Genomic DNA, 288,358 nt, shown 5'->3' on the forward strand with positions numbered 1-288,358 from the left:
TGTACCATCGAACGCACTACGCTGACACAACAGCTCTTCGCTCTGGTACTGCCTCCGAAGAGGCCGAGTTTTTCGTGCACGGTATCGTTTTGCGCCACGGCGCACCTCATGCACCGTGGTGCAAGGCATGTATCAGTGAACCGTCAATCGCTCTTCATGACAAGAAATTTCATTACTTCTGCAACTCTTGATTATACCTAGTTTGTCACCACGGCCCCGATGAATCACTGTGTCTTGCGCATGTCATGGTTCTTTGAATTTGGTATATATGTTAGACGATCCTTCAATAAAATATCAGTTGAGAGTCAGCGCCGTGTTGTCGATTTTCCTTCCTTTTGTCCGTGTCTTTTTTGCGCTGTTACGATCCTTACGATGGACCTCATGCTCTCCTGAGCGACCGTGGCAAGACGTTTATTCGACGTCCACCTCTGTCAACGCCCATAAGACCACATCAGCATACCATCCGCAAAGAAATGGTATTACAGAGTGTTTTCATGGATCTTTGTTCGCCATGTTCTCTATGTATGTTCAACCGAATCACAGAAACTGAAACACGATTCTACCTTTCGTGACGTTCGCTTATAATACCGCCGTTCAACGCACAACTAATTACAATCCCTTGTTCCTCGTGTACGGTCGTGCTCCATCTTTTGCCTTTTACGCTACATTCCTTTCAGCACCTGCTGCCGCATCAACGTCCCTTCCAGAAAAAAAAACCCGCATTTCCCCGAAGGGGAGTATGAGGAAGTGCGAAGCACGGGGTGATGCTATGAGGGGGCGCGCGCGACTAAACTGCAGTAAAGCCCCTATATAAAAAAGTAGCGTCACGCTTTGAAGAATGCCGCCGCCTCCTCGCACACCCTGTCCGAGGCCGACGCCGCGTTGGTATTGGCCTAATGGCATCACGTGGACCGCCGAGCCGCCGGACGCTGGCTGCGTTTGTTTACGATCACGCTCCGTCGCCATTTTCGCTTGGTAAGCGTCTACCGACTGGCGAGGAGCGCACGTTGGTACCGTTGCTCTTCCTTGTTGTTTAAGTTTGAGAATGCGTTAAACTAAGTTTTGTGGCAAGTGCGACGTCGCTTCAAGACATTTTCCATAACCATGGCTTGCTGCGCCTTTGGATGCCAAAATACTTCTAGCAAAGGCAAGCGACTCTTCTCGATACCGTCCGGTAAGGGCGACGGGTTAAGAAGAAAGACGTGGATTCATCGAATTGGCAGGAAGAACTTCAGACCAACACCCTCCGCACGACTATGCGAGGTAAGTTGCGAGTACGTGTACTTTGGTGTATTTGGACGTGTATTCGGCGCGCTTAATCGTTTTGTACGCCTACAGGCTTGCATGCGCGGGCACGCGAGCCTTCGCGCGTGCTTAGAAGATTGGCAAGCGCGCATGATGACGGCTTTGTATCTTGTAATGCCCTATCGAACCTTCAAAGCAGCGGTTGTTTGTGCCCTCTGCCAGCCTTTTTGCGTCATAGCTGATACGCGTCGCGAATTCACATGGTATGGACGGTGCGGATTATTTAGGTTACCGAGGGCTTGCTGGAGGCCAAGATGTTGACATTCGATCATAAACTTATTATTTACACCAATTCGCAACAAGATCATGCGACACGCGCTTGACAAATGTTACGTACCTGATTGTAGCGCACGCGATACATTCGGAGTCGTCATCGTTTAGGTACTTAAAAGAAGTTTTCAAAACAGGAATAAACGAAAACCTGCCGTCACTGAATTTATATAACCCTCCTTACAGAAATTCTATGCTGTACACGAAGTTACTCTAAGCTAGAAAGCAAACGCAAACGCTCAAACGCACCGCCTAGCTAAGCGCGCATTCACTCTGCGAAAGGTCGTCTGCTATGCTCGAGCGGTGTAGGCGGCGCCACGGTCGAGGAGCGAGCGCGAAAGAGAGGAGAATCGAGGAGGAGGGAAGGTGGAGGAGGAGAGTGTCGCTACTTTTTTATATAGGGGCTTTAAACTGCAGAGCCGAGCGAAGGAGACGGCAGCGAGAGAGCACGACTGACGCGCCGGCGCCACACACACAACACGTGACGGCGGAGCGAAACACGCCAGGCGGTTGGAGAGGGGGTGAGCGGTGGGGAGAGTACGCACACAAGGGGCTGTTACCGGGCGAGGAGGGAGCTGTCAGCGCGAGGGGAGAGGCGGCGGCCGAGGGTGAGTGCATACCTAACGGGGGAGAGGCACACCAGCTGCATGGCGCCATGACGTCACGGCGCGGAGAGGGTGCGAGGAGCCGGCGCGGCGCGCGCAGCCACGGCGCGGAGGCGCCAGCTGCACAACGCGCCGTGACGTCACGGCACGGAGAGCGGTGCGGAGCCGTCGCGGGGCGCGCGCAGTCACGTGGGGCGTGACGTCGCTGCGCCGTTGCTACAGACGCTCCTCTCCCCTCCTCGCGCCGTTGCTAGGGGAGAGGAGGAGGAGCGCGGATGCCGGCGGAGTTTTCGGGGTCGCTGAGCCGTGCTCCCTCAAGGGCTGCAGAAGATAGCGCCAACCTTTCCCTTTCCCTCAAGAACCACTTATCATCGCTTAAGAAGTGCATTCGCACTTAAAATTCACTGCTGGCATCGCTCGCTACCGTGAAATTACCCCCGCCGACACCGCTACCATTCAGGACAAAAGGAAGTTCGCTATGATGCGACGCGTCGCGTTGCTTCGTTCCGCCCAGGTGACGAAGTTCTTTTCTGGACACTTGTTTGCGCACCCGGGCTCTGTGAAAAATTTCTTCATAGATATCTCGGTCCGTACACAATTTTACAAACAACTTTCAGCCGTTAACTATCGCGTCATTCCTGTCAGCTCTGCTATGAACCGCCGCCACCGCTCTATAGACATCGTTCATGTCTCCCACCTGAAACGATACTTTCGCCATACCTACCCTTTCTAGATTTGGGTGTCGCTGACCGCTTTCCTGAAGGAGAGGAAGTTAGTGTGAGCGCTATTTGTGCTTATCGTCATCGTCGTCTGTGTATACGACTCAACACCATACGTGAGCGCTATTTGTGCGTATTGTCGTTGTTCTTTGTACATACAACTCATCATGAGCTCTTGGCTCGTGATAATAGCGTCGCGTCGGTGAGGGGTTGTGGGTTCAATTCCCAACGCCACCGGGCACCCACTGGTTGAAATGGGTACAACCGTACCCCGGCCTGGCGTTCGGCTTCCTTCAGGGGTGATACACTTGGGAAAAGAGCCTGCGCCCTGAATTCCCGTCGAAACCCTCGTGAGCACATAAAAAAAGTGATGTTTTGGCCACTCCCATGGCGCCTATTTCCCATGTGGCGCCCCAAGCACCTGTTGAGGTGCGGACGCCTTCGGGTTGAGGACAAACACCCCTTTCCAAGCGTTGAGGCCCCATAATGGCCGAGCACCAGGCCGGGAGCGCGCTTGTACCTATTTTGCCGGTCGGTACCCGGCGGCAGCACTTACCTCCCACAGCCGCGGCGGATGCTCGTCAACAAAGCCGCCTGTGGTTGGACAAGAGGTGCCCAGGGACAAGTCCTGAAATCTCTATTGGGCCCTGTTTCGAGATGTGAACCCCCACGACAGCCGAGCACCAGGCCCGCGGACATCTCCACCCATTAGAAAAAGCGGCGGGTTCCCGGCAGCACCGGTATTTGAATTCGGCACCTCCCGCAAACGAGGCGGATGCTCTACCGGCAGGCCACCGCTGCGATGGCCTAGCGGCAGAGCATCTGGTATAGCGGTATGTATGTATATATATATATATATATATATATACATTTGTTGTTTTGTACTTAATCATCATACGATCGGTTCTCTCTGCTCGCGTACGACTTTCTGTGGCAATGAAGGCAAAGCGAGCACAAGTGCGATTGCTTCAGAAAAGTGTCCCGCGCGTAAAAATACGTTAGTGTCGGCTGTGGTAGAAAAAAACATAAGCACATTATTAGCAACAATTACATAATACAGAACACACCACTGAGTGCAAAAGCGTGCTTATTTTACGGCTTTTCCTTTCGGCGTCTTATTAAACGCGAAACCGTCGCACGTGGAAGCGGCGTCAATTGAGCGTCTGTTCCGGGCAACCAAAAACGCTGTCAAACGCTGCCGGACTACTTGGCGTGGTAACACATGTGCAGCAGCCACCCGCCGGTAGCTTTCCCTTCATTTCCACAGGAAGTTGTCCGCGAGTATAGATGTATGGATGTTCAACTTATAGGCTTTCATTATTAGCATGTAGACCAAAATTATTTGTCAAGACGCGCCTCCATCCAGCAGCATCGTCAACGCTCGGCTCGCTCTGCTCGCGCTCTCGATCGCAGGTGTCTCTCGAGACGGTGTCCCACGCTGCCTCGCCGTTACGTGAACTCGTAGCGTCCTTCAAGGACAACGCAAATAAACCTCTTATCAATTGGTGGAGGTGTTGGCAGACCGTACTGCTAGGACACTGTACTCCGTACCGTATCGGTATGAAGACCATATCGTGTCTCTTCCGAAGAGCGTCGCCTCATTAACGACCAAGTCGACGATATGCTACGCTGTGGCACTATTCAACCATCCCACAGTCCCTGGACATCTCATGTCGTTCTCGTTCGCAAGGATAACGGGTTTATTCGACTGTGCGTTGACTACCGTCGATTAAATTAAGTTACGCGCAAAGACCTTTATCCTATGCCGCGCATTGACGACATCCTTGGCAGCCTTCAAGGAGCAGAATTCTTTTCGTCCCTAGACGCGTTCTGGCTACTGGCAGTTTCCGATGGCTAATGCCGCTCGCCAGAAAACTGCATTTATTACGCGTGATAGCCCATCTGAATTCAACGTGATGCCCTTTCGACTTTGCAATGCGCGTGCCACATTTGAACGACTCATGGACAATACCCTACATGGTATCAAATGGTCTGTGTGTCTATGTTACCTCGATGATGTCGTGCTTTTCTGGCCTGATTTTCCTACCCACCCACTTCGCCTTAGTCATGTTTTTACATGCCTAGCCTTAGTCATGTTTTGACATTCCGCTTCGCCACACGGGAGCTGGCTATCCTTAGTCACACCATATCCAACCACGGCGTTTCCCCACGCTGCGAAACTTCGTGGAATCGCTCAGTTCCCAAGCCTGATAACATCAAAGAGCTTCGCAGTGTTGTGGGCCTATGCTCAAATTTCTGGTGCTTTGTTCGAAATTTCGCATCGATCATGTCGCCCTTGACTCAGCTCCTACGCGGTGGCGCGGCGCTCTCCTCCCGGTACCCTGCATGCGACGTCGCGTTTGCTACGCTGTGTCATCTTCTTATTTATTCACATATTCTTCGCCATTTCGACCCGACATCTGCAACCGAAGTGTATACACACGCCAGCGGGGACGGTCTTGGCGCCGTCGTCGCGCAACGCAAGCCCCGCTACTCCGAATACGTCGCCGCCTATGCGAGTCGCACGCTGACAAAATCGGGAAGCCAATTACCGCGTGAACGAAAAAGAGTGCTTGGCTCTAGTATGGACACTTGGCAAGTTCCACCCATACTTATACGATCGCCCATTCGATCTAGTAACGGATGACAACGCGCTTTGTTGGGTCGCCACGTTTAAAGATCCATCTGGCCGCCTAGCACGCTGGGCACTCTGTTTCCAAGAGTACGATATTCGCGTCGTCTAACGCTGCGGACGCACGCACACTGACGCAGACGCCCTGTCCCGTTCACGCCTACCTTCTGACTCGGCCTGTGGAACAACTTGGCCACAATCCATGGCATCCCTTAACCTCGACACAATTGGCACCGAACAACACCTCTTTTTGCCTATCTTTCTGGATCATCGACCATCCCAGTATCCCAATCCATCCGACGCGAAGCTCTTCATTTCGCCATTCGTGATCGGCTGCTTCATCGACGCAAGTACGCTCACGAAGGCCGTAGATGTCTAGTGCCATTCCCCGCAGCTTAAGATCACAAATAGGTGCCTGCTTTCATGACGGTCCGCAATGTGGCCACGTCTGGGTACTTAAGACATACGAACCTATTCGTCCTCGCTACCACTGGCGGGGAATGTACATTTTTGTACGACAGCTTGTTTAGTGATGCCCTGACTGCCAACGTCGCAAATTCGATCGCGTCGGCATTGACCCATACCGCCCGCTTCCAATGACACCGGATGACAATCGGTGGATCATAGTTGTTGTTGACCATTTGAAACGCTACGCTGAAACTGCTGCTTTACCAAATGCTACAGCGTGGAACGTAGCTTCTTACATCCAGCATCGCTTCATTCATGGACATGGCGCACCTCAAGAGCTCCTTAGTGATAGAGGTCGCGTCTTCCTCTCCGAAGTCCTCGAAGCTTTGATTTCAACATCCATTGAACGAGCACACCATACCACCCGCTGGCTAACGGGCTCGCAGAACAGTTTAACCGTACTGTTGGTGATATGATTGCGATGTAAGTGGCATCTGGTTATGGTAACTGGGACCGCGTGCTTCCGTTTGTAACGTTCGCATACAACACTGCGATACAAGCTGCCTCAGGATTTTCGCCGTTCTTCCTCTTGTATGGACGAGAGCCTTTGCATACCGTCGACACTCTCCTTCTATGCGGTCCTGACGCTTCCGAGTGCCCACCTGTGTACGAAGCTGCCCGGCTTGCTGAACAGTGCCGCCAGCTCGCGCGCACCTTTACATCACATGAACAACATCACCAGAATGATGGCTGCGCCGACTCACTTCTAAATCCTACGTAGTCCCAATGATCCCGCATGGCAGGCTGTTCCTTGTCAAACTCTCGGACTTTCCTCGAAACTCGTCCCAAAGTGCGAAGGCCCTTAGCGCCTCTTGTAGCGAACGTACCCGGTGAATTTTCTCATCGAGCCGATTTCTCCATCTCACGATATGCGCCGGTGTGGACGTGACCTCGTCCACGTAGCGCGTCTAAAGCCCTAACATGACCCTCTGCCTCCCACCACTTAGGTCTCCAGGATGGCTCTTTTTCTGCGGGGCGATTATAAATAAGACACGCCTACATCCAGAAGCACCACCAAAGCTCGGCTCGCCCTGATGGTCGCTGGTGTCTTTCGAGACGGTGCCCCATGCTGCCTCGCCATTCTTTGAAATCATAGCGTCCTTGAAGAACACCGCCAATAAGCCTCGTATCAGATATTCTAAGAAGTCTGTAGGATTGTGCGTTCGGTATGCCTCCATTACCATGGCCAATAGAATTCACTCTGTTTTGAATATATCTTGCTGTGATTTTCTAATCAGGTACGAATTTTAAAGCGGAAGCTGTTATGGGCTCATTCCTATAGCCGTTTCGGTTGCCGATGGTATCGTCAATTAACGTCGATGGTAAGTAGATTAACGTAAGAACGTATTGGTTCGCATGGTCCGACTTTGATGAAAATGGCCCAATTAAATCCATAGCCACCTTTTCAAAAAGTGTACGGATCACAGGCATGTTACCCAGTGGAGCGACTCCTACTTTCCCTTTAGGGGTTGTCCTTTGGCACTTGTCGCGCGACTTCACGAAGCGTTTTAAGTGTCCGTGTACATCTGGCCAATAAAATTCTTGTAGGACAAGATCGGTTGTTCTCCTCATACCTTGATATCCTGCCATGATGCTTCCATGTGCCACTTCTAATATGCCACGTCTAAATGCTTCTGGGATGATCACCTGCTTAAACGTTATGCCAGTAGCCAGGCGGTAAAGGCGATACAGCGAACCTTTTTCTTCGATGAATTCGTAGCTGTGGCCATTTCCAGAGTTGAACGATTTGCTCACTTTGGCAAATATATGTTTCAGAGTCGGGACTTCCCGCTGTTCTTCATTGAGTTGTCCTTTAGTCACGTCACGAAAGACAATTGTCGGAACGCACAAGGGATGAATCTTGCCTTGCTCTGGCTCTTCAGTTTTGGCTTTAGCCACGCTCGACACAAGCTGAGGCTTCATGGGCGCCTTAGTCAGCTTCATTCTATCGACGACGACTCCTCGTTGTGAGCAACGCGGTGCTTCCAGTCAGAGTCCGGATCGTATGGTCCTCTGACGCCTGGAAGGTTTCCCAGAACAAGGTCGTAGAGGGGCTCGTGCATACATGTCACTGTTAACGTGCCTGTAAAGTACCTGCGTGTTCACTTGTATGACAGCTTCAGGCAGGTACCTTGTTGAGCCGTCCAGAAGAACAACTTTGCTCGTTTTTCCCGTCATACACACCTCTGGAACGAGTTCTCTTCTGACAATTGCGTTATTACAACCGGTGTCTCGTAATTCACGAACATTTTTTCTTAGCATTAGGCCTTCAACCACTGGCATCCCGTCGATGAGGAAAGGTACAACAGTCCCAGGGTTCTCGTAGTCGCTATGACTTGATCGCGAGTCTTCTTTCCTGGACGTTTGAAGCTTTCAATATGGGTCACGGGTGCTGCAAAAAAACAGCAAGAAAAACAGAAAAAAGAACGGTTTGCGGTGGTGCCCTATGTGCACAAGTTGTCACATGGTTTACGGAATGTAGCCAGTAGATACGACATCAATACGGTTTTTTTGGCTCCCGGTCAGTTGTCAAGGATGTGCCCTATCATAAAATCATAAAAAGAAAACTTGAGTGGGGGGGGGAGAATAAAAAGAAAAAAATGATTATGACGTTAGGCACGTGTCCCCTTTAGCACATTGTGACACAGGCATAGTCTATCACATTCCGCTCAAGTGCGGTAAAGCTTATATTGGACAGAGCGGCAGATGCCTCAATATTAGACTAAATGACTATCATCATGCTTTTAACAATCCTAATGCTTCTCATCTAGCCTCGCATTGTTTTGCGTGCGGTTGTAGGCCATTGTTTGAGGACACAAAAGCCCTTTCGAGACACAAATGCCAAACTACACGCGAAATCATTGAGACATTTCTCATAAAAAGACTAGGAGAAACTTGTGTTGTGGAGATGGGTTTGCACAAGGCTTACCCTACGAGCGACGGTCAGGAAAGGGCACGACGCTCCTCCACTCCGCAACGCACAAAGGCGCTACGGCAGGGTTCGTCGACTCTCCGACACGGCGCAGAGAAGGCTCCGGAGTCAGATCGCCAACAAACACGGCTTTATTCACCCAAGGTACAGCTCAGTGCTACAGTCACGGCGCTTACGGGCCAAGGCTCGCCGCAAGACCGATCGAGTACGCGCGCCCGCTGCGCTAGGGCTAACCGGGTAGCGGTCCGCCAAGCGCGATAACGAGGAGTCGCGAGAGCAAAGGTCTCATGTAACCACCTCGTTACGAGCCTGTGAGCCTCTCCCGCGGCGAGGGAGCGCTCAGCTCCGAGAGCTCGGGTGGAGAGGGTACCCGGGGGCCGCCGCGCGGGAGGCCAATCAGGGCGCGTCCCGGTGACGTGCCTCGCGGGGCAAGTCCAATCCCGGGGGGGAGAAGCACGGTTTGCGCGGGAAAGTAAGTCCGGCGCGCTCGCCATGTCCGCCATGTTGCCGTTACGGCGGCGGTTCCCGGGGATCGAGCTAAGCGCCACGCGCGAGCTGGGGGACGAGGCGCGGGAAGGCACCTCGATCCCCACATTCCCCCCTCCTAAAGACCGAGGCCAGCCTCCAAAGTGGCTGACCGAGGCCAAGTGGCAAGGTTGACTCAGCCAAAGAGGGCTAAGCCAACGGGGCAAAGTCCAAGAGGGTGTCGTCGTCTTCCTCAGGACCAGGACAGGGAGAAGGGGCCACAGCAGTCCAAAAAGGTGAAGACGTCGCTTCTCTTGACACAGAGCCAGGGGTTTGCCTTGGCCACCAAAGTTCCGCACACTGGAAGGACCCCCTGCCAGGTGGAAGAGTCAGCAGCCCAGGCAGGACGGGGCAGGGCAGCACCATGGTTCAGCCAGCAACAGTCGAGGTCCACCGGACTGGAGCAGCCAGGAACGCGCGAGGCGTGGCTGCCATTTTGGCGCAGCAGCCACCACAGAAGTCACTGGGCTCCCCGGATTGCGCAGGAACAGCAGGCCGGGAAAACCGGCAGCCAGGTCAGCAGCGGCAGCCGGAGTGACCATCCTCGGCCAGAGGTCAGCGCCTGATTGGGGACCAGCCACAATTAGCGGCAGCCTAGGCAGCAAGAGGCAAGGCTGGCACGGGTTCGTGGCCCCCAGAGGCAGGAGTCATTCATGGCGGAAGGACCAGGAGCAGCAGGCCTTGAGGTCAGCAACAGGCTGGTATGGTAGGACCAGGGACAGCCGGCTTCGTGGTCAGCAAGACTGGTGGCACAGTGGAGCCAGGCGCAGGGAACAGACTGGACGACGCAAGGTGAAGGACAGGAACGCCCCCCGGCATAGCCGGCGTGCCAAGGAAGTTGCCCGCCTTGCTGACAGCCCAAAAAGGGGCGTTTGCCAGGCTGAGGACTTGGGCAACACATAAGAGGGTATATTAGGCCACATGGGCCTGTCACCGCTTCGATGTGCGCCCTTGCACCGTAGCTACATTTCTCCATTCACCGGCATGGTAGGGAATGAAGTCCAGCTACCTGCTAGTGGGAGAAAGCTGACTAGGCGCGTCATAAGGCGGGTGAGCACGAGAGGGTATATTAGGCCAAAAGGGCCTGTCACCACTTCAACGTGCGCCTTCGCACCGTAGCTGTGTCTCTCCGTTCATCGGCGTGGTAGGGAATAAAGTCCGGCTACCAGCTGGTGGTAGAAAACCTGCCTAGGTGCGTTTCCGTAGGTTGTACCGGTGGCGTGGCCTGGGACCAGCCGTATCACGGTTTGCCTGCGGTTCGTTGACCGCCTCCCCCTCTCCCCAGTCGTTGCTACGGGCAACGAAAGGTTTGAGGTCCGAGACGTGAACTGGACCGCCGACTGGTCTCCCTTAGGGAGTCAGCCAGCTTGTATACCAGAGGGGACATTTTGGTCTCCACTCGGTACGGGCCCAACCATTTGGCCGACAGGGAGGCAGAGATGCCTTTGGCGGCGTCACTCAAGACATGGTTGCGTCTGAGGACGCGATCGCTGACACCGTAGTGCAGGTCCCGACGTGACCGGTCGTACTGGGCCTTTTGTCCAGCTCGCGCTTTTGCCAGGTTCGAACGGGCCAGGTCAAGGGCCGCGTCCATCCGTGAGCGCAGTTCCGCCGCGTAGCCGGAAAGGCCGGCTTTCGTGGCGCACGCCCTGCTGCCGGTCCGCAGAACGCGGTCCATGGGGTTTGGCAGCTCTCTCCCGAAGTTGAGGAAAGCGGGCGTGTACCCAGTCGAACGGTTCACCGTGGACCGCAAGGAGAAGCCTATCTCGTTAAGACAGACATCCCAATCCCTATGTTGCTGGGCAAAGGCCGCGAGCAAGGGCTTGAGGTTCCGGTTAATCCGTTCTGTCGGGTTGGCCTGTGGGTGATACGTGGTTGTCTTGCGGTGCTTAATGCCAAAGGCAGCACACGCATCCACGAACATCTTGGCCGTGAAGTAGGACGCGTTGTCCGTTATCAGCTCCGCCGGAAAGCCAAAGCGGTTAAAGACCTCGGTCAACTTGTCCCAGATTGCGCGTGCCGTTAGCTTCCGAAGGGGAAAAAGTTCAACCCATTTCGTGAAGTGATCTGTGACAGCCAGGAGAAAAACGTAGCCTCGCCGGCTTCTGGGAAAGGTTCCCATAATGTCACAGGCCGCGACTTGCCAGGGTAGCTGGCTGTCGATTGGCTGCATGAGCCCGGGGGGTTTGCCCGCGCGAGGCTTCACACATTGGCACACGCGGCATGAGCGGGCGTAGTGAAGAGTGTCACGCTTCATGCCTGGCCAGGTAGCGGAGCGGCACAACTTTTGGAAAGTCTTAAGGCCACTCGCATGTCCGGCCACCCGCGAGTCGTGGAAATAGCTCAGGGTGGCTTTCCTTAGACTGCGGGGTATCACCACCTTGAAAGACTCCTGAGGAGCCTCTTCAGATGGGATATAGCGCAGGAGAGCTTCATCGGCGTCAAGCAGATACGTATCCAACGTGCCCGCAGCAATACTAGCTGTCCGGGTACGCCCGGCGGCTTTGCCGCCCCACTCCTCTTGGGAGCTCGGCTCTTGGAGCCTGTCAACGATTTCTATTTACAAAACGGGTCGTTCTGCTTAAGCAGATACGGATCCCACGTGCCCGCAACAATACAAGCTGCGTGGCACTCGGCGCCAACAGCAATACCAGCTGTCCGGGTGCGCCCGGCGGCTTTGCCGCCCCGCTCCTCTTGGGAGCTCGGCTCTTTGAGCCCGTCAACGATTGCTATTTACAAAATGGATCGCTCTGCTGAGCCTTTAGCAGCTCTTGCCTGCTGAAGACAATACCCGATGAGGTAACGGGATCCACCAGGTAAACGTCCTCTCCCGGGGCTGGCAATCCGAGGATCGCTTCAGCCGTCGGGGGTCGCGCCTTTCGAGCCATTGGAGACACAGGCTCCGGTCTCTACTAAGTGCATGAGGTTCGCGCCTTTTGAGCCATTGGAGACTGAGGCTCCGGCTTCTACTTGGTGCGAATGCTCACGGGAGTGGCGGACCAAAGGATCAAACGCCGAAACAGGGGCTCGCGACAAGGCGTCCGCCACCACGTTTGAACTCCCTTTCCGGTAGCGCAGAACAAGGTACCACTGCCATGTCAACGCCCAGCGCGCGAGGCGGCCCGATGGCTCGCACAAGCGCTTAAGCCGGATTGTACGTCTCCACGGCAAACGGCACGTACGCTAACGCCAACTTCCGGAGAGCAAAAAGGACCAACGGACAGGTGGTCCGCTCAATGCACGACCGACCGAATGGGGCCAGTAAACGGCAAAGAGATGAGCTGGGCTGCCGCTCCGACAGGCGCATGAGGCCTCACATGACCGGCAGACGGATCGACAGCGGAGCGGGGTGACTCACGCACGTCGAAAATGTCGCTCGGATGCGCGTGAGACAAGCGGTAGGCGGAAAACGCGGCGACTTTGTCGGCTGAGCGGGGTGGCTCGCAGCTCGACATTGCTTCCCAGCTGCGCTCGGGACAAGGAGAGGCCAGCGAGCAATTTGCACCAACAGCGAGGCAGGGAGGCTCAGCTGCGGCGCACGGGACACCGAACTGCGCTCGGGACAAAGGAAGGCCAGCGAGCGAGCTCGCGCCTACGGCGTAGCGGGAAGGCTGCACCGCGGCGTATTCGTCCGAGAAAGTGCGCTCGGGACAACGGTGGGCCAGCGAGCGTATGCGTGCGAGCATCTAAGCAGGGTGGCTCCCGATGCGGCACATGGCGCAGTGAACGACGCTCGGGACAAAGGGAGGCCGGCGAGCGTATTCGTGCGAGCATCTAAGCAGGGTGGCCCCGATGCGGCACATGGCGCAGTGAACGACGCTCGGGACAAAGGGAGGCCGGCGAGCGTATTCGTGCGAGCATCTAAGCAGGGTGGCTCCGATGCGGCACATGGCGCAGTGAACGACGCTCGGGACAAAGGGAGGCCGGCGAGCGTATTCGAGCGAGCATCTAAGCGGGGTGGCTCCGATGCGGCACGTTGGGCACAACTGAGCTCGGGACAAAGGCCAGCGAGCGGAAACAGCACGCCGGAGGGGCTAGTAGGCACCTGCTCCCCGCGCGTCTCAAACAGTTGATGAAACCCGTAACTGGCGTGGCTATATGGGACTAGCGTACACATCCGAGCTGTCGACATCACCTGGGGCGGTCCAAGGAAGGGATCGCTCCCGGTGGCCGAAAGCAGAGGGTCGCGAAGGCGAACCTACCTCGTGCTATCGGTGTCGTTCGCTCCGAAGGACGGTAAGTCCGCAGCCAGGGGGTGAGGCAGGAACGAGGGCCGTGAAGGGGCCTGCTCTGATGCCATGCCGAAACCACGTTGGGCGCCAGTTATGTTGAGATGGGTTTGCACAAGGCTTACCCTACGAGCGACGGTCAGGAAAGGGCACGACGCTCCTCCACTCCGCAACGCACAAAGGCGCTACGGCAGGGTTCGTCGACTCTCCGACACGGCGCAGAGAAGGCTCCGCAGTCAGATCGCCAACAAACTCGGGTTTATTCACCCAAGGTACAGCTCAGTGCTACAGTCACGGCGCTTACGGGCCAAGGCTCGCCGCAAGACCGATCGAGTACGCGCGCCCGCTGCGCTAGGGCTAACCGGGTAGCGGTCCGCCAAGCGCGATAACGAGGAGTCGCGAGAACAAAGGTCTCATGTAACCACCTCGTTGCGAGCCTGTGAGCCTCTGCCGCGGCGAGGAAGCGCTCAGCGGACGAGAGCTCGGGTGGAGAGGGTGCCCGGGGGCCGCCGCGCGGGAGGCCAATCAGGGCGCGTCCCGGTGACGTGCCTCGCGGGGCAAGTCCAATCCCGGGGGGGAGAAGCACGGTTTGCGCGGGAAAGTAAGTCCGGCGCGCTCGCCATGTCCGCCATGTTGCCGTTACGGCGGCGGTTCCCGGGGATCGAGCTAAGCGCCACGCGCGAGCTGGGGGACGAGGCGCGGGAAAGGCACCTCGATCCCCACAAGCTCAAGGCCATCGGACTGGACGTTACGACGGTAAAGTGTGCCATTCACGAGGACGAATGTGCGCATTGAGGCGTTGTTAGGTGCGGATTCCAGCCGGTCAATGAGCGATCGCAGAGAAGCATCACGGCGTTGTTCGTCACCAATCTGGAGAAACTGAGACATGGACATAACGCAGGGGCTAGGTTCGATTTCCGATCCGTCTGGTTGGTCAACAGGGTAGCGGGACAAGCAGTCCGTGTACAGATGGAGGCGGCCAGACTTGTAGGTAACTGAGTAAGAGTACTCCTGAAAGCGCAGCGCCCAACGACCAAGTCGTCCAGTAGGGTCCTTCAGCAGTGGCGCACCGACGGGGGAGGGGAGGGCGGGGTTGTAACCCCCCCTGAAGCCGACTTAAACCCCCCTTTTGTTTAGCCCCTTTTCTTTCTTAGCGCCTTTGAGTACTGCAACTAAGATATAAGACGCGCAATCGTCCGCACACTCGCAAACTTGCGCAAAAAGCGCATTTTTTTTTTTACAATTTCCCGTGAATAAATTGAAATTAGTGCTGTTTAGATGGTATTCGCAAACTAAGGCAAACTGTCAACCCCCCTGGCAGAGATCCTGGGTGCGCTACTGTCCTTCAGTGAGGAAAGCCAAAAGAGAGCGTGATGATCAGTGACGACATGAAAAGGGCGGCCATACAAGTAAGGACGGAATTTCGAAACCGCCCAGACAAGGGCAAGACATTCCCGTCCCGTAATCGAGTAATTGCGTTCAGATTTCGAAAGGAGACGACTTGCGTACGCAATAACACGAGCGTTGGTTTTGGGCTAAAACTGCACCCATGCCGTGACCACTAGCGTCTGTGCGCACTTCTGTGGGAGCAGCTGGGTCAAAATGGGCAAGAATAGGTGGAGTCGTTAGGGAGGCGATGAGCTCAGAGAAGGCGTCAGCTTGTAGAGGACCCCCCCCCCCCCCCCAAAAAAAAAAAAAAAAAAAAGAAAAAGAAAAAAAAAAGGAACGTCTTGCTTGAGAAGATCAGTGAGTGGACGTGCGAGCGCCGCAAAGTTTTCACGAAACGGCGAAAGTAGGAACACAGCCCGACGAAACTACGAACGTCATGGACAGACCGTGGAACCGGGAAGTTCGTGACAGCGCGTACATTCGCTGGGTCTGGTCGGACACCGGAAGCGTCAACGAGGTGGCCCAGCACAGTAATTTGACGAAGAGCGAAGTGGCACTTCGAGGAATTTAGCTGGAGGCCAGCTCGTCGGAAAATTGCTAGAATGGTCGAAAGCCGCTCAAGGTGTGTTGCGAAAGTGGGGGAGAAAATTATCACGTCGTCCAGGTAACATAAACATGTCGACCATTTAAATCCTTGAAGCAGTGCGTCCATCAATCTCTCAAAGGTGGCTGGTGCGTTGCAGAGACCGAAAGGCATGTCCTTGGATTGGTAAAGGCCGTCAGGGGTCATGAAGGCGGTCTTCTCGCGATCCATGTCGTCTACAGCGATTTGCCAGTATCCAGATCGAAGGTCCAGGGATGAAAAGAAGGTGGCACCATGGAGGCAGTCGAGGGCTTCGTCGATACGTGGAAGAGGGTACCACCCGTCCTTCTTGGTGCTTTTGTTGAGGTGCCGATAATCAATGCAGAAACGCCAGAAGCCGTCTTTCTTCTTTACTAATACGACGGGGGAGGCCCAAGGACTAGATGATGGTTCGATGATGCCCTTCACAAGCATTTTAGCCACTTTTTAAATAACATTGCGCTCTGATGCGGACACACGGTAAGGACGACGGTGAATGGGCAAAGATTCGCCAGTGTTGATTCGGTGGGTGACAATCTTAGTCTGACCCAGGGTCGATCACGAATGTCGAAAATGTCGCTGTATGAGGCCGAAACTCGGCAGAGAGCGTCGGCCTGGTCAGGCGAAAGGTCTGGTCCAATCATTTTGCGAAATATGCTGTCAGTCAGAACTTGGTAACCAGGAAACTTCAGCTTCTTCAGGAGCAGTTATGGCGCCAACCTTGACGTCATGGTCTGTTATAGCGGTGAGGTGGGCAAGCGACATCTTGTGGGGCAACACTTGGGGGGTCACACCAAAGTTAAGTAGCGGGAGGAACACACAGTTATCAGCTAATGTCGCGATGGTATGTGGCACAGTAACATTGCGCGTCAGGCGTACGTCAGTAATCGGAGTGACGATATAGTCGCCATCAGGACCGGGTAGGGTCGATGACAAACACACGTACGTGACGGCTCGAGGCGGTAGGCGAACAAAAGCGGTGGAGCTTAAGCGGCTGACGGGCGTTTCACATGCATCTAATACAAGAGGAAGATCGAGGCAGAGTGTTTCAGAAGAACAATCAATTAAGGCCGAGTGTGCCGAAAGAAAGTCAAGGCCAATGATAAGGTCATGGGGGCAGTGAGCAAGGACGGCAAAAAGGACGACAGTGTGACGACCGGCAATGCTGACACGGGCGGTGCACATTCCGATCACTTGAACAACACCACCATCGGCAACACGTATTGTATGTGTCGTAGACGGCGTCATAATCTTCTGCAGGCGGCGGCGTAAAGGGGCGCTCATAATAGACAAGTGTGCACCAGTGTCGATGAGGGCGGTCACAGGAACATTGTCGACTTTGACTTCTAGGAGGCTATGGTGAGTGGGGAGAGTCAGCAGAGGACTTGCAGGGGACGACGGTATTGCAGCTTCACCTCTATAAGCTGCACTATCTACTTTTCCGGCGGCGAGCGTCCAGAAGGACGGCGAGGAAAAGCGGCGAGGCTTCGGAGAGCGGGATTGGCGGCGTTGCGGCGACGGGGAGCGGGAGAAGCGGCGAACAGAAGCAGTGGCGTCAGAGGGAAGAGGCTCGTGGGAGGACGACGGGTAGTAAGTAGGGAAACCAGCAGCTGCACGTCTAGAAGGAGCACGGTGCATAGAGGTCTGGCGAGATGCGTAGGTCCAACGGCGACGACAATAACGAGCAATGTGCCCGGCCTGATGACAGGAGAAGCAGATGGGCTGATCGTCAGGCGTTCTCCATTCCGCAGGATTGCGGAAGGAGACATGAGAGATGTAGATCGTCGAGCGGGTCCAGAGGCAATAAGGCCGAGCGTCAGGACGAGTGAGTGGGCACGCCGATGGAAGGCCGAGATTGGCAAACTCCTGCATGACTACAGCTTGAATGAGGGACACTGATGGCTGCTGCGTTGGGTCACTAGCGTGGGATGTAAACACGGGTTGTTGAATAGGTGCAGGACAGGCAGCTTAATTCAATCTCGCGACGAACAATGCGCGTAACGTGATCACAGGTGGGCGGCAGGCGAACGGCATCACACGATGAACTTGCAGCCGTATTGGGCAGCTGGGTGAATCTCTGGGTTATACGGCGGCTCTTGGCGTGTTCAAACCGCCGACACTCTTTGATGATTGTGTCGACGGTATCAACGTTTCTATGCACGAGCAGGTTAAAGGCATCGTCGGCGATACCTTTGAGCACATGAGAAACCCTCTCTGACTCGGGCATGTGCTCGTCAACCTGGCGACAAAGACCGATAACGTCCTGAATATAAGAGACGTATGACTCGGAGGATGTCTGTGCACGAGTCGCAAGTTCATTCCGCGCAGCATGCTGCCGGCCAGTGCTGTCACCGAAAAGGTCGCGGATCTTCTCTTTGAAAGAGTCCCAGCTTGTAATGTCCGCCTCGTGCGTCTCGAATCACACCCGTGGTGGGCCATCGAGGTAAAAAAAGCACGTTGGCGAGCATAAGGGTCGGGTCCCACCTGTAGCTGGCGCTGATCCGTTCGTAAAGGTTGAACCATTTGTCGACATCAAGCCCATCCTGGCCGGAAAAGACGCCAGGATCACGAGCAGGAGGCAGAACGATGTAGGTGGCAGCCACAGGAGGGGCAGGGGGTGAAGACGATGTGCCTGCACCGACTGACATGGTCGGAATTAAGCGTGATGAAGCGCCCGTTGCGGAGCTCCGTGATGGAAACAGGGAACTACCCAGCACTTTCACCACAAAGATGTTACGTAAAACGACGAAAGGCGGGACTATTTACACTACACAGACACAGTAGCCAAGATGGTGGACAGCCTTGCTTGCTTGCTTGACCCTCATCCGTGGCGCTTACCCACTACGGGGGATTGGCCAAGAAGCCGGCGGTTAAAGGTTAAAGGGAAGGGGGAGACGACAAAAACAAAAAAAAACAAAACAAAAACAAAAAAAAGAAACCTAGAAAACGTAAATCAGGGTGAAGTATAGCGTTTATGATAATTTGGAAAGAGATTTACAGGGCAGAGACAGTATTAAAATCATTGTAATTGTATATAAACAGCAAAAAAAAAAAAAAAAAAAAATAAAAAAATTATAGACAGCCACCAGCACCCGACAGAACGTCTTCTTTGTCGTCTGCCCCAGGCAGAATGTCTCTCTCGTAGCAATATTTACTTATCTCTTTCTCTTGGAAGCGTGATTCGCGAGTTAATTTTTTTCGGTAGTTTCTTTAATGCGTTACCTCGTTTCCCCAACAGGCGTATCAGCGGGTTACACTTTGTTTCATTTCTAGTTGCAGGTTTACTCCTCTTTATGGGCTTTATTCACGTCTTTACTTGTAAACCAACCCCTCCCCCTTCCGATTCGCCTAGAAAAATTACCATATGAGCCCCCCCCCCCCCCCCCCCCAAAAAAAAAAAAAAAAAAAAAAAAAACTGGGTACGCGGCTGCCGCAGCTCATCCAGCTTTAAGAATTTTTTTGTGCAGAAAGCGATGCCATGGCACTGAGCAAGCCTTCTGGAGCTCAGTTTCGGCACTCCCGCCGAAACAATTAAGTTGGCTGAAGAGAAAGCGCAAGGAGACGGGCTACGAGCTTGGCTCCTTTCTACAGGTAAGCTGTTCATTTTCATGCTTGCGTTTAAATTTACAGAATAGGCTCCAAATGGGTAGTATTCGTAGCCTGAGCTAAGGACCAAAATTGCTTTCAGAACCTCATGAATGTGAGACTGCCAGTGCCAGTGAACCATCCCACCGGGTGGCCGAAAATCAGCACCTCGAGGATATTACACTTCAAGTATCACATTCTTGCCAAGGAGACGACAACTGCCAGACTGAACTCAGTTGCAACGAAGAACAGCGCTCTACTACGAATACGTTCAGCTGCGCACCGAGTGATGATGACCCTTCGCGACCGTTGCCGTGCGATGACCTTCACACTAACAGGCACACCAGGCTTATGCGTGGTCCTATTCAGCCTGAGTCTGAATTGCTACCCGCTGAAACAAACGGCGAACGGAACGCAAAAGTTTTGCGCGCGCTGGTACGACGAGTTAGTTTAACTGGCGGGAATATAGCATAGAGAAAGACGCTGCATTTTGCGTCGCGCTTTTCCGCAGCAGAGTTCAGCGTGGAAGGGTCGTTCAGATCCAGCATTCGTCTCTGTGGGCTTCAACAGATGGAAGAAAGCCGTAGAGAGGGTCAGGCTTCATGAAAAGTCCGACAGTCACTTAAAAGCATCCTGTGCTGGAACTCTTACAAAAAATGCAAATCTGTAGGTGAACTGCTAGATGAGAATCACGAGACGCATGTAGTTTTGGGAAAAGAAAAACGAAAAAGAAACCGAGAACTATTACACCGTTTTGTTGACGTTGTAATTCTACTCGCGAAGAGTGGCAGGCCCTTTAGAGGCCATTACAAAAGCGAGGAAAGCACAGAAAAAGGTTTGTTCCTAGAGATCGTTAATCTCTTGAAGCAATATGATCCTGTCTTGCAAGCTCACCTTGATTCTGGACCGAAAAATGCTTTGTACACCAGCAATAGAATGCAGAACGATCTCATTGAGGCACTGCATGCTGCGATGATGCAATCAATTATTCACTGCCTGGAAGGCAAAACTGTGTCTCTCATATGCGATGAGACTAGCGACTGTGGACACCACGAGCAGTTGTCTGTTGTAATAAGGTACTTAAGTGAGGAGAATAACTGGCCCGTAGAAGTGTTCACCGCACTAGAGCGACTTTTTATTGTTGACAGCAGCTCAATATTCTCGGCACTGGAGCGAGTTCTAGGTGTTCTCAAAATCACGTGGACATCAGTGAACTCTGTTTGCTTCGATGGGGCTGCTGCCATGTCAGGGCACATTTCAGGGGTGCAAGCCAAATGCAAAGAGAAAAACAACAGAATATTATACGTCCATTGTTACGCTCACTGTTTGAATCTGGCTCTCGTTGATGCCAGTTTGTCATTGGCCTAGAACAAAATTCCTTTTGATTTCTTCGGCCCCTTGCAGCTAGCATACAACTTCATAGAATCTAGCCCAGTTTGTAACGCAGTTTTTGAGCATATATCTTCGGCGTTAGGCACAGGTCTAACGACGCTAAAATCTTTGTCCACAACCAGATGGGCTTGCCGGGCAGAAGCCGTCAAAGCAGTGCGGGATAACTACTGCACCTTGGTAGAAGCCGTAGAGGAAATCATGGAAAACACGCAGCATTCAGAAACACGAGCAAAAGCAAAAGGACTTCTCATGCAACTGGAAAGCTTCAAGTTTCAATTCTGTATGGAAATGGCCCATCCTGTGCTGCAGATGGTCCTCAAGGTTAGCCGCATGCTCCAGGACCCAAAAATAAATCTTACTGCATTCCAGGGAGTGAAAAATCTCCAAGAAGCTCTCAAGGAAATGAGGCTGGATGAGAGTGCATTTACAAAGGTGTTTCAAGGTGCCACGGAGATATGCCAGACTCGCAGGATCAGTATTCCTGCTGTGAGACAGAGGAAAGTGTCTAGACGCACAGACGTGAACTTCGCCAGTCAGTTTTTTCACGAAACAAAGGAGGAAGAACTCTGCGTCAGCGTTTTTTACCCCATGCTTGATGCTTTCGTTGAAGGAATTGAGGCAAGATTCACGCAGGAGACCGTCGTTCTCATATCTGCGATAATGAACATTCTGCACCTCACTGCCAATGACGAGGACATAGACATTGTCACTAAGTATTTTGACGTGGAGTCTGACAGCTTGCAGGCTGAGCTCCGCTTACTGAAGGCACAGGTTAGCACAGAGCACATAAAGCTCGGTGACTGTAATGAATGGCTAGACTGATTGCAACAAAACGGCCTAGGAGCGTTAGTTTATAAGGACTTTTTTAAAATCCTTAAAGGCTTTGCAGTTGTCCCCGTCACTAGCTGCTCATGCCAGCGGGCGTTTTCAAAGCTCGCCATTGTGAAAACAAAGGTGAGATCAACTACGAGTCATGACCGGCTTCGGTGGCTGCTTTTACCATTCATTGAGCAACAGATTGCATTGTCAACAAGTTCTGAGTCAGTCATAGAACAGTTCGCGACAAAATCGCGTAGATTTTTGCTTTAGACTTTTCACGATTGGCGAAAAGTACTATATCTCCCACGTGCTACAAGTTTTTAATAATCTAGTCATAAAATATTTTTACCACCACATAACATATCCATTAGTTTGTATAATATTTGTTGAGCATGACATAATGCGTGCGTGTTATCTTGTGCAAAAAAAGTAATTATAGCCCTTGTTTCTATTACATGTTTCTATCAAGCACCAGAAAGTAAGATTATCAACTGTACATTTGGATGCTCAGAAGAAAAAAAATGGCATGTCATAGCGTTTATTTTCAATAATTACTAAATATTGTAACTTGCTGTTTCTCGTATTTTTAATCTGCGGTATATTCTCGTGCTTTTAAGCGTAGCTATTACGTTGTGTATTGGGTGGCGTTTTTTGTCCTCTGCATGAACGTTGCAGACGCCATATGACAGCTTTCGCCATGTGTAGGTGCACCCATGCGTTTTCCCTGTATGTATACTATATTTTCCATACTAGCAGAGTCACGTTGAGGCAATATTTTTAAATATTCCATGCTGTTAAAGATGGCATATGTGTCGTATCTTTCTCTGGTTTAGAAAGAATAAAAATTCTTTGTACGCGCGTTGTGTCACTGACGCCTCAGCTGTGCAGGGACTGCCTTTCTTTGCGGACGTTTCACAAGGAAGTGAAGCCAACTGCTTAATATTTTGTATATGTTACAATTCAATATTGTTGAAATAAATGGTTCATAACCATATCTCGTCTCAGCACCACAATATGAGCGGAAGGACATCAGTGGGAGTGCGTTGATAGAAAGGGGGGGGGGAGCTCTGGGGAACCTCCCCCCCCCTAATGAAATATCTTGTGCATGCCTATGGCTCCAAGGGCACTGCCAGCGATGCCAGAATCGATACTAAGAAAACATATGGCCGCAAGTACGCCTGTTTTTTTTTCAAGGCAAATTCATTTTTATTAGAGTATGGATCGCTAAACCTTTTCTTGATTTCACGGTTGCTTCTACTGTAGCTGTGGAGCTTCCTTGTTGCAACTTACCTCCAAGTGTCCTGGAAAAAAATTAAATTATGGGGTTTTACGTGCCAAAACCACAATCTGATTATGAGGCACGCCGTAGTGGGGGACTCCGGAAATTTGGACCACCTGGGGTTCTTTAACATGCATCTAAATCTAAGTACACGGATGTTTTCGCATTTCGCCCCCATCGAAATGCGGCCGCCGTGGCCGGGATTCGATCCCGCGACCTCGTGCTCAGCAACGCAACACCATAGCCACTGAGCAACCACAACGGGTAAGTGTCCTGGAAGCATGACAATTCTAAGCTACCTGAACACTGCACAGACTACATATGTGGCAGTCCCAGCATGCTCCAGTTAAGAGCAGAGAAGAGAGATTTTGTCACAAGTCTCAATCTTATCTTTAACCAATCAATCACTTCAGTTAATCAGGAAACTGTTTGGTCTCCACCATCAGCACCGACACTGTCACACAGGATTTATCGAGCTGTACACCTCCCACTTCAACTAAGAACATGAGTTTGCCATGAACAGGTGGTCATTCAGTTCCAATAATATCACACTAAATTAAAAGGAATAGGAGAAAGAGGGGAGGGAAAGAAAATTCAGGCACACTCATTGCTATGTGCTGAGGAATCTGCGGTGTAGATTTATTGTGGACATCTATGTACAAGAAAAATGCGCTGCCAAGGGTTGCTGCCTACAAGGACTCTTCGGGAGTTTCCTCATTGCTTGTCTGCTTGGCCGCACCTAGGAGAGAAGATCACAGTTATGCTAATTCCATCTACGCAACTGGGGAATAATGAGAATTATTACTGGCAGCTACACTTCACAGGAAACCATGCAGTGGTACACATTAATTTAAAAAGTTTCATTTGAAAAATGGTGGCAGTGTTGGTTCCATCGCTATAAGAATAATTTATCTGTAAGCAGCCTACATGTCTAAGCAATGCAGCATTGAAGGCGGCACTGCTTTCATGAAATTCTATAATTTATTAAGGCATACCTAGTATAATAGATCTGGACTCTAATGCATCTAAACGTGAACACATTCTTACTTGTTTCAGACTAGAATAAAAATGTGTGACCAAGACAATTTCTTAGCTTGATAATTACATAAAAGTACAAAAATGTAATGATGCAGACAATATACAAAGAAGCAATGGCCACATCTGCCCATGCCGACTGCCAAGCACATGAATAACAAGGATGAATTACCTCTACGAGGAAGAGGTACCAAGTTATGAGGAGTGGATGTGGCCGGTATAGAGGGCCATCACGTGGCCCTGCAGTCTCTTGCTTTTGCAATGAAATCAGAGCTCTCTCATCAGTTGCAGCTTCTGCACCTCATAGCATACCTTCCCTTTCCAAGACACTTTCTTCCCTTTCCTTCAATCGATACTTATGCAAGGTGCAAAGTATAATCAAAACCACTTTCTTTTATGCTTAAACCATGTCTCTCCAACAACTAAGCAAGGGAAGTCCAACCGCCAGTGTTTCCATGCCCTTAATGCTTAAGGGAGAGAACCCAAACAAACAATCTATAATAGTGCACTCTATCTGCTATTAGCTGCTAAAATTCTAAACAAATTTTTCTGGTGCAGGTCTCATTCCAGAAGAGATCACATGTTTGAGAGAAAATGTACACTGCAGTCGACCCACTGACAGCACACATGACAGCGAACCAGCTGGTAAAGAAAGGTACTGCACAGAAAATAGTTTTGATGTACATCCTCACTGCTAAGAATGTGCGTCCAGTCGTACCCAAGCAAGTGTTCACCATGAGACGCTGCAAACTTGAGAAGTGGTATAATGCAGAACCATACTACTTTGAATCCCACAAAGGTGTCCCCCTCCTCAAATTTAGTTGCATCATGAACTGAGATTTCTGTGCATGATTAGCAAGGACGGATGGACCTATGAGCATGCCCTTTGGAACGGGGCGGTGGGTTGCGCCACCAAGCTCGTTATTATATTGCCTAATGTCCTACCTGTGATAAAAAAACACATGAATTCCCATTACCAAACTTTCTGAACCCCCATTGGGTATTTTGTTTTTGTAGGCCTCCGTTGTTAATCATTTCCATACTTTTCTTCCACCAATCTTCCAATCACCTCTTACTGATTCATAAAAAGTGCCCCCAATGGCATTGTAAACCCAAAGACTCGGAACTCCTTCGTATGGCTTTCTTGTTCTTTTGTACTCTCTGCGTTTTGTATGCCTGGCTGATAGCGTCCCCTAACTTTGGGTCCTCTATATCTTAAACTCCTTAATAACATAACTGATGCTTAAGTTCAACTTTTAGTTTAAAAACGGATCAACGTTTAGAAAGCACAGAAAAAGATGACTTCTAAAGGGGTACTGAACCACCGCTCGGCTATAGTGAAAAACCACTTTCTGTGGATAGCATACGTTGCTGTGAACATCTCAGCCAAACTTTGCAGGCATGCGTGGCACGTGGAGCTCACAAGCAGAGCACAAAGTCAGCATTTTATCTCAAACACTCTCTTCTTACCAGAAGCCTTCGCCTCAATCTTGTCAGGCTGCCATATTTCGTCATACAGCAGATTCCCATACATGGCTGCTATTGGCCAATAGCTGACAACAATCAAGAAGGGTGTTTGGATCAGTGCGCTTCTTCCTACTGTTACTGTGTATATGTGTTGATGCAGTTTAATAAATAGGCTGAAGTAAGCAAAGATGTGCGTTTCGAATTTCCATCAGTACGTCCTTCCGGAAGTATGACTATCGTACTATTGCCGACTTCATCTATGAACGCTTGGTCACGCCCACCTGCGTGGGAATGAAACTTTGGCCACAGTGCTTATCAGTGTGGTAGCCGTTGTGTCTCAACTAGCCTCGAACCACGTGAAACTTAAGGTCAGACGAGACGTACGCTTGCCAGTGCACGCCCAACTCCTGGCTGTGTTAAATAGCAGGGTTCGTACAGGTTTCTAAGGCAAAAATTCAAGGATATTCCAAGACTTTCCAGGACCTGTCACAGGTTTTTCAAGGACTCAAAGCGGCATCCAAAGTAGGATTTCTTTACTCTAACATTTCCAAAAGTGACTAGTTTTATGCACTTACAATAAATAAATGTATACCACAATTATAATAATGTCTAGCCTTGATAACTTCTCAATATTACAACACAAAATTAACGCTTACAACAGCAGCTGAGATTTCTCCGGTATAGGCTGGGTAAAGTTCACCAAAAATACTCAAAATATTCAGCATAGGGTTATTGCACTAAAATAAAAAGAAATAAATGTATATCCCAATGATGTTAATAATGTCTAGCCTTGATCACTTTCCAAGTTCATTCACAACAATACCAAAAAAAAAAAGAAGTTCACAAAACACAATGAATGCTCCCAACAGCTACTCTTACTTCTCCAGTAATAACTGGGCAAGTTTACCGAACATTTCCAAACCATTCGGTGTAGTCTTGCTACACATCCATTATATTGTAGGAAATAGATGTATATTGCAATTTTGTAAAACATGCCTTGTCTTCATTTCTCAATTCCGCAGTACTAAAAGTTAACACAACGAACACTCACAACAGCTGCTCTGGCTTCGGCAGCATTAGCTGGGTTGGTTCATCTACGGCCGCTGGATAAAAAAAAGGTGTGGCCTGCCGCGTGCATTGAAAACGGCGTGATCCGCCGCGGCGCCACACGTCGGGGGGCTGTTGTCTAGCATCGGCATAGCAAATCCGTCAGGAACACGCTTGGAACGCCGTCGCGCGTGCAAGCCGACGCGTTCCATCACCGATGGCTAGCGCCGTTCGGCCCAGCCAAGTGGCCGACAATGCAACTACGGCTGTCACATTCACTCCCATTGCAACGTGCCCGACGCGGCAGGCCGCACCTTTTTTTTTTATCCAGCGGCCGTGGTTCATCAAACATTACCAAAACATTCAGCATACCATATTTTCCAGTGTATAAGACGCGTTTTTCTTTAATTTTTCGTCGGTGCGTCTTATAGAACGGTGCGACCTATGTACGTTTTTTTCCCCGGAAAAACAGCCGTCAAAATCGGATCCGACGTTATGGCCACGCGAAGCGCGCTGGTTGACTTAATTGCTATGGGTTCTGTGCGCGCTATTGAGGTGCCGGGTTCTCGTGATCAAGTTCCCGAACGCCGTGCGAGAAGGATGGAGCAGCAACACAAGCGGCGGCTAGCCGACCGTGAGTCGATTGACCCGAAGTCGTCGCATCTGCAGATCGCTGTCAAGACAAGGCGCGCGCCTCTGTGCAAACTACGCAGTTGCTGCGAGAGTACAGGCAGACCCCCCCCCCCCCTCTCTCTCCCGGGCTGCCTTCCCAATTTCTCCCTTGTGTGCGATACGGCTCGCCGTCGCAGGCTTTCACTCGCACATACAGCATACAGCGCGGGGGGACGATGTTATCGCCCTTGGACTTTATACGGAACATCACGGTAACCACGACGGCAGAAATGCGCCTGGAGTGGAAATATATGGCACCCATACGCTTGCGTCTGACCCGTGTTCACGGAGTAAAACGTCACTGTAATGTTTTTAAATCGCTTCCCGAAAGAACATGTGCGTCTTATACACTGGTGCGACTTGTATACTGTTTTTTTCGGGAAAAACTGCCGTTTTGAGGGGGGTGCGTCTTATACAAAGGTGCGACTTATAGAACGGAAAATGCAGTAATGTTATTGCACTTATATTATCATAAATAATATAACAAACCTCCACCCAAAGGCACTGAGCACCAGTGGTAAAGTTGCTCCACTATAGCTCTCAAGCTTCACTAGCTTCACCTCGCGCACAAGAGTGAAAGTGGGACAAGGCAGACCGACAGGCGAGGAGTGAAACGAACGATAGGGTGAGGAAAGCAGTGTAAGCACTGCCAACCAAGCCAGCCCCGAAGCGCGAGACGAGTCTCTCGCTCCGTTTGCGGTTTGACGCGGTGAAGCCTTTTATTTTTTTCCGCGGAGTTCTACAAAGCTCAACCATGTATGCTCACACCGGCGTATTGTTTCAGAAATGGGGAGTTTGACGCCGATCTACCACAGAAAGGAGGTTGCAATGTCGATATCGGAGTGCATTGTTCAAGAAATTCAAGGATTTTCAAGGAAGGAAAAAAATTCCAGGACTTTCAAGGGCTTTGAAAACGCACTTTTCAATTTCAAGGGTTTTCAAGAGTTTCAAGGACCTGTACGCACTCCGAATAGTGTATTTTAACGTCAAATGCATTTCTTGACCTCGATTAAAAAGTGTTTCAGAGCCCCTTTCAGAGATAGAGACCCCTCCCCCCTGGTACTACATACAATATAGCATTTGCCTCACCTGGCGGAGCCGGCTGACTAGGAGGGTTTGCAGTGCGTGTGTGCAAGACAACCTGCGGTCCCCCTCCGTAGCTGCCCTGCAGGAACTGCCACATGGCCTCCGAGAGGGAGCCATAGTCACTCCCTAGGGATGCGCACAAAGGTTGGTTGAAGCGAAATTGGCTAAAAGCACTTCCTAAAAGCATCAGGTTTTGGTCACTCTGGCAGGTATTGCATTACAGTGTGTTAGCATTCTGCCAAAAGGAAGGCACATAAAAGATCTTACCAGGTCGCAAGCTCTGCTGTAGGGAGCCTGAACCTCTGGGAGCAGCACAGATGCACCAGTTGTCTATGGGACCAGGAGCCTCTGCAAAAACAGTGTCCACATTTCATTTGGAGTTGTTGGGCTAGCACTGTACTTGGAGAGAAGGACATCCCTTGTATTCCGATACCGTACAGTAAAACCTCGATAATTCAAACTCGGTTAATTCGAAATTTCGGTTAATTTGAAGAGCCCGCACGGCTCTATCTGGATAATTTGTAGTTTTTCGCTGCCAGCAATGTGCGACTCTTAGGTTAGGGCGCTTCGTACAGTTGACGACCGATTTTCCGGACGTCGCAGGGACCTAAAAATAGTCCGAAAAGCTCGTTCGACCAAAAAATTATTATTCTGATTAGTGCGGCTTAAAAAAAATCTCTAATAATGCCCTGCCTTATACTACGCTTGGAGGGGATCAGACTTGCTTGGATTTGCGCAAGAGTGACGTCTCCGGGTACAGTCAACACAAGCGTCACCGCATTGGTGATCTCCTGCAACGGAGTTTGCTATGGAGATCGAAGAAATGAGCTTCGCACCACTTGGCTCTCGCGAAGGCTCAGGAGGTGGCGCAGAGCACCGAGACATGTCTCCGAGACATCTGCTCAGTGTACACACCACGTTCAAAATAGTAACCAAAACTTTAGAGAAAAAAAAATGACAGATCCCACATTAAATGAGTATGACGATAATGCTGACCGCAAAAATAAAATAGAAAAGTGCCGTCCTCTGGAGCGTTTTGTCAGCCAAGAAAGAGCGGGCATTGCCTTCGAGACTGGAGAATGGCGCGCACTCTCTATTGATAGCGTCCGCCTCCCAATCTTGCAGCTGCCGCCTTTCCCAACTGCTTTATCGGATAAACGGTCTAATAATGGAGGCTATAGAGCGGGCCACTGGAAGCGAAGTCAGCAGAAAATCAACATGGCGGCCTCCAAGATCAGATAGCGTGGCTAGGAATGAGCGATTTAGTCCGGAAAATAGCACTCTGGGGCCTCAATTCGTCTGAAAAAGCGTTTGCAAAAATGCATTAGCTCAATGGGAACCTTGACAGTGGATTTTTGAAGTCAGGAATATGCAGCAAGTCCGAATTTTCGGAGTCAAGCGTGCGAGCGCCCGCTTTAGCGGTGGTTATCAATTCTGTGAACATCGTCCACAGCTTTGTTGAGTGCAGCGGGGGTGATATATATATGCTACGTGTTGTGAGCCAGCTGGAGAACATGGCACTTGGGGCGGTGCACTAGCGCGCCAAGTAATCCCGCATTACTTCAAGTAATCTTTCTCGGACATGAAAAATAAACGTGATTTCTTTTTGTGGCAAGTTCTTGCTTGTTTTTTTTTTATTTCAGTTAATTCGAATTTTCGTGGTCTGGCGGCCTTCTAATTATCGAGGTTTTACTGAAGTTGTGAATGAATTATTAGAAGTTTATGAGAGAGGGGGCTAAAAAATTGCACCGAACCTATACCTTTTACAGAAGGTACAGTAGGTCTTAAAAAGGATGCAAGTGAACGTAGATCATGACTTTTGCTTAGGGCACTTCTTGGACTGTCCAACATGCTGCCCGTGCTATATCTTATTAAATATAGGTACAGCATAAAAGCACTGAAAAGTTAATTAGTACTGTAGTTCCCAAATTGGGTCAGCATGCAGTGAATGCGCTTTGCAGAAGATCCAGATAGCCAGCTGGCAGTGGAGAGGGTTTGCCAATTCATTAAGTTGGTTTAACTCTTTAGCCAGTTTCTGATGAAGTAGCTAGATATAAATTTCCTCCAAGGACTTGCAAAAGGTTTGCAAAAAGAGGATCACTTTATAAGTGGGGTTTAAAGCAGCCAAGACCTATCAAGAAAAGTATGGAATGAGTTGTGTTAACCCTTCGAGGGTCCATTTTTTTTTCGCCATATGCGACTACCCAGGGTAATTTTTTATTGTAGATTTAAATTCTTCAGACGAACTATTTTGAAAACAATTTACCGTAATTTTTTTAGGGTGACCGTAAAGTGAGAAAAGAAATGTTTTGCAGTTGGAATATATGTAGTGTTCATTCATGAGTAACAACAACAATATGAAATAAACAAGAATGGAAAATTTCATGCATTGTTATACACATAGTTCAAAGGCTTAGAAAAATGTGCATACGAGAATATTTCGCAAGTCTCAAATGTTCCTGCTCTTACACTTATATTTCTTCAGCACTGTGGTAGTCCTTGAAGCATGGCTCCACACAGAGCGCTTTGTTGCAGTCAACGCACATGTACCTTGTGTCCTTGTGACGTTTTTGCCGCCGAGTGGCATTGGCGCAGACGTGGCATCTCCTCTGGGTACTGCTTCCCTGAGCTGTGGTGTGAGCAACTTCTGAATGAAGTGTTGTACTGTCAGCTTCAGAGGATTTTCTCCAGTTGGCCTTCCCCGTTTGCTTTTCTCAGAGTGATGTTCTTCAATGAGTTGGCTCACTATTAGCCGTTTGAACTCGGCATATTTTGTTGTCGAGCCGGTGTTCTCACGAAAGAGAACAAATGCGTTGAGCAGCAATATGTCGAGCAAGCAAGAAAAAATAAAAAATTCCGATTCCACTTCATTATCTTTTTAATACTTTCAGAAAAGCTCAGTTGCATGTCAACATGCATTTCGGCTTCTTTTCACCCGTCCTCCAGTCCACCTTCTCCGTTTTGGCAAGCTCCGCTTCATGCATTGTCGACAGCACGTGCATATCTCTTCTATCATGCCACTTCAGGGCCAGCATGGTGTTTCATATGAAAGCTACCAATTTCCCCTTGTTGAAGCTTCCTTGCGAACTTCGGAAGCCCCTCCTATTCGTTCGCACCGTTCCACAAGCACTTGTCTGCCTGCTGTGGAGGAACTCGAATGGTGCTGGGCTGGTATACCAATTATCAATGAACAGGGAATGTCCCCTGCCGAGAAAGTCTCCAAGCAGCTCCACCACAACAGAGCCTGTAAATCCTAGCTCTTTCGATATGGTCACAGCTATAGTAGCTCCGGTGTGCATGATAAACCGGAAGATGTAGCCTGTGTTGACGTCGCAAAGCACAAACAGCTTTACAGCAAACCGATGCCTCTTAGAAGAAATATACTGTCAAAAAGCAAGGCATCCTCTCCAAGGCATCAGAGACTCGTCTATGCACAAGTCTTGAAAAGGAGCAAAAAGTGCGGCAAATATTTCTTGTATTGTTTCCATCACTGGTCTGATTGCCCTTAGGCGGACTTTTCCATCTGTGATCGAACTGATGTGCAGCACTCGCATCAATAGACAAATGCGGTTGGTGGAAAAGACTGACCGGAAAAACAGAATTTCCAACATGGTATCTTTAGACCAGTATTCCCTGAGAGTATTTTTCTGCACCAGGCCCATCAATAGCAAAACAGCTAGAAAGCAGTAAAGTTCTGCGACGTCCATCTCCTCCTGCCACGACCCGAGTTGTGACTTTCGGGGCAGACTACGCACATGAACCTTTTGTTTTGCGTGCTTGTTTGTGTCTTCTTTTGTGTCTGGGGCCAATGTAGAGTTGGACACTTGTCCAGAATGTGTGGCGCCAAATGCAAACAAGGAGTGAGAAAAGTCACCTTTGACCCAGTCAGCATCGACATGCCGCGCACGCTTTGTTGCTCCTTCGTTAGATTCTGAGTCCAAGCTGGTAAGTAACTCCTAACGGGCTCACATCCAATTAATCTGGTTCCGACCTGGCACTTGGGCAGTAGTCCGCATCGGAGGAATTGCCGCTCGACTCATTTGCTGCAGAGCAGCCGGCGCGCACGTCCATAGCGTAATCGAACTGCATAGGTGAGCGCACTCAAGAAAACTGTATGGTTGCGCGCCCGCCAGAAAAGCAAAACGTGTGGCAAACTTCTGCTAATCCTTCATCTCATTGCCAACCAGAGGCAATTAGTTTTAGCGAGTCTCCAAAAAAGGAAACACATGCAAGGCGGCATCCTTCGTATGCGCACCCCTGTGAGCGATAAACGATCGAAGTAACAGGCGCTCACCCTTTAAGCGATTAGTAATGAGATAGCCATCAGTTTTGCGAGCGCAAGAAGCCAAAACCGCCCGCGGAACAAAACCCGAAACTAATCGCTGCGCTCCCACGCCAATGCGTGAGCAGTAGTAGACGCGTGGGAGCAAACAAACCATACAACAAAAACCGAAAGAGAGAGGGGCGAGAAAAAAATTCCCTGTATTCCCGCATAGTGGCAGCACATGCCAGGCAAGAAAAAGTTTTTTAAACGCGCTTTTTAAACGTACAAATGGTGCCGTAAAGATACGGCATTGGCCATTCTGGACTTGTTCGCGGCACCGTATATTTACGTCATTGACCCTGAAAGGGTTAAAGAGGGTGAATTAATGAATATTTTCTCATAAAATTTTCTTGAACGCACCCCATAAAATGGAGTTACTATCGCCAGTCAAATGCCGCTCCTGCCATGCTACCTTTCCCTCCTTTTAACGTATTATAGCATTATAAGGGTACTTCACGGACTTTCTAGGGGGCTCTCAATCTCTCTTGTTCGGTCTGTGTGTGTGTGTCTGTTTTCCCGCCTACCTGGATCACTGGGTAGTTCGTGGTCGAATTGGTAGCACACCGAGCTGCTGTGCTGAGGGAACAAGGTTCGAAACCAACTGTCGGACCAACTTGGGTCAGTGAGTATGTGGCAATGTGTACATATGTGCCTGTCTGGGTAGGTACTGCGCGGGACTGGGCAGGTACCGCTGTTCGAAGAAACACATTGAAGCCAACTTGGAGCACTGGGTATGTGCCACTCGGTGTGTGCTGCTCTTCAATGACCATCTTTGATGCCAATTTGGGTAACAAGGTACCGTATTTATTCGAATCTAGGCCAACAGCTTTTTTCAAATAATCATATACGAAACTCTAGGGTCGGCTTAGATTCGAGGATTTTAAAAAACTCGCCAGTTTTTAACTGAAATTGAAAAATATGGTGCACAGTTAGCGCCATCTAGAAAAGTCAGTGGCTACTGGCGCGGCCAGCCACTGCTGGCCGCGCCAGTAGCCAACTGAAGTACACGAGGGACGTCGCCATTTTGACCTGTGTCATATCGGTATCGTGTAACATCGGCGTGCGGCGGGGTGTTATCGTAATGGCACCAAACAGGCGATGCCACTCTTATGCCGCTTTCTAACGAATACCGTATTTACTTGAATCTAACGCACACTTTGAACACGACCCTACATCTGCGTTACCATATAGCCGTCGGCATTTCAAAATGGCCGCCTCGCACGTGCGTCGAGTCTAGCTACTTTCTAGCCTAGCTACCGTAGCTTCCTCCGTGTGCTGCAGTACACGTGCTTAGGTAAAAGTCTACCGTCCATCTTCACGTTCTCTGCGTCTGCTCTATCAGCATGAAGTACCGAGTTCATCATGATGCCGCATTTAAAAGGAAAGTGATCATGTGTGCGGAGACATACGGAAATCGGGCCGCATCACGGGCGTTCGGAGAATCCGAAACTTGCGGTTGGGACGGCACAAACAGAAGGAGAGGATTTTCACCAGCAAAGCAATGTCGAACGGTTTCAGTGGACCGAAGATCTGCGACGATCGACTTCGGCGATATGATCGCCTTAGCCCTATCTTGAAAGCAACCTGCGACGGGGAAAGTCCGCGGCGCGCCATGTTTTCGCTGCTTATAGGTCGCATTGAAGCGAGAGGCATGTTAGCACAAAGGTCAATTCGCTCGCTGCACTTCTTCGCTCGAGCGTTTTGACAGTTCATTTTCGCGGTCAACGAGCGAGATGAGTTCATGTTTGCTCGTGCGCGCGACACCGCGCTTGTTAATTTATTGAATGTTTGCAAGTTTATACGGCCGATAAAACTGCTATCCTTACTTCGTATAGCGGTCTACTAATTTGCTATCGCATTCGATGAAACTGCGACTTTTTTTTTATTCAACGCAACTTCAGTGCAGCGGGAGGAAATCGTTTTTCCAAATGACAGAAAGTTGTATTTCTGTTTGAAAGCATGAGGTGCACGGTACTGTCGGCCTAGATTCGAGTAAATACGGAACTAGCCACTGGGATTGTGCCATTTTACAATGTTGAAAAAGATCCCTTAAATTTCTTAGATGCTGAGTGGAATCGAACCCACGTCACAAGGGTTTCTCAAGGACAACAAATTGACGCTTTAGCAGGCTGCGCCACAATACACTGGGTATGTGCCGCTTTTCAATGAATGTTTTTCATGCCAATGCTTTAGTGAACTGCACCATGAATGCACTGGGTATGTGCCACTCCTCAATGAACCTCTCACCAACTTGGGTCACCGAGTATGTGCCACTGAGTGTGCGGCAAGCAAGGGAACAATTCTCAGCGTTCGCAGGCAATGACGTGCCATGATTTTCGTCTCGGAGGCCACGCGCGGACTTCTCGGCAGTGCCTCTAGATGGTGCAACATGTTCAAAAATAAGCGCAAAAGAGGAGCGCGGTTGCCATATGATGCGTTTCTCAGCGTTCGCACCCACCGGCGTGCCATGCATGCATTTCAGAGGCCGCGTGCAGGCTCTGTGGCAGCAGCACTAGATGGTGCCCAGTATTCTTTGGGAAGCGTGAAAAAGGAATCCCACTGCAGTACCCGCATCCTACATAACTCGTTTTGACGGTGGCAATACGTTGATTTGGCATTGATTCAATGCCAAACGGACTACCGTTGACAGTCATCGTGAGATGAGTGCTGCCACATTTTTTGTTTTTCCTGTCGCACTTGGAAGCTGTGCCGATATGGAGCAAGTAGTCTAAAGTAGTCAACAAACTGCATTTGAACAATGACGTTTACGAGTGGAACACCAATGAGGGCCAGGCTGTTCTTGTTTCCCGGCGCAGGGATAAATGATGTTCCTCCTTCGTTTTCTAAGGCTCAGGTTCATCTACCAGCTTACCCGTAAAATTGCATTGTCGCACTGACAAAAAATTTTCCTTTTTATACACCAATGCTAGAAGTGTTGTCGCTAATGGTATTGCACTCTCATCGCTCATCGATTCATCCCAGGCGTCTTTAGTGTTACTTACCGAGACCTGGCTTAACGACACCATTCACGATAACAGCATCTTTACGAGTGAATCCACTTTCAAGTTTTTTCGATGTGATAGACAACAGCGTAGAGGGGGCGGTGTGCTCATCGCGATAAAGGAAGAATTCATTGCCGCACCCATCATTATCGATTCTTTTCTTGAATGTACTTGGATTTCCTTGAAGGGTACTGCATTTAGTGTGATCATTGGCGTTTTTTACCGCCCACCCGACATGTCTGGCGCGTTTTCCGATGAGTATCATCGGGTGCTGAGCGAGGTGTTCGCGCTTTTTCCGAGGTCAGTAATTATAATTTTTGGCGACTTCAATTTTCCGAATATCAATTGGTCATCACTCTCGGTATCGGCCACGGATGCGGCCGCACATTCTTTTCTGAGCACTTGTCTTGACTTTTCATTAACCCAACTTATCAGTCAGCCAACACGATCCACTGAAACTTCTGCCAATATACTAGACCTAGTTTTAACTAACAATCCTGATATATTTTCTGACATAACTCATGAAGAAGGCATCGCAGATCATGATGTTATAACTGGATGCATTAACTTTTGTGTGAGCAAAAGAACAATTACCAAAAAGAAAATACAGTAAAAGCTCGATGATACGATCACGGCTAATACGAATTTCCGGATGATACGAATTTTTATGTGGTCCCGGCCGAGCCCCATTACTTTGCAACATGCTAGAGAACGGTTGTTACGAATCGATTTTCAGCCTGCGTCGGTTGATATGAATAAACGCCGCCCCACCGACGGCCGCGAAAGAGAACAGCGCGCAGTCACGCGCTTTCTCTCCTCTTTTGGTGCGGAGGCGCGGCGCCGGACAGCGCGGACTCCGCGACTGGGCGCGAAGAGTTTGAAGCGGTGGCGCTTCAAGAAATAAATGCTTTTTACGTACATGTGCCTGAGTGAGTTCACCTCTGACTCTTTAATTTAGCTACAGTCGAATCTCGTTAATTCGAACACGCTTACTTCGAACATACCGCGTACCGACAATACTCTTAGCAGCGCACCAAATAACGCGGCGGCGCCTCCGACCGGCATTGCTCCGACACCGCATAGAGCAAAAGCTCAGGAGAGACCCCTCAATGCCGCGCGTGAAGGAACGGAAAAAAAAAAAAAAAAGAACCCGCGGCGGAAATTTGCCCCTCTCTCAAATTGCAAGGTCGCCGTTTCTGCATCGCGCCGGAACAAGCGTGTACGTGCCGACTAGAGTGTTCTAGACAACCGTATTCTAGCACACACTAGTGCCGACGTCTCAGCCACCCACGCGGATAAAATGGCAGTGAACCCTTCTTTTTTTCTAGTCACATGTTGACCTTGCACGCTACGGCAGCAGGGCAGAGGGAAGCAGCGGCGGAGGCACAGTCGGGCCAACGAAGCTGCCACGCCCGCGAACGCTCGCTTCCCGATAACGGCAGAAAACGAAACTTCAGGGGGCGGCTAAAATAAGCTGGCGCCAGCACGGTGGCGGCGCACGGAGATGTGCGCACGGAGTCGAAGGTGAGAGAGCTACGAGCGAGTTGAGAGGGAGGGCGAGGGGAGCCACCGAAGCGGCGGAGTTGACGCGGCCATATCCGCTTCCCTGCCGCCCTCCTCCCTCACCTTCGACGGTCTCCGCGAGCACCCGTGTGCCGGCGCCGCCCGCTCGCTCCCTGAAGCTTTGTTTTCTGTCGTTTCTGTCGTTATCGGGAAGCGACCGTTAGCCGGCGTGGGCAGTTTCGTGGCCCGCGCTTGCTATGCGCTTGCGCGCCGCGATATTTCACGACTCGCACCGTTCGTGCATCGTGCTATGGTGCACGAATACTTCAAAAATACGTCCTTTTAATTCGAACAAATTTTCGGGCCCCTTCGAGTTCGAATTATCGAGATTCGACAGCAGTTTTAATTGTGTTTCGATGATACGAATTTCGGATAATACGAATATTTTCGTGACCCCGTGAGATTCGTATCATCGAGCTTTTACTGTAAGATGTTACGGTGTAAGCCAATTTCGACGCAATTAACAATGAATTAACAACATTTTCAGATCAATTTCTGCATGATTTCCATAGCACGCTCCATTGAACAGAACTGGGCCCTCTTTAAAGCCAACCTCAGTTCTCTCATTGACACGTTCATTCCTATGTTAGCCATTTCCTGCAAAAATAGCTCTCCTTGGTTTACCAACAAGCTTCGGCGGCTTAATAACAAAAAGAAGAGACTGTACAGGCAGGCAAAACTGACTGGTCTCGCGAGTGCCCATGTGAAACACAAAGCGTGCGAAAAGGCTTATAAGGCATTGCTAAAATCTACTCGCCATAACTTTTTTTCTCATGATTTACCATCCATGCTAAAAAATAATACTCGTCGCTTTTGGCGTGTTGTAAATCCTGTAACTCGCACTGACATCAGTCTTACTGATTCTCATGGAGTTCCTATCCCCGATTCAGACTGTGCTCAACTTCTTAATGATACATTTGTAACAATTTTCACTCATGAAAACGTTAACTCATTGCCAACTTTAAAGGCGTTAGTAGGAATCACAATGCACGAGATAGTCATCAGTGAGTCTGGTGTTTTAGCTCTACTAAGCAATCTTAAAACGTCATCTAGTGCCGACCATCTAGGCTTCAATAATAAATTTTTAAAGAATACATCGCATAGTATTTGTCCTATGTTAACCGCTCTATTTTCCCAGTCACTATCAACAGGCTGTATTTCTAATGACTGGCGCATAGCTAAAATAATACCAATTTTCAAATCAGGTGATCGTGCTTGTCCGCTCAATTATCGTCCCATCTCCTTAACCAGTACTATTTGTAAATTACTCGAACATATAATACACACTCAAGTCATCAACTTCCTTGAAGACCATAACATTATTTTCAAGTATCAGCACGGTTTTCGCAAGGGCTACTCATGCGAAACCCAACTAGCCGGATTTATTAACGACATACATGCACTGATAGACGCTGGGTTTCAAGTTGACGCAATATTTTTAGATTTTTCCAAGGCATTTGATCGTGTTCCACACCATAGGTTGTTACTTAAACTTTCACAGCTTAACATTCACCCTACTATACTTGCATGGATCACCGATTTTCTCTCATCTAGAACTCAGTTTACATCAGTTAACAATTCTAACTCATCTCATGCTGATGTTACGTCTGGAGTTCCACAAGGCAGCGTACTTGGACCTTTACTCTTTCTAATCTATATTAATGATTTACCCAGTTGCGTGTTATCCAAAATCAGACTATTTGCAGATGATTGTGTACTTTATCGATGCGTAACAAGTAACACTGATAATCACTTACTACAAACTGACCTGGAGGCAATAAGTGCATGGTGCTCTAATTGGTTAATGCCATTAAATGTTTCCAAAACTAAACTCCAGTCTTTCACCAATAGGCCACGAATTCCAACCACCTACTCTCTTGACAACAACGCTGTGGAACTCGCCACAACTTACAAGTACCTTGGCATCAATCTTCAGTCAAACTTATCATGGAATAATCATATTAATCTTACCCTTGCCTCTTCTAACCGTACTCTCGGACTTATTAAACATAACTTAAAAGAAGCCCCAATGCATGTTAAAAAACTAGCGTACACAACATTAATCCGTCCTAAACTAGAATACGCGTCTGCCATTTGGGATCCCGAACAAACTTATATCATCAGTAACATCGAAGCCTTGTAAAACCGTGCTGCGCGTTTCATTTTTTCAGATTATTCACGTAACACCAGCGTCCACCTCATTAAAGAATAAAGCTGAGTTGGACACCTTAGCACTTCGCCGTAAAATTTCTCGCCTATCACTTTTCCATAAGCTTTATCATCATCCATCACTTCATGATGATTTCTTTCAGTCACCACAAGTTATCTTTCCACGTCGTGACCATCAATACAAAGTCAAACGCATTAACTGCCAGTCATTCCATTATGCATATTCATTCTTACCGCGCACAATAACTGAGTGGAACGCCTTACCATCAGACATTGCCACGGAACCTGACTTGACTAAGTTTCAAGATTTAATTCGCTCACGACTTGTCAACTAATATTATTATTATCTTGGGACTTTTACAGTGTTTTCGATGTTTGTTGCTGTTTTGCTTTTTATTGCAGTTGCCTTATGTTCTCCTAATATGTACTAATGTTTTCTCTGAAATAATTTTGTTATATTGTCTTGTTCTTTAATACGATGTATAATCTATGACCCCCCCCCCCATGTAATACCCTTATAATGAGGGCCTTTGGGGGTATCTTGAATAAAAAAAAAATCCCTGCAGAGGTCTGCCCATCATTGCAGTGAGCTCCGGGATTGGCGTTGAACCTTAAAATCGACCTACCATGCCTGCCCAATCTAGAGGCCATAGTATCAGCTCTGTGGTATTTTTCTCCAGTATCAGATGGCCTAAACAGTCATATATGATTTGTCTGCTGTTGGTCCTGCTGGAAGCCGCCCTTTGTCATGATGTCTAAAGAAATATGGTCAGTAACTGCTGTGCTTACTGGTGCATTGCAATAAGCACAGAGTGTGGCAAGAATAGATGACTTTAGGAAGTGGCGCATGCCCTCAAGTGGCCGCCGGTATGGCATTATGGGAATGGCACCCCCGCCAGAGCATGGTATAAGGCATTTCGTGCAGAGAAGGCAGAAGGCATTTTATGGGCATTGAAAGCGCTACGGGAGCTCGGGCTGGCTTGCATCACCATGCCCACACGCCTGGAGCTACGTCACCCACAGACTAATCTGAGAATGCAGTTGTCCTGAGTGCTTCGAAGGCGAGAGAACTCGTCGCGGCATCCCGCTGCAGATGCAGTATCTAGCTACACAGCACATGGCCTCCAAAACGGAAACTGACCCTCAAAGTTCTCCTAATGCCCTTAGCGCTGTCTCATTTACTAAAGTAGTCTATTTCAAGCTAAAGAGAGGGTAGGTGGTCCTTTGAGTGCAATTGTAAGTGCTCCACTGTGGGTACTGGCATAAAATTTGCTCAGGTCTAACTACGCTGTTTACTTAAAAAAAAAGAAGAAAATGTTCCAGAGCAAAAAAAGCTGAACTTTTCTCAGGAGTCACAGTATTTCTGTGCTGCAAAGCGCCTTCAATCTACATCTGGCACATAATGTCGTCAACTTTGCCAAGAAAAAAAATGAGAGCCCCGGCGCCCAGAGAGGGGAGACATTTTTTTTGTATTTGCAATAGTACTGTATGCAAAAAAAAAAAAAAAAGTAGCGATACACCAAGAACAAACATTGCATGAATGAAATTTATTGAAAGGCTTTATATAAAATTTGGTACACATTTAGCAGGAGAACAAACAATGTATGTTCATTCCACTCATCTGGCCCAAACTAGTTGTTCCAGCTAGCTAGCAGTCGGTGGCCACTGAGAAGACGTATCAGAGAGAAGCAGAAGTGCTTGGGCTCATAGGAGAAAGCTTAGAAGAAAAAAATGAAAGTGAAAGGATGGAACGCTCAATCTCATAACTTTGGATAACACGACAGTTTGATGACAGTGAACATTTTAAGGAATTTTGAATAAATGGACTTTTGACAATTTAGTTGTCTGCTATGTATAAATACTCGACAACGCTTGCAGTGCATGTGCCAATTTAGGGAAAACTGGCAAGTGGTGTGCCGGTGTGCAACCTTATTGGCATGAGGTACAGAAACATTTAATAGGTGCAAAACATACAAGCTGCCTCTTGTACACCACAACGAACTGCAAGTAAAGCACCCACCTGTATCCTTGCGTCGCACAAAGGCTTCCCACTGCTTAAACCAGGCCATGCTGACTGCATAGACCATACCGGGGCTGTCCTGGTTTTGTTGAAATTCTCGGTTCAGCTGCAACACAAGAAAACTAAAGTTGGTAATAGTATACGAACATTACAATGCCTAATACAGCTTCAACAGTAGAGCATAAATGGCATCAATTTTCTCGAGCAAATAACTCCCTCCCATCACAGGGAAATTCACTAGAATGTCCAAGTAATCCTTTGTGTTCTGTTATGAAAGATCTAGTGCATAATTTACAATTAAAAATGAAGCAGTTTTTGGAAACAAATGCAGACATAGTGAGACAAAGGAAGAAAACAAACAACATGAGTAACGCTGACAACTAAAGGGGTTAGTCAACTACCCATTATTTGGACACCAATTATTCGGACATGCTTGATTATTCTGACAGCCTCGCAGCCCCACCACTAGCCCTATAGACTTTATAAAAATGAACAAAATTTCTGACAGCTTACAGCACGTCGTGCAATAATTCGACTCCGAATGCACGATCGTGTGCTAATTTGGCCACTGAGTCAAGCAGTAAATAGTAATACAGCCGACTTCCATTAATTAGATCCTGACGGGACCGACGAAACTAGTTGAATTATCTGGCAGGTCGAATTAACCAAAAGGCAGAAAAAACGCCGAAACACGCCGTTGATTCACTTGGCAGTATTTGCCTGTAAAGTTAGCTCCGCCACAGTACAGCCATGTTATGCGATGAAGCATACCAATCAGGGAAAGGTGCCACTTACGGGACATCACACCTTAATTTTGCACACACACATGCACAGTCTCCGGTCACAGTACGAGCACCGAGACGCCTACGAAGTTTACTGGCAGGCCTTCCGAGTTTTAGATAGATCTTCACCCTCTTGTTGGCTTTTAACTCTTTCCGTACCGCGCCCATTGGGCATGGTTAGCCCTCTATCGATGGTCTGAAACGCCGCTTTCGAGACCTTCCACACTGCTCATGGACATACAGCGCTATCGGACGTGAAGGAGGAGAACTATATTTTAGTTTTCTAAGCAGTTCGCTTTTTTCCTGCCAAGCAGTGATAACGGCATGCACGCTTCGGGAGATCGCAAATATCACGATTCCGCTGCCACTGATCTTATCGATACATCGAGTAGCAGCGAGTCAGAGGACGCTGACTTTTCATCGGACTTTGCGTCTGAAAGAGGCGACGACGCAAACCAGCTCGGAACATCGGCGGCTGCAGCCCGGCACGCCCAACTGTAGTGCTTGCAGTTAAATTTTTACAGCGGAATACCTGTTCAATGAAAAATTTCGATTTTTTGGAGATAGTGCCAAATACATTTTGCATATATCATAATTTTCGTAACTATTTTTTTAGTAGTACAAGCGTGTCTTTACAAACTTCGTTCAATTTTATCGCACAATCTTGATTTTACCAATTTATATATTTTTTATGACATACATCTCGTTAATAAAACAATGCGTGAAAACTGCATTCATTTTGGTTTCTCTTTATGTATTATATTAAATATTGCGTGCAGTAGTTCCCTCAGAAAAAAAAAAAACATCTTCCGTAACATACAAAAACACCTATTTTCCGCATAGTAGGGAAAGAGTTAACGTACCCTCACCTATTGGAGTTTTTGTACCTTACTGCTTTCCTTTTCACTGGCTTTCCCAAAACACAGATGGCTTTTCTCCGCTTGTCGGTGCATGGTGCGCGTGCGCCCGTATAATTAAGAAACGCGTACTACCGTAAAATTCCGAGCAAGCACCCAAACCCGTGCAAGAGCCCCCCCCTAACTTCACTGCTAATTTCAAATTTCCGCGCAGTTCCGGGAAAGCGACCCCCCTCCTCCCGCTCCGCACAAACACTGGCCTGCCATATCCAGTCCACGAAAATGTTGGCAAATTTTGCAAATCGCACCGGTGCGCACCGGGGTGCCCCGATGAGCCATTTCATCGAATCACTCGGGCGCCCCATTGGGCACACGTGCGCATCGGGGCGAACTGCGGCTGGCGGTCTGTAGTTCACGAACCACCGGCCGACGGCGAGATCTGCCTCTCGCACGGCAGAGGATTTCCCTGCGGCACAGCGACGTGACCACTCGGCGACAGAGGAGTGGTCGCGGCTACGCTCTGGCGTCGCCGGCAGCTTCACCGCTGCTAATCACTCGCCACCGATATAGTCGCTAGGCCTTTTCCAGTTCACTTCGAATCTGTAGCAGACCGCCGGCGCTTCAGAACGAACCGCCGACGCTCCCAAGTAGCAATGTTTTGTTACCGTCGTTGCCGCTTTACCCTCTCCTCGCAATAATTTCACACGATGAAGAAAACATGCTAATATTTGCGGTGCCACCAGCTGCGATGCGAGCATGGCCGAGCCGCGGTTCGCTGTTCGCCGTCGGTAGCCATGCACTGCAGCTCAGCTTGGCTTGTATCGGAACTCTCATTAGTGCTAAACATTTCACAGTGGACATGGTTTTTAATAAAGTGAACATTACGCGTCACTTTACTCTAGTGGACATAATTTTGCCTGGAATAGAAGCTGCATAACCAATGTTTGTGTCGCCGGTCACGGCGACGCGTCGGTGCAGCGTCGATGCGACTTCTTTTGGTGGTTTTGAGAGTGATAAACACCACTAACAAATCTTTGGCTTAATAAAGTTCATGTTGAATAAAATTTTAATGCCATTCCCACTGCGCTTTTTTTTGGCGGGAAAGTTTTGTCGTTGCCATCTTGAATTTTAGTGCCGTTCCGGGATAGCGACCCCCCTAACTTTGCCGGTAATTTCAACTTGCTTGAGGGGGGGGGGGGGGGTGCGCTTGCTCGGAATTTTACGGTAGGTCGCGTTAACGGTCTCATATACAAGACCGTTAACGCAACCTAGTGTTTGAGCCCTCATTTCGCCCGCTTGGCGGGCAAAACGAGGGCTCAAATCGCCACAGCGATGTCAGAAACAGCTCTGAATGGCTGCCAGCGTGCTTATTAGGCGTCTCGGTGCTAGTACTGTGACCGGAGACGGCGCGTGTGCGCCTGTATAATTACGAAACACGTACGATGTCCCGTGACAGTGCCATCTTTCCATTCTTGGTATGCTTCACTGCATAACACGGCTGTATTGTGGCAAAGCATACCAGTCAAGTATGAATTATTCGGCGAAGGCAAATTTTCAGATCGAAATAATGGTAGTTTGGGCCCATAGAAATGTATGGGAGCCGGCTGGGACCTTCGGTCGGGATCGAATTAACCAGAGTCGAATTAACGGAAGTCCACTGTATTTTCGTTTTGAGACATCACTGGCATGGTTGCCTGCCATGTCACCAGTGGTCCGCGGAAGTGAAATTAGCGAAGCCTACTCGATCTAGTAGTAGCTGATGAGAATCCGGTGCATGCATTGACTGTATTTGCATCTATCTGTAGTGACAGCATGAAATGGTTGAGATAGAGGCCGTGGTTTGTATAGTGATGCTTTCCGCTCGATTCTATCCCACTCCAATCCACTGTTCATGGCCGGCTGATCCCATTGATAACGTGCACGGAACGTTTCTCTGACCACTGACGAAGTGCAAAAAGCGTGAAAAGGAACAGCATAAAAGGCATTGATAAAAAATTGCAGCCACGAAATTTCTAGACCAAGGGCAAGCGTATGTGTGCGCAGCAACACACGCTGACAAACTTGGGCTGTATTCTTGGACGATCAATTTCAAAAGATACTGTCATTTTCTGTGTGACTAGCTGCAGATGGGCTGACGCATTTCCACACTGTGCAAAGAGTGATGTTGTTCCTAGATGCCGATGAGACTTGCGCTAGTCATGTGAAATTCAAGGTGACAATCCCAGAATACGACACACCACACCTTTTTTGGCCACTTGAGGAATAAAGCCACTTATTTTTGGCCAAATTCGGAAGTTCACACTCCTGATTATTCGGACATCTTGGCAATCCCCATAGTCCGTATTGTTGGTCGGTGACTGTATTTCAATAAAGAACAACAAATACATAGAAGGGTATGTGACAGAGGGGAGCCTCTACAGAGAACATTCTGATAATTTTAATAAGGTACATGATGGCTGGTTCAGGCTTCATTGCAAGTCTTGTAGTTGTGGACCTTCTTTCAAGTGTAGAAAATGTGAAAAAGGACTACGACAAGCTACCATGGAAAATTATTAAAACCAATATCATTTTGAGACTAGGGTCAAATTGTAGGAGCCCCACTACACTGTTTACGAGTGATAAATGGTTGCAATTTCTTTGAATGTGATGCAATCATACATGTCATGTGTCTTTGCTGATGTGTATAAATAGCTGTTTTCAGTAAAGAAAATGCTGTTGGAAGTTAGAAGTCTGTCTCCAGTATTATTCTTCCCACATACCAGTGCTACAATTATCCTCACTGAAATGGTATATCAACAAGCCAAAGTGCTCATGGCTATGCATATTTGTATATGCATGGTTCATTAAACCTTTGCAGTTCAGCACTCTGTCCAAGTCTTTTTGTAAAGTGATTTTTACATCCCCTTTTTAAATGTTTAGCACAAAACTATATAACCCACTGACATAGCACCGAGATTCCGAATCACACTGCTTTGAAATAGAGACATCTATCGCTTTTTCAACGTAATTACAATCAATGCCAGAGGTCTAATTTGTTTTGAACTATGCAGGACAAGTTTTAAAGAACACATTCAAACATTTAGTTTTTAAATACAAGTACTATTTGGATCCACCTGTAAAAGCAATTAGCTGCTCAGAAAACCAGACATGTTCTTTCCCTGCAAGGAGCCCTGCTTACTGTGATGAAGGTGTCCAGCTCAGCTTTAGCGCCTCCTCTCTAGAGCTTCCCGCTCACTCGCGCATGTGGGACAGGTGTAGAGATGGGTGCAGGCAGGACCTCCTCCGAATCTGCATTAATAAAAAGGCACATGACTCATGCACAGGCGAAAATGGAAAACCTTCTCTCAGTGTTCTGTGTAATGATAAAATTATTCAGATTCCATGCAGCGTTAACCAAGCTTAACCAATCCTTAACCAAGGTGCCACAGAATGCATGACACAGAAACCCACCAGGAGGAGCTTGCCAAGCTATAACTAAAGTCTTTGAATGCCGTCGGAGAAAATTAAGAAATTCGCAGTTTTTCCTTACCAATTTGAACACAGGTCCTTTCAGGTGTGACAACACAACAGTTCCTAAATCACAGCCAACATGGTTCAACTTTGGTTATATCAAAGGCAAAGCATTCATCTCGAATGCTTTTATTGAACACAGTCATTGAATAGTTGAAACATAGCAACTTGGTTATTTTCCTCATTAACTGCCACTGTAAAAGAATCAGGACATAGTTCAGTGGTGTGTTGAGCACACGTGTAAAGGCTCTTGAAATACTTTTAATGGCAAGAAGTTCGACACGTGCAGGTGTCCCCAAGACGAATTTAGGAATGACTATGCTATACACCTAAAACATGTTCACAAAACAATGTCCACAAAAATGTGCACAATGTAAATGTAAATGCAAAAGCCCTTTTAACAGTGAAGGCCGCGATGCTGTTGACAAGAATACTCATTAGAAGTTTCAAAATCAGCTTGCTCCTTTTTTCTTTGCTACCTAAGGTTGAGGCCAATTTCACCCCTCAAGGGTTGGTGTTTTTACTCAATTCTAAAGCACCACTGAATCCAATGCACACCAGATTTTCAGAGCAGAAAGAGAAAAATACTCGATTATTATGTGCCCCCAATTTTTCTGTCAGAAAAAAAATGCTGCGATTTTAACACATACCCTTTGACTTGTGAAAGAGTGATGAATTTCTGCACGAGAATCACGGGTGCTGGAATCGGTCAGGTGTTTTTCCTGCTGGCATGCATGTTACTGGGTTGGTGACACCTTCTACTGAAGCGGCGGAAACGTTTAATGCTACAGCTTTCTTAGCCTACTCAACCCGGTTTTTAATCATGAGCGAGTTTGGCTGCAAAGTGTCCTTTGCCACGAGGCCTAAAAGGTGGTGATGCAAGTCCTCATGATGCTCAATTTTAGGTGCCATCAGATGCGACGTGATCGTGTACACCATGAATGGCTATAATAAAAGCAGCAGAAGGGGAGCCGTGGCAGTTTTAGAAAGTTGGTAATGACAGAAAACAGAAAAAACACAAAAGGGGCTGTGGCAAAGCCATAATTGTAAAAGAGAGGCAGAAAGGAGTGACATGTCTACTTCTAAGCCATGCTACTATTTTCCAGACTGCTACAACAGAGTTAGAAGAATGGAAGCTACATAATACAGCAGCTGAATGCCACTGGTATGCCATAAAACCAGGCGCTAATGGGAACATCAGCTCCAGCAAAATGTGAAGACAAATGCCAGCATGGCAGGAGTATGAATCAACTTGGTCAACAGAAATAATTAAAATGTGAAACAGATCACGCATGCAAATCATTGAAAATTTAAACCCACGTGGGATATGCATGATTGTTTTAGACATGAATTCGCAACATATGCGTGTCAGAATTCATCTGCCAAGCATTTTTAAGTGGTGTGGAGGCCATTTATTAAATGCGGGTTTGCCACAGCTGGTCTACACTGACAGGTGGCAAGTTGGGTGGTGAGTAATCAATTACCACTCCTAACTACAGTTAAACCTGGATATAACGAAATTGACAAATTCCCGAAAAACTTTATTATAAAGAGCATTTTGTTATATGTAGGTTCGGCACGAAAATTCGAAAAAGAAATGCTTACCGTATTTACTCGATTCTTACTGCTTACCGATGGTGTCGTAGCGTTGTATAAAGGGCCGTTTATAGTCCGACGTAATGCGAGCGTGCGCGTATGCTACGTCACATTGGCGAAAACGACCCCCTATATAGTCGAGCGCACCGGCGCAACCAATGTAACCGGCAGCTTCTGACGCGCCCCGACGGGCCCGGCGCTGAATTGGCTCCCGACCCACTCGCATTGGTCGTGCTAGAGTCGCGCCAACTGCGCTGACGCACAATGCCATTTCGCGCGAAGAAATAAAGGAGCGCACGCTGCTTCACCGACAGTCGCAGACAGCCGTTCAAAGCGGCGTGCGGGCTTGGGATCGTTCTGCGCATCGCGCGAATGAGTCAGGAGCCAATTCGGTGCCGGGCCCGTCGGGGCGGGTTGGAAGCCGCCGGTTACATTGGCTGCGCCTGTGCGCTCGACTATAGAGGAGGTCATTTTCGCCAACGTTGCGTAGCGTGCGCTCGCATTACGGCAGACTATAAACTAAAGTCCCTATATAGGAAAAGTACCGCCATCCTTTGATCAACGCCACTTCTCTCTCTCTCTCTTGTATTTCCGATTGGACGATGATAGCGCGCGCTTTCACTTATTCGTATTATTTTTTTCCGCCTCAGAGCCATGTTGAAAGTCGCTCTGCGCAGCCACAGTCGCCGGTGGCGGTGCGCGCCCGGCCTGAAAGCTTTAACGTGGACTTTCTAGGGGCGCCACCATCGACTTCTTTTCGTAAGCAAAAAGTAAAGAAAAAAACAAGCGCTTTAGGAGAGGAGACGGCGGAGGAAAGAGTAGATGGTGGTACTTTTTCTATATAGGGACTTTACTATAAACGGCCCTATAGTGTCATCTAGTGTCAGGTTAATGAAGTGAAGCGCAGAGACTTGCACAGTAACTAAAGAGTGGCGCTGCCAGCACGCTGAAAAAAAGTTTTTTCTTCGGCAACATCAACTGGAAAATGAGTGCCGGCTTGACGGGCTAGGCCAGCTGCAGCAAGCGGCTGGATCAGATCTGAATGAAGGGAGGGGGAAAGGTCACGCCCGCGGCGGCAAGACTGCCGGGTTGAGGGAAGCAGGCCCGCCTCGTGCACGCTCGCACGCACACGTGCACTCGCTCTTGCCTCGCAGTCGCCGTGAATTCGAGCGCGCCAAGCGCGACGTCGCCGCTTCGCATTCAGTCACGGTGGAGAAGGTGCTTCCGGTTGCTGCTCGCGCAAAAATGACAAAATTTGGGGCAAAATCTCCAGGTTGTCGGCGGGGAAAATTAGTTATTTCGAGGGGGTCTCCCGCTGCCACTTCGTTACGTAGAGGTCTCAAATACACGTGCTTCTATGGAGTAATGGCGGGGAATAAAAAAACTGTTGTATCCAGGAATTCGTTATGTGGAGGTTCGTTATAAGCAGGTTTAACTGTATAGCCCGAATAAAACACAGCTAAGGCATTAGAGCAGAGAACAAATAATTTTCATTAACTGTCTGTGAAGGCACCATTTATGGGGAGCGTATAGTGGCTGCCGCATCAGCACTGCATGCCTCGGCTTTTATTGCGATAGCAATTACATGGACACTTCAACCGGATTTCTGTTGTCGGCGTCGCCGTGAGGTTCCGTATAAGGTCCAAGGGCAATAAAATCGTCGCCACGCGCCGTATGCGCGAGTGAAAGCGTGCGGGGGACGCGCGCTATCACGGAGAGCGAACGCATGGCGGAAAGCAAACGCGACCTTCGCGCGAAAGGCCGTGGGGGGGTATGGGAGGGAGGGAGGCGGGGCGACACTGTGCTCCGGCACCAAAGGCGTACCTTGCAACTGGGCGCAAGGGGAACTTGCCACTCAATCTCCGACGCGAAAGCAAGAAAGCGGGAAGGCAGCGCGAGAGAGAGGGGGGGGGGGCGCAGCTTCTACTCTGCCAACAACCGCGCTCTTACTTTGCCCAGCTGTGGTGGTCGCCTGCACCGTGTCTTACCTCCACACGGCTCTGACCTTTGTATGCACTGTGCATTCGCCGCTCAGTTTCCGTTGAAGCGATAGACCGCATGAACCTTCGCCCGCTGCGGCGGCTGCGCTTGCTGCCAGCATTTTTTCAGTCGTTGTCTGCGGTCATTCAGTGTGCTCTATTCATGTTTGCTTGTGCGCGCTGACACCACACTTGTTAATTCAGTTAGTAAGCGAATGTGTCCAAATTTATGCAGCCGATAAAACTACTATCCCTACTCCGACTAGCTCTCTACTAATTTGCTATCACAATTGATGCTTGCCTTTCGGGCGAAACTGCGACATTATTTTTCTGCTAAATCACCCTGTGCCTGCATTCAATGGACATACGGTTTGCATGCGGCAATGGAACAGCACATTTTTGTCTGCAGAAATGCATGCAGGCAGTGCTCAATGCGACACACTCTTGCTGCCAATATGACAATAGGCAAATGACTACCCTATTGTGTCCATCACTTTTAGTAAAGAGGTGCCCTTAGATTGAGTGAACACAATAACGGATCCTGCATAAGAAAGATTACATACAGTACAGATCTGTTCACATTTGGGCACTTTGCTACTACAAGTTCTGAACTCTGCACAGTCTTGGTTCGGTGGTGTGCAAGTTTGTGTTTACTGCACACTTACCTGTTTTATATGTGCAGCTATGTATGTGCAACGGCAGTGCCATTATAATGCACAGCATGTGGAAAAATATAACAGCAAAATTTTAATCTCACGAGAGTCTGGGCTGCATAAGAGAGTACTAAAAAATGTAACAGGAATATGCTGCAAGTGAAGGAGATTAGGAGTTCACTTTCTGGTTAATTTTTAAGCTAAATGATATCACTACCATAACTGGCCACCAGATTCAAGGCCAGATGCTGCTGGGTGAATTCAGTTTAACCCCAAAATGGCCTTTATAGAGTCTTCCCACACTACTGCTGCCACTTTTTTTTTTCACCATGATCCAGTACTGAAAAACATACTTTATTTACTTGATTGTCTAAGGGGTGACTTGAGGGATGACTATTCATTGTGTCCATCAAGAAAAAAAACTGCGAAAGTAACGCCAGACCACTGGATGCATGAAAAAGTTGCAGTTTTGCCTGAAAGGCGAAGCATCAATTGCAATAGCAAATTAGTAGAGAGCTATACGGAGTAAGAATAGTAGTTTTATCGGCTGCATAAACTTGGACACATTTGCTTACTATCTGAATTAACAAGGATGGTGTCAGCGCGCACAAACAAACATGAATAGATCACACTCGACAACCGTAGACAACCACTCTCAAAATGCTGGTGTGAGCAAGCGCGGCTACAGCAGCGAGCAAAGGTTTGTGCGGTCTATCGCTTCAACGGAAACTGACCGGCGAAAGCACAGCGCATACAAAGGTCAAAGCCGTGTGGAGATTGCTTTCAAGATACAGTGTGCGCAACAGCCCACAGCCGCGTAAAGTGCAAGTAGAAGCCGCACCCCCTCTCTCCCGTACTGCCTTCCTGCTTTCCTCCTTTCGTGTGGGTGATTGAGTCGCCAGTTCCCCTTGCGCCCGGTCGCGAGATACGCATTTGGTGCCACAGCTAAACGTTGCTTCCCCTCCCTCACATTCCCCCACGGCCTTTCGCACGATGGAGACGTCGCGTTTCCTCTCCGCCGTGCGTTTTCTCTCCATGCAAGCGCGCGTCCCTCGCTCGCTTTCACTCGCACATTTCACTTGTTGATTAGAATTGGGTACATCATTGCACTTTTTAGACAACTTGATTTTCGGTATTCGAATGCAACGCGAGGATCGACTTCAGGTAGCAAAAATCTGGAAAAAACTTGCGTTACAATCGAGTAAATACAGTACTTCAGATGTCATATTCCAAGCAATTTAAGAACTTAATAGCAGGTTTGCAGTCACATACGAGTCATGTAGATATTCCCAGACAGACTGGGACAACTGGACGCAGAGTTCTTCTGCAATGTGTGCCTTGGCTGGCTGCACACCTGCAAAGTAAAACACCAGAAGCTCCATGAAGTACTTCTGCAGTGCTGCCAAGCTTATTGAGCATCAATAGTGTGCAATTAGGGAAGAACACAGAATTAAGGAAACAATGACAGCAACAAGTTTGTTCAAAAAGCAAAAGAAAGCTGTGGCAGAGCAACTACCAGTTGTGGGATTCATCGAGCCTGTTGGCTCTGAAGGAAACTGTGGATTTCAAGTCAGAAAGCTGGGAGTTCAAAGAAACAATTCATTGTATATTCACAAATTCACTTTAAACAGTTCACTCACAGCTCACAATGAGTACAAGCAGCTAAGCAAGCTGAAACATGCAAACATTGAAATGGACTAAATGTCTTATGATGATGGTAATAAAACATGCATACCAAAAAGGATACGATCACCCCTTGACCAAAGTCATGCGGGCGAAAGGGAAAAAGGATAGCAAGGGATACACAGTACGACGGGTAAAAGCAAAACACAGAAGAGGAGCCCCACCCGCACCATTGAAGTACAGCACAAAAAGGATTGAGGTGGTGGTATGCGAAACATGCAAAGGTCCTCACATGAACACAGTGTGGAAGTTTAGTTACAGGATGAAAACACATTGGTCAGGCAAGAAATTTTAGACTATAAATGTAAGAAGTCAACAAACTATGCAGAGCAGGTCTGATTGTGGCTTAATAGTGGTCTAATTCGTGCCAAAATCGATTCTTCAGCTTTATAAATTACAAATGTTTCTGTACACCTGAGAAAATATTAGAGCAAATGGCCATGTGATCTTTCTTGTGAGAATTCTTATAACCCCATAGTGAGCCAGAGTAATAATTAGCAAGTTTAAAAATATAACAAGACAAGTGTTACAAGATTCAAACCCCTTCTCTGAAAGACCGTTACATTCGTTAAGTGCTCAAAGCAAAAATTGTGAGAATAAACATCTGCATACTGACGAAGCTTAAGGTACAAACCGATGGTTTCTGTAAAGTATAAGAGAGAAAGAAAGCAAAGTCAAGAATTCAATTTTATAAAGGCAGGTTCGACTTGTAGCTCACCTCCATGCATACACAGGAAATCCCCATTGTCGATGGGGCCAGGCTCCGCAAATGTGTTGAACCGGTTTACCCACTGCTTAGATACGAAGAAGCTGAGAAGACCAGGCTGCAACACACACAAGCCAACAAATTTAGTTTACTAAGCTATTATTGTGACTTAGCAAAATGTTGTGATACATGAGAAACAAATGGCTGTCAGACCAATTCCTTGCATTTTGATTGTCTGTTTAATTGCATTTGCATTTTATACTTTGTCAGCGAAAAATTACACTTGGTGGCAACAAATCAACTTGGCTGATTGATAACAAAAGCATAATATCTAAACATGTCACAAAATACCATAAAAAAAGTACTACATGACCCAAGGCAAATTCTGAAAGAATTCTCCTCGTAGTATCAATTGTTATCGAATTCAGAGATCATAATCCTTTTATGATCACATCACATTTGCAAGTGATACCAGAAATATGTCCTACCCACCAAAGTTGTGCCACCATTTTACTTGTTCCAAATTTGTTTGTGCTTACTAAGATGAAAACTGGCTTGCACTTACACCACAACCAAACCCTTGTATCAATTTCATGGTTTTCAGTGCTGCATAAGGAAGTAGGTATTTGGCAGAGTGGGAGGTGCAATGCTATGCATAAAGCAAGGTGCACAGCTTAATGAAACTAAATGTTATGGCAACATATGTAAGCTGCTTTGCAAGCCAGCAAACGGGCTTCCAGTCACAAAGAAACTAAAAACACAGAACCAAGTCATGTGCCAAAGTAACCTCGCAGCAGCTATACACAAGTACACCCGTGAGCAAAAGTATATGGACCACAGGGTCGCCGAAAAATTTGAATTTCTTCTTAATTAACAAGCAGAAACAGGAATTGATGAGTGCACTGGAAATTTCGCAATGCCAAGTTTGGACTGCAATCCTCAATTTCAAGTTGCGTTAAAAGGTATAGCAAAAAATCAGCTTTATCGTGCAACCCCTAGTCCATATACTTTTGCTAACGGGTGTACATACAGGGTTTCACTTAACTTGGGCTAAATATTAAAAATATGCAAATGCTACGTAGCTGGACAAAACCAAAGTAATGTTGTTTGCCGTCGCTTGGAGATACTCAGATTATTTTCTTGCATTCCCTAATTACATAATTAGGCTAATCGACTTCTGAATTAATATAATTACATGAAAAGTATTAATGAGAAAATTGTAGAGCAACATGAAAAACTCCTGATACAGCTTTCTGTTGCTCAATAAGTGCTACATAAAAGTGTTTTTACAAGCGTGAAAGAAGCCCGCGAATACACGCAAAGTGCCTCGAGCGGCCAGTCGCGTGGCAATTTTGCATTTATTTGCGGGCTTCTTTCACGCTCAGAAAAACACTTATGTGCCAAGGCCAAGATGTCAAGTTTCCATGTTGCTCTGTGCACAAAACGTATTAGTAGCATAAAGGAATACTTACTTCACTGCGGCTGCGTTCCATGAGCTCGTATGTTCGAGTCCGCCGGTTTAGCATTTCCTCTGAAGACTTCCTGCAAGTTAACAGATTGTGGGCGGTGGGGAGGGGAGAGCCAGAAAGGCACATCACACATTTGCATGTCACTTCCTTTGAACTGTGAAACCAGGCCTAGAGGAAATAATGATTGATTGATTAGGTTTAATGTCCCAACGCAACACTGCATCTATGAGAGACACCTAGTGCTAGGTAACAAATATATGACATACTCAAGAGACTGTTTGGTAAATTTTTAGTCTTCATTGTGAGCAAGGTAATTGTGTGGGAGCTGAAACGTTAACTTTGGTAAATCTTTTGTCGTCGTTATTCGTCTGCTTTGTTCATCAGGTATCAGAATCATTGCACAGAAAGAAATGTGGAATAAACCATGTGCCGTATTTTCCGGTGTATAAGTCAAATATTTTTTTCGGAATTTTTTGGCGGTATGTCTTATAGAATGGTGCGACTTACAATGTTTTTTTTTTCCGGTAAAACTGCCGTCAAAATCGGATTGGATGCTATGGCCATGCAAAGCATGCTGGGTTCACCTCCTCTGGCAGTTGCTACGGGTTGTGTGCATGCTATGGAGGTACTTGTGATTGAGTTACCGAACGCCGTGCGAGAAGGACAGAGCAGCAATGCAAGTGGCGGCAGGCCGACTGCAAGTCGACAGACCCCGAAGTTGTCGCATCTGCAGATCGCTTTCAAGATACGGTGCGTGCCACTGCACAAACTATGCAGTTGCTTCCAGAGTACAAGCCACCCCCCACCCCTCCTGAGCTTTCCTCCCTTGTGCGCGATTTGGCACACCATCGCACGCTTTCACTCACACATGCAGCATATGGTGCGCGGGGATGATGTTATCGCCCTGGGACTTTATACGGAACATCGCGATGACCACGACAGCAGAAATGCGCCTGGAGGGTCCATATCAATGCTATCGCAATCATATAGGAATGGCATCTAGACACTTGTGCGTGACCCGCATTCAGGAAGTGAAACGCCACAAATTTTTTTAAATTGCTTACCCAATGAACAGATCTTATGCACTGGTGCGACTTATATACATTTTTTTTAAATACAAAGGTGTGGCTTACAGACCGAAAATACAGTACATTGATGATGTTCAAATAAAGAAGTGCTTTATGCTTCCAACTTTTTGTGCACGTGAGATTAATTGATAAAATTAGTGTGCATCGGTATGAGACCCATGGCAAACAAATTTAATCCACTCACTCAAACGGACTTGGAAAAAAGTCTGTTCTATTCGTACTATGTACTTGTGACCATTTGGCTAGCATTCTGCTGCTTCTTCAATGCCTTGCACTGCTAAGGCTATGGCAGAGCGGGCATGCCCCCAATGCTCCACCTACTGAATGTCACTGTGGCACGTAACTCAAATTTGATTTTGAATGTTCACGCGGACACCACTACTTCCGATTTTGGTGCCTACAACGTGCCATACGTGGTTGTCCTCAGCGGAGCCGCAGTGTACTCAGCCAGCAGACTCGTCACGGCACCCCGCAGCAGCCGCAGTATCTATACTAGGTTAAATACGAAGACCACTGCTACATGCCAGACTGCTGCTACATGCAACTGTAGTGCGTATGCACAGCGTTTGCTTTGTTCATGACAGGGATTGAGAGTGTGCTCGCGCTGATATCCTCCAGTCTGGCTGTGCTACGTGGTGCAGACCGGCTTTTTCCTGCCCCTGCTTCACCGACGGATAGTAGCCACTTCCAACTTGTGCATTTTGAAGCACTATCAAAAGTTCCATACAAAGCGAAGTCTGCCAAGATGTCTAACCAGGAGTAGCCAGGAGCGAGCGCGTGCTGGCAAGCGTGTGTGTGGTCTGACATTAAGTTTCACGTGGTTCAAGGCTAGTTGAGTGTTCAAAACTAGTCGAAATTACCAAGACCCATTGGTTACGACACCGATAAGCAGGGTGGCCAAAGTTCAATTCCTACGTAGGTGACAGCAACCAAGGGTGAGCAGACAAAAGTCAGTTACTGCCGGAAATACGTAATTATTATCGAAATTCAAAGGCAGATTTTAGCTCACTTCAGCCAGCTTATTAAGCTTCGTCAATAGAGAGAAAGAGAGATAAGATGCATAGAAAGGCAGGGAGGTTAACCAGAGGTAGTTCCGGTTGGCTACCCTGTACGGCGGGAAGGAGTAGGGGGATAAAAAGAGAAAGAATAATATACACAGTAACAGTAGGAAGAAGTGCACTGATCTAAACACCCTTCTTGACCCTGTAGCAGAGCAACGTGGCGCGAGAGAAGAGTTCCGCACGCGCCCTATCATGTCAGCTATTGGCCAATAGCAGCCATGTATGGGAAACTACTATACTACGAAATAAAGCATAAAAAAAAAAAAGAGTGAGGAGCGGGCTTCTGTTGAAAAGAGAGCGTTTGACAAAAAGATGACTTCGCACTCTGCTTGCGAGCTCCATGTACCAAGCACGACTGCAAAACTTGGCCGAGATGTTCACAGCAGCATATGTTTTCTCACCAAGCTCGAGAAGTGGTTCAGGACCCCTTTAACCTTTGAAACATAGCAACTTGCTGTAAAATATCTCATTTAGCACTTTTTTTTTTAAAGGTTATATTGTCACCATGATCGGCGCAAACAACCGATTCTTCGCACACACTATATATCACCAAGATTTGATCACGTTCATAAAGTTGGTACTACACATTGCAGGACACATTATTTTGAACCCTTTCAGATCTGAGAACAAACTATTTCATGTCTAGCAGGCTTGAGCACCTACCCAGCCACTTGAAAATTATGCATGGTGCAACACATTGTGAAAAACAATGAAAGGAGTGAACCCGCTGCATACACAGACATACTCACACAGAGTGAATACCCATCTATCTACTTACCCACTAGTTTTACTAAAAGATTTTGCACATGTTATTCAAACTTGCAGCCCAGTTCCAATCAGAAGTGTTTCAATATGTATGCGACATATTTAAATATCATTACATTTGTCAATGCTTTTGTTGTTGATGCACAATCTTGGCATACACAATTGTGTACACAGCGCCTAAAAAGTTAACCCTTTCAGACACCAAATTATTCTGTTGATTGAAAACTTATATTTCACTGCATTGTTTATTCTTCAGGATCATAAAAAGGATGCCCAGCTGCAGAATCGATTAAAAACTTTAAATTGTTTAGTGAATTTTGTGAAAATTACAGAATGAATATTCATGTAAAAACTCACTACGGGAACATCAAAAATGAAAGCATCAACTATTTTATGTCCAACAGGCTTGAAAGGTGCCTCTCCAGCCACTTGAAAATAATGCCTGGTGCAAAATATTGGGAAAAACAATGAAAGAAGTGAACCCGCTACATAAAATGGCATATTGAGACTGAGCAAAAACACACAACCGTGCACTTTCCCATTCGTTTACTAAAACATTTTGCACATGCTATTCAAATTTGTAGCACTATTCTAATTTCCCCTATGTTGTCCTTGATGTCATTGTTTGTTGGCTTTTTATTATATGATTAATAAAAATCGGGCCCCTCGGTTCACTTTCTTCTCGTTCATTGCAATTAGAAGTGTTTCGAGATGTATGCAACAAATTTTAAATATCATTTTCAACACTGCTTTTGCTGTTGATGCTTCGTGTACAAAATCGTGTCAACAGCACCTTAAAGGGTTAAATTAACATCGGCCACATACATCCGAGTGGAATCACCTTCCCGCATCACTACACACTATTGAATATCACAATGCATTTATGAAAGTATTAGTTAACGTTGTATAAGGAAACTACTTACTGTAACTTGTACTACTGTGCTTTTACATAGCCAAACATTGCACAATTATTAAGCTTGCCTATATTTTTTTCATTATGTTTGTGTTCTTTTCTAGAATAATTCTTATTGATGTGCAGCAACTTCACTCTGGGCCGGTATTTTGTAGCGATGCCTTTCCGGTAATGCCTTTTCGCGCTTATCGCGCTTTGTCAGTGGTCGGAGCGACGGTCCGCTCGCGTTATCAACAGGATCAGCCGGCCGTGAGCGGTGGATGATAAGACTAAGTCATAAGGCATCGCTACAAAATCGCGGCCCTGTAATGACTTTTGACCTTGAAGGTATGTTAATAAATAAATTTTAAAAATGAAGCAAAACATACGCTAGGACAAAGGAAGGAAGGAAGGTTACAAACCTGTAAAAGAGGACGTAGGCCTCGCAGTTCTGCACTACTTGAGGCTCAACTGAGGTCACATATTGGTCATCAAACTCGTACCACTGATCATTGAGGTGGTTCAATGCATATGTTGTATAGTGACCAACTGGAAGATTGTTTACAAGTAATGTCAGAGACACATAAAAAAAATCCCACCAGCACAAAAAAGAACAAAAAAAAAAAAAAAACAGAGGCACGCACACAGCTGGATCGCATTAGGGTAGACTTCCATCATTTCAACTCGGGCTATTTTAATACCAACCGAAATTGAGATGGGCCAAAATGTTAGGTATCCTGAAATTGGTCCTTGCCAGATTCACTTGAATCTCATTATAACGAAGCAGGCTATAAAAAAATAATTAATATAATGAAGTAAACGCGATTCCCCTTGAAATTCCTATAGAGATCCATGTATTTAATACTTTGTTCAACACAAAGTAAAATTGTCTTGCCGATAGTTATAACAAACTAGATTACTCTCCAAAACCAAAAAACCCATATATCCAATGCAATGTTGGAATCTAAATTATGCGAAGCTTGTTTGAGTTAGCGAGGTAGCAGCAGTAGCGGCTGACATGAGCACCGCTTCATCGCCTGTAGCTCGTAGCAATCTGCGCCATGAGGATGAAGGCAATATATGATGCTTGTCGAGAGAAGAACGTGGAGTTGTGTATGCACAGAGAAGTACGACACTTATCCAAGTACATTTAAGGCTTCATACCTCATGTCAAAGCGGCGCATCCATTCTGAGGGATTAGCCAAGGATGGGCACACACACCAAGTGGCACCATCCCCAGTGGCTCAAGTTGTCTACTCAGCAAGACAGTACATACTCATTGGCCCATGTTGTCTATATACAGTATAGACCATTTACGACGTAACCGTTTATAGTGCAGAACTGGCTACAACGCGGCCTTTTCCAACTCCTGTTTACCCTCCCATGGATCTCCATGTATACGCATACCGCTTACAGTGCAGCCGCATGAGACGAAATAACGGTTGTAATGCGGATTCCACGGGAAAATCTTGCCGACAAGGGCAGTAGCGAGCACGCTTCTCGAGAAGGTGCGTGCTGCCGGCCTGCGTATGCATTATTCAATACAATCAAACTCTCGTTAATTCGGACTTGTTTGGCCGCACATCGGTTAATTCGGACTACTTTCGGGGCTCGGTGAGCGAGGAGCGCAGCAAATGTGCGACACAAAAGAGCAAGAACGGCGCTAGCGTCCAACCGAAACGAAGCGGCGGAGTCCGCATCGCCAGAGCCATCAGTTGAAATCGTCCACGAATGACAGCAACGCCGGAACGCTTAGAGCCTATTTGTGTCTTTAAAGCCTGTATTCTTGCGTTTGCCGCCGCGCATAACATCGCGTTGGCCGCGGGCTTTCGTAACTGCATAGTTGTCATCCACGATCGCGTCGATAGCGGCCGTGGTTTTCTGAGCAGTGGTTGCGGCGAACAGTAGTTTCGTTTTTACTCGGTACGCACCTCGGCCGTGTGCCTAAAGAAACTGCGTAGTCGCCATCGACGATCGCATAGATAGCGACCGCGGTTTCGACTGCAGTTGTTGCAGCGAATGGTAGTTACAGCAAAAGCTCGATGATACGATCACGGCTAATACGAATTTCCGGATGATACGAATTTTTCTGTGGTCCCGGCAGAGCCCCATTACTTTGCAACGTGCCAGAGAACGGTTGTTACGAATCGATTTTCGGCCTGCGTCGGTTGATACGACTAAACGCCGCCCCACTGACGGCCGCGAAAAAGAACAGCGCGCAGTCACACGCTTTCTCCCGTTATCTTTTGGTGCGGAGGCGCGGACGCGGCGCCGGACAGCGTGGACTCCGCGACTGGGCGCGAAGAGTTTGCGGTTGCGCTTTTGTACTTTTCCTCCTTTTCGGCGGCCCCCATAGGACAGAGTGGCTGCTGTGCTTCGGGCCGCGTTCTTTGTGTTTGCGCCATTTTACTTAGTCGCAGCGAGCTATGTCTACCGAGATAGGATTGTCTACCGAGATAGAAGGACATTAGAGACTTTTTCTTCAAGAAATAAATGCTTTTTACGTACATGTGCCTGAGTGAGTTCACCTCTGACTCTTTAATTTAGCTACAGTCAAATCTCGTTAATTTGAACACGCTTATTTCGAACATACCGCGCACCGACAATGCTCTTAGCAGCGCGCCAAATCACGCGGCGGCGCCTCCGACCGGCATTGCGCCGACACCGCCATGGAGCAAAAGCTCAGGAGAGACCCCTCAATGCCGCGCGCGAAGAAACGGGGGGGGAAGAACCCGCGGCGGAAATTTCACCCTCTCCCAAATTGCAAGGTCGCCGTTTCTGTATCGCGCCGGAACAAGCGTGTACGTGCCGACTAGAGTGTTCTAGACAACCGTATTCTAGCACACACTAGTGCCGACGTCTCAGCCACGTGGATAAAATTGCAGTGAACCCTTCTCCTCTATTTTCTAGTCACATGTTGACCTTGCACGCTGCGGCAGCAGCGCAGAGGGAAGCAGCGGCGGAGGCGCAGTCGGGCCACACTAGTGCCGACGTCTCAGCCACGCGGATAAAATTGCAGTGAACCCTTCTCCTCTATTTTCTAGTCACATGTTGACCTTGCACGCTGCGGCAGCAGCGCAGAGGGAAGCAGCGGCGGAAGCGCAGTCGGGCCAACGAAACTGCTCACGCCCGCAAACGCTCACTTCCCGATAACGGCAGAAAACGAAACTTCAGGGAGCGGCCAAAATAAGCTGGCGCCAGCACGGCGGCGGGCGCGCACGGAGATGTGCGCACGGAGTCGAAGGTGAGAGAGCTACGAGGGAGTTGAGCGGGAGGGCGAGGGGAGCCACCGAAGCGGCGGACTTGACGCGGCCAAATCCGCTTCCATGCCGCCCTCCTCCCTCACCTTCGACGGTCTCCGCGCGCACCCGTGTGCCGGCGCCGCCCGCTCCCTGAAGCTTCGTTTTCTGCCGTTATCGGGAAGCGACCGTTAGCCGGCGTGGGCAGTTTCGTGGCCCGCACTTGCTATGCGCTTGCGCGCCGCTATATTTCACGACTCGCACCGTTCGTGCATCGTGCTATGGTGCACGAATACTTCAAAAATACGTCCTTTTAATTCGAACAAATTTTCGGACCCCTTCGAGTTCGAATTATCGAGATTCGACTGTAGTTTTAATTGTGTTTCCATGATACGAATTTCAGCTAATACGAATACTTTTCGTGACCCCGTGAGATTCGTATCATCGAGCTTTCACTGTAATTCATCCAGACTCGGTGCGTGCGTCAGGTGCGTGCGTCGGGCACGTGCCTTCAGCACCACAAAGTCGCCGTTCATAATCGCGTCGATAGCGGTCACGGTTTTTTCCGCAGCTGTTGCGGCAAACAGTTGTTTCGTTTTGACTCGGTGCAAAGCTGTCGAGCTTGAAGAGCACCGGCTACATCGCAATTATGTTTTCGCCAGCTCACTGGCGAAAATGTAATCGCGATGTGCGCGCAATAGTACAAAGCGCATCTACATGCTTGGTCTACACATTTTGCATACGTGCAGGGCTTGAAAATCTTTATTTTGGTTATAGTGCGGTACCGCTTATAGTGCAGATATTCGCGACTCCGGCGACTTACGTTATAAGTGGTCTACACTGTATATCCACAAGTACACCCGGCAAGAAAATGACGATGAATGCTAAACCCCAAGGAAGAGGCAAAGAAAGCTTCGCTTTAAAACACTCGACCATTGCTTGCTGAGTATATCACTTTTCGTGGGGTTCAGCGCTTGTTCGGTGCAGCAGTTCCGAACTCCCATGTCAAATACGCCGTCGAGCAACACTAGTCTCTCTCACTTCCAGGCGTGAGCAGCGGCTCACTATTGCCACCGCACTTCTCTCACATTGTGGCGTGCTGTGCAGGCTGGCGAAGCTAAGCGTGGCCTCCGAGATCGCACTGGCGCAATCTGCAAGCAACACAGCCACTGAGAATACAACCGGCGAAATCTCGGAGGCCATGCCTAGCTGCAACAGCCTGCATGGTGCGCTGCTGTGAGAGAGAAGTGCGATGGCAATGGCGAGCTACTGCTTGCACGTGGCTACATGTGGCAATGTGAAAGACCGGTGCATCCACTTCTATTTCTCACTGGAGTGTGTCATACAGGCTGGTGCAGCTAGGCCTAGGCATGGCCTCAGAGATCACATTAGTGCAGATGCACTCTTGGAGACCACAAGCTGGCCAAGCCAAACCAGTGTGACGAATTTCACTGGCTACCTAGAGGTATGGAGGATGGCTGGCTGTGTGCCCAACCTCCTTGCTCACACAGCGATGCAACATGAGAGTGGCGGATCAGCTGCGTACTTGGCGCTGGCGTACCGTGCCACGTGCTCTCGACCACAGTGCCGATGTCGAGCCTGACCTCAGCAGAATTTCAAGTGGAAATGATAGTTCATAATGAATGATTATTGCATTTACTCGATTCTAATGAGCAACGTTTTTCCAAGAAAATGGGTTTAAAAATGCCCATGTGTTACAGTAAAATATGAAATTGAAACAGCCTGCCGTAAGAGCCATCGTCACTGCCATCATAAGATTGTTACATATCAAGCTTTCACATATGTCGGCCATAACAATGCAACAGTTTCACTATGAATGCTCATTCAATAGAGATGTTATCATACACGTTAAGCAGTGGAAAACAGATGTGCTACCTGTCTACGGCTTGTCTGAGTCTAGCGCACGCCGCAGGATAAAGTGGCGAAGTGTTTAGTCTATGCATGGGCCAACCATGTTGTTCACAATGGTCACGGAGTCAATCAACAAATGCAAAACATAAAACGCAGAGCTGCACAGCGGACGACATGTTGTGGTCTACAGCAATAAACAGCTGTCTGAAAGTGATAATGAACGTTGACCCCATCTGTGCCACGAGTGAACTAGGTTTTTCCGCGAGTTTCTGGTAAAAATATTGAAGGAAGAGCTTAGCTTATACTTGACTTTTCTTGCAACTTTCATTTTCTCAATAATACCTTTCACTATCTTGCAATATTCTCATATAAACCTGTTAAGCTTCACTTTTGCAATATATTGCTAAAATTTTGTATATCTAAATGCTTAAAATGTTGTCTACATTGTTTTTCAGAAAGGATTCTGCGGTAAAAAAATTTGGCCATTCTTGGTTAACATTCAGGATAACAGCGTGGCATGGAAGGCTTTATACGTAAATTAATTTCCATTCTGTTAAGGTAAACTGCAATTGTTTTTTCTTCTGATTACCAGAAGAGGTGGCATGCTACCTTCTTGTACCATGCCTGCAGCATATTTGGGGGCACAATCTCTTCCCTTCGAACCCATAAAAATGATGCATGTTAGCTACGGAAGTGCGTTAAGATCAGATAAATACTTTCCCTCCCCCCCCCCCCCCCTAAAAAAAAGCAATGGTGCATTAGGACATTTTTTATGCCTTTCCTTTTAATATGACCTGCTGGGTAATTTTATAAGGGCATTGGACTCGCGAAGATAGAAAAATGAAAGTAGACAGCAATGTTTTTTAGATGATATAAGTGGCAATGTGTTCACTGCAGCAACTTTTTCTGACATTAATGAATTATTAAATTTGGATATAAAATAAACAGTGGCTACAATAGGACACAACTACGATGACTGAAACCAAGGAAGAACAGTGGCACTACAGTCGACTCCCATTAATTCCATCCTGACAGGATCGACAAAATTAATTGAATTATCCAGCAGGTACAATTAAACAAGATGCAGAAAAAACACCATTCATTCGGCCGTGTTTTCAACGCACACCCATTTTCTATGTGTCAAAAGTAGAAAAATAATGTAGAAATGACATTACATCTCCTAAACAAAGTAGAAATACAACGCGCACCCGATTTTTTCGCTAGAAAAATGGGTGAGAGTCTAATATGTGTTGCCCAATTGCGGCTGTTTTTTTTTAAAATCAGCTTCGCCGCTATGCATCCATGTTATGCGGTAAAGCATACAAACGCCACGAAGGCGGTTTGGGTATAGTTTCCCATTGCAACGCGCAGGCAATTTTTGGCACAATTTTCTTGGGAGAGAGGAGAGTGGGAGAGAAAAAGAGAGAGAGAGAAAAAAAAAACTGACAACAAACGGCGCTTGTTGAAACCGGTTAAATACCATCATCAAAAATTGTGAGCTGCGGTTATTGCTTGAAAATGTTCCTAGGGCAGGCCAAAAATAGGCAGTTTCAATGGGAGATAATGCATGTTCAGCACATTCACCGTCCCCTAAGCTCTGTCTAACAGACGCTGCCACTAAAGGATATTCACCATAGGGGTCACCATAGGAGTGCTAACTGGTCAAGTTTGAATTATCTGGCAAAGGCCAATTTTAGGATTGAAATAACGAAAGTTTGGGCCTATAGAAATGCATGGGTATCCAAAGTTCGCCCTGTCGTAAAGGATAATAATGCAGATGTTACAAAACTAATGAACACTGCCCACCTGTTGTGAGCAAATGATCAGGGTATATCATATTATTAATAATATATGAATATGGTATATTAAAGCAAGAACCGGCATATATATAAATATATAAAATATTCAGTGTCTGCCGGCATTGAGTGAACTCAAGTATAGGGACCGAGGTTAGGTCCACTATAACAATGTGTGAGTCAGCGAGCGAAAGACCTGAGAACCGTTTGGACCGATGGCAGGAGTCTTTTTTTTTTTCTTCTAACCTCGCAGCTCATGGCACAAGACACACGTGCCGAAGCACACCACATATAAAAGGCGGCCGAGGAAGATGACGATGGCTGCCAGATCAAGCTTGTTGCTTTTTTTAGTAGCTGTGTTTATAAGAATACGACAATGGTGCATTGCATTACCCACCTGTCGCATACATGCAAACGGCAGTAAGGCGCTATGAAGTGAATTAATGTACACTGATGTTCCCCTGCATTGCGAATGATAGTTGTGATATAGAGAGGATGTTTACCCAACTAGGTTATGCTCAAAGAAGGGCGGCTCATTCGTCTAGTAGGTATATTTCATTAATTTTGTTGCAAAAGCGTATATTGGGAACAAGTAATACAGGACGACAGGTCGACAACAGACAAGAACGACAGGTCTGACAGGCCTAAGATGGGCACAGAAATGCTCCCAATGCATATGATAGTGAATGTTAAGGGATTGTGAGGGAAGGAAAAGCATCACACCTCCTGCTAAGCATGCCAGTGGGCACTACTTATTGTACTTTTTTTCATTTGTTAATACAGTGCAGAGAAGAAAATAAAGAAGGGATTTGGCAAACCTCGTTCTATTTGCTTTTTGTTTTTGGTAATGTGGTTTCTTTAAATGTAATAATAATGCCTGACAATGAAGTTTTGTAGAGGTGACTATGACATGATTTGCGAGCAGCTCGTTATGCAATTACATGTTCCTATGAGTGATTTTGCTTGTTTAAACAGTAAGTTTGTGTCCAAAAGGAGACCATTTCTTGTAATAATTGTTTGTTAAGGTTACTAAAGAAATTCAGAACTTTGGGCAACAACACAACAAAACTCCCACTTTCTCCTCGGTTTTCAACAAAGCATCCATTTCTCACCCGTCTTATTTTAAAATAACACGCCATTTTTACTCCCCCCCCGCCCCAATAAAAAATATAGAACCCAAGAACAAAGGACCCTAAGTATAATACGCCGTGAAAAGGAACCCATTTAGCTGTGATGGTTTTTCTAATATGATTTTTTTTACGCTGCACACGTTAAATATTCGGTGAACGTTACTGCAAAGGTATATTTTTGTAAGACTGGAACCACAGTACACAAACTGATACTCACAGCCTGCAGTTCCGTGGTGGCAGATGACAGCCATTAGGTCGTATGTTGTGGCAGATCGTGGGCACTCTGAAACATTAGAGAAACATGCAGGTAACCTGAAACACTAGCAAAAGTGGGCTCTACTTAGTTTACTACATTGATTTTCAAAGAAAAGCTATGGAAACTAAGAAAACTACACCAATTCAGCCATATTACTTGAAAATGTGGGCACTATTAAAGCTATGAAAGATGCAAAGGTACAATAATAATACTTCCTAACAGATTTTCAATTATGAATATCAGATTATATGTACTCTAGAATGCTAATGCTTAATGCTGACTATTATCTGGGGCAAACATTGTTGCTGCGTTATTCTCCCAATGTGCTTTGAAATAGTGGGTATCAAAGTTCACGGTTGATCTGTTTTGTTTCGTAAAAGGGGAAACAGCTGGCCTTATCAGAATCGTGATGGAAGCAGACAGACAGTGGGCAGCACTTCAATGTGATGTGCTAGAGCTGATATTTGCTTATCAAGCCAGGTAAAAATGGACACCGGTTTGTGGTACGGTTTTCACACCAAGAAGCATACTAAATGAAGGCAAATTATGATGTTTGACAGTCTGAAGCATGTACTCATTAGAATACCACAAGATAGGTTTGCTCTGAACTATAATCATCTGACTTTGCAAAGGAATGCAATCTGCAAAGTCAGTGATTAAAGGTTAGGTTGCCAATTCCTCCTAATTAAGTATGTTTTTGGTGGTACTATTTATACTTGCAAATTGTGCATGTGTGGCCAAATACAGCAGCGCCAATGCAGCTTGCAGTTGTAGCGGTATCTTCATCATGGCAAGTCCTCATAATCAGCACCGCACATTGCCATGTGGCTCGAGCTACGAGAGATACGCGCTCTCATTCTTGATGTTTAGTTTTCCTTTTACAAAAGTTATGAAAGCTGAACTATGAACATATTTTTTTACAGACAAGCTAATGTTTGTAAACAAATAGCTAACGGCCAATTTTGTTCATAGTATGCGTTATTATTTTGCCAGTCACAGTGTAGGAAAGTACCTAGTTGGGTGCAGCAGGAGTGTAGGCAAAGAAAGAGCAAATAAATACATTGAATCTCTACTTACGTTTCCCCATTGGTGAAGATAACCTTTGAAAACTTTTCAACTGTTAATCTTGTCTTTTGAGAAAGGCGGGCTAGTAGAGATTGTTGAAATTGTGCTAACTATAGCCGTAAGATCATACGTGCCATTTAGCATGCATGCCATTTAACAAGGATGGCTCTCTTTTGCTTACAATGAAACTGAAGGTCGCACTGCTACATCTTCACGATTGGCAAGTTCTGTTGCTCATGATCAGTGGATATGCTTGGTCAATGTGCTGTAACTATTTGCAGTTTCTGCACCTGAGCACGTAATTTCTATAGAAATACCTAATGTTGGAAGATTAACCCTTTCAGGGTCAATGCCGTACACGTACGTCCTCCGCGAACACCTCAAAAATTGTCAATGACGTACATGTACGTTATCGCTTGTACATTTAAAAAGCGCGCCTCTTTCGATCATTTTTCGCTTGGCATGTGCTGCCACTCGATGGAAACACGTGGAATATTTTACTTGTGCCAATGCCTGTTTTTCTTTTTTTTTTTTTTTATGGCAACGGCGCGTCAGCTATTGCTTGCACATCCGGGTGCGCGCGCGACACCTGCGGCAAGTTACGGTTTTCTCCTGCGGCGGATCCCGCTTGTTGCACGCGCTAAACTGATGGCTATCTGGTTTCAAATCTCTCAAAGGGTGACCGCTTGTTACTTGATCGTTTATGGCCCACCGCGGCGCGATAACACCTGTTCCCAGGCAGGCGCGTATATACACAAACGATGCTGCTGTTTTTGCGTTTCCTTTTTTGGTGATCACAAAAGCTCTATCGCACCTTGTTGGCAATAAGACGAAGGCTTCTCATTTGTTTCAGTTTCCGGACGTGCACACAACCATTTTTTAGTGCGCTTATCTTCTTATTCATGAATAAACAATGTGTATTTTACAACACAAACAATTTTTTCCTCACTTTACTGTCACTCTAAAAAGATTACGACCATATTTTTCGAAATAGGTTCTTTCGAAGAATTTAAGTGAGCAATAAAAAAAATCGATCCTGGGGGGTCGCATTTCGCAAAAAAATTTGACCCTCAGTTTTTAGAACCCACATCCCCCCTTAACCTGCTATTTGCGTGGTAAATTTTGCAAAGCACGAGTGACAGAAAAAAAAAAATTGTGCAGCAAATAAAAAACCCTAGAATAAACAGCCGCAAACATACAGGAAAAATGTAAATAGAAAGCAAAAGTTTTTGTACTTTATACACCAAGCTCTTACTAACCAGAATGCAAGAATGGCGCCATTTCGAGACCCTCCAGTGGAAAGGAGACATAACTGCTGATCTTGCTCGAGAACATCACCTCGTGTCGAAACCTCTTTAGATGAATACACAGCACCTGCAAGGACCACACAAGTCTCAATCAGTACGGATTATTTGATATCACAGCATTGCTCAGTGCAAAAGACTTATCAAGAGAACAATTAAACTGCTTGCACAACTCAATATTGTCTCCGGAAATAATTTTACAACTTTCCAGGTTTTTCCAAAGTTACCGATACTACACCGTTGCTACATGCTAGCAACGCAAAGACAAGTCAGGCAAAGTCATAAAATACAGAAAATATTTTTCTTTTAAATGCAGAAAATACAATAATGAACGTTTGCACTCACCTCTGGCAGCTGAAGCACCCGTGAATACTTTATGCCATTGCGAAGCTTGCAACACTTGTCGCAGCTGTACATGTTGTCACCCTTCAGCTCATCCGCAGAGAAGAAGGCTGCTAAGCAATCTTGCAGGGCAACGCCTGGGCCCCATAACCACCTGGGCATAAGACAAAAGCTAGGCCTTTAGAAATGCAATGCAAACAGCATTGCATTGCTGTTCTGTCAATGCGCCTGTCTGTCACCTTCGCCTTATTGTCCTCGTTTCTTGTGTGCGCTCTGCAGTTTCAAGATGAATAGTTACCAACTCGCCCAACTTTCAGTACTTTTACATTTAAAGAAGAAGCATATTCAATATTCTTCATTCAGAGTAAATAATTATTTGGAGGCAATCACACCCAGCAGCAACGCAGCGTACTTCATATATAGTCAACGTCCAATTTTTTGGACTCCCTAGGGGAGGCAAAAACATCAGAAAAATTGGGCAGTACAAAAAATTAATGCATGCCTTTTCTTGCCCCCAAGGGCTCAAATCACCACAGGCACCTCCAAAAGAGCTCTGAAGGCCTGCCAGTACACTAATTAGGCGTATCAGTGCACATACTGTCACAGGAGATGGCGGGTGCACTCATGGATAATTAAAGAATACATACTGTGTACCGTGACATTGGCCCCTTTCCACTCTTGGTATGCTTCACGACAATACATTTAATATGCTTGACTGCGTAACATTGCTGTATTGTGGCGAAGCCGACTTTCGGGAACTTGCATTATGCAATGCTTGGCTTTTGCCGTACTTTCCGTGTTTCAAAGCCATTCGAAGGCTCATTGCTGACACTGGCGAATTCTTTAAACAAAAAACACTGCACCAAATAGCAGGAAGTTTGGTAGCGAACGTCGAAGCAGCTAGGCCTAGCGTTGCCGTGGTGGCTGCAGCTGCTAGCAGGCAGTGCAAGAGCGCTGATTCAATGCTGCCAGGTAAAACAGCAGCGGTGGTGGCTTTCATTATTAGTTTCCAACCTGCAGTCATGGCAAAAAGCCTGGAAAATCATATGGCAAAGGGTTTCAGGGTCTAAAATTTAAGACGCCCTTATAGATTGGCTCATGGGGTATGTGGTGATGCCATGAAGGCATCTGGATTATCAGGCATGTCAGAAAAATCAGGCATCCGAAAAACTAGTTGACTGTATGAACATACTTCTTCAAGGTTATTAAATGAGCGTACCACCATATCCAGAGTTGTCACCCTCTCCTCTAGAAGATGCAATTCATTGGAAAAAGTGGGGTGGGTAAGCTGACACGCTTTGTGACCCTTTGCCAATGATGTGCGATAACCACACGTTGGTCAAATTTTTGCTACAGCAACTGCAAGCCTTCGGTGATGTGCATGAGTAAGTTGTGGTAGTAGGTGGCCTGCGGGGCTTTTGTGAGTGGGCGTGATATTCCAGCGTGTTTTGTGCAATATTTTACGAGAAAAGTGCAGTCCCCCGGGGGATGTCTTGGGGATGGGTAGTCACTTGGATATTACAATAGTTCCATGGCACAACTGTGGTGCAGGCTATGAACAGAATGACACAAAATAAAGAAGCTAAACAATTAGCAGATCAACTGAAAGCTTTTTCCCCCAGGCCTCACAATGTGCTGCAGAAAAGAAAGCAGAACTGTTTTAAGGTAACGATTCTAAAAAAGATTTAATTGGGGGTTTAATGTACCAAAACTACATAGTGGGTTCTGAGGGTCGTTGTAGAGGTGGCTAAGGATTATTTTGGCTACCTGGGGTTCTTTAATGTGGACCCAAAGCATGGCACATGTGTTATTGCATTCTGTCCCCATCGGAATGCAGCTGCCGCGGCAGAAGCAATGATTCTTTGTCATTTATCTTTATTCATTTCAAACAAGTATTGGTAAAGGAGGATGTCTGAGTTGCCGCTGTTAAGGGACCTCGTATGAGTTACAATCCAATATATTACATAAACAATAATTGGCAGTACTTCATGGCTACAAGGACCCAAACTTGGCAATACACAATTGGTGAAGATCTTAAAAGGCACACAAAGCGCAAGCAATACTGCATTTACTCGTGAAAGGCCCGCCCTCGTGTAAGGCCCACACCCCCTCTTTGGAGTAAGAAAATTTTGAAAAAAAAAAGAAAGAAACTTTTCGCTAAATGTCACGTGCACACCTGTATGCTGGTTAATTTCTGCAAGCCGCTACTAGATGGCACTAGTTGTCCTGCCAACGACAGCATTATCATCATCAAACCCCACACTTGGCACAAAACTGCAACTTTGGTTGCAGACTCCGACGAAGCTGTAATGGTTGGGGCTAGTCAGCAAGTATACCAGGTGGCACGCTGCAAGAAAATTTACCCTTAAAAACATCAGCGATCACGTGCGAGATCATGTGCACGGGCTGGACTGACGGCCACGTGCGTGACGTGGAGTTTGGGTCTGAGAGGCGAGCAGCTGGCTACCGTGAACACCTACCATGTTCATGTGTGTGCTTACTGGACAGAAACGCGTAAGCTCGCGAGTAGGCATAAAGCCAATAAAGCTCCGAACAGAATTTGCAGTACACAGCCTAAACTGACAGTGTCGTGGGCCATCGTGCAGATACCGTGCACACGGCCTTGACTCTGTGACGCTCGTGTTCATGTGTGTGCTTACTGGACAGAAACGGGTAAGCTCGCGAGTAGGCATAAAGCCAATAAAGCTCCGAACAGAATTTGCAGTACACAGCCTAAACTGACAGTGTCGTGGGCCATCGTGCAGATACCGTGCACACGGCCTTGACTCCGCGACGCTCGTGTTCATGTGTGTGCTTACTGGACAGAAACGGGTAAGCTCGCGAGTAGGCATAAAGCCAATAAAGCTCCGAACAGAATTTGCAGTACACAGCCTAAACTGACAGTGCCGTGGGCCATCGTGCAGATACCGTGCACACGGCCTTGACTCTGCGACGCACGCCAAGCTGTGAAATGGGTGAACACAAAACACACCCGCCCAATTAACCCATCACAAAATTTAATTAAAAATGAAATACGGGGGGGTTTAATGTGCCAAAACCACAATATGATTATAAGGCACACTGTAGTGGGGGACTCCATATTTTTTTTTTAACAGCTGGGGATCTGTAACATGCACTCAATGCACGGTATACAAGCGCTTCTGCATTTTGCCCCCATTGAAATGCGGCTGCTGCAGCTGGGAATCGAACCTGCGACCTCGTGCATAGAAGCGCAACATTTTAGCCGCTAAGCTGCCACTGCAGGTCATCAGGAATTTTTATTTTAATGGAGCACAACACTGAGAAAAAACCTGTAAACAAATTTTCCGGTGTACTAACGCTCTAAAAAACTATAAGTTAATTTTACCGTCGAACTTTTTTTTTCTCGATTGCCCAATTATTCAGACATTATCCTGCCATTGTCCTTGTCTGAAAAATTGGTTGGTGACTTTGTCGGCTGCCAGTGGTTGCGTTATTTTGCATATCAGACTGAGCACAATTCAACACTTTAGTGAGTAGCCATAAGCCTGCATTGCAGAAGGCCCACAACCAGCGAAAGCGCCCCCCCCCCCCCCCCCCAAAAAAAAGTGCAAGTGTTACATGAGTAAACATGGTATATCATGTAAACAATACTTGCCCAAACACCCAGGAAAACATGCGCCCCAGGATCCAGGAAAGCCAGCCCTGCTGGGGCTCAAGTGCACCGCGTAAGTGGGCCCCTGGAACACCCGTGGTGCCACTGCCCTGAGCTGCATGCAGCACAGCCAGGTGGTCCCTGCTTGGGATGGGTAGCGATAGGTCCTGGAAGGTCTCCCGTGTTGTTGACACCTGCAGATAGTCAGCAACACTGCTCTAACGACTGGTGACAGCACTTCTTCAATAATCACAGGGAGAGGCCACACTGAAATTTACCTCTTTCCGGTAATCAGTTAGGAGTCAGTTCTAATGCATATTTGATTCCCACCTTGCAGGAACTGACTAGGCATAGACAAAGTGTTAATATATAATGCCACACTATGCACAAATTAGCATTTTTTAAGTAATCTAATCTTTCCTTGTGCAGGCTGCTTTACCTGAAAATACTGTTCTGTCAAGGAACATCAATGTATTCAAAAATAATTTGTAAGGATATGTTTTCATTTTGGTGATAGCCTGTACTGAAAGCATTGTTGAAAAAAGCCTTCTCTTTTTTCTTCTTGGGTGAGGGAGATCACTACATCCGCCGTTTTTTGACCAGTGCTTTAACATGCCGATAGTAAGCAAGTAAATATTAAAATAAATAAATAAATAAGTACATTACATAAAAAAATTGATAGAGTATATTATCCCAAACCAACACAGGCACAACAATTCACTACAGTTAAACCTGCTTATAACGAAACTCCATATAACGAATTCCTGGATATAACGAAGTTTTTGTATTCCCCGCCGTGACTCCATAGAAGCACATGTATTTGAAACCTCTACGTAATGAAGTGGCAACGGGAGACCCCCTCGATATAACGAATTTTCCCCGCCGACAACCTAGAGATTTCGCCCCAAATTTTGTAATTTTTGCGCGAGCAGCAACCAGAAGCACCTTCTTCGCCGCGACGTAATGCGAAGTGGCGGCGTCGCGCTTGGCGTGCTCGAATTCACGGCGCAAGAGCGAGCCCACGTGTGTGTGCGTGCTAGCGTGCGCGAGGCGGGCCTGCATCCCTCGACCGGCGATCTTGCCGCCGCGGGCGTGACCTTTCCCCTTCCCTCCATTCAAACCTGACCCCGCCGCTTGCTGCAGGTGGCCCAGCCCGCCAAGCTAGCACTCTCCTTTTCCTGTTGATGTTGCCCAAGGACAAAAAAAAAGTTTTTTTTTTTTCAACGCGCTGGCTGCGTCACTCTCTGGTTACTGCGCAAGTCTCTGCGCTTCACTTCACTAAGCTACTACGCCATCATGTGGCTCGCTTTACGTTTCAGACGCCTCGCGCTTGTGCGAAACGACACGCGTCCACGCATCCAGTACCTGGTGTGACATTCGAAGGATGAGTGCTTCGACGAAGAAACGTGACATATTGACCTTGTCTGCAGTTCGCTTTGAAGATAAGCCCGCGCGGGCGCACACTTGTTCCAGATCGCTTTCAAGATATGGCGGCGGCCGCCGAAATAAGCGCCTCCCTTTCTCGCCCCCCCGCCGTGCCTAGCGCAGTGCTGAAGCGCGCTTCCGCCCCTTCTCCCTCGCGCGCGCGAGATTGAGTCGGCTGACCCCCGCAAGCTTTCACTCGCACACACAGCGTACAATCGACCTTGCAGCGTACGGCGCACGGCGACGATGTTGTTGTGTTTGGACTTTACACAGAACCTCAAATCGACGTTCACGGGGACGGCACAAATGCGCTTCGCAATAAAATTTGCCTCTGCGCAGTTTTACTACTCCGACGGCGACAGCGAATTCGCACCCCCTACCGGCAGCTTCTCCGCGTTACCGGGAACTTATCTCGAAGGCCATACTTTTGTGCGCGGCAATTGGCAGAAAATACGTCATGGTGGCCATGTTGTAAGTTCACTATCGCTGGCGACTGCCGTCCGGGCGTCGCAACTCGAGAATCGAACGTCAACACACATATTTTGCCGATTTTGTGCCTGTGCGTGTAGAACAAGAAAAATAGTACGCACTAACCGTTTGGTGGGCAATGAGCGACTGCGGCTTAAGCGGTCAGCGAATACAAGGGGTTCAATGTGGGCTGGGTGGGGGAATCTTCGCGACTACGTTTATCCGCAATTACGCATTAAGGTGGGAGGCCACACTCAAAAGTCATTTTTTTGCAAATATTTGATTTTTTTGTTTTTTATATTTTAAGATCCCCCAAACATTTAACTACCTATTGCAAAAAACAGTATGTTCCTATCACGGTTAGTTTGGGCGTTATAGGGAGTTCTTGAACCCGTACCCTCGTATTGCGAAACCGAAACTAAATTGCATTGGTTTCGGAAATCAGTTATATTTCTTTCTGTAATTACTATGCTGAGTATCTTTTATTATCAGCTGTTTGTATTATTAAATGGTATTCTTATGCTTGGTTATGCGTTTACTATTCTTCTAAAATCTCTATAAGAACGGCCACAAGGGGGATCCTGACGCTCGAAGAACGTTTGTTGTTTACCTTGGTCAGGCGTCGCTTAGCTGCTGTTTAAATTGCAAATTGCGTTTTTGCAACGCTTGCAGTTGTGAAGGCATAAAAAGTAGACCACTTAGACCACTTTTTAAGTAGTATGGCAAAGGTCAGAGTGCTCAGAAGACGCAAACGTAAGTTTGCCGGGAACCAACACACGACGAAGCGTCTGTCTCCTGAGCTAGTGGACACGGGCGTTTCAGCAAGTGCCAAGAAGCTTGGGAACATTGAGAAAAGCTACGAAGCTCTGTTGCAAGATTCTGCTCTCCAAGGGAACAGGATAGTTGACTTTGATATCCTTTGTTCAGTTTTTTCAGTGCTAGCATGCCCTGAATGCAAGAATTCATCACTGAAGCTGGAAGAACGCTCTCATCAAAGGATTTGCTCTACCTGTGCAGTTGTGTGTGCTGTGTGGCTTCGAGCATTCGTTCAATACTTAGAAAATAATGGTGCGTGCTAATGATAACAATGTTCGACTGGTGTATGCAATGCGCCAGTTAGGGAAAGGGCATGCAGGTGCTACAACGTTCTCCAAAGCGATGAACATGCCTGCCCCTGCGCGCCATTCCGCCTACGACAGAACATCATCTCAACTGTCTGCAGCAGCTGAAAAAGTAGCATCGAAGTCGATGACTGATTCTGCTGCAGAAGTTTGTCGTGTCATAAGGAGTGATGAGTGCGGTGTTTCAGGTGACGGAACGTGGCAGAAGCGTGGCCATTCTTCTTTGAACGGCTGTGTGTCGGTGATTTCTGTTGACACAGGAAAAATTATTGATGTTGAGGCACTTTCCAGCACATGCATGGCTTGCAAAACCAAACGAAAGTTGAACCCAAACAGTGCTTCATACAAGGAGTGGAAGGCAAGTCACACTTCCTGCCAAGCAAACCATAAAGGAAGTGGGGGTAGTATGGAGACGGTTGATTTGTACAGAATATTTGAGCGATCACAAGCAACACGAGGCTTGAAGTACCTGGAGTACTATGGTGATGGTGACTCAAAGAGCTATGCCACTGTAAAGGACATGTATGGAGAAAACAGCGTGCATAAACTTGAATGCATTGGGCATGTTCAGAAGCGTGTCGGCTGCCGCCTGAGGAAACTCAAGAAAACAGTGCGGGGACTTGGAGGTAAAGGAAAGTTGACTGATGCCCTTATTGACCGCCTGCAAAACTACTATGGGATAGCTATAAGAGCTAATGTGGGAAAACTTTCGGAGATGAAACAAGCCACCCTGGCCAGCCTCTTCCACTGCAGCTCTACAGATGCGCAACCAAGACACGGCCTGTGCCCAGTAGGACCGAACAGCTGGTGCGGCTACAAAAAGGTCGAATCCCTCGGCCAAGGGAAGTACGTCCACAAAGGAGGACTTCCAAATGATGTGCTGAGCAGAGTAAAAGCTGTGTACAGCGATCTCTGCTCGGATGAACTTTTATCAAAGTGTCTGCATGGCAAGACACAAAATGCAAATGAATGCTTCAATGGACTTATATGGCAACGGGCTCCCAAGGAGGTGTATATCAGCTTGCCTACAATACGGTTTGCCTTACATGACGCTGTTGCACATTTTAATAATGGTAGCATAAGCACCCTGGACATACTGAGGCAGGCTAGCATTGAACCAGGGTACTACACGACAAGAGCTTGCAATGCCAGAGACCACCAGCGCATGCAGAAGGCTCTACGCAAATCAACTGACGAGACAAAATGGGCTAGGAAGAAAAGGCGAGCAGCAGCACGAACAAAAGGAGACTCTACTGCATCTCACGAGGGCCCCACCTACGAGCCTGGTGCATTTTAGGCCTCTATGTGTTGTTTTTCACATGTTTCACATGGTTTGAACTCTTTATTTATGTTTTTCTCAAAACAAGATTTTGCTTCACCTCATGTTACGCAAACGGTGATAACTTTTTTTATATGAATATTTTGAAATTGAATTTTGCACACTCATTCCTCACATACAGATGTGTGAAATGAACCACGATGAAAAACACTGATGCAATAGTTATGACTTTAGAGCCCATTTTGCAAATAAATGTGACCAAAACTGGTCATTTTTTGAACTTTGTTTAGTTTTTGGAGGATTTCTTTTTTAGTGTCTATCACATTATGTTTATCCTGGTTCATTTCATAGGGCATACATTTAGCTACACATATGCCAAAGCTTTCCTCAATTCCTCATTTCAGTAGTTACTTATCATTGCTGGCGCGACTACAAATTTTAGCACATTTCTTTATTAGAACTGACTCCCTGAAAAAAAATTGAACTCTTTTTTGCACTTTAAATAGTGAAATATGTTACTTAAGACGTGCTTAATCGGACAAAAAATTATTATATTCCTGGCTGCTGAATTAAAAAAATTTTTTTGAGTGTGGCCTCCCACCTTAAGCGGATACGTATTAACGAGGTTTGACTGTACTATCCTTACTTCGTATAGCTGTCTGCTAATTTGCTGTCGCAATCACAAAGACCTTCGCCTTTTGGGTGAAACTGGGACTTTTTTGTTCATCGCAACTTTAGTGTATTGGGGGTAAATCTTGAGCGATAGTACATACGGTAAGCGTTTCTTTTCCAATTTTCGTGCCGAACCTGCATATAACGAAATCCTCTTTATAACGAAGTTTTTCGGGAATTTGGCAATTTCGTTATATCCAGGTTTAACTGTATATGTGCCTACAAAACACGAAACATGCCTTATAGAGACATCGGGGCTTGGTGTCCTGTGATGTCATTATGCATTTACTACTGTAGCATTACAGCAAAAACAAATGAGGAACAACGGAAATACAGTATAGACCACTTATAACGTAACCGCTTATAGTGCAGGACCAGATATAGTACGGTCTTTTCAGACTCCCGCTAATTTTCCCATAGCACTCCATGTATTCGCATACCGCTTACAGTGCAGCCGCATGAGACGAAATACCGGTTATAATGCGGCTTCTGCGGGAAAATCTCGCCGACAAGGGCGGCAGCGAGCACGCTTCTCAACGAGGTGCGCGCTCCCGGCCGGCGTATGCATATATTATTCAATGCAATCAAACTATCAATAATTCGGACTTATTTAGCTGCACATCGGTTAATTCGGAGTATTTTCGGAGCTCGGTGAGCGAGGAGCGCCGCAAATGTGTGACGCAAAAGAAAAAGAACGGCGCTAGCATCCAACCAAAACGAAGCAGCGGCAGTCCACATCGCCACAGCCACCAATTGAACTCGCACGTGAACGACAGCAACGCCGGAACGCTTCGAGCCTATTTGTGTCTTTAAAGCCTGGATTCTTACGTTTACCGCTGCGCATAACACCGTGTTGGCCGCGGGCTTTCGTAACTGCATAGTCATCATCCACGATCGCGTCGATGGCGGCCACGGTTTTCTCCGCAGCAGTTGCGGCGAACAGTAGTTTCGTTTTTACTCGGTACGCGCGTCGGCCGCGTGCCTAAAAAACTGCGCAGTCGCAATCGATGATCGCATAGATAGCGACTGCGGTTACGACTGCAGTTGTTGCAGCCAATGGTAGTTAATTCGTCCAGACTCGGTGCATGCGTCGGGCGCATGCCTTCAGCACCGCAAAGTCGCCGTTCATAATCGCATCGATAGCGGTCGCGGTTTTTTCCGCAGCGGTTGCAGCAAACAGTTGTTTCGTTTTGACTCGATGCAAAGCTGTCGAACTTGAAGAGCACCGGCTACATCGCGATAGTATAAAGCGTGTCTACATGCTTGGTCTACATGTTTTGCATACATGCAGGGCTTGAAAATCGTTTTGGTTATAGTGCGGTACCGCTTATAGTGCAGATATTCGCGACTCCGGCGACTTACGTTATAAGCGGTCTACACTGTACTTCGAACAGACTGCTAGCCTTTACTGATGTCTCATTCCAGGCTTATGTTCTCTACCTTATCAGTGCTAAATGAGGCAGGCTGATCATAAACTTAATTTGCAATAATAAAAACATCAGCAAAAATATTTGTTCCTCTTTATTCACTGCAGAGCTCTATGTGGGTGTTATATGAGGGGAGCTGGCATCAAAGTAAAGGACCCAATAACGCAAGCAGGCCTACGAAGAAAATACAGGCACAACAACACAACATGAATTGGCAACAGCTATTGAAGGGTGTACATATAAAAACACAGAGAAGATCAAATGTGGAACTTTATATCAGTTGAAGATACTGTCACCTGGCAAGCATATTTCTTTACAAATTTCACAAGAAACTAATGGCATCTTCGGCTGGTCGTTTTGGAGTGCTCTAGAGTGCTCCTGCGAGCAGTGTTGTATTTGACTGGTCGAAAGAGCACATGAATTGCATTTGGCAGGTTCTTTTTGATTGCTCTCCTCTCACATTGAGCACAGTTGTCGAGATTGAGAACATTTCCCTTCACGTGATCCCAACCCAGCGTAGTGTCATCATTGCTGTTTGCGATGGTCCATTACAACCCAGACTACTGCATGTTGGTGTCTCAACAAATGATCACCCCATTGGTGCATCCACCATTTTTTTCTTGCAGCGTCGGGAGCTTTGTCTAGGCTTAGACATGAAATCAAACTTTTACTGTAGTCATGTGGTTTCTCCTCTGCCATTTCCTCCTTCAAGAGCGAGTCCCATGTTTGGTTGTGTGCTTGTCCTCTACCTCTGTGTTCGAGGAAGGCTGGATCTACCCGAATTCGAGTCTGAGGATGGAGGCGACCAGTCAAAAATGCCACAAGTTTGCTAGAAAATTGTTTTGATCCACTATCTTGGTAACCACTTAAGTTAATAATTTGCCTTGTGTATTGCCAACTGAAGGCATGAAAAATGAGTTAAGTCAGTGCCATGAAAATGCCCATTAAACTTTGTAACAATGACCAAAGTGCAGAAAGCTTAAAGGAACACTAAAGTGAAACACTAAATCAGTTTAGACTGCTAAAGTATTATTTTAAATCTTTCTTTCTGTTGATTTCACTATGTTTGTTATTATAAGAGAACATGAAGGTCAAAGTTCCATTCTTGGCACTGCATGCCAAAACCCCAGCGCTGGTACGTCAGTGCAACGTCAAGGATAAAAAATTTTTTTCCATATTTTAACTGCGGTGGCTCAGTAAAAGTTTTCAAAACTTGCAATGTTCAATATTTGGCTTCTTTCAAACCCAATCTGGTCTATTTTTGCCAGTAAACAATTAACTAGGCCTTAGCAGACGCCGTCAAAATCCACAATGTCACGGCGAGCTGGTGTGGGAACTTTTCCCACAAGGCGGCGGCGCCATCAGTCTTTCCTTTTTGTGCCTTTTCTGGCTCATAAAGCCTCATCTCATGGCAAGAGTGGCCTTTTTGATATTGTAGATGGGTAATTTACAAATTAATGCAGGTGAAATTTTTCTCTTCAGTGTTCCTTTAAGAGATGGCTTTGCTCATGCTGAGTGTAAATAGACCAGCGTGTGAGGGTAGGCTGAAAAATAGTAAGCCTACCAACAAAAGAATGAGCTTGTGCTGTAACACAAAGTATATTTTGAACTGTCATTGTAGCTTACAAAAATTATGAGGGTTGGCTGAAAGGTAATGCACACTTGCCAGTAACTTGTAAACAAAAAGGGACATTCGAATGAAACGAAAAAGGCATCATGTGGGCAACAAGAGGATACATTTATTTTTCAACATAGTCACCGTTTCTGGTAAGACAATTCTCCCAACGGTTGAATGCGTTGTCTTATTCCGTCAAAGAAGGATGCTGGTGTGCTTTCTTGATCCACGGCCTCACTGCATCCTTCACTTTATCATCCATTGAGAAGTGAATGCCCTTAGGTGATTCTATAAATTTGGGAAGAGGTGAAAATGTACTGAACAAAGTCCAATGTCATGGCCAGCTGCCAGGTACTTTGTCACACATTTCACACCCCAGAACATCGTAAAAATTAAGTTTTTTGAAGAGGGCTGTGCCAAGAATTTCTTGAACTAAGGCAAGGCAAAAAATGTTAAAGCCTACTGATATAAAATACTTAAAGGGACCCTGAAACGATTTTGACGATTTTGTACAAACGTACTGAGTCGTTAGAGTAGGTCCTTCTGATCATTGACGCATCTGAGGGCTCCACGTAAAGCGTGTAAATTATTATAAGGTTTTAAGAAGGTACATCGCTACCGATCGCAGCACGCCCATCGGCCGAGTTTTGTGACCAAGTGATGCGATTTGATCGTAACACGTCACTGGGCCAGCTATCCGATTGGCTGCCTAGGGCGCGTCATCGATAATATTTCCAACATTATGGTGAACGAATGTTGTTCGTAATAGTTTAGATGTTAGTTAATTTGTTTCTATAAAAAGAAAGTAACAAAGAGAATGCAGAAGGACATGTATCACTACACTAAATGCACTTCCGGCCCACAGCAAGTGTCGTCTGCTTGTGTTAAAACGTGCTCCGTGTTGACGAGAGCTGCGCGGTCAGTGTTGGTCTTGTTCTTTCTTTTCGCGAGTACCATTGTTCGCCCTTGTTGCGTTGTGGGCTGCAAACTTAGCGATCGGCGACATGTCAAGCTGCGACATCGTGCCCTGTTGCAAGGCAGCAGATAAGCAAAGTGGCTGCATTTTATCGGGCTGTCGGTATCCAAACGGCGCCAGCATGCACTACGTTGCAAAGGCTACTGACCAAGATCACGCAAACTAGCTTTAAACGAATTTTGGCATGCTTATAAAGGAAGCATCCAACTAAAACACTGTAATGGAGCATGTGACTGTAATGGAGTATACGTCAATATAATAACTCAAACGAATTATTAGACAACGAGAGTAGTTCCTTTATTTTTCTGTTATTAATGTTACATATAACATATTACTGTGCATTTCTCTTCAGCCAACCCTCGTATAAGGAAATTCACTTCCCTATTCAGGCACCAGAGAAATATGGCACCATGACTATGTCAACACAAGAATAACTCAAATGTGCGGTTTTATCATCCGAGAGCTGTTCTGAAAAATATTGGTTATTCAGAAAAAACCTCCACGAAGACATGGTGCAGGCACCACGTTTTTGTAAGACAGACAGCCTGTCAAGCTGCCCATAAGATGGCCTTTTCTCACCAGCTAATGTCAGTGAAACATAACAAAAAGAAAACCGACGCAAATAAACAAAACAAATAGAACAAAAGTTGAAGCAGAGAAAACACGAGCAGTCAACATGTCCCAAGGAATTCAGCGTGCAGGCTTTCACTGCAATAGTGATGGCAACAATTTTCTGGGACGAAAAAGGCATTCTGCTTGTTAACTTTCTTCACAAAGGTAGCACTATTACAGGAGAGCATCATGGAAATTTGATAAAGAAACTGCGAGATGCTAATGCCAGGAAGAGGAATGGTAAAATTGGAGGAAGGTGTCATTTTTCCTCACAGCAATGTCCTGTCACGTATGTCATGCTTCGGACGAGGCAAACTGAATAATCATATCCATCATACTTGCTGTGCTTAGCACCATTGGACTTCAACTTTTCTCAAATATGAAGCAGCACTTGCATGGAGCCAACTTTTTGTCCAATGATGCAGTCATCAATGCAGGGCAGAATATCACAGCTCTAGAAAGAGTGGGGAAAGCTGTGTTCCACTGCAGGGTGACTATCCTTAATCCTCAAATTGGTGCTGCTATGACATGTACTTTTAGGAGACTCGTTTATTGTCAGCATGCCCTCATCTGTTGTAAAAAATGGTAAGCTGAGATTTCTTTTGTCCAATTTTTAAGTATCAAATGTTGAAGTTACTTTCTATTTCATATATAATTGATTATGTATGCTTGATGAAGGCTCATAAAAAGATGCATATTTAAATTCAGACTTCCCAACCGAGTTAAAGGCTAGGCACCTTCTTCCTTTATATTATCTTAGCATAAGGAACAAACATTAAAATTTATTGACCCTTTTCCAGGCGCTCCGTATTTACAATGCCAGCGCGTGACGCTGGTGCGGCGCAGCAAACCACCGTTTCGACGCATATCGTAGACTGTGACTGTGCGGACGACACAAAGCTTTGGGCACAGCTTTAGAGGACATGCAAGTGTTTTCGGAGCTCATTACACCTTGCCCAAACGGCACGAGCAGCGTACGCAGTGCTTGTACTAAAAGCGGGACTAGAAATGTATTCCAAGCCGCTGCTTCTATGCCAGTAAGTGGTGCTACTTCCTTTTGTAACGAGCGGTACTCACTCTTAAGTGCCGACGTTCCGGAGTTGAAATCCTCTATTTGGAGGTTAGCTATACAGCACTGGCGGATGAATTATCTTTTTTATCCTCGAGGAAAGTCGTGGATCGCGAAGGGCCGGCAACACAGGCAGTCCTAATGTAGCAGTGGCGACACAGGTCGATTCCGTTCCTCATATATTCCTTATATCCACATTCTTCATATGCGAATCGCTATGAATTTACTATGCCAGTAAGTGGTGCTACTTCCTTTTGTAACGAGCGGTACTCACTCTTAGTGCCGACGTTCCGGAGTTGAAATCCTCTATTTGGAGGTTAGCTATACAGCACTGGCGGATGAATTATCTTTTACTTTCCGCTTATGAATTAAATCAGGATCAGTGTGTATTGCTTTTCATTCTTTATTTGGAAAATACTTTGAAGCAGCGGCTTGTCATGTTTCTGACTCAGTAAGGTTCCTCGGTGCGGCCACTATCTGATTGTTTATTTTCAGCCTAATCGCTTGCGGTGTGCTATGCTGCGATAGGTTTGTTCTTGCTGTGCACAAAGCTTGGAATGCAAATGTTCTGTACTTAGTGGCAGCTTGTAGCAAAGACGTGTTATCGCTATATAGTCCCTCACTTATTCTGTGGACCGTCACGAAACGTTCAGCTTCCAACATTCGCGTCTTGTCAGTGTAGTCACCGTCACTCATGCTTCGGCACGTTGATTTAAGAGAGCCCCCATTCGCTTATTATTGATACGTTAGAGATAAGGTGGGCATAAGTTTGCGTGCAAGTGGGGGTGGATGAGTGTAGATGACGTGCAAGAAATTTACTATGCCAGTAAGTGGTGCTACTTCCTTTTGTAACGAGCGGTACTCACTCTTAAGTGCCGACGTTCCGGAGTTGAAATCCTCTATTTGGAGGTTAGCTATACAGCACTGGCGGATGAATTATCTTTTTTATCCTCGAGGAAAGTCGTGGATCGCGAAGGGCCGGCAACACAGGCAGTCCTAATGTAGCAGTGGCGACACAGGTCGATTCCGTTCCTCATATATTCCTTATATCCACATTCTTCATATGCGAATCGCTATTTTTGCAGCTAACTACCGCACACGTCTTCCCTTTACCATTCCACATTTTGCAGCATGAATTGGGCACAGTGCATTAGCGAACACCCAGTTACATTTCCGACAGCTGATCACACAGTAGCAGGGCAGATGCAGTAATGGTTTCGTATTCGTGCGCATTCGCTGAGGTAACGTATGGCATGCCACCGAAAGCGCCATCCTGTTCCTCTAGAGCAACCTGCTCCGCGAAAAGGGTCAATAGTCTCAAATGTGCGGGTCAAAATGAAGTTAACATGGATCTTCCAGGAGAGATTAGTAGTTAAATGAATGCTTAGCAGGGTTCTCCCCACAGTGGGCGGCAGTGGAAATGCCAGATTTGCACAGATCTGAATCACAGGCACGTGTTTTGCATGCATTTTGAGAGCGGCTTGCTGTGCATATCCTTGTCCGGATGAAGTCTTGCGATCATGGTAGGGTGCTTCGCTGGCTCGCGTTAGTTTCATTAAAGGCCCCTAAACCACCTCAGATATTTTTGAACATTTCAAGTAAACACGTGCATCTCGTTCAGAATGCCGTCACGATCAACGATGCCAAACGCTGCAGCGCTATGCGCCGCGGGTGCGCCACTTCTCTTCTCGCCTCTTCTTCTGGCCTTTCCGGTATCCCCAGCGGTCGTCACAATGTCAGCAGGGTGCATCTGGTGAAATCAACAGCGGTTACAATGCCCATTGGTCAAACAAGAATCTATGACTTCCGGTTTGCCTGCTAGCAGGTACGCGCGCTCCCTGCTCTTCCTCGTCATGTTGCTCGCTTGTGTGCCCTTGCAAATCGGTAATTACAGCCCGCAACGCAAAGTGCCAAATCGCTCGCATTCCATCCAATACAGTCGTGCTTACCGGTCTGATTAGCTGCGCGACAGTGTTGGCTAGACGTGCGTGCAACACAGGGTCCATAGCGGCACGCTTCGCATGAGCACGGGCCGGCACGGCAGTCAGCGGGTAGCCGAGAAGCGCCGAGTCGCGGCTAAGGCCTGTCCACGTTACTGGCACACTAACTTGCCACACGCTGTTTGCCATCCAGAGGCCGCCGTTTGACGGCGGTTTTGCTCGCGAACGGCGAGATTTCCTTGCCGTACGTAGAGAGGATGAGACCGGGACTCATTTGTGCGGCAGCCTCACCACCGCTGATCGCTCGACAGTGCCGATATCATCGCTAGGCCTTTTCCGGTTCCCTTCAAAGCTAAAGCAGACGGCGCTTCGAAATTACCGACAATCACAAGCCGCAATATTTTCTTATCGTTGTTATCGCTGTTCACAATAATTGTACACAAAGAAAAATACGCTGATATTAGCGGCGCTGTCGGCTGCGATGCGAGCACAGCCGAGCTGGTCGTCTCCAGTCGGTAGCCGTGCACTACAGCTGAGCTGCAGCCGATGTTTTCGTCGCCGGTGGTGGAGGCGCGCAGGTTCGCGATCGTCGATTGGCCCGTTGATCATGCTGCGGGCGGTGCGCCGGCCGAACTGCTGTCCCCTTTGGACACCTCTCGCGTGGCAGACGTTCTACGGCACTGGAGGCCGGTTCGCTGTCGGTATATTTGCCGCTAGCGTGGACGTGCCTTAACCAGAAATGGACAGCGCGTGGCGATAGCGTAGGTCACGTGACATTTGAAGGAGCACTCAGTGAGGAGGAGAGACCAGCCGACGAGGAGAGTAGCGAAGGAAAGAGCGAAATGTGCGAGGGCCGTGTTTCGATCATCAAACACTTGTAACTCCGCTATTACGGCACCTTCCCAAAAAATTCTCGCAGCTACGTGTTCGTTGTAGACTCATGCACAACTGCCACACCACAACGTAAATTTTGAACTCTGGGTGGTTTAGAGGCCCTTTAATGCATCCAAAATGCAAAATTTACAATTCAAAATGGTGGAATGGCTGTATCGAGAAAAAAAAAAAGTGAGAGAAAGTGAGAGGGGAGGGTATAGATCGCAGGCCCCCTCCCCCCGGTTGCAAAATGTCCGCCCCTAAAAAATTTCTGGGGAGAACCTTGATGCTTAGACATCGAAATGACAATTCAATAAGACTGTTAGTTATATGGGCTTTGCTTCATTACAGATACACAGGCAGTGAATATTATCTGAAAATCCACTTTCACATGTTGAATAGAAAACTTGTAGAAAACAAGCACTGCACTTACAGTGTCACACGTGAGGCACTGTACTGAGCTCAGGATTCGGCCGTCAAAGACATCGGAGACAATGCTGCAGAGACGCTGAGCAGCAGCAATCTTGCGTGCCCGGTGACCTTTACTTCCTCCAGAGGTTGCAGAATCTATAGGTGGCCAGTCTCCACCAGCCTTTTCCTCTACTGTGGCCATCAATCGAATACCTTCCTGCTGTAAACAGCAAAGCATATCGCCAAAAAATTGTGTGATGACTCAGCTCTGAAGAACTACACTATTCAGTATGATTTGTAAAAAAATTCCAGCAGAACCCATCTCACAATGAGTGTTGACATTTATTGCAATTAGCATTCAAGCAATGTAGCGACAAACCGTATTGCTGAAGACACCTTTATTTTAGTGAAGACACCTTTATCTGTAGTGGGGCAAGTAGGCTAAGAATGTTAATGCCATTAATATAGGCATATGCCACAGCACCACCCCAGACCACAGCATGTACACCTTCGGATGCCACAAACAAAGCTTTACTAAACACTGCCTCCCAATCGCTGCCAGCTTTATCTCGCTGGCTCGGAGAGACTACAGCATCTACACCTTCAGACGCTACAAAAAAAGCTTCACTAAACATGGCCTCCCAACCGCAGCCAGCTTTGTCCCACTGGCACTGTAGCATTAGGGCTCAGCATATCCGACTTCGAGTGAACTATGGCGCTGATACATAAGCATTTATTTCAGGCATAAAACTTTTATTCATTGTCAGCTAGGAGAGCAGGCATTCTCACTTTTATCAGTCAGGTATGCACCTGTGGAGTACACTCACAGCATATCGATAAAGGTTAGAAAGACAGAAAGAAAGATAATATTAATCTCTCCCTCCCTGCAAGCATTCGTGGTGCAGAGCGCTAAAGCATCGGGCTTCTTTGCTTGAGGAACCCGTGTGAAGCGGGTTCAATTTCGCCCTACATGGGATAAATTTTAAAGGATTCTTTTAAAAATTGAAGGTCAAGAAAAACGGTTAGACACCGCCCCGCCAACTGGAAAGTGAGTGAAGTATCCTAAGAATGCTAATCGTATTAAAATGTAACTGCATGCCAAGGAGTGGCCTTGTGTCAGATCAGGGTTCGTACAGGTTTCCAAGGCAAAAATTCAAAGACATTCAATGACTTTCCAGGACCTGTCACAGGTTTTTCAAGGACTCAAAGCGGCATCCAAAGTAGGATTTCTTTTACTCTAACATTTTCCAAAATGACTTGTTTTATTGCACTTATAATAAATTTATATCACAATTATAATAAAAATGTCTAGTCCTGATAACTTCTCAAGATCACAATATAAAATGAACGCTTACAACACAGCTGAGATTTCTCTAGTCAAGGCTGGATAAATTTCACCAAACATATTAAAAACATTCAGTATAGTGTTATTGCACTAATATAAAAATAAATGTATATCAAAATGATGTTAATGTCTAGCCTTGATCACTTTGCAAGTTCACAATACCAAAAAAAAAAAGTTCACAAAACACAATGAACGCTCCTAACAGCTACTCTGACTTCTCCAGTGTGCAAGTTTACCGAACATTTCCAACACATTCAGTGTAGTCTAGCTACATATCCAATGTATTATAAAAATAGATGCCAGCACTGAAGCACGGCACGTGTCTCTCGCTCTGTTCGTTATTTGACGCGGTGAAGCCTTTTATTTTTTCCGTGCAGTTCTGCAAAACCATGTGCGCTCGCGCCGGCGTATTGTTTCTGAAATGGGGAGTTTGTTAGATTGACGCCGATCTACCACAGAAAGGAAGCCGCAATGTCGATATCTGCAGTGCATTGCTCACGAAATTCAGGGATTTTCAAGGAAGGAAAAAAATTCCAGGACTTTCAAGGACCTTGAAAACGCACTCTTAAATTTGAAGGGTTTTCAAGGATTTAAGGACCTGTACGCACCCTGCAGATGCAGATACCAACCAGAATCATGATTACAGTGATACACAAATTTTGCTGCTCCCCTACCAACTTGTGCACGAAGAGGCTAGTGCATGCAGAGCCAAGTGTGCTGATGCCATTTTTTTCCCCTTTTTTTTTAGAGTAATAAGGCAAATGAGGGTGAGAGAACCTGCAGAAAGTGCTAAGTGACACTAGTGACACTAGCATGCTGGGACATTAGGCACAGGTACACCAGGCTGTCGAAAATAAAGAGGAACCCTCAGTTCAGCACTGCTCACCAGGTCTGGCCATTTTGAGCTGAGAAGCACAGGCCATACAATGCACATTAACGACTGTTTCTGTAAAGTATTTCACAGCTACGTGCTGCGAAAAGAGCTGAAACTTCCACACAAACTCCATGCGCCCTTTTCTTTGCGGACGCTGCACTCTCAGCCAGAGAGCCGACGTCAAATGTACAAGTGCACCTACGTAAATTGCGGTACATCACTCACAGTGACACGTGACTGAGAATTATTCAAGGCAACATCAGTTATTTGTTTGATCTCTTGGTTCAATAGACGATTTAAACTGTGGAGAAATAATAAAACCTACAAACAGAGTGTCTGCAAGTCTGTTTTACTCCGTGATGTAGTAAGAGGGACGTACTTCCGTTTCGTCTGCTTGTCCCCACGTCGTACAGTTGCGCGTGCAGAAAACGAAATTATCTGCCATTTTCTACCCGGTTCCAATGCGTGATCGTGCTCTTTGATCTGCTTGCGTCTGCCTCAGTGCTCGTGACTGTGGCACTGGCTTATATTGCTAATCGGGTGTTCTTGTGCAGAGCACGCAGAATCGCGAGCTTTGAGAAATGAGCCAAATGCAACAAATCACACACGACACCGTCACCGGAAGTGCACCACTCAGCAAAAACGGAAAAGAGAAAAGAGAAAGAAGGCGGGGCCCATGACATTATCTGTCAAGCGATGCTCTGGCTCCGGTATGGGAAAACGCAGGGAAGGAATTTCTCTTGCGAAGGCTAGATGGAGGCAAGTGAAGAGAGTGTCTATTTTGGCAGTGACGCTCGCCCCCTTGAAATCACGGGTTTGCAGCACTCAAATATTTCTATCTATACTATTATTGAACTAATTGGAAAGATTATTGTGGTAGAGCACTCCTTAGAGGGCATGTAACAATATCCAGCGTATAAAAAAAAAATTTACTAAGTGGCCTGGTGAGGGGCCCTTTAAAGCCAACAGTGCTCTTGGTATGTAAGGACAAATATATAACAACAGTAGAAGTTGCCAAGAAAATATATGCTGCCTTTAGGGGAAAACATCTTCAGAAAACTATGCTCAGCATGGACTACAAAGCAGGCATGACAAAAGCTTCAAGTATCTACAGCACAAGCACAGTACAGTGCCCACTCACCGAGGCCAAAGAAAGGCATCTCTGCCCTAAGCGATACTAAATTGAACTGAAAGACACTAGATGGCACGTACAATCCAGAGCATAGTTGTCATCTTGACTTAGCACTGGGAAGTGAATTCGAAACCACATAACTAGCCACAGTGTGGAGATATGCACATGGCAGCCTGCACTCGCGCATTTTAGAAGCTATAGAGCTGGTATCTTTCTTGGCATGCAGAAACAACACTCCATCTCAAACGGCAGCCTCCTGCGTGCACTCAGGAGAGGCTTTACTCGAGACATGTGCCAAGGGCCTGTGCACAGGTCTCTCTGTCAATCTCCATTTTCGGGAAGTTAAGCCAACATAATGAAGCTGAAAAAAGCCAAAGGCATCACATGACTCCGATAGACCGAAAGTAATAAATACCATTAGGACCTCACTTCACGTCCGGCTATGTTAATATATGCCATCGAGAGCAAGGCATGTACAAACAGCCTTTTTTCGACCCACATTTTTTTAGAAAGATGTACTGAAGTGCAATATCTACAAAATGTGGTGTAGGGAATCTGGGTTCAAATTTTCAGAAGCAGATACACAAGCTATAAAATTTACTTTACCATCCCTTTTAAAGCAGCTTAGATACTCAAGAGCTTACTTAGATACTCAAGTTTGCAAGACCAGCACAAAAGTAAATGAAATAAAAGAACTATCAATAATTTCCATCTTATCACATAATGAAAATGAATTCATGTTCTTCACAGTATGAACTGCTGGATTGTTGCTTCTATGTTTCTATAATCAGACAGCTGAATAAAAACATTCCATTGTTCCTCACTGCTAATGTTTACAGACAACAGCAGCTACAGAGATTACCTAGTACATTGGCACCATACCACAGCTAACTATTGTAATTACCACTGAAGAAATTAATTAAAAAGAAAACATTACTGCACATGCAAAAACCCCTACACAAAACATGCGAAACACTTAGAAGTGCTTAGAATAGTAAACCTGATAAAACGGCCAGAAAAGTGGTGAAGACAACACTTAACACCTCTGCAAACATTACATGATAATGATGAGAGAAGTGCTCTGGAGTCTGCTTTCTTATTCAAGCTCAGCAATACGAGCAGCTGTAGCTTGCAACCAAGCCTAAAAGTCAGCAATATAGCTATGTGCAGGTACTGAAGAGGCTCTGCATTTCAGCATATATAAAGTAGCGAGAAAAAAGTTGCATTTTCACCCGAAAGGCGAAGCATCGATTGCAATAGCAAATTAGTAGACAGATATACGAAGTAAGGATAGTAGTTTTATCGGCAGCCGTATAAAGTTGTAAATGTTCGCTTACTAACTAAATAAACAAGCACGGTGTCACGTGCGCACAGGTAAACATCTCGCTCGACAACTGCGGAAACTTGCCAAAACGCTGGAGTGAGAAAGCGTGCCAGTGGCAGCGAGCAAATTGACCTTCGCACTGGCTCTCGCTTCAACGCGAACCCTGAAAGCACAGCGCATACGAAGTTACCGGCACTCGGCGCATGCACATTGTACCCATCGCAGATCGCTTTGAAGATGAGGCCCCCGTGGGCGCACACTTCGGCCACATCACAGATCGCTTTCGAGATAGGCGCCCGTGCGGCAGCTGAACGCACCCCCGCACCGTCTCCGTCGTCTCCTCCCCGTGCGTCGCACGCGAATGAAGAACACGCGCGTGCTTCCGGCCGCCTTTCTCTCTCGCGTGCGTGAGATTAAGCTGTGGTTGCCAGGCTCACCCTCGCACGCTTTCACTCGCACACACAGCTCGGCGATGGTTTTATCGCCGTTGGACTTCATACGGAACCTCACGGCAGCGACGACAACGGCAAAAATGAGCTTGGTGTCCATATAATTGCTATCGCCAATAACATAGTTGGTATCAATTGAAAAATTAGTGACTACCAGCTGATGCAATGGCCACTGCATGCTTCCACATTATAGCCATCTGACTGAGTGATTGTCTTTTATTGTATTCTTTTCTTATGCAGCGTTTCCTAACACTGAAGCTTGACTCTCTGACACTACCTCTGAACAGCAGTGCTGTGGTGCACTGGTGGCACAAGATCTTCACAATGCTATTTTTGCCTCATTTGGCATGCCACAATCTCTGCATTTTCATTGAAGCTGTGCATACGTACCACAGCAAGTCTGACTAGTAATACCAGAAGTGCCATCTTATACATTTTGGTGGTGCTCTTGCACTGTGAAAAACACATGTGGCCACAACATAAGAAGGATCGGGATCATTTACCAAACCAAGAGTTGACAATTTGGACACATACAGGGTTCCAATTCACAAAGCATTGTACGTAGGGCTGCCATCAACTTATATGAGCAAGGACCAACTGAAGGAGCATAAATAAGAACGACACTTGGAACCCATCCTCCTATCACTTGCCTTGGCCTCAGACGTTTACGCAATGCCAATGAGAATGGCAAGTTGCCAATGAAAACAAGTACACTACCTGTCCACCATGGGTTCGTAGCAAAAGATCTTGATCATCACCACAGGAGCTTTTCTCACTGCTCAGACCAGAGTCGCAAGTCTCAAAGTCCTCCTCATCCTCAGATAGGCTTGACTCTGAAGATTCTGCTGTTGGTGACCGCGGCCGCCCAAGAGGCAGCCGTGCAAATGCCCCTACGGGTGCCTTCAACTCCTCATGAAGTTGGTCCAAGAAGCACCGCAGAAATTCCTGTGCGTCCTATACAACAATGTTTTATTAGAACTGGCTGGGAACAACAGCCAGCATATTCCACATTCCACAGCAGCAACTATTCACAGGAGAGTGTACAGATGTGGAATACAGAATTTTACTCTAATATATAAAAGGACCTCAGAAAATATGCAGTACAACTTGAAAGTTGCTTTATGAATGATGCTTTTCAGGTTTTGTGACCATGCACTTGTAAGTGATGATGATGGAAACCTCTGTTCAAAAAGGAGAGAGAAATAGAAAAGCTATTTTGCTTTTAAAAAACCCTTTTAGTGTCACTGATGTCCGGGTACGTTCTCCACTCTCTCCATTTAGATGTGCACAGTAACACGAAGTTGGCGATCTCCGACAGCCATCTGTTATATATTTCTAGAAGTATATTTTCTAATCTCTCTAGGTGTGCTCAGTTTGGGTTCTTGACAGCTCCACGTGGAGCACGTATCCACCTATTGGAGGGGTCGCTCCCAGAATGTGCACCGCTACTGCAGCGATTCTCCTTTCAAATATTCGCGCTGTAGCGCAAGGACCACTCTTGTGTGTTTCTGCAATCTGTTGTCCGTTTATAGCAGTTTCTTTTTTTGATCCTCACATGGTGGCGCTATTGTGGAAGTGTGCACATCAGAACCAACCTAAGTAGGAGATAGAAAATTAATATAGGAATATGAGGACCATATTAAAAGTGCATTTGCCATTATCCATGAATTTTTCCCCTTCCGAATAACCAAAAATGAACAGTTGTGTTCGTTTTATAATATCCAAGAAAAACCCAGGCACTGAAAGGGCTAATGGTTTTTAGAGCATGGCCGAGATGACCAGCCCAGCTGGTAATCTCAGGCATGCAGTAATCTCAAGAAATATTGAGGTAATCTCAAGCAATAATGATTTGCCAATATTGCTTTAGTGGTGTATACTACAAATTTATAACTAATTTAGCCAAAGTGAAATTTTTTTTTGCAGTTTGCCTCTAAAAGCATATGTGACAAAGATAAATACCATTGGCTGACCAATTTTATGGGACGTACTCAATTCTTCAGACACAATGGCACTGCCACGTGCTCCACAGAACCAATGTACATCAGCTGAAACTCTGGATGCCATGTGTTGCACATATATAGATGTTGTGGGTGATATATTTCGCCACATTTTTTGTGGTAAAGCAATTTCCTGGATTTTCAGTTATCTTTAGAGCACGCGAACCACAGGAGCAAGTTTTGATTACTGATATGCCATTTACACTAGCAAAAGTTGCAAAAACTTTCTAGGGGGCAAGCCAGAAGATTTATGATGGTGAGCACAACAGCTGCCACTGTACCATAACGTGGACTGTGCCAAAAATCAAGGATATTACGCATGCATGTTTAACTTCTGGCAGATTATCAAAAGCCACATGGTTCGCAGCTGGTGAAAAGTGGCAGGAGCAAGCATACCTGTGAGCCTAGAGTGTAACAGAAAAACCCCGCACTTCCACAAGCCAGTAATGAACAAAGCTTCCTTTTGAGTAACTGCTGGACATGCAAAGTGAGGCTGCTCATACCCCTCCAGACATAACTGCATCATTGTGACACATTGAACTGTGGCACCCAAATGTGAAGCTCAAAATTACTAATGGAGCCCTTCACGCACAAAAGACTTCTGGATACTGGCTTAAGTTTCACAAAATTACTTTTCCCACCATATTTACTTTTTGTACTGTCTTTTTCAGGTCCTGTTTTATCCCCTCCAGGCCTGAAAAAACAGTCAGCGACTGTATTAACCATGCTGTATCCCACAAATTCAATAAAAGTGTGTAGCTAGGATCTAAAGCTGGCTTAGCCAAGCAATGTTCAAGTGCAATTTACCTGTTGGCTGTAGCCACGAAACACTGGGTAGACCATCTTTATTCCATATGCAATCCCAGATGGAACTACATAGCTAGGCCTAGGTAAAGCAAAGAAAATAGCGTCAGCACACTTCCTTGGCACATAATAACAATGCCAAGAAAACAAATCAACTATGTCTAATAGAAGCAGACTTTAATAAGTCACTTCACTTTGCCATTTATTAAACACCCCACGAATGAATCAAAACAAATAAAGGCAAGCACACACTAGAGAAATTGAAAACTAATTTCAAGTTCTTTAACGCACAAGTCATAGGTTGTGTCAAAGTGACGGACAGCTTACAGTTGAAGCTGAATTTGGTACTGCTGAATTATTTGGTGGGTGAAAGCAAGTTGGTAGAGAAGCACTCACCTGCGCTTGTGCCACATTTCTCGTACAAGGCGCATGTAGCTTTTCGAAAGGCCTGGTTTCTTGTCACATTGCACCAGTGAGCCACAATCCAAGAAAAAGTTGGTCAGTTGGGGGCTACCACCAGAGAGAGAGAGAGAGAGAGAGGCAAACTTATTTCAAGGTGCCCACAGGTACTGTGCAGGCAAGACATAATGAGATGTTTTCTGAAAAGTGTGGAATGTGAAGGGTATTAAAGGTCATCTCCTATAAATCCCTCCCAATAAAATTTTGGATACGTTGTGTTTGAACGAAGTTATCAGCAATAAAATACGAGCACTGCCGTGGGCCCAGCAGAGAGGCTCGGCCTTTCTGTACCGATGTGGGAGCGGCCCGCTACGTGCTGACGCACGTTCCGAGGGACTGTAATAAAGTTCTATCATACCATACTGCCGTGGGCCTTGTGACCCTTATTGTTTTACTCATTTCAACTGCAATAAATAATTAATGGAAGCTGTGCTGCTGTGCCCATGTGGAACAACGCCCAGCATGCTCTGCCCATCATCATACCAAGATTTCGTATAAGCATGAACTCAAGATTGTGCGGCGCAACCCTCTGTTGTGCCACCCCATCTCAGAGGCCATGGTAGTGACAGTGGTATCTTTCTTCACATTTATTTCCCAATACTGCAGGTCGGTTAAGGCCCAAGCGAGCATAGCGTAAAATACAGAGTGAAAATTCCAGTCTTGAGAAAGTTCATGGAAAAAAAAAAAAAAATTGCTGCGTAAAGGCATTAGCTTTTGTAATGTTGGCAGCAGAGAGTGTTTATGAGTTTGTCGAATTCTTGTGCTAAATGTCCTTCCGATTCAAGATCTAACGCTGGAATAAAATGCAGCTTTGTTTCCTTCATTGGTTTCCTGTGGGAATGCCATTTGCTTTCATAAGTTGGGTAGGGGAGTCAAGCCTCTTGCATTTGCCAAAAATAACTTAACAGCTTTCCTTTGAGTAATTTCTCAATGAAGGATAACTTCTTTTTGAAATACAATTAATGCATAATTTATCTTTGGACGGAATAAATGTAGTGTAAGCATTAAGTTAAAAACTCTGCTCACAATGTCTGATAGGGCGGTGGCGTTACAAGATGGCACTGTTTAGTTATGACATTTAAAGAAATCTGGCCAATGGCCATTGCGTTCAGAAGTACATAGAAATCATGAGTGGCTCTATAGGGGGCGGCCAGCTTCTGTCAAGATTACAGAATACAAACTTTATGTGAGAATTTTTTTTTTGTGAGAAATCTCTGCAGGAATGTCAAATAAGAATACCAACAATTTGATGTCTAGAGCATACTTCGAATGCAGCTATCCAGCAACTTGAAGAATATGCCTGATGTAAAGCGTTGTTCAAAACAATGGACGAAATGAGCCCTCTAAATAAAGCCATACTGATGCCGAGAACAAACACCCAGCCGTCAATCTTCCATCTAATTTTACTAAACCACTTCACATGTGGGTGTTTTCTTTTTAACTGCACCAAAACTTTAAAAATTGCCTGAGGCAGATTGCACAATTCTCACCTTTGAGCTAAATTTATTGATGAGGCAATCATAACATAAATTAACTTTTTAATTAATACATTACGGCACATATTTCAATTTACGAATTGTAGCTGGTGAGTTCACTAGCCATATCCACTTGGAATGAATTCTGAGGATGGCATCGGCTTCGAGATATGCAGTGTCAAACTTGCAGTAAAAAATGCACTGTTCCACTTAATTTTTTAAGAAAACACCGTTTTATGCATTGAAGCCCAAAAGTAACTGAACACCAATGCATTTCGTCGGATAATTTGAAAATTAATATCTTAAACTGGTGTAGTCCTGAGAATTTGGTTCAAGTGGATACACATACTAGTGAACTCACTGGCTACAATTGAAATATGTGCCGTAAGGTAACTAATTAAAAAGTTAATTAGTGTAATTATGTTAATTATTCAATAACACATTTTGATTTCTCATAGAAGTGGTGGCCGCCGCATCGAGTAATTTAGGTCAAGGGTTAGAATGTTGCTATCTGCCACAGGCAATTATTTAAAATTTTGTGCAGATAAAAATAAAAAAACCTGGTATTATACAAGCGTGCAGCACAGGTCCAATCAGAAGTGTTTCAACATAGCATCTTTTAAATATTTTCATTAGTGCTTTTGCTTTTGATGCATTATCTTGTGCACACAGTGCCTGAAATGGATATAGCATACTGCATGTAAGCACTCAACTGATACATTATTTGAGAGGCTGTGCAAAAGCACATCAATTAAGGAAAGGGGCAGGGGTTCCTTGGCACTCTGTCAAAGGTGGTGTGGTTACTCAAGACCAGGAGGTTTGGGAACTGGTGGTTTAAAAGGCAAGCAAGTTTATTTGGCATTGCTAAGAAAGCATAGCAGGGCTCCTTCAATCTGCTACAGAATAAACAGCGAGTGCAAGCGGAATGCTTTGCAACTAGGTGTTACTGACAATAATATAATCAAGAGCCTCATGCTTACATCACTCATGTTCCCAGTGACACAAGGAAATGTGGTGTGAATTCAGGTACACATGCACACTGCATCGTACACATCCATACTGTGAAAATCTAAATGCCCGCTGTGATAAAGCATGATGAGAGTCCTTGTGAATTGCAGCATGAGGCCCAAAGGAACAGAAGTAGATGAGCAGACTGCCATGGCATGACAGATTCGCTTTGAAATTCCAGTTTGTGCTGCCCTGATTGCAGACTCATTTGCCACGTAAAGTGGCCTTTCACATTCTGTTACTCCAAAAGGGAGGCCCATTCCCTAAAAAAAGATGGCTAAAGCATGATGCGCATGCCCTATCACCTACAACCTAGCTGCATGTGTACCTTTTGCTAAATGTGGTTTTGAGAGGCAAATCACTAATGCCAATTTTGCCTGCAGCCACATGAGGCTTAGCAATGTTTCCATGAGCCTGTTGCCTAGGGCAATGACTGTCGCAAAAGGCTGGTAATATGCTGATTACAGTATAGACCACTTATAACCTAACCGCTTATAGTGCAGGACCGGATATAGTGCGGTCTTTTCAGATTCCCGTTAATTTTCCCATAGCACTATGTGTATACAAGTATTGCTTATAGTGCAGTTGCGGGAAACGAAATACCTGTTACAGTGCGGCTGCCTGGGAGTACGGAAGCCAGCGGAGACGGCAAACGTTCCCCTCAAACGGGCGCCCCAAAGAGTGCTCGAGGAAGAAAGAGAGACGAAGTGGAGGAGAAGGGCACGCGGTGCGAACGAACAGCCAGTGACGCTGAAACCAGAATCTTTAGTGCGAGTCGTGAAATAACACGGCGCGCATAGCGAGCGAGGGCCACGAAACTGCCAACGCCGGCCAACGCTCGCTTCACGATAACGGCATTGCATGAAACTTCAGAGAGCGGGCGGCGCCAGCACGGCACAGCGAAAGGCGCACGCGGAGACCGTGGGATGTGAGGGAGGAGGGCGGCAGGGAAGCGGATTTCGCCTCGGCAACTCCGCCGCTGCGGTGGCTCCCCTCGCCCTCCCTCGTAGCTCCCTTACTTTCGACTGTCACCATGCAGGCACCGCCGCTCCAGCCGGCCCGGCGCCAGCTCCCCGAAGTTTCGTTTTCTGCCATTATCGGGAAGCGGCGTTTGCCGGCGTGGGCAGTTTCGTTGGCCGGCCTGGAACACCGCCGCTGCTTCCTTTTGCACCGTAGCCGCAGCGTGCAAGGTCAACACGTGACTAGAAAGTAGAAGGGTTCACTGCCATTTTCTACGCGTGGCTACGGTAGCGTGGCTGAGACCAACGTTGGTCGAGACGTCGGCCTGTACACGCATGTTCCAGCGCAACGCAGAATCGGCGACCTTGCAATTTGAGAGAGGGTGAAATTTCCACCATGTTTTTTTCTTTTTTGTTCGCGCACGACATTGAGGGGTCTCTCCTAAGCTTTTACTCTATGGCGGTGCCGGAGGAATGCCGGTCGGAGGCGCCGCCGCGTGAATTATTTCGAATTAACGAGGATTCAACTGTAAATTGAATGCAAACGTTCTAGCCGCATTCCTCGAGTGTCGCATACGCGTGGCGGCTCGGTGCACATGTTTTGCATATGTGCGGGCTTTGAAAATTGTTGCTTTGGTTATAGTGCGGTACCGCTTATAGTGCGGATATTCGCGACTCCGGCGACTTACGTTATAAGCGGTCTACACTGTACACACTGTTCGTTATAAGTGTAGCCCACTTATAACGAACCCACCTATAGCGAAATATCACTTATAACGAAGTGATCTTTATTTCCCATTCTAATTTCCGCATTGTCAATGCCTTTTCGATCCAGTTTCAACGAAGAAAATAAACGCAACTCAGCAGATATAGCGAAGCATTTTTTCGAGAAAAACAAAAAATCCTTCCATCAAACATCCTTTTGTGCTTTTGCGTGAATCAACAAGACCAAAAAGCCGTCAATTCTTCACTCCCGCCAGCCTCCGCCAACAACGTTTTTCGTTTTGCCCAGCTCAGCTCCTTGCGAAAGCTTGCTTCACTATATCACACAGCAAGTGCTACCTAGTTGCAGCCTCCAAACCAAGCGAGCGCTTCCTTTTTTTCTTTTTTTCAATGCCAGCCAGGCCAACCGCCGGGTACATGAGCTGGTTTAACGCCCTCCAGAAAGGTTGGTGATTTCGTCACGTTTCTCGTCACAATGTGTAATCCCCCAGTTTGTTTGACAAGAAAGCTCCCCCCCAGTTATGATATTGGTGATGACATTGGCAGGGGATGTCCTGACCCCCCCCCCTTTAGATTTCGGCATCACCCCTCGCTGACAGAGTGATGGCCCTGTCGCAAAAATATGGTCACCAGCATTCTTCAAAAGTATTTTTTGCGAGTACCAGTTGTAGCAGCCATGTAGACGTAAACCTAGCACGCTCACAAGCTCGGCTGTTTTCCGTAAGGGTGTGGTGTCGCGAAGTTTCTGTAGTTATGTTTTCTCATGAACACTTGTACCTCCTGGAGCTGGCCGTGCCTTACTCGTTCCGTCGGCGGCATCTTGCGAATGAGGGAACGTCCCTTTGTCAAGCGCGCTTGACTACCCGAGTTCCCCCTCGAGGTGTCATCGGTTGCCTCTTACCGTTACCTGGAAAAGCCAGGGGTGCGGCGTAGCGCGTTCAAGCCGGAGAAAAAAAGTCGCAGTTTCGCCCGAAAGGCGAAGCATCCATTGCTATAGCAAATTTACTAGTACAGAGCTGTACGGAGTAAGAATAGTAGTTTCATCGGCTGCATAAACTTGGACACACTCACTAACTGAATTAACAAGCATGGCATCAGCGTGCACAAGCAAACATGAATAGATCACACTCGATGCCCGCAGTCAACCACTGTCAAAACGCTGGCGTGGGGAAACGCGGCAGCAGCAGCGACCGAAAGTATGTGCGGTCTATCCCTTCAACGGTAACTGAGCGGCGAAAGCACAGCGCATACTAAGGTAAGAGCTGTGTGCAGATCTCTTTCAAGATACGGTGCACGCGCCAGCCCTCAGCTGCGCAAAGTACGATTACGCAGTTGCTGGCAGAGTAGAACCCGCGCCCCCATCCCTCCCGCGCTGTCTTCCCGCTTTCCTCCTTTCACGTGGGAGATTGAGGCGCCAGTTCCCCTTGCGCTCGGTCACAAGATACGCATTTGGTGCGGCAGCTAAACGTGGGCTCCCCTCCCTCCCTCCCATCCCCCCACGGCCTTTCGCACAACGGAAGACGGCACGTTTGCTCTCCGCCATGCGTTCGCTCTCTGTGAAAACGCACGTCCCTAGCGCACTTTCGCTTGCCCATACCGCATACGGCGCGCGGCTACGATTTTATTGCCGTTGGACTTTATACAGAACCTCACGGTGACGACGACGGCATAAATTCGCTTGGAGTGTCCATATAATTGCTATCGCAATAAAAAGCTAACAAAGTGGAGAGGCGTCGACAGCATCAACGTGAATACAGACAGCGAAAGCGGTACCGTGCGAAAGCAGAGAATGCGTCGAAGGACCACGAGTCCGAGGATGAACGTCACCGTCTGCAGTCGCACACGCAGGAGAAACTTCAGGAGGAACGTCTTGCTGTGCCTCCTCCCGGCGGCAACATGCAACACATCAGCCCGGCCCTCCTCTCAGCCCACTACAAAACCTTCTAGTACACTGTAGCCGGACCAAGCTGTGACCACGACATCTTAGAGTTTTATGTTGTCTCCTGTCAGAGTGCCATAGTATGCAGTCTAATCTTGATCAACTTAAACAGTAAATAGATTTACTTAATATGTCACCCTGTCCTTCACAGTTCGTGTCTGCCCTTTAATGCCCCCGTAGCGAGTGCGCGGGAATTTGGTGCTACAATATCACAGAAAAGGATATCGACATTTTTAAGGCGAAAGCCTTAAATCTGCATGTTTCAAGGTCGCTGTGAGGTATAGAAAAATGAGTGAGCTTGTCTCGTGCTCGTGCCACTACTCGCGCGTTCGTCTTTTTTCCACAGCTGGCTCCATGCCCATCAGGCCAGCATTCCCATAGTGCCCCTCTCGCTCAACGGGTGTTGAGGGAAAGGGCAACGCCGGCGCTGGGGAGGAAGAGGGAAATACCAGCAGCAGCACAGTTGGGGCGTTGAGGACAAGCGCGGTGGCGGCGCTTGGGAGGAGAGAAATGTCAGCGGCGGCACCCGTAGAACGTTCTGGAAATGGCGGCAGCACGCTCGCAGCGCGCTGCGCCTTGTATACGTCGCTGCATGGGCTCAGAGCTTCATCCCACATTGCTATGGGTCCAACTAGGCTTTCGCCTTCACATTCTTCGAAACTTCTAAGCATCCCCCATAATCTTTTTTTTTCTCCTTAAGTCAGCAAAGGTAAATATTAGGCTTGTGCGAATATTCAATATTTTCGAATATTTGAACGAATAATGCACTATTCGATATTCGCTTCGTTTCGAATTTTTTTATTCGGAAATTTCGAAGTATTTGGCTTGAATGAATAGTCACACGCGACAAGGAGAGGGCGTTTTTGGAAGTTTCGGTTTTGGATTCAGTAATACTTTTCCCAATCCAAACCAAACCAGGAAAACAGAACTATACTCAGAACAAAGGCGTAGAAAAACGCATCTCGACGGCGTGGTGGTGTGGTCGATTGCGTTTAGTGGGCCGACTGTGTCTCCGTCACGGCGGCATTTGATCATTCCCAGTCGCCTTGGACCACTCCAGAGAGCACCATGGGGGACTTGCATGCGTCCGGCAATCCGATTTGGAACTTTTTTGTAAAGATTCCACCGGGAACCGAAGCTCGATGTCTTAAATGCAAGGCAGTCCTGAAGACCCCGACAAGTACGACAACAACCCTAGCAACGCATTTAAGGAGACACCCGGACTTGCACAAGGACTACCAAGAGAAGCGGGACACACGCAAAAGGCCATCCAAGCTCAAGGGGGCAAGCAAGGCAAGTGGTCAACAGCCATCCATAGCCGACAGTTTCAAGCCGAAAATGAAAGCGTCGGCCCCAAAAGCCTAACAGATGACAAAAATGATAGCTCGCTTCGTAGCTAGTGGTATGCACCCCTACAACATTGTCGAAGAACTGGGTTTCCTCGACATGATGCAGTTTGCTATGCCGGATTATGCCGTGCTGTCTCGGACCACGTTCTCGAGAGCCATTATTCCAGACCTCTACGCATCAAGCAAAGAGAAGGTGAAAAAGAAGCTCGGGGACATTTTTGCAAGGGGAGAGGAGTCACTTTCAATCACAATTGATGGTTGGACATCACGGGCAAATGACAGCTACGTTTGTGTAACTTGTCATGTCATGGACAGTGACTTCGTGCAACACGCGAATGCATTGGCTTGCACGGAGATGACAGACTCTCACACTGCAGCAAACCTGGAGCTATTTATCGCAGCTCTCATTGAGGAGTGGGAACTTCCAGCCCACGATACTGTGCCGATCTTCATCGTTACAGATAATGCAAGGAACTTTACTTCTGCAGTAGCGCGGTCGTCCTGGAATGGTGTGCAGTGTTTTGGACACACCCTTCAGTTGTGTGTCAGTGATGCCAAAAGAGAAGTGTCAGGGTTTTTGCAGCTCTGTGCTAAAGCCAGAGTGATTGTGGCTAGATACAAACAGAGTGCCAAGGCCCGAGGACGGCTTCAGGAAATTCAGAGAAACATGCAGCTGGACCCTCTCGAGGTTATACAAGACGTCCCGACACGATGGAACAGTGAGCATGCCATGAAGGCCAGGCTCGTGAAGCTCCGTACGGTCATCACTGTAGAACTTTCCGAATCTGACGCAGTTCCAAACTTGAACGCAAATGAGTGGAAGCTTATGAATGCAGCAGTGCAAGTCTTGAAGCCACTTGACCATGCCACAACTGAACTTGACTTGAACTGTCTGGGGACAGATATCCCACGCTGTCACAAGTCATTCCCCTGTTGCAGTGTGCTGAGGTGGTTCTAGCTGAACATGTTTCCCAAGGTAGTGAGGCAGCATTGCTTGCCTCAAGCCTTTTGCGTAGCATCAAGACGAGGTTCCCCGATATCAAGATGTCACGCCTTCCTGCATTGGCAATGATGGTCGATCCTAGATACAAAGATGTCTGTTATGCTGAACGCAAAGCAATGGGCGTTCACTCTACTCAACGGCAGCAGAAGAGACTGTGCCAGTTGATCAACATGGCACAGCAACAAGTGAGAACAGCACCTGCTCTGCAGACCCATCAGGGGACTCTGTGTGGAGTGCTTTTACACACTTCAGTTCGTGTGCACATCATCAGTCAAGCCGTACAATCTCGGATGAGGTTGCTGGGTACTTGAAGGCCCCCTTTCTTTCCCGGTCCGAAGACCCCCTTGTGTGGTGGAAAAGCAAGGGCAGCCACCTTTACCTAACCCTGGTTGCAGCTGCCCGTAGGTATCCTTCGATACCAGCCACCCAGACAAGAAGTGAAAGGCTTTTTTCCACTGCAGGAGCCGTTGTGAGCTGCAGAAGGGAGCACCTCAAACCCCAGCATGTGGAACAGCTAGTGTTTTTGCACGAAAATTTGTAGATTTTCGTAAATAATCAAGTTGCTTACTTTCCTTGAATAAATCCCAGACCTTAGCCCTCTGCCGTTTTTTTTTCTTTACTTGTTACTATTCGAAGTATTCGCTTCGAAATTATTCGAGAAGAATTACTATTCTCTGCAAACCAAAAATGCACTATTCGCACAAGCCTAGTAAATATGCGTACCAAAAAAAAAGTATAACTACGTTCTTTGATTTACGGATTTTCTTTTGCTTAAAGTAAGTCCCCGCGAATGTATATAAAACAACACCGCATATCCACGGAGTGAATGATGATGAGTGGGCAAAGCTCCGGAGGAAATCATCGGTAAACCATGAATCTTCCGTGTAATTCGCCCAGTCTCGCCGCACTAAATCGAACGATTGACTTCCACCAATGACGCGCCATATGTGACGTCATTCCTATTTTATAACAGCGCCCTTCATTATAATTGCACCATCTCCCGTTTAAGGGGACGCTAGCACAAACGTGTTTACACATGCCGGAACGTGCACCGCGTTTGCCGACGCCATCACATGACTGCTGAGAGAGTATAACCCCCGTATTCATAAACGCTCCTCGACTTGAACTTGACTTGCCACCGCCTTCAACGCGTTTCGAACGCGCTGCCCAAGGCGGTGGCAAGTCAAGTTCAAGTCGAGGAGCGTTTATGAATACGGGGGTAAGGTGGAGAGGCCACAGCGTCTTACACCAGCTTCTTACACGGGCCGTAACGCGCTAGCACAAACTCGTTAGAAACGCGCAGTCTAGTTGCTTAATGTTGGGTATTTATTTTCATCGTGGTGCGTGTGTCCATGTGCGCTTTGTGGCGTAGTGGCTAGCGCCGCGCGTTCGGAAGCGAGGGGTCCCTGGTTCGATTCCACGCTACGGACACAACTTTCGGAATTTTTTTTTTCAGAAAAGTAGACGTGGCTACCTACTATGACGACTACTACTACTACTACTACTACTACTACTACTACTACAGAGGAGGGACAGACCCACACCCTAAGGAGCTTCGCCCCTAAAAACCAGAAAGGCAAGTTACCGTTCTCCATTTTGAATTTACGTTTTCTCTCGTAGAAATGGGGAGGCCTCTGTGTCTTGTGCTAAACAGCTTCACACGTCATCCACCTTCACAGAGTGGAATGGCTCACGATTTTTTTTTGCTTCACACGAGTTCTAGCCAGATTTACACCAAGAACTTCATACCGTGTTGTTACGCAATCTACATGTGACATATAAATTGTATCGTGCATTTCTGCAAAAAATGAAACAACTACCGAGCGCGTGCCTCAAATGTGAGCCGAGCCTTCATCAACTAAATATAAACGAAGTGAGGTCCATTCATCACCTCTCGATGTTGCCCTGCGTCGATTGCCAGGGAGCAAACAGTGCAGAAATGCAGCAGTGATTTTTCGCTTATACGTTGTTTTATTCCTGTGTTGCATTCATTCTTCGTGATACACCGTAATACTGTTAAGCTGTGCACTTTTTATTGTTAAGAGTTGAGCGTTGTGTTCGACTTATTCAAAGGAGTAACTCTCCCCCCCAACTCCTACAACTCATCTGTTCTTCGGGAGTATGCAGCTTTCAGTTTCACAATTAATAAGGCGGTACCGCGACCAATGAAAAAGATCTCTTGCTGAAGTGCTCATATATAAATAATACGACTAACAACTAAACTAAGACCTACGCATAGGCAACTTTTATAACTGTAACGCTCATTGTAATCACAGTTACACATTGACAGCATCCAGTACAAGCACAGTACCATTCGTACGCTGTGCGTTTTGCATTATAACTTCGCACTGTTTTATTGTCGTACAATAACATAGGAGACTCAAAACCCACCCGATCTGTGTCTGAGTGGGTGTTCTCACGAAGCGGGCGAAGCCTCGAGCCGCAGCTGCGCAGCGAGAGAACGTGACGTCAGCGGCCAACGCCAGCGCGCGGTCCTAGGACGGTGTCGAGTGGTAAGCAAAACTTAAACAGGAGCAGATGCATGCCTTCTGTAAAAGTACGACGTCCCGTGGGAAACAAAACATGAAGCAAAAGACGCTGGCTCGCGCTCTCGGCTACTACGCCACATCGTTCTTCATGTAGGTGGCATCGTGAGTCTTCATACGCAGTGATTCACATGTCGTAAACAACCAGTGGAGTGGTTGGCACGTTAAAGCGGAAGCGTTAGTCCTCCAAAGCAAACGAAGGTGTCTCAGCCGAACACAAAGAAGCTTCTTATGGAAATCAAGGTGTCTCAACAGAATATCAAAGACGGACCACCCGTGCTTACTCACCTATAACGAATCTGCAACAGATAATCCCAAATTTTATTATCAGAAACAGTCAGACTTAGATATATTATCAGGCACAGCCACCAAGCACATGGCTGTGCTGGGCAACGTCCTTTTCGTTATAAGTTCGGAGAAACCGATACCTGGCTTCGCTACAGGAGTTGCACTAACCATATAAAGGCCGATTCACACTATGCCAATACGAGAACGATTTTGGTCTGCTGACTGATGATGCAAGCAGTTTACAGGACGAAAAACGCTGTGGCCAACGGTTTAAAGGAAGGAAAACACTGTCGCCAACCGTCGGCAGACCAAAATCGGTGCCGTGTCGGCCTAGTGTGAACCAGCCTTAAGAGGCGGGTTTATGGTGAACAGAAACGGTAAATTTCAGTAAAAAAAAAAAACACTACTATTATCATCATCGACAGAAGCTGACCCCCCCCCCCCCCCCCCCTCAGAAAAAAACCTGGATCCGCCCCTGGACATTGGTGCACCTCAGCCAGTGACCTCTGGAGCAGCTGTCAACACATTACGTATGTAACCGAATTCCGAGCCAGGCGTTAGCGCTCAGCTGGACAGCGTTAAGGCCGCTGTTTTAAAACGTGCGCTCGCGAAACGCGTGCAGGGGACCCTTGACCACTTTTTTTCAGAGGGTGTAAATAAAATTTTCTACTTGGTCTACTTGATGCTTGATTTTTTTAGAGTCCAGATATAGCGAAAAAGCGGTTGTAGCAAAGCAATTTTTGATTCCCGCCGACTTCATTATAACCGGGCTACACTGTATGATTTCACTGATAACTTCACTTGGGGCATATTTGCACCTCATCTATGAGATGACAACCTCGCCTATGAGAAGGGCCAGTTACATGCCTCGATTCCCCCCAGCTAGCTGGATGCAGTTTGCGTTATTACAAGCCCCTACAGAGTTCACTTAAACTGTGCATCAGTGGGTCATGACTTGAGTGTCTCTTTCTGAGACTCACCAGTTTGAAAGAGCTTGCAGCGCTGCATTCATATAACAGGTATTGCCCAGGTTCTGCAGGCCAGTAAGTCCTACAGAAAAGAACACTTTTCAGTGACTTAATGCATTCAAGAATACCCAAAGCACTGAGACTTCACTCTAAAAAATGATACAGTTAAACTTGGATATAATGAAATTGAAAAATTCCCGAAAAACTTCGTTATAAAGAGGATTTCGTTATATGCAGGTTCAGCACGAAAATTCGAAAAAGAAACGCTTACCGTATTTAGTCGATTCTTACCGCTTACCGATGGCGTCGTAGCATCGTATAAGGCCCGTTTATAGTCTGACAATGGGCCTCTTCGATTATCCATCTCTGACAGTGCTGGACTGTCCAAGAAGCTGCACACACATTGCTCATTGGCTGAAAGCACTGCTTCGGGCAGTCCAGGACTGTCAGGGACGGATAATGGAAGAGGCCCGTTATCGGCGCGCGGGCCAGCATCGTTTGTGGCCAGTCACGCTACGCCGGTTGCACTGCGCCAGCCGAAACGCCATCTCCTCTATACTCTGACGTGCGCGCCGTCAGCTGTTATCTTCAGAGCATGAGCAGAACAATCCCAAGCCCGCACGCCGCTTTGAACGGCTGTCTGCGACCATTGGCGAAGCGGCGTGGGCGCCTTTATTTGTTCGCGCGAAATGGCATTGTGGGTCGGTGCAGTTGGTGCGACCAACACGCGAGTGGGTCAGGAGCCAATTCGGTGCCGGGCCCGTCGGGGCGCGTCGGAAGCCACTGGTGCGCTCGACTATAGAGGGGGTCGTTTTCGCAAACGTGATGTAGAGCGTGCGCTCTCGTCATGTTGGACTATATACGGCCCTATAGTGTCACCTAGTGTTAGGTTAGTGAAGTGAAGCGCAGAGACTTGCGCAGTAAACAAAGAGTGGCGCTACCAGCGTGTTGAAAAAAAAAAATTTCTTTTTTTTTTCTTCGGCAACACCAACTGGAAAAGAGTGCCGGCTTGGCGGGCTAGGCCAGCTGCAGCAAGCGGCGGGATCAGGTTTGAATGAAGGGAGGGGGAAAGGTCACGCCCGTGGCGGCAAGATCGCCGGGTCGAGGAATGCAGGCGTGCCTCGCGCACGCTCGCATGCACGCACACGTGCGCTCGCTCTCGCCTCGCAGTCGCCATGAATTCGAGCGCACCAAGCCTGACAGCCTGGCAGTCGCAGGCAATGTAGCCTGCATACTTTTGACAGTGTATGCACTGCCTGCGCACTGCCTGCAACTACATCTTAACCGCTTGATCCATGACCAGGCTAGACTGCCCAAATGTGGACCTACTCTTGTGCCAGGCAGTGGAAGAACAAGGCTTGACAGTTGCCCATTGTATGCCCTGTCGTGCCCTGCTGTGTGAATGTGCATACATGCATTTATCAGATCGAATTTTTGCCTACAGGCACATCCACCATGTCAATCTGCTTCTATAATGTATGACATTTTCTTCACCAAGCCTGTACAACATACACACAACTAGAACAACCAAAGCAAAATGTGAAAGTTAATCTGATGAACAGTTTTGATGATGTGCTTAAAAATTCGATTGCTTTAGAGTATTCTGGCTGCTATAAAAGTAGTGAAAGAGTGCTCTAAAGCTGTATTACAAGAGTAAGCAGATATAGTAGCAATAATCAGGCCTAATTATAACCATTGGTGCTTGCTTATGCTTGCCCTAAAGCTTAGTCGCTATCTCGGAGAACTCTTGTAGCACTGCCAGAGAACTCTGAAATGACCAGTACAATATGCCTTAAGTATGCGACACAAGGACACTGAGGCTGACCTCTGGGTTTGAGGCTGTTTTCCCTGTCTGCTTCGTCATCCGAGTCGGCAGTGGTACAGGCAGTAGCAGCAGCTGCTCGGCGTGTGTGGCCGGCTGGCTGATTGCTAATGCGAGGTGATGCTCCCAGCAGTGGAGGTCGATTGTTCTCCAGGAAGACTTCACTTTCGCAGAGATAGCACCAAACCCGCAGTGTACTCAAGTTCAGTGTCACTGAGTGCTCACAGCAGCCCTGTTGAAGTCAAAGGTGAACATCCTTACTTCTTATTTGACACACCCTCACCTAGTGAAGCCAGAGCAATTGTTCTGGAAATAAAGCCACAATATACATGCAGATGTTGTGCAATAGATTAAATTTATTGCGGTCAGCCCTACAGCTGGCAGCAGATGTGAAGCTTACATGCTCAGAAGGTCAGGCTTAGACCTGTGTGCACATAAAGGTGTTTAAGGTTTAATTGGTAATTAACTAATGGCCACAATCCAAATCTTTCAGCTTCACTGATGGTTGAACATGAGCATAAGGAGAGTGGTCAGAAAAAGCTTAGAATGGTGCACTCCATTAACACATACGCAAGTGTTTCTCTGTGATATATTGCTTTGTTTGCACTATAATTTGGCACACAGATTGCCACTGAGATCATTTCTTGCCGAAATTATCTTTTAGTGACAGGGCTAGATGTGCTAGCATTGAGCGGATGTTGAAACACTAAATTAGATAAAGCCTCGATTCTGTGCCTTTGGCATATGTCAATAGAATAAGGAAAAGAAAAAAGCCGACTAATATGCACATGCTGCTTTCATATCAGAAGTGGCACTAAACTGTTGGCTGTCCTGGCATATTACATACAGACTTATCAAGGGTGCGATCTTGTACGCGTTCCAAAATGGAACGAAGGCGGTCCGTTCCATCGAGCCGCACACGATTGGTCAATTTGAACCGTGAGCCCCACACGATTGGTCAATTTGAACTGTGACGATCAAATTGACCAATCGTGTGCGGCTCGATGGAACGGACCGCCTCCGTTCCATTTTGGAATGCGTACAAGATCGCACCCCAAGTCTACCTGCATTTGGCCATGCTGTACCACAGCACAGCACGTACGAACTGCACAGGGCCATTCATTAAAAAAGAGTGCAATGCCATGCAGACAATATATGGCACTTTTTGATTGCACAAAATGTGGTGAAGGTTTTGTGCAGGCATTATCAGACCTTTTTGAATGTATCGGGACTGCACTGCTCTTGCTGTTTCAGCTAATGCAAGTGAATTCAATTTGCCACTATTAACACAGCAGCTGCAGCTGCAATTAGAAATATGACATTACAATAGTGGTATCAGCGGTCAACTTTAAGCTTGTGCTAGTAAAGCATGCTTGGCCTACAGACAGATGCAAAGACTTCAACACATATTCTAAATAGCACTACATATGAAAAAGCCCACCTGGAAATGTTGAGTGCTGTGGTCCTTAAATGCCTCGCCACAACCCACATATAAGCAGTCACGGTACAGGCAGGCCCACAGACTGGGCCCACTGGCTCCACATGATTCACAGCGCCATTGCTGCACATCCAAAGATAAAGAATGGAAGTTACAAACTTCTGAAGTAGTGCTTTCCTTTCCATGCACTACACAGGCAAATGTTGAAATGACACATGCCAGCTTGCTACTATGGTGATTCAGCCGCTTGTTTTAAGAACTAGAACTGGGAGAGGCTTTCAGTTAGCACACAGCATTAGCTAGCACTCAGTAGCAGACCAGTTCTGCCCAGCAACCAAGAACTCGACACTTACCTCCTGCTTGCGCGCAATATCCTCCTTGGTAAAGTCCCCAACAGTGGTGACATGTGGACACGCACTGAGTGGGGCTGCCATGATGTCTCTCCAGTGGCCTCAAGGTCTGCACCTCATGTCCAGCTGCATCACTGCAAACTAGAAAAAAGAAGACAATGCTTTTTCAAGGCCCTTTACGTACCGACCAGGAAAAACATGCCAGAGGTTCCAGAATATTATGTGCATGTTAACAAATATTTGTGAGCATAATTTTGAATGCATAAACAAGAAATGCTTGTTGAGTATGCCCAGACAAATGAACATTTTGACAAATATGAACTCGTATGCAAAGAAAGCACATCGTGCATTTTGAAATTAAGCAAACAATACGCAAAATTTTTATGCAATATGAACACTAGTTGAATGTCAAGCTTAACCCGTGAATGGCACGTGGAGGAACCAAGTAAAGTAATTGTTAAAGTTTTCTCTCAAGAAAAAGACAAGAATTTGAGACTCAAGCATTCCACAAGTGCTTCATTGAAATGTGCTACAATCCTAAGGGAAAAAAAAAAAAAAAAAAAAACACCTATTGCACAGATACAAGTTACATATTTCATGCACTTGTAGTTGCATACTGTGCCACCAATCTCCCTTTCCTTCAACTGTTTACAAATTTTGTTCACAGTGCAAAAAAGTAGTCCCTCAGGTAAAAACATTCTGGAAATTGCATTATTAGGTGCTTCAGTAACACTTAAGAGTTTCGAGTTACAAAACTCTGCATAAATGTAACATTTAAGAAAGTGTGCGAGTTAACAAGAACAGTAGAGTTACTGCCATTCACATATTTTCAACGTAGCTGATGCTATTACGCTTGCTACTGAGTAAAGAGCAAGCCAAGGAAATGAAAGGGTAGTGCCAAAACGCTTGCAGAAGGGATTCATGGCTCGTAAAGCTGATTAGTTCAGTTTAATTAGGCTAGTAAATTTGCAGTTATTAACATGGATGAAGTAGTGAATATCAGCTGACTTCTTCCAGTAGTTAAACTGCAACCACTTCATTGTACACAAATGTAGAATGTTAAAAGAAACAAAAATTTTAAGTCTTGTGTGCAGCAGCACATGGTCCAATTGTAGCATGTCTAAGGCAGATGAAGTGACATTTAGACAGAGGCAAGCAGGAAATTTGACAGATGTGGAAGGGGACAACCCAATCGTGTGTTCAGTCAAGCATCAGACTAAGGCATCCACTTTCCATGTCCTCACATATTGCCTTTACTGTAGCATGTGTGGATTATGCAATTATATGGAAATATGGCCTTTACTTGGTAGGTACAGCCATTACACAAATAAAATGCAGCTATGAGGTTGCTCGCTCGTTAAATCTACAAGACATGTCAGAGTTCTGCTGTTTAAATCATTCAGTACTGTGACACTGTGACAAAGAAAAATTGTGTGAACTAGGCCAGTGCAACTTTGGTGTGCCTGTTTGTTTATGATTTTACAACAAATAACTGGCTTAGTGCTTCCATGAAATTTTATATAAATAAAGTTTATATAAATGTATACGACCACTACTGATGACTGCACGACATTACAACATTATATATTTCGCACGAGTACTGTACTTCAGCATTTGGTCAATTTCTCATTCGTAGATTTTATAGCAGCAACACAATATATGTAACGGACAGAACAATTGTCTGGCCACTGTGAATTATGAAAAAGAAGTAAAAATTCGCCCTACCGTTTGCTCATATTGCCACTTAGCGTCTATATATATATTTGCGAGTGAATGAAGCAATATTACATGTGCACTTCTGTATGGAAACAAATATCACTACGGACAGGTAAAAAAATATTACTAGTATGCACATATAGCGCCTATAAAAATTATTCTTAAGCTTTAAGTAGCAACGACATCAGCGTAATTAATAGGTTAAATATATATTAATAGGTTTAAAAATTTAATAGGTTAAAATTGGTTGATGTCATTAAATATTTCCAAAACTAAACTCTTGTCTTTCACCAATAGGCCACGAATTCCAACCACCTACTCCCTTGATAACAACGCTGTGGAACTCGCCACAACTTACAAGTACCTTGGCATCAATCTTCAGCCAAACTTATCATGGAATAATCATATTAATCTTACCCTTGCCTCTTCTAACCGTACTCTCGGACTTATTAAACATAACTTAAAAGAAGCCCCAATTCATATTAAAAAACTAGCGTACACAAGACTAATCCGTCCTAAATTAGAATACGCGTATGCCATTTGGGATCCCAAACAAACTTATATCATCAGTAACATCGAAGCCTTGGAAAACCGTGCTGCGCGATTCATTTTTTCAGATTATTCACTTTACACCAGTGTCACCTCGTTAAAGAATAAAGCTGAGTTGGACACCTTAGCACTTCGCCGTAACATTTCTCGCCTATCACTTTTCCATAAGCTTTATCACCATCCATCACTTCATGATGATTTCTTTCAGTCACCACCAGTTATCTTTCCACGTCGTGACCATCCATACAAAGTCAAACGCATTAACTGCCAGTAATCCCATTATGCATATTCATTCTTACCACGCACAATAACTGAGTGGAACGCCTTACCATCAGACATTGCCACGGAACCTGACTTGACAAAGTTTCAAGATTTAATTCGCTCACGACTTGTCAACTAATCTTATTATTATCTTGGGACTTTTACAGTGTTTTCGATGTTTGTTGCTGTTTTGCTTTTCATTGCAGTTGCCTTATGTTCTCCTAATATGTACTAATGTTTTCTCTGAAATAATTGTGACTTATTTTGTATATTACCTATGTTTCACTCTATTATTACTTTTGTTATATTGTTTTGTTTTTAATATGATGTATAATCTATGACCAGTGCCTGTGCGCCTGTGACACCCCCCCCCCCCCCCCATGTAATACCCTCATAATGAGGGCCCCCTTTGGGGTTATTTTGAATAAATAAATAAATTGAATAAATAAAATATTAACTTCTCCGCGTGTTCATGGGGGCACTCGTTAGCCTTCAATGGCAATGGGAGAAACTAGCCGCAACAATCAATCAATGACAAACAATCTGACGGTTGCAATCACACTTCATTTCTTTTCTGTTGTTGATACACGACCGCGGCGCATGACGGACAGACAGTAGACGTTCAGCGTCAGCTCAGTGAAGGCCTCCTGTCGTTCGAACACCGTTACTACCCAAGGACGCGGCGCGCTAATCATTGAGGAAGAGCAGGAGAAATGGTCAAATTTTGACGCAAATGAAAAAAGAAAAAAATGAACCGTCCATGCATACCTTTTTTTCTTCTTTCTTTTAGCGCAGGCTCCGTGGGCTTTCTGGAACGATATTTAACCAGGTAGACGCGCTGCAAAACAAGGAAAGGAAAGCCGACCACTGCACATAATTCCTTCGACGCAGGAAATATTTACAACCTACGTCTCGTCATACCAGCAGCAAATAATGCAGTTCTCTTTCTCTCTCTTTACCAATGCAACGGGTCAAGACAAATTCGAACATCGAGAGAGGTTAAGAGCAGACACGGGCTCGTGCCCTTTAGAGAGAGATCCGCACTTTCGCTTAAAGAAAAAGAAATGCCGGTGCAACTAGAACCACACACGTGCGACTGCTGCACAAATATCTTAGCAACGTCGGAATAGCGCCGCACTAGTTTCTCGGGACGAATTCTTGGGGTTGCTACGATATTCCTCGACACCGTTTTCAGGGCCTGAATGGTCGCTGTTCCATTCCAGTCAGCGAAGCCATGGGCGCCGCCGTTGCTTCGTTCGATAACAGCGCTACGGCACATCAATTGTTCTTACCTCAGTTTAGATGAAGCTAGTCACACTGTAAAAGCCATTTGCAGTGAATAAAAAGAACGCAACGAGCCCTTTAACACGAAGGAAAACTTTGGACTCCCTAAGCAGCCAGTTTCTAGTGCTGAGTAGCCTAGTGTATCCTCCTTGTATTTGCCGTCGAAACTAAAAGGCAAAGCCGCACTTCCTCAAGCTATCCGATGCAAGCCAAACTACGAAGCAAAGCCAATGATGTTTCCAGAAAACTAAAGATGGAGTTTGTCGGCTATGACGTTAATTTTGTTGCCTGCAATACGCAAAATTATGGCCTTTATCTGATTTTGTTACTCTGAGAAAGACGTCGCTGGGGAATGCGATGCGGACAGTGGTATATTTATTTTTAAACAATAATAATTTAGGCGCCGCCTCATAATACTCTCCAAGGTTTCTTGTCTGTATAAAAACAGCTGCTTTGTTTTTCATTTTGCGTACATGACAGAGTATTTTTTCCACCCCGACAACAGCTTCCCAGAGTAATAAATGCTGATCTCGAAGGCTATGCTTTTGTCGCACTGTAGGTGGCCGAAAGGACCGCTGACGTCTGATCGCCGTTTACGGACACCACCTGCTGCTTCTAAAATTTTATTTTCATTATGCAAAAGCCCAAAACTACTGTAATTTCACCATGGCTCAACTCTTTTTTTATGCCTGACATTTCGTCATAGTGGTTAAGTTCGATGTCCTTGCTTCCGGCGCTCGCTGTACCCTGATAACATAGAGTTAATATATTAAATCTAGGCCTGATAAGGCTGATACGAACGGGTGTTTATCTATCCACGCCTTTTAAACCTTACATTCAATTCAGCAGAATTGGCTCAGCTTTTCCAATGCATTTAACCTCGCGTGCGGAGAGTTCCACTTGCCTGAGGACGAGCCGATATCAAAGTACGTCAAAAGCATGGCCTTCAAAATTAAAGGCAGCAAGCGGCGGAAAATTGCAATCTCGGAGGCTGTAAAAAAAACCTGATGCGCCTCTGGAACTTTGTTATGTCCCAATGTTGCGAAGTTGGACAGCGTTTAATAAAAATACACTAGAACCTCGTTAAAAGGAAGCACAAGGGACCGGATAATCATGTTCCGATAAACAGGAATAGACATTGAGCCTATTCGCCAGAAATTAAGTGACGATATTTTTTTGCCAAGTCGCATTGAAATTAAAAAAAAAAGAAAAAAAAAATTGCCAAGCGCGTACACTCTAAAAACAGTTGCACCCTTTGGGGTGGATTTTTGCCACACAACGATAATCGTCATCTGTCTTGCTTGCGTTTCCTGTCTTGAAAACTCTGCACTTGCTACTTTCTTGTCGAGAACGCTGTGTCACGCTGATAACGCTCTTGTCGTTCGTGACCGAGAAGTGCCGGGCGCACAGCGTTAAAGAAAGGAAAGCCACGCAAGTCAGATGACGATTATTGTTTTGTGGCAAAAATACGCCCCAAAGGGTGCAACTGTTCTTACAGTGTAGCTGCACGCACACTGCTTGCATGCGACCTGGTCAATCTGTGCTTCGACCATCATCGCGCTGTCACTACCGCCGTGGTCACTACAGATAGACGTACGGTTAATACATGCACCCAATCTGCATCCTCTGTCAACTTGAACAAAAACGTTGACTTGAACAGAGGTGTGCCCTGCTCCGATGGCCGAATAATAGCAGGAATTTTTTTCGCTAGTCATTTTCGGGCACTTCCCTTGCTTCATTGACGATAACATCAAGTGCGGAAATTGGCGCTGTTTGCAGCTGCTTGATTCTGAGCGACAAAAATTCGTAACAACAGTCAAAGAAGTCGCCCGCGACTGCGTCACATGCCTCGCGTCCAGCACGAATCACTTTATTCACATAAAACGTGTTGCTAAAATAATAATAATAATAATAATAATAATAATAATAATAATAATAATAATAATAATAATAATAATAATAAGAAGAAGAAGAAGAAGAAGAAGAATAAAATGTTTTCTTGTGAAAAAAAAAAAAAACCCTTAGAGGTTGACTCTATAGTTACGTTTATAGGGAGCCGCAAACATCTTGGTTTGCAACTTCCTAAAGTTTTTTTTTTCTTTTTTTTTAGGTTGTTCAAATACAAAACCAACCAATTGCGAACCTGCTGTTCCGTTTAACCAGCAGTTTCATTTAAGCGATTTCCGTTTGCCGAGATTCTCCTCCTGGCTTCTGTCTTTTTGGGATCGCAGACATATATCTTTCATTTATTTAATTCAAAATTAGCAATTATGCATTACTGAATGCCCTCGCGATCGTGAAATCAGCCAATAGCGATGGTGTGTCCAGCTGCTTTTAATGACGCTTCATGACGATACTGCGGAAACGAGAGCAAGCGATTTTTCACTGTGCTTGACAGGAGATAGTAAATTACCTGCTGCATGCGTAGTGCAGTACTACTTGGCTCACATGTCCACAGCAGCCTCTACGACAGATCGGCAACGTTTTTTTTTTTTTCTTTTTTTTTATAACGTTTCGGGTTCTGCAGTTTCACTAAATAGGTTCGATTGGTGGACATTTAAAATTTTACTATGAGATTTAAAATGCAGAAATGAAAAATTCACAGTCACTTTAGCGTATGCCAAAGAGGGTGAAGGCGGAAGCCTGCGCGCTCAATAGAAATTCATTGAATTACTTGACATTCTCTTTCGGATGCGTTGTTATACTCAATTGTTTTCTCCCACCAAAGGTCGTGGGTTCGAGTACCTTAATTGACTCTACCTTAATTAATTGTCTTAATGAACTCCGCCCTAATTAGCACCAAATGTCGTGATTTCGACTCCCACCAAATGTCGTGGGTTCGAGTGCCTTAAGTAACTATATATTAATTGACTGCATTAATTAACTTCGCCTTAACACCAAAGGTCATGGGTACGACTCCCACATCAAGGGTTCGACTCCCACCGAAGGTCGTGGGTCCGAGTGCCTGAATGAACTCTGTCTTACTTTGCCTTTTTTTGGCAGGATGAGCTGCAGCGGAGCCAGCTGTATGTGGAAAAAGACGACGACGAACGCGAGAGCAGTGGCACGAGCGCGAGGGTGGGAACACTGGCACGATGAGCGGCGTCGGAGCCAGCTGTGGAAGAAGACGACGACGAACGCGCGAGCAGTGGCCCGAGCGCGTCTCTGCGCGAGGCGAACTCACATGACTGTACCGCACGCCGCGTTTTTCAAGGCAACCGTTTGATTGGGCATTTAAGGTTTCGCCTTATTAATAAGATAGATCGACTGCAGAAAATCAAATTGCTTCAAAATTAAATATGTCCGTCACGTAAGGCAATGAATGGCTCATACCCCCTTAAGCAATGGCTCATACCCCCGTAAACACGGCTTCCCCATTACGCGACAGAAGAAAAGTGAAATTCTACGCTAGAATGATGAGCGGCAACGTAGCCCGCTGTGGAAGAAGACGACGACGCTCGAGCCTTTGCATAGTTTCTGCGTACAGGCGGCGGACGGACGAATCGGCTAGCCATGCATATACAGCTTTGCTGTAAAATCAGTCGAACGTAGGAGCGGCTGGGCTCAATCACGTGAGCCTGAACACTCTGCTTTCTTATCGCATTGGTTTTTGGACAAATCAGTACTGCGAAGAGCCTTCAGGTAGACAAAGGTCACGTAAAGGTCATCGCCGCGTTGACATGCGACTTCGTGCGTCGTGGAGAATTTTGCTATCCTTTCAGGAGCGCCGAGAAGTAGAAAATTTTCAAGGATAATGTAGAACAATTAAGTGCCTTTGCGTGCTAGGAAAATCCTATTGCTTGTGTTCTTTCGAACCGTACGTGCTGCATTCGGAATCTCACAATCTTAGGGTAAACTCCCAATTTGAGCTATCATCGTCCATTGTTGCGTAAAAGTATAACAGTAAAGCAAAAGCCCACTACACACCACTGGAAAGTTCACTGTTTAGTCCTCACTCACATGGATCCTAGACAAACGTGAGATATTTCGGTAAATGATTTACACCATTCTAGCGTATATTATAGTATTCCAAGAACGCTTACGTTACATAAAGTTTACTCATAGCTTTAGCGACAATTTTAGCGACATTGCAGAAGAGTTTAGCGACTTTTTCGGCTCCCTTAAGGACACGCTTCAGAAAAATATGGCAACACTGGTGCCACCGCAAAGCCATTTTTTCTTGCACAACATGGAGGACGCACACAAAGTTAGGGGTCGCATACCGCGGGGAGTGAAGGCAAGCAAGGCGTGGGGCTTTGGGTATACCCCAAAGACGGTTGGTGCGATATTTCTTAAACTCCCTGCTGCGCGATCGGAGCAATCGGCCTTTTGCCGAAGTGAGTCATCAGCTCAGAAAGCCAAACGAGCGCTTCTGCAGTAGTACGTACCTGAAGGCAGCAGACTTGAGCGCCCGTCTGTAGACACACTGCGCCTTGTCTAGTGGACGGGATTGATCTGAATTCTTGTCTTCTCTCTTTCCCGCATCCCTCTCCCAACGTATGGGGTAGCCAACCGGACACAGTTTAGTTAACATTCCTCCCTTTCTCTCTCCTCTCTCTCTCTCTCTCTCTCCGTCGTTTGGGAGTGAGGGTGCTTCCGGCTCCCATGGATACGCATGGGTATCCCATGATGCGTGGAATGGCTATAAAGTGGCAAAATATATACGGAGTGGTTTCGAGCTGTTGCTTGGCGTGCTCATGGTAGTACGTGTTAGGAAACTATTCATTAGCCATACAGTTTTCAATGCGAAACATTCTTTGACTCATCCGAGACACTGTACGGTTGGTAGGTAGGTTTCTGTCTCGTATTCTTTCGGGTCATGCACTTAAATAAAAAAAGAATACGGTTGGATCGAACTTCGGCCTCCCAGCACAACCCGATGCTCCTGCTCTAACCATTGGGCCACGATCTTTTCTTTTTCTTTTTGCTAAATACAAAAATCAATTGGGCCACGATCGCACGCATACTTATCTCGCGCGAACGCGAGCTAGTGGCGTGTGTGTCACGTCGCATATCATGAGCGATAACACGTGAAAGTTTCCACTCGGCCACAGACTTGGGAATGAAACGCCCGAATGATAGTCAATCTTACCATAGTCTTTCGCGTGCGTCACGCAAGTCGCATATCAACAAGTTGCTGATAAAAGCGAGAGCGCGCCATTTTCTGTCACTCTTTCCTCGTGGCTGCTTTGAGACGCTGCGTTGGCTGCGTTACCCGCTTCCGGACTTGGTCCAAGTAACGAAACAGGTTGTAACACGGCTTTAAACCGATAGACTGTTGTGGATGATATGTTCGTCTCACAAAATTCTGAGGTTTTACGTGCCAGAACCACGATCTGATTATGAGGCGCGCCGTGGTGAGAGACTCCGGATTACTTTTGACCGCTTGGGTTTCTTTCACGTGCGCCCAAATCTAATTACAGCAACGCACACGCCGATTCGGGAACCGCGGATCGGCAGGACGGCGAGCAGACGACGTGGCGCGGATGAACACATCTTGCACAGCGCTGCAACGAGCTACTGGAATAAGTACCAACCAAGGGCGTAGCCAGAAATTTTTTTCGGGGGGGGGGGGGGGGGGTCACCGGCCCGACCGGGGGGGGGGGGGGGGCAAGCTTCTGCTTTCCTCTAGGTCACGTGATCGATAATAAATGTCGGTAGTTTAAGCACACTCTATACATGTATATCAAAGACATGCCCCCCCCCCCCCCCCCCCCCCCCCCCCGTGTGCTTGTGCGTGTGCTTGTAAAGAAATTAAGTAAAACGTAACGTAAGCTCCAGTAGCGCACCCAGGATCTCTGCCAGGGGGGGGGGGGGGGGGGTTGACAGTTTGCCAATACCACCTAAACAGCACTAATTTCGATTTCTTCACGGGAAATTGTCAAAAAAATTCGCTTTTTGCGAGTGTGCAGACGATTGCGCGTCTTACATCTTAGTTGCAGTACTCAAATGCGTAAGGAAAGAAAAGGGGTTAAACAAAAGCGGGGGTTAAGTCGGCCTCAGGGGGGGGGGGGGTTACAACCCCCGAATCCCCCCCCGTCGGTGCGCCACTGGTAAGCTCAGTAAATACAGTAAGTACGACAGGTACAGTGGGCGTTTGGAGCAACGGTCTCTCATCGCGCCACTGAATGGACCAGTCTTCGAAAACGCATCATTGAGACGACCCGTGCGATCGGAGAAGACATCATTAACTGTTAATTTCCGTTAAGCGTAGATGGCGTCGTTCTCGTCGGGGCGAAGTGCGTTTCACAAGTCAAGGACGGCTATACGCGTGAAAATGCACGTGTGACCAGGCTATACCTACTCCCATAGCAATAGCTTGTTCGCTGCGTCTTCGCGCTAGAAAACTTAAATACGCGCAAAAACGCGTAAGGCTTTTTTTTTTTTTCGAAGCTTTCTTCGCCCTGCTCCCTCATACGAGAGGGTAGCGTTTCCCGCGGCAAGTGCATGGGCCGCTGTGTCTTCCGCTGTGTGCGAGCGTGCAGCCGTCATTTGCCTTTACGTAAACAGATTCAGAATTGTACAGAATATTTCACCGCACAGCATAGATATGGCATGTGTACGCATTTTAAGTAGTGCGTGCAACTCATTTCTGCTTCACTTACGCCGGTGCAAACAGGAAGCGGCTTTGTACCTCACAGAATCTCGACTTATTGGTGTACTAGTGATGCAGGAAAGAACTCCGGTATTTTTCAGCACATAGTGCACATAATTTCTCAGGACGCGTGAACTCCGACGAGAACTGTCAGCGCCTGCAACAAGAGTTTATTTACGCTGTACTGCGCACAGCAGTAATTCATGCTTGTCGGCTGTCTGTTTCGTGTATTCTATTGCGAGTCGGTGGAATTTCACTGCTGTCATCAACCCCTACGTGTGTACATTGCTGGTTTGGGATTCCACAACTGAAACAGCAACACCAGCCTTCCGTAATTGCTGGTTTGTGATTCAACAACACAACAGTAATTACCAGCCTTCCGTAGGGGCGCAATCGCAAACAAGAGACGTTTCTCGCGCAGACTAAGATCCTGCGCGAGCGCGGCCTAACCGGCACCTGAAGGGAAGCGGCGGAAATGTATACCGGAGATTTCGACCACCTGGGGTCTTTAACGTGCACCTAAATCTAAGTAAACGGGCCTCGAGCGTTTTCGCCATCATCTAAAATGCGGCTGCCGCATTTGTTGCTTCATTTGTTGCACATTTGTTGCTTCAGAATGCGGCCGCCACATCGCCCAAAACTTCACAGAGTGTCAAAGCCTTGTCAAACACCGTGACAGTTTTTTCCATATGCAGACATGATTCGCTGTAAATTACCAACCAAACGGAAGCGCCCAGGAATGAAATTGTGATAGTAGCACAGGTTTCATGAATTATGTCAGCGCGAAGCGACGAAAACAAAGGGCGGGTAAGTTGGGGGGGGGGGGGGTGCGGAAAAAATTTCGGGGGGGGGGTTTGAACCCCCCCCCCCCCCCCCCCCCCTGGCTACGCCACTGGTACCAACACAGCCGGGCTTGCCAGATGTGGCTGCGCGCCACAGGCGCATGACCCGCCGCGGTGGCTTGGCGGCTCTGGTGTTGCGCTGGCACTAAAGCTGGCACGAGGTCGCGGGATGAAATCCCGGCCGCGGCGGCCGCATATCGATGGGGGCAACATGCAAAAACGCCCGTGCCCCATCCATCGGGGGCACGTTAAATATCCCCTGGTACCCGCCGTGGTTGCTTAGTGGCTATGGTGTTGGGCTGCTAAGCACGAGGTCGCGGGATCGAATCCCGGCCACGGCGGCCGCATTTCGATGGGGGCGAAATGCGGAAACACCCGTGTACTTAGATTTAGGTGCACGTTAAAAATCCCCTGGTGGTCAAAATTTATCCGGAGTCCCCCACTACCGCGTGCTTCATAATCAAATCGTGGTTTTGGCACGTAAACACTGTGGGATCAATGGTAATGAGATAGCCGATGCTGAAGCAAAGCGCACCCTCAGCAATGGCCTGCGAACTGTAGTGCCGTTCTCTAGACCGGACATCACATGCCTCCTGTCGAAATTAATGAGGAGTGCGACGAAAACATACTGGGCCCAGCCAGACGCTCGTCACGTTCGCCTTAAAAGGCTAGATCCCGATATGCAATTTCCTGTTCTGGGTGGAATTCCACGCCCTCATACATGCCTGATACACAGACTGCGATTAGGCGTCGCTTTCACGCGCAAATATTTGCACATCATTGGACGGACAGACTCCCCGGAATGTTCAGTGTGTGGTGTTATAGAGACTATTGACCATGTGCTCGTGGTGTGCCCTGAGTATGCGCGCGAAAGACTCACACTGGCAGCCACCTTGAGGAATTTATATAATAGACCACTGTCGGAGGACCTCTTGCTAGGCGCAGGGCCACAGAGTTGGCAGACAATAGAGGCAATGCGTGCTTTTTCACGTTTCTTAGGCGACACGGGCCTGGACTCGCGCTTGTGATAACATTTATGCAATGTATCCTTTCACCTCGTTACTCCCATTATCATCCCCCATTGTGACCCTCTTTCTTCCCTTCTTCCCCTTCCCTTACGTAGAGTAGCAGGCCAGATGCTCTATATTCCGACCGACCTCTCTACATTTTCAAATCAATAGACTACTTCTTCTTGGCACGTAAAACCCCAGAATTCAATTCACTTCACAGGTGGTGGTGGTGAAAAACTTTATTGAGTGATGACAGGAGAGAGTTGGGGACGGCCTTAAGGACCGGCCTCTCACAAAATCTAGGAGGGGTCCCTAGTCCGGAACCCCTGTGGCTTCTGCTGCAGCACGCGCTCGGGCCACTAGGGCGCGTTGATCCTCCAGGGTCGAGCAGCCGAGCAGGGCAGCCTCCCAGCTCTCTCGGGTAGGGGGGAATGGGAAGGGGTGTGGCGGGACCGCCGGGTTTGATGGGCAGGCCCACACCATGTGGAATGGGTCCGCGAACGGATGCTCACAGTGTGGGCAGGCCCCGGAGAATGCCGGGTTAAAGTGTCTGAGTATGGCCGGGCACAATACCGTGTTGGTGTAGAGACGGAGGAGCCAGCGCTCGTCCGCCTTGTTTAGGCCCGATGCCGGTGGTGGGAATCTGAGCCTGTGCGATTTGTACAGGGTCGTGATTTCTTTGAAGGATGTAGCCGGATTTGGTGCTGGAACATCAGGCAATGGAGGGTGAGGCGGATCCCGGTAATTTAGTGCGCGGGCTGAGGCATCGGCAGCCTCGTTTCCGCCTAGCCCTGTATGGCCAGGGGTCCAGATGATTGTACGCGGGTTGGGGCGATCTAGATAGTAGCATCGTTTAAGAATTTGGGCTGCGCGTTCAGTGATGCAACCCCGGATGAGATTTTGGCACGCACTCCGCGAGTCGGTAATGATAATCCGAGATGCGGGGTCCGCTGCGGCGAGTGCTATGGCGACTTCTTCCGCGTGTGTGATGTCGGGTGCTCGTAAAGTGAGCCCTTGAATAGGTACGTTTTGGTGAACAACAGCGGCCGTGTACCACCCGCCGTGATGCGGGCCGGATATGTCCGTGTAGAAGACCCCCGTGCGTGAGCCATAGCGTTGCTGTAGGGCGTTAGCCCGCGCTATACGCCTACCATCGTGGGTCCCCTTAGTCATGTTTTGGGGCAGAGGCGGAATGATCAGGGCACCACGCCAGTCCTCAGGTATCGTGGTCCGCTCTTCTACCGGGTAGGTGTAGGAGATGTGTAAACGGTGTAGGAGGTCTCTCCCAGCCTGCGACGTGCCGATTCGCAGGTACTGGTTGTTGAGATGAGCCTCTTTAAGTTCCCCGTATGTGTTTGTCATGCCCAGGTCTGCGAGACGTTGGTTAGATGTCGAGATGGGGAGGTCAAGGGCACGTTTGTAGATTTTGCGGAGTATACAGTCGAGTGTATTCTCGTCGCATTTACGCAGACGCAGGTAGGGGGTCGAATACAGGATCCGGCTGGTCACGAATGCGTTGGCAAGGCGCAGAGCATCCCTGCTCCGGAGGCCTCCCCGTTTATTCGAAGCCCGGCGGATCATACGGCCCACCTGATCCCCTACCGTACGCAGTTTACGCAGGGTGGTGTCGATCTTGCGGTGTGTGTGGATGAAGAGCCCAAGGACTCTTGGGCTCTTCATGCAGCCCTCACTTCTTGAGTGAGGGCTGCGATTCGTAGTTTGAGTTTTCGGTTGTGTTTCTGTCGGCGCCAGCGGCGGACTAGGCTGTGCCGAGCCTCCCAGAGGTGCAGGAGGTGGTTGTCCACTGCAGGTGTGGCCTCTGAGAGTTGAACCGTCTGCTCGGTGTGACGAAGTGACGACACGAGGTGTTGAGACCAGGTGGCGTAGCCCTGGTGGGGTATGGGGATCGAATTGGTGTAGTCCAATCGGAATTTAGCCCAGTCGGGAAGTTTTGCCTGTTGGTAAGGACGGGTAAGGGGGTGTGTTCGGATTGTGGTGAGGATAATGCAGTGGTCGCTGCCGAGGGTTTCCTCGGTGTTGAGCCAATCTGCGTGTCTGATGTTTTTGATCAGTGTGAGGTCGGGACATGTGTCGCGAGTCACAGAGTTGCCAATGCGTGTTGGGTGTGTGGGGTCCGTCAGGAGGGTGAAGCCCATGGTAGAAATCAGTTCCGCCAATTTTCTACCGCGTCGTTCCTCCCGATGGTAACCCCAATGGGTGCTGGGGGCATTAAAGTCACCTACTATGACTAGTGGTTCCCTGCCTGCAGCCGCGCGCGCTTTGCTAAAGATGTCGGTGTAAGTTATGTTGGGCAGTTTGGGTGAACTGTAAATGTTAAGAATGTGTATGGATGGGTCCTGCTTCCTAAGTGGGAGGAGGGTCACCATAGCACACGAGTAAGGCGGGTCGCATTCTAGATCCACCAAGTTGGCGGTGTAATTTCGGTGCACGCATATTGCGGTTTGTGCGTCCCTTTGATACACGGTATAATTTGTAAGGGCGGCGTGCTCGCCTGGCTCCTGAAGAGCCACTACCGCGGGTAAATCGGGATAGATTTCTAGGTGGAGCCGGAGAGCAGCCCGCTTAGTACGGGCTCGAAATCCCCGGCAATTCCACTGAACGATTGTAAGAGGGTCCGAATTAGTGCGGGTACGGCGTGATTTAAGACCGTGGCCCGCCATCTTGGGGATTAGAATTTTGGGTGGCTTCCAGTAGAGCAGAGAGGTCCATAGGCGCTCCGCTGCTCGTTCTGGGGCTATTATCCGGGGTTGCAGTCAAACTGACAGGCTGCCGATCAGCCTCGGCCATATGAGGTAGTGGCCGTTGCATCTGCGATTTATTCACCCGTTTAAGCTTGGTGGTGGGTCGACGGGTGCTGGAAACGATTTGAGGCAGCTGGGCCACTATCATGGCCGGGATGCGGTCGAATACGGTTTGAATGGCAGCAGCGAGTCTATCCTCGATAGTGGTTACTATGGAGGCCATTTGGCCCTCCAGGTGGCTGAGACGCGCTTCAATCGGAGCGAGGAGTGCCGTGCAGTCCCTTTGTTCAGAGGGGGCACTGTCCATCGCTTCCGGTGCTGGCCCGGAAGGTGTCGAGGTAGGAAGTGGGGGCGAGCGGTTCACGAGCGCCTCCATTGCCTGTGTTAGCGAGGCCACTCTGGCCTTAAATTGCTGGATTTCGATTTGTTCCCGCAAGGGAGTGGGAGCTGTGGGTGGTTTGGGTGGGTTCGGGGGGTGTCGGGGTGGGGAGGCTGCCGTACCCGTGCCGCTCACCTGAGGTCCTTGTCGGATGCGAGCAGCCCATGTGAGTTCCCCTTGGGCAGCAGGCTGGAGTCCGGGTGGCGACGGGTGCGATGTGGAGGAGGCAGGTGGGCCCTGCCTCGATGGAGACCTCTCGGTGGGAGGTCCCGGCGTAGTGTGGCCTCGCTTGGAAGGCCCGTGGGTCCCCGCTCCAGGATGCGGGGGTGGAGGAGATTTGGTGGCAGGAGATGGAGTCACCTGCTGTGGAGCCCGGGTGTCGGGCGGCCTCGGCTTCCGTGGTCGCTGGCGTTTGCCTTTCGTGGGGCCGGGTTGGCTCTCCAGTGGAGGGGTGGGCGATTTGGGTGGTGGTGCCCTGTAGCGCTCCTTACAGCTCCGGTCCCCGGTGACGTGGGGTCCGGCGCAAATAGCGCACTTTGGTGTGCACTCGTGAGGTGCGCGAGCGCCATCCATAAGTGGCACCGTGTTGCCACAGGTGCCGCAGAGGTCCGGCTTAGGGCCAGGGCAGGCGTCGGGGCGGTGCCCAACAGATGCGCACTGGCTACATGCTGGTATGGTTTTTTTGTATGGATGTACCAGGATTAGCAGGGCGTCGTAAGTGACGTACCTGGGCTTGACCTTGCCGGAAAAGGTGAGCCTCACCTTGTTGGTGGTGCCTAATCGCCGGATGTGGAGGATCTCGCCCTCCGGCCAGTAGAGGCGATTTTGAAGTTCGGCTTCGGAGTCGGTACTACGCACTGTCACCACTCCGTAGCAAGAGTCCTGATTATCCGCGCGTAGGTACCCGAAAAGGGGCACCGGTCCGACTGAGGAGAGAACTGTGAGTTCGCCAATCAGTTTGTCCGCAATAAGCGGATCTGCGGTGTAGGCCAGGATGAGGTTTTGGTCCCGCGCCATCACTACTGTGACCAGCCGGTTGGCGTTTGCTCCAAGGTGGGCGATGAGCGCGCTGCCGGCTCCGTTCACGGGGAAAACGGCGGTGAGGGACAATCGAGTCCGCGGTTTGAGGACGACGACGAAATCCGTCGTTTTCGGCTTTGGCAGAGGTAGAGGTTGCCACGTGGGTTTCTTCTTCCCCTGTTGCGGGCCCGCGGAACGCGTCGCAGGCGGCGGGAGTGTTGTGGAACAGGTTTGAGCTGCCGCGTCAGCAGCTGCAATTGCTGCGCCGCTCGCCCGCTCTCGTCTTGCCACCGCGGCAGCAAGCGCGGTGCTCTTAAAGGTTTGGGACAGCTCCCGTCTGCTGTCCGAGGTCTGGATGGTTGTCCACAGCATGCCGTGGGGGTCGTATCCGGTGTAAGTGTCCGCCTCAGGTGCGGGAGTAGTTTGGGGACGATTCCCCGTTCTGCCGGGAGGCGCCTTAGCTAGTAGGCCTAGCTGGGCCGCCACCGGCGTCGAGATGTAAAATGCCCGAGAAGGTCGTAAGATGAGTCCACTTGCCAGGACGTGGTGTCCAGATGAACCGGATCACATTCCGGAGACGGTGGTAAGGTTTTCCTAGGGGTCCGAAGAGGTGGCTAGCGGTTCCGTGCGAAAAACGACGGAGCCGAAACTGCACATCTGATCCGGTCGCGCGCTCGCAGCGCCCCCCACTTCACAGGCGTGTGCTTCCGAGTGGCTGACGACGATATGAGTTCGCTGAATTGGGCATGGTTTGTGCATGTTGAAGGGGATCGAGCAGCGCAAAAGACGTGACGAAGTGTTGACGACAGACGGAGTGTTTATTGCATATCAATTGCCATATTGTCATTTGGTAGAACATTGTAAAAAATGTGGTTGTGATGATCATAGAATCATACCCAAAAAATCGCACCTTCTCAGGACGCTATACATAGAGCAACGTACCCGTGTGGGCCTTATATATATATATACAGGGTGTCCCAGCTATCACGCAGCACGATTAAAAAGAAGAGGAACGGCGTTACGCGAAGCCAACCTAGTGCGAATTGTTTCCAGTACAGCGGAGTAGCCGCCCGTAATTTTTTTGTTACTGAGATTTAATTAATTAATTGTAATTATTTATCTAACTCGAGAATTACTGTCCTAATTATCAAAGTGTCAATGAGAAAGTTGTGGAGCAACATTAAAAACTCCCGATACAGCTCTCTTTGCTCAATACGTGCTACATAAATGCGTTTTTCCGAGTGTGAAAGAAGCCTGCGAATACACGTAGAATTTCCGCACGACTGGCCGCTCGAGGCACTTTGCGTGTAATCGCGGGCTTCTTTCATGCTCGGAAAAAACACTTTTATGTAGCACGTATTGAGCAACAAAAAGCTGTATCGGGAGTTTTTCATGTTGCTCTACAATTTTCTCATTGACACTTTGATGAATATATATAGCAGTGAAATGCGATATACTTATCGAATGTGCATTATCCTGCCTACAGAAGCCGGCTGGGATGAATTGCTCTTTCTATCTTTTCTGCGCAGATTGTTTCTCCTATATACGAAGTATACGATATCAAATAGTGTCGAGACTGGCTCTGCTTTGAAGAAAATAATTTATTTAGGCGCATTCAAACACTGTCACCTTTGAAATAGTCCCATTGCGCACCAATAAAGCGCGTCCAGCGTTCCTGTCGGTTTGCGAATTGGTCGTGGAAGTCTCTTTCCCGGAACGAATCTAGAACCCTTCTGCAATTCCAGCTTGATTTAAAAAAATCGTGTCAAAATGGCCACATTTAACCTTGGGTTTTGATTTTGGGGAGAGAGCGAAATATGCGGGAGCCAAATCTGACGAAGAGGGTAGAAACCATGATGTTTCTGGCGAGAAACTCGCGTGTGCGGAGTGATTTGTAACACGGTTCATTGTCGTCGAGCAGCATACAGCTCCTCGCACGAGCCAGGTCGGTCTGTTTTCCCCAAACGGCCTCCCTCAGATGCCCTCAAAATTGACAGTAATACTCGCTGTTGAGGAGCAGGAAATAACTTTATTGATTCCTGAGGAACCCCTCCCCACCCACTCTTGGTTTAGTGGCCGGCAGGGTTCGCGGGCCGCACCCACGTTGGGACGGGAAGCCCGTGAGCCTGCGCCCTTTCGTGAGCCCTCTGGACGGCCCGGAGCTGGGTCTGGTGGTCGTCGCTTCGCAGGGCGTCCTACCAGTCTTCTTCTTTAGTGAACATGGTGCCGCTTAACGCGGAGCATTGCCAGAGCATGTGCGCTAGCGAGCAGTATGATTCGCCACAATCCGGACATTGCGGCTCTACCTCTGGTGAATAAAGGCTCAGTCTGCCTCTCGAGGGGAACGACCCTGTCTGAAGCATTCTGAATATCGATGACTGTGGTCGAGTCGGACAATTTGCGATGAATTCTCAATGCACAATACCGTGAATACAAAAAAAAAAAAAATACGACGATCATGCACTTTGTCGAGCTGTGGACATGCCTAGCCTTTTTGCGGTCGTGGGGACATTGAGCTTTTCCACTGCGACGACTGTTGCTTCGGCTCAGCGCTGTACCCGTACACCTGTTTCGTCCCCATATAGTGATCGATAATCCGCTACGTGAAAGACGAGTAGAGGCGCGGTGCGCATGCGAAGATGGCGTTCGGAGAACGTGGTCTTGAGAACACCGAGTCCGGATGCTGCCAACGCTCATTATTTTTCCACGCGGACAAACCTTGAGGGGGGACTGCGGTACGCGGTGTTGTGACACCAGCTCCCGAGCCCTTTGCTGGCTACAGACGCCACCGACGTTTCAGATGGCCTAGCACTAAATCGTGCGTGCCTGGCGTGTTTGCTGAGGCCGTCACTGACCACGTGGAAATAGGAGAGGGAAACGGAATTGTATGAAGAAGGAAAACAGGGTTGTTTTCCATACATTTACTTTTAAGAGTAAGCCCATTCCTTGGGGTTGTGGCTTAACAAATGTGTAGCTCTCATTGGAATTTGCTTCTGTGGGACGGGCCAACGGCCCTACCGCCATTTTTCTTTGTCTCAAATTTCACCTATAACAATCCAGACGAGGTGCTGTTCCTCAGTCTAGGCTGTAATCAATAAAGCTGATTGATCAGTCAGACTCCGTACGATGCAACGCTAGTCTGGGCCGCAACCATTTGGTGGTAGAACAGTGAGACTCGTTTAGTCGTATGCAGTGACAGTTGTCCTAGGCTCTAACTTAAGAAAAAGTAGAAGTGTAAGGCGCTGTTTACTTGCGTGTTTTGAATCAGTGTTTTTTTGCTAACTCTGCATTTGCATCTGTAAATATTTTCGTTGCAATATATCTTCAAGTTTTGTTACCTCCAACCTGCCTCCTGCTTCATCAACGCCGATAATCACCTTGAAGAGGTTCGATCGACTTCAAGGAGAGAGAAAAAAGTTAACTATGGGGGAAGCCCAGCAAAAGTTAGACTAAGTGTGTGGTTTGCCACTACTTTACTAGGCGAGAGATACCCCACGTGCCAACAAAATTTTATCACGTGGGGTATCTCTCGTTTCTCAATGGATACCTTCGCACGTAGGGATCGCCGGAAATGAAGAGGCTGATCGACTGGCTGCAACTTGCACTCATAACGACTGTGCTTGCCCTGAAATTTTCTGCAAGCTTGATGACGCTCGTCTGCTGATTCGTCGCCACCTACTCAAGCAGCATCCAGACCAGCGCGTCGCAAATGGAACGTTCCCGCCGGGTGTTCGCGGTCGAGGCTTGCCTCGTCGCGCTAGAGCGCAACTACTCAAGCTAAGGGTTGGCTGTGTTAATGTGCACGAACGTTTATACAGAGAAGGACGTGTGACCAGTCCATAGTGTGCGTCTTGCGGTGGCTGCGAGACACTTCAGCACCTTATATTGGAATGTCCCGCTTTCAGTGCGCAACGCATATCGCTAGTGAGGGACTATCATCTCCTTGGCCTGCGGTGTACGACTCTAGATGAATGTTTACACCCCAGTGGTTGTGCGTCTCGACGTGATCAAGCTCATCGTGCTCTCCTTACTTTTCTAGAAGCAACGAACTTAGGGGCACGTTGGTAACCCAGCACCCATTTCTTTTATTTCCCATTCTTTAGTAGCTTGACCTGCAGGGACGGGCCCTACTGTGTGTTCTACTTTGTTCTTTGAGATTTGTCCTCTCGCTCTTTTTTTCCTCCTTCCTCCCCTCCTTCCTATCTTTATACTTATATGTTTCTCTCGTCCTTTCCGAAGAGTAGGCAGGCGTTGTGCCCCTTCTGGTGGCAGTTGCCAGCCTTGCTTCTCGCTTTCTCTTTCCTGTGTATATGTTTACAAATCAACTAATAATAATACTAGGCTTTACCCAGCTCCGTTGGTCTCTGGTGTTCGCGATAGCAGAGCCACGCATAATTTTTTTGCTTTCTTCCGAAAATAAATACGAAGTCAACGGTAGTCATTTTGACACGATTGCTTAAGTCAAGCTCGAATCGCAGAAGGGTGCTCGACTTGTTCCGAAAAAGAGACTTCCAGGACATATTCTCAAAGTGGCAGAAACGCTGAGAGCACTGTATTGCTGTGCAAGGGGGTTTTTGCGGAGCAGCTTTTTCTAGAGAAAAGAGATGAAGCTTTCGGCGGCACGCCGCACGGGGCCACAGCGTATACGAAACCATTACCGCTTCTACCTTGCTTCTGTGCGATCAGCTGTGGGAAATGCAACTCCGTTTTCGCTAATGCACTCTGCTCCAATCATGCTGGATTGACTCACGTGGATTGAAGATGTGTGCAGGAGTTGGCTGCAAAAATAGTGACGGGCATATCCGTACGTGTTACCGGCACTTCGAGATGTATACGACTTTCCTCACGGGGATACAGAAATTTGCTCATCCGCCAGCGTTGTATAGCTAACCTTCACTCTTGCCCCGAGACGTCGGCAATAGTGAGTACCGCTCGTTAAACAATGGCAAAGGGAGTAGCGCCGCCTCCTGTGATAGTAAGTTTCGCGCACAGTATCTACATACATACCTCAACTGGCACGGGAACTTACGCCCACTCTATTGCCAACGCGTCAAGAACAAGTGAATGAGCGCACACTTGAATATATGCGCACTATATATACGCACAATAAATGACAGCATTACACCGATAGCGCACGAATTGTCGAAGCTGAATGTTTCGTGACCATCCACAAGAGTAAGCGAGTTACTAGCGATAATACATATTTGATGCAAGGTATTACAATGTACAAAATAGCAACGTTTCAAGCCTTGTGCGCATCAAGAACATATCTATCGGTTACTTTCACATATAGCGCAAATAAGTACACATACACGCAAAGAAGACAGGACAGATGCGGACGAGCGCTCTATCGGAACTGAGCAGACCTGCCAGCGATTAGGCAGAAAAAAAAATTGGAGGACGCTTAAGCTTCGCCTTTAAGAGTGGAACGCGATATCGTTATCGGGCCCCGTTCGCATCGCATTTTTCTGTGAGTAGGCTTCACTGCAACACAGAACGTGGCAAAGCCAGCTTACAAAGACCAAGCTTACACCGATCCCCTTAAAGTCGGCTTCACTTTTAAACGTCACATTGTCGCGAGTTGCCTACGTGTTTTGTGTATAGGGAGGGGTCCACTCCTCTACGCGTCCGGGCGGTGACCGTTTCTGTTCTTGAGGGGACAGAAGGCCCGCGTGGTATCGGGTGATGAGCCACGGTGCGCGCCAGGGAGGCGTGGCGCGGATTCGGTGAACGCGGGCTTGTGCGTCCTTAGTTGGCATTCCGTCGACGGTCATAATAGGTCCACACAGACAAACCTTGAGTGGGACTGCTGTACGCGGTGCTGTGGCACTGGCTCCTGAGCCCTGTGCTGTTTAGAGACGCCGCCGAGGTTTAGATTGACCACGTGTTGCGTGCACGGAGCGGAGGTCCACTCCCCTACGCGTTCGGGCGGCAACCACTTGGACCTTGTTTTTGGAGTGCTGAGAAAAGCCCGCGCGGTGTCGAGTGACGACTTACAGTGCACGCTGTAGAGGTGCGGCACACATGCGAGGAACGCATTCGGAGAACGGTAAACACCTAGTTCAGATGCCACCGGCGGTCATAATTTTTCCACGCGGAAAAACCTTGAGTGAGACTGCGGGACGCGGTGTTGTGGCACCGGCTCCCGACTCATTTGATGGCTAGAGACGCCGCCGAGGTTTGAGATGGCCTAGCATTAAATCGTACGTGCCTGGCGTGTTTCGCTGAGGCCGCCACTTACTACGTGGAAATAAGAAAGAGAAACGGAGTTGTAGGAAGAAGGAAAGCAGTTTTGTTTCCCATTCCTATAATAATCCTATAATAATTTCCTATAATAATCCGGACGATATCCGGTCCCTCAGTCTGGGCTGAAGTCAGGATAGCTGATAGATCGGTGAGGCACCGTACAGTAGTCTGGGCTCTAACAGTCATTCAGAGAGTCGACGAGCGGGACGTTGTTTCTCTATTGTTCAATTTGTAATTAAGTTGTTTTAACTGCCATGTATCAGCATAGAAAAGTTTAACGATAAATCTTGTTCGTCTGATCTACATCGCTTCCTGTCTGCGTTTGAACATCATTCGATCATCATCCGAGAGATTTCATGTTCCAGCAAAGAACAGAGAAGCAAGAAGAAGAACGGACCAATAAAACTTTACTAAAGGTGACAGCGTTTGAATGCACATAAATAAATTACTTTCTTCGAAACAGAGCCAGCCTCGAAACTTTTTGATACGACCCCATATATTTAAGTTGATATAATGCAATAAAGATTGATTGTTAGCGCTGTCTCTGTCGTCTACACTTCATCCCATCTTTTGCGTTGTTCGACCCTGATGATGATGTTCCTGGATATTTTTGCCAGAGCGCCCTGCGGGCCACTCACCAGGCCACATGCATAGCAAATTTTGGTTGTACGCTGGAAGTTCTTACGTGCCTTCTAGGAAGCGTTCTACCGCAAGACTTTTTCAAATTGGTTCATTAATAGCCGAGATAGAAATACTTCAGTGCCACGAACCCATGATATCAGGAGGCGAGCGTCACTGCCAACATATAGACATCCTCTTCACTCGCCCCGTCTAGCTTCCGCGAGCGAAATTCCTTCCCTGTGTTCTCCCATACTGGAGCTGGAGGATCGCGTGACGCATACGTCACGGGCCCCGCCTTTATCTTATTATTATTATTTTTTTTCCTCTCGATCTTTTGCTGTGCGGCGCACTTCCTCTGGCGATCTCGCGCGCGAACTGTTGCGTTTGTCTTGCTTCGCGCAGCGCACGATTTTGCGCGCTGTGCACGAGAACACCTGACTAGCGGTATAAGTCAGTGCTACAAGAACACTGAGGCAGACGCAAGCGGATCACAGAGCATGATCGCGCGCTGGAACACGGTAGAAAACGACAGTTTCGCCATTCGCTCTCTGCGCGTGCGACTGCACGACGTAGGAAGAAGCGTATATACGAAACGGAAGTACATCTCTCTTGCTACGGTGCGAAGCAAGACAGACATGCAGACATTCGGTTTCTAGGTTTTACCATTTTTCTAAACTTTGATTCGTCTATTGAAGCAACATATCAAACAGATAAGCGCTGTTGCCTTGAATAATTCTCGGTCATGTGTCACTGAAAGTGACGTCACAGCACTTGCGCGATTGACGTCGACTCTCCGGCTGGAAGCGCGGCGCCCGCGAGAAGGGCAAACGGCGTTTGGTTCGAAATTTCAGCTCTTTCCGCGGCGCGTAGCGATGTAATACTTAGCAGACACGATAGTTAGCGCGCATTGTATGCACTGCGTTTGTCAGCTAAAAATGGTCAGACCTGGTGAGCCCTTTATTACGAAGCATTCTTGCTGAATGTAGACCGGGTTTTCCTGCAGGGTATTTGACGGTTTGTGGGTCGATCCCCGAGGCAGTGCAGTCTAACATAACGTCTCAAACGGTGACATAGGACTGCATTTGAAGTACATAGCTCTTATCAAACGCCCAGATAGCACTGAATGTGACCTTCAGATCTGGTATAGCGCCGATGAAACAATGTGCAATCAGTTATTGCGTGACACACATCTGTTCTCAGATAGTAGGCATTGGCGCACCTGGGTCCTTTTGTGCACAATGAACGTGAGAAATGACGCTAGCTTCGCCCTAACCTGTGAATCCATCATTGAAACCACTAGTGATGTCACCGGTCAAGACGTGCACGGTTCAAACCCCTGGTTCAAACCACAATCAGTGAACCGATGGACATTGAGTAACTATGTCAAGTGATGTGCATATATATAATTGTACAAACTCTAACAATGTAAAATTGTACACAATCAACATCTCCAGCAATGCAATGCCGTATAAACATTTCATCTTCACAACCTGCGGTGCACGTTTCGCTTCAGAAATAAGCGCGGGTATAGGGAGTCCTCCCTACGCACCAAACCACAATGCTTCGCGTTATGTAGAGCTCAACTGAGGTTGTGGCTGACAAATTTTAATCATCGTTATAGACAGTATACACCACAGCGACCACCAGTTTTTTTGTTTATTTCAGCTCACGAAAGGCGCTCTATCTATCGCACTTTTCTTGAAAAATGTCCAGCACAAACTTGTCTTGTTGCGGCTTATCCCCTGGTTGGTAGAGAAATGCCAGTGTCTGTGTCGGGAAGTCGAATGTTTCTGAAGAGAAAAGGAGAGAGAGAGAAAAATTGTTGTGAGGTTACGCTGTGAGCTGCCTCGCGGAGAGGTGAGCACCAAACATACGTATATTTGTCTGAGCAGCCTCACGCGTGAGTGCGGTCGCTCACGCTGCTTTCAAACGCCGCGAGCCAGACAGATGCTCGGCCCTCTCCCCTGATGATTCCTCTAGACGTTTGAAAGTAATATAAAGCGAGGGAAAAGCTATGTAGCATAAGAATGTATGAGATCGGGTCTTTGTTCCTCTCTTGATGAGAGGGCGCGTGCATTTTTACTAGTACGAAATAAAGCTGACGCAAGTAAAGAAAGCCACGCGGAGCAGCTGGAAAGCCCCATGACGAAGCAAATAAGTGACTGTAGGCGCAAAATCTTTAACCGCCGAAAGCGATGAAAAATATGTTTCTAATCTTTCTACCTTAGATCTAGGGAAAGCTCAGAGGAAAATAAGCACCGCTTTCCGCTACGTGCCCTGATGAACTTTGTCACAAGTGCAGTTGTTACGAGCTCGCGGCGTCGCTTTCGCGAGATACCGAGGTGTTTTCTCAGCGCGGAGTTGCACAGAGCGTGCCTTACCTACGGCATCGGGGCCTCGGGATCCGCACAGGCTGCGTCCCGCGACCAGCAGGCGGGGCCCCTTGTCGCATTCACCGCCGGGTCCCACGGAAAAGCGCTGGAAGCGCACCTGCACCTGGCACACGGCCTCGTCGAACTTGCGCAGCAGGTAGAGGCAGGCGCCGCCTGCCGCCGACGGGCCCTCCAGCCTGAACCGCTCCTTGGCGAAGGTGCCACCGCACGCGGAGCCTGCAGCCGATCACGTGACTGACACGTCTCTACGAAGTCGGAGAAGATCTCACATGCACGCTTCTCGGGACACCGAAAAGAGGACGCAAGCATGAAATTTAGGTAACATAAGATATTTGGCCTCGTGTAGAAACAAGGCTAAGTACAACAATTTGTACTCATAATATATATATATATATATATATATATATATATATATATATATATATATACAAGGTGTCCCAGCTATCACGCAGCACGATTAAAAAAAAAGAGGAACGGCGTTACGCGAAGCAAACCTAATGCGTATTGTTCCCAGTACAGTGGAGTAGCCGCCAGTAATTTTTTCGTTACTGAGATTTAATTAGCTAATTGTAATTAATTATCTAACTCCAGAAGTACTGTCCTAATTATCAAAGTGTCAATGAAAAAGTTGTAGAGCAACATGAAAAACTCCCGATACAGCTTTCTGTTGCTCAATACGTGCTACATAAAAGTGTTTGTCCGTGCATGAAAGAAGCCCGCGAATACACGCAAAGTGCCTCGAGCGGCCAGTGGTGCGGCAATTCTACGTGTATTCGCCGGCTTCTTTCACACTCGGAAAAATGCATTTATGTAGCACGTATTGAGTAACAGAGAGCTATATCGGGATTTTTTCATGTTGCTCTACAACTTTCTCATTGACACTTTGATAATTGGACAGTAATTCTCGAGTTAGATAGTTAATTACAATTAGTTAACTAAATCTCAGTAACGAAAAATATACTGGCGGTTACTCCACTGTACTGGAAACAATACGCACTAGGTTTGGCTCGCGTAACGCCGTTCCTCTTTTTTTAAATCGTGCTGCATGATAGCTGGGACGCCCTGTATATATAAATAATGTAGAGCCGTTCCACTACTGTGAAGATGCAAGCCAGCGAAGCTGTCACTATGGTGGGTCTGCTGTAGCGAATATTGCTATAGTGAATTTATATATTATCGTTATTGACTATATTAGGCGTTTTCGGCATGTTCGTCAAAGAGCAAGGACACCGGCGTCTTGTTTTCGCCCGGTGCGATGGCCAAATAGTGCGTTTGCTGGGCCAATTAAGTCCGATCTTCTGTCGAGGCGTTGGCGCGACGCCGACGAGATCTCTCTCGCTCCTGCTCTCGGCGGCTCATACCCTCATATCCAACGTGGGTATGAGTCACATGCGATTTCTTTCTTTATTACCTTCCTTCTTTCTTTCTTTATTTCTTTCATTCCTTCCTTCTTTCTCTCTTTCTTTGGTGGTGGTGAATTGTAGCAACAGGCTCTCTCTTTCTTCCTTTGTCCCTGGCTCATACCCGCATATCCAATGCGGGTATGCGCCACACGTGATTTTATTATCGTTAATCGTGACGTAACTGACGAGCATGTGATGCTATTGATGTCATGACCTATCAGTCATGTTAGTCATACATTTGTACCCTTCCATGTCAATTTTGGTATATACCAAGTGAATGAGACGCCACGAAACGAAACGCCACAAGATTGTTGCCTACTTCCGGTGCACACGGACGCGATCTCCTGGAACCTAGCCTTTAAAAGATTCACTGTAAATAAAATGCCACTGCACGCGTTTGTTCTGGCGGCGCTCGCGTGTGGCAGCCGCAGTGACTCACAGGAACGGAGAGCGACACTGTATCATGAGGTCATGACGTATCAGCGGCGAAAGCGAAGAGCTTGAAATTGTGTGCGATATAATCCGCATTGCTCAAAGTTGGAGGTTGTGGCTTATTTTCTACACGCGAGAGGGCAGCCAACTTAGGATTGCGGCTAAAGAAAGATGCTAAGCTCAGCTAGATTGGTAGACTACCCTTCGGGAGGAGTGCCGGGTTTCTCAGCGTGATTGAAAGCACGCTAGGCCTCCCCCCCCCCCCCCCCCCCCCCGCCCTACAAGAAAAAAAAAAAAAAGACAGTGAAGACGGGTGCGACACTTCATTAAATGTCCCGTACCAGCTCCCTGTGACATCATAGATTTTGACAGCGTCTGCTGGGGGCGCTTTCTTTGTTTTGTCTTTTAAGATAATATTGCATTCGAAAGAAAGAAAAGACTCACCCTGCAACTTTTGGTAATGTTCCAGGCATAAAAGGCGGCTAAAATGCGCGAAAATACAACAAAACTGACGATTTCACACTGACGTCACCGACATCGTGGTTTCGGCGCAAGATTCAAGAAATAAATTTCGCCATTCTATATCGCCTCTAATTATCAACTCTATTCCTCCAAAGAAGCTTTAAAGGAATACTATATACCTGTCTAAAGTCATATTGTAGTTCTCTTTAGCGTTCCATTAATACTTTGCATCCATCACCTAAAATGAATTTAACCTAAAAACAAAAGCAGCCAATGAACACGGTCGTAATGTGTCGATTAATTAACTGCGTGCCTCCAAAGTGCGTCACGTTTCCCCTTGGTGCCCTCTGCACCAGTAGAAGCTCGCTCCCTAATTGGGCCCTGTTGTATACTATGCCGCGCTCGCAACTTTCTAACACGAGCGTGTATATATAGAGCTGTGATCGGTGTTTTTAGGTCATGTCATCATTAGGTCAGCAAATTATGCCAACGTGTACTTCGTACGTACCTTTTTTTGGACAAGAGTTCTCGATCTGGGTCAGTTGTAATGCGAAACCTGTACCACTTCCCTGACCGTTGGAGTAGAATTCCATCCGAAGACCGTCGGCGGAGACCGGGATCACTGTCATACGACACAAGACAAGCACTGGTGAATGAAGCAGCCACATCCAATATAACTTTGAACAGAAATAATTGCAATATTATAATTTTGATAATATTAATAAGCTTGCACGAAATTAGTTTCCTTTCTACCATCGTATTTCTTTTGTTTGTTTGTTTGTGTGGTCTAAGTAGGCAGGGTGTGCCTACTTCCACCAAGTTAGCTACTGCGTTAGATGACCGAGCGCCAATGTTGGGACAGTTGGCACTCGTGGACAGCTAACTTATATTTGGGTCATTCCTCGCCAACTGTCCCAACATTGGTGCTCGGCCATCTGCGATTTCTTTCTGAAAATTTAGGCGATTCAATATAACACAAAAGGCGCTGTAGGGAATATTTGCTCCCATAGAAAAGCTCCGATCAAGCACCACGGAACTTTCTCACATATGGCCCGTAAAAGGCGTTGCCGAAAACTGCGTTCCATTATTAAGAAATCAAGACTTATTTTTCTCAGGAGAATGAAGACGAGCCTTACACCTAAAACTGTACTCGTCGCATATTAGTATTTTCCCGTCTTTCTATAAGCCGTTAAAACTGGTCAAAATGGGCCATCTTCGATATTAAAAAAATGACTTCATACAAGAACTTAAATTTTTATCAGGTAAGTGTAAGTGTTCAGAAGCATTACTTTGCGCGAAAAATGTTTTCAGGTAGATATACCGCGCAGCAGTGCGCACGTCAGGTGACCATAAATATGCAAAAACTCATTTTTTGCTTATGTTAAGCCACCAAATGAACACTGAGGCGTATAGTAAAAATACGCTAAATAGTGCACCTGATTTCACGTTGTATTGCTTACAGACTGAGAAAACTTTATCAAATTCCTTTTTGTTTCAAACGAAAAAAATGTTTGAAGTTCTCTCCCACCGCTCTCGAAATGTTCGTCGTGTTTTGTCTTCGCCGCAAAGCCTTTTGGCGTCGAATATAAAATGCATGGACGCGAGCTTTCTAATTGTGCCAATAGAGGGGTGTATATAGGGAGCCTACACCAACATCCCTGTCCCATGTTTCTTATAGCTGTCTCCGACTTCTTAGTTGACGTCCTGCCAATTAGGACAATACCTAACGAGTTAGATATTTGTTTTATTTACTTAAATGAGTCACAATCGAAAGAAAATAGTGATGGCTTCTCAACTCGACTGAGAGCAATATATGCTTAGCTTCGTTTATGCAAAATGTTCCATTTTTAAAGTTTGGTCTATATTAACTGGGACAACCAGTATATATGAACATTTTCGCACATGATCAGGCAAGAGTTTCATAAAAAATAAATGCGGACATATTGTCAACGACATGCTCAGTATAACCTGAAGAAAAATTAAGCCAAACGCTTCTTCCTTATTAGCCGCGAAATATGTGAACAACAACAACAATTAACGACGATGACGACAAGGTCATGAAATTTCAACACAACTGGGTCAAACCAAGTATACATTATAATGCGTCCGTGATGCGCTGATATTTGCAGATTTGCCATAACATTACGCGTAGGCCATTGTGCTTACACATACGACACATTAAACGTTAGCCCGTTTCCGTAAGATTTACTTCACAAACCGATGGGTGGCGGTGGCTCGACTCCGCAGAAACGCTCGCCCGTCGAGCTGAGCTGCACCGCATCGCCGGCGTCGCACAGAGGCAGGTGGCCGTCCACGTCCAGCTCCTCGAACTTCAGCTCGACGGCGCATACGCCGGGACCCTGCAGCGATGAACAACGAAGAGGTTTGCTCGCTGACACCGCCCCATCAAGGTTGTCAAACTGAAACACCTCCAGACGGGCAGGTTTTTTTAAAAGCAAAGCTTCCTTTGTCTATTCCTTCGACTTTTCCACTGCTGCTGCTGCTGCTGTCTTGCACGCCGCGTCGGGAGGTGGTTCAGAGCGAGCAGGAGCGTGGCAGAGACGAAAGGCGACGCGAGACACTCGTTTGGAGCTTTCCATCGACGGTCGTCATAATGCCCTCCGGAGCTACCTGGGCGTCGGCACAATGCCATCTTGGCAGCTGTAATTATCCGGGACCCCCCGCAAAAGCAATGCAGAAACGGCAGCACTTTCCTTTCTACTAGCGTGCAACAGTCCAGAGGGGCGATAGAATGGTAGAGACGAGGTAGGGAGGAGGCGGGAAAGGAGGCAGATAATAGGTAGAACCAACTCGCAGCCACGAAACGAGTGAACGAGAGCCTCGCCACTCTTCGCTCGCAGTTTTCATACATGGGGGAGGGCGGGACAGTGAAAAGGCGACGTGAGAACGCGAGGAAACGCTACTAATAGACACGACAGCGGTTGCGGGCAAATTGAAGATACAATACTGTGCGTTTCTGCTACCATGAAAATTTGTCAAGCTGACAACTGACGCAGGGCGTGCAGACGCAAAGCCACATTAAATCGCCGTAGGCTCCAGGTGACACTACGGAAGCGGTCGCCAGTGGTGTTAACTTAGCGAGAAAGTCGCTAAATTTAGCGTTTTTTCAGTCGTCCTAGCGACAATTCTATCTCTTTGGAGTCTTAGCGACCTTTTGGGGGACTTTGAAGCGTTGAAGTATGCCAATCACTCAGTCGGTGATTCCGAATTACCAGGCGGAATGGTCGGCACGGGACCAGTCACCAGATGCAGCAGACAAGAACGCTCCGTGGTTTGACGTGATGACACGCAAGGGAGGCCGTTCTCGAGCACCCAAGACCGCACCTCATCAAGAGAAGCAGTCTTCAGCAAGGGCGATACTCACAGTTCGCCCCGCTGAGCGACGCTTAGTGGCGTCGCTCCTGGATCACGTTGTGGAAAGTACGTATGGGGGGTCATGCGCGATGGCTATTGTTGCTGCCGGGGATGCACACCTGGGAAGGCCAAGACATATTCGCAGAGCTTGAGCTTGCACAGACTGGAGGGCATGGAGGTTGGTCTTACCGGTCCCACTCAGTACAGGTAAGCATAGCGTAGGAGACCAAGGAAGAGCCCGTTATAGAGTTGGAGCATCGCCCTCACAGATGCACCCCATGACTTTCCCGCGAGAAATTTGAGAACATGGGTTACCATGGCCAGATTCTTTTTTAGGTAGCAGATTTGACGACTCCAGGAGAGGTCTCGATCGATTATCGCCGCTAGAAAACGGTGCGTCTTCTCGTAGATGATTGGCTGTCCATTAATTTTGACAACATACGGTCTCATTGCTTTGCGCGTGAAAGCAACCATAGAGCACTTCTCTGATGACACCTCCAGACCTCATGCTCAGAGATAACCTGATGTTACTGTGGCCGCGTTTTGGAGTCTGGCGCGGTGCGCGCCAGACGCGTAAATCCTGATGACCAAATGCATGTGTCGTCCGCATAGATCGACACATGGGTGGATTGCGGAAGGGAATGAACCAAGTCGATGAGCACTAGATTAAATAGAGTGAGGCTCAAGACTCCACCTTGTGGTACGCCACGGTAGGCGTTGTGCTGCGATATCACACCATCCTCTGTTTGCACAAAGAATGACCTGTCCTTCAAATAGCTGAGTATATCCATCGAAAAACAAGGCCACCTAGGCCGACAACGCCCAAAGTGACTAGGATGGCTCGATGAGTTATGTTGCCATTAGCGCCTTAACGTCCAGGAACATCACCGCTGACAGTCTCTTTAGGGTTTTTTCGTGCTGAACTGACGAGACAAGATCTATGACGTTGTCTATAGAAGAACGTCCGCGTCGGTAGCCTGCCATAGCGTCAGGGTATATCTCGTACCGCTCTAGGTACCACTCCAGACGTGTCAGCACCATCCTCTCCATCACCTTTCCTAGACAACTGGCCAGAGCAATGGGACGATAAGACGCCACGTCTAGAGGTGATTTGCCTGGTTTGAGCAGAGGCACAAGGCGGCTGGACTTCCATGCAGCAGGAACCACTCCTTCACGCCACGAATTGTTGTACACGTCCAGAAGACCATGCCGGGCTGTTTGACCGAGGTTGGCAAGAGCTGCGTACGTCACCCCGTCAGGCCCAGGCGATGAGGAACGTCTGCACGCTGCCAATGCCGCTTGCAACTCCTCGATGGAAAACAGATTGCCCATACGAGAATCCCTCGAGATGGGAACGTCATAAGGATCATGCGCGGTGAACGAGGACGGTTGACCGGCAACCTTCAAACAGAAGTCCTCCGCTACGTCGATCTCTCGGCGACCTTGGTAGAGAGCCAGGCATTTGAAGGGGTGGCGTTGTTGCGACGATGTTCGAAGACCGCGCACCGTCCTCTATATATATGACAAGGGTTTATGTGGGTCAAGAGAATTACAGAAAGTCTTCCACCTTAGAGACTGCAGTAAGCTGATCCGACGCTGGATCTTGTCGGGAAATGGGGGGGTGCCAACGGCACTCTGCCTCGACACAACAAGCCCCGCGGTTGGCGCATGCCTGCGCATCAACCGCGGTCCGGTACAAGCTCGAGGAAACAATAGACGACAACCACGTGTACACTCGAAAAGCATTTATTACGACTGCAACTAACACTTCGAGCTGGCCAGCTAGCTATAGTTGACATCGCTGAGGGTTCCCTCGAAGAGAATAATACACTAGGTAAAGAAGGGCTTCCGACTTACCAACTGGGGAATACGGGGGGGCCGCGGCGTTTGCCGCGGCAAGAACGCGGTTGACTAACCACGTGCGGGAATACGGGAGCGGCGGCGGAGACTTCCGCCATCGCCGCTTGCTGGGGACCAAAGAGACCCGGGCGATATCAGTGGGATCTCACGTGACCCACCCGGTGGCGCTGATAGCGCTTGCGATTCCCGCGCGCCGCCCGCGGAAGGAAAGTTTCCCCTCTCCCAACTCTCCCTGTCACGCATGCGCTTGACGTCGCGCGACGTTCGCTGCCCGTGCGGCGGTTATGGGACCCGAGGATTCCCACATCCCTCCACCCTTAAATATTGCCCTACGGCGGAGAAATCGCTGGAACGACGGCATTGACAAAGTATCCGGGCAGATGCGATGGTAAACTCCGGCAGGAAATGTCCGAATCCACGTCGATAGGCAGCACTGTCCTGTGTGGCGGCCGTCACAGTGGTTGACGATGACGGGGGCTGAAGATGGCTTGCCCTCAAGATGCGCGCCGCAATGTCCACCCGGCAACAGCGGGTCAGGACTTTCTCGAAGCGGCGGCGCGCGCCGGCTCGATGAACCTCGGACCGACGCATCCTCGTGGGAGTGTATGATGGTGGGCCTCCCTCATTGTGGCTGCCATGTGCTGCTGCATCGCGCCGCGAACAGGGAGGGGCCGAGACAGCAGGCAGGGACGTGGACCATGGCAGCAATAGCAAGTCGAGGCGGCTTCACTCGTTCTGCAAAGTCGCTCAAATGCACTCCACAAACATTTAGAATTAAGGCAGTAGAGGCCGCCGCAGCGTCGGCCGTCTGACACGATGCTGAACCACCCGTCTACCGCATAGCTTTATGTGGTAACGAGAAGAAATAAAAACAATCCAGTTCATTTGAATGAAGTTATTCGCTTCGACCGAATTTTTCCGGTCTGATACAGCGCGAAAAAGGGCGATGCTCGTATGAACAAGGCGCTCTCTGGTCCCTCGAGATTTCGGTTATTCCGCCCGCAAAATATTGAGTTCAACTGAACAAAATAAGCTTTCTATTTCGAACGAGGTTTCTCCGCTCGGGCGAGTATAGTAGAAGTAGCGAATCCTGTTGCACCCGCTAAATGTCATGGCATGGTCGTCTTCGAACATGCGACCAGCAGCTCCGCAGAGCCTTAGGCCTAATCGCGGCAATGACGGATACCAATGCCACAAAAGACCCATAAAGGGTTCCAATGAGCCGCCGCGAGGAGATGCAGGCCTAGCTAAGCGGTCCCCGCTCGCTGCTCAACACGCAGCTTTCGAGCCGACTCCTGGGACTGCGCCCCGCTGACGTCCTAGCCAGCGTTTCCGGCGCCCGGTTCCCCGAGCCAAAGATACAGAAAGGAGGCTATTTACATATGTACAGGGAAAATCGACCACCGCGTCGGCTGCTGCACTCACTCGCTTCGGGCGTACTCTTAAAAGAAAACTTGCTGCAAATCTCAGCGTCTACACGAGTTCGGCGACACTGGCGCAGCGTTAACTCGTTCTCAAGAAAGCACACACAGATCTAGCTAGCAATCACGCCTTCGGCTGAGGCCTAACGCTGGTCCGGACAAAGCCTTCATCGCACCGAACCGATCGTCGTCACGTTTTCCAAAAGCTTGCCCCACGTTGGGCGCCAAAATGTCGGGAAATGGGGGGGTGCCAACGGTCCTCTGCCTCGACACACCGAGCCCCGCGGTTGGCGCATGCCTGCGCATCAACCGCGGTCCGGTACAAGCTCGAGGAAACAATAGACGACAACCACGTGTACACTCGGAAAGCATTTATTACGACTGCAACTAACACTTCGAGCTGGCCAGCTAGCTATAGTTGACATCGCTGAGAGTTCCCTCGAAGAGAATAATACACTAGGTAAAGAAGGGCTTCCGACTTACCAACTGGGGAATACGGGGGGGCCGCGGCGTTTGCCGCGGCAAGAACGCGGTTGACTAACCACGTGCGGGAATACGGGAGCGGCGGCGGAGACTTCCGCCATCGCCGCTTGCTGGGGACCAAAGAGACCCGGGCGATATCAGCGGGATCTCACGTGACCCACCCGGTAGCGCTGATAGCGCTTGCGATTCCCGCGCGCCGCCCGCGGAAGGAAAGTTTCCCTTCTCCCAACTATCCCTGTCACGCATGCGCTTGACGCGACGTTCGCTGCCCGTGCGGCGGTTATGGGACCCGAGGATTCACACAATCTTCTTCTGTAGGCGTCTCGACCCCCTTAAGTCGTAGATGGACTTGGTGCGCCGGGTTTGTCTGGCGATCGAGAGGCCGAGCGCCGAGCGAGAAGGACGGAGCAGCAACGCAAGCGGCGGCAGGCCGAGCGCGAGTGACCGACCCCGAAGTCGTCGGCAAGCGCCACGCACGAGCTGAACAAGACCGGCAAAAGGCGCCGGCTATGCGTGCCTAGGAGACGTCTCTTCCGTGCTAGGCGGCTTGCGACAATTCGGGTGAACGCACAAAAAGGGAATAGCACCCATACGCTTGCGCGTAACCCGCTTTCACGAAGTGAAACATCACTATATTTTTTTTACAGTAATACTGTTAAATTAAAGAGCCCCTCACGAGTCCCCATTGCAAATTTTGGTTTTACTATATATATGTTTCAAAGCGGAAGTTGTAAGGCACCGTCTAGGGGGCGTTTTGAAGAAATAATATTTTAGAATAGTTTCATTGTAGGAGGGGATAGAATTGAACTCTCATGTTACCATGTCGCCGGGAGGCGAGTGTCACTGCCAACAGACAAATCACCACAGAACCATATGCTTCGACTAGCTTCCGCAAGCGGCATTCCTTCCCTGCCTACCGCGTAACGTTCACGTGACGAGCCCCACTTCCTTTATTTTTATTCTCTTTCTTTTTCTTCTTTTTTTCCTGAGCGGCGTATTTCCAGTGGAGCCCTTGCGCGTTCCGCATTGGATATTTTTTATTTATTTATTTATTTATACATACTGCAGCCTCAATGAAGCTATTGCAGGAGTGGGATGAACAAACATATGAACATTTACGAACATGAACAAGTTTCCAAGAATTCATTCAATGGTAGTGAACGGATGCTTCCCGGCAAGCGGCAACGAGTTCCAGGCTTGAATTGTTGACGGAAAAAAGCTACATTTGAAGAGGTCGGTGCGAGCAAAAAAGGTTGAAATGTTAAGGGCGTGGTTGCTCCTCGTAGATTAAGGTCTGGAAAAAGTAAGATAGTTATCTAGAGTATCGAAGCGGGTAGAATTGATTAAAGTGTAATGGAATGTCAGGTATTCAATATGGCGACGCATTGCAAGTGTAGTGAGTCCAAGCTGGGGAAGAAAACTGGACGGTGAAAAATCCTTGTCATATCTTCTGCAGGCAAAGCGCACTGCCCTTTTTTGAATGAATTCTAGTTTTTTGATATCACATTTTCTATAGGGGTTCCATACAACGCAACCATATTCGAGAATGGGACGAATGAGAGTTTTATAAGTAAGAAGTTTGGTTTCTTGAGGAGCAGGATGGAGCGTACGATGTAAATAACCTATTCTTTTAAGGGCCTTGTTACAAGTGAGATCAATGTGTTTGGTCCATGACAAATTGCGTGTTACAAGAATACCGAGATATTTGAATTCGAACACTCGGTGTAACGTAACATTGTTAAAAGCATAGTCAAAGGACAAGGGGCATGGACATCGGGAAAATGACATGATGACGGTCTTGGAAAAGTTGATATTCATTTGCCATGATTTGGACCAGTTACAGAAGTCAGAGAAGGAATCGTTAAGGGTGGCATGATCAGTCAGAGATTTTATAGTATGATATAAGAAACAATCCATCTGCAAAAAGGCGTATCTTAACAGAGGTGTGTAAGGGGAGATCATTATTATAAAGCAGGAACAAAAGGGGACATAGCACTGAACCTTGAGGAACCCCTGATGAAACAGGCATCGAAGGTGAGTTAGTAGAGTTGAAACGTGCATATTGTGAACGCTGGGGAAAAATTCCCATAACCAACCAACCAAGGATGCGATTTTTAGTATAGCGAACAACTTATGCAATAGTTTAGGATGTGAGACAGTGTCGAAGGCCTTAACAAAATCTATGAAAATGGCATCAACCTGATCACGTGTGTCTAAAGAGCTGCTGATGTGGACGAATTCTGTCAGTTGAGTTTGTGGGGTCTCACACGTGCTCTTGAGACAAAGGAACGCCAACACAGTAGTGCAAACAATCAAAAGGGCATTTATTGTACCTTTCAAACACTAATGCATGCTAGCCGAATTACTACCCATAAAACATTCACATGGGTGCGCGACAAATCAAGGAAGTCCGACTCACCGCGACCGGATAGCGAGCGAATATGTTTGCCCCATGTTATGACACCATCGCCTAGTCGCTCACGTGTACGGTCACGCGAACGGTGGCGCGTTCGAACGATCCAAGTTCGTCCTTGCCGGTGTCCTGCTCCTAGCCGGGCGAGATGGCCTCGCGAAGCGTGGATCGGCGCACGTACGGAACGTGCTGCTCGCCGACCCCAAGCCCAAGAGGAAGCGCTTTCTCCCTTTTGCGCCCAAGTAACCCCGCCGTTAGGTGGCGTTAGCGCGCCACACTACCTAGGGTGCCTCGATGCCAGCGCCGCCGTTCAGGGTGGTGCCATCCTTTGACCGCACCCGCGCCGCCGCTTTCTCGCTGCGACGCCATCTTGAGTCACAGCGAGTGGTTGCGAGTGCTTGGTGCCGGTGCTTAGTTCGAGACACAGTGCGCGCGGATGCTTCGCTGACGCTTCTACTTGCTGGACAGTGTTCAGCCGCATGAATGACAAGCTTGTCAAGTGCATCGAGTCGACATGACGGGCTGTTGTGTTCCCAAGTGCACCGGATCGACGCGTAAAGGGCTTCGTTGTTTACGCTTCCCCCGGGACCCAGAGCGAAGGAAGAGATGGGAAGCCCAAGTAAAGCGGTATCACTGGAAGGCAACGGATAGCTCCTACATTTGCGAGGTAAGTGTCAAGAAAGTTTAGACTATCGCATCGTGTTTTTTATAAATAAGAAAGTAATCTCTGATCCTCGCTCACGTACCTACGTTCGCTCACGAAGTAAGCACTGCACCGATGCTGAGTAGCCTATGGTTTGCGAGCGCGCGTCGCATAGGCTTTTGCCGTTTTGATCAGCGCAGTCTATGCGAGTAGTACCCTTATTTTAATGACTGACGAAAATGCTTCGCCGCGAAATAGTCTTACATTAGCTACAAATCGTGATGTAAACCACCTATTTTACTTTTTCACGGGAAGCACACATCGTGGGTGTCTCTTGCTTCTTTTTTTTTCTCAGTTTCTTTTTTCGCTACTGGTTATTTGGGACTAAAGAACGCAGTGCTTCTTCTGGGGAGAGTGGCTGTTGTGTACGTGGCAAGCGAAGCATTGTGATTTTCTCTATTCTCAGCAGATATCTTGCGGATCTCAGGTTGTTACGTTATATAGCTGATTTTTTAGACGAATATATTTGTAGCGTGGTGCTCGTAAGCCGATGGTCATTCGTGCTCATTCCGGATCGTAGTGGGTACTGTGACGGTCTTTAAATGCCTGTGCACGGTATGCCCCGGCGTAGTAGAGTTAAGGGGCATCATGGGACCAAAATGTTTCGGCGCTTTCTGGTATGGTGTCTGTTGTAGCCTGTGCATTTCTTCGAAACGTCTGAAGCGAGGTGGTACAGCATTACTTCCGCGAAAATTTATTTTTAAGCACTGTAATGGGTTCTCTGTATTTACAAGGCAACTTTTCATATCAATAATCACTTTTGTTGTTTTACTTGTACTTAGAAACACTTTGAAGAGGACCAGTACGAGGAAAATCGACAGGATGGGCGCCATCTGTTAAAGTCAACATCCTTACATCATCATGGACTATATTTTCCAAGTGAAAAACATTGCTAATCTGTATTTGACTGTCTTAGTTCATTTACGGTTTTTGTACGCGATATGTATGCAGTGTTGTTTATTTTTCAATGTAGTTATCAGTGTTATAATGGTTATTTATAAAATGTTCTGTACTCACCATCGATGTGTTTGGCTGATGCGAAGTATTTGATGGTAGCTGATGTATTCTGGCTGGATATCTTGATTAGTATTACCCGCGGTTGCGTTTTCTTGTTTGTATTCTTGTTTTCGATTTATATTGTGTGTTGATGTACTCACTTGAAATCCCCCCATGTAATGAATAAATTAAAAAAAAAAACTCTCACTATCCCGAATTGTGTGTCGAGCCTACCTTGCGATTTTTTTTTATCTCGTCTTTCAACATAACCTTCAGGCGCCACACAGTACATATAATTTTTCATGTACATATCTGTTTCATGATTGATTGTACTAGACATTATAAGTAAATGTATTTTGTGCATCGTTTGGTTTCTTGTGTGTACTACGCAAGATTGACACAGACAAGTTACGTTACATGTTTCTCTACAGCACTAACTTAACCTTATTTTCACATCGCAGTTATTTTTACACCAGCCTAATCCTGTCAGCACACAGTTTTGTGGGCAAAAAAAAGCAAAATTGAGTTTAGATATCGTCAAATAATTGCAACGAACGCGAAGAGCACGCGCAACGCAAGGGAAAATAACCGCCGTGCGCGAGTGGCTGGCTACGGTAAAGGAGGCGTGACGTGTAAACCAAAATACAACAGCGAAAAAGAAAAACTTCCACACACATGGGGTAGCAAACCTTATATACCAAGCATCGAAGCGCAAAAAAATAGTGCGTATTTCAAACATACACACGGCATGTTAAATGTAAATTGAATTAGGCAACTTGGGGCATGTTCCCGGCGCCATACATTTACGTCTTGGACCTTCGATGAGTTAACGGCTATTGGTTATAAAGATGTGCAGATGCGATACCGATAAAAAATCCTCATCAAGGCAAAGCACTTGGAAGTGCGCCGCGAGTAACACTATTTATGAACGCAAGCGTAGCGGAGTCTCAGCTCGTGTGACTCAATATGGCGGCGCCAGCGGTGTTGTCTCCACCCTGGACCGCGGCGCTGGGCATCGAGGCACCCTACTGCGAACACGAGGGTCGCGCCACTTAACGAGTGGAAATAGCATTCAAAATAAAAATTTACCAGGCAATAAAGTGCTTTGCATTTCTATTTTGTTTTTCATATTCCCCTCCCCAATGTTTATAAATTTTGCAGCATCCGCGTAGTCTTAAAGCATTTGTCCAAGAACAATATACACTTCAAAGTCTCAGTTTAATTAGTTGGGCTAATTGTGATATAACCTACGGCAGAATATTCAACTCGCTTGAAAATATAACGAAGAAAATTAATGGAAACCAGTAGTAAGTTGCCCTGTGCCTTAGGACACAAAAAAGTTGCAAATTAACTTTTCAGAATTTATTTGCTACAATTTTATCAATGTACTCTAAGTACTTCTTGAAAACTTATTTAATTTTAGTTTTTCCGTTAAAATGATCATGCCGAAAATCTAGATATTTTTGTGCAGCAACAAAATATTGCCGTCGACTCTGCCTCTAGGCACGTCTTCCTCTCTTGAAAAATGTAACGAGCTCTATCGAAACTCATCTCATTGATTCCCGTTAAGGATAGCTCAGGTACCTGAGACAGTCTAATGAATGTTTTTGCAGCGAGTCTCGCACCAATCCAATAGTTTTTCAATTTCTTTAGCGCGACTGCAATGCATATATATTTCTAACTCTTTGTCAGGTTGATTCGAATCTGTGATGTCTAGCAACTCATGAAGTGTGCCTTTCGCCGCTATTCCCACCCACCCAAATGTGTTTCTCCTGGTCGATAGGTGGCGCCGCTGTCGAAATTATACCGCTACCTCCATCAAACTTCGGGTCGTCCGTCACATGCCTGAGCACGATCACCTCTAGGAATTCGAGGTGTTAATAGGCTGGGAACAATGTGGACAAGAGTTCGTTAGTGTCGCGAAGACGAAAGAATTCCTGCAGAACCCATGTTAAGATGATTATCGAAGTTAATGCGATTAGCATTTACACAATCTAGCAAACAAGAAGCGACACACCGTGTTAGCTAAGACATCTTTGTTTAGAATCCGTAGTGTTTCTCCTCATTTTCAAGTGATTCGGCTATATGCGGCCATACACTGTCTCCCTGATTGACCCGATTTGTTATGACCATCGCTCGCCAATGTTACCTCACGATGGTAGAACAAGGACCGCAGGCCGACAGCGCATTCAGTGACGACGATGGAATTACGAGGTAGGAATGATGTCGATAGAACGACGAAAGTATATAAGGACAACGGCATGACGACGATGAGAGGATTCTGAAGTGACGGCGATAAAGAATTGCGACGGAATACAATGCCATGACACCGGTGTTCTAATCTCGATTGATTGACAATAATAGCACAATACTAGCGGAATGAAATAGAAATTATCCTAAGGTCACGGAAGGTGGTATGACGACCAACGCATTTAGTAATTTTTAGCCAACCAGACACGCTTCTGAATAACATACCAGCCTGCTCCCTTTCTTTTCTCCTATTCCTTCCCAAGACGCTTTGCAAACATATCCTCTGCCGTTGAGCTCAGTACGCCAGTGCTCTAGCTCATTAGGCCACGATCACACGTTTACAAACGTATCTTGCCAACAAATATATTATTCAAGCTCGAACTTTGGGGGAACATTGAGCTTGGGGGCTCCTATCGAAATACATGGGAAATCGGAAATAGTTTCTCAGAGCAACCAATGCACCAAATTTGATGAGTTATGTTGAATTTAGAAAAAAAAAGTTGAAGTGTAGTGTTTGCCGAAAGGGATATTTTATTATATATAGCTGGTCTACCTTTCTTACGTCAAATTATAAAGAATTGCCAAATTTCGAAAAAGAAAACTTGGCGTATAGAGCTATGTAGCTCAGCAGCTAAAAATGATATCGGAATTCTATAAACTGCACCTAATAATACATCGAAAGCGGATAGCAATCATATATCATACACCATCCTGAAATATACCACTATGTTGTGAATGTTGCATTTGCAAAACCCTTCCAAACATTATAACAAATTCACGTAAGTTTTAAGTTAAAGCAAAAAAAAATTGTTCGCTTTTGATGCTCCAACGGGTGCGGTTTATAGAAATGCCATATTTGTTTTTAATGGCTGAGTTTCGGATTTGTAAACTTCATGCTTCTATTTTTTTGAAATTTACGAACATCCTGCAATTCTTTGAAAACATTGCACTATCTAAACGAAAATGCTATTTGCTGCAGTCTCTGCAATTTAACTTTCCCTCTTAAATGCAACACATTTCATTTAAATCGGTTCAGCGGTTTTCTCATGAAAGCATTCCTGCATTTTACATGTATTTGATAATCCGGCATCGAAGATAGGCCCGAGCTAAAGCTTCCTCTTAAACAATGGATCACGCCAGTTTTATAGGAAACCCATGAAACAGAACCCTGACGTATACGCAAGACCGTGGCCACAGTGGTGTACAAATAAAAAGCCTGCTCAAGGAAAAAAAAATATATATTCATCGGAAGCTTCGCGGGAGCCGTTATCTCGATCAGACTTCTCTCCAGAATGCGGACGAGCTTTCTGGCGAAGTGTAGCAAAACCGTCGATTCATTGTCACTAGAGCAAGTAGCTGGCCGTCTTCGAGATAACGCTGATACACAAGCGCGAACATTTCCAAGCACCGAGGTGAAGCCACAGCTTCAGGGTGTGTTTCTTTTTATTGCGCTTTCTTTAGTTGTGCGTCATAGCATACGTCATAGCGGGAATTTCGAATTCTTTAAGGTCGATACGCCACGTGGTGGCGAAAAAAGGAAACTGTACGAAATGTCCCTAATTCCTGGTATTGAACGATGAATGTGCGCTGGTTCGCCACAGTGAAAACACAATGGTCGGCGATCAGCAGTGCGCCATACGTCGGTCCTGCGAAGCTGGGGTCGCCTGAAATTATCTCTCTGTATCCAGGCAGCAGTAGGTGGCCGCTGGTGGTACTGCTGTACTGGCACGGTAGAAAGAGGGCGACGGACAGCGTCTGCGTAGCTATATGCACGTGGCTCGAAGCGCGGCTCGGGACACGGTTCAGGGAGTGGCTCAGGAGATGCAAATGCTTGCCGGATTTCTTGGCGGACAACTTCAGCGACCGAAGCAACAGTAAACTTCTTCGGTGTCGCAGTTTGCTTCGCAATCTCCTCGCGTACAATGTCTTTGATCAGTTGACGCAGCGAGGTCTCGTCGGTCACTGCCTGGACTGCGGCTCCTGCAGGTGCATCGTTAGTTAGGCGTTCGTATTGCCGGCAACGCTGCTGGAGCGCCCGCTCAATTGCTATGGCTTCCTTAATAAATTCTTCCACTGTTGTAGGCGGGTTGCGCATGAGACCAGCGAATAGCTGTTCTTTGACGCCGCGCATGAGATGGCTCAGCTTCTTCGAATAAGGCATGTTGGGATCCACGCGGCGAAACAAACGAGACATGCCCTCGGCAAACATGGAGACACTTTCGTTGGGTTTCTGAATGCGCAACTCGAGAAGGCGTTGTGCATTATCTCGGCGATCAGTGCTTCCGCAGGTATCAATTAGCCGACGGCAAAATTCGGCCCACGTTGTCAAATGTGCCTCGCGGTTTTGAAACCACATCCTTGCGCTACCTTCAAGAGCGAAGTACACATTGGAAAGCTTCTGGTCCGGACGCCACTGATTGACCCTAGCCACGCGTTCGTACTGGTCCAGCCAGTCTTCGGCGTCTTCATACGTGTCACCGCGGAAGCTTTTGGGGACTAGATTGTTCTGAACGGTCACCTGTGTTGTACTTGCAAGCGCCATTTCCTGAGTCGGTGCGGTCGCTGACAAACTTCCTTGCAAGAGACCGAATTCCGGGCACACACCTTGCAGGCGGCGGCTTGCGCGGTGCACAGGTGTCTCGACGCGTGGATGATGTCTTGAAGGGCTGGATGCAGGGCTACTCGCAGGAGTCGTCCCAATCATTAGGCGAGGATGCGATACCCAGCACTTGCACCAGTGTCACGGCTCACTGGAGACAAGAGCGAAGAGCGGTATTTAATTGAGACAATTAAGACAAAGCACTCAGTTCAAACTTCTTCTCTAGCACCTCGCTTGCACGCTCGAGGTCGTCGTCTTTGTCGTCAGCGTGGTTGGGCACAGATAGCGTCGCGGCAATATTTTCTAGTTGGACCTTACACCACCAGGATTCAGTATTAGGTGGGACAGGAAGTACAGCAAAGTTGAGGTTAGATTGAATAAATAGGCCAACGCCGCCCCCTCTCTCGAATTGTCTGTCTCTCCGAACAATATTGAAGCCAGGGAGGGTTATTTCAGAATCATGAACGCCATCATGCAGCCAAGTCTCAGTTACGCCTGTAATATGTGAGGAATAAGAGGAGACTAGAGAAAGACATTTGGAGTAATTACTGACAACACTCCTTGCATTAATACTTAAAATGGAAAGTTTATTGCAGGTACAGCGTGGTCAAGAAGATGTAGCCTTAGGCATTGTTTCGGCGGATTTAGTTAAGCCAGGAGATGATCTGACAAGAGTATTGGATGTGCTATCCCAATCATATTGCACGTTGTCAATAAATAAATGATCAAAACGAAGTTGGACAGATGAGCCGTTATCCCTATATAAGAGGCAGAGGACTCCCAGAGCCTCTTGCGAATATTGCGAACCAGGGGAGAGAAGTCTTCTGAAACACGGAAGCCAGTGTTTTTAAGCATATAGCAATTTTTCAACACGAGCACCTTATCCTGAAAATCCAAGAGCTTCATGATAACGGGACGCGCCCGGCCTCTAATATTATTGCCAAGTCTATGACACGTTTCTGTGCGCGGGCATGCAACCTTAAGAGTGTCCTGGAACCACTTGGCAACATTGGTAGAAAATACCTCAGAATTCTCGTTAGGGCCTTCACTGAGACCATGTATAACCGACCATGTATAACCGAAGTCAAGTGCCATGGTCGGTGACGTTGCAAGCAGTGCGTCTTGCGCAGAGGCATTTGTGCGTGTGACCTTGACTCTCGCTCGAAGCACGGCTCCCTCGAGAGGAAGGGCGCACGACCTTCTGTTTGAAATTTAGATTTGTAAATTAGAAAATGACCACCTGAATGAATGAATGAACTATAAATAATTTGCGTTAAGACGTGAACTTATACCGGTGTCACACGAACACTTCTGATCGCGATCGGGGCCGATCCGGATTGAGTGTAATGAAGACGAGTAGCCTGCGCCTCAGCAGCATCGCCACCGGCATCAATACCAGGAATCTGGGACATCGCCGAACAGCGCCTCTAGCGGCCGCCTCTGAAAACATGCGCATTTTCTATGGGAGAGCGTCGTTTTTCCCAAATAACTAATCATAGAAGCCATCTTTCAAAATATTACCTTGGAAATAGGCTCTAGGAGCTTAGCCCGACATCTCATGCAAGCGGTACCATTACTTACGACAGAAAACCCGTTCCAAATTGCGGGCGAAGTTCGAAGTATGGGAGTCTATGGAAAAGGCCAAATTTTGGAGCCTTTTTTGGCCAGTAAAAAGCAATTTGCGATGAGCCTATTGCATAGATCGACGTATTATTGGGGAATTATAAACTTCAATGACTCGGCTTTCAGCTAGTTGCAGCAGCAACTCTTGAAATGGCAAAAAAGTCGTTCCAAATCGCAGTTTTCATAACAAGGTCGCAGAATTTTTTGTGGTACGTATATAAACCTAGTTTTTGCCTCCGGCAGCACTCAAACCGATAGCCGAGCGTTCTGCGCGACCACCGATCAGGATCGCTGATACCACGATTGGCAGTTCGCAGGTTCGAAGCCAGCGGCGCCGCTATTTTTTTTTTATCACTTTGTCGCTGCTTAGTTTGGCGGTTTCCCGCCAGATGGCTTATTCCGAAACGCAGATCATTTAGTTGCGGTTCTTGTTTCGTTTCTTTCTACTGTATCAACGTCTTCCTAAAAAAAATAGCTGGCTGGTTTCGTGAACATGCGAACGTGCTTCCAAACTTCTTTTGCACTTTAGGTGTAATGTATTTTAGACAATAAACCCAACTTTGTGTTTTCAAAGTTGATTTCTTTCTTAAGGCAAACATTTATGAAGACATTACTAAGAAATATTTTTGCCTATTCAGCTATGTCATGGAAAGGCGTGCTTGTACGGCTTTTGTTCAGCCTGAAACGTACCACAAAAATAAATAGCTTCCCGTGTGTGCAATTAAAAGATGCAGAAGTAGAAAACTTGGCTGCAGCCCCAGACGTAGTATTCTTACAAAGGAATACAGAAGCTATTTGACTGAGTATATTTGCATTATATCAAAGCAGAATTTTTGCGTACCGGATCTTCGGTGCAAATGAAGGCTGTCCAAATTATTTCACAAGCTTTTTTGCTTAGTACAAACCAATACCTCGAAACATAAACATTCTATCCTCAATATGCACCACACGTGTCTTATCATTTGAACCATTCCCATATACCTTCACGAAATTCCCGAAATACTAAAGGTCTTCATATGCTTTTACCACGACGTACGCAGAGGAGTATTGGAAATAATGCGAAAAGACACCGGGGCGTGTTAATGTAGTTTGTCGTGTAAAAATAGAGAACTATTCCAATCGCAGACCACACCCTTTTTGAGTTATGCCCACAAAGCGTTGCAAGAAGATATTTTTTTTTCGGCTAGAATCACCAAAGTTACTATGGCATTCTTCTGTTCTGTTCTTAACTAACTCTATTGCTGAATCAGATCGCAGCACCATGATATAATTACTGGTACAATTCTTCAGTAATTCTGTAAGAATTTTCTCCTATGCTAAATTTAACGTGTTTGGACAATTGAAGAGACATGAGGAAGGACCGTGAGGTTTGCAGAAATGTTCCCTTATTAGAATCGTTTATCACCCATATTGGTACGGTGGTATTGCCATGATCACTCCAGCGTCCACGGACACCATTTATCACTTTACTACCTGTAAAAAAATACAAAAGTGTCGTTCCTTGTGCCTGAGTAGCACAATCGCAGCTGATCCTTTCATATGGGCCCACTAAGCTACACCTTCCCTTTTCTGCCATGGTGCCACAAGAGATGTCAATTTCACCCTTGAATTTCTCCCTTTCAGTTTGCTTGAAAGTATAGGGACGTACACAAGAAGAACAGGCGAAGTTTTGAAGTAGTCCTGAGATTTTAGTAAAATTTCATAGGCAATATGTTATTATCCTTTATTTGTTTACATATTTATTACACGTGATTGGTGATAATAATGACGTGCTACATAATAGTTCAGTTCTTCTACTTAATAAGTCATGTCTGAGTCTGCTGTCCTGAAAATTAACCAGGTGTAAGCACTGCATGACGTTGGCTGGAAGGCCATTCATTAAAAAAAATTGTGTGCAGAATAAAGAAAATGCAGGTGTTCAATCGCACAGTCGCCGCCAAAAGTTTACGCGGCCGAGGTTCTGCGAATAAGTTCATTTTCAACGCAGCTACCCCGCAGCCAGTAAAACTATGCAAAACTTTTGTTTTGTTTACTCTAGACCAGTATACGCTGTAAATCCGAATACTACGATGCGTGACTAAGGCGTAGAAATATAAATATTTTTTCACCTTCCGGGGTACGAAAGCTTGTGACGCTGACTATACGTTCTGAAGGCGAGGTTGCTTTTTAGCTTATTCGTGATGACAAGCGCCGAGCTCTTGGTGATGGGATATTGGAGCGTAGAATTGTAGAACTTGTGCAAGCTCAGGCGACTTCACGACGCAAACCTAGCGATAGAAGCTCAGAAGGAGGAATAAACATTTATTGTAGAGCCAGCACTTTATGATGGCCGGGCCTAAGCCTCCCATGAGGGGACGTCGAGGGCTTGCCTCGCCGCCGCCTCACGGGCGTGCTGGGTCGCCCAGGTTTGGTCGTCGAGGGCGGAGCTCCGCAGAGCCTCACGCAACCTCGACGAGGGGGTCGTGGTGTTAATGTATGTATACAGTGCTGGGCACTCCCACAGCACATGCGGAAGCATAGCCGGGTGAGTGCCACAGCACCGGCAGTTGGGTGTACTGTAGACTTCAGGGAATATAAGGTGGAGGCGGGCGAGTGAAGGGTACGTATTTGTTTGTAGCAGACGCAGGGTGGTAGCCTGCGCCCAGCTGAATTTGGGGTGAGGTGGGGGGAAAGATCGGCACAGCATGCGTTTAGTTTATTAACACTGATGATAGATGAATAGTCAGAGTAAATTAATGTTACTGTCTAATTCTGGACAGACTCGAGTGTAATGCATACGTTCTAGATCACTGTAGGTTTCATATTAATCCCATACTACGCATTCCTATTCGAATTTTGGCCTGTCTTAAGCCTACCGAGTCTTAAGTAATCAAAATAGGTAGGAAATTGCTTCTTGGGATGTAGCCGAGGCCATGGTAGATGTGATTAGTAATGCGCTATATGTGAGTAGGCTGACTGCGATTATTACATGAAGTGCGCCAACGTACCTACGTAATGCCATGGTGGGAATTACGGAGCCCTTTATTGTAAATATATTGAAGTCATCTGAGAGTGTCTCTGGTAAAAAGTTAGAAGTTTATTAATATGAGGACTGATTAGCCTTCTGTTAAGCTGTTAGGAAAAATACCATGTACGAAGTGCTATTGTGGTTAAAATTACAACGTTATCAGCTCTTCCAAAAGAAAATGACTGTACAAGTCCATTTTTCTCGGGCGTTCATGTCACCTAGGTACCACCGCCTGACCCAAGACCTTTATGTTTTAAAATCTGCCCCGATGACGTAAGTTACGTTGCGGAAAAAAAAAATAAATACCCTTTATAAAGAATGAACCATAATGGCACGTACACACTAGCGGCAAAACGCGCGCGGCCCGCCGCCGGCGGCAAGACGCGCGCCGCGAAAGCAGCCGCGAAACGAGTTTTTCTTGCCGCGGCATGGATAGCTCCTGGACCGATTTTTTGCGGTTTGCCGCGTGCCGCGGATGAAGGAGACCAATGAGAGCGGCCCGCTTCCGTGACGTGCGCGCGGGAAACTGGTTCCATGCGGACCCGCCCGACCGCTTGTTTCTAGTTTCGCACTATCATCTGCACGCGTCAGCTCCCGGATAGTTCGAGAAGGGGAGAGGAGTCTAGTCTGTCACGTGATTGCCGCAGCGGCGCGCCGCCGGTTGGTGTGGCCGCCCTGCCGCTGCTGCGTTTTGCCGCCGGCGGAGCGCCGCGCGCGTTTTGCCTCTAGTGTGTACGTGGCATAACAGTTTCCCGACAAAGCGCAGTACGTTGCCGCAAGTCGTCATTTGTGATAACGATAAGAGCGACAGCCCGTCGTAAAAATGACTTGTCACTCCCCGGTTTTTCTTTTTTGCTCAAGGATGCAACTAACCCGTACAAGGGTAATCCCTCCCTTCGCATGATGCTTGCGACCTTTCTGGTTCTGGACAAGCGCGTTGTTTTTGTATATTTCAGGCGCTTGGAATCGAAAGGCTTAAACCTTTAAACAGCGAAAGGCTGTCACAGTCGCTTCGGTAGCTGCACGGAAAGCGCGGACAATCAGTCTACTTTCAGCACATGCGCTCTCAACCAAGACATATTTGCGAGAAAGGGGCTCCTATATTACCCATAGCGAGAAATGTATCCACAAATTACACCACATTATCCCGATGTGTTTATGAGCCGCACTCTGGGCCTGTATTCCGTGTTATGACAAAAAATATGCAGTGTCAGTAGCCTAAACATAAAACAGCAAATTGAAGTCATCACATCAACTATCATATATCCTAAATTGAAAGAAATAAAACTGAAACTGTACTTCATAATACTCGCACTGCAAACTTTTATGCATGTGATTCATTTCAATTTCCTATCTGTTCCAGGGTAGAAATATGCTGTTCAGTTGGTAAACACAGATTTTTTTGCAAAATTTGCTAAAAATTTTTGCCTCTAACATATGTTCCTATTGGTCATGCACATTTCTATCTATCAAATATATGGTCGAAACATCAGAAATTCGAATTGTGAATCATTTAAAAGTTAAACTGGCTTCTCCACATAGGGGAAATGCCGTAGGAATTTGAGAATGTAATAATACACAATCATTTGGTTGCATAATCTTCCTGGCTATAGGCATGTAATGAAAAGCTCAAATGTATTACACGGCTTTGTCTTTTCGCAGCAATTTCATTCACTGCATTTATAAAGCAATGTACGTTTTTTTATTTTAGCGCGTGAGTCTAAAAACATATAGCAACTTATTTACCAAAGCAATATAAGTTTCAAAAGCTTGTTAATTAGGTTGTCATTTGAGCAAATAAAACGAGAGACTTTCATGCACAGACAAAATAAGCGGCTAAGAGGAACAACTGACTAGTTATTTCAGAAGAATAACTGAGTTTAGCTACGTAGTGTTAAACTATGTAGCTTTAAATAATGCGCATATTTTATACATCACCGGATAGGGGTCATTGGAGATCGCTGGGCGAGGCCTTCGTCCTGCCATGGACGTAAATATAGTCTGATGATGATGATGAAACATTGCCGGAGGTGACCACCTCTCATCCAAGAAATATTTTTTACAGTTTAATAATTTATTTATTTGCGCCGTCAGCACTCGAAGGAATTACGGAAGGAAGTGGGTTGAGCAGGCTAAACAAATAATGCAATGATTAAAAAGTAAGTTTCTAATCATGTAATTTTAGCTGGTGGTACGTGGAAAAAAGTTCAGTGCGCACGACGAAGGCAGCTTTACAATTATACCATATTACCTGACCTTACAAAGAATTTAAAAGGAACATAGTAAGTAATTAACAAATTCAGATTACACAACGTACGGTAGTTGATGTTGCATGAAACTTGCGTTTATTTGTACTCTTTATGATTTCTTTGGGGAGGCGATACTATTCAAGGGCTGTGTGAGGCCAGAAAGAGCTGAAGGAAGTTAAGGTGACTAAATCTGATACGTATTTTCTACAGCTGATAAATACGATGCCATATATATGGTGACGGAGATACAGTCGTACGCGGATATATCAAGCCAACTTATAACGAATTATTCTGTATGTCGAACAGCTGTAAAATCCCCTTGAAAATTCCATGCAAATGTATCGGGCTGGTGCACGCGTATAACGAACGTTATTTCACCAGCACATTCGATATATCGAGCGCTGCGCCACGCAGAAAACCTCATAGTGCACTCCTTTGTACACTTTGAGGTATTCTGGCACCTGGAGGTGGAGAAGAGATAGTGCAGTCAGTTGAGCCCCGTCAGGCTGTTCAGCTAGCCCTCATACTACCTCGGACGTCAACATTCCTTCTATCCGATTTTGGAGGCGTCGTAGTGTGGGTTGAGTGCCTATTCACGAGTTTATTTTCCGCAAGCGATGACCGCTACAAGTGTAAAGAAAGAATCAGCTTGGACTTTTCAATGAAGTTGAAAGTGAACCAGCACTTTTTTTTGCGGGTAAATAAAGTGTGCTTGCTTTTTTCCCCCATGTTGCGTGCAGTAAGTTAGCGGCTCTCAGATGCACTAACCGGTAAGCCGCCGCTTACCTGAGGGCCTATTATTTTATATACCGAATTACCTATATAACGAACTTCTTGTGATCCCCTTCAGATTCGATATATCCGGGTTCGACTGTATCAGTTTACGGGTTACAAATTCAACTTTAGCTTTATTTGGGGTTAGAGTAGCTATTCGATCATAAGTTGAACATATAAAACGACTGGAGTAAATTTGAGTTCTAATTAGGTAATAAATACAATGGAATTTCACACATTGGATGTATACTCAAATTTTGTTCCTATTAGTGTTTTCTATAGTAGCATGAGAGAGGATGGTGGCATTATAAGTGTACAGGAGCCAATAACCCAACGTTCGATCCGCAGTGTTACTAATGTCGATATGCCAGGTAAGATTAGCGGTAACAGGTTGACCAGGTACGATTAGCGGTACTATGAACACGTGAATACTTTTATGAATATACAGGCTGTAACTCCATGATGTTAAGTAAGTAATACCCGTGTCACACGGGCGTTTGGAAGGCCTTCCAATCAATAGTCAGTTGACTCAAAGGTCAAGTTCGAGCTGCTGCACGTGCGGTTTCGAAGGCCGCCGAGTCAATAGTCTATCGAGTCAACGGAGCACCCTACAACTCTACTGAAATCTGGATGGCCTTTGAGCAACGGAAGCGGAAACAGCGCGAACATGCCGTCTCCTTCACAGTGTGCTCGTACTCACGGTTAGAAAGAACAAATCCAACCAAAATTCTCTAAAAATACTATACATGAGTGTTATTAATTATTCAATAAACTATTTTCGCCACTTCATATTTGCGAACTGCACATACTCTCGACAACAGCGACGTGCTTGTGTTCATTCCTTCTTCCATGTTGTCTAGTACACTCTCCCTCTACTCCATGTGTTGCCGGATTCCCTCATATCACCGCCATTTCGCAACATAAAATAAATAATAGCGTGTTTAAGTGGTTTCAATGTTCTTTAACTTTTAGTTACATGAAAACGAAAATAAAGATCCGCATTGCCACACAATTTTGCGAGAAAAGCCTGAACCACTCAACGGCCTTTCAAAAGTGCCGTGTAGCAGCGCGACAACTCCTTCGAGTCGATAGAGTTGTGGCGTTTCGAAGGCCGTCGACTGGAAGGCCTTCCAAATGTACCTGTGTGACACAGGTATAAGTCGAAGAGTTGTTTTGAATGGGAGTTGCTCAGATGATGTTGCTGCTACGTCTGGTGTGCCGCAAGGCTCCATGTTGGGGCCGATTCCTTTCCACTTTTTTAATGCGAAAGCATTATATGCCCCATTACGCGAATACCCGTAGTTGTAGTCGGCGGCGTGACCGAATGACGCTACCAAAAATGGCCGACGGCAAAGACTAAAAACGCGTAAAAATGGTCGAATTGATGACAAATTTAGCAGCCAGGTTCATGTAAACAAAGTAAACTAATCCCTTTGAAAAGAAAAATAGGTAAATTTTGATGTGGGCGGGAATCGAAACCAGGCCTGCGGGGCGCGGAGGAGACCAGACTTTGTCCCCTACGACCGGATAAACTCATCCTAGCCAACTCATCCTAGCTCGACTCGCAACTCCCGCTCCACCGCTACTCCGAATTCCGTCGCTGCCGAGAAATGTATGCAGCCATCTACGCCTCAAGCTCTGGCGAGGAGCCGGCCCCGGCCGCCCCAACTCTGCCCTACGCCACCCCAAGCTACCCATCAACGATCATAAAATCATCCTCCGTCCCCGTGGCGACCTCAACCTTCGGACCGTGAACGGCGTTGCGCTTCGCTATGGGATTCTTCAAGCAGCCCGCCTCAGACACCAAGAGGCCAAGCCAGACGCCGTAATCAACACCCTCCAACACGTCGTCCTCATCAACACTCCCGACCCACAACGCCGACACCACTACCTCGAACAAGACTTTTCGAACAATACTGGGTGCCCAAGCACCTCTACTACTCCTCTGTACTATATAGGTGCTACATCTGAAACAGCCTGAAACCGTAGCCATCTCCTGAAACAGCCCTCCAACCGTACCAAGCCTATGGCCTGATCCCACTCCTGGACCGGACTCAGGCAACCCCCACTTCCAGTCCCCCAAAAACCACCTGCACAGGAACCCGGCCGCCACACCACTGAGGTGAGCTGGGCAGACGTAGTTTGCCAGGACTCTGCCAACCCCCTCTAGAAAATGTTGCATGTCCGCGCACAGCTCGCCTCCCTCCACAACACCAACCAACGCCTTCAGTCGCAGCTGCATGCCTTCCTGCAGGTCCTCACCCCTACCCCGACGACAATGATCTCGGCCGCTCATAAACTCCCTACCCTACTACCTTCTCCTCCTACTCGCGGTCAGCCGGCCAAGAAGAGGGCTGCAACTCCCACTACCTCCTCGGCCACACCAACATCGGCCGCGGCAACCCCGGCCCTATCCCCACAATTCGAACAACTCGTGGAGGCCAAAATTCAGGCCGTGGTGCAGACGGCCATCCAAGCCTTCACCCAACAATTCTCCAACCTCACTAGCCGTCTAGACGAATTTGCTCGCCAAATTGACGAGCGATTTAAGGAGCAAGATGCCCTCCACGCGACAGCCTGTGATGATGATGATGATGATGATGATGATGATGATGATAAGTGGTTCTTGAGGGAAAGGGAAAGGTTGGCGCTATCTTCTGCAGCCCTTGAGGGAGCACGGCTCAGCGCCAAGCCTGTGCTGCCGCGCGGCCTAAAAAGAAGGCCAAGCTCCACACCCTCTCCACTTCTCCTCTGCAAACTAGACCCTTTAGCTGTGGCACCAAATGTGTATTTATATAAAAACGTTGCGAGACGAGAAGGTGGTAAAGACTTCCGACGCTGCTCGACGAGTTTCCCGTTCTGATCTCGTCGAAAACCTCCGAGCCGCCCCCAGAGGCCCTGGCAACAGTCACCAACGCCGCGCGCGTTCGGTGCGAACGCGGGCAAAACGGCGACGGCGTCGACAACAGTACTGCGCGTTGCGGGTGCTGCTGCATCTCCAAGTTTATACAGCTGATAAAACTACTGTACTTACTCCGTATAGCTCTCTACTAAGTTGCTATCGCCATTGGTGCTTCGCCTTTCGGATGTCTCCTTGCCTGACCCCTTGTATTTATGTCCAATTGAACGCCGCGGAGCGCTCCTTCGAGTTACGAACTCGTGGGCAAGCAAGTGCGTTCAGACGTTTAGCACGTTTTCATTTGGCCTCGCCGAAGCGCCGTTAGTACGCAGGGGTGAACTTGCACGGAGGCGGAACGTGTGGAAAAAACATTTCACCAAAGCAGCGTTGTACACGTTACTCTAAAACAGGAACTAAAGCTCGTTCGTCGTTCCTTCCCAATCTTGGAACGAATTTCCGTTACAAGTTCCATTAATGCGAATGGAACGCGTTCCAGTTACATTTCTAACATTGTAACGTGTCGTTACATTAACTTTACCTTTGATTTTTTTAAATTAAAATGTGGTGTCGGATAATCTTGCGACGAAATAAAGTGTGCAATTTAAATCTCACATCAAACTAAGTATATTATAAGAATTTGAACATTGCCGGCGGCACATTATCTGGAGATAAAAAGAATCCAAAGCAACGCTCCTAGACGAATTTTTTTCAAGCAGCACCGGACATACTCCAGACATGTTTAACTGCCACTTTGGTGCTCGTCTATTACAAGTGCAACACATACTGCGCTTTCCACTTCGGTCTTCAAATGCGCAGTCAGGATACTGCGCTTCAGATCTGCAAATAGAAAGTTACTCGCATGCACCAATAGCCTCCTGAGACCCGGACACAACAACGGGACATAATCGCTCTTCACGGTAGTTTTTATTGCCTACTGTTATGCCATGAACGTGAAAAACAATTTTTTAAATTTCAATAGTGTAGCACCACTGTAGGATGACGTGACAGCGACCGTACGAGCCGTGCCGTCGTCCCTACTCAAAATGGCGAAGGTGGTGAGCCGAGCGGCGGCTGCGACGACCAGCGTGGCTAGCTTCTAGAACGACACTGCGCGTGCCGAGCTTGCGCCTCGAGCACGCGCTGTGCTTCTTAATTTTTCACTTCTTTGACAGCCGGCGCTAAGGCACCGGCTGAGAGCGCCGACCAAAGGGCCCCGTGTTGCGGCGTCGGTGGGCGCTATAATACCACGGAAAGATGCCAAAAGCTCCGCCTCCATGTACGTGAAAAAAATGACTATCTCCATCATCTCCTAATGTAAGCTGTGGTAAAAACTGCATTTCATTGTTTGAACGCTGAGATGAAGATGGAACTACGTGTAGTACATTGCCATATTGCTGCCTCGTCCAGTAATTTCACGAAATCTCGATGACTTCGACATACGCCTCGAAGTCTTTCGGCCGTGTGGGACGACACAGAGGTCTAGACCAATTTATTGTCAAATTTCTCGAAAGCGGATGACAAGAATATGAGTAAACCACTTCTTTACAGTAGTTACACATGCACCGTTCTTCACACCCAGAGTGAATATTTTGCGTAATCACTTCCGAGTGAATTTCGAAAACAAAAGTGGAAGACAATGTGCAATGTATTGTACAAGGGGCCTCAGGAGGATATAATTGAATGTCTGCACAAGAAACCGCATCGAAAGGAACAATACTTGGGCGTTTAATGAATGCTGATCCAATATTGCAGTATGAGCGGAAAAAGAAACGTCCAGAACAGATGTTCTTAATTTAAGTAAAGACCCTTGTTTGAACTCGGCAAGAGTTACATCTCGATGTTAGTGTCCGACAGGCCGCCATGGCGGAAAGAAACTACAGAAGGGAGCGTCACGTGGCAATCTTGAAGCCTAGTCATTAAAAAAAATATAATGCAGAACTCGGGAAAAAAATGCACTATAGTCACGTGACAGACAAGCGGTAGTTCTTTGCGCCTTGCATGATGTGCTGCATACGTGCGTGCGTTCGTGCGCCTGTTTAGTGGTGTGGAACGTTTACAGAAGGAACGCCGTTCCCTCTGCCATCCCTTTGTAAAAATAACGAGTTACCGTTACAGTTCCACCGAGCCTTAAATGAATGGTGGCATTCCTCCGTTCCTCCCAAAAGGAACTAGTTCCTGAAACGCCGTTCCGTACAAAACTGCACCAAAGGGAATATATCGCTTTCGCATAGCCACACGTAAGCAGTTTGAAATGTCTCTGCCGAATTTCTTTTTTTTTAACAGCGAAGCTGTTTAAGCCAGCCGTAATTTGTGGTGCGTATCAAGAAACTACCAAAAAAAGAAATTAATAAACATTCTTGCAGAGGTGGGTATCGAGGCCGCGTACCTCCGGTCCCAAAGCGAGCGTCGGAACCACTAGGCTATACAGCCACGCTGCCAGAACATGCATTTATGCGAACCATATGATTGCGTTCGAGCGTCGTCGTATTCCTCCACAGCTAGCACGTTTGTACGCTCGTGCTCTGCGAGGTGAAGAGGTTTTGCGTGCTATGAGAGCGAGAGAGAGAGAGAGAGAGAGCAACGCATTCACGAAGCGGGTCTCCTGGAACGCGGTGTCGGTGTTGCAATCTGCGCTGTGCAACGCGCAGTGTCGGCCGTAAGTCCGAGACGCGCGAAAAGAAATTATCGTCTACATGAGTAATAAGATGAAAAGTTCGCGCGCACTTCCGGAAAATGCTGGGCTACGATCACACAGCTTCGCTGTTTCAAGCGTTGCGCGGCCGAGTGCAAGGTTTTTTATTAGCAATATGTGTGATATTATTGAACCGGGATACAATTTTTGTGGATGATTGTGTACTGTATGGAAGGGCATCTAATGAGTCATTGTTTTTATTGGCGGCAGACTCGAAGCGGGTATAAAAATAGTGTGTCACTAATAGCATGGCCCTAAACATAAATAATTATGTAGACATTAGCATCACTACAAAATTGTTATAAAATCAGATATAAGTATTTGTTAAGTGGCCAGTTGAAATAAAAAAAATAATTCACCTGTGAAATATTTAGGTCTTATGCTGTCAGAGAATGGCTCTTGGTCATAACATCTCAATACCGTAGTTAGAAATGCCGGGAATGCCCTTCACTTGCAACAAAGTTTAAAACACATAAGTATTAACGTAAAAGAGCAGCGTAAAAAACAAATTTTACCAATGTTGGTGTAGGCATGCCCTGTGTTGAATGCAGTTTCTGATGTGCATATCAATGCAGCATTGGGTGAACGTTAAAGAACCCCAGGTGGACTAAAGTAATCCGGAGTCCCCCACCATGGCGTGCCTCATAATCAGATTGTGGTTTTGGTACGCAAAGCCCAACAATAAATTTTTTGCATATTAATGCTCTAGAAAAAGTCCAATTCGTGGCGACACTGTTCGACCTGGGGATATACAACCACTTTCTAAGTGTAAGAGGAAAAAATAACTTGACTGGATCCTTTTGCTTGAACAGGGAAGCAGGTTACGTCTTAAATTGTTTTACTCAATCTTTCATAATCATATTGACACGTATATATGTTTATCTTTCACCGGTGACCGCTTTTCACCGGCTAAAAATGTTAAACGTTATCGCTAGGCACAGGACGCGCCTGCATGTATGGGAAGTTTCTCGAACGTTATCGATGCTTCTATCCGTTGTCTTTTGTCACCGACGCTCATGTAATCTGATTTTATGAGAGACACGAATTATCTAGATCTTTCTGGAAGAGATGCGGGTACCAGTAAAGTCCCTATATAAGACTTTAGGTACCAGGGGTTATTCTGGGGCCTTCGATGACTCATGTATAAAAGCCGACGCGTTTCGCCGCTGATCAGATTTCGACGATCGCCGACTGTGTTCACCGCTTTCGTTGTGCTTTGAGTGTAGCTTGCTTTTGTGGGCACATGTTCGCCCAATAAAGAATCAGTTTCGTCATACACAGTTTTACGACTGTTTACTTCAGCGTCACTACTACGTGACAGTATGGGAATCTGCTGATCAGTCTATCTGAAGTAGAGCACTGCACGGGCCGGTTTTTTAGGTCCGGGCCTGGCCCGAGCCCGAAAGTACCATTCTTTGGCAGGCGCGGTTCTGTTCCACCCATTAGCCCTTTTGCCTTTACGAAGCTAGCTCGCGTTCTCGATTATTGTGAAGATACTGTCATGTGATCAACGGCCGCCGGGTGGTCTTCAAGCTGCATCATAGCAAGTTTTTGCCCTGCATCCCTTCTTTATGGTTACTTGATAATTTAACTGCGAGAGAAATAAACATTTCATTACTAGCCGAACACCCACAGATTATTATGTGAATATTTGGTATAAAAACAAACCATGCAATGGACAATTAGGAAAATAGGGAGGGATCAGGCTGGCAACAACCACAGGGAGTAGGAGAACCCCGGCTTATATTTAGGGGTGAAGTACAATGTAAAAAAGCACATCGGTTGATCACCATGCTCGTGCTTTAAAGTGTGCGGCACCATACTATAGCGAAGGCATAGGTGAACACTACCATACACGCCGCCGCCCGCCATTTAATCTCACTTTTTAATCTCATATAGTCTTACGGATGTACCCACAGTGATAGAACTCTAGCCACTAATTTTGGCGCGAATGTAAATTTAGATACGCTGGTTACTGTTTTTCAGAAATACGATAATACACGGCCACTAGAAGCTTTTTTTTTTTCAGCAAACAGAAATTGTTGACCCACAAGGCTAAAGCTCATCATATTTTCACGCGGAACATGCCATTCTTATTGCTTTATTCGACTTCATTATAATGATGTCAATTTTTCAATCGACAATTTAGGCACCCATGTTTAGAAATATATGCAAATTTAGACTCTGTCTAATTGTGTTTCAGTACAGTGCATCTACAACGTCGGCTTCCCTTGTTTTTTTTTCTCCGCCAGATTAAAGTATGATCTGCTTGCTTATACACGTAAATTCGCAGATAACGCACCTAGTGCTACAAAAACATATACAAGGCTGCGAACACGAGGGTCGCGCCACTTAACGAGTGGAAATAGCATTCAAAATAAAAATTTACGAGGCAATAAAGTGCTTTGCATTTCTATTTTGTTTTTCATATTCCCCTCAGCAATGTTGATAAATTTTGCAGCATCCGCGTAGTCTTAAAGCATTTGTCCAAGAACAATATACACTTGAAAGTCTCAGTTTAATTAGTTGGGCTAATTGTGAATTAACCTACGGCAGAATATTCAACTCGCTTGAAAATATAACGAAGAAAATTAATGGAAACCAGTAGTAAGTTGCCTTGTGCCTTAGGACACAAAAAAGTTGCAAATTAACTTTTCAGAATTTGTTTGCTACAATTTTATCAATGTACTCTAAGTACTTCTTGAAAACTTCTTTAATTTTTGTTTTTCCGTTAAAATGATCATGCCGAAAATCTAGATATTTTTGTGCAGCAACAAAATATTGCAGTCGACTCTGCCTCTAGGCACGTCTTCCGCTCTTGAAAAATCTAACGAGCTCTATCGAAACTCATCTCATTAATTCCCGTTAAGGATAGCTCGGATACCTGACACAGTCTAATGAATGTTTTTGCAGCGAGTCTCGCACCAATCCAATAATTTTCAATTTCTTTAGCGCGACTGCAATGCATATATATTTCTAACTCTTTGTCAGGTTGATTCGAATCTGTGATGTCTAGCAACTCATGAAGTGTGCCTTTCGCCGCTATTCCCACCCACCCAAATGTGTTTCTCCTGGTCGATAGGCGGTGCCGCTGTCGAAATCATACCGCTACCTCCATCAAACTTCGGGTCGTCCGTCACATGCCTGAGCACGATCACCTCTAGGAATTCGAGGTGTTAATAGGCTGGGAACAATGTGGACAAGAGTTCGTTAGTGTCGCGAAGACGGAAAGAATTCCTGCAGAACCCATGTTAAGATGATTATCGAAGTTAATGCGATTAGCATTTACACAATCTAGCGAACAAGAAGCGACACACCGTGTTAGCTAAGACATCTTTGTTTAGAATCCGTAGTGTTTCTCCTCATTTTCAAGTGATTCGGCTATATGCGGCCATACACTGTCTCCTTGATTGACCCGATTTGTTATGACCATCGCTCGCCAATGTTACCTCACGATGGTAGAACAAGGACCGCAGGCCGACGGTGCATGCAGTGACGACGATGGAATTACGAGGTAGGAATGATGTCGATAGAACGACGAGGGCATATAAGGACGACTGCATGACGACGATGAGAGGATTCTGAAGTGACGGCGATAAAGAATCGCGACGGAATACAATGCCATGACACCGGTGTTCTAATCTCGATTGACTGACAATAATAGCACAATACTAGCGGAATGAAATAGAAATTATGCTGATGGAACGGAAGGTGGTATGACGACCAACGCATTTAGTAATTTTTAGCGAACCAGACACGCTTCTGAATAACATACCAGCCTGCTCCCTTTCTTTTCTCCTATTCCTTCCCAAGACGCTTTGTAAACATATCCTCTGCCGTTGAGCTCAGTAAGCCAGTGCTCTAGCTCATTAGCTCACGATCACACGTTTACAAACGTATCTTGCCAACAAGTATATTATTCAAGCTCGAACTTAGGGGGAACATTGAGCTTGGGGGCTCCTATCGAAATACATGGGAAATCGGAAGTAGCTTTTCAGAGCAACCAATGCACCAAATTTTATGACTTATGATGAATTTAGAAAAATAAAAGTTGAAGTGTAGTGATTGCCGAAAGGGATTCCTGCATTTTACATGTATTTGATAATCCGGCATCGAAGATAGGCCCGAGCTAAAGCTTCCTCTTAAAGAATGGATCACGCCAGTTTTATAGGAAACCCATGAAACAGAACCCTGACGTATACGCAAGACCGTGGCCACAGTGGTGTACAAATAAAAAGTCTGCTCAAGGAAAAAAACATATATTCATCGGAAGCTTCGCGGGAGCCGTTATCTCGATCAGACATCTCTCCAGAATGCGGACGAGCTTTCTGGCGAAGTGTCTAGCAAAACCGTCGATTCATTGTCAGTAGAGCAAGTAGCTGGCCGTCTTCGAGATAACGCTGATACACAAGCGCGCTCGTTTCCAAGCACCGAGGTGAAGCCACAGCTTCAGGGTGTGTTTCTTTTTATTGCGTTTTCTTTAGTTGTGCGTCATAGCATACGTCATAGCGGGAATTTCGAATTCTTTAAGGTCGATACGCCACGTGGTGGCGAAAAAAGGAAACTGTACGAAATGTCCCTAATTCCTGGTATTGGAGCTCGTGGTTGCTGTTCTTGGCCGAACGCTTGTGACTGCTGCCCGTTCGCCTGCATCCATTGCTAATAAACCTCTTAGCAAGTGGTGGAGGCTGCTGGGTTTCGACCACCCTGGAACTTCGGGGTCACACTCTACCTCCCATCATGCCCGACGACGCAAGCGGCACTCCTCCAACTCCTCCAACAGCGTCGCCCACCCTGGTTTGTGCCGGCGCCTTGCGTCAGCGAGATCCCCCCTATCTTCTCCGGCACCCGCTGCGGTAGCTCAGTCGGCTAAGGCGTTGGGCTGCTGAGCACGAGATCGCGGGATCGAATCCCGGCCGCGGCGGCCGCGGCGGCCGCATTTCGATGGAGGCAAAATGCAAAAACGCCCATGTGCTTGCGTTGTAGTGCATGTTAAAAAACCCCAGGTGGTCAAAATTAATCTGGACCCCTCCACTACGGCGTGCCTCATAATCAGAACTGATTTTGGCACGTAAAACCCCAGAAAGAAGAAGAATCTTCTCCGGCACAGATGACAAAGACGTTGAATATTGGATCTCCTCATACGAGTGAGTGAGTGCCCATAACCAGTGGGACGATGCTACCAAGTTGAGAAACGTAGCATTCTATCTCTCGGCCGTTGCGAAACTATGGTTTCTAAACCACGAAGGCGACCCAACTACGTGGTTGGTCTTCAAAATCAGCTTTACCCAAGTTTTCGGTCGGCCAGCAGTAAGAAAGCTCCGTGCAGAACAACGTTTGCCTACACGATCCCAAGAGATCGGAGAGAATTTCACAAGCTACATTGAGGGCATTGTTGACCTTTGCAAACGAGTGAACGCGTCGATGTCAGAGGAGAAGAAGATCAAACATATAATGAAGGGTATTGAGGACGACGCATTCCAAATGTTATTATCGAAGAGTCCTCGCACTGTCGTTGAAGTGATCGAATTGTGTCAGAGTTACGACGAGTTGCAGAGGAAACGGCTTCACACCAGACGTCCCCCTGCGCCCGACGACTCTGTGTCCAGCCTTGGTGTCGGCGACGACCATGCTACTCTGTTTCTGAAGATTCAGGAATTCGTTCGCGCAGAGGTCGCTCGCCAGCTATCTTTAATGTCTTGCGTCCTGGAAAGCCATTCCTCCAGCACGTGATCCGACGCCAGTCACAGCACCTCTCACGTACGCAGAAGCAGTTGCCCGACCTCGCCCACAAACGCTCACGCCGCCCGCTATGCATCGACCACCGATCTTTTCGCCGCCTCCTATGCCGTTACCAGATCGACAGCATTTTCCGACTTCTCAGTCACGTGTCGGAGCTTACCCCCAACAATGGCGCACCTTGGATGACCGTCCAATATGTTTTGCTTGTGGTGGTGCTGGTCATGTGGCTCGCCATTGCCGCCGTTGCTTGCTTCCTTTCCCGAACATCTGGCGAGCGCCACCTTTCCCCGCTCAATTTTCGTCTTCGCCATCCAGCCTTCCTACCTCTTCCTTTTGCCCTTATCGCTCACCCGCACCTACCCGCCGCTCACCATCTCCACGTTGTCGCTCGCTTTCTCCGATGCGTCTTCGTACCGGACCCACCGAGCAGGAAAACTGATGGCCGCAGTTCCCGAGGCACGAACTGCGTCCACGTTGCAATGCTCAAGTCCTCGTCCCTCTCCAGCCAACGTAATTGAAGTGTATGTCGAAGGAATCGCCGTCCTGGCACTTGTCGATACAGGAGCCGCCGTATCTGTAATTTCCGCAAAACTCTGTCGCATACTAAGAAAAGTTCTGATGCCTTTGTCCAACCTCTCCCTTCGAACCGCGGACGCTCAAAACATTACGCCTCTCGCTGCCTGTACTGCTCGAGTCGTCATTCAAGGACTTCTGTATACCGTCGAATTCGTCGTGCTGCCCTCGTGTTCCCATGACATTATATTAAGCTGGGACTTCCTTGCAAATAACAACGTCATTATTGACTGTTGTCACGCCGAACTCGAAATTTCTGCGCTTCCCGATTTTGAGACAATCGACAGCCGCCCTTCTAGTGATAAACTGTTTGTGTCCGAAGACAATGCCGTTCCTCCGTGCTCTTCACTGCTTGTCCCTGTGTCGTGCTGATGGCACTGTTCTCTTTACGCCCTCTGAAGTGTTCATTCGCCGCAAATGTACTCCGCTGCCCTTTGCTTTCTTTACTCTTCGCAGTGGCGCCACGAAGATGCTCGTCGACAATCCCACGGCGTGCCCTTTACCTTTATTTCATGGCGAATGCCTAGGCCTTGTTCAGCCGGTCAACACCTTTTGCATCAGTGACGCTCCTGCGGCTTCTCCTTCTACGGACCTTAGCGCACTTTCTTGTGACCCTGCGGTTGATCAGTCCCTCCTCGACGCTTTCCACCGCTCCATCGACGATGAAACGTCATCTTCCGAACGAAGCCAGCTGCTCACTCTCCTGCAGAAGTTCCGCGCCTCTTTTGACAGCCCTGCTTCCGGTTTGGGCCGCACATCGACCATTTTTCACCAGATAGATACAGGCAGTCATGCACCTCTACGGCAACGCCCTTATCGGGTATCTGCCTCGGAGCGCCGTGTAATTGACGACCAGGTTAATGACATGCTCAAGCGCGGCGTTGTACAGCCTTCAAATAGTCCGTAGGCGTCACCGGTCGTTCTTGTTAAGAGAAAGGATGGTTCTATTCGGTTCTGCGTCGACTACCGACGTCTGAACAAGATAACGCGCAAGGACGTTTACCCGTTACCGCGCATCGACGATGCCCTGGACTGTTTGCAGGGAGCGGAGTTCTTTTCTTCGCTGGATTTACGTTCCGGATACTGGCAAGTCCCTATGGCACCATCTGATCGACATAAAACAGCATTTGTGACACCTGACGGCTTATACGAATTTACCGTGATGCCTTTCGGCCTGTGCAACGCTCCAGCCACTTTTGAGAGGATGATGGATAATATTTTACGCGGCCTCAAATGGAACACATGTCTCTGCTACCTGGACGACGTCGTTGTCTTTTCCGCTGATTTCGATACACATCTCAGCCGTCTCGAGCACGTTCTGAAATGTCTCACTGACGCGGGACTTCAACTCAACTTAAAAAAATGTCGTTTTGGGGCCCGAAAGCTCACCATTCTTGGCCATGTTGTCTCGCGAGACGGCATTCTTCCGGACCCAGCCAAGCTCCGCGCAGTCGCTCACTTTCCAAAACCGACGAAGTTAAAGGAGCTTCGAAGTTTCGTTGGTTTATGCTCGTATTTCCGACGTTTCATTCGAAATTTCGCATCCATAAGTACACCCCTGACAGACCTTCTAAGCGGAGACAAAAAACTTTCAGCTTGGTCGCCCGCCTGCGATGACGCCTTCACGAAATTACGCCGCCTGCTAACCTCGCCACCTATCCTCCGCCACTTCGACCCTGCCGCCCCCACCGAGGTCCACACCGATGCCAGCGGCGTCGGACTCGGCGCCGAACTCACGCAACGGAAGGCGGGGTTCGATGAATATGTGGTCGCCTACGCGAGCCGAACTCTGACAAAAGCCGAGGCCAATTACTCGGTTACAGAGAAAGAGTGTTTAGCCATTATTTGGGCCCTTGGAAAGTTCCGCCCTTATTTGCATGGTCACACTTTCGACGTCATCACTGACCACCACGCCCTTTGTTGGCTGTCCAACCTCAAGGACCCATCTGGCCGACTTGCTCGCTGCGCTCTTAAGCTACAGGAGTACGACATCCGCGTTCTTTACCGTTCTGGCCGCAAACACACGGACGCTGACGCCCTTTCTCACTCACCGGCCTCAGCTGACAGCGCTTGCCTATCCGCCCTTGAGCCCACACTTACATCCCATGCAATGCGCAACATGCCGTCCGAGCAGCGCAAGGATCCCTGGATCAGTGCTCTCGTCAGCATCCTTTCTGATCCATCCACCTCTTCACCATCTCGCGCTCTTCGCCGCCAGGCTACACACTTCTGCATTCGCGATTACCTTTATCGACGTAACTACCTTGCTGATGGTCGCAAGTGGCTTATTGTGATTCCCCGACACCTCCGTGACCTTATCTGCGACGCTTTCCACGCAAACCCACAGTGCGCGCATGCCGGCCTCCTCAAGACCTACGCGCGACTACGCCTCCGATTTTATTGGCGCGGCATGTAGAACTACGTGCGAAAGTTCATTCGCTCCTGTACTCAGTGGCAACGCCGAAAATTACCTCCCGGACAAGTCTACCCGTCACAACCCCTTCCCTGCCCTAGTCGACCCTTTGATCGCGTTGGTATTGACATATACGGACCACTACCATCCACTCCCGCAGGGAACCACTGGATTATTGTTGCCGTGGATCACTTGACCCGTTATGCTGAAACCGCCGCTCTGCCGACTGCCACCGCCCGCGACGTTGCATCATTTCTGTTACGCCATTTCGTTCTGCGCCATGGTGCTCCTCGCGAACTTCTGAGTGATAGAGGCCGAGCCTTTCTTGCCGATGCTTTGAATGCACTAGTCGACGAATGCCGAATCGTTCACCGCACAAGTACAGCGTACCATCCGCAAACTAACGGCATGACAGAACGCTTTAACCATACTCTTGGGGATATGCTATCAATGTACGTCGCCTCTGATCATTCAAATTGGGACCAAGTTCTCCCTTTCGTGACGTATGCGTACAACACTGTGGCCTAAGCAATTACTGGATTTTCCCCGTACTTTCTCCTATATACGTTCGACACAATTCTTTCATATAAACCTGATGCGTCCGAAAGTACTCCGCTGTCTGAAGCTGCTCGACATTCTGAGGAATGCCGCCAGCTTGCCCGCTCTTTTTCTACCGAGGACCAGTGGCAGCAGCAATCCCGTCAACCTGCCGACCATTCTGCACCAACCTTTTCCCCTGGCTCTCTGGTCTGGCTTCGGATACCCGCTACCACACCCGGCCACTCCGCAAAACTTGTAGCGAAATACCTCGGACCCTACCGCGTTCTGGAGCAAACGTCCTCCGCCAATTACCTCGTGGAGCACCTCACGCCACCGACAGATCTGCGCAATCGCCGCCGCGAACATGTCCACGTCTGTCGCATTAAGCCGTACTACAACCCAATAGTAGTGTCTTCGCCTTAAGCCGCCAGGATGGCGCCTTTTTCGGCGGAGGGCGATTGTAACGAAGACGAGTAGCCTGCGCCTCAGCAGCATCGCCACCGGCATGAGTTCGTGGTTGCTGTTCTTGGCCGAACGCTTGTGACTGCTGCCCGTTCGCCTGCATCCGTTGCTAATAAACCTCTTAGCAAGAGCTTGATGCGGATCGAGTGTTTCTAAACGGTAATTTGCGATCGCGATCTTGCGGGATCCGGATGCAGACAATCGCGATCAGGCCTTATGATCGCGATCAGCGCTCATAAGGCTTCAAGCGCAGTATTCTGAAAACCCACCAAGAATAAGTGAAGGCAGTTCAATAAAAAAAACTCTAAAAACTTTTTATCAGCAATAGTAAGCTGTTAAATTGAAATATTGTCCAAATTTAACGATATTGTCACGGGAAACGGTATAACTGAAAATATATTTACAAAATATCTACAGCGGGCTGTAGCACTGCCAAGTTGGCCGAAAGACAATCTCTTCAATCGTCGTCTTCACCCAAATGGTCAACGTCATCTTTGTCCCATTGCGCGCAGTCTCGTAACATTAACCTCCGGCCGGAAAAGCGCCGACCCGGCGCCTAAGACAGGGAGGTGGGCGCGATGTATGGTTTGAGGCGGGCCACGTGCACGACGTCTGAGGAAGGAGAAGACGTGGTAGGATCGAGCGGGGCTATTTCGTAAGTGACATCTGTCAATTGTCGCTGGACGCGATAGGGGCCAGAGTATCTCCAAAGTAGTTTTTCGGAAAGGCCAACGCGCCGAGACGGGGACCAGACAAGGACAAGATCACCCGCACTGAAGCGGGCGTCCCGGTGGTGGGCGTCGTACAACAACTTCTGTCGTGACTGCGACGCCGAGAGGCGAAGACGGGCAATGTGACGTGCCTTTTCTGCTGTAGCAATGGTTTCGCGCGCGTATTCAGTAGGCAGTGCGGCAGGGGTCGAAATAAGTGTGTCAAAAGGGAGCGTTGGTTCTCGTCCGTATGGAAGATAGAAGGGAGAGTAGCCGGTGGTGTCATGGCGTGAGGAGTTAAATGCAAAGGTGACAAAAGGTAGCGCAGTGTCCCAGTCATGGTGATCAGACGAAACATACATAGAGAGCATATCAGTGATAGTGCGATTCAGACGTTCAGTAAGACCGTTCGTTTGGGGGTGGTACGCAGTCGTAAGTTTGTGTTTGGTGGCACAAGAACGAAGTAAGTCTTCAATGACTTTAGACAAGAAGAAGCGACCCCGGTCGGTGAGAAGCTGTCGGGGAGCGCCGTGATGTAAAATTACATCTTGCATCAAGAATTCGGCGACGTCTGTAGCGCAACTGGTCGGGAGAGGTCTTCTCCCGTTGTCTTAGTTAAAAAGAAAGACACCAGTTGGCGATTTTGCGTTGATTATCGGCATCTCAATAAGATCACCAATAAGGATGTATATCCTCTTCCACGAATTGATGACGCTCTGGATTGCCTTCACGGCGCGACCTATTTTTCATCCATCGACCTGCGCTCTGGTTACTGGCAGATCGCCGTGGACGACAGGGACTGTGAAAAGACAGCATTTGTTACAGCTGACGGCCTCTATCAGTTCAAAGTTATGCCATTTGGCTTGTGCAATGCCCCGGCCACATTCGAGCGAATGATGGACACGCTGTTGCACAGCTTTAAATGGTCTATCTGCCTGTGCTACCTGGACGACGTGATCGTGTTCTCCCCGACATTTACCCAGCACCTCCACCAAAATGTCACGGGAAACGGTATAACTGAAAATATATTTACAAAATATCTACAGCGGGCTGTAGCACTGCCAAGATGGCCGAAAGACAATCTCTTCAATCGTCGTCGTCTTCACCCAAATGGTCAACGTCATCTTTGTCCCATTGCGCGCAGTCTCGTAACAATATATTGCAAATCTGAATTTGTAGCCAAGGCATTATGCAGTTCTGAGTGTTACCGACGATCAGCAGACGATAATAACTCCATCCGGATCGTTGGACCATGTAGCAGTCACCATTGTTGATCACGATCGAAATCCGATCCGGATCGGTCCAGCCCGATCGCGATCAGAAGTGTACGTGTGACACCGGTATTCGATCGCGCTTCGAGCGAGACAGTGAAGGTCACATGCACAAATGCCTCTACGCAATTATGTAGTTTTTCGTATATTGCTGTTTGATTTTATTTGAATTTTTCGTATATTCCTGTTTGATTATCTGATTTTTCTTTTGTATTTCTTTATCGGCGGAATGCGGAATGGACGGTTTTAGAGTGTTTGTATCAAAATGAACCGCTGTTTTTAACCTGTTCGCCCGTGGGGCTCCTGTAGTGTTCAGTACTTTCGTGCGTTTGGTTCCGTGTATAATTGTTCTTATTCTCCGTTTTTTTCTTCAATCATTTTTTGTTCTCACATTCACTGTACGGACAGTGTACCGATGCGCAGGTCATTCGACCCACTTTTTTAGCCACAGGCCAGCTCCCTAAGCGGGCTGATCATGTCTGATTTTCTTATTTGCTTCATTTACGTTTTGTTAGGCCGGTTCCTTTTTTTTCTGTTATGTATTCTTTTGCTTGATTCACACCTTGTTAGGCTGGTTCTTTTTTCTGTTATTTGTTTTTTCGCTTCAACTATGCACGTCCCACTTCTGCCTAATGCCTTCTGTGAAGGCTGGCAGTAATTCTGAAATAAATAAATAAATAAATAAATAAATAAATAAATAAATAAATAAATAAATAAATAAATAAATAAATAAATAAATAAATAAATAAATAAATAAATAAGGAGAAAAAAAAACGACCACCTAAATGTATGAATGAACTACTAAGAATATGCTTTAAAACGAAATTATAATGATTCCGAAATAAATGTTACCTTGCGTACACCTCACGGGAATATACAGCTTCTTTGGTTTTTTAGCCAGTAATTCGTAATTGCTGCTTTTCACGCTGCATATTGATGATCACGTCGGTAAAAGCTGATGGCGTTATGCGGCAACGCCGCCTGCGTGGGAACTCCGCAGCGGCGTGAGAACGCCCAGGTGGCGTCGCGGTGATGAATCAGCATAAAAACCGCCAACAAACCGACGCTTAGTAGTTCCGAAGAGAGGGAGAAGTCGCATATACAGCCGGCGGTCTTTGATGTATCAGTTGCTTAGATTGGCATACATGTGCGAACAATCATTTTTTTTTTCTGAAACGAAATGTGTTTCGCCAAAAAATAATTTCGTCAGAAGCCACCTAATACGATAATTGTCGACGTTAACGTGATTATCATTGAAGCAATGTATAGCGACACACCGTATCACCGCCACAGATACCCGTTATATGAGGCGTGCATGCGGCCGGGTTCTTGTCTCGCGCTTCGATCCCACTAGGTGTGTATATAGACTCCCTTTATGGAGCCTATATAAAAGAGAGACAGCAACTCTATTCCCACTGAACACTCGGCGCCCTCTAGCGGCGTCGCCGCGAATTTCGCGCGGGGCGCGTGTGTAGGTATGTATTCAGACCAAAGTTTCCTAGTATACGACGCGGTTGCGATTCCTCCAGCGCCACAGAAATCTTTATTTTTGTTGTAATTGAAGAGGCCACATATACTGTGGCACATACCCGGCGAACCAGGGTGGCGTGAAAGAGGTTCATTGAAGAGCGGCACAAACCCCGTGGCACAAACTGCAATTAAGTGACACAAGTTGGTTCGAACTGTGTTCCCTCAGCACAGCAGAGCCCGATGCTGCATACCTACGTGTTAGACCATGGGCTACCCAGTAACATAAGATAGCGGGAAAACGGTTAGATAGAAAGTTAGTCCCCCGAAAGTGCATCAAGTTCCCAAAGAACGCGTAATCGCAATAATAAGTTAGAATATGCTCCACTTGGCATAATAACAACATTGTGTAGTTTTTTTTGTATATTGCTCTTTCTATTCCGTGACAATATTATCTCAACACGACCACCTAATGGATGAATGAATGAATGCTGTATTTGTCCCAGTCAATTAGGTAATGGACCCTAGACAAAAAGGTACAAAAAAAGTAGCTTGAGGGCATCTGGAGCCCAGAATACAAGTATACAAGCATGCATCATACAGGGGCGGCAAGGAGGCACAATTTATGTCAGCAGGAAATGACGTAATAACATTTTAAATTGGCACAAGATGTAATATGAAATATTGGGAATGAAAGACCTACAGCACCCGCTGTAGCCCGAGGGCGCGGAATCGAATCCCGGCCACGAGAGCCGCGTTTCGATGGGGGCGAAATGCAAGAACGCCCGTGTGCCGTGCATTGGGTGCACGTTAAAGAAGCCCACGTGGTCAAAATTAATCCGGAGTCCCCCACTACGGCGGGCCTCATAATCATATCGTGGTTTTGGCACGTAAAATCTCAGAATTAAATTTTTTTAAGGATCTACAAAAATCGCACACAAGAAAGAAAAAAAAAAACGTATCCAAATCGGGTATTAGAAAACGGTGTTAGTTGATAATTTTAATAAACGAATAAAAGTTGAGGAACGGATTTATCATGGTATACCTACCGTGAAGTTCATTAATGCGTACACTCAGCGAGGACTTTACATGTCACAAAACTTTCCTCTCGGTTAGTATGGCGATGTTTGGAAAGTTCTGGCTATACCGCTGTTCATCCATCGCAATGTGGAACCGCAGTATAGTGCTGTTCCATACAAGAGCGGTTGCCGCTTACGACATTCCGATAATTTTGCATGAAAGTGTGCACTCAGTTAGCGCGGAATATTATACCGGCGCTAGCGCCACACGCGCAGTCAAGAATGATGACATATCGCCAGGGCAGTTGTAACCGGAGAATCTGTTTCTCTCAGTATAAGTGCCATATGGATAAGCTATATTTGAACCACGTTTCATTTTCTCGTAAGTATCAGCTTGCACGACAAGGATCAAGGAAGCTTTATTACCCCCTGTTCTCTTAGGAACCCGTCGCCGCCTCGGCAACGTTTGTCCGTTTTGCTTATCGTAGCTGCCAGCGTCACGCGGCCTCAAAGCGGGCGCGGATTAAGTCACAACTGGGTTCGCGCGTTACAACCCGGATAAATGAGCTGGAAGCTAAGCTCCCTCTGCACTCTGATTGTAGCGGCATTCTTTCATGTTGCCGGCGCCTCCCATCTTTCTCGCCCAGCTCCGCGTTTTCTCTCTATTTGGTAACGCTGACTTGCCGAAAGAGGCCCCCGAAAACAGCAAATACAATGGAGAGCTTTGCTGCTGCACGCTAAAGAGATAGAGACGAACATAAAGAAGGCAAGGACGGACAGGATAGGACAGGCAGGAACGCCTGTTTTGTCCATATTCAGAGTTTTCCATGTTTGGTCCTTCTGGACTGGGATAATGTAATGATTCCATTCCAATGTTATTCCTCTACTCGCTTCGTCACTAGACCGAGAAGCGCTGTGCCCACGTTATCACCGGGATCGACCGGTCGTGAACAGTCAAAGACTAGAAAGGAATAGGATCGACCGAGAGGAATCTCTTACATTATAGCAGCGGCCCCGTCTTTTTATCGGGTTCATTTTTATAATCATATATAGACCAGAATCCGTTACCCTCGCACACCCGTTTAGAGCAAGCGCACTTAATCTCTCCCCTATATAGTCGACACCTGTCCACGCAGCCCGTGCTGTGCTGCCAATTTGATGACGGGGGTGCTCACGACAAAGCCGTGGCGAGCGAACACTGGCCGCAAGCATGCGATAAGAACAGGCTGAGCGTTATCGTGGCTGTTATTTCCGCTGTTGCGAAATAGGGGGTCCAAGCAGCCGCGGAGACCACAGGGCTGTTGCCGTGCCGGGTGCCTGGCGAATAGAGAAGTTCGGTGGCTGCTCGCTCAAATAACAACTCGGTTCCTCAGGTCCCCAGGCTTTCCCAAGTGTTATTTCCCCCGCAATGCTTGCCAGCAGCCGGGCCGGAGATGTTCCGTTGACCCGCTCGCCGTTGTTGAGGCGGGGCGCTTGACCTTGAGGATGTACGATGAAGGGAATGTGGGCTAGCCACCGCCGTGTGCTGAGCCAGGCGCTGACTGAGTTGACCAGTGGGGACAGTCGCTTCAGAGGACGCACGCTTCACCAATCAGCTCGATCGCGGTGCTTGCATCTTTGCCAGCTCTCAAATGACGGACAGGCATTGAGGCGAAAACTTCATTCAAAGCAGCACGCTCACCCGTGACGCACCTTTGTTCTGAGGGGAGTACCAGACATAACCACGGCCGGACTCGACTGTCCTTCGCGTGGGTTCCTCGTTGGCATGACTAGTTGTATGATGATGGGTCGGATTGTTTTTGTCTGCGGACTCTTCAAATAGGTCGGTAGACGTTAAGGACACCATGACAACTTGGAGCGTGGAGGACAGTCGAGTCCGGCCGTGGCATAACACCTCCAGTTCCCTCAGTCCACGGCAAAAAATGGCTGCGCCTAGAAGCGCTGCAAAGTTTAGTCTACAGTACAGCAAGCAACACGTAGTCCCCCTTCCCCCCTTCCGTCATACTGTTAAACCAATCGCGATAAGAACGCTTGCCTTGTCAGGCTTTCAGTGTTTCATTGCCTTTTTTTTTTCTTTCTGCTTTGCTCCTTTGAGATACAGGGTGTCTCAGAAAATGCCGTTCTAAATTGCTTAAAGAGAGGGAAGATGACGTAATTAAGTGATTTCCTCGGATATTGCTTCGAATACCACGGCGTACATCTTTAAATGACTCGCGGTAGTAATCAGACAAGTAATTATAAAATTCAGGCTAATTAACTTTTTAATTGAGTCATACGATCGATCCCAATCCGAGACTTGAAGCCCGTCGTCTGAGAAGTTCATAATAGCTTCCAGGCTTGAACAAAAGTGGCGTTGCTAATTTATGCGGAGTAATGAATCCCGGCGAAGTTCGCCTAGAAATACGAAAATGAAATGCCGTAGAGCGCAGCTGTCGTGCCCCCAAGACGCCCATTAGTGACGCAACTTTGAGTATGAGCGACCGTCTGCATGAAGCCGCAATATCCCCCACTTCATGCTTGCCGGACCGTGAGTGACGCTCGCGGTGACTAATTGTGTCGTTGACAGGCTGTTTCAGATCCCTCCAACGAGCATCTAATAATGCAAGCGAAACAGCTAGACGCATAGTGTTTAAAAGCGTTTCACCACGTTGTATTTGGTATCAAGACGCCATAAATTTCACGTGATGCTTACGCTGACGAAGAGTTGTCGGGTTTTGCTTTTAGTGGTACACTTATCGCATTTCCGACTAAGTCGTTTTAGAGTGCTCCGGCGACGTTACAAATTGGTGTACGATAGCATCCAAGTTGTATTAAGAGAATATCAGCGTGCTCTAACAATAATAATCAAGCTTACCTTTCATATTGGAGCCGGCTTAGTCTCAAATTAAAGATCAGTCTTACAGAGCCATTGCAGCGCCGCCGAAGCGACCTTAACGGCCAGTAAACGATGCATTTAGTCACTGCGGGTATTTCTGGCTTGCAGCTGTCACGCTGATGCAAACGCATTCCGTCTTCTTTTGTTTACTTTTTTTTTACATGCCTACATTTGGCCCTGAGGCATTGTTGTAGGGGGTTGTTAAACTGGGAATAGTACAAAACAAAGCCGAGTCATAACTTTATATATATATATATATATATATATATATATATATATATATATATATATATATATATATTGTAGTGAAGAGGAGTGCCCGGCGCTGCAGCCACATCGCCAGTCATCTGGGAAGCACGAGCTCGAGATTGCCTGAGCTGCTCTGGTTGAGACACGCTACGAACGCTGCGAACGCTGCCTGCTGCTCTCTTGTCCTGTGTTCGCATTAGATTCTGGTGGAGGTGCTGCGGTTTCCCCCAGCCTGGAATTACGCACCCGAACTCTGCCGTCCATCATGCCTGACGACCCCAGCCCGACATCCCCACCGGTTACTCCAGCCATCGTATGTGCCGGTTCCCAGCGTCAGCGGTATCCTGACATCTTCAGCGGCACCCATGAGAAAGACGTTGAAGATTGGCTGGAATCGTACGAACGCGCCAGCAACACTAACTAATGGGACGACACTCTCAAGCTCAACAACGCGATGTTCTATCTCTCGGGCGTCGCCAAGCTGTGGTTTAGAAACCATGAAGCCGATCTCCGCATGTGGGCTCACTTCAAAACCAGCATCGCAGACGTTTTCGGCCGCCCTGGCGTGCGCAAGCTTCGCGCTGAACAACGCCTACGCAGCCGATCCCAGCAAACTAGTGAAACGTTCACCAGCTACATAGAGGACATCGTCGACCTCTGCCGGCGTGTCAACCCGACGATGGCGGAGGTGGACAAGATACGTTACATCATGAAGGGCATTTCCGACGATGCCTTTCATATGCTGCTGTCAAAAAGCCCTGACACTGTTTCTCAGGTCATTGAGCTTTGCCAGAGTTTCGACGAGCTCTGCAGGCAGCGTCTTCTCACACGGCGCCCACCTGTGTTTGATGAAAGCCTCGCGAGCGTGGCCGCGGCTCCTGACATAGGCTCCCTGCTTTGCCAGATCAAAGAGTTCGTCCGTGCTGAGGTCGCTCGTCAGCTTTCGTTGCTGTCTTCAGCCACGTCACCACCCTCGCCTTTATCGGCCAACCTTCGCCAGGTCATCCAAGAGCAAGTTTGCGCAGCTCTCCCTTCTGCCCGCGAGACTCCGCCGGTGCCGACTCCCGTTGATTTTCTCGAGGTGACTGCACCTCTCAGCTATGCCGAGGCTCTCTCACGGCCACCACCTCATACCTTTGCGCCATTCCCATCAGCCGTGCCACTGCGTCCCACTCCTCACTTCGTTCAGCCGCGGTACCCACACAGCAGTGGACAATGGCGCACTCCTGACAACCGCCCAATATGTTTTGCGTGTGGTCTACCTGGCCACATTGCACGATTTTGCCGTCGCCGCCCAACATCCTACCGCCGTAGCTTCGACACCGAACCATACGTTTCACCATACCCGTCGTCCTCCGCGCCTCAGAACCCTGGCCAGATGTCTTCTTACTCGGACCACCGCCCTCTTGTTGACCGCCGTTCGCCATCGCCCCGACGTCGCTCGCTTTCGCCGATGCGTCGTCGTCCTTCTACGCCGGACCGGGAAAACTAATCGCCGCAGTTCCAGAGCCGAGAACTGCGTCACCCACGAACAGACCAAGGCCTCTCTAATGTTACTCAATGACTAATGTTATTGATGTATATGTGAATGGCGTTGCTGCACTCGCCCTCGTTGACACTGGTGCCGCAGTTTCAGTTATTAGTGCCAAACTTTGCCGTTCGCTCAGAAAAGTTACAACGCCCCTGTCACACGTATCACTTCGTACTGCAAGCGCCGACCGCATCACGCCTGCAGCTGCGTGTACTACGGGCGTTGTGATCAACGGCCTCCTCTACATCGTCAAATTTTTGGTGCTGTGTTTTTGTTCCCCCGATCTTATTTTAGGCTGGGACTTCCTTTCCGCTAATAAGGCCGTCATCGACTGTTCTCGTGCTGAAGTGGAATTTCATACGCTGTGTCATGCCCCACTCCTTGACGCTCGTGAACCTGAAGATAAAGTATTTGTTGCCGAAGACGTTACAATTCCACCGCATTCATCTGCCCTTGCCACAGTGTCATGCAACATTGTTTATGGTGCCAGCACACTTTTTACGCCATCTGCAATTTTCGCTCGTCGCAAATGTTCCCCGCTGCCTTTCGCTCTTTTGGACGTTCATGCCGGTGTCAGTAGACTGCTCGTCGCCAACCTATTGTCCTGTCCTCTCACTTTGCTTCGTGGGGAGTGCGTTGGCCGCGTCCAGTGTCTCGACCCTGCTGCCATCATTCACATGCCAACTGGTTCCATCTCCACTCAAGAAGTCGCCGGAGTGACCTGTAACCCCGCGCAGGAGCCGACGTCGCCCGATGGCTCCATCGCCGACACGTTGACTGTTTCCCAACGCGCCCAGCTTCTACGCCTTCTCGACAAGCTCCGTTCGTCTTTCGACTGCCAGCATGTTCCCTTGGGCCGCACGTCAACTGTTTCTCACCACATCGACACGGGTACCAGTGCGCCACTACGACAAAGACCATATCGTGTATCCGCGACTTCGCGCCGTGTTATCGATGATCAAGTAGCTGACATGCTCAAGCGCGGCGTCATTCAGCCTTCGGATAGCACCTGGGCATCTCCCGTTGTTCTTGTTAAGAAGAAGGATGGATCGATTCGATTCTGTGTCGATTACCGTCGTCTTAACAAAATAACTCGTAAAGATCTTTACCCTCTTCCGAGAATTGACGACGCCCTTGACTGTCTCCAAGGCGCGGAGTTCTTCTCTTCTATCGACTTACGCAGCGGCTATTGGCAAGTCACCATGGCACCCGAATATCAACCTAAAACGGCCTTTGTAACACCAGATGACCTATATGAATTTCGTGTTATGCCTTTCGGACTTTGCAACGCCCCCGCAACATTTGAACGTATGATGGACAGCCTTTTGCGTAGTCTCAAGTGGAAAACGTGCCTGTGCTACTTAGATGATGTGGTTGTTTTTTCGCCCGATTTTCCCACCCATCTCTGTAGGTTGGAGGAAGCGTTACAGTGCCTAACTTCCGCCGGCCTCCAGCTCAACCTGAAGAAATGCCACTTTGGCGCAAGTCAGCTCACCATCCTTGGCCATGTAGTATCTAAAGACGGTATTCTTCCTGACGCCGCCAAGCTCCGGGAAGTTGCTGATTTTCCCAAACCTTCCTCCGTAAGAGAACTTCGCAGCTTCCTTGGCTTGTGTTCTTACTTTCGCCGCTTCATTCGGAATTTTGCGTCCATCACCGCTCCCTTGAATCAGCTTCTACGGAGGGACTTGAACGATTACGCCTGGTCGTCCGCTTGTGACGATGCCTTCCGAGAGTTGCGTCGTCTACTGACCTCGCCGCCTATACTGCGTCACTTAGACCCGACAGCTCCGACCGAAGTACGCACCGATGCCAAGCGGTGTTGGACTCGACGCTGTGCTCGCGCAGCGCAACTCTGTACTCTGTATTCGACGAGTACGTCGTTGCATACGCAAGCCGCACCCTCACCAAAGCCGAGAAGAATTATTCCGTTACGGAGAAGGAATGTTTGGCCATAATCTGGGCACTTGGTAAATTTCGACCCTACCTCTATGGCCGCCCCTTTGATGTAATTGCAGACCACCGTGCACTATGTTGGCTGTCCACGTTGAAGGACCCCTCAGGTCGATTAGCTCGCTGGGCTTTGCGGTTGCGGGAAGCGCGAGCTCGAGATTGCCTGAGCTGCTCTGGTCGAGAAACACTGCGAACGCTGCCTGCTGCTCTCTTGTCCTGTGTTCGCTTTAGAATATATATATATATATATATATATATATATATATATTAAAATGAAATTCTGAGGTTTTATGTGCCAAAACAACGATCTGATTATGAGGCACGCCGTAGTGGGGGACTCCGGAAATTTGGACCACCTGGGGTTCTTTAACGTGCACCTAAATCTAAGTACACGGGTGTTTTCGCATTTCGCCCCCATGGAAATGTGGCCGCGGTGGCCGGGATTCGATCCCGCGACCTCGTGCGCCGCAGCCCAACAGCATAGAGCCACTGAGCAACCACGGCGGGTGATCTATATATATATATATATATATATAAAGGCTACTTCAACACAGAGTGATTAAGAGCTGTTCTGAAAGGTCGTGCAAGATCTTGAATGACTCGCCAAACCACTGTGGTTGATACTGGCTGCTATCTCTTAATGAAAAGGCTAATTATGGAAAGGAAACGAATCGAGGATTTAATGGTACCGCTAGCGTTATTCGGGTTGCAGCACGATGGTCGTACGCTGCATTCACTTGCTTTGCGTGGAGTGAACGAGCACATAAAGCTGGCACTCGGAGCCATAAAGAAGCTCAAAGCTTCAAGCGAATGGTGTTACTTTGAATTCGCACATGCTCCTCGTAACTAAAGCGTCCTCGGTGTTCCATCGCCGTGGCAGTGATGTTCAGACACCGTGTCGACGTTGCCATTTTTGCTCGTGTCACACAAACGACAAACACGTCTGTCCACCCGGCAACGCTTCGGGGAACCCCAAACGATGCTGGAGAGCCAGCTATATATACCGGGTGTTCAAAATTAAGCTTTATAGCTTTCTTAAAATTAGGAACTGGGAGGCACGCGAAGACCACCTGCGCAAATAAGTTATGAGGCCAGGGGGACACAAAGTGAGATGATAATAGTCGCTATCAGCAGCCGAATTAACTAAAATTGAATAATTAACTTTTGATTGACTGCAGTAAGTGTGTATGTATTCTTAAAGTTAGAGGCCTTGTGCACTTGCGGATGGATCAGCTAATATGGCTGCTTCTGGCGGGACGAGGTATTCTACCGAAGAAAAAATAGACATGGTACTTGCAATGGCTGAGATGAATGGCAACGCTTCATTGGCAATGAAGCGTTGCCAATGCCTTGCCAATGCCAGCGCCTAATTTTAAGAAAACTATAAAGCATAATTTTGAACAGCCTGTATACCTGCAAAATTCTTCGCATAACATCGATGCCCACAGTGCGTGGGATGTTTTATTTTTTCTCCTCTTATGCAACGGGAAACGTGAGCATGCCTCCGTGCCCGAATGAGCCACGTAGAATACCGGCAAGTGCGAAGTGAGCGAACAAAATTAGGCTCGAAGTCCCCAGCAGACAGATGAGAGAGAAGCGAAACGGCGCGTTGCGCGAAACTCGCACGACACGGTTGCAGCGCGCAACCGTTGGCTTCGGCTGCGGTCGGACGATTTGTAGCAACTCCATGCAGTTGCAGAATGTAGCTCGAATGCAGTTCCAATCCAGCTCACCTTGTGCACTTGCTGATGGATCAATTGTGCACTTGTTTTAACCCTGTTTTGAGCACTTGTTGGTGAGCGTGATCACGACGGACGCCGCCGACAGCCCAGGCCTCTAAAGTGCTTCGTACTGAAAAAGAAGCGTGCCCCGGTTCACGCAGCGGCAGCAGCCGCTCCGCCACCACCTACCTGTGGCCGCAGCATGTACGAACAGCGGACGTTCGGTGGGTACGACATGGGGTATCCGGGCGACGTGAGGCGGCCGCTACGAGTCAGCGTCTTGCCGCAGGGCTCCGTGGGTACCAATAGGGCCAGACCTACCACGAGCGGTAGCAGAGACGCCATTGAAGCGGGCACAGTGCGAGCAACCCGGGTCTGCAGCGCGTACGTTTAACTGCAGAGCGCAGCCAGCCTGAGGCCCACCTAAGCTGAGCTTAACCTCAGCGCCTGTCACTCGCATCCGATGCGGTAGCAGCCGCCACCACGCTACCGGTCGTGATCGGCGAAGCGCCAGTGGATCGGATTCGAGCGAACGTAACTCTGCATTAACACTCGTCGCGAACTCCAAGCAGCTAGGCACGCTTGACAAGTCTAACCTGCTTTTGCTATCGTCGTGTGGAAATATTTTCAGCAGCCATGTTGCAGCAAAGAGATGGGCTGTTGCTAACTGATGTCTGAGATAGCGCGCGATTATCACGTCGCCTTAGACGCAATCCTTATCCCTAGCCTTAAATGATATAAGAGTCCATGCTGCTTTCTGCGGAAGTGAAGAAGACCTCAACTTCGTTCTTTCATGTTCAACTACGTGTTTGATCTTATTTGTCGTGAACGAGTACTGTTCTTACTCCTGTTGCACAGTTTTGTTTGACAGACATCGCTTGGTTATATGCCTCACTGTACATGGACGGCTGTGCATAATATTTGTCAGCTACGGTCCAACCGGTGTATTAGAGTTACAAAATTATATCTGTGTGGTCACGTCCTGAAATTCAGCAGAACTTTTGTCTATCTAAATTATAAACGAGGGATAAGAGGTACTTAGAATACACACAAAGATAAGTACCTTGAAGTTTACAGACAACGAGAGCTTCCTTCATGAGCGTACACTGCGAGTTCCACTGCGTCCCTAGCTCCTCTTGTGTCATAAGTGTAACCCAGCCCAGCAACATACAAAATGTTCTTATATTTACTGTTGGTCCATCGTTTCACGAGGGCTGTTACAGACAAGTAAGTGGAAGTGCCTTTTTAATTTTGATAACTGATGCTTGTTCGCAGAGTTAGGGGACATACTGCATTGAATTGAGTTCGGGGGTTTTACGTGCCAAAGCCATCATTTGATTATGAGACCCGCCGTAGTGGGGGACTCCGGATTAATTTTGACCAGCATGGGATCTTTAACATGTCTCCAATGCATGGGACACGGGTGTATTTGCATTTCGCCCGCACCGAAATGCGGCCGCCGCGGCCGGAATTTGATCCCGCGACCTCGCATGCTTAGCAGCGCAGCACCATATATCCACTTAGCCACCGCGGTGGGTGGCACATATTGCCTAAAGCTATACGTTTCTGGCCACTCATTTATCATAGGCCTAGTCGCAATCATGAAATTTGCAGTGCATCGTGAGTGTTAGGCACATTGGGGAAGCGGACAATGGTTACTAGTCCGCCAATGCGCTGCATTGCCATAATGTCCGTATATAGCCAATGAGCCCGCAAAACTAGGATTGGGGGCGCGGATCTTGAATCAATATCACCTCCCGTTCCATCCACAAGTATCCGACGAAAGTGCAGTGTCATAATACAAATGTCAATTGGTGGTCGGTTTAGTTGGTATGCACACCACACTTCGCAACACCATAAATTATAGAAAGAACCCTTCTTGCGGTTATAACGGGCTTACATGGGCATAGCCGAATTACACACTCTACGACTCTTGAACCTAAGTGGGCCGCGCGCTATTGACAAATTAAAGCACACACTACTGCCGTTGGTAACCCTGAGTCACTGCGGGTATTTGTTATAGTCTCGATTTTATTGCGGCAGCACTGTTGAGATCATGAAATGGGCGAACAGATGGCATATCTTTAGACCTCCTTTTCGAGCGTTGTCGTTGCTTCTCTTAACCCTGATTTGCAGTTACGGAATCCGCTGGGCCTGCGCCTGATCAGCTGAATGAGTGATGCAGGCACGATGATTTCCCTTCTGGTGATGTTATTCGTCTGCGAACGGATGCGTGGACGCATTAGGCCTAATTACCGAGCCTGATCTGACGGCCCTCACTGCTAGACCGTGACGTGGTTGGCAGCTGCTCGCGGGCCATAAACAAAGGCCCGTGACCGCGCTTGATTCTATTTCTTGCGCTGCGCCGTGCTTGCAGGAGCCGAATGGGAACCGACTAGACGTGCCTTTTCAGAGGCACCTCCGCGGAGCGTTCTGTTGGTGCGGGCTATAGCCCGAATGTAACACACTCTAGAATGGTCGTACATGCGCAATGGACGCTGTACTATACGTGTACGTGCACGCGCGTGTATTCACCACGCTCCTATTTTCACCTCTATGCTCCTCTTGCCAAATGTGGGATAGGAAACTGTAGGAGCAACTGGTCGACTGCAGCACACCCTTTCTCTTCTATGTCTCTAGGTACAGAGCACGAGGTTTGAGTTTGAGTTTATTCAGTCGTTTTAATAAAACAGTTTGGTTTATACGTGATGCAAGTGAGGAATACACAGCACGACACATCGAAAATATGTGCGCAGTATGGTATACGTCATGAAGGTCAGGCATGAAGAATAATATTAAAAGTAGCGCTGAGAACAAAATACGCATGAAAAAAACCCTATCTATAGGATGAGCTCTTTCTTTCTTTCTTTCTTTCTTTCTTTCTTTCTTTCTTTCTTTCTTTCTTTCTTTCTTTCTTTCTTTCTTTCTTTCTTTCTTTCTTTCTTTCTTTCTTTCTTTCTTTCTCGTGTCTTGACTGAATCCTTGCTATGCCGTATTCTTTAATTATAACCCAACCAGTCCAGAAAGAAGTCCACTTGGATCAATATGAAGCACTGTCCTCGTGTGCAGCCCTTTGGCGGAGAAGTCAGGACAACGTGGAATATTTCGTGCTGACAAATTCTGCCACGGCTTCTCGTTTGAGCAAATCAGGAAAAACGTCAGACGACGCTACACACAATAAATAAATGTAAATGTGTGCAAATTTCCTAAATTTCGAATACGAATCGAATACTTTTGTTTAAAAAGGAGGTATTTTATTGCATAATTTGACATTCGATTTCTCCAAAAACATTGCGAATATTCCACGAAGGCCTCGTGGCCGATTATGCGGAGTTACTACGATCTACTGTGACTTGCCAACCACGAAAAAATGACCATCTTCCGCTTCAATAATCATTGTAAGCCGACCAGGAACTGTGCTGAACTTTAATTTATTTATTTAATTGAAAAGCTGTTCAGTTGAGCGAGCTCTCGATAACATTGTTAACATCGAAGAAGATAAATAAGACAGAGTTTCTTTTTTGTCGCCTTTCCTCTCCTATAGCTTTAAAATTCCCTGAAGCAGATAGACACCCAGTATTCTACTTAATATTCGATGCAAATTTTGTCACATATGCATGTTCTGTTTGATTTGGGAATTTCACCACGTGGAAAACAAAAATAAATATTCCTATAGACGAAAGAAAACACGGAATATATTTACTACAAAGGGGGAAGAGGAGGACAAAGTGAAGTTTGGTATAGCGTCTATGGCGTAATTCTTAAAAATAGGAAATTATATGATGTTTTTCGCGACGAGCAAAAAAAAAAAAAGAAAAAAAGAAAGGAAAACACGTCTGAAATAACGGAGAGGGTGGCTGCGAAGATGTTGCAAATCAATTGCTCCAACATCTTGGGACCACTTCAACAATGCAAACATTCACGCAGAAATTTAAAACCGCAGACGAGAACTTTCGGCGAGTACCATACGCTGTGTTTAGCTTACCGATATCCCCGTGACGAAAATTATATAATAAGTGTGTTCTGTCATTAACTAACATATAGGACCGATACTTGAAAGGCAACAAGAACTTGAAAGAAAGCAATGAATGATAGAACAGTGAATGATGGGCGTAATATAAAGAGACCGGAATACAGCAGTATAATACAGCAGAGAATAAACGCAAGTGGACGACATTCTAGTAGGTCATCTAATGCGCAGATCAGATAACCAGTGGTCTAGCTCTTAGACTATCCGAATGGATGCTAAGGGGCGATAAATGCTCTCGAGGGCTGCATAGGATTAGATGGAGGGAGAAACTAAGGAACAATGGACAGTGCCCTTTTCAAGGCGATCGAATCTAGCGCACACAACAACAGATAGCTCAATATTTTAAGGTCGAAAAAGACAGATCAGCTCACTTCTACAAGGACAGTTTGTAAGCTCAAGTACATATTGAAGAAAATCTTCCGCAGTTCAAGATGAGAATCGATATGGCACGAAACCTCTGCGCTCATTGATCACAGCATCCAATTCCTCTGGATGCCCACACTTCAACTGCTGTGGTCCAACTGTCCTACAAAGCAACAACAAGGCGTGCAGTTTTGAAACGTTCTGAGTTAAAACAAAAAGACCGGCTTCCCATGAGGATTATAGAATTTGATCATGGTACCTGGTAAAAATCTGCGGCTTTATTTCATCAAGACAAATTGAAGTTACTGCAAATCGATAACCACGTATATCATTAAGAATTCTGAACGGGTCATTCAATTTTGGATACATTAATGCAAACAATTTCAGGCATTTTAATTTGATCTCAGATAGCTGTATCATTCTTTATCGCAGGCTTAATTGTGGTCGTGTGTAAGAGCTAATAGATGTGCGCGGAGTCATTGATTTCCAGGACAGGGTGGAGCGTGTGTAGTGGATTCCTTGCGGTATTCTCGTTCTAGCTGTAGTCGACGTTTGCAGACCACAGCGGCGAAATGTTTCCTTAAAAAAAATATGCACTGGCTCTTGCATCGCGCATATATACTCAGCATGTATATTATTAAAGAATTGTTATGTCGGTTGCGAAGCATAAATGCTGAAAATTTTTTTTCAATATGTCGATTATTATGTCTTCATCGGGGAAACGCGAGAAAAATTATGAGCAATACGCAATTTATTTAAAGAACGCCTGGAAGCATTAGGAAATTGTCTGCGAACTTCCAGAATATAATACTTTAAGATTCTTAGACATAAGACTTTCCTTCAGAGCTCCCCATGTGTGCTGGTTCTATGAAGTTCGGGAAAAAACCTCCGCTCCCATTTCTTCCCCCGAGCGTACTGATCTGGTTAAAGATCAATTGCGAAACACAACTTCATGTTCTTAACACGTCATGTGTTCATAAGCCACAAATCAGCGTTTTTGTTACACGCTCGCACGCACACACACACACGCACGCACGCACACACACACACACACACACACACACACACACACACACACACACACACACACACACACACACACACACACACACACACACACACACACACACACACACACACACACACACACACACACACACACACACACACACACACACACACACACACACACATATATATATATATATATATATATATATATATATATTCGCCATCCATTGCGCTGACATCATAGCGAGATTATGTACATCAATCGGTTTTGATGGTTCGACATGCACACAGTTACCACGTGGCCTTAAAGTGATATTTCGAGCCTCTTCTTAATTAGACGCTTTTAGGTGTTTTCTCATATTGTATATTTATTGTATAAAGTATATACAATATATATATATATATATATATATATATATATGTATGTATGCGTGTGCAGCAAGAAGAAAACACGTAAACGCCTCTTATTAAGAAGAGGTTCGAAATATCCCTTTAAGACCACGTGGTAACTGTGTGCATGTCGAACCATCCAAACCGATTGATGTACACAATCTCGCTATGGTGTCAGCGCAATGGATGGCGAATTAACGCAGAGACTGTTAAGTTTCTAATATAAATTCGATAGTCTGATGGGGCCAGCTATCGAAACATTTCCCCATACAGCGTACACCATCCGGAGAGCACCCGATTCCGCTGCGAAGGCGTACGTCACTCACAATGCATTGCCGGCCTCCGCCGTGAAACGGAAGTCTCTTCTCGAAGTTATACGCATTTCACAAATAATAAAAAAAGAATAAATAAAAGAAGAATATCAGGAACAGTGTAAGCTTCAGAGTGAACTATCTACTGCGCAAGTCCAGTTATCGAGGGTTATCGGAGTGCAAAAAAAAAAAAAAAAAAAAAGTAGGCCTCATACGCGAATTTGTTCCGTGCGGAAATAATGTGGTGGACGAACTGTCTGCAGCAGCCGTTACCTCTCTGCCCTGCAGCAGTCATTACATTGGACACACGGGAGGCTGTTTAAAGAGCAACACCGGAGATTTTTTGGTTTCAACGGATGTTCACCAAATTCCTTCTACCCGTCTCTTTGTCACTCTGATAATCTATGCCAAGCGGTACGACACAAATTGTTTAGTTTCACTCACATTTTAATTTTAAAGGTTGTCATATATAATCCCTATTTGTGCACGGAAGTGTGCGATCTTTTAATTGACCACCCGGTTCTTTCTGACGTAATCGCGTGCAAGTAGACCATGGTGACCAAGGAACAGGTGTTTGCCAAGTAGCCGTTCCGTACAAATGGTTGTCGTTGCAAGGAGCCACTGTTCGGCCTGTTAGCAAGGAGTATTAAGTATACCCACACCTTTTTATGGAATTGCGCAGGTTGTTGAACGGCTTTAAAATTTTTTTTCTTACTTCCTCATATTTGAACCTGACGGAAGCTTTCAGGCTCACAAGACCAAAATATGGTAAGCACTTGAAGGAGGATGCTGCGCCGACGCTCTTCGCGGTCACGTATCCTGACGGCATCACTACTCAGCTCAGTTTGAGGTTCCATACTTCGTTTTCTCATTATTTAAAAATTTGGCCAAGTTTCTAAGCAAGTCGACCGAACGTACATGTGACAGGAGGATCTATATAATTTGAACATCCAGAAATCCTAACAAATGGCCGAAAAAAAGAACGCTTGAGTTGTCCGTTTTATTGAAAGACTAGAGAGTACGTCCCCAATGTGCGACCCAACGCGCGAGAGCGCGCACGCATGCATGCCCCCCCCCCCCTCCACACACACACACACACACACACACACACACACACACACACACACACACACACACACACACACACACACACACACACACACACACACACACACACACACACACACACACACACACACACACACACACACACACACACACACACACACACACACACACACACACACACACACACACACACACACACACACACACACACACACACACACACACACACACACACACACACACACACACACACACACACACACACACACACACACACACACACACACACACACACACACACACACACACACACACACACACACACACACACACACACACACACACACACACACACACACACACACACACACACACACACACACACACACACACACACACACACACACACACACCAGCTGCTAATGCTGCAAGGATTCGTTTCATCACTCATTTTTTCAATTATTCATTGTTGCGGAGAGGCCCTTGCATATTTGTTGCCAACATTTCCAGTATATATAATGAAGAAATCAATCAGTTGACCTCAACCAATGTACGAACGTAATGTGGCGTAATTAATAGTGGATCGTTAACTTTGCATAACATTGTCGAAACCCCTTATGGTATTCTTGAATAATCGTCTGAAGAGAAGATATTGGACCGCACGTGAAGTTGCTGCTTGTTAAACGTTTCCAGAAGTTTCTAGCGGTGGCATCCTGCATTGCGTCTCACTCATTCTCTACAGTAAAACGGCACGCGGTCTACCTTTGGAGTCTCCCTCTCGCGATGTCGCAGACGCCCCACTTTTTCTTCAGCCTCTGCCAGTGATCGGAGGGTGGCGCCACGGTGTCCCGAGTAGAGCGCTTTTCTAACACTGAGGGTCATTGGAGTGTGGCTGGTGGTTGAGGGTATGCGGTATTTTAGCGAAGATGCGGAAGCAACTGGGGAAGAAAATGCGGCGGCCGCATTTCGATGGAGGCGAAATATAAAACGCCCGTGTACTTGCGTTGTAATGCACGTTAAAGAATCCCAGGTGGTCAAAATTAATCCGGAGCCCTTCACTACGGCGTGCCTCATAATCAGAACTGGTTTTGGCACGTAAAACCCCACAAAGAAGAAGAACTTCTTCGTCATCAAGACGCTCAAAAAAAAAAAAAAATTCCGTCACTAAGATGTATGTATTAATGGTAGAGCTTAAAAGCGCATTTGGTGTGCGATAAACGAGCACGTGTAATATGTCGCTGGCACGTCATATATTCCAGAATCATAAATAACTACGTTTATGAGCAGTTTCATTGGCGTGCGAAATCAGAAAAAAGAAATAATTAAACCTTGCAATATCGTTTTCCATACTTGATTGCGTTGACGACCAGAAATCAACGTTCTGACTATTACATGTTTATTCGCAGCAGCTCGATGAAACCCTGCCTGATTGTGTAGGTTCCAGGAAATAATGAGCATTTACGGGTTGCCTGTCCGCCATGGCTGCCATCCATTGCTGTTCAGCGCTGCTGACCGCGACGTTACAGTCGCGAAACCTGCTGCAATACGTTATAGGAACGCAATAAACTGACGTTACGCTTGCACACACGCTTTCCTGCCTTTTTTTTTTTCTTCCCCTCTTGTTTTTCTGCTCCTTTCTTTTCTTTCGACTGATCTCGCCCGGATAAAGCTACTGCGACAGGCCGTGTGAGCCCCATTTCAATGAAAGCAGTTGGCCGAAAACAGATATTCTGAGATTACAATGCACACTAACGGGGTTCGAGCAGTGGAAATCAATTTTTATATCTTGCGACTCGCGCCGGGTGACCCTTCCGAGTTATCAACTCCACTTTCCCGAAGGTGAACATTTCCTTGTAGAAATTTTCAAGCCGCGAATGTGCATGATCGTTATGATATGGTAGACTTGCCAACTCTCCCGATTTTTTTGTAAAGTTTACGACTTTGGGCTTGTTTTGTGATTTTACGAATATTACATCATGTTTTACGAAAAATAAATTCTGTTTGAGAAAAATGATTTAAAGGTGCTGATGGATGGAGAAAACGCAACTTCAAAAAAGAAAAAAAAAAGAAGAAAGCATGATAAAAAGGAATTATGTGGTAATTGCGCCGCCTTCGTGAAGCAGTGCAAGACGCCGTATCCTTGTTTGGTTCTTGATTTGAGCGTGTTTATTCAGCATAGTTCTTGCAGCAGGCGAAATGGGCAATAGCAAAATCGCTGAAAAAGTAAGTACAATCTAAAGACAATGTGTTGCTTGTCAGTCTCTGCTGTCCTAAGTTTGCTGCTGTTTGTGTGCTGCGTCTGAAGTTAAATCAATAATAAAGCACGTACGTAATGTCAGAAAAGGCTGGGGAAAGTTCTTAAAAATACGTGCTAAGCTCTTCAAATTATGTCCTTCAGGTAATTTGAACCTATAGCTTTAAAATAAACTGGTACATCTTAAGTGAACCATTGAGACCAATTGCTTGTTGTTCATAATCGTCTCGTTTTTTTAGTGTGATTAGTTAGCTAAATTGCTGAGCTCAATTAAGCAAAATCTTAAACATTCGTTTAAGGTCATACGTTTGATTGCAAAGTTGCAGTGAATGCTCGGAAACACTCTACTAAGTTGTTTCCATGATGTTATGTCTTACGTGGCTCTTTCTTCCGGGTTCGGAAGAGAGCCCGCGAAATACGAAAAAAGAAACAGACATCACAGCGCGCCTGGGCGCCTAGTTTGAAGTGCTCTCGATTGTGTCTCCAAAGGACGAAGAGCGCATGTCCGTCGTGTAAGTAGCCGACGAGTATGCTTCGATCCGCTTCCGTCGCCATTCTATCGCTTATCATCTCTGACCGCGCTGGTGTGACTTCCTGGACGTCGGGACCTTGTACAGACAAAGGAACATGCAGCCTTAATTTTTTGGAATCAAGCCTAAGTGCTCGGAAAACCAGACGGGCAAGCGCGCAGTGATGCCATCCTTTTCGTATTTCGCGGGCTTTCTTCAAAGCCCATAATCAAGAACCACGTGAAAGATAACGTCCGAAAAACAACTTCGTTGTGTGTTTCTGCACACGCTCTACAACATTTACAATGAAACTCATGCCACAAAAGTAAGATTTAAAATTTTGTGTAATTGAACGTAACTAATTAGCTAATCCAAAATAGTCTGAGTAACTCAGGACGACAATGAACGATATGCCTTTGGTCTCAATCGCTTAATATTTACCACTTAAAGAAAGCGCGATTCAAGTTACGTGAAACACCTGGTATATTCATAATTACACGTAGCGTCATTGTCTTTCTCTCCACAGTCCACAGTTGGGAAATAGTGCACCAGATGACATCCAGGAGAACTCTGGACCGAACGTGCGGTGATGGCCGAGAGGAACCAATAAGGGTGTTAATCACGTTCATGCCATTATCTTGGAAGCCAGCTGAACCTCGGCTAAATTAGTTTCTGGGACACCAAGAGTATTCAGAAATTGCGCTGCTTTTAAGGCTCTTGATCAGTTTCGGATACGCAGTATTGCAGCTGACAATGCACCAAAATGCTAGGACGCTGAAAAGGCGTGACATGGAGAGAAGTACAACTTGGTTTCGCTGATTTTTTTAGCGGCCCGATCAGAACGTTGTCCAATTATTACTGATCGGTGTTCGTGAAATAAGAGAGAGAAATGATGCATAGAAAGGAACAAAGGTTGACTACAAGTGGTTCCGGTTCTTCACGGGGGAAAGGGTAGGGGGATAAAAAAGAAAGAAAGCGGGAAGGGAGAGAGAAAGACAGACAAGCGCAAACAAGGTAACTGCGTACACTATACAGCGGTAGCAGGCAGTGCTCTTAGAGTTTATCATGAAGGTGCGTAGACCCCGGGAACCTGAGCAGCGCGAATAAAGCCTTCTGCGCGGAGTTTCTTTGGGAGCACTGGCCGAGACCTTTTTGTTCGGATAGTGGACAACTGCCCAGTCGGGCCAGCACTGTGCACACCAGTGGCGTAGCCAGCGAGTGGCACACCGGACCCCCCGTGAAACTGATGTGTTTATATGCCGAAAAAAAATCTGGCTACATTACTGGTGCATACCACTCGCCTCTGGGCACTACAGCGCGACCAGACACAGATAATGTGTGTGAGTGTCTCGTCACAGCGCATGTCTCGCACGTGTGTCGTCGCATGCCATTTTAATGAGGAAGGCATAGGAGAGAGTAAAAGCGATGCCGAGCCACATACGGTATACAGTGGTCTGTTCGCGTCGTGCTAACCCAGACGGTAGATGTAGCTATAGATCCGGGGGCAACGAAAGTAATCGTCACATGATGGAAACCTTCGAGTCCCACAGGGCAATGTTCACGGGACGTTGAGCGCAGCCCAGCCGCAGTGTAAGTTCGCGAAAGAGGAATCAAAACACATCGACTGCCATCATGTGCAGATCGGGCGGCTTCATAGGCGGGGTCATTCTCGCTGATATTGCAGTGTGAAGGAAGCCACTGAAAAATTATGTAATGTCCCTTGTTATGGCTGCGGTGATAGGTCTGTCGAGTCTCCAAGACCAGATGTTCAATGGGTCCATGGTGCATTGCGTTTTGTATGCTTTGGAGTCGCAGAAAGCTGTTCATTGTTGCGGTGACTCCTGACAAATGAATTTAAGTGAATCATGCTTTGCACCCTTCGATGTGGTCGTACATAATGTCAACTTGATTTCTCCAAGTTTCGACTGCAGCCGCGGAGCTTTTGAATTTAACCGAACCATCTGTGCAGACATGTTGCCAGGTTCCGTGCACGTTGTAAAGATGCTCCAAGGTCGCTTGTTTTAGAGCTCGCAACGGCGCCCCGGCGTTCTTTTTGATGTCCGGAATCATCAATTGTATTTGATGCCCCGGTGCAGACACCACACTGGTGCTGATAGTCGTGTAGCAAGCGTGAATTGTGCTGGCAATTTACCTGATGTTTTGCAATGTTTTTGATAAATGTTGAATGTGGCCTCATTGCTGGCAGGCAAGCAAGATGGTGTGAGGGAAGCCGAATCAGGTGCAGAATGTGTGCTCTCAGGGCATCAGTAGCAATATAGACTGCAGTAGGGATAATCTGTGGCAATGGCCACTGTCCCGATTGAATATGCACTTCTTGGGAAACCAAGACGCGTTCTGAGCGCTTGGGATTGCACACACCGAAGTCTGCGAATATTTGTCACAAGTGTTTCTTAGTACAGATAAGCTTTACCGCAGGAAGGCCAACAATAGTGCGGTATGTAAGAGTTCGTGAATTAAGGTTACGCTGTTACGTTAAGAAACTGTAAACGACTGTCATCGCTGATGGGCCAGTTTGGTCCTCCTTCCCTTGCCGCTATTGCTGCCACCCCTTCAATTCAAGAAAGCCCCGTCTCGAAGTTCTTCCAGCAAAAGAGCAATAGCTCTCCGGAACAACAAAAAAGACGTTATCGCTTGGTAGGAGATGACTCCGCCGGCTGATAATGCTGCCAAAGAAATTATTACACATGAAAACAAAAAATCACTCCCTTGATCGTCACCCGAAACACCCGGTCTTATATAACTATTCTCTGTTTCTATATTAAAAAAAAGAAAAAAAAAAGACAGAAGTATCGAATGTTATAATGGAGCTTTGGCAGTTCTTAACATAGCCGAACAACTTCTCAGCTACCAACCTTCACAAAATTATTAATATATGTTGCTACTCTCCCAAACGATGAGCTGGTTGAACTGTGAAAATTAACTTTGTTTACTGCGTATATTGAATGACGTTAAACGTTCGGCGATCTATGTCATTTTCTTTTTGAACGGAACGGAAGATTATCAGCACACCTGTAATATCGGCGTCACACGGGGCACTTTCGATCGCGATGGGGCCCGACCCGAATCGAATTTCGCTATTGCGATTGGCTCCCTTCCAGAACCTGCGCAAGTGAACCAATCGCTATGGAGAAATTCGATCTCGATCGGGCTCGATCGCGATCGAAAGTGTCCCGTGTGACACCGGTATAAGAAACACAGACCGCCATGACTGCGCGACAATACGACGATGGTGTTTGGTTGCCTCTTGGCTTCAAGACTTTTGCTCCTGACAGCACATACGTGACGAGCGAATGTAGCGAAAACGAAAGGGAATATATAGTTTTGAGAGTAAACTTGCATTTGTGCGACACCTCATCGAAATGTAGTCGGCATCTGCTGGCGTTTTCGGCATAAACGTGTTAGAGATGCCACCTCGCTATGAACACACCAAGGCTAATTTTCCTTTCTGCTTCTTATCATCCTATTTTATGTCCGCTGCTGGACGAAGACCTCTGACAGCGAACTCCAATTGCGTTGCGTCAGTTGACTTCATCGTATGCCTTCAAGTTCCCTAATCTCCTCACACTATAATGTAATTCTTTGGCGTCCCTCAACTGCATGCGTTTCCTTTTCACTTGGCGACCTTTTTGTTACCATAATAGATCCCCGGTTGTCGGCTGCATCATCACATGACCCGCCCGACTCCTCTTCTTCCTCTTAATCTCAATCAGAATAGAACTAGAGACGTTTGACTTCTAAGCGCTCCATACCACCGTTTTCCTGTACCTTAACAACATGCCCATCATTTTTCGTTCCATATAGCTTCCTTGCGTAGCACTCAGCTTTTTCTCGCGTTTCTTTGTTATTCTCCAAATTTCCACTCCGCAATTTAGTATCGCTAGAGCACTGATGATTGTATCATTCTTAAAGGTAGTGGTAAGCTGCAGGTCATGACTAAAGAGTGCCTGCCATATGAGTTTGAACTAAAAATTATTCACCTGTAGGTCACTATATCACAGAGCTCTGTTCCGTTTATTTCTGAATGCTGTCGCACTATTGTCAGAAGTCTTTTCAAAGTTTAGATTATGAGTGCTAGTCAGTGCCAGAGGAAGAGGACAGGTGGCTGGCCTTGGATGCTGATGGTACCTTATGGTAGGAGGTACACACCCGAGAAAAAAAAATAAAAATAAAAAGAACCCGCGGGGGTAAGGAGAGTTGACACAAAGCGCTCTGACAGTGAAAAAAAAGAACTCGATATCGCGGTCTGCCCCTTTTCAGAAAATGCTGGACTTCCTCGTAAAATCAGTCCGTTCGACTTGTCCCGAGGCACTAACGCTGCTTCGGTGTCAGTACCGGTGCAGGTGAAGTGTGCTCGCTGTTTAGGCTGGGGGATTTTATTTTTCCCCTTCTGAAACTGCGCACCATTTCTCCTTTTCACTCTCCACGGCAGTATATCGTCCGGTTGCGTACTTACGGTTTCAGCGGCGACCACTTGACTTTTCTCTTACAATCGATAGAAATCGACAAGGAACCACTTCCGCATGAAACGCTCCGCCTCGAGGGCTGGCTACAGTATATTCAAAAGCCAAAATTTCGCGTAACCGCGTTCGAAAGTGCGCGCAACACCCAGCATGCAGTACCTTTCCTCTCAATCTCGCGAGGAGCGCAGATCTGGAGCGTGCGGCGGCGACAGCGGCTCGCCCCGAGCGGATCGCCGCCGCTCAACAAGTTGCGGCGGCTCAGCTCTTCCCACCGCGGGCCAGGATCGGCTGCGGCAATTGCGCAGTCCCGCGTCGCACTCGGTCGCGGCGTTGTCTGCGCCGCTGCCTTTTTATCTCCGCCGTGATCATCGGCCAGCGCCGCTGCTGCTTCTCCGATACGCGTCCTTCGACGAGTGTGCACGCGCATGCACCCGAGGCGGTTTTTTTTTTTTTTTTTTTCTCGAGCGCGCGGGAGCACTTTTTTTTTATCCTGTCGCGGTGCCAAGCTGTCTAGCGACGACGAGACCACGAGACGCTCTAATCTGGGGGAAGCGGGTTGCGCCACTGCCGGAGCGATCGACCGCTGCTGCGTCGCGGTGACGGTTGCCTGCCCGGTATACCGGCCCGTTGCCGCGCCCACCCTCTTCCGCTCCTTCTCTCGTCCGCGTCTTACGGACAGGGGAGGTCAGGCAAATCAGAGCCGTTAGTACGATAAGCGGCACTGGCGCAGCGGCGCTCTTGGTAGAAAAGGCGTCGATGTTTTACGAAACGTTGGTTTTGCATTAAGTGGCGCTGCCGGTTCTCCTGTAAAAGAGACAGAAATGGAGAGAAGGAAACCTGCCTGGGCCATTGCACCACGAGGGAGTGATAGCAGTCGCTGGTTTGAAGTCGAAGCTGAGGCGAAGCTGTTGAAGATAAGGTGCCTCGATACCGTGCGGCGCTGACATCGAGGCACCCTAGTTGAAGAGATTGTCATTCATTAAATGTTATTCAGAAGTGTTTATATGAACTTACTTTTTAATTGCTGTAACTTCGTTTGGTTTGTAAAGAGCGCTATAGTTGTTACTCGCATTCGTTTTCAAACGCGAAGCCACCAGACTGCGTCCGTTCGTTCCATTTTTCAAACTGTTTTTGTCAAACAGTCATTAGATGATGCTCTTATCACATGTGAGAGTGGTAATCCCTAAAATACGCCCATTTGATATAATTAACGTACCTTCAACACAAGAGAAGCAGACGTCACGAGACCGGCTCTTTCACCAATCCATTACCTTCTTTTGGTCGAGAGAGAGAGAGAGTTATAAAGTCTATTGCATGTGTTGACTTTCTGCTATGCCCACCTTTGTCATTACAAGAATGTTGCAGGACAACCTACAGACTCCCTTAAAGACACAACTGCTCGCTCTCATGAGCCTACAGCGCGTGTTTGAATATCGGGAGATCTGACGATATTTACTTATTCTTTCACACATCTTGAAAGAAGGGGCTGGTTTCTTAATTTTAAAGAAAGCCCACATTGAAACAAACAAACAAAAAACTATCCTGTAGTAGGAACTAGTGTTAAGCATAAAATGTCTGAAAGCATATACACGGTGTCCCAGCTATCAAGCAGCACGATTAAAAAAAAAGAGGAATGGCGTTACGCGAAGCAAACCTAGTGCGCATTGTTTCCAGTTAAATGGAGTAGCCGCCAGTAATTTTTCGTTAGTGAGATTTAATTAGGTAAGTGTAATTAATTATCTAACTCGAGAAGTACTGTCCTAATTATCAAAGTGTCAATGAGAAAATTGTAGAGCAACATGAAAAACTCCCGATACAGCTTTCTGTTGCTCAATACGTGCTACATAAATGTGTTTTGCCGAGTGTGAAAAGAGCCCGCGAATACACGCAGAATTGCCACGCGACTGGCCGCTCGAGGCACTTTGTGTGTATTCGCGGGCTTCTTTCACGCCCGTAAATACGCTTTTATGTAGCACGTATTGAGCAACAGAAAGCTGTATCGGGAGTTTTTCATGTTGCTCTACAATTTTCTCATTAACACTTCGATAATTAGGACAGTACTTCTCGACTTAAATAATTAATTACAATTACCTAATTACATCTCAATAACCAAAAATTTACTGGCGGCTACTCCACTTAACTGGAAACAATGCGCACTAGGTTTGCTTCGCGTAACGCCATTCCTCTTTTTTTTAAATCGTGCTGCTTGATAGCTGGGACACGCTGTATATATAGTTACGGGTACCATGGGGGGGCAGTGTTGTCAGGGCCCTGTGATGTAATATATAGCCGTCCTCATATCTCTCGTCCGGCGTACATGCATGCTTGTTCTGCCTCCTTTTTCAACCTCCCGCGCGGCTACCTTTACCATTTTAAAAGAGTCGAATGTTGGGCTAGTTGGTATTTTGACATAAGAACCATCTTGAAATGCAGCGCCACGGGACGGCACAACAGAGAGGAAGAAGAACACAGGCACCATTCATTACGTCCCCCCTGCGAGCTACAGCGTACGGCGGTTTCCACAGAAGCCTTGCTTGCTCCTCAAATATGGTCCCGAGACTCATGAAATTCTCCTAATTTCTACGCCATTCCATTCCCGTTTACAGACACCTCAGTGTCAGTTCACTTGGTTGCTCGAGCAACAGCTCTTAGTTAGCAGTAGAATTTTTTTTGGCGCAAGGAAAACTGTGGCCGAAGAGCACCAAACACAGATCATCATCATCATCATCATCATCATCATCATCATCATCATCATCATCATCATCATCATCATCATCATCATCATCAGCCTATATTTATGTACAATGCAGCACGAAGGCCTCTCCCTGTGATCTCCAATTACCCCTGTCTTGCGCTAGCTGATTCCAGCTTGCGCCTACAAATTTCCTAACTTCATCACCTCACCTATAGTTTTCTGCCGTCCTCGACTGCGCTTCCCTTCTCTTGGTATCTATTTTGTAACTCTAGTGGTCCACCGGTTATCCATCCTACGTAATACATGACCTGCCCAGCTCCATTTTTTCCGTTTAATGTCAACCGGAATATCAGTTATCCATGTTTGTTCTCTGATCGACACCGCTCTCTTCCTGTCTCTTAACGTTAGGCCTAACGTTTTTCGTTCCATCGCTCTTTTTTCGGTCCTTAACTTGTTCTCGCTGACTGGCGATCCTGAATTCTTGCTCTCTTGAAAGGCTATTTAACGTTATCTTTGTCTTCTGCATGTTAATCTTGAACCCCACTTTTACACCTTTTCAGTTAAGGTCTTCAATCATTAGCTGTAGTTCATTCCCATTGTTGCTGAATAGGACAATGTCATCTGCAAACCGAAGGTTGTTGAGATATTCGTCGTTAATCCTCACTCCTAAGCCTTCCCAGTCTATGAGCTTGAATACTTCTTCTAAGCATGCAGTGAATAGCATTGGAGAGAGTGTGTCTCCTTGCCTGACCCCTTTCTTGATAGGCATCTTTCTACTTTTCTTGTGGAGAACCAAGGTTTCTGTGCAATCCTTGTCGATATTTGCCAAGATGTTCACGTATGCCTCCTGTACTCCTTGATTTCGCAGTGCCTCTATGACTGCTGGTATCTCTACTGAATCAAATGCTTTTCATAATCTATGAAAGCCATATAGAGAGGTTGATTGTACTCCGCAGATTTCTCTATTACCAGATTGATGACATGAATATGATCCATCGTAGAATATCCCTTCCTGAAGCCAGCCTGTTCTCTTGGTTGGCTGAAGTCAAGTGTTGCCCTGATTCTATTGGAAATTATCTTGGTGAGTATTTCATACAATACTGAAAGCAAGCTAATGGGTCTATAATTCTTCAGTTCTCTAACGTCTCTCTTCTTATGGATTAGTATAATGATGGCGTTCCTCCAGCTCTCGACTTGAAGTCGACACTTGAAGTCGTGCGGCATTGCGTATAAAGGGCCGCAAGCTTTTCAAGCATGTCTCCTCCATCTTTGATTAAATCAACTGTTATTCCATCTTCTCCAGCAGCTTTTCCCCTGGTCATGTCTTGCAAGACCCTTCTAACTTCATTGATAGTTATAGAAGGAGCCTCTGTATCCTGTTCATCACTACTTCGAATGAAAGTAGCATGGCTGCTCTGGGAAATGTACAGGTCAGTATAGAATTCTTCCGCTGCTTTTATTATGTCATCGAAACTGCTGATGATATTACCTTGCTTATCCATCAGTGCATACATTAATCGTTAATCATTATCTGTATATCGTTCCAATTGTTGCTGAATAGGACAATGTCATCTGCAAACCTAAGGTTGTTGAGATATTCGTCGTTAATCCTCACTCCTAGACTTCTGAGATCAGCCTAGTTGCCTTGTACTATGCCAAGTTTTCTTCTCACTGATTTTATGCTGCGTCCATACTTTACCGCTTCCTCAATCTTTTCCCCGTTATAATTTCGGATATCCCTTACTTTTTTCTTGTTGATCAGTTTCGACAGTTCAGCGAATTCTGTCTGATCTCTTGAGTTTGACACTGTACTGTTATGCCGTTTCTTTATTAGGTCCTTTAATACTTGGGAGAGCTTACCTACTGGTTGCCTTGGTGCCTTCAATTGCTGCTTCCGAGATCAGCCTAGTTGCTGTTTCATTCATTACCTCTATGTTGTCTTCATCTTCCTGTTCTAAAGCGGCATATTTGTTTGCAAGCACCAGCCTGAATTGGTCTGCTTTTACCCTTACTGCGTCTAGGTTGGCCTGTTTCTTCGTGACTTATTTTATTCTTTCTCTCTTCAAATTGAGAGAAATCATAGAACTCACTAACCTATGGTCACTGCACTTTATCCTACCTAACGCTTCTACATCCTGCACTATGCTGGGATCGGCAGAGAGTATGCAATCTATTTCATTCCTTGTCTCTCCATTAGGGCTTTTCCAGGTCCACTTCCTGTTGCTGCGCTTCCTGAAGAAGGTATTCATTATTCGGAGCCTATTCCTTTCTGTGAATTTTACCAACATCTCTCCTCTAGTGTTCCTAGAATCGATGCCGTAGTTGCCAACTGCTTGCTAACCAGCATGCTTTTTCCCCACTTTTGCATTGAAGTCGCCCATTACTATACAGTATACTGAGTTTGCACCTTCCTCATTGCTAATTCAACATCTTCATTTCGTAAAACACAGAGCAACAGCCATCAAATGTTTGGACTTGTTCACCAGGACGCGTTTATTGATTTTGAACTAGTGGTGATGTTACAAATAGTACCAGAACTGAATGAACCAAACGCGGCTACTCGATTCGAAAATGACAGTGATTGTAAGCTGCCTTCCTTTTCGCTGATACACCGTATACTAGAACAGCATAGTGTATGCGAAATGAAATCTGCGTCACTACGTGCTTTCTCTTGCATTAGGCTCTGCGCAACGTCTTCTCTTATAGAAAACATGTTACACTTTGTTGCATTTAGACATCAGAATTGTATTGTCTTTGCGTAAATCGGCATGTTATACCTATTTTGTTATCTAATTCTGTGCGCTTTCAGTAGCTGATACGCATTAATGCTTTAGCAGCGATTGGCTGCTGCATATAATCGAATGCCATGGATTTATTTAATGCAAAGGGCTTCCTGATTGTGTGAAGCTTAAAAATATGCCATTACTTTCTTGCTCCATTTTTCTGAACGTATCCCGACCATTGAACAAAAATTGACTTTAACACTTGAACTTCCAAGTTTGATACTTCTTGTATAGAAAAGAAATTGCGCCTGTCTCGACACCGAGTATATAGGGTTAAGCGCAGAATGAAAAGTGCCTACCTGTTTCCAGATAGGCTCGGACATTGCGCAAGCGATTAACGATGACGAAATATCTAACGCTGAAATCATTTGCTCCGCTCATTGCACTTTTGCATGCCGATTCACTGACTGAATACGGGACGTTTCCAATGCATTGCTGCGGTTAGTATTGGTTTCCCCAATATGGTGATGAATAAAGCATTTAAGCAAACAAACATTTCTCTTTCATCATGGCCAACTGTATGCGCTCGCTACGAAAGAGCCAAATTTCTATCACTTCAGCGTGCTCGTGAAATAAAGAGATCTCAACTAATAGGAATTGTGCGTGAGAGCCATACACAGAAACTTACTGCAGAGAAGCAAGAATTTGGCGGTTAACGGAGAAGCGTGCTTCCCAGTAACCCTCAGATCGTGTAGAAGTTCACTTCCCTGGCCATATTGACGCAAACTTGTGTCCCTGAAGTCATTTGAGTTTCCTCGCACAGTTCTCTGAAGTGCTAGTTTTCGCAGAATTGTGTGGATGAGTAATTTCATTTAGCCGTATAAGCACGCTAACAGCGTTTATTACAACGCTTAACCTCGTAGCCTTCGCCACGAGTAGTCTGTAAATGTCGATGGGTCATTCAATTATGCCATGGGTGATCGCTTGCTCCACAGCCACGCGTTCGGTGAACGAGAACAGAGGTGGCGTCGGCGAAAATATCAAGGCAAATTTTGCCGAATGAGAATCGCGCGCCTTTTAGGATGGGGACCTTAAGCGTCTCGTGCTCAAAACCCGGCCTTCGTGGCCCTCAGCAATGACTGGTATAGCTCTTCAAATAGCAGCTGATTATCAAAATTTACCGCGTGCCCAAGTTTACGCACGCGACTGGCCAAATTTGGTCGCTTAACGCCAGTGCCGCGTTCATTTGATCTCAACGCCCGCGCGGCGCTTTTGCGGAGGTTCCACTCAAAGTGTGCCGACAGACCGAGCGCCGCTTTCGAAGGCGTCATTATTGCTCGGCTGTCATTTGATCATCCCGATGGGGAGGGTGGGAACGCTATTTAGTTTTTGCGACATAGCCCGCCACAAACGTTTTTTGCTGGCGGCGGGGGCCTTTGGTTCCTGGTCGTGTCGCGGGCAAGGAGAGACTGCTCCTCGGCGCCTTTTGGAAAGCGGGGCTCCCGCGTTGCGTCGCAGTGGCATCGCGGAGTGGCGATGTTGGAGTCATTGGCGCCCTTCGCCGCGAATTAGCCGGACCACATTGCGTGCATGGCGGGCCCTTTACTTAATTAGTAAGCACTGTTCTGTCTTCGACAAACGAAACAACGCGTTGTTTTGGCGAGCCAGTTTAGGACGTTTGCTGCAGCTGCGAGGTGCGTCGCTTCAGGCATGCATCGGACAAGATGAATAACGAACACCCTGGCGTTCCTTAAGATGCCGCGGAACATTACGATGCATTTCTAGCAAACGGGAATGAAACGGTGAAGCCGCAAACTGTCACAGCAGCACTGAGGTTGCTGAACAAGGCGGCTTCCTTTTATTTTCTTCTAATTTTACCTAGCGGGCTTGGAGCGGCCGAAAGGAATGAAGTAGGCGGTGCAGGGTGATTGAGCGGCCTCAGACAAACGTTCTAGCTGTAACAGAGACGCGCGGTGTCTGACCATGATTACCCTTCCGCATCCTCGTCCTGTCTAGGGTGCCTCAATGCGCTCAGGGAACGCATCGAGGCACCCTAGCCCCCTAGCCCTGCTCCGCTCACTCTGACACCTGCACGAAATATTACGAATCAACTAAGCAACGAATCGCGGTTTATTGCAACGCATTGCACATACATCACATTATCTTAGAATATGTGCGGTTAACTCTAGGCTTCGAATGGATCTTTTTGAAAGCTTCCGGATAGGTGAGCTTGTAGTCGATGAGGCGCAAGTGTCACGTGCCACTTTCACGTACCATCGCCCACAAGAGTATATATAGGATACGTGGGAGTCGCGAAGAAACTGAATGCCTTCTCAGGTTTAGTCATAAACCCTGAAATTCATAGATGGCGCAATAAGACGATCACGTGTAGGCAGACTGTATTAAATTGGGATTAAGTGCATAGCGCAACACGAGGACACACGAAGGAACAACAGGCACAAAGCGCTTTGTGTGTGGCTGCTTCGCCCGCTTCAAATATACGCAATAGTTTCTAAGTGAAAGCAACTCTGTGCTGACGATGTTAATCTAGAAGCTGAGCATCTAAAACCTCTTCCTCTGACCAGTGCAGCATCAAACCTTCCACATCATTGTCGGTTAAGGAAATTGAATATATCGACGCATGCCTGGATAAGTGCTTCCCGTATATAAAATGTATCCCGACGGCCCGCGGTTGTGCGCGCGGTCTTTTTTGCGAGATTTTAGAACGCTTTTTCCTTTTCTTGTATTTGGTATCTTCCCTCAAAATGGTTATTGACAGGTGGTTTGTGAAGTACATCGCTAGGGCTTTAGTACAGCTGGTGCCGAAACAAAATTTCCTTCTTGAATGCAACCGCTGTGTGTTTGTCGTTCCTCCTTCTGTTCTCGTGTTGCGCTGTACTTCGCGCCAATTCGATATGACAGACCAACAAGCGCACACCACCACCCTGGTCGGAATCACAGGCAGAACCACGCTCTTTCGAATTCTCTGTGCCGGCGCGGCGAGCACATTCGCTGTTCTCCGTCTTTTCATGTCCTGAAAACTTTTCGAACGACTTACAACATGTCACTTTGTTTGTGTTTGCCGACTATACTGATCTTCCAGGCTGAAGATGGTGTCTAAAGGCTGGGCTATATGCATTTCCGAAAAATTCTTGCCTTAAGGTGCAGGTGGGGTGAGACTTTGAATGGTGGTATGGAAAAATTGCAATCGTATGAATTGCAATCAGAGGACTGATGGACATGGCTGTGCTTTTTAAATTCTTCATATGGTGTCAGTTATAGTTGAGGATACTTTTCTGTCTTAATTATTAGTTGTAGAGCTCTCGTCGCAAAAAGAAGGCAATGGTATGCTGCATAAGTGCCACTAGAACTATGTAGATACGTGACATTATTGGGGCAAAAAATACCTTTTTCATTTTTTACATAGTGCACCTGACAGTACGACATACTTTTTATTTGTTTTCTAAACTATAATTAGCTTGCAGATATTCTTGCTAGCCCCAAAGTTGTACGAGGCATTAGCTGACACGTTAAAAAATGTAGTTCACATGCATGCAGCAGTTTTTTCTTTAGAAAAAGGTACAAAAGTCTCCTAAAATGGTGGTCTGAGAAAAATGCAAATAAAGTGGTGCCAAAGTGCTTGATTCATTCAAACATCCCATGAATAAAGTCTTCCTCGTATTGACCACTACTGTAGTCTGTCCCTCTCTCTGGTCATTTCATTGCTGTTTTGCTTCGGCTTTAACTTGAAATCGTTTTTTTTGACTGCCATGAGCCCATTGATAGCGTGCACATTGAAACACACAAATGTCCAGAAGGGACCCCTAGCAATTGCTTTAGCACACTTGCAATATAGCAGTTGCCACAAAGCTTTTGTCTTCGTGTCAGTTCTTGCGCTCTCCCCATCAGCAACACCAAAAAATCCCGAAATAGGTCTTTCACAGACATGACGTACTCTCCTAAGAGCTCGCGCCACCATAATTAAACAAAGGAAAGAGAAATGCGAGAGCTACAGAGACATTCCTGATGAGTGTACGATAGACTGTAGAGAAAAAGAAGGTAGCAAAACTAAAACCAGAACATATGTCAAACAGCAGTTGTTTTTATACGATGAAAACTTCACACGAAATTGAGACCCGGTGACGGGGCATACCCACTCTCTGGCCGACGCGTCAACTAAAATGAACTAACTAAATATTTTAACCAATTGTTATATATGTGTTGAAAGCCAAATACATGGGACGCTATCAAAAGAACCCAAAATCCCAAATTCCATATTTGGGACCAAAAAAAAAAAAGGAAAAAGGGAGACAAAGGCAAAGGAAAGAGAGGGAGGTTAATCAAAGGATATTTCCGTTTGGCTACCCTGTACCGGGAAAGGGGGTGAGGGGAGCGATAGATTGGACAAAACTCTCACCCCCCTCCCCCTTATTAAGCTGGCGGGATATTAGAGACCCGTAGGAAAGCACTACCAGTGCTCTGTGCGCAGCGAATGCACTTTTGGCCTTTGCTTATAATAGCGAAGCCTCTAAGCCTGCTGCATGGTCGTGTATATTTTTGATATGTGTGCTGACTGACGTTACACGATGCATCCGAAGCATAGCATACCAGACGGGCAGGCAGGCTAACACACCTGCACATCCATTTGAACCTAGAATTGCCGTCTCTCTCTCCGTGTCAGTCGATGCCGTTTTGAGGAGCGCAGGTTCTTCACTACGTAGAATTTTCGGGGTCATGCATTGTATGTTTACGAACGTGAAACTTGCGCGGACAAATGTACTGTGCTGGTAAAACTTCCTGCGCATCAGGACTTAAGTGCACTAAAAGGTGACTCTCAATGTACACCTTAGGCGGCAGTGTGCGAACAAGAAAGCTAAGCCACGGCCCCGAAGGGAACGCCCTCGAGCTTGCACTATACACTACATGAACTTCCTGGTTGCACAAAAGCCGACACGCGCTGTTTACTTGTTCTCTTTTTGTCCTCCACAAAGTCTGCCGTTAGAACGTGCAGGGGCGCGCGCGAGCGCGTGGTTGTGCCGAATGCAAATAGGGTCGCCGAATAAGAGCTTCCTATCGTGCAGCGAGCGCACAGCTACTCGCGCTTCGATTACGCGATTAGAACCCCTCGAGGGGCGGTGGCTGCTCCGCCAGGCCGTTACGACGCTGCCGCATTTTCGTGCACTGCAGTGTACACGTGTAGCTTCGCAACGGTAATAAAATACGCTCAGTATAGCGGAAGCGTCGACGTATGCCGCGCTGCTACTGGCAACGGCTGTGCCCCTTTCATAAATGGTCGCGCAATGCTCCTGAATCTTACTAAGCCAGGCTGCACGGAATAATTGTATGCATTAGTTAGGCAGGTGTTGTTTATTAGCTGCCATAATTACGCGCACAATTTGGCTACAGACTCGGCTATTGATTGCAAACCACAACTCTTATGCGAGAAGAAAATCAATTATAAGGAGAGGTAAGCCACGCACACTTAATATAATTATCGCTGGCTATTGAAAATCGCATGTACTCAAACAAACAGTTGTAGTAAGAAGAAAAAGAAAGCAGAAAAAAAATCTGACACATACAGACTCTCGAGGCGCAATATATCACGAGCACACAATGTATATGAATGCTTAGATCCTCTCTATACAATCATTCTTGGAGAGCTGGAACTTTTATAGCACAACTCACAATCAACTATAATCAAATCAATATTTGAAAGAAAATAACGAAGGATCTCTATACATATATCTGCATGATGAGAGCCTGTAGGTGATTCGGTAGACCTCGGGTCTATCTTCTAAATCGTGGTGACCACGAACGATTACTCGCTCCTGGTGGACACTCCTTAAGGAACTACCCCGTACAAGCATTCTCGGTGCCAGTGTCTAAGACGTCTCAGTTTTTTTAAAACAGCGACACCCGTTAAAAGCTCGAAACTGGGCTTGCGGTCTCCGTTCGTCCGCCATTTCCATTCCGCCGACGACCATCGTCGTCTCTCTCTCTCTCTCTCTACTTTCATTTAGAGTTGACGCTAACGCGCAGATTGGGCGCTTCGCAATTTGTACGTGGTTTTCTGCCCCACGGAGACTCCGGGAGTGGTGCTGTCTGTGCATGTATTTCGGAGGCCACAGCAGTCAATACTCTAGCGGACGGAGACGATGTTGTGCGCGTCGCAATGAAGTCTATGCGGTGCCCGTGGTGAGAGACGACTGCTGTCGCAGCATAGCCTCTGTCAGTATAGCCTGCTGTCCAGAGCCTGAAGAATCGCCGAAGTGGTCTTCATTCTTTTCTCTACACTTTACAGTATTATTCAGCATTATAGGATACTGGACAAGGGGCTGAGCTTTGTGGACGAGGTGAGTTATTGTAAACATGATAATAAAACAGTTGCACGCAACTCACACTTGGAGATTTTATTCAGCCTACCATCTGTAACCATCTAGCTCCTGGCTAAAGTGACTCCAAGGCCCTAGGTGCACAAAACCAACTTGACAGCAAGGACCTGTTCCGCTTCTTTCGACACGTTTGTTGAGCGACGCTTGGTCCATCCCTCTCACAAACGCAGCCGCGTGGAACGGCAAGCGGAATGCTTGGCCACACAAGCGGGTCAAGGAGCGCATCGGAATCGGCTGTTTTATTCGAAAAGTCGATCCAGCCTTCAAATGGCCATAACTGCTTTCCGCCGTGGCAATAAACCGAGTGAAGCGCTGGCGCTAACCTTGCACAAGTGAGTCACAACACGTCCCCTGAAATCCGGGACAATTAAGAGGAGCAAGCATCTCAGGACTATAGAACCACGGTTGGTTTTCAGTATGCCGAGCACCGCACGAGCACGCGTGTCTGCCGTAAAAGTGAGCAGAAGCCACCGCACTATCGCTCACTTAAGCGCCTTCTTTACTTCGACCTCAGGCGCCGAGAGGAGGAGGGGGATAATCCTCCCTGCAAATATCCGTGGTCTCATTGACCCCGTATGCGTAAACACGCGTTGCGTAGAGAGGAGTCATTGCACCGAGGTCAAATACGCGGAGAGCAACGCGGCTGGCAGCTCGAGGAATGAAGCTGTGTCTCCTTCGAAGCAGTAGCTGTTACGCGGCATCTTACCTTGCTCGAAATGATGCACACAGAAGGCCTTAGCAGCTGCCAGCCGTAGGCTGTAAATGAAAATAAGAAAAGAAATCAACAGCCCTGTGCGTTCTACAAGCGCCTCAACAGACGTATACGTGCAGGTACTCTGGGCAGCCGATGAAATTGAGTAAAGGTGTGTGTGTGTGTGGGGGGGGACTCAGGAAGAAACAGAACGCACGGCGCTGATTTTGTGCACAAAGGTAAAATTTGTGGTCGAAGGAAAGCTGGCGCTGACTCGGCGACAAACGCATAGCGACCCGTGACAGCGGCGTCGTCAAAAGCGCGCTGCTAGACGATTTTCTTACACCGCAGCAGATGCTGTCACGGAGGCAATTTGGAGAGAGTGTCATCGTTTTCACATGGATAAATGCACTCCTACAGAGTAGCTGCATGTCGGGTAACATCACTCCAGTGCGGTATGACTGACCCAAAATAAACGCATCCATGCAGAGAAAACCGTCGTCATGTTTTTGTTTGTTTTTATTTTTTACCTGGGGAGAGGCCCATAATTGTGCCACGACAACTAACCGTATTTGGATTAGAGCGATCTTTGAAAGTGAGCGTTTGTTATTGGCGTTTCATTGAACTGTGGTATTCGCATGCGCTGCGTTACCATTGCTCCAGGCTAGGCTCTTTGTTAGATAAGTTATTCTGATCGGTGATTCACTTTTTTCTTGATACTTTAACGATATCTTTCTGTATTGTCGGCCGTGGTGGTTCTACAGATAGGGCACTTTACATATGATAACGGGGTTACGGTTTCTTTTTCCTGCCACGGCTGACTCGTTCCGAGAATGGTTGAATGTAATAATGCTGCATGTCGTACTGTCATTTTTGTGAAACTATATGAATCAACCAAAGTAAAAAAAGAAATTTACGTGCGCAGCTAGAACTCGTACGTGAAACTAAAACCTTCTATTGATATATTTCCGCTACAAGTTATGGCCTATATATATATGACACCCTATATGCTCAACAATTTCAGTGAGCTGTGGGCAAGTTTCGGTTAGCCCATAGCTTGAGCGGAGATTCTTGGCGGTCGTTTAACGAGGTCACGTAGTATTGACCACCACAGCTAAGGCGTTGCGCTGCTGAGCACGAGATCTCGGGATGGAATCCCGGCCGCGGCGGCCGCATTTCGATGGAGGCGAAATGCAAAAACGCCCGTGTGCTTGTGTTGTAGTGCACGTTAAAGAACCCCAGGTGGTCAAAATTAATCCGGAGCCCTCCACTACGGCGTACCTCACGTAAAACCCTAGAAAGAAGAAGAAGTATTGACCACATCAGCACAAATATGTGCAAATGTAGAAATATAATTTTGTTGGTTGTGTTATCAAGGAAAACGTGTCTGACCGCTATTTTGTCTTGTCATTTGCATGCGATGCTACCATTTTACCTCGAAGCCTGAACATAAATAAGTATGTATTAATTTCCGAACAAGTAGGTAAATGTGTAAGCGTTCTCAAATGGGATGCACTAAGACAACAACCACATGAAAGCTTGCGAACTGATCTGCTTAAAGAAATCTATGAATGATGCCAGCAGAAAATTCAAATAAACAAAGAAATAAAGCAACGCCGATGAATTCGTGCCCAAATAATGTCCATGTCTTCATGCCATATCCATGCTTATCCCATGATCCATGTCTTCATCCAATCTTCACGTCCAAATAATTTAGCTTCGCTATATTAAGAGCAGACGCCAATAGCCGGACGCTCTTGCAAGAGAGGACTTTAGACAGACAGGGAACAAAGTTAATCGGAAGAAATGGTGAACTATAGGAAGCACTATATCACGCAAATAAATATTTAGCCTGCAGTTGCAATGCTGGTAAAACATCAAACATGATAAATTTTATAATATCAAGGATACGAAGAAGAGTGCTGATGACTCAGGTGATCAGTACTCTGATGCCTCTCCGCAGTTACCCGGTGTGCAGCGGGCGAATGATGTTGGTAAGCCTTCTATTGAGTTAGTAAATGACGTCAGAAAATGGCGAGTATACGGGCACGTGTTCTGAACAGCATTTCGGTCCGAAATGTGGGTTCTGCTGACTTGCCAGCTGTTACGGTTTCTGAATAATGGGGTGTAATATAAACCATGAGCTCAACGAAACCCAAGGTTTCGATGAAGTTATCAGATTGAAGATAAAGTGGGTAATTTAATGCACTTATAACAATATTACTTTACATTTTAAGTAAATCATTAAATACTGGTCAGATACATTATAATACGAAAGACAAAAACTTTAAGGCCTCTTTATAAGAAATCACCAAGAAAACTTCATGAAAATAATCAACTTCAATTCTTTTGTTGTTTATAGAACAGAACACACTCGGTAAGATTGTGCATGTCAATATATGATCTCATTTTGTGAAAAGTTTACACTTATTAATCTAGCCCAGTTTGATTTTCGCTCAGGAAAGAGTACTATTAGCCTAATAAACATTTTTTGGGGCAATATCCGTAATGAAATTGGCAAAAAATATTCTGATGACTCTTTGTTGACTTACAAAGAACATTCTGCGCGTTAGATCATGAATTACAACTTTCAAAGATGATGACTGCAGCTATGACTTCAGAGGCTCATATTACTCATTTCTGTTTCAGTGACTATTGCTGCTGAGCACAAGCTCACGGGTTCCATTCGCGGCCACATTTGAATGTGCGAGAAATGTAAAAAAAAAAAAAAGAAAAACGCTCTTGTTCTTGGTTTTAGGTGCGCTATCATTTGTTATCATTTTAGTGCGCTATCATTTTAGGTGCGCTATCATATGCGCTATTATTAGTGCATTTTATTTGTGCTGGCTCTCGCTTCAACGCGCACTAAACGTCGAAACCACTGCGCATACGAAGCTACCGACACTCGGCGCATGCCCTTTGTCTTCATCGCAGATCGCTTTGAAGATGAGGCCCGCGCGGGCGCCCACTTCGCCCACATCGCAGATCACTTTCAAGATACGGTGCCCGCGTGGCCGCGCTGTGAGCAGCAGCCCAACACACCCCCCTCCCTCTCCATCACCTCGCGCCCGAGCCTCACGCGCGAAAGACCGCGTGCTTCCGGCCTGCCTTCCTCCGTCGCGTGCGCTAGCTACACTGAGCCGCGATAGCCGGCTCACCCTCGTACGCTTTCACACGTACACACAGCCTACGGGGCGCGGTGGCGATTTTATCGTCGTTGGACTTTATACGGAACCTCACGGCGACGGCGACGCCGACGGCCGAAATGTGCTTGGAGTGTCCATATAATTGCTCTCGCAATTAAATTTAAGCACTGTTAAAAACAACGAGGACAGATGACAAACATTGCATCCAATTGTACATGCTACTAACAGCAATATCAAAGACATGCAGCAAGCACATAAAACGCATGGATTGTGAAAGCGGTGGGCCTAAAAAGGCCTTCTGATGTCATGGCTGTTCATGTCAACGTGAGAGAGGGAGAATAAACATCTTTAATATGTGAATGTAGCTTTGGAGAGGCGTCCTCATTCCAGAATGGCTTGAGTTCGGGCCTCTTCCTCGGCACTCGCGATCAGCCGTTGCTAATCCTCGCGGTCGGAGCTGGCCAAGGCTCTCTCCCAAAGCTCGTTGATGTGATAAGGGTTGGGATCATTTAGTGGTGGCTGTCTACAACCTACTACTATATGCCTAAAGGACCCTCGTTCTCCGCAGAAGTGGCATTGTGGAGAGAGAGAAAGCAGTCATAAGGAAAATGCAGGGAGGTAACCAGGCTGAGCCCGGTACGCTACCATGCAGTGGGGAAAGGACAAATGTGATTGAAAGAAGAGAAGGAAGAGAGAAGTTCACACTTTGCATTGTTACACACACAAGCGTTCATCGCTGAGTCAGTCACAGGCAGTGATACAGGCTGGTGCATTTCAAGAAACGCAGTAGCGCCGTTGCGGCCTTTCACATAGCGAACGCACGAGGCCACGAGCCCAAGATCTCCTCTGTGAAAGGCCAGTCATCGAAGTATCCCAAAGCTGTCCAAAGGGCACTCCTCTCATGTTCGTATGTGGGGCAGTCACACCGGAGATGTGTGGTCATTTCTTCAACACCACATGTGCTACAACTGGCAATGTCCGCGATTCCAATTAGGAATGAGCAGGTGTTTGTGAAAGAAACTCCTATTCGCAGGCGGCACAGTAACGTTTCTTCCCGTCGGTTAAAACCGGGTAAAAGTTGTAATCTCATACGCGGGTCCCTGGCATATAGGCGCCGGTTGTGGAACTCCGGTGTATTCCATTTCTTTAAAGTAATAATATGGGCAAGACCACGGAGTTGCCGCGCTGCATCCGTTCTCGAGAATGGTATCGAGGTGCTTTCGACAATGGCATCGAGGTGCTTTCACATTCATCATGTGCCTTACGGGCAGCTTTGTAGGCCCTTTTATTCTTCTTTCTGGGGCTTTACGTGGGGTTTTACGAGCAATGTTGCAGTGCCCAGGTAGCCACTGAAATACAATGTCGTGGCCTCTGCCCGTCGCTTGATGGTAGCGTAATCATATCTCTGCTACCAGTTCTTCGTATGGGCTGCGGCATAGAGCTGATAAGAGTGATTGCGGGGCTCCTTTGAGTCACAGAATATATCCCAGTGATTTGGTAACTGTTGAAGCACATAAAGTACTGTGCTACGGAGGGCAGCACGTTCGAACCCTGTCGATGTTGTTACGTGGCAGATCTTGAACTTCTTGCAGATTGACGTCGACGGAATAACTACCGCACCAGTAGAGCTCATTAGAGTCGAAGAGCCGTCTGTATAAATGTGATCTGGATTGAAGCAGGAATCATGCAGTAGATGTAGAGCGGCTTGATTCAGGGAACAAGTTGGCAAGTCGGACTTCCTTCCAACTCCTGGAATAGAAAGTCGCACTTGTGGCTGCCGGAGACGCCACAAATTACAAGGTGATCTTGCTGCAGACGTGAAATCGGATGAAAGAGAGGATCGGTAGGAGGTTACAGTGTCCGAAAAAGTTGCCTCTGGTTGAGGCGTTGAGACTCAACCAGAGGCGTTGAGACTGGAGATGATTTCTCAACCTCAAAAAGGTGTTGAGACTGGAGATGATTTCTAAGGGTGTCTGTGGCGTACGTACTAATGGGATGTTCACTGGTGATGGTAATTGTGCGACTGTTGAAGCGCGGTAATTGTGTACCGTCTATGGGGTGATTTTTGGTTGAGTGGGGTATTAACTTGCAGAGCTCGGAGGAATCTCTCCTGCTCTCCAGGTTTTGACTTGTGTGGGGGAGGGCGTGCTCTGCGGTTTGGCATGTAATGTTGTGTGATGTATTGGTACGAAACTAGAGGGTGCATGCGCTTGGACTAGGATTCTTCGGTGTCTGCTCGGCGGGTGAAATCTCGAGCCACGAGGTCGGCGAATTCGTTGTAAGGAATGCTGCGGTGAGCTGGCGCCCAGATGATCATGATTGGTCTCGTTGGCGGCTTTTGATTGATGATTCTGAGCGTGTTGGTATGAATTCTGCTGCTGGCAAAGCATGCGACACGCCTGTTGAGAGTCGGTCACTATGACTTCAACTTCTGTTTGGGGGGAGCGCGAGGACCATGACCGCTTCCTCGGTGTGGAGGGGATTCTTTTGGGGGTATGAAATGCTGCTCCGATGTTCTTTCTTCACGATTACTGTGGATGTTGTGGCTGCTCGTCGGGGTAAGAGGCCGCATCCGTGTAGGCTGTAGAGGATTGACGCCCATATTGCTTGTGTATGGCCCGGACCCGGGACTCCCTTCGCAGCGCGTGGTGCACTGAGTGCAACGTGAGAGCAGCATTAAATAAACATACGTCGCAGTGAAGCGGCTGCTGATAAACTTTGCATAAATACGGGGCGTGACCTACAACCCGAGTGCAGACTACCAACAGGAATTTAATTTTCGAACAGTCAGAAACATATATGACGTGAAGATGGTGAATAAATAAATCACAAGCGCGATAATAAAAACAGTATGACAAAGTCAAATCATAGTTATTTTCCGTCTCAATTCTTTGAACTTTCGAAACATGTGGAAGACTTTACGTTACTATACAGTATTAAGGGCGTCGGAGCAAACAAAATGTCATGACCCTTCTGACAGCGAAAAGCAGGTGCGCGTGCTTATAGTTCGAATCTAAATTCGTGTCAGTGTGTTTATACTAGTTGACAAACCGGTTTATTAACAGTTCCTTAAGCCCGCGATAAGTGGCACAATAACTCTTATTTTTTGTAGTGAACGCCAGAAGAGTTAAATAAGGCAAAGGTGACCCAAAACTTCTTAAAAAAAAGGAAATATATATATAGAAGGAAAGATAGGAAGCTGAAACGCTTTCAAATTTTTGGCCTTAAATATGCGTAATAATAAACTGCCTGGGAAAAGAGTGAGAAAAGAAAGCGCAGGAAAATTATGGTCTCGGGTCTGCACCCTACACTCTAAAAACAGTTTGAGGCGTACCTTTGTTCCACAACGCTGCGCGCCCGGCACTTCCACGTCAACAGTTTTTAGAGTAGATACGCGCTCGTATGCCCAAGCGCTTCGCAACTCGCATTCGTCACTCCTTTCACAGCAAATCGCAACTCTCAGGAGGCCCGTCACCGTAAATCTCTCGCTATATTTTCGATGTCCTCTGTTTGTTTTCAAATCGCTTAACCTGGCCCTCCGGTCGGGTTCACCTGCCGTAATCCTGTTCGTGCGCAATCTCCGGTGACCTACTGCCACCAGTCGGTGCGTTATCAGGTGCCAAGCTGCTCACGTGGCTGACTGCATTTCCTAGAGTGGGTGTCTGCACACATAAAAAGAAAGGCACCGGCAGCACGCGAGTGTCCGCCTTAACGCTTTCGCCACTTTCGCGTATCAGTAAGCCATCTCACCTAGTTGTCATTCGTCGGACGATATCCTCGCTCGGCGTGCGGTGCTGATACCAAATGGCCTGTCGTTGTGTGACAAGCCCGAGACGCCCCGTTGGATGGAGATAACATTCAAAGGCGTCGACGACGGGGACAGTATATAAGCAGCCACTCAGCAGTGCAGAGAGCATTCACTGCAGACAGGATTCACTGAGCCTACTCAGCAGCCACCGCAAACTTCCATCACCATGAAGACCATTGTAAGTGAGCAGCATTGACTAGCGCGGCAAGTCAGGGAGGGGGACTTGAGAACTGCACAGGACTACGTGCACTTAAACTATATAACATTCGAGAAGCATTTGCAGCACCATTAAAAGGGTAACAAACAAAGAATTAATATCACAGGTAGCAAACGCATGCAAGCAGAGGTTCTTACGCATGCACATATTTTATTGAATTTGTTGGAAGAGAGGAGAGGATGAGTAGGAGAATTTTCGAAGAATAATTTGGTGTTGCCATTCACGCCGCTGCCAGCAGTGCTTATAGTGATGCGAATGAATAAGAGTTCTCGAATGGCTAAGAATGAGAAGTTAGGAGTACGTAAATCATCAATTAATTTAGTGTAACAAGCAGGACCCTGTTTTTGTTTGCTCTACAACATAAAGTTGTGGACAGCTCTTCCCCATTAATGTCAAGAATTAACGTCAGGACAGAACCAACCTGAGACCAGCATGCCCACCTAAGAGGAAGCTGGACTTAGAGCAAGTGCACGGCTGACCATTCTGGTACTTGTTCTAGACTTGCCTGCTTTTTCTTGAGCGTTGTGAGGAAGGTAATTTCCTCCGGCACTAACTAGGAAGCCTACTTGAAGCGAAGTTCAATTTTCCTGAAAAGTGGCAGGTGCGAATGAGAAGACGGATGAAAACGGCAGATGAAAGAAAGCAAGAAAGCAATAAATAAATAAATAAATAAATAAATAAATAAATAAATAAATAAATAAATAAATAAATAAATAAATAAATAAATAAATAAATAAACACCTTTATGGTCTCATATGTTCGGCGTTCAAGGTTAGTTCATTGTGGCAGCTGGATGGCTCGGAGCACTTTCGCTTCCTGCTTCATCGCTTTGAGTCATGTTTATTTTTGAGAAACGGGCTATTGGTATTAACAGTTGCCGTTGCAAGGACGAAATCGCTGACCTGAACTTTATTTATTTGGGCAAAACGTGTCTTTAACCTGAAAGCTGAGCATTTGTAGTAAACTATAGTGTGCACACCACTGAACAATTATTTTGATCGAGTACGAGTAAATGGCCGGCTGTGCTGTGTTCTCACCTATAACTTAAACTTCGTAGTATGCCCTGGCTACACATTAGAGAAACGGATCCAACATTATTAACCCTTCCTTTCGGTTTACTTATTTTTGTTCACTGCATTAACATTCAGCACCTCTGCAGGCTTGGTACATCCAAACATGCTACAATATGAAATAGATGCATGATCATTTATCTCTTTATAATAGGTAAACTTGTGTTCGAAAGCATTTTGTAGCGACAAGGAATACTTGAATTTCGGTTGTGCAACAAGTAGACGACCAACCAGAAGAGTGCTTCGGTGTCGGTGCACCGCACTTTCTTACCTCGCGTTGATTTGTGTTGTCGTCTCTCTTCTGCAGGCTGTCCTCGCTACCCTCGCTGTCCTCCTCGCCCTCGGAAGTGCAGGCTACCTCGGAGGATACGGCGGACTCGGATACGGCGGTTACGGCGGCTACGGTGGCCTTGGTTACGGCGGCTACGGTCTGGGCTACGGCGGCTACGGCTTGGGTTATGGCGGCTACGGTCTTGGCTACGGCGGCTATGGCGGCTACGGCGGCTACGGCGGCTATGGCGGCTACGGCGGATATGGTGGTTACGGGCTAGGCTACGGCTACAAGGGTTGATGACGGAAGAAAGAAGAGTGACTAAGAGGATGAACGTTCAGGTGCTTGCTACGACGTGGCACGGAAATACCAAGGATGCCAGTGAGACTATAAGACGGGTAATAAAATTGTCTAAAGAAGTAAAGTTCGCCAGTCTTTCTTATTTCGCTTGCAGCTGACGCTGGCCTATAGAGTCGAGTCGTAATTTGAATGACCGCATATATGCACTACATACTTATTTATGGGCGCAGTGGCACAACTGCCGCTTTCAGTAGTTCTCCATGCAAACTTTGATCGACTTAGGCAGTTATGACCCTTGTGCGTCTTGCTTTAGTTGCAGTTAGGGAGAAAGGTAAACGCAGCGAATAATTTTAGGTCTGGACTTACGCGGCCTCTCTCAGTAATGACAATTGCTTGCTGTAGGTCTCAACAGGGACAGAATAAGGCATAATATTGTAACGCATGGGATGGGTTTGTTTACAAGATGATAGATGGTTAGCGTAGCGCAAGGGACAGGATGGTCATCCAAGGCCAGTAGGCAGCGGCCAGCTCCTCGCACACTCCTCTACTTTTTCTTCCTTCGGCTGCGCCGTGCAGCGTGAATGTTTCTCCGGGAGCAGACGAAGCTCTCCGAGCGAGTTACATAGCCCGATGGTGGTACAGCTTGAGTCGGGCGACGTGCACGACTTGCGTTTTGTGAAGTCACTCTTACGATGACGTCCCTCAAACGTTTCAGTATGACGTATATGGGCCGGTGTATCATGACAGAAATCTTGCGTACAGCCCCCTTTTCCGTACAGGTGCTCAAAGCCAAACAAAGTCCCCCGGAGAAAATGTGACGAGCATATGTCGAACATCATAACGAGCCTTGGCACGATCTTGAGAGAAGAGATTCCTGAGGTGGGCCAGTCGACGGGCTTCTTCGGCACGACATAAAGTCTGGCCTATTGAAGAGTCATCATGTGGGGAACAGGGAAGGATGGTATTGCTGAAGCTTTGGGGGTTGCGAGCATAGAGAAGAAAGAAAGGCGCATAGCCTATGACTGCATGCTCGACAGTATTGTAAGTGTACGTAACAACGGGTAAAATGGAATCCACATTTTTTTATTTGTGGAGACATACATGGCAAGCATGTTGGCAGGGTACGATTCGCGCGCTCAGTGAGGCCGTTTGTTTGCGGTAGGTAAGGGGTCGTGTGCCGTTAAGCACGTCCACAAAGACGAAGTAGTTCTTCAACAACGTCCGCAGTAAACTGTACGACGACGAAGTGTCTTCTTGGTAGAACGCTTCTATCTGTGTTTTCTGGTTTCTGGCAAAATCTTCGGAATTTCCTGGTGCCTTCGGCTCTCTGTTGTGTGTTCAAGGCCCAGGAGGGCCTTGCAGAGGCCCTCCTGGCCAGAGGTTATCACGGCCGTCCTTCACGAGGAAGAGAAGAAGCATGCTCAGTGACACCAAGGACACTGAGCTATACTCCGTGTCGGGTGATGACTCATCGGATGATAGCTTCATTTCTGTCCGCATAAGGAGGGCCAAAAGAAGGACTGTCAACGCGAATGCATCAACGCAAGCGAGCACGGCGACTATGAAGTCAAGGCCTGAATGCTGGCCTCACGCCATCGTGTTCGTGCCCGAGGAACCCTCAAGCAACCTCCGATTGCCGAACAGGCAAGAACTATCTGTTTTCTCGGAAGGGGTCGTGCCGAATGAAATTAAGGACATTCGGATAAACACGCGCAAAAATGTTCTCGCAATCCATTTTTTCCAACGGGAGTGCGCTCGAAAAACTGAAGCAGATCTCGGAGCTACGACGCATCGAAGTGCATTTCTATATCCCGATGAACGATGCATCCACAGCAGGTGTAATTTATGACATTGATGTCGCCATTCTCAACACGGACTTGCCTGTCCTGGTTAAACCAATAAGTGAGGGTGTTGTCATCACGCATATGAGCCGCCTTGGAACTTCGCGCTGCGTCAAAATGATTTTCGACGGAGATTGCATCCATCGCACGTTTAAGTCGGTCACTTCCGGCACCCGGTTCGGCCATTCGTACAAAAACCTCTTCAATGCCATCAGTGCTTTAGGCTTGGACATGTCAAGGGGGTCTGTCCAAACTCGTTACTGTGTCCCCGGTGTGCTGAACCTCACGCGGAGGACACTTGCCAGGCTACTGTCCTAAAGTGCGGCAACTGTAATGGTTGTCATGCTGCCTCGTCTGAGGAATGCCCTCGCATCAAGAAAGAGGTTGCAGTTCTCAAGCAAATGGTTCGGGACAATTCGTCACAGAGGGATGTTGACGAAAGGATCCGGCGTCGGCGTCACCGAGCCTCCTCAAAAAAAGGCAGATACACGAAAGGAGAGTGGCCCGTCCATTGTAGCACCCACATTCTCCAGTTAGGCCACAAAGGGGCTGAACAGCACAAGAAAGTCAGCTGAAAGGAATCTTTCTCAAGAAGAATGGCCTGCGCTTGTGAGCCAGCAACTTCCCAAAGAACCACAGATTGTCAAGCCCGCTCGGGAGCCTACTACTGCCACTGATGACACGCCCAAAGCAGATCGTCAAGTCGTTTCAATGCTGCGACCCCTCATAGATGCCATTCGACTGATTTTGTCGCACCTTGGAACCACGTCTGCTCGAAGTTCATTGAAAGTACTGGATGCCTTAAGCCCAGTGCTTGAACCTCTCGAACAGAGACATGGCCAACCATCACCCATCCTTTCGAGAAGAAGTCAAGGCAGCCTCAGTCATCCAGTGGAACGCAAGAGGACTAAAGTCACGCCTTGCAGACTTTCGTCACTATATATATATATATATATATATATATATATATATATATATATATATACTAATTTGCTCCCAATCATTGTCACATGTGAGCCTAACGTGTCAAAACCAGTCAGATTATCGGGATACGAAGCTGTTATGTCCACAACTGGTGCATGCAGCAATGTCATCGTTTTTATTCGTGGAGAACTCACCTATGTTCGCCAGCCGATTCCGCCTCACGATGACAATCAATATGTTTGCCTAACAATTAAAAAGGGCAAACTCATGTTTACACTTGTAGGCATTTATATATCGTCTTCAAGTAATTTTGATTTCAAACGATTAACGAACATCTTGTCGGTGTGTCCTGCTCTATATGTCATCATCGGAGATTTTAATGCGCACCATATGGCATGGGGAAGTACAAGGACAAATGCAAGAGGAGAAAGACTAGCAAACTTCGCCTCCAACCACGGCATTTCACTCCTGAATGACGACAGCCCAACGTTTATACGAGGCGTGAATTATTGCAGCTGTCTTGACCTAGCTTTCGTCTCTAGCTCTTTCACAAGATAAGTTAAATGGTTTTTGGATATCGAGACACACGGGAGTGATCACATTCCCACGTACCTTATCACCAATGGGATGTCCAGGTCCTTCCCACGGAACACCACTCGATTAATTGACTGGACTACATTTACCTCCGCCATGAAACATGCTTGTCGAAAGGGCTTGTCCTCTGAATTAGACGAAACAATAAAGTGTAGATGCCACGCGCACGGTCACGGTTTCGTCGAAGCACACGGATTTGGATATAGAGTTGGAGTGGCTTCGTGTACTCCGTCGTCGTGCGGAGCGGCGATAACGGTTTACAAAATCCATCGATGACCCTTAGGACACCCAGACGACTACAAAAGAAAATTCAACGTCGCATGGATAGATTGGCAGCACGAGGTTGGACAATGTTTTGCCAGTCACTAGACCCCCGGAAGCCACTTTCCCACCGTACGTGGAGAACCGTACGTGGTCTGCGTTCCCTCCTTGAACAACGCTTCCCGTTCAAAGCGCTGGCGCTCTTCCAGAGGCGGTTGGATGACTTTTGTGCAAAGATCGTTTTGTGCAGAAGACTTTTGTGCAAAGATCGTTGGCCAAGCACCCGGTTCAGGGTCTCCAGCCTCCAGTGACAACCCCGTTTCGCGTGACTGCCGCATGGATCTTCCTTTCACCATTGAGGAACTTGAAGCGGCGCTTGCTCTATATGCAGGCGTTCTTCATCCCCGGGACCAGATTGAATATCCTACCGCGCCTTGAACAACCCGAGTGAATGCACACGGAGAGAACTGCTATATCTCTACAACGTATCCCGGCAAGCCGGCATGGTTCCCGAAGAATGGAAGACTAGCCGCTTGGTACCTCTCCTGAAGCAAGGAAAGTCCCTACTTTAACTCACCTCATATCGCCCAATAGCGCTGGCCAGCTGTGTGGGAAAGATAATGGAAAATACGATCCTTGCCCGCTTGGAGATCGCTCATCAATAGACAGTGTTGTTGATCTCGCTACGTATGTCCAGCATCAAAAGTCATGCAAAAGATAATCTTCAGCTTTGTTCTTGCATGTCAAGGGGGCATACGATAACGTATCTCACGAGGCTATCACCGATGCTTTTGAGATGGTTGGCCTAGGTAGTCGAGTTTTTCAATGGATTTCTCATTACATTTTTATGAGATCGTTCTTTGTGTGTACCGGCGATGGTCAAACCATACGAGACTACACCTACCGAGGCGTCCCTCAAGGCGGAGTACTAAGCCCCACCCTATTCAACCTCACACTCATTGGTCTCGTTGAAAATCTGCCAGCAGCGATCAAGATATCAATGAACGCAGACGACATATGTATATGAACTTCAGGTGTGACACGTCCTCAGATACGTGCAAGACTTCAAAAAGATGCTACCCTGACAGTTATATACCTCCGCAACCAAGGTCTTGAAATCTAGTCAGACAAATGTGCACTGGTGGCATTCACTCGCAAACCAATGACACCCTACGCCATCTCTATAAATGGCCAGGTAAGTTCTTATGAGAAGACTCACAAATTTCTTGGCATAATCATGGATAGAGATCTCTCATGGAGCCCGCACGTGACCTGCTTGAAACAGCGCAAGACAGCAATCTCCAAGCTTTTCAAGTTTCTGGGCATAAAGACTTGGGGAATGCCAGTGCATGCAATGTTGGAATTGTGCAGGGCTATTTTTGTGGGCTTCTTGAAATATAGTTTGCCCGTACTGACCAACACTTGCCAGACAAATCTTCGTGCTCTACAGGCTATTCAAGCTCGGGCTCTAAGGGTTCGTCTGGGTTTACCGAAATGCACATCGACAGTGGCGACTATTGCAATCGCCAGGGACCACCCCATGCAAACAGACATTGCGGTTGAAGTGTTGAGAGTGCATACTAGGCACTTTGCCCGGGCCCGTTCCCATCATCTGGCAACACTACCATCAGAAAGGCCGCAGGCATCATTTTGTACTGCGATTTCGGATTATTACACTCGCCTTCCATCAGGCTTCACCACCGCAACTAAGCCATCGATTCCTCCATGGTGTTTGGATCGACCTGCAGTGCACCTCACCGTACCAGGAATCAGAAAAAAAAATCTGATCTGTCATCACCTGCACTTGAACAACTAACTCTGCTCCTTTTGCACGAGAGGTACGCCGAACCCGTACATATTTATACTGATGGATTGGCAGCTCTCCAGTCTTCCTCTGGTGCCGTGGTTTTTCCAGCGAAAGCCACCACCATCAGTTTCGAGACGTGTCACCCAACGACATCGACGGCTGCGGAACTTGCAGCTCTTCGCGATACACTTCGTCTCTTCAGCCAAGAACAACTTCGAAGATGGTCGATATTCAGTGGCTCGAAGGCAGCACTGCAGTCTTTGCTATCAGCCCTGCGGCGTGGACCACACTAACAACTGGTCTTCGCGAATAGAGAACTAATCCATACCTTGACTGAGAAAGGACACCACGTGACATTTCTGTGGCTTGCAAGTCACTGCGGCATCGTAGGGAACGAACACGCCGATAACATTGCCCGGTTGGCTCTTCAAGGCGACGAAGAGGAGCCGATATTGACACAATGATGTGGGGCTCACGCACAGCGAGACGGCGAGCGCAAAGGTCGGCGCCATGAAAGACGACGAAGCACGTAGGCTGCACGTTCTTCTTCTGGCCGGCCATTAAAGTGAAGCATCGATTTTTAAAGACTCCGTCTTCGATCTACGTTACATTTTTCTGGTGGAGGTGCGGGGTACATGCTACCACTCCCAGATCGAACCCCGCCTACAAGCCCAGTACGAAGTCCGGTCGAGCTGACTCCTGTTCACTTACGAACAAGCCGTCGACTTCAAGGACTGCCACCGGAGCACGAGCCTCTACCCAACCGAGTCAGAACGATGAGTACATCAGTTCCGTCTTCTTCCTCAACTGCACCGACCGAGGTCGTGCTTAATCAGCCGCTAATCCCCAAATCCTTCCATGGGGACACCTTCGAGGATGTTGAAGACTGGCTCGATCACTTTGAGCCGGTCGCAGAATTCAACGGCTGGACTCCGGAGCGCAAGCTACGCAACGCCTACTTTGCCCTCGAGGACTATGCGCGGACATGGTTTGAGAACCGTGAGGCGGCCCTATCAACATGGGACGAATAGATGCTTCACTTTAATGGCCGGCCAGAAGAAGAACGTGCAGCCTACGTGCTTCGTCGTCTTTCATGGCGCCGACCTTTGCGCGCGCCGTCCCGCTGTGCGTGAGCCCCACATCATTGTGTCAATTGCCCCCCGTGCGAAAAGCGACCGTCTCGGTCGCGTCAAAAAGTTCTTTCAGCCATGACAAGAAAAGGAGTTCCTCAGGTGCATCTGGGCGTTCACGTACGCGCATGGTATGGTTTCATGCGTACTACATGAACAACTTCAGCGCGAGGACGACGACGGAGCGAACCGGGTTCGGAACTGCAGGGGACGACTTCGTAGGTTACGTCGCTGAGGCGGCGCGCAACCTTGTAGGGACCGAAATACCGGCGGAGCAACTTTTCCGAGAGTCCACGGCGACGGATGGGCGTCCAGACCCACACGCAGTCGCCGGTATTGTAATGGACGTCGCGTCGACCCTGGTTGTATCGAAGGGTGTCGGTATGCTGTTGGCTCCGGATACGATGCCGAGCAAGCTGGCGGGCTTCTTCGTTTCTTTGTACGAACTCTTCCACGTGTTCGCTGGTCGGGCTATTATCATCCACAGGTAGCATGGCGTCAAGTGTTGACGTGACGTGGCGGCCGTATACAAGTTCGAACGGCGTAAACTGTGTAGTCTCCTGTACAGCAGTGTTATACGCGAAGGTGACATAGGGTAAAATCTCGTCCCACATTTTGTGCTCTACGTCGACATACATGGAGAGCATATCAGCCAGCGTTCTGTTCAGACGTTCTGTTAATCCATTGGTTTGAGGGTGATAGGCAGTGCTCTTGCGGTGAGAGCTATGTGTTAGCTGGAGAACGTCCTGCATAAGTTCGGCTGTAAATGCTGTACCGCGATCCGTGATGAGAGCAGAAGGTGCACCATGTCGTAGGACGATGTGGTGAACGAAGAACTTGGCCACTTCATACGAGTTTGCTTGCGGAATAGCTATGGTTTCGGCGTACCGGGTTAAGTAGTCGGTAGCGACGACTATCCATCTGTTGCGCGAAGAGGTCACTGGGAATGGCCCAAGTAGATCCATTCCTATTTGTTGGAACGGTGCTTGAGGAGGGTCCACAGGGTGGAGAAAGCCAGCCGGTTTAAAGGGCGGTTTCTTGCGGCGCTGACAATCGCGGCAGGTCTTCACGTAGCGTTGAACAGAAGAAAAAAGTCGGGGCCAGTAATACTTCTGTCGTATCCTTGCTAATGTCTTAGCGAATCCCAGGTGTCCCGCGCATGGCTCATCATGGCAGGCTTGCAAAATGTCTTGGCGCAGCGCCGATGGCACGACAAGGAGGTACGTATTTGGACGGCTTCCGCAGTTTTTCCTGTAAAGGACGTTGTTGCGCAAACAGTACGATGATAAGCTGCGCACGAGCGAGCGAGGCAAAACACCTTCAACTCCTTGAAGGTGCTCGATCAGCGGCAGCAGCTCAGGGTCAGCGCACTGGTACTCAGCCATCTTTACGGCGTCGACAACGCCGACAAATGGCAAGTCATAGTCCGGGTCCGATGATGTCGAAGGGAGCGGTGCGCGTGACAAACAGTCAGCGTCACTGTGCTTCCTTCCAGATCGGTAGACAACGGTAACGTCGTACTCTTGTAAGCGCAGGCTCCAACGGGCTAGTCTGCCTGAAGGATCCTTGAGGTTGGCAAGCCAGCACAGGGCGTGGTGATCGCTGACAGCCTTAAAGGGTCTACCGTACAAGTAGGGTCGGAATTTACTAATTGCCCACACAACCGCTAAGCATTTTTTTTCAGTGGTTGAGTAGTTTTTCTCAGCCTTGGTGAGACTGCGGCTCGCATAAGCAATGGTGCGTTCAGCACCATCTTGCCACTGCACAAGAACTGCGCCGAGCTCCGCATTGCTGGCGTCAGTATGGATTTCTGTGTCTGCGTCTTCGTCGAAATGAGCAAGTATTGGGGCAGCTTGCAAACGCTGGCGCAATTCATTGAACGACTGCTGCTGCTCGTCCGCCCAAATGAAAGGCACATCGTCGCGTGTAAGCCGTGTCAGAGGCTCAGCAATTCTCGAGAATCCCTCGACGAAGCGTCTATAATAGGCGCACAAACCAAGGAAGCGTTGGACAGCCTTCTTGTCTGTGGGTGGTGAAAACTCGGCGACGGCAGCTAACTTGTCGGGGTCTGGTCGGACGCCTTTAGGACCAACGACATGGCCAAGAAATTTGAGCTCTTGGAACCCAAAGTAGCATTTTTCAGGCTTGATGGTGAGGTCGGCAGTGCGGATCGCAGTGAGGACGCTCTCGAGTCGTGCGAGATGCTCGTCAAACGTGCTCGAAAACACGACGACGTCGTCCAAGTATACGAGGCAGGTTTGCCATTTGAGTTCAGCAAGCACGGTATCCATCATCCGCTGAAAGGTGGCAGGTGCGGAACAGAGACCGAAGGGGAGAACTTTGAACTCATAAAGGCCGTCAGGTGTCAAAAACGCTGTTTTTTCACGATCCTGTTCATCCACTTCGATTTGCCAATATCCGGATTTAAGATCCAACGAAGAAAAGAACTTGGCATGTTGTAGACGATCCAATGCGTCGTCGATGCGTGGCAATATTGTTATCAAGGACACATGCCGCTAGAAAACTTCGAATGCTCACCCGTGATATTACGTTCTCCTTGTGGAATACACGAAGTTTTCAAAGCAACCAGCTGCACAACCTAGACTCCTCTCTACGCCTTTGCATCCCAGCTGGACTCTGCCATCGCGAAGCTACCCTGCTTTGTCGAATATGGCTAGGAGTGGTCTTTAATAAGTCTTTTGCGTTCCGTATCGGATGGGCCGACGACACCTCGTGTGACGACTGTGGTAGCGAGGAGACTCTTCAGCACCTTCTCTGGGACTGTCCTCGCTACAATCTACAGAGACTATCGCTCGCAATCGCGATAGCGCGCTTTGACCAAAGACCTCTAACAGAGGAACTTATTTTAGAATGCCGACATCACAAGCCATCGCAGCGGAGGGCGACGAGGGCGCTGCTGCAGTTTTTAAGGGCAACAGACTTGGACAAGCGGCTGTAGCCCGGACCGATGTTTATAGTGCTGCAAGTGCTACTTTCCTGTGCCACCTGTGACCGACTGTGATTTTGTGTATGTGCTCCTTTATTTCTTTATCTGTATTTTGCTGTCACTTTACCTCCCCCTCCCCTCTCTCCCTAGCGTAGGGTAGCAAACCGGACCTTCCCATCTGGTTAACCTCCCTGCCTTTCCCCTTTCTTCTGTCTCTCTTAACTTCGCAGTAAACTGGGAGCACTAATCACTTATCACCATAGGCGTAATTACCAGGTGCCCCCCCCCCCCCCCCTCCCCACACTTTTGAAAGCAGGCACTTCCAGCTGCACGCTGGAAAGTACAACAAAACTGCAGATGCAGCTAAGTTGTCTAGATGCAGCTAAGTGGCCACGTAAGTAATGCTTTTCTTTACTACGTATCCTCTGCTTGCGCAGCGAGGATTGTCTTTTGAGCCTCCTTGAGACACGCTGTAGCGGACGACGCGCGGGATTCGTCGTACACGCTCCCGTTACGTAGATGACTTGGCACTGGGCAGTTCCCGCCCCAACAAATGTCAGTTTGCGCTACTTGCATCGTGCCCAGCTTATTGGGACCACTATATACGTATATGAAAACACAGCAGCCTGCTATATTTTACTTACGGGCGAGGGGGAGGTCCGGATAAAATACTATAATCAGCCGCGCCTAACGACGGAGGTGCCTTACGGCATGAAAGCGTTGTATTATCAAATGCTGGGAATATTGAATATCCATCTAAAAATAGCAGTCTCAGTATCTTATCACCATAAAAAATCTAGTCAAACCACTTTACAGGTATCGCTGTCGAATTTCATTGTGTAATCAGGACTTATCGTAGATATGCTCGTGAAAATGACCTTGGTTTAACGTGCAGAGCCATTTCAACACCAATAGAATACTTACTTGAATTTTTTGTAAAGGAATGTGTCACGTCTGACTTTGTCGGTTTCATTTTCAGGCTGTTTCTTAATAAGAACTACACTATTACTAGTTTCTCGACAGGAGCAAAACAGCAGATATTTCACATTTGGAAGAAATGAGGGCCACTTTTAGTTTTTTTTAATTATGGGCTATTACGTTTCAAAATCAGGATCTGATTATGAGGCACGCCGTACTGGGGGACTCCGGATTAATTTGGACCACCTGGGGTTTTTTAACATGCACCTAAACCTAAGTACACGGGTGTTCTCGAATTTCGCCCCATCGAAATACAGCCGCCGTGGCCGGGATTCGATCCCTCGACCTTGTGCTTAGCAGCCCTACACACTTCTTAGTTACGTGTACCGAAAATCTTGAATTATGTTGGTTGCTTATGTGCTCTGAGAACATTTACTGAATACTTGCTTTCTCCAAATTTTTATACGTTGTACACGGTATTTAGTTGTTTTACCCCGATATCATCGGTAAACTATGCGGGCTACGGTGTTCTTCTTTCTGGGGTTTTACGTGTCAAAAGCAGTTGTGATTATGAGGCACGCCGTAGTGGAGGGCTCCGGATTAATTTTGACCACCTGGGGTTCTTTAATGTGCACTACAACGCAAGCACACGGGCGTTTTTGCATTTCGCCTCCATCGAAATGCGGCCACCGCGGCCGGGATTCGATCCCGCGATCTCGTGCTCAGCAGCGCAACGCCTTAGCTGACTAAGCCACCGCGGCGGGTGGGCTACGGTGTTTGTATTATTCGAAGTACGAAGCAATGTTCTGAGTGACGAGCGATAATTGTTTATTCTGTTTAGGTTTATTACAGCCTTTTTAGAAAGTTACCCATTGAAGCGTTCCAGGGTGTCATACTGTCGCTAATCGAAATGTTTTCCAGATTCCCAAAACAACAGCACGAGATGCTCACTTAAAATTCCGGGAAAATAGAGAGAATTTTAAGCAGCAATGCGTTGGCGAAACTTTCACTTTCCTGCTTTAAATGCAAGTGTTGTAGATATTTAATAAACCCACGTTTTTTAATTTGTTTTCGTGCATCACACGAGATTCGTAGCTAGTTTCTCCGGTGTCCTCGGTAAGCTAAACAAGGCATCTTGTTTATATTTGGGGAAAATTAGGGGCATGGTCTGGGTAATGTGTAGGAATTGTTCCAAATGGGTGGGTTAAATGCGCCTTTTCCAGTAGAACAGGTTTGCAAGTGGTCGATAGCGTTATTAGTCTGTTTTACGAGTGGTGGAAAACTTAGACGGCTGCGCTGACGTAATTGCAAATACAACTGAGGTCAAATTTGACAAACATAGGGTGAACAATACGGTAAGTTTATTTGCAATGGTAAATGCGTGTTGATCAAATACAGCTTTAAAATAATTGTAAGCAACTATTCGAAAGTATCCCGCTGCTGTTATTAGCTAGGCTTCCCAATGTCCCAAGAGAACTGTGCGTTTCAGATATTTCATACATTGAAAGAACAGGAAATATTTTAAGTGCACGGTGCCGCGTAGATTTAACGTTTCTATCTTATTTAGAAGCGTTACGAATAATTATTGAACCCTCATTTTCTTTTCTTTTTCCTTTTTCATGCCTGATACATTAGTTTCGCCTGGTGTCCTCACTGAACTAAAGGAGGCAGCTTCTTTGTGTTTGGTGACTATGAGGACAGGGTAATGTGTGATATGTAGGTTAAGTTCAAAAAAGACGGCTAATTGGGTCTTTTGCAATAAATTACGTATCCAAGCACTCTAGAGTGTTATGGGCGTGTGTAACAAGCGGGGCAGAATTGAACCCACTGCCATGACATAACTGTAACAAACACCAAGACTTTTTTATTCAAGTGTTAGAACGTGTGACATGGCCGCTATGAGCTATGCTTCCAAGTGTCCCGACATAGCTGAAAGTTACAAGAGGTTTATATTTCTTGGAAAGGGTAGGGGGGTCATGATAAGCACAATGCGCCACAAAAGTTTTACTTTCCTGGTCCAGTTAGAAGCGTTGCAAATAATTACGGAGCTGTTGTTATCCCTCCTCCCGCCCCCCTTTATTTTCATGCGTCATAAGTCGTTCCTAGTTGGTTTCAGCGATGTTCCCGTTATAGGCAATATGTAGGTAAACTTCTAAGACAAGGGACTAATTACGGCATTTGTAGTAAATTTATCCCGCTGCCCTGGGAGAACTGTGAACTCAACCAATATCAAGTTTAGGGAAAATTGAGTGGGGTATATATATATATATATATATATATATATATAAATATATATATATATATATATATATGTATAATAGAGAGAGAGAGTCAGATTGTTTGCGTTTTGCCCCCCACTCGAGAAAGAGTTGGTACGCCACTGCGAATCACAACGCGTGGAGCACCCAGACGGAGAATCGCGGAGGACAGCAGGAAAGATGAAACGTCAGCTGCTGTAGCCCAAGCGAGCGCCGCCGTCGCAGTATATCTGGTCAAATAGTCTACAATAATCCATCGACGTCCGGTAGTAGACTTGGGGAAGGGACCAAGCAAGTCGACACCAACTTTTTCAAATGGCAAGGTCGGTGGCTTAACTCTTTGCAGGGCACCCACAGGAGGCATCGTTGACTGCTTATGGCGTTGGCAAATTGCACAGCTGGAAACGTACTGCTTCGCCGTCTTTCAGAGCTTGGGCCAATAGAAACTCTGGCGCAGTCGGTGGAGTGACCGAGCAAAGCCAAGTGACACCATGGTTGTCAGTACAGTCGATGTAAATTCTGAGCTCTCAACCACAAAGAATAAGCAAATACGAAGTATTTTATGCATGTTCAGTGACTGTTTTGCATCCACCTTGCACTGTAACAGAGACTCCCATCGCTAAATACTGTATTATAACAGACCCCAGCAAACGCCCCGTGCGTCAGCACGCCTACTGAGTGTCACAAAAGGAGCAAGTGGCGATGCGTTGTCAAGTAAAGCAAATCCTCGACGACGACGTAATTCAACCCTCAACCAGCCCATTTGCATCCCTCGTTGTACTTGTGAACAGAGATGGCACTCTACGGTTTTGTGTGGGCTACAGTAAACTGAACAAAGTGACGAAAAAAGATGTCTACCCTCTTTCCCGCATAGATGACTCTCTAGACGGTCTTTGACATGCCCGATACTTCTCTTCCCTTCTTGAATAAGCACACCTAATGGGGCACACATGTTTCAGCAAGACAATAAAGCTAGACTCATTAGCTTTGCAGAAATACAAACTACATTGTTTAATAAAAAAATCAGTTGTGTTGACTCACACAAAGAGGAGAGCAGCATGGTAAACTACGACAAGTCGTAAACACACCATTTGAAGTAGACGAGATTCTCCATATTTATCAAGCGTTGTGACATTGTACGCACAGTGCCTTCTCAATGCCAGTCTGAATCAGTAACGCCAAAAGATCTAAGAACCAAGCATAAAAAAAGTCGAATAACGTAATTTTTCAAGCTTAATTTCTCCTGACGCGGCTTTTGCAATGTTTTGAAGCAAATGCAAAACAACATTTTCGTTAGACTGTAGCCGCCTGTCCTTGAACCATTGTAGAGGAATATGACGCATATAAATAAAAAAAGTAGAGAGCAAAAATAGAAGAAAGAAAGTTAAGTAGGGCAAAATGCTCAGTCAAAGCGGCTACTTCGACATCCTTCGCTGTCTGCCTGTAGGCTGTTGCGCAGTTTGATCAGATAGCAGCTCGGTGGGAAGTTGTACCCTTCCCACTTTTGTATTTTTGTTTATTACGACCATTCGGAGACAAGGAGAACATTCGGAGGCGGGCGCATTATGTTGTTTTTCCCCCCATCGCCTGCAGATCACGCATGGTGAGCGTCGCAGGTGCGGTTGGGTTGAACTGAATTTTTGTTGCAGCAACGTCTTGCGCGCGACATGTTTCAAGCAGATGCGAACCGTGAGCTGGAGTTATAGGTTTCATTCGCGTCGGCGGCAGGGACGAGCTTACAGAAACAGCCTGGTTAGACACCGGAGCACGCAGCATGACCCAGGGCACTTTCGCTTGCTTGTGCTTCCCTGCTTTACAAACTTGCGAGACGAATGCTTCAGTGCCTGATCCCACTTACATATTGTTCGTATTGTGTCTAAAGTAATAACATTAAATGGAAACAGAAAAGCATTTCGACCGACCGATTCTATGTGGTTGGTCAATGCAGACCGAGAACTTGTGGCTTGTATAATCGAGGCTCCTTTAACGCACCGATGACATTATACCCCCCTAAGGGGCCAAGGTTTCAAGCGCGCACTGCCGCGTCCTCTGCGGGACCTGATAACGCCGCAAACACACGAGAGACCCGCCAGCTCGGACGCTCACTATACTTTCCACCACAGTGTGCGCTTTCTTGTCACTGCTTCTTTACGTTTTTCAGCGCTATGACATGAATGCTTTCATTATTTGATCATACATGGCGAAGCCGCCATCACGCTTAGCCACAATACGGTTCAAATACCTTTCCCTTTCTTCCTCAAACTGAGCTAGAGTTTTCCGGTAACAGTGCTACTCGACTGTTTATCTTCCTACCCCGAATCACCAATATTCCCTTTCAAAATGTTTGATGTGTTAAATAATGGGCCTGTCTGGCGTCTCCGGCTTCAGTGGTACACCAGTGGTTGTGTAGTGTGGCTGAACACACCGTTCGCTGTTTGAAGTCATCAATAACATACCAAAAGCGATGCGTCATAGTTACCACTGTGAGCATTGAAAGAACCGCCTTTTCGTTTTAGTTTTGCATTCTCGCCACAGCAAAAGCTTCTCAATTACGGATTGCGCATGGCAGCCGATAGAGAGACTTCCGTCGCTATTAAGCAGCGTCGAGGCTTCGGATTTACGAAATCAGCTGAAATTATGCTGAGATGTTGAAACCGATTAATTACTTTTTTTTGCGTTTCTGAGAGAATTTTCGCACACCTACAGGTGTAAACAATGCACACACGCTGGACTGTCATGGCAACTATGAAAGGGTTCTGCAAAACAGGAAGCAGACCTTGCGTGCCTCATAATCAGAACTGGTTTTGACACGTAAAGCCCCAGAAAGAAGAAGAAGCAGACCCCAAACGTGTTGGACAAATTCGCGTCGGAAGTCGGGAACGCTGAGAAAATTTTCAAACACTAACAACATAGCTTGAAGATTTGTCAGATAATGCCAGAACATCAAACAAGAAATGCTTAGCCCAACGAAGGTATACTCAGTAGATATTTTAGACATATATGCCCGTCTTTTTTATGGTGCCCAGTGCTCGCACTGCATTCATTTACGACCTACGTTGGACATGGCTGTCGTTCAAACCACATGTTACAGGGTGTGCAAGTGGAACTTTATTTCAACGTGTGCAGGACGCGTCGTGAAGTAAAGGGATGCCGACGCGGTGAAGACGATACTTTCAAAAAACGGCAGTATGGTCTCGGCACGATATAATAATCGGCATTGTAGAGCAATAAGAGGACTTATATTAGAGCAATAAAAGTACAATAAGAGACAGACAGACCGACCGACAAACAGATTAAATATAGTGTACCTGACTTTGAGACACACGCGGTTATAAACACCACCACCACCACCACCACCACCACCACTACCACCACACTGAGCAGCCAGACCAACCGGAGCAATCGTCAGTACCACCTGCCCTCTTCGATGCATCTCTGTATGCCAACTGGACTGCACCGAAGAGAGCTCTGCTTTATCGCATATGGCTAGAGGTGGCATTTACGAAATCTTAATAATTTCTCATTGGAATGGCCGACAACGCTCTTTGCAGTGCCTGTCTTTGCGAGGAGACGCTGGAACACATTCTATGCGACTGTCCTGAATATAATGTTCAGAGACAGTCCCTGGCGTCCGTTCTAGCGCACCTTGACAATAGACCAATGTCAGTTGAAACGGTTCTCACATGTCGTCGACAGAAGACATCGCAGCTGAAGGCGACCAAGGGACTACTTAAGTTTTTGAAAGAAACGGGCTTGGACAAGCGGCTGTGACAGTGATGCCACGTACCACCCAAGAGCGACGGACTGTGACTGACTATGCGTGTGCTGTGCTATGTGCTCTCTTTCTCTGCCCCATCGTTCATTCTCCCCCATCCCGCTCCCATGTGTAGGGTAGCAAACCGTTTGTGCTAAACTGGTTAACCTCCCTGCCTTTCCTCCTCCACTCTTTCCTTCCTTCCTTACCACCACCACCACCAACAACAACAACGACACTCACTATTTAGTTCTTAATGCCGTCCATGGTAACATGCATCGCGGTGTACTGGGCTCCGGGAGCTTCGACTGCGACATGTGATCGCATGCACGGGCTTTACGCCTTGCTTTCGTGCGTGGTAGAAAAAAAACAATTAGTGACTCTTGATTGACGGTGGGTTAATGAGAGAGTTGATTGGATATCTGTATGCACTGTGCGCAGCATGACAACAACAGTGCACCGTAACAGCCCCTCATTTACTGCCTGCCAAAAGGAAGGACAAAATGTACTACGGTTGCACAATGATAATTTCTACTATTTGCAGGGGTAAGCTGGGAGCTCGTTATTAGGCCTTGTGATCAAAACACACAAAATGTGGGTACTACTTAATCTGGCAACATTCTAAAGCTTGGTTCCCATGTAGGGTGCACGTGATAGCCAGAGCAAGTGAGTGCATGTAATCTCTAGATTGATTCACTTGACCTTTCCTTCTATTTACTAAAACAAGGAAGAAGGGCCAATCCTCCTCACTGCTCAGGCGTCTTCTATAGTGCATATTGTTTATGCTGCGGCCGACAACAAAGAGAAATCATGCAGCGTTATTCTCGCCGGAACAGCTGCGTTACTAGGAATGGTAATTAAGTCACGAAGCGAGAGTCACATTCACTCTCTAAGGGAAAGAGACATTGATTTACGCGTAGTATTCATTCATGAATGAACCTCATGAAAAGAAAACATGCATTATCGCTATCTTTAACCCAGAACTATGTTCCGAATTAGTAAGTTCGGCTTCTCTGCAAACATTGGCACATCTTACCGCTGCTTTTTCGTTTTATTATGGTTATCACCAGTGATCGTGATATCTTACGAACACACCAGCATTAAGGCAGCTTCACCAGACTGTAATAAGAACATGTATCTTTTTCAGTTTTGATTACTCATTGCTCTGGCCCTTTCTTGCCGGCTTTCTATCACTTTCTAGTGAACTTCCTGCCATACCATTTTATAAATTTTGTTACGAATTCTTGAGACGTTAGTGGAGTTTTACGCGCATTGCGCATGTCCTTGACGTTTGTACAAATTAAAACCTCAGGAGGCAGTAAAGTGGGGCCAAGAGGCCATCGTTCTTTTTTTTTTCATTTTCAATAGAGTTTTGCGTAATGCTAGCGCAATTTATTCAACCTTTTATTCGCAACGTCCGATAAAAGCCGACCCTTTTCGCCGCTCTCAGATGACCGATTTCTAGAACGCCCTGCAGACCTTACCATCATAACTGGGCTGTGAGGCAACCTTTTCTTCGACTTAACTGCTTATATACGAAAATATATTAAGTCAACGTTCTGCGAATTTCGGATAAGGTCACAGTAAGCGAGTGAAAATTAAATTAAATTCTGGGGTTTTACGAGCCAAGATCACGATATGACTATGAGGCACGCAGTAGTGGGGAACTCCGGATTAATTTGGACCGCCTGGCGTTCTTTAACGTGCACCCAATGCAGGGTACACTAGCGTTTTTGCATTTCGCCCTTCCTCGAAATGCGGCCTCCACAGCCGGGACTTGATCCCGCGACCTCGTGCGTAGCAGCGCAACGCCAAAACCACTAAGCAACCACGGCGGGCAAATAAGCGAGGGAGTCGTTTAATAAGCACATATGTATAGCTCGATCGAATGGTCGTATCACAGTGGGATCTTGGGCGCCGCTCAAAAGGCGATAGCTGACGGCTGTGCCGCAGCAGTAGATCTTGACCGTTTTGTCGCCGCTATTGGCAGCTGACACGGCTATAGCTCTTGTCAAGCCAGTTGTTCCCAGCTGCATATATAAGCGAGCACTTTCTCTGGAGCAGCACAACATCCAGCTGGTGCACCAGATCAGCTCAGACTCAAATCTTGCCGCCATGAAGACTTTTGTGAGTACTTTGCGCTCATGCCACAAATTGCGCGCACCTCATTCGCCATTTTCATATTGCATTGATCCAAGCCGCAGTAGGTCTTAAACAAGTTTCCATACACAAGCGCTGCGTTCTTTTTTCTTTTCTTTTTACACTATGTTGCTCTGGGAAGTGCACACAGGCTGTGCGATAATTTTTAAAAGCCCGCATCGTCCCTCCGGCCCTCTCCTCCTTTCCCAGTATAGGGTAGCCTATTGGTTACCGTACAGTGGTTAACTTCCCTGCCTTCCCTTTTCTCACTTCCAGAGTCTGCATAATTGCGCAAGCTTTGCCCATATCACATTATTCAATAAGAGGCTTGTCCAATGTTTGTATTAATATTTATCACTCACGCTTAATGTGCGTGTTGCTTTGCTCGGATTTAAGGTAAAGTCTCGGAACAGACTTTACCTTAACATCAAGAAATTCGTAATGCTGAGGACGGATAACGACTTCATTTAATAAAGTTACTTTTTCTTTTTTCACTGCTTGCTTTGCCATACAGCATATTATGGTGAAATAAATCCATGCAGTTCTTCTTCGGGAAGAAGCTGCACAAGTGGCCCGTGGAACTTATCGTCCATAATTAACTGTTCGTAATCTGTGGGCTGGTGTTTCCGCATCCTGGCAACCCGCTTAAATACTCGCGAATGAATATATAGACAGAAAATTCAAGCTAGGGTTATGTCTTCTCCAAACTTTGTTTTTTAATGAAACGTCAGAGTGGTTCTGAGTCATTAGACTTAGCGAATCCCTGAAGTGTTTCTCTGAAGAGAGATAATTTCTAGGTAGACGGAATGACTTGCAATATTTATTGCAAACCGACAGTCTAATTAACGTTTCGCCCACCGCTAATTTATTTATAGGCAATTTTAACGTCTGGATATGCGCGCTGCTGCCACCCGCACATTGGAAAGTCTTAGTGATACGAAGATTCTAGCGACGCAGAATGTAACAACGCAATCCTGACTGTTTCGCGGAAGGGAAGAGATGTCCAAAGGACTGCCTTTGCTTTTTTTGCGCATTAGGTCCGCCCAAGGAGGGAAAAACGTCGTATTAATTCAGAGCAAGGTTCAAGATTATCCATGGTGTGTGATGAGCATTCCTCTCCCTCATCTCGCCTCCTTCATCCCCCCCCCCCCCCCCCCCCCACATCCCCTAGCCTTACACCCTCCTGTTGTCGCCAAAATCCACTGTTACTTGCAGGTCAGTTTAATACTCTGCAGGAAGCTTCACTTACGTATATTGGCTGAAAAAAAAAAAAAAACAGTTTAACAATGCGTCTAAGCCTTTTTGTCGCTGTACAGGCGGTAACCTTGGTTCTGTTGTCACGTTTGGCACTTCGTGCATAAATGATTGAAAAAATAACACCGCCGAATTAGCGTAGCGTATGTCTTGCCATTGAGACGTTTTTATTTTGTTATAACAGGGCATCTTGGCTACCCTTGCGGTTCTGGTTACACTCGCAAGCTCAGCTTTCATCGGAGGCTACGGCCCCGGCTATAGTGGAAATGGCCCGACCTACGGATTGGGTCACATTGGCTATGGCCTCGGTTATGGCCTCGGCTATGGCCTCGGCTATGGACTGGGATATAGCAGCTACGGTCTCGGCTATGGTGGTTATGGTCCTGGCTACGCCTACGGGCTGGGATACGGTTATGGATTCAAGTAATAGAAGAAAGAAAATAAATAAGGTGGAGGAACATGGGTGTCCTCGTCTGTTCTGCAACCCTCAGCGATAAATTGTGAACCTGATTTTGAACCTAATTGTGAACCTACGATGATTTTGTATAGTGCACCTAAGAATAAGCAAATAAAGAGACTGAAGCTGAAGGAAACTTTAGCCGTGTACATGATTCTTGGCCAATCCCCCATAGTGGGTGTGAGCCGCTCTCGGAAGCAGACAAACAAACAAACAAACAAACAAACAAACAAACAAACAAACAAACAAACAAACAAACAAACAAACAAACAAACAAACAAACAAACAAACAAACAAACAAACAAACAAACATGTATGCCATACTAACAAATCGCATCAATCATGTCAGCCCCTCGAAACCACGTAAACGTGGATGATGTGTTATTATAGGAAGACGCATCGCCTTAATGTGATTCCGCACAATAGCTTAAATAGAAAACTCGCATATAGCGAATTCGTGTCAGCTGCGAGCTCGTCACATCGTGGCGAAGTGAGTGAAAGCGGGAGCCCTGGTGTTTGCTCTTCCCCATTCACAGGCCAGACATGTTCTTTAAAAACAGACGCGAGTTCGTTTTAAGTGCCGTCGTCCCAGCGCTGATGTTCTGCCTCTGCACTCGCGCAAAGCGATTTATCGAAGTGCCTAAGATGTACTGCCTATTTTTGTCACCAGGTTTTCTGACTACGTCCATGTTTCGGGCTTACTCTCTTTTATGCCGGAAAGCACTAGGTTCTGACCGAATTGATTTTACAAATTTTCCACGTGAGTCTTGAGTGAAATCACTTCAATCTGAGGAAGCTATTTCTTAATGTCACCAATGAATTTTCGGTTTGAGACAGTTTGCTAAGAAATGGACTTCATCTCGTTCAGTATAGAGGACTGCACAGCTCCATTTCATTTGGTGTTCGCATTATTTGTTCCAGTGGGAGATGCCGGTAAGAATACCTATTTAAGCCAATATTTTTTTTTCAATGTCACCGACTAATAATAGCAAATAAATAATAGCATTCTTCATGTGAGCGCATACCAACAAGCGGAAATAAAGAATGGTTTACAAGAACCAGAGAGCAACCCGGTATAGCTAATATTCAAAAGAATTAAATAATAAAGTTTATCGTCCTAAAGCAGTTCACGAGCTATGAAAGACCATGAAAACGGGGGCCCCGGAAAAATTCTGAGCTCCTAAAGCTTTTTTTTAATGGGCATTCAAACCATGGTACGCATGCGTTTTTATAGTGATAGCCACGTACGATATAATAAACGTGGTTTTTGCTGGATGTTGACAAACCAAATCTGTCGATTTGGTTTGTCAACAAGAAATGCCGCAGAGCACAAAAATTCTTGTCTCCAAGCATGACTTCGGACTCATTACTTTCCGTTAGAGAGCCAGGTGCTCAAACCACTGCACCTCGCAGTTGACTTTTTTAAAACTTTTTAGTTCACTTCGCCTTGTTGCATCGCATTGCATGAGTCTTACTTAACGCATCGAATTGTTAAGAAGTTCTAGCTCGATGTAATTCGGAACCTTTAATGCTTTGATAAAGATTACACAAATAATTGTATGCTTTTCAAAACACAATAGGCATTATACAAATTTCGCGCTGTTACTTCTTTTGTGAGCTTGTTTTCACTGCATGCTTGTTAAGTAGACTTAACTTTCAGTTACTTTATTTTTGTTTGCTCTTTTGTTTACATACGTGTGTGTAATCTTTAGCTATATCGTAAGCAATAGAATTTTTCGGAATGTAGTAGTTAAGTGATTCGTTTCTTGTGATGACTGCTACTCCAGCTACCCATAAAAGCATTATTGGTTACGCAGGCTAAATATTTAAGATGTAAACATATAATGGGGATTATTACTAAAATATTAATATTATTATTTTTTCGCTCTTGATCAACCTGTTCGTAGAGCATACGAAGCTGGCGCTATCTTTCGTAACCTTCTCGTAGCCTGCATACCGTGACCGAACAAGCGGTGTAGGTACTTTCAGCGCACTATCTTTTTCCATAGTAAGGGTGGCCAACTGAAACCTTCTCTGGTTAAGCTACCTGTGTTTCTTTCTTTCTTTTTTTTGCTGCGCAACGTAATCTTTGCGACCATTCGACAGTGAAATGATGACGCCCGTTGAAGCGATACAGCATGCTGTTATAGCTTATTTCTGAGCAGAGATGAACATCTGGTGATGAAAGCATGTCTGAGAATGGAATAGCCATGCGCGTTCTTCGCTCACCACATAACGTTGCGGTTGCGCCAGGGCAAGGCCAACATTCAAGCACGTACGTCCATTTTTTTTTTCTGAGATATGCTCGAAGCTTTGAAATATTTACTGTTTAGGCATTTCCCGCTTCAGGGAGTCGGGGGACATGTATATTTTTCTGATTTCTTGGTTTCCAGGCAGAGATGATTTGAAAATAATGTAGATCACTGTTCTCACATGACACCAAGTTGAAAGCCCGCTTGGGCAAAAATGGCTCAATAGAGACTTAGTACGAGCCTATCAATATATACTAAGGGGATCTTTTTAATTTTCACGTCCTTGTTGAAACGTTTGCTAGCTCCAGCGACGTAGAAGCACAGAGAAAAATTGGTTGAGTAAACGTCATCAGTGCAGAAACATAATCTGGACAGACGTTTTTTCCAAATATAACCTGGCATTGCGCGTTCCTCAAGAGAAACACTGAAAAAGAAACATGGAACCGAAATATGGGCATAACCATAACTAAGCAGTGACTGCATCGGCTCAGGTTCACCGCGGGATATTTGCACTTTGCAGTTTTCTTGACACCGCAAGCTAAGACGGCAGCTCGTAGTAGCACAATGAGGATTACTTGGTAGCTGCGACGGCAGTGAGCCCTGTGGAGACACGAGAAACACTGCTGAGATCTGCACACAGCTACAAATTCTGCGAACAGCAAAATACGAGATTTGATGTCAGCAGTTTTTCCGACGGCAATAATCAAGCTTTCCCCCCATGGCGCAGAGCATGCCCTCATTCCACATTCGTCGTGTACATAAAAACGTTCCCATAAGCAATACTAGCACGACTGCAGTTATTCATCGGCTTAATTTCAAATGCGGCACAAGCATGCCGAAAGCTATTAAGCACACATAAATTTAAGCGTAGTTAAAAAGAACGAGAACAGATGACAAATATTGTATTTAAATAGTACTTGCTGCAAACAGCAAAATCAAACGCATACAGCCTGCACATAAAACGCGTAGATTGTGAACGCAGTGGGCCCACAGAGGCTTGCTGGTGTCGTCGCCGTTCATGTCAATGTGAGAGCCGCATTAAATAAGCATACGTAGCCGTGATGGGGCGCTGCTGAAAAACTGCGCGAAAATACGGGACCTACAACCCGAGTGCAGATTAACTACAGTAATTTATTTTTCGAACAGTCAGAAACATACAGAAGGTGAAAATGGTGAAAATTCAATCCCAAGTGCCCTAATTAAATCAGTATGACAAAGTGCAATGATAGTTCTTTTCCGTTTCAGTTCTTTGCACTGTTGAAACATGCCGGAGTTTTTACATTTTCATTTAGTACGAAGGGCGTCGGAGCAAACAGAACGCATGATCCATATAATAGCCAAAAGCAGCTGCGCATGTACGAATCTAAATTAGTACCAGGGTGTTTACACTGTTTGACAAACTTATCGAAATGCGTATGATGACTTAGTTTCCAAAGCCCTCGACAAGTGACACTTTAGCTCTAATTTTCTTGCAGTAAACACTGGGAGAGTTGAATAAGGCAAAGATGACCTAACTATTATGAGAAAAAAAAAACATACAGAAAGATACAGAAAAGAAACCAAACGCTTTCCCATTTTGAGCCTTAAACATGCGTATCCAATCACTACAGGATAGATAATTCTCATAATCAGCCTAGTTTATGTCCACAGCAGGACAAAGGCCTCTCCCAGAGATCTCCAATTACCCCTGTCTTGCGCCAGATGACCCCATCTTACGCTTGCAAATGTCCTAATTTCATCACACTATACCTGCTGTCCTCGAAGCGCACCCTTCTCTTGGCACCCATCCTGTAACTATAATAGACCACCCGGTCCGGTTATCCCCATACGCACTGCGTGGGTTGTTCAGATCCATTTAGATGCATTAATTTTTATCTTAATGTCAACTTGTATATCGTCTATCACCATTTCCTCTCTGATCCACAACGTTCTCTCCCTGCCGCTTAACGTTACGCCTTAAATTTTTCGTTCCATCGCTCGTTGCGCGGGCCTTAATTCTCAAGCCTCTTTGTTAACGTCTAAGTTTCTGCCCCATATGTTGGTACTAGTAGAATGCAACGATTGTACACTTTTCTTTTCAAGGATAAAGGTAAGATACCGGTCATGGTTTGGTGACGCCTGCCGTATGCGATCGAAGCCATTTTTGTTGTTCTATAAATTTTTCAGATGTAATTTCTTTCCCAGTAATTGGCCTAGATAGGCCTACCCTTGCAAAAACTTCTAGAGACTGACTGCCAATCATGAATTCTTGTTCTCTTGCCACGCTCTTGAACATTGCCATTGTCTTTTACATATTCAACCCGTGTCTTACACCTTCTTGGCTGAGGTCATCAATCATTTGTTGCAATTCGTGCTCAGCGTTGCTGAAAAGGACTATGTCATCTGCAAACCGAAGGTTGTTGAGATATTCGCCGTTGATTCTCACTCCTAATGCTTCCCAGTCTAATCGCTTGAGTAATTCTAAACATGCAGTGAATAGCATTGTAGAAACTGTCTCCTTGCCTGACCCCTTCCTTGATCAGCATTTTCTCGCTTTTCTTGTGGAGATACTCCTATTCATGTTGCGTGTCATGTTCCCTGGGGATATTAGAAAGAAGCGGAAGATGCAGTGGAACGAAAGGCTACATATTTTGCAGTCTTGCAGGGAAGCATCAACACTGCTCAACACACCATCCTACGCGCATTCGAGAGAGGACGCCTCAATCATACGAAACGCACAAGCACACACATTACTCACACCACACTATACGCATTATATTAGCAAGGACCCAGGCTCCCCCACTTCCAAACAGTGAGGGGTCTATCCATAAAATAAACATATCTTTTGGGAGTTCCTTGCCAACACCATCTTCCTTGCCAACACCATCCTGTAAACTACCACACAAGCAGCGTCCAGGCAACTGGGAGGAGTGGACCCCCCCCACGAAAGTTTGAAAAACCATGGGGGCTGCTTCTGGTGCAGCACGTCAAGAACGTGCAGGGATAGGGGGCATGAGGCTACCAGGAGATCCGGACTGGGGCTTTAGTTCCTTGGGACTAATAAATGTTATTTCTCTCTCGCTTGTGGAGAATTAAGGTAGCTGTGGAGTCTTTGCAGATATTTGCAAAATATTCAAGTATGCTTCCGTTCTCCTTGATTACGCATTGCCTCCGTTACTTCTGGTATATCTACTGAATCAAATGTTTTTTAATAATCTATGGTAAGCCATATAGAGAAGTTGGTTAAACACCGCAAATTTCCCAATTACCCCATTGATGATATGAATGTGATCCATTGTAGAATGCTCCTTCCTGAAACCGGCCTGTTTTTTTGGTTGATTGAAGTTAAGTAATACCGTGATTTTATTGGAAAACGTCTGGGTGAATATTTCATACAATACTGAAAGCAAGCTAATGGGCCTATTATTCTTCAATTCTTTAACCTCTGTCTTCTTATGGATAAGTACATTGTTAGCGTTCTTCCAGCTGTGTGGTGCACTTGAAGACTTGTTGGCATTGGCTTGTGACATTGCGTATAAAGGGCTAAATCTATTCTTATTCCATCCTTTCCTACCGCTTTCCTTCGAGACATGTCCAAAGTCCTTATAATCTGCTTGCCAGTTACACATGGAACACCCTGTTCGTCACTATTTCCAATAAAGGATTCGTGGCTGCTCTGGGTACTGTACAGGTCAGTATAGAATACTTCTGCTGCTATCACCGTGCTATCGAAATTTATAATGACATTACCCTGCTTATCTTTCACTGGATACATCTTTTTTGACCTATGCGAAATTTTCTTCTTAGTGATTTCATGCTGCGGCCATTTTTTTACTGCTTCCTTAATCTTTCCCACGCTATAATTTTGAATATCACTTACTCTCTTCTTATTTATCAGCTTTTACGATACAATCAACTATATCTGATCTCGATATAGTTCCCAATTACCTCATTGATGATATGAATGTGATCCATTGTAGAATGCTCCTTCCTGAAACCGGCCTGTTTTTTGGGTTGATTGAAGTTAAGTAATACCGTGATTTTATTGGAAAACGTCTGGGTGAATATTTCATACAATACTGAAAGCAAGCTAATGGGCCTATTATTCTTCAATTCTTTAACCTCTGTCTTCTTATGGATAAGTACATTGTTAGCATGAAGGTGTCGATATAAGTTCGACACCTTCATGCTTTGTCGTTTCTTTATTAGGTCCCTTCTTAAGAGAACTTACCCACTGGCTGCCTTGGTGCTTACATCCCATTTCAGTTGCTGCTTTTGAAATCAGCCTAGTCATGGTTTCATTTATTACCTCTATGTTATCTTCATCTTCCTGTTTCAAAGAAGAATATTTGTTTGCGAGCACCAGCCTGAATTCGTCAGCTTTTACCCTTACTGCGTCTAAGTTGGTCTGTTTCTTCCTGAGTAATTTCCTCTCTGTAAATTGAGAGAAGTCCTATAACTTACTAACCCATAGTCACAGCACTTTACTCTACCTAACACTTCTACTTCCTGCACTTTGCTGGCATCGACAGAGAGTATGAAATCTATTTCATATCTTGTTTCGCCATTAGGACTTTTCCAAGTCCACTTGCTGTTACTGCGCTTCCTGAAGAAGGTATTCATTATTCGGAGCCTATTCCTTTCCGCGAATTCTACCAACATCTCTCCTCTAGCGTTCCTAGAATCAATGCCGTAGTTGCCAATAGCTTGCTCACCAGCCTGCTTTTTCCACACTTTTGCATTGAAGTCGGCCATTACTACAGTATACTGAGGTTGCACTTTCCTCATTGCTAATTCAAGGTCTACATAAAACTGTTCTATTTCGTCATCATCGTGACTGCAGGTTGGGGTGTAGGCTTGTACTACCTTCATTCTATACCTCCTGTTCAGCTTTATTACGACGACTGCTACCCTCTCATTAACACTGTAGAATTCATCAATGTTGCCCGCTTTATCCTTATGGATTAGAAATCCTAGCCCGTATTCTCTCCTATCTGGAAGACCTCTGTAGCAGATGACGTAGCCGTTAGTCAGCACTGTATAAGCCTCACCAGTTTTTCTAACCTCACTAAGGCCAATTATATCCCAGGCAATGCCTGTTAATAAGAGCCCTGCTAAGCTAGCTCCAGTCGAGAGGGTTCATGTGTTAAACGTGGCCAGGTTCAGTTTCAAGCTGCTGTATGTCCAGATCCAGATATTCTTAGCCCTCTCTTCTACATCACAGGTCTAACCGCAGTCTTGATCAGGAGCCCCGCCGCCGCTGAGACCTGAGGGCTTGGGGCTAATTACAAGAATCATGAGGCAGATGGTGGCCAAATACTGCACCATGAAGGCCACTTCATGTTGAGGTGACAGCTTGTTTTGTGGACAATCAGTAGGCCTTCCTTATTTGGGTGCACCTGGACTGTAATAGACCCACTGACTCTCGGAAATCTTTTTTTTTTCGCTTTCATGAACAATTTCATGCCTGAAAATTCAAGCCACTCCAAGCCACGCCAAGCCTGACAGGAGAGAACAGAGAGGCAAGAAAGCACAGGAAAATTAAGGCAGCGTGTCCGTATTCTCTGGGCGCTCGTGTGCCCGAGCACTTCGCAACTCTCATATTCATCACTCTTTTCACAGCAAATCGCAAATCTCAGGAGACCCGTCGCCGTAAATTCCTTGCTATCTTTTCGATGTCGGGTCCTCTGTTTGTTTTCAAATCGCTTAACCTGGCCCTCCGGTCGGGTTCACCTGCCGTAATCCTGTTCGTGCGCAATCTCCGGTGACCTACTGCCACCAGTCGGTGCTTTATCAGGTGCCAAGCTGCTCACGTGGCTGACTGCATTTCCTAGAGTGGGTGTCTGCACACATAAAAAGAAAGGCACCGGCAGCACGCGAGTGTCCGCCTTAACGCTTTCGCCACTTTCGCGTATCAGTAAGCCATCTCACCTAGTTGTCATTCGTCGGACGATATCCTCGCTCGGCGTGCGGTGCTGATACCAAATGGCCTGTCGTTGTGTGACAAGCCCGAGACGCCCCCGTTGGATGGAGATAACATTCAAAGGTGTCGACGACGGGGACAGTATATAAGCAGCCACTCAGCAGTGCAGAGAGCATTCACTGCAGACAGGATTCACTGAGCCTACTGAGCAGCCACCGCAAACTTCCATCACCATGAAGACCATTGTAAGTGAGCAGCATTGACTAGCGCGGCAAGTCAGGGAGGAGGACTTGAGAACTGCACAGGACTACGTGCACTTTAACTATATAACATTCGAGAAGCATTTGCAGCACCATTAAAAGGGTAACAAACAAAGAATTAATATCACTGGTAGCAAACGCATGCAAGCAGAGGTTCTTACGCATGCACATATTTTATGGAATTTGTTGGAAGAGAGGAGAGGATGAGTAGGAGAATTTTCGAATAATTTGGTGTTGCCATTCACGCCGCTGCCAGCAGTGCTATAGTGATGCGAATGAATAAGAGTTCTCGAATGACTAAGAATTAAAAGTTAGGAGTTTGTAAATCATCAATTCATTTAGTGTAACAAGCAGGACCCTGTTTTCGTTTGCTCTAGAACAAAAAGTTCTGGACAGCTCTTGCCCATTAATGTAAAGAATTAACGTCAGGACAGAACCAACCTGAGACCAGCATGCCCACCCAAGAGGAAGCTGGACTTAGAGCAAGTGCACGGCTGACCATTCTGGTACTTGTTCTAGACTTGCCTGCTTTTTCTTGAGCGTTGTGAGGAAGGTAATTTCCTCCGGCACTAAGTAGGAAGCCTACTTGAAGCGAAGTTCTATTTTCCTGAAAAGTGGCAGGTGCGAATGAGAAGACGGATGAAAACGGCAGATGAAAGAAAGCTAGAAAGAAAGAAAGAAAGAAAGAAAGAAAGAAACACCTTTATGGTCTCATATGTTCGGCGTTCAAGGTTAGTTCATTGTGGTAGCTGGAGGGCTCGGAGCACTTTCGCTTTCTGCTTCATCGCTTTGAGTCATGTTTATTTTTGAGAAACGGGCTATTGGTATTAACAGTTGCCGTTGCAAGGACGAAATCGCTGACCTGAACTTTATTTATTTGGGCAAAACGTGTCTTTAACCTGAAAGCTGAGCATTTGTAGTAAACTATAGTGTGCACACCACTGAACAATTATTTTGATCGAGTACGAGTAAATGGCCGGCTGTGCTGTGTTCTCACCTATAACTTAAACTTCGTAGTATGCCCTGGCTACACATTAGAGAAACGGATCCAACATTATTAACCCTTCCTTTCGGTTTACTTATTTTTGTTCACTGCATTAACATTCAGCACCTCTGCAGGCTTGGTACATCCAAACATGCTACAATATGAAATAGATGCATGATCATTTATCTCTTTATAATAGGTAAACTTGTGTTCGAAAGTATTTTGTAGCGAGAAGGAATACTTGAATTTCGGTTGTGCAACAAGTAGACGACCAACCAGAAGAGTGCTTCGGTCTCGGTGCGCCGCACTTTCTTACCTCGCGTTGATTTGTGTTGTCGTCTCTCTTCTGCAGGCTGTCCTCGCTACCCTCGCTGTCCTCCTCGCCCTCGGAGGTGCAGGCTACCTCGGAGGATACGGCGGACTCGGATACGGCGGTTACGGCGGCTACGGTGGCCTTGGTTACGGCGGCTACGGTCTGGGCTACGGCGGCTACGGCTTGGGTTATGGCGGCTACGGTCTTGGCTACGGCGGCTATGGCGGCTACGGCGGATATGGTGGTTACGGGCTAGGCTACGGCTACAAGGGTTGATGACGGAAGAAAGAAGAGTGACTAAGAGGATGAACGTTCAGGTGCTTGCTACGACGTGGCACGGAAATACCAAGGATGCCAGTGAGACTATAAGACGGGTAATAAAATTGTCTAAAGAAGTAAAGTTCGCCAGTCTACGTTTTCTTATTTCGCTTGCAGCTGACGCTGGTCTATAGAGTCGAGTCGTAACTTGAGTGACCGCATGGGCGCAGTGACACAACTGACACTTTCAGTAGTTCTCAATGAAAATTTTGACTCACTTGGGGAGTTATTACCCATGCTGCTTTAGTTCCAATTACAGAGAAAGGTGAAATGTTGAAGCTGGTGCACGGGAATCACGCAGCATTTAATTTTTTGTTTGCACTTACGGGATCGTTCTCACTAAAATGACGATTGCTTTATGCAGGTCTTTATAGGGACAAAGCAATGCATACTAATTACTTTAGCGATAAATTAGAAATAAAGTGAAAATGTCATACCCACTAGCATTAGGATATGGATACTTTTTATTCGCTCAACCAAGATTATGTTTGCATAAGGCAGTGCAAGCAGCGCATTTGATGAGAAGCAATGTGGAACAAAGACGAGTTAGTGTTAGACGAGGTATATGGACTGACTCAGAAGGAAAGCGACTGAGATTCAGTTTGCGTCGTTTGTTCCTTGAGTCTGGAAGCAGAAAAATGTGCAAGACCAAGGTACATTTTGTATTTTGACAAAAATTCTTCTTCTGTAACGTTGTTCTCCCATTCCGTCGTGTCTCATATTTCACCTACGTGAATGAATTCAGAAAGCGGATGCTGCTGCTATCTACTATATAAGAATCATTTTAATATCGCCTTGAAGGCGAGCGAGCGAACGAACAAGGAAGCAAGAACGCAATACAAGTGATGGTAAATTGTAAATGGCGGCATGCTAAACTAAAGACTGCGGTATTGGGGGATGACATCATATAGAGCTAGCAGGTGCCAGCAGCATAAATTTACGGGTAAAAAAGATAAAAAAATGTTCCTTTTGACTGCCATAAATGTTTTTTTTACATTTTAAGTTGCAGAAAATACTGGACTGGAATACTGCAACGATTCTACCCCAAATTTTAAATACTATTAATTTTCAAGCTTCATTAGGGGTCCGAGGGGCACTCCACCTTCGCAAGCACACCGATCGTACTGTAGTGAACGGTGGATTATGAAAACAAAAATAATAGAGTGACCGGGGAATTCCTAAATTATACTGGCCCTGGCGTATGTCTTTTTATGTTAATGTCTAGTACGATTTGGTAAAATAAAGAACACATATGTGTAAGTTTCTGCGAAAAGATGTGTTTTATAATTGAAAGCCATGGCATAAGCTCTGGTTATGAACTTTCTAAAATAATTTTTTATAGCGCTCTAAATAAGATAAAGTTCTATGCGAACAGGAAAAACGATGCCCAAACAGCTGTTGTTCTGCTAGGGTGTGTATGCATAGTCAGATAGAGCAGCTAGGTGCAAGACATTGCGCAATTGTGCTTCGGTAGCCAAAAGTACAATCTGAATATTTTATAGGACAGAATTTCATTGTTGATGCGAAAAAAAGTGCAACGTGCTTGAGCACAACTTCTATGCCTAGCTGGTACGAGTTCACCTTTTGTGACGATTATTACATGATGAAAGGGAAGAATTCTTACTGATGTTAGCCAGATAGTGAGATTACTCGGCATTTTTGCTTTAACCATCTGGAACAAGAGAAAAGAGAACAATGCATTGAACTGCATTCAATTTCTCCATGCACTGAACTGCCTGCAAAAGCGACCCCATTGAAAAGTTATGCACCGTTGAATGAGCAAACCCAATGGTACAAAGGTTTCTGCAGGAAAATGAGGCCAGTCTCATTACTACATTGTTTAATAAATACAAAAAGAACAGTTGTGTCGACTCATAGGCATAGGGGCAGTATGGTTAACCTTCCTGCCTTTCCCACCACGTTTCTCTCTCTGTTTCTTTGGACAAGTAAACACACCATTTCAAGTATACGAGATTCCCCATATTTGTCGAGCGTTGTCACATTGTACGCACAGTGCTTATCCAAGACCAGTTTGATTCAGTAACACCAAAAGAGCTAAGAACCAAGCATTAAAAAAAGTCGAACAATGTAATTTTTCAAATTTAATTTCCAGTGGCGTGGCTTTTGCAATGTTTTGAATCAGATGCAAAACAACATTTTCGTAATACGGTAGCCGCCTGTACCTGAACCATTTTAGAGGTTTATGGCGAATTCAAATTTAAAAAGTAGAAAGAAAAAAAAAACAGGAAGAAAAACAAGTTAAGTAGGGCAAGATGCTCAGCCAAAGCGGCTACTTCGACATCTTTCGCTGTCTGTCTGTCTATATGCTCTTGCGCAGTTTGATCAGATAGCAGCTCGGTCCCACCGAGCTTCGGCTTTTTCTTTATTTTTGTTTATTGCGAACATTCGGAGACGAGGAGAACATTCGGAAGCGGGCGCATTATGTTCTTTTTGACCCCATCTGCTACAGATCACGCATTGTGAGCGTCGCAAACGCGGTTGAGTTGCACTGAATTTTTCGTTGCAGCAGCATGCTGCTCTCGACATGTTTCAAGCAGATGCGAACCGTGAGCTGGAGTTATAGCTTTCATTTGCGTTTGCCGCGGGGGTGAGCTTACATAGACAGCCTGTGGTTAGACTCTTAGCATACTCGAGAGCACGCTGCACGGCCCGATGCACTTTGGCTCGCTTGCTCTTCTCCGCTTTGCAAACTTGCGAGGCGGACGTTTCAGTGCTTGATCCCACTAACATTTTGTTCCTTTTGTGTCTCAAGGAAAAACATTCAACCGAAAGAGAAAGACAATTCGACCGAGTGATTCTATGTGGCTGGTCAAGGCTGACCGCGAACTCGTTACTTGTAATCGAGACTTCTTTCACGCACCGATGACATTATACCCCCACACAGGTCCCTAAGGCGCCAAGGTTTCAGGCGCGCATTGCCGAGCCCTCTGGGTGACCTGATAACGCCGCAAATACACGAGAGACCCGCCAGCTCCGACGCTCACTATATTTTCTACAGCAGTGCACGCCTTCTTGTCACTGCTTTATTACATATTTCAGCGTCATGGCATCAAAGCTTTCATTATTTGATCATACGCGTACACTGCGCAGCCAACGTCACACTTAACCACAACGCTGTTCAAATATAGTGGAAATTTGGGCTTGTTGATTCCTGAACTTCGGTTTGTATAGCGCATACGCTCGTCGCTCTGTGTCGTCATGTCCTTTTTCTGTGGTCGTTCCGTCTGCGCTACACAATCCGAAGGCTGTTCAAATACAGTGAGCTAGAGTTTTCCGGCAACAGTGCTACTAGATTGATTCATCTCCCTAACCAAAATCACCAGTATTCCTTTTAAATATGTTTGATGTGTTCAATAATGGGCCGGTATGGCTGCCGATATAGAGACTGTCGTCGCTATAGAGACTTTCGTCGCTATAGAGCAGTGTCGAAGCTTCGGGTTTGCGAAATGGGCTGAAATTATGCGCAAACCGTTGAAGCCGATCAATAATTCAATTTTTTTGCGTTTCCGAGAGAATTTTTGCATACTTGAAGGTCTAAACATTGCACACGCGCTCAACTGACGTCAGAACCCTGAAAGGAATCTGCAAAACAGGAAGCAGACCCCAAACCTGTTGAAAAAATGCTGAGAATTTTCAGCGAATGCTGAGAATTTTCAACCACTAACAAAAGAGGTTGAAGATTTGTCAGAGGAAGCGCAAACATCAAACGAGAAATGCTGAGCCCAACGAACGTATACTCAGGAGATATTTTCGACATGTATGCCCGTCTATTCAATGGCGCACAATGCGCGCATTGCATTCATGGACGACCTACGTCACTGTCATGATTGTCGTTCAAATCGGGAATTACAGGGTGTGCAAGTGGGCCTTTATTTCACCGTGTGCAGATGTATCATGAAGTAAGTGCACGAGGACGACGTCCGTTCGACGGACGGACGGACGGACGGACGGACGGAGAGACAGACAGACAGACGGACAGACGGACGGACGGACGGACGGACGGACGGACAGACAGACAGACAGACAGACAGACAGACAGACAGACAGACAGACAGACAGACAGACAGACAGACAGACAGACAGACAGACAGACAGACAGACAGACAGACAGACAGACAGACAGACAGACAGACAGACAGACAGACAGACAGACAGACAGACAGACAGACAGACAGACAGACAGACAGACAGACAGACAGACAGACAGACAGACAGACAGACAGACAGACAGACAGACAGACAGACAGACAGACAGACAGACAGACAGACAGACAGACAGACAGACAGACAGACAGACAGACAGACAGACAGACAGACAGACAGACAGACAGACAGACAGATAGCTAAAATCTAATGTAGTCTGACGATGAGGCACACTACAGGTGGTTTGACACCACCACCACCACCACCACCACCACCACCACCACCACCACCACCACCACCACCACCACCACCACCCCCACCACCACCACCACCACCACCACCACCACCACCCCTACCACCACCACCACCACCACCACCACCACCACCATAAACAACAACAACACTCATTATAAACATGCATCGCAGTGTACCGGACTACGGGAGCTTCGACTGTCCAATACGTGATTGCCTGCACGAGATTTACGCCTTACCTTTGTACGTGGTAGAAAATAAACTATTAGTGAGTCTGGATTGACGGTGGCTAATGAGGCAGTTGATTACATATATGTATACACTGTGCGCAGCATGACAACAACAGTGCACAATAGCAGCCCCTCATTTACTGCCTGCCAAAAGGAATGAGGAAATATACTACTGTTGCACGTAGATAGTTTCTACAATTTGGAGGGGATAAGCTCTGAGCTCTGTATTGAGCCTTGTGATCAAAACACACAAAATGTGGGTTCTAGCTAATCTGGCTGCTTTCTACAGCTTCGTTCCCAAAAGGATGCACGTGATAGCCAGAGCAAGTGAGCGCATGTAATTTCTAGATTGATTCACTTCCCCTTTCCTTCTTTTTACTTTCGTGCTTCTTTAAGAAACGCGTCCACTTGATCTAGAACAAAATTAAGCAGAAAAATAAGAAAGAAACGCTAATCCTTCACACTGCTCAGGTGCCTTCTTCTTCTTTCTGGGGTTTTACGTGCCAAAACCAGTTCTTATTATGAGGCACACCGTTGTGGAGGGCTCCGGATTAATTTTGACCACCTGGGGTTCTTTAACGTGCACTACAACGCAAGCACACGGGTGTTTTGGCATTTCGCCTCCATCGAAATGCGGCCGCCGCGGCCGGGATTCGATCCTGCGACCTCGTGCTCAGCAGCGCAACGCCTTAGCGTACTGAGACACCGCGGTGGGTAGGTGCCTTCTATAGTGCATATTGTTTTTGCTGCGGCCGACAGCAAAGAGAAATAATGCAGCGTTATTCTCGCCGGAAGAGCTGCGTTACTAGGAACGGTAATTAAGTCAGGAAGTGAAAGCCACATTCACTCTGTAAGGGAAAGAGACATTGATTTTCGCGTATAGTCTTCATTCATGAATGAACCTTCACGAAAAGTAAATATGCATTATCGCTATCTTTAAGCAAGAACCATGTTCAGAATTCATATGCTATGCTTATCTACAAACATTGGCACATTTTCGAAACCGTTGCTTCTCTGTTTTATTATTGTTATCGCCAGTAAATCTTACGAACATGCCAGCATGCAGCGAACTTCCCCCGACTGTAATAAGAACCATGTATTTTTTTTTCGTTTTGTTTGCTCAGTGCTCTGGCCCTTTCATGCTGCGGGCTTTTTATCACTTTCCTGTGAACTTCCCGCCATAACATTTTATAATTTGTTTCAAATTCTTGAGAAGTTAGTGGAGCTTTACGCACATTGCGCATATCCTTGACGTTTGTACAAATTAGAACATCAGGAGGTAGTAAAGTGGGGACCAAGAGGCCATCGTTCTTTTTTTTTTCATTTTCAATAAAGTTTTGCGTAATGCTAGCGCAATTTATTCAAGCGTTTATCCGCATCGTCCGATAAAAGCCGACCGTTTTCGCCGCTCTCAGATGACAGATTTCTACTGCGTCCTGCAGACTTAACCATTACAACTGTGCCGTGTGGCAACATGTCCTTCGACTTAACTGCTCATAGGCAAATATATTCAGACAACGTTCGCCACATTTCTGATAAGGTCACAAATAAGCGAGGGAGTCGTTTAATAAGCACATATGTATAGCTCGATCGAATGGTCGTATCACAGTGGGATCTTGGGCGCCGCTCAAAATGCGATAGCTGACGGCTGTGCCGCAGCAGTAGATCTTGACCGTTTTGTCGCCGCTCTTGGCTGCTGACACGGCTATAGCTCTTGTCAAGCCAGTTGTTCCCAGCTGCATATATAAGCGAGCACTTTCTCTGGAGCAGCACAACATCCAGCTGGTGCACCAGATCAGCTCAGACTCAAATCTTGCCACCATGAAGACTTTTGTGAGTACTTTGCGCTCATGCCACAAATTGCGAGCACCTTTTTCGCCATTTTCATATTGCATTGATCCAAGCCGTAGTAGGTCTTAAACAAGTTTCCATACACAAGCGCTGCGTTCTTTTTTTCTTTTCTTTTTACACTATGTTGCTCTGGGAAGTGCACACAGGCTGTGCGATAATTTTTAAAAGCCCACATCGTCCCTCCGGCCCTCTCCTCCTTTCCCAGTATAGGGTAGCCTATTGGTTACCTTACAGTGGTTAACTTCCCTGCCTTCCCTTTTCTCACTTCCAGAGTCTGCATAATTGCGCAAGCTTTGCCCATATCACATTATTCAATAAGAGGCTTGTCCGACGTCTGTATTAATATTTATCACTCACGCTTAATAAGCGTGTTGCATTGCTCAGATTCAACAGAATTTACCTTAACATCAAGAAATTCGTAATGATCAGTCCGCATAACGACTTCATTGAGTTGCCTATTTTTTTTTTCACCGCACTGTTTTCTACACCACCAATTATTTAAATAAATACGTGCAGTTTTTTTTTTTCGTGAAGAAGATGCATAAGTGACCTGTTGAACTTATCGTCCATAATTAACTGTTCGTAATCTATCGGGTGGTCTATCCGCATCCGGGCATTTCGCTTCAATATATGAGAAATAATATATAGACAGAAAATTCAAGCTATGGTTATGTCTTGCCGAAATTTTTGCTATTAATGAAACGCCACAGTGGTGCTTTTTCCTTAGACGTAATGACTCTCTGAAGTATCTCTCTGAAGAGAGCGAGAGAGAGGATTGCTAGGTAGAAACTAATGACGTCAGATATTTATTGCAAACCGACAGTTTAATTATCCCTCAACAACGTCTCTAATTTATAGGCAATTTTAACTTGCATCCATGCGAGCTGCGGCCACCTGCACGCTGGAAAGTGTCAGTGATACGAAAATTCTAGCGACGCAGAATGTAGCAACGCAATCCTGATTGGTTGGTGGAACAGAAAAGATGTCCAAATGACTATACTTTTGATTTTTGCGCAGGAGGTGCGCCCAAAGAGGGGAAAGCTTTTCATTAAAAAATTCTAGATTATGACGTCTGAACAACACACCCATTCGCCCTTCCGTTCCGATCGCAACAGGCGCCTTTACTTGCAAGTCAATTTCATACTATTCAGGACGCTTCACTTAAGTATACTCGATGAAAAGCAGCTAAACAGGGCACCTAATGCAATTGTATTTTTGCACAGCTGGGAACCCTGGTTCTCTTGTTTCCTTCGACGCTTTATACATAAATGACTGATTAAAATAAAATAAAAAAATCCGAATGCGTGCAATGTATATCCCGTAACTCAGACTTGTTTTTATTTTGTTATTACAGGGTATCACGGCTACCCTTGCTGTTCTGGTCAGCCTCGCAAGCTAAGGTTTCATCGGGGGCTACGGCCTTGGCTATGGTGGCTATGGCCTCGCTTACGGATTGGGTCACATTGGACATGACCTCGGTTATAGCCTCGGCTATGGACTCGGATATAGCGGCTATGGTCTCGGCTACGGTGGTTATGGTCTCGGCTATGGCTACGTACTTGGATACGGCTATGGAGTCAAGTGATAGAAGTAAAATGAATAAAGGGGAGGAACATGGTCGTGTTCGTTCGTTCCACACCCCTCAGCGATAATTTGTGAACCGACGTTAATTAAATGTCGCTCGTGTCTTACGATAACTTTGCATAGCGCTTCTAAAAATAGGCAAATAAAGAGAGCGAAGCTGAAGGCAGCTTTAGCTCCGTTCACACGTGTGAGGCAATAGCGAATCGCAGCAAACATTTTAGCGCCTATAGCAATCATGTAAACGTGGATGATGCGATATAGGAAGACGCATCGCCTTGATGCGCTTCCGGACAGTAGCTTGGCTAGATTGGCTAAGTCGCATCCAGTGAATTCATATCAGCTGCGAGCGCGTCACATCGTGGCGAAGCTAGCGAAATCAGAAGGGCCCTGGTGGTTGCTCTTCCTCATTCACAGGCCAGACACGTTCCCTAAACGCAGACGTGAGTTCATTTTAGACGTTGAGTGTTGATGCGCTGCATCTAAACTTGTGTAAAAAGATTTTAGGGAAGGGATTCAGTTTTGTACTCCATATTTTCTGACTGCGTCAATGTTTCGTGCTCGCTGCCGTTTGATGTCGAAAAAAAAAAAAAACAAAGTTCTGGCAAGATTGAGTGTACAAATTTTTCGCATGAGTCTTGAGTGAAACCAGCTTCAACTCTGAGCGCGCCTTTTACAGCGGAGCTGTAACACGCTAGTTTCCTAGTGACACGCTAGATCGCTGCGTGCGTAGACCGAGCGCGTAGACCAAGAGCGCCGTAGCCTCGATACAAAGCAAAAGCGTATCGCCGGTGTGCCCCCAGCTGCATTTAGTATCCAATGGGTGTCTCTCTTTGGCTGACGACGTCACGCACTGCATAGGCACGTTATCTCAGTTGCGTTCCGGCCGTGCAATGGGTAGGCCGCGTATTGTGCTGACCGAGGAAGAACAGCATGCCTACGAAGAACGACGGCGTTTGCACAAGCGGGAATGGGCGCGAAGGCGGCGGGCCGAGGCTGGTAACCTTCGCGCCCATTCCCTCTCAAGCATCGCTACAGAACCCATGGCCGTCGGCCATAGCGACCACAAAGCTGTAGTCACCTTAGTGACAAAATGATAAAGACGGTAGAAAATGACAATTCATGTGGTATGCGTCTTTATTTAAATCAGTATAGTTTATCACCATATATACAGCTCCGCTGGTCATCCACCTTCACAGAGTGGAATGACACTGTTTTTTTTTAAATGTTTGCAATGAATTGTTGTTTTGAGACAGTTTGCTGAGGATGGACTTGATGTCGTTCAATGTGGAGGGCTGCCTGAACTAAATTTCAGTTGGTGTTGACATAATTTCTTCCTGCGGGAGATGCCGGAAGAATACATATGTAAGCCAGTGTTTTTTTTTTTTTTTTCGAGAACACCGGCTAACAATAGCAGATGTATAATTCCATTCCTAACGTTTGCGTATTTATCAACTAGCCAAAATAATCAGTCTTTTACCGGAATGAAATAGTATAGTTTTTACTCCCACAGCAATTCACCGGCTTTGCAAGAAGTCGCAACGCGGGCTTCGGATTATTTTTGGTTATCTGGGGTTTTTTAACGTGCACCCAAAGGATGGTGAAATAGTGTTTTTATAGCGATATTCTTGTTTAAAATGATAAACGTGGTCCTCGCTAGGAATGTCCAACTGTCGGTTTGGTTTGTCAACAAAAAGTTGTCGCAGTTTCACCTGAAAGGTGAAGCATCAATTACGATAGCAAATTTGAAGAGAGCTATACGGAGTAATGATAGCAGCTTTATCAGCTGTATAAACTTGGACATGCAGCAGCACCGGCAACACGCAGAACTGTTGTCGACGCCGTCGGCGTTTTGCCCGCGTTTGCTCAAAATGCGTGCGGCGTTGGTGACTGTTGCCGGAGCCTCTCATATAAATAGGCACTTGGTGCCGCAGCTAAACGTCGCCTCCCTTCCCTCCCCCCCCCTCCCCCCCCCCCCCACGGCCTTTCGTGCGTCGGAAGAAGGCACGTTTGCTCTACATATATGGTGATTGTAGAGGAGGAAAGAGACGCCTACTTCTGTAGCCCTTAAGGGAGCACAGAGCAGAACGCGCGTTTGTTCTCCGCCGTGCGTTCACTCCCCGTGAAAGCGCGCGTCCCTCGCGCCCTTTCACTCGCACATACAGCGTTCGGCGCGCGGCGACGATTTCATCTCCAATGACGTCATACGGAACCTCACGGCGACGGCGACGCCGACGGCAGAAATCTGCTTTTGAGTGTCCATATAATTGCTATCGCAATAAAAATGCCACTGGGAATAAAAAAAATATAGTCTCTGAGCGGGACTTCGGGCTGATTACTTTCCCTTCACGAGACCCGTTACACTCTCTCTCAGTCTTAGGCGCTGAAACCACTGCACCTCGTTTTTCTTTACTATACCTTGTCGTGTTGCAACCCATTGCATAAACACAGAAAATAATTTATTGCTGATGTTTAAGCGGCAGCCGCCCTTGCCATTACCCAATTTATTTTTCGGAAATATACACACAGACCAACAACACTTCATCTTGTTTTCTCTTTCTTATTTTTTTAATTCTTGCCCGAGCAGTGTAATATAAATATTCGAACACACACACACACACACACACACACACACACACACACACACACACACACACACACACACACACACACACACACACACACACACACACACACACACACACACACACACACACACACACACACACACACACACACACACACACACACACACGCACACACGCACGCACGCACGCACGCACGCACGCACGCACGCACGCACGCACGCACGCACACGCACGCACGCACGCACGCACGGACGGACGGACGGACGGACGGACGGAAGGGATAGATGTATAGAAATAGAGAACTGTAAGCGTTCCTGCAATAGCCTTGTACCAGCCGCAAATTAATTTAGAATCGTCCACTATAGCATCCGTCATAGTGCATTATGCTGGTTTGGGACATCAAATTACGACAATCATCTTAAAGCCTTGTAGCTGTGGTTGCTTTCGGCCTACCAGAGCAATGCGGGAATGCCGGATAATGGACGAGGGAATAAGAGGACAGCCACTGAAGCAGAAATGACCAAGCACCGGCATATGCAGGCGATCTCGCCAAGCCACTTTGCATCGGAAGATGTTTGCATCGAGATAAGTCTCCCTTCCCGCATGTTCGATGTCGCTGCAGTCATTCATCTAACACCCCACGAGACCCTGCATCGGGCGGATCAGTGGCGACCCGTTACAAAATATCTCTTACGCTTTCGCGTAACCGAGGAGCATAACCTGCGCGTGGCGGCCACACGGACCAATTATATGAGCGGTGGTCGGCAGCCCGACTGTGTCGCACGAACACTTCCCGAGGCTGTTCCGCGACCCGGGGGGCAGGAGAAGGCGAAAGAGAGGTGCGTGCGTGAAAAACAAAGAGAAATAGAGCGTATTACAGGCCTTCCTTTCGATCGTCGAGGTCCGTACCCCTCTCTTAAAGAGAACGCGACATTCAAAGTTACCGACACCACGCCCACCGTGAGCGGATTGGTGATAACGGAAGCGTGTCACAAAACTGGACGACATTTGGGTATAAAAGCAGGAAGCCGCATAGCAGTGAGTTCAGTAGTACCTGACAAATAGCACAGCAGCGCCATGAACGCACTGGTAAGTATAGCACATGCGTGCTGCTCTCTTCATAATATACAGTGTGGATCGCACGCCGCACTATTGCGCTTCTTGAGTGCAAAAAGCACAGCCGTAGTGTATTGCAGAGAGAGCTGTATTTACTTTAAAGGAAGTTCCCAGCAGACACTGAATAGTTGCGGAGTTTCACGAACTTGAAGCTCCTTACTAAACGAAAAACGTATGCGCAACTTTCCATAGTGTAGATGAGAGGTGTGCCTTTCGGACCGCGTTTGGAAAATTAGATGACAGGCTCTTTACAGCAGACGAGATTCTTGGAACGTGACCTCATACGTCTGCGATGTACAAAGCCCATGAAAATGTTGCTGCATTTCTTAATACCCCCCAACCTATGTGACTGCCTGGGACTGACTGAACGATGATCGTTTGTGCGTGTGTATGTGCATACCGTCAACTTTTCGTCACTCCTTCCACTCAAATGTTAGTCCACTTTCCTTCTGCCCCTAGCTCAGGTTTACCAACAGGGATTCAGCCTGGTTATCCACTCTGCCTTCCCTTCTTCACATGTCTCTCGTTCTCTGCTTCAGTTTATATACGCTCTCTGGTGAATGGGCAGTAAACTTGTGTTCCTTTGAATAATGTTTGTAATATAGAAGATATCGTCTATGGGAAAAGCAGCAGCGTTACCGCTTTACGGAACCTCAACGACAAGCGGCTGACGCTCGTGCTTGTGAACCAATACTAGCAATCATATATTTCATGCACCTTGGCTTAGATGTGACCGTTCCTCATTTGTAGCAACTTTTCCTTGTCACTCCGCACGTCTATCGCACCATTCTAATATCAGTCATTTCGAGCTTATAAATGCTACACTTCCATATTGTGATTTGCACGTTTGAAATTGAGCTGACAGTAAGATGCAAAAATTGAACTGTGTGTCCGGCACCTGAGTTTTATAGCACATCTAAAGCTGTTTTAAATTGAATATATAATAATCATCAGCAGCCTATATTTATGTCCACTGCAGGACGAAGGCCTCTCCCTGTGATCTCCAATTACCCCTGTCTTACGCTAGCTGATTCCAACATGCACCTGCAAATTTCCTAACTTCATCACCCCACCTAGTTTTCTGCCGTCCTCGACTGCGCTTCCCTTCTCTTGGTATACGTTGTGTAACTCTAATGGTCCACCAGTTATCCATCCTACCATTACATGGCCTGCCCAGCTCCGTTTTTCCCGCTTAATGTCAACTAGAATATAGGCTATCCCCGTTTGTTCTCTGATCCACACCGCTCTCTTCCCGTCTCTTAACGTTAGGCCTAACATTTTTCGTTCCATCGCTCTTTGTTCAGTCCTTAACTTGTTCTCCAGCTTCTTTGTTAACCTCCAAGTTTCAGCCCCATATGTTAGCACCGGTAGAATGCAATGATTGTACACTTTTCTTTTCAACGACAGTGGTAAGCTCCCAGTGAGGATTTGGCAATGCTTATGTACTTATAATGAAATAATATTCAATATCGTGAAAAAAAAAAAGCATTGGTGCGACATTTTTCGAGATTTGGTTAGTCTCTGTTAAAGCGTATGACAAGATATAAAATAAAAAAATGTATTAGGCGCAGAACTCTTGTTCAAACAGCGATAATTACAGGCATATCATCGATGAATGCAATGGTAAAGAATTCCATTAATGTTTCTGTTATCCTATTGAAGAGTCCGTATGTACCAAGCTGAAAACGCAGCTGTGACGTAGTTTTAACAGCTGACTATATACAGTAAGCTGTGATTAAGTACAGTATACTTTCCGTATGACGCTCGTCTTCACTCCAGGCGCCAAGACGGGTCTGTTTAAATTCTAAGAAACAAGACTTCAGCAAATCTGATGAAGTAGATACATGGTGGAGCATGCCAATCAATCAATCAATCAATCAATCAATCAATCAATCAATCAATCAACATAATACTTCTACCGACACCAAAACTTTCCACAATGGTTCACCGGCTATGACAACCTGCTGTTGCGCCAAACGTACCAGGTTCGATTCCCAGCCGCTTTCCGTCGTGAAAACATCAGTGCACTGAAGTTATAGTTTCGAGAAGTAATTTGGAGCCTGAATGGAAGGGTTCATGCCAAAGTGGCAGCCAGCTTAAGGTTCGTGCTTTATCATCATGGTGACTTGCTTCCAGATTTCGTTTCACGTTGGAGTGATCCCGTAACTGACGCGCAGTCCCATAATCATACGTGGGCGGTGAAGCGTATGATAAGGTTATCGGCAAGTGGCTGGGTGAGAAATGTGTGAATAATAAGGGCGTACTGGAAAGAACTTGTAAAAAATAGATGAATAATACATTAAGTTTGGTTTTGTTACAGGGATTCCTCGCAAGCATTGTAGTCCTGGCCACGGCCGTGAATGCCGGCTTCCTTGGCGGCTACGGAGGCTACGGAGGTTACGGTGGTGGCTACGGTTACGGCGGTTACGGAGGCTATGGCGGAGGCTACGGCGGAGGCTACGGCCATGGACTTGGATATGGAGGCTATGGTGGATTCGGAGGTTACGGCCTCGGATTCGGCAAGGTCATCGGAATTGGCTACGGAGGATACGGTGGATATGGCGGCTACGGAGGCTACGGCGGATATGGCGGTTATGGCGGCTATGGCGGCGGTTATGGAAAGTACTGGTAGACACAACTTGGCAGCATTGTAACCATGCCACCTTTAACTGCACGTCTCATGCACACATCATCACACTAAATTGACCAAATGCGAAGGAAAGGGTGCAATAAAGGGCCTTTTCAGTAAAGCATTCGAACCTTGTTTCATTCGCTGTGAGAGCGTTTGACGCTCGAGCTTTCACTGGTATCGCCCCTCCGGACTGCATGTCGAATGGCCGTGTCGAAAGGCCTCCATGTCGGTGTTTTAAGAAATGGCTTCGAAAATTCTTTAAAATGGGAAAGATAGGATGATTAAGCTGTTTCCACAGGATTGCCTTTTAGCAATAAGGTATACATGTTAAAAAATTCGAGGTATTAACTAGAAAAGTAGTTATAAAAATTATGCTATGAACTTGCTAATCTGTAGAGACTGACAATTGATTTTAATGTACTTGAAACTCATCTTCCGGGACACGCAAAAAGCGGACATTGCTTTCTGCAGCGCAAGTTTTTGCGATCATTTTCAGCCCCCCCCCCCCCCCCCAAAAAAAAAACTGAAACTTTCGATGAAAAAGAAAATTTTTCAAATGATCATAATTACTTGTTTAATTGCTACCTCTACTAATTTTAAGATATATGCCTCTGTGATAGAAACAACCATGAAGAAACAGCTTAATTATAGCATCTTCCGTATATTAAAAGAAGTTTGGTCGCATTTTATGGAACTCCTTCTATACCAACCCACGGAGGTCTCCCCCTTTCCAGTAATAGATCTCAAGAAAAAAATTATAAAAAGAGCATTTGTATTTCCTGTACGCTTCATCTAGGCGTGTCAAGACTTCACTTCAGCTAAACGTTCCGTTATACCGGTGTTTTGGGGTAGCACCTTCAAGCTGAGTGAGACAGTCTCTCATGCCCAATAGTTCACATAGCAAGGTTTAAGCGTTGTCAGGGCCCATTGCAACTGGCTGCCGCTGACGCGAATGTAGCTGGTAGGTCCTCAGAACACGGGCGACCACCATTACGACAGTCGAAAGCGACTTGTTGCGGACTTACCGCGAATGGTCGGTCTGCGAATGGTCGGTCTGCGAATGGTCGGTCTGCTTCCCGACGCGTGCAGGTTATAATGCGACACTCTGCCTCAGCGAAAGAAAACAAGGGAGGAAAAGAGGGCTTTAACGCGTGACGAATGATGAAAAGGAGTAGGAGTGCTAATACAATCAAGCACGTGACCAATGGATTAATTCACAGCCGCGATTCAAGATTCGTGCTGCGTAAAAATGTAGCGGAATTACTGACGGTCCGGCAAATATATGTATTCTTGCCGAATGTTCGTGAAGAGGCGTCGAGGCAGGAGTCAACGCCTGCCGTTCACGCGCTTGCAGGAGAAACTGGTAGCTTTCGGATAGCTTCTACAAATAACTACTTGGGAGATTCGGTCCATCGAATAAAATGAGCAACCCTGCAATGGTGTTCCCTGAATTTAAAGTTCCAGCAGTATACATGCGTTGCTCCGCCGGCTGCAGAGCGGTAGCACTATATCAGCGTGATGAGCAAGTATAGGTATGTCGGATACATTGAAACGCACTGAATAAGCGAATTCATTTTATTTTTTAACCGAAACTTCATTTGCCTCTAACCTGAGGTGTGGTGTGGGTCGGTTTCTCGACGGATATATTTGTGGCTAATATACACGAAGTTTACATTTCTCCTAATGCATGTACCAGCCAACGGGCTCGTATGAACACTCAGTGCTAAGCGCCGAAGTAGTGCGAGTAAGCGCACCTCTGTTCTTGGTAATACAAAACACTTCTTACGTAAAACCTGAGCACCATAACGCCAGTTCATAGGCATCTCTAAAGCACACTGACCGACCCTTTAAGAATAAATGGAACAGCGCATTATATTCCGTGGCTTCTTAGATTTTTTTATTCCAGAAGAGTCTTCGAGTTACTTGCTTTTCTGTGATTTAGCCATTCGGTATGTATATGTGCCACTGGGTGTGTGGCCGTGCTTGGCTAATCATCCATAATGTGATTATTCCACTCCAGAATGGGTAAATGTTCCACAGTGAAACAACAAATGGTACCTAAATATCCTCAGAGCAACAAATATACGCCTTCGAGCGCATAGTTGTTTTAACAAAGCGAAACTTTCTTCGCCTTTTTTTTTTCCCGGGGTCAGGCGCTTCTGCTCGGTGGGCTTCTTTCCGAGTATAAGGTGGGCCGGTCCTGGAGGTGGTGCAATAGTAAACTGGGCTGGCCCCGGAAATGGCGTGAGGAAAAGTGGGCCGGACGCAGTCTAATCCGTGGTCACGGGGATCCCGTAGATCGCGTGGTAGGGTTTTCCGCGTTTTTCTGACTGGCCAGGCAGGCACGAAATCGCTTTGCTACAAAACACTTCGCAAAAGATGAACACATTTATAGCATTTTATTACTTCAGAATAGTGTTTGCCTGAACTCGTTGGTTGCGCATAGCACAAACGGTTTCCTGCAGAGCGCACTGACACGGACGGAAAGGGACGACGACACACGCTGGACGACACACGCAGCGTGTGTCGTCGTCCCTTTCTGTCCGCGTCAGTGCGTTTTGCTGGAAACCATTTGAGTGTATTATTAACCGCTTCACGAAAGCTTCGCTTGACACAGATGAAAAATGTGCGTAAGATCTGCATGTTTTCGTTTTCTTTTTAAAGCATTTTTTTATTTGGTGGCGCAGCTGGAGGCCGTGTGCGCAGACAAAGTAAATATTGCAAACAAAGCAATGTTGAAACACATTCCTAAAAAAAAGAAGAAAAAAAAACTGTGAGCCACTGAGTGCTTGATGTGGCTGATGCTGTCTATAGATCGTCCCGGGAGCGATTTAAGAGCAAATATTGTGAGGTTTTACAGCCACCTTAGGCTATTGAAAGAGGTCTTGAGTTCGTAGAACAAAACAGATGTTCGCACAAACCTTCGCTGTCCGAACGTGCACGCGAACCGCCTGGCCAATTCATCTTGAAGAACAACGAGGAAGAGATATAACGAGCCGGGTCTCTGTGAGACGGACACGTTAGACTTGAACTTGCTGGCCCTAGTGCACTCTGCTGGTGCTTCTATAAGCCACACAATGTTTTTGGAAGTCATCAGCGTCATAATCCACAGAAGTAATTAATTCTGCTATTAATCACAGTCCTCTTTTACAAAAATGTTTCTTACGAAAGCTCGTTTCCCCATGGCAGGCGCTCGATTACTCGGCACTCATGACAGAGATCGGCGTGATTACTAGGCCATGAAACCATGAAAGATTTATTAGAAGTCTAAAGATTTAACGCAAAATTCGTACAGCTTCGTGCGCAGGCAGTGCTGCATCGAATGAAGTTATGACTGAGGAGCGATCATTGTGAGTGCCATGGCCGCTTGTGAAAACCAGGGCAAATAGATAACTTAATAGAGAGATTGTGTAGGTTCCGCAAGAGTTCTTCATTAACTGTTTCTTACCTCTGTAGTAACGTGACACAGTGAAATACTTCTGCGTTATGTATCTAGTGTGCACTTCTACTAACTCTTATATAGCTTGCGCAATCTATCGGAAGGGACAACCTCAACTCAAAAATTAAAAAGTTGGTCAAACAATCTTCTGTAATTATCCAGGTAATTCATACACAACATTTGTTCTGGATGCGGAAGAGGACTGAGGACCGACCGCGCCGTCGGTCTTATAATTATATTGTGACGGAAGCGAGATGGAGGCGAAGGATATATTTACAGAATATATACAAAGAATTGGCTAGGGCAAGAGATGTCTGATCCGGCCCACGTGCAAGCGTCTTCATCGTCGTCTTCGTCGCTCTGCCAAGCATCGCGTTCATCCATATATAGATCGCTCCGAAACATCACTCTCGGGCGGTGGAAGCGCCGTCCTGGCGCTTACTATGAAGGCGAGGAGCTAGAAGAGCAGTATGGCTTCAGCCGGGAAACATGAACAACATCAGTTGGTAGCCAGGAGGTCGAAGAAGCAGGATCCAGGAGTACAATCTCGTAATTGACGTCACCGAGTTGACGAAGAACCTTGTAGGGCCCGGTGTAATGTCAGAGGAGCTTCTCTGATAGGCCAATGCGGTGGCATGGCGACCATAGGAGGACCTGAGAGCCAGGCGTGAAGTGCAAACTTCTGGTGTCAGCTGTCGTAACGGGACTTTTGGGCTTCTTGCGAAGCAGAAAGTCGGTCGTGGGAAAGTTGACGAGCGGCACGGGCTAGAGCTGCGACGTAACTGGCGTATTCCGTAGGCGAGTGAGGAGCCGAAGGAAGGAGAGTCTCGAAGGGCAATGCAGGATGTCGGCTTTTAAACAGTAGATAAAACAGTGAATATCCCGCGGTGTCCTGCCGTGACGAATTGTACGCAAAGGTAAGAAATGGTAACGTGCATTCCCAGTCACGGAGATCTGGTGAAACATACATGGCCAGCATCTCAGTTAGCGTTCAGTTCTGGCGCTCGGTCAATCCATTCGTCTGGGGATGATAATAAGCGGTGGGGAGCTTATGTTCAGTGAAGCAGGCACGAAGGATGTCATCTACCACTCTTGAGAGGAAGTACCTCCCCCGATCGGTGAGGAGCTGCCGAGGGGCACCATGATGTAGATTTACGTCGTGTAGGAGAAAGAAAAGCTTGTCGGCAATGCCCTGGTGATTGCGAAGCGCGTGGCGTAGTCTGTCGCGACCGCAACCCATTTGTTTCCCGAGATGGACGTAGGGAAAGGGCCAAAAAGGTCAAGGTCGACGCGGAAGAATGGCTCTGCAGGGATATCAATAGGTTGCAGCTGGCCTGCAGGCAGCACTGAAGGGCGCTTGCGGCGTTGGCAGCGTTCACAAGCAGTGACGTAGCAGAGCACAGAACGGTACATGCCAGGCCAGAAAAACCGACGTCGGATGCGGGCGTAAGTACGCGAGACACCTAGGTGACCGGCAGTTGGTACGTCGTGAAGCTGGTGAAGAACACTAGAGCGTAGATGGCGAGGTAGGACAAGCAGAAGCTCTGGGCGTTTCAGCTGAGCTTACGATGATACAGAACGTTGTCGTGTAGCTCAAACAGGCGGACAGAATGGTCTGCTGATGGAGAGGTTAGACGGTTGATTATGAGCCGTAAGGACCCTTCTCGTCGCTGTTCGGTGGGAATATCATCCAAAGCAATGATGGACAGTACGCAGGCGTCTGAGTCAGTGTCAATAAGGTCGGAAGCATCGACAGGGTGACGTGACAAGCAATCTGCGTCTTGGTGCAATCGTACGTAGTGCACAACAAACGATTATTCTTGAAGCCGTAGTGCCCAGCGGCCGAGACGTCCAGACAGATCCTTCAGTGAAGAGAGCCAGCAGAGGGCATGATGGTCTGTAATCACAGAAAAAGTTCAGTCAAACAAGAAAGATCTAAATTTGGTGACAGCCCACAGTAAAGCCAGGCACTCACGTTCAGTGATTGAAAAGTTTCGTTCGGACGAGGAAAGAGGCGTAGGCGATGACACGTTCTTTGCCGTGCTGGTTTTGGCCAAGGACAGCCCCAATTCTATGACCTTCGCATCAGTTCGAAGTTCTGTAGGCGATGAGGAGTCGAAATGATGGGCCAGTATTGGTGTTGTAGTGAGTAGGCGGATGGGGGCAGAAAACGAAGCTGCTTGTTCGGGTCCCCACACGAAAGGAACGTCCTTCTTCAAAGTTCAGTAAGAGCGCGGGCGATGTCCGCGAAGTTCCGGACAAAGCGATGAAAGTAGGAACATAATCCTACGAAACTGCCGACGCCTTTGGCTGAGCGCGGCATGGGAAATTGTTGCACTGCTCGCACCTTGTCGGGGTCTAGTCTAATACCGGCAGCACTGACAAGGTGACTGAGCATAGTTATCTGGCGCCGCCAGAAACGGCACTTGGCGGAGTTCAGCTGAAGGGTGGCTCTACGGAAGATGGCAAGAAAGGCCGATAAACAGCTGAGGTGGCACTCAAACATAGGCGAGTAGACAATCACAGCGTCTAAATAGCATAGAACGATGGACCACTTATATCCCCGCAGCAGAGTCTATCATACGTTCGACAGTTGCTGGGGCATTACACAGTTCGAACGGCATGACCTTGAATTGGTATAGGCCATGGGGCGTAATAAAGGCAGTTTTTTCGTGGTCCATAGGGTCGACTGAAATCTGCCGATAGCCGGACCGAAGATCGATGGAAGAAAAATATTGGGCTCCATGAAGGCAGTAAGGGCGTCATCGAAGCGAGGCAAAGGGTAGACTTCTTTATGAGGGACTTTGTTCAAATTCCGATAATCAACGCAGAAACACCAGCTGCCGTACTTCTTTTTCACGAGAACGACAGGGGAGGCCTACGGGCTAGACGAAGATTCTATGATGTCTTTTGTAAGCATTTTTTAAACCTCGTTTTGGATGACTTGACGTTCGTGATGGGATACGGGATATGAATGTCGGCGTATAGAAGTGGCGTCACCAGTGTTGATTCGATGAGCCGCGACAGATGTTTGGCCTAGAGGGCGGCCGTCAAAATTAAAGATGTCACGATAGGGTGCCAGGACCCGGTAGAGAATTGAGCTTGCGCCTGGGTCAGATCGGGAGCACTCCGAGACTTGTTTGGGAAGCCCGTTGGCCGGAAGATCGCCGCGGCAAAGATGCTCGCGTCACGTGCGCAGACGGCTACTGAATCTTACGTCGCGTACATAGAAGACGTGTGAGCAATATGCTGAAAGGCCGACGCCAAGGTGCCGGAGGACGACAAGGTTGGGCATATCTTGAAAGGGATCACCGACGACACCTTCAACCTTTTAATGCTCAAAAATAGTTCTACGGTCGACGCTATTATAAGGGAGTGCCGGCGCTTTGAGCAGGCTAAAAGTCGGCGCATTGGCCACTCGTTTGCCCGGCTTCCCAACACGGCGGCAACGTCCTCTTGCGAAGGCCGCACGGCTGCACAGCTGTAAGTCACACCAGATCAGCTGACATGGATTGTACGCCGCGAACTTGAGGCCATGACCACCGCCCCAGTTCACACCGATGACTCGAGCTCGATTACGGCTTCATTCGTTCAAGTCATTGTCCGGCAGGAGCTCGCCAACATGGGCATTCACTCTGTGTGCACCGTGGCCAGCCCAACACAAACTTCGTGGTGTCCGCCCTCTTGCTATCAAGAGCAGCGATTCGCTACACGATATCGCGACCCTGCTTCGTGGCGAACCCATGACGATCAACCGATTATGCTTTACTTGTTACCGTACCGGCCACGTCACCCGTTACAGCGCCACCCACTGGTCCTCGGTGCCTCGAACGCCCTCTAGTCCTTATCGCCAGCCGTAGAGCCCCCGCTTCCCACCTTCAATCCAGTCCTATTTCCCCAACGCCGATGTTTCCCCCAGGATAAATAGCCACTCCCCGTCGCCGCGTGGTCACCAGTCACGCTCGCCTCCAGGCCGTCAACCGTCGTCACCCTTTAGCCCTGCTCGTGCCTATCAGGAAAACTAAACAATGAAGCGCCCGGAGGTGACGCTGCATTGACGACTGCCGCCACAAATCCTCTTCTGACGCTGCCGACGAGACGAAGCTTGTTAGACGTTGATGTTGATGGCGTAACTATTTCTGCGCTCATCGACACTGGAGCACACATCTCTGTAATGAGTGCTGATCTTCGTCGACGCCTTCATAAAATGCTCACGCCTGCCGCCTCCAGCGTCCTCCGTGTCGGTGAGGGAGGGAGTCCTGCTGTTCTTGGGATGTGCACCCCCCGCTTCTGCATTGCTGGTCATCCCACTTCAGTCGAATTTGCCGTCATTGATAAGTGCCCCATGACCTAATCCTCGGCTTAGATTTTTGGTCCACTCATTCTGCCCTCATTGATAGTGCGACCAGTGCTCTTCAGTTTGAGCTGCCCCATCCTGCCGACAGTCCAGCCGACATAACGCCACGCTTATGCTCTCGCCATCACGTTCGTTTGCAGCCTCAAGCTGCTACTTATGTTACTTTGACGTCTCCACGCGACATTTCCGATGGAGACTAGTCTTGTCTCTGATTATCGACGTCCTGTTAGCCCGCGAGGTCGCCCTGGCTCACACCATTGTTTCCGTTGCTGGCCATACAGTGGTTGTGCCCCTTCTCAACGTCGGCCTGTTGACTAAGGTTTCCCGCAAGGCATGTCGCTGGCCACCATTTCCACGCTTGACCCCTGCAAGATTGCCGCTTTAGATGCAGATGTTTCGCCGCCAACTTGCTCCTCCAACTGCAGGTGTCCCAGCTCCCAATCTCATCTTCGTGGTTAACGAACCATACTTTCGCAGTGCCTTTCAGGTATCAGGTAATATTCCCGTCAATGAAACTAATTCTGTAAAATTTAAACAGTTATTATTACACCAGTGTTGTCCACAGCCCCACTAGTAAGCCCTTTTTATCGGCTTTTTCATTTTCATGTGTTTACTGCGTTTACCTGTTTTTGCAACCTATATTAATGTTTTTTTTATGTGACCCAAGGTTACCAATTGTTACCCCCCCCCCCCCCCCTTATGTAATGCCGTACCAGGGGCCCTTAAGGGCAAATAAATGATGATGACGATGATGATGATGATGATGATGATGATGATGATGAACATCACGGTAGGGTCCCATCGGTTCGCACTGATGCGTTCGTACTCCGCCAGCCAGTCTTCAACGTCCGCGTCACCGGAACCGCAGAACGTGCCAGGATACCGGGGTTGCACAAGCACGACCGTTGAAGTGGCTGGTACTGATGTAGGCGCTGTGTCTTCCACCATTGCAGACAGATGTCCGAAACGACTAACGCTGCGGAGTTCCGTTGCGAGGCGAGACGTACCCAGCACCTCCACCAAAGTGTGACGGAAGCGAGATGGAGGCGAAGGATATATTTACACAATATATACGAAGAAGGGGCTTGAGCAAGAGATGTCTGATCCGGCCCACGTGCAAGCGTCTCCATCGTCGTCTTCGTCGCTCTGCCAAGCATCGCGTTCATCCATGTATGAATCGCTCCGTAACAATATCCAACAATAACGTGGATACGCGTTACCTGTAACACACTGCATATGTGTGGTATACGTTATACGTATGTGCGCCGAATGAGCGCCCGTCTGTTCTGCGGGATCAAACAATATACCATGACACAAAACCTGCACATATAATGTCATCTCATATAGGTATAATACAGATATAATATAAAAAAGGAAATTATATTGGTAACGAAAGCAGGGCTCATATTCACAGTACTTCTTTCACTTAACAGCTTTTCCTCATTGATCGAATTTCGGGTGCCCGCCTGTAATGATAGCGATCGGCATGATGACAACACGAACGCCGCGGCGATAGCCGGTATCAGATGGCGCCTACGTAAGAGAACTTTTGCGAATACACGCCAGCTCTTCGGGAGTGCAAACGCCACCATAGAGCCAGAGGAACAAAGGTTGCTGCACATTCAACTGAAGAGCTCGTTTAAATAAAAACATAATTCTTTGCGCTGCGGGCAGAGTTGTTTAGGTCAAATGATAGCCTAATCTTGAAGTACACGATGAGAACATTTAGTGGTCATTTGAACCTTGAATGTGATGGTGCTATGCTCGCTTCTAGGAGAACGTATCTATTGCAGTGAAACCACCTATTCGAACGAGTGCTTTTCAGAGGTGTGCGGATATTCGAAACTTTCCAATAACGAATATAATATTGCCCTATTTGATTTGGTCTTCGAATGAACTAGTCCCTATTCGGAAATATAAAACAATTTAAATAATTTTCGAGTATTTCGAAGCGCCAACTGTGTGCGATAAAGCATAAAATTGGATAAAATGGCCGACAAATTTGATGCCGCTGGTCATAATAGACATAAAACACGAGAAGTTGCGTAATGGAGCACGCTACGTCGCTCAATCGATTCGAATGCGATTCGACTTTTCCGACTAAATAATAGGACTCCTGACTATCCTAATAAACTGCTTATTTCCTCCTAATGCTCCATTTGAACATGCTTTTAATGCTTTTAATAAAGAACGCTTGATAACGTGCAATCCATAGTGACAGGAACTTGCTAACGCTGTGAATATACTATAGAATGTGAAGTTCATTTATATAATGGTGAAAACAGCTGCTCACTATTCGAAAAGCTATTCTAAAAGCATTCGACATTGGATTCAATTCACTCCTGGTACCATTTAATTTGTGTTTGATTCGATCTCGAAAATTACCATTTGCACACTCCTTATTGTTCCACAAAAATGGAAAAGGCCACTCAAAGGAATGGGTCTCCTAACACAATGGATGACCAGACGACAACGACAAGAACCACGACAACTGCACGGCATTGGCACCCCACGACGATGGCGAAGAAAAAAAAAGAACTCAAATAAATTCGGAGATTTTACGTGTAATACCTTGATCGGATTAGTAGGCACGCCCTATTGGAGGTCTCCGGATCAATTTTGACCACCTGGGGTTCATGCATGGTACAGGAGCGTTTTTGCATTCCGCCCCCATCGGAATGTGGCTGCCGCGGTCGGTATGAAACCCGCGACCTAGAGCTCAGTAGCGCAACATCAAAGCCACTGGACTACCACAGCGGATAAACGACGGCGGAGACACGACTAATTAGGCATCTTTGTCTCCATTTGACTAAGGAGAGAAATATAGAAACACTGGCTTCAATAAAGAAACTGGAAACGTTTGCATGGTTGACGGCCTGGCATGCAAATCCAGGGGTTATTGCGTGAGAGAAGGGCCTATATAGAGGCAGACATTAAAACAGAAAAAAAATGAGGCTGGTCTTTTTCTTAAACGTGGTCGACCATAGCGACAAGGGTAGAGTTGTTGGTGCACGTGCACGCACATATATAGCGTAAATTAAAGAGAGATAGGAAAGAACAGTTGACCCAAGTGTATTTTCTGTGCATGTATAAGGTGGTGCGTTTTAGCATAGCGCGACCCTTCTACCGTTACTATACTGCGGCTGTCCCAGCCACCTACTAGCTTTGTGCCGCAGAAGGTCTCCACTTTTGCACACTGAAATAGCTCATTCAGTTCAACGGACAAGAAAGGCCGCTAAGGCACAGCAACAGAGAAACGCACTAATTTTCAAAGCTTTTCGTTTGCAGTAAACCACAATATTATACATTCGTTTCTTCGTATAGTGGAAGAGAAACTATTCATGCATGCGCTTGAGGACGATACGCGTTTACTTTATTTGTGGAGACAGACAGATGTACCGTACTCTCAACGCAGGCGAGAACAAACGCTCCTCCCTCGGCAAAGCCGACTGCTGCTATACGGCACGCGCGAAATCGTCTACAGCCGATCCCTATACCGCGCATGCACTTGGCACAATTAACTTAGCCATAACACGCGCACACTATCAAGCTGCCGCGTCGTTAGGTGTACCGGTATACGGTCAGGGCAATGCTAAAACACCCTTTTAGCGGTTGGATGCAGACAAGCACGTCATTTTAAATGAGAGCCACGATTGAACCGGTTCCTTTACAAGTCAAGCAGGAAAGGTGGAATTTAGGCCTCGTTGGTGGGACTGGCATGGTTAGTGTTTAGCGCGAGAAACTGGAAGCAGGGGCAGTAAGCAGGGCACCCACACATAAGCGCGTGTGTACGTTCTGCCTTCTCTCCATGTCACAAGCTAACACGAGTAAAGCGGAGCATGTCCACCAACGCATATATATAGGCGACAATGAGAATTCCTGCATGACAGGCACGATTGCGGCCTGACTGCCGAGTATCGCGGTCATTGCGCGTGCACCGCCGGGCCTCGATTAGATGGAATTGCAATGACGAGAGGAGGGGGGAAAACCACGCGAGATCAATGAAAAACAGCGTCGGAGAGAGAGATGTCTCGTGCAGGGGCCTTTTATTATTTTCGGGCATTCGTTCGGCTTGCGTCACGAGAGCACCAGTGCTCCTTTCTCCGAAAAAGTCAGAAAAAAAAGAAAGAAAACGCATTCGATGTGGGTCGGGAAGGAAGCACAAACCCCAGTGATCCAAGCGTCAGAGAAAGAATGAAAAGTTCGCTCGATCTCGCAGAGCAATTGACCTGCGGCGCGCGAGTGTCGCTACCCAGGTATCTGCGCACTAATCAGACACCTCATTCAGAGTGCCACTTCTTTTCTACGGCAGCATAAAATAAAGCAAGTTTCACCGGTTGCCAATTTAACTCGGTCGCAGATGCAAAGCCGTGAAAGAGGCTTTTATGCAGTTGAGGCGACTGCGAATTTATTTAATATAAGTGGTGCCTTCTTTTTCGCATGGGATCCGATGTTGTAAGCTGGTCAACTCGCATTGCCTGGCATGTATTTTAACGTAATATCACATGCGTAGAATATTAGAAAACGTAATATTTCGTTTGGCGACAGACGGCCTTAAAGTGAAAGTAAAAGCATAGCCCATCCGAGGCACCAGCTTACACTTGCTGCGTCATTCGGGACGCTAGTGCACAGTGATTGGATATATGTAGTAAAATAAACATAGAACTTAGCTTTAAGGTAGTTTTTATTCCTTGTTACGGACGTTAGTTTCCGCGAAAGGACCCTTCAGCTGGGTTCGTGAACTTATCATTAGAGGCAGCCAACGCTGCCCAATGTATCTATTGCTAAAAATGTTCGAAGTCTGCTCCAGCTGAATAAGGATGTAGTAGCTGGGATGCACTCTCTTCTCTTTCGTCATTACTAAGCCGTATTTGTACCGGCGAAGGTACCCGTCGACAGCCCGAGAGGTCTGCACGCTAGCCGCTGGGGAGTGTGCGCCAGCGGCCGCCGACGCTATAATGTGACGAAGACGCCAAGCCCGCCGGCGATAGCAAGTCGACCGGGCAGGTCCAGGATAAGTGCCCCGGCGCCCAAAGAACTCGCAACAGGGCACTGCAGCGGAAAGGAGAGAGCAGAATGCACCAAAGTAAGGGGGTAACGCTCGATTACTGTTAGACAGGAAAGTAAAATCAGCCTATTCCCCCCGCTCCTGCTTCTAGGCGCGGGTGCGTACAGCGCACTGTCGCCGCTTTCCTGTTACCACTGAGCCGTGAGTCAGCGCAGTTTAAGAAGAACACATGCCGTTGGCATCACGAGGCACACGAAGAAGTTGGTGCGCTGTTTTGTTGTCTCAGTTATGCAGGAAACCTGGCTTTAATTTTGATTGTGTTTTGCACTGAGCTAGTGCTGCCGACTTTCCATTGCTTACCGCATCTTAAAAAAAAAAAAAAAAGTTGGAGTGAGCCTTCTTGGCTAAGTGTTCGTTCCTTTTATGCAAACTGTTACTGACTTTATTACGATGTGGATATGATTGAGCCAATGTGGTTCGTGTTTCGGTGACTTCTGTTTGCAAAAAGTTTATAAATATAATACTTTAAAAATTACATCACTCCAATCTCTTGTTCACCGCCGAGAGCGAATACTCGTACGGCGAGGGCGCAACCGTGTCAAATTTGAAGGCTAGGAACAATGCTGGTCCTATGGATTTGCCATCATATATATCTATATATATCGCAGGGAGACGCCTTCGTTCGTTCTGCAGTGGACATAAATATAGGCTGATGATGACGACGATAGTAATATTTGAACAAGCCCATTTAAATTAAATCGTTGCTTTTTAGCATAGATCCTAATTATCCTGATGAACTACAAAGAAAAACTTCATAGGGGATTAGGATTCTACTCAAAGCTAGATGCTATTTTGATTTACATACGCACCGGGGACCTTATACTACGCATTCATTTATAGCCATATAAACTATGGTATAACGTGCTGGGGTCAAATCTATCCCTTACATCTTTCTTCCTTACAACATGTACAAAATCGAGCCATCTGTATTATAACTATAGAGTAATCGCCGATCACATGTTACGGAACTGTACCGCGAACTTAACACACTATCCATTACTGATCTCGTGAAATTTAATGTTTACATATTATCACGTGGTAGTGACGGTCAAGAACACAATAGAAAAACTGTGAATGGCGAAACTAACTCCTTATTGGGTGAACCTGCTCCCAGAAAAACAGGCTACACTCAACACACAACTATAGCAGCGAACGCAGTCGGCGATCAGTGAAAGTCTGATCAGCGGGTCAAGCGCGTCGGCTTTTATACATCGGCCATCGAAGTCTCCAGAGTAATCGCTGGCGCTCGCGTGTCTTCCAGAGAGTACTACACTAGGTTCGGTGACAACAGACAGCGGATAGAACCATCGATAACATTCGAGAAACTTCCGATACATGCAGGAGCGTCCTGCGCTGAGCGATAACATTTGTTAACCGGTGAAAAGTGGTCACCCGAGAAAGATACACAAGCACACGTGTCAATATTTTCATATCGAACAATTAAAGACCATCACCTCCTAAAATTTGTTTTCATGCAAGGACTTACTAATGCAAATATTCCACGTTTTTCTCTAAACAACAATTTTTTACTTCCAGAAGTCCGCACTATCTACGGTACCCAAAGGGTTGGTTTTGTTTTAATTAAATTGTGAAATTTCTTGTCCTGTAATATTAAAACTGCTGTTTCTCTGTCATCATTTAAACATTTGCTTCTTGATTTTATTTGTAACCAATATCCTAATTAGACAGGGAAATAACCTGACAGTTACCGTTTTATGCTGAATAATACCTATTTCTTTTGTGACTAGAATTGTTTAATCACTTAAATAAGTGTACTTGTTTAATTATTGTTTATAGTAATTGTGTCACTGCTAGCACTTTATTGTAAGTTTTCTTCTTCTTATTCTTTTTCACTGTTTAGTAGTTTTACATTTCATGTAACATATATAGGAGGTCCCCTTACACTATTTTCACAATGGGACCTCCTTCTGCACGATCCACCTTTGTACATGCATTATACCAGAATAAACTTCAAACTACTAATCAGATAAACGTGGCCTAACCATAACACAACAAACAAGGAGGCGTTTCCCGATGTTTATAACATTTTTTGTCATGGTTCCTCCACCCGAATGGATGAGGGGGAGACATATCACGGTGCTGGTGGTGATGTGGACAAATATTCCTCTCTTTACTGAAAAAGTTGCTGAAAAACATTCCTTTCTCACCAGGGCTATTTATTGGTGTCCACGAACTGATAATGACCATTATCATGTGCATTGATGAAGTGTGTCGCACACAATTCATGCACTACTCTCTCGTCGTGCTTGCGGGCGATTTCTGCTTGTCTTACGTAGAATGCAGAAGCATAATGACCGATGAAATGTGGACATTTAGTTGCTCTACTTGATTTGATTTTTCCCATCGCCTCAAGCTGCAACTAGTATTCGCAAGGCCATCGGGAGCTGCTAATAAAAAGCTAATCAATAAATTTACATCTACTTGTTGTGGTCTATATGAGCCGGCTAGGCGTTATCGTCAGGGTGACAAATCGTGCCTCATACCACCACCCCGTAACCCGCTATTCTGGCGTAATTCCACTGTAATTGGCTCGACGAAGAACTGAATATACCAGAGAGAGCTGGATATTACACGGGTAGCGGGTGTCAATGTGCTAAATTACTTGGTATCCGCTTAGGAACATGGCAACTGTTTATCTTCCAGGATTCATAGAAGCAAGTTCTGCAGCACATGACGCTACTGCAGTGCGACATGTAGCGACGACCCGATGGCCATAAAAGCAGCGATAAACAATTTCCACTTGAGTAGGTTCGGAACCATGGCCGACAAATCATACAAAACCGTTTTTTCTTTGTCTTACAACAGGCTGTACTCTCAATGCCAATTGCTAGAAGTGATAATCGCTTTCTGCTGCGGCTGCTGGACGCCCTGTGTATTGTTAATTTAATTCATTTTGCTACATATTCTCTAAGATTTCTACTGATGCCTTTGGTGACGTAGAAGTGAATCCTGGTTCCGATAAAAAAAAGAAATGTTATTAAAGCTCTTGGAAGGTCAGGTGAGAAGGAGTCAAGAACGTTTGGACACCAGGACACAGCCAACCCTTGATCAATAGAGCTCTAGCACAATGAAGCAAGCCTCGGCCACGAACATGGGGAGGTAAGGATCCTTTAGTAACACGCTGGTCTGGGTGCTGCTTGACGAGGTACCTTCGAACCCACAAAGAAGAATCGTCAAGCCTACATGAAATTTCCGGACAGTCGCATTCATTGTGAGCACAAGTGGAAGCGAGTCGATCGGTCTCTTCGTTTCCGGCGATACGTATACGTGCGAATGTCAACGAGGGATGCTCCACGAGATGTAATTCTGCTGGCAGACTCAATGATGCTACGCACAACTGGGCGATCAGCGTCACTTATCTGTATTATGCTGAGGGCAGCACGGCAGTGGCGTAGCCAGAAATTTTGTTTTGGGGGCTCAGGTCGCTGCGCGGCCTCCTCCTTATAGAATTTTTCGAGGGATCAAATACATGAATAATAACTGCACTGCCAATGCCATTGTATATTAGATGCTGCAAACGAATTATTGAACGCTTCGCACTGTCAAGTAAAATATGTATTTATTCATAAAAGAATATATTCATGTGTCCCAAAAATTGTGGCAGAAATAACTGATATCAATGCTGCCGCGTTCTTTTGTCTATTTAATAAGTAAAGAAAATATCACACGAACTTTAGAACTATATCAGTTTGAAACCAGCAAAGCAGTGCATGCAGCTGATATGAAAAACGTAAAGGCCATGAAATGTATAAGTTGAGGACAAATATTTTGATGAATCTTTGTCATCAAGAACCTTGTTTACATTTTTGCCCATATGCAACGGCCAGGAAAGAACCTCAATGACGCTGTCCCTCGTTGCAATAGATTACGCAGGAGCAGCTGTTACCGGTCGTGTATTGTAATTACACCGAGATTACACTCGCAACAGTGAGTACAAATAAAAAGTAGGAGTTCTGCAAAATATACTTTAGAAATGCGAAGATACAACTCGGTAAAGGGCAAAAAGGAGTCGCTGGAAACAAAGTTCACTGCTTGTATACACAAAACCTCACAACAAGATATTTAAATATATGTCTAAGTATCCAATAAATCTACGTATTTAAGCAAACGTCACTGTATTTAATGCGTCAAACAAGACAAATAAACATGTTGCGCAGTCACAGATAGTAAACTTTGCGAACAGAAAGAGAGATGA

General features: G+C 46.9%; 6 protein-coding genes across 6 annotated transcripts; 3 read left to right on the top strand and 3 right to left on the bottom strand.

Annotated features, from left to right (window-relative positions):
* Positions 1–23,378: 23,378 nt before the first annotated feature.
* Positions 23,379–115,017, bottom strand: LOC119436302 (ubiquitin carboxyl-terminal hydrolase 20-like). Its single transcript, XM_049656845.1, is given in 24 exon segments — positions 23,379–23,510; positions 28,082–28,204; positions 28,346–28,426; positions 41,157–41,262; positions 45,974–46,000; positions 46,002–46,083; positions 51,806–51,887; positions 52,935–53,040; positions 54,395–54,464; positions 58,620–58,746; positions 66,452–66,517; positions 68,815–68,929; positions 69,205–69,355; positions 72,839–73,029; positions 86,746–86,943; positions 92,565–92,801; positions 94,652–94,730; positions 95,045–95,158; positions 107,378–107,447; positions 109,191–109,419; positions 110,629–110,748; positions 110,979–111,116; positions 114,270–114,310; positions 114,794–115,017. Coding segments are annotated over 22 exon segments (2,505 nt in total). The 5' UTR covers positions 111,060–111,116; positions 114,270–114,310; positions 114,794–115,017; the 3' UTR covers positions 23,379–23,460.
* A 10,876-nt stretch (positions 115,018–125,893) lies between these two features.
* On the bottom strand, positions 125,894–127,765 carry LOC119432544 (uncharacterized). Its single transcript, XM_037699741.1, has one exon. It carries the CDS (start codon positions 127,763–127,765, stop codon positions 125,894–125,896), a length of 1,872 nt encoding a protein of 623 aa, XP_037555669.1.
* Positions 127,766–135,915: 8,150 nt separating this feature from the next.
* Positions 135,916–205,664, bottom strand: LOC119436303 (cubilin-like). The gene is made up of 6 exons (XM_037703118.2): positions 205,397–205,664; positions 191,010–191,137; positions 141,169–141,310; positions 139,459–139,572; positions 136,642–136,869; positions 135,916–136,050 (listed from the first exon to the last, which is right to left on the bottom strand). Exons 1-6 carry the CDS (start codon positions 205,662–205,664, stop codon positions 135,941–135,943), a joined length of 990 nt encoding a protein of 329 aa, XP_037559046.2. The 3' UTR covers positions 135,916–135,940.
* Positions 205,665–224,725: 19,061 nt separating this feature from the next.
* Positions 224,726–226,654, top strand: LOC125942707 (shematrin-like protein 2). Its single transcript, XM_049660984.1, has 2 exons — positions 224,726–224,870; positions 226,287–226,654. The coding sequence occupies exons 1-2, from the start codon at positions 224,859–224,861 to the stop codon at positions 226,548–226,550; spliced, it is 276 nt and encodes a 91-aa protein (XP_049516941.1). The 5' UTR covers positions 224,726–224,858; the 3' UTR covers positions 226,551–226,654.
* Positions 226,655–244,892: 18,238 nt separating this feature from the next.
* LOC119450637 (keratin-associated protein 21-1-like) lies at positions 244,893–246,944 on the top strand. Its single transcript, XM_037714155.2, has 2 exons — positions 244,893–245,111; positions 246,562–246,944. The coding sequence occupies exons 1-2, from the start codon at positions 245,100–245,102 to the stop codon at positions 246,802–246,804; spliced, it is 255 nt and encodes an 84-aa protein (XP_037570083.1). The 5' UTR covers positions 244,893–245,099; the 3' UTR covers positions 246,805–246,944.
* Positions 246,945–268,607: 21,663 nt separating this feature from the next.
* LOC119432647 (uncharacterized) lies at positions 268,608–271,278 on the top strand. Its single transcript, XM_037699838.1, has 2 exons — positions 268,608–268,619; positions 270,967–271,278. The coding sequence occupies exons 1-2, from the start codon at positions 268,608–268,610 to the stop codon at positions 271,276–271,278; spliced, it is 324 nt and encodes a 107-aa protein (XP_037555766.1).
* The last annotated feature ends 17,080 nt before the right edge of the window (positions 271,279–288,358 follow it).

Source organism: Dermacentor silvarum, chromosome 1, assembly GCF_013339745.2.
Source record: "Dermacentor silvarum isolate Dsil-2018 chromosome 1, BIME_Dsil_1.4, whole genome shotgun sequence".
NCBI lineage: Eukaryota > Metazoa > Arthropoda > Arachnida > Ixodida > Ixodidae > Dermacentor > Dermacentor silvarum.

What these genes read in the sequence shown, in the direction of transcription:
- LOC119432544 (XM_037699741.1), bottom strand. Translation starts at nt 127,765, where the DNA reads ATGCTGTGGACAACCATCCAGACCTCGGACAGCAGACGGGAGCTGTCC.
- LOC119436303 (XM_037703118.2), bottom strand. Translation starts at nt 205,664, where the DNA reads ATGCGCGTGCACACTCGTCGAAGGACGCGTATCGGAGAAGCAGCAGCG. An exon ending in GAACTCTTGTCCAAAAAAAG is followed by an intron (nt 136,870 to 139,458) that starts GTACGTACGAAG and finishes GATCGGCTGCAG; the next exon opens with GCTCCGCGTGCGGTGGCACC. An exon ending in CCGAGGCCCCGATGCCGTAG is followed by an intron (nt 136,051 to 136,641) that starts GTAAGGCACGCT and finishes TTTTCTCTTCAG; the next exon opens with AAACATTCGACTTCCCGACA.